At 39.5% G+C, this 288,358-nt stretch overlaps 2 protein-coding genes across 4 annotated transcripts; one reads left to right on the forward strand and one right to left on the reverse strand.

Annotated features, from left to right (window-relative positions):
• Positions 1 to 7,009: 7,009 nt before the first annotated feature.
• Positions 7,010 to 165,392, forward strand: LOC128743743 (1-phosphatidylinositol 4,5-bisphosphate phosphodiesterase classes I and II). Of its 3 annotated transcripts, none has more exons than XM_053840396.1 (19): positions 7,010 to 8,286; positions 33,945 to 34,427; positions 84,028 to 84,174; positions 94,261 to 94,398; positions 119,523 to 119,656; positions 148,859 to 149,044; positions 150,526 to 150,723; positions 150,959 to 151,141; positions 151,338 to 151,518; positions 151,599 to 151,944; positions 152,359 to 152,603; positions 161,108 to 161,321; positions 161,548 to 161,705; positions 162,088 to 162,258; positions 162,322 to 162,838; positions 162,987 to 163,720; positions 163,774 to 163,883; positions 163,945 to 164,089; positions 164,161 to 165,392. In XM_053840396.1, the coding sequence occupies exons 2-19, from the start codon at positions 34,263 to 34,265 to the stop codon at positions 164,410 to 164,412; spliced, it is 4,224 nt and encodes a 1,407-aa protein (XP_053696371.1). In that variant the 5' UTR covers positions 7,010 to 8,286; positions 33,945 to 34,262; the 3' UTR covers positions 164,413 to 165,392. The 3 variants fall into 3 exon arrangements, with proteins under 3 accessions (XP_053696371.1, XP_053696370.1, XP_053696372.1); XM_053840395.1 differs by having other exon boundaries at positions 7,010 to 8,190; XM_053840397.1 differs by having other exon boundaries at positions 7,010 to 8,190; positions 163,005 to 163,720.
• Positions 165,393 to 184,286: 18,894 nt separating this feature from the next.
• Positions 184,287 to 187,037, reverse strand: LOC128742253 (equilibrative nucleoside transporter 1). The gene is made up of 4 exons (XM_053838550.1): positions 186,404 to 187,037; positions 186,048 to 186,339; positions 185,442 to 185,989; positions 184,287 to 185,378 (listed from the first exon to the last, which is right to left on the reverse strand). The coding sequence occupies exons 1-4, from the start codon at positions 186,701 to 186,703 to the stop codon at positions 185,064 to 185,066; spliced, it is 1,455 nt and encodes a 484-aa protein (XP_053694525.1). The 5' UTR covers positions 186,704 to 187,037; the 3' UTR covers positions 184,287 to 185,063.
• Between the last annotated feature and the right edge of the window lie 101,321 nt (positions 187,038 to 288,358).

Here is a 288,358-nt window from a genome sequence, read left to right on the forward strand (position 1 = left end):
TATGTTTGAGAAATTGCTTATTAATAACTTTTCCGAAGATCAAAACCTATAAACAACTCAAACACCTTTGGCGCAGAGAGGGTTAATTACCTCTTATATTCTTTTGACAGTATGAATTAAGGGATTGAATATTTCGTCTTTAGTATTGTATCTCCATGCTTTCGATCTTTAAAGCACAATTTCATTACCAGAACATGTGCTAAGTCGGCACTACTAACAGAACCACATGGATAATCTGGTAAATCTAATGAAGCCCTATAGCCCGCTAAATACTTCCATCATGTGACAAAATATAGTTAATAGTCATGAATCTGATATTTTCAAGTACGCAATCATTGAATAAAAATCTGTATATTTGACAAGTGAAAAAAACTTTAATTATCGTATTTAAATTGAATTACGACTTATGGTTTAACTATATGCTTGATAGCACCGCCCAGCGGTGATATGAGCATACGACGATTGGCTTGTCAATCAGCATCGTACCCCGAAGTTATCTGGGAGGCATAACTTAGCGCAGTAATAAATTGTATGACATAATAGTCCATTGTGATGTGTCTAAGGAAATGTCATTATCAGATCACAAGCAAATATGGTTGACCTCTTACGTGGAAGTTTCCAGATCCTAGGAAAACTAATTGGAAGCTCGGTAATAGCAAGTCACTGTGTAAAAAATTCCAATTTGATCAAAATATTCAGACAATACAAAAACTAGACACTGCGGCCGATTTACCCAAGCAACCTAAAGTTAGATTTTTACTTAAAAAACGAACTCAGAAGTTTACATTTGGTTCACTATTAGTTCCGCGGAATTTTATGGCTGCTTTATATGGAACTATACGTGTAAACCGAACTTACGTACCGCTAGATATTTCAAAACAACTTTTTAATTCCTTTCAAAACAACTTTCAAGTTCACATTAATGTCTTAAGAAACTTTTTATGAACTCTGACAAAGTTTAACGAAAGCACCGATCGTTCTTTTAATCAGCGTGAAAGTTCACGACAAATTTTTCTATTTGACTGTTAATCAGCGTTGTAGCTTGTAACTATAAAAATATTTATTTACAGAATGATTATTTCTAGGAGTGAACTTGATTGATCTAGGTAACATGAAACGTTTGCTTCTTGGGTGGAAAGATCTTTAGGTGGTGAATCTTTAGGCTATAAATCGAAATTGTCATCTAACGAAATTGTCTAACCAAATATCGCAAATGTTAGCTGGCACTCAATTGCTCAATTCGAAAATACCCTACAGCGAATAAAACGCCTACTTCGAAGTGGATGGAAGGGTCTCGAATAAGATATTAGGCCGTATGAATAAAACATATAGAGCAAATGCTCCCATACGATTTAAACGGGAAAAGCAAAGTAAACTGTTTTATTCATACGGCCTATTAACAGGATCTCCGAAATTAATTCTGAAGAATATTACTTCACACAAAAATCAAAAACTCGTTCGAAGAATTATTGTTTTGTCAGAATCTGGTGAAAGAGTCAGTCAACTAGATTTCATTAGTACTATATACGTTTTTATAAAGCACCAACGTTATGCATTCGCACGTTCATGCTGCTGATCGAAGAATTACCTATTTTATTTCGGAAATGTATTCTCACACACATTTTCGTTAGAAGCTTAATAAGGTCTAATCCTCTTGCACGCCGCCAAAGATGGTTCTTAGCACCCGTCGTTCGAAAACTCCGACTGCTCGCAGGTCCTCTTCTAGCAGTGTCCACGTTTCTTGCCCGTAGAGGACAACCAGCTTAATTAGCGTTTTGTACAATGTGCGCTTTGTAGAGGGGCTCAGATTGTGCGACCGCCAATGTTTGTGGAGTCCGTAGTAGGCCCTTATCAGCGGAAGTCGCCTTTTAATCTCACGGTTGGTCCACGCATCAAATTCTCGTGGATTTCAGAGCAGCATTCCATACAGTTGAACACGAACAGCTATGGCAGATAATGCACGAGTACGGTTTTCCGGGCAAACTGACTGATCAAAGTTCGCAGACGACGTCTATCTCTATAGCATTACTAGAAACCTTGGGGCCGCGGAGATAATCTTCCAAACAGCGGTTTACTAATTGGAGAGATTCCAATCGTACACTTGGCGAAAGTTGGAAGACACGTCGTAACGATGGCGGACGACTGGGTAGTGAAATCCGTTCTCTTCAAGAACCCCACCAGCACCAGAAATAGAGGGGGTCAACGCGCTAGATGGCTTGACCAGGTTGAAACCGACTGGCATGTGTCGAGACGCGCAACGAATTGGTAACGTGTAGTCCAGGACCGAGTACAGTGGAGAGGAATTCTTGATACGGTAAGAGCCCCCCCCCAGCTCTCGGCTGGTAGAAGTAAGAAGTAAGTATTTGAATTTTCTGCATGAAAAATAAGAAGAAGAAGAAAACAAAAACAATCAATCTGTCACTGAGCTGGTTTCTTCCTCTTAGATTGGGTAAGTTTGTTGAAGAACAAACAAACCACGTTAGTTTTAAACTGCATAAAGTAACATCGAGCAGAACCACCCAACAAACATTTTTGTTAAATAACAGCTCATCAAGCGCTTGTTTACTGGATATTAGCTGTATAATGGCTGAATAAACTGCTCTTCAAATAAAATGTTTGTTGGGTATTTATAATCAACAAAAGGCTGCCAAAAGCTGGGAAATCTGGGCTATTAAGCTTTATCTGAAGGAATGCTTGAAAACTCACTTGCTGTTTACTTTAAAAAAATACAGAGATTTTAACTACGTATAGTGTTTTGGTCAGACCGCGCTTCTTGTTACCAAGGAAAACGTCTCGGGAATAGTATACTGCCAAGTCGTACGAAAGGACAAAACCCTTCCAAACTCGTTGGGAAATTGATAAGTGTAGCCTGAAAAACGCAGAAAGCGGTTGGCAATAAATAAATATTTAAAAAAATATGGCGATAGCATTAGGTTTTGAGATTGTACATCTACATCTACGCCTAACGTCTACTTAAACGCAGAGTTGGCATGGCGTTCTGTATCAATGTTATATATACATGTGTGGCAATGTTGGTTAAGTGGTATTAGTGAAATGATGCAATTTCATCATGGTGTGGGTGAAATCGTAAATCGACCAATCACGATGAAGCATGACGTCAAACTACAAAAACAAACCCCATTGTCCGACGCGGTTTGTTTTTGTAGTTTGACGTCGCTTTCTGATTTTTCGCTACTAATACCATCAAATGTCTTCATCTGCCACACCTTTTTAAACCTCATTGGTTCTGTATTAACGACAAAGTCGATAGAGTACATTTAGGGCAGTCAGTATGGCACCGAATATCACCCTTCCCTTCCCTTCTTCAGTGTACACTCAACCCCCGCTAATATGAAACACACCTCGTTCAGATCAGGCGATTTCATTTTTAATCTGAATATTTGGTAACTCTATTCATTTTTCCATACGCGCAAGGTGCGCACCCTATGAACTTGATGTTTTGATTTGACAAAAACAAACGTTTTGAAAACATGTCGAATATGCGCGAATTCTCAACATCCAGATTGTAGAAGAGGAAATTGGTTCGACAGTTTCAACTAAAATGGTCTATAATTAGTTCAACTAACTTGCTAGTCGTAATATGATCTTGCAACTCGGAGCACTAAACGTTGCATTCTATAGGCTCTATTACTTTTTAGGGCATAAATTACTCTAAATACTGAGATTTCATCACTATATTTTCACTTTTTCGCCGTCGATTTTCATTAAATTTTTTCGGCCGTTCTATTCGTTACATCAGTCGTGAAACTTAACTTCAGGTACAGAAAACTTTAATATCCCACCAGAACTGTTATTTAGTAAGATATTACAATGATTTTGCCCAAACTGTTAACTTGGATTGATAGGAAAAACTTTACTTCATTTCGATTGCAATTCCGAACTCACGACCGTCGTTGCTGTACGTTACCAAGGGAACGGACATGTCTATGGAGTGATGCCAACGTAAACATTTGAGCATGAAATTGACCAATTATTTTCGCTATTAAATTAAGGGTCGTAGAGTGTCGATAATAAACTTATAAAATTCACTGATAATAAAATTCACTGATAATAAAATTCACCGTAAACAACATTTTAAGTGATAGAATGTGATAGATCTGACAGATCTAGTTCAATTGCAAAAATAGATACACGATTCTACGTTTCATAATTGTTCTTAACAGATTATTACTTATTACTACCAGCAACTCTGTTCTCCTGGAAAAGTTCCATTCCATAAAACTAAACGATAGTTGCAACAAGTACTGAAATCAGTAAAAAAGCAGCTGGACTCTGACGACCTTCACCTTAAATAAGGGGAATACAGCAGCGCTACAAAATCTGATGGAAGGTGTAAAATGTTCAAATAGTTCATATTTGGAAAATCGGAAGCCTATTTCAAATACTACAGTGGTTTACCGATTTTATCTACCCATACGAAAATTTTTGGTAGATATATTTGGAAAGTAGACAAATTTGAGGAAAAATAAATTGCTCCAAAATAATTTAAATCAACAAAAAATATTGTTAACTTTGATCATTATCTTCAATTATGTATTACTTTAGCGTACTTTTACGCATAGGGCTCATTTTATTCATATCAACCATTAGCCATAATGCATGTCAACTCAGCAATATTATGAAAAAAGACATATCGAAATTCAAAATTGCTCCGATTTTATTCAAATTTTGTGTACTTATTCCTTTGCAGTAAATTTTAGATCCGTATTTTTATTTGGTACTTGGAGTTCTTTTTTTCTGAGTCAGTGAGGTCCCAAAAGTTACCATTTTTCCACCATTCTTTCTTTAAAAATTCATAACTTTTGATCCATTAAATCGATTTAAATGATGTTAATACCAAATGGAAAGTATTTTAATGAGCTTTACAGAAAAAAATATCAGACTAAAACTCAAACTTTTTTTTGTTATCGCAATAACATTGAAAACCTTCACATTTTTTGTTTCCATGGTGTGTAGACCAAAGAAATTCTAAGTTTTCATAAAGTGTCAAGAAAAACAATACAGCTGGATTTCGAATTTGGTTCGATTTTGGCATGGTTCGATTTTGGCATGCCTCGATTTTGGCAACAAAAGTATCCGTTTTTGGCAACACAAGGTATTTCTCTTCTAAAAATATGCTTAAATATCAATCAGTTTCCGCATACATGCTTAAATGACGAAAAAATGATGCCCTGAGTATGTTCACGAAAAAAAGTTAAGTGGTATCGAACAATAATATTTATATTGCCGTAGGACTACGTCTCACCGCAGGGTGTCAATAACTTATTTGCACCGGACGGATAGCTCTTGTCGGACTTTTTAAACATAAAATGGTTGTAATCGGTAATTAATGATATTTAGTCAACTTCTAAAGCATTTACATTAAATTTTTTCATATCGAAAAAGGGTCTCGATTTTGGCACGGTTTCGATTTTGGCAACATAGGCGACACGCATTTGTTGCCAAATTCGAAATCCTACTGTACAATGGAGACGCATGGTTTTTGTTTTTACTTGTAATAAAAGGGGTTTTTTGACAAAGCAATGCTTCTCTAAAATAAAACACCATGCGAGTCCATTGCATTTTCGAATCTTTATTTCTTAAAAAAGAGTATCTCAAAAACTAAAAACACATATCTGTTTTTTGATATCGTATGTAAACAACTAGCTTGCCATTGAAAGTATAGTCAAAAAAATAAAACATTCTTTCCATTTCCGGTTTTTCGAGTGATTGCTATACCTTTATGCTATATATTTATGTAGTAGAAAGGGAAAAACGAATATTTTAAATGTTTATGTATTTATTTAAATGTTTAAGTGATTTTAGTTTTAAAGTTTTAAAGCTCCCACAAAAAATGTTTTTGTAATCATAAAAACTTTGAACGTCAGTATAGTTTTTTACTGAAAAGCTCATTGAAATTCCTTTTATTTGGTAATAAAATCATTAAAATCGGTTCAATGGTTCAAAAGATTAGAATTTTTAAGGAAAGAAAGGCGATAACCATAATTTCTAGCGGAGACGAGGTGTGCCCGTTAGCGTTACGGTATCACAAAGGATCATTATAAAATGTTAAAAATATGCGTTACAAAATAAATGGAAGCTACCTTGCGTATTTGACTTTAGCATTATTATACCCATTTTGTGTATAATTACATACTACAGATGCCATATAGTAAACTATAAAATACAAAGAAATATTCCCTGTTATGCATAAATTCATGAAACTTCCAAATTTTCATGCCGCATGGTTGAAATGACAATTTAAAAAAAAAGGTCTATAGACAAAATCGGGGGCACCTAAAATCGGGTGTAGATTAAACCAGGTGTAGATATAATCGGAATACCACTGTGTTTCATCCGAGTTCAACAATAATAAATTTAATAGATGGTTTGCTCAGCTCAGTAAGCTCACAATTTTTTTTCGAATATTTTAACTATTTTTTAAACAGAAAAGCTTTTTAGTTTTCATTTTTGTTTGTAAATAGAACGGCGCGAGTATGTCAAAATAAGATCATCGGATGGACAATAACGAAACACATTAAGTGAAGGAACGTCCATGTTTTTAATTCTCGTTCAAAAGAAATGCTACAGGCCCACGAGATGAAAAGCGATTATTTTTTCTAACAGTGCTTTTCGCATTTGCCCGTCCTGCATTTGGTGGTGGCTGGCGGCCAACATGTGCGGGAGGATAGACTCCATTCTCGCCGTGCAGCTTATCTTCACATCTTCTCTCCGCGGCGGGGTTGTTGCGAACGCATGTTTGTATATGCTCGCCCCCCAAATAACAACAACATCATGCTCTCTCTGCCGTGCTCCCGCATGCTCTCGCTGGTCGCTGCTCCTACAGCCAGCGCCAGCAGCGGTCGTGCGTTTGGGGATCTCTGAGCGCGTATTGGTGTGGCTCCATCAAATCGTATCGCTGACGCGGACGCCGTTCGTTGTCTTCGTCAAATCTGCACTCCAATCGTTTAGTCCGAGTAAGAGAGTTGGGGATTTCAGACTTTCAGAGTGAAAAAGTCTTGCAAAATGATCACGTCTATCAATTAGCCAAAGTACCGTATCGCGTTCGGTAGTGGTTCGCTGCTGCAGCTCTGCTGTGCTTGTGATGTGAGTGCTGGTTGTGTGGCCTAGAGAGGTGTGCTGCTGTCAAAGAAAGGGTCAAACTGTATGAACTGTGGATGCTGGAACCTGGAAGCTTTGTGAAGTAGTTCCGGTGGAAGCCCCATCGTCACGAGGGCAACTCAGTCACGGTGGTAGCTTACTGGGACTGAAGAAACTGCAACCAGTAGCTCTTTTAGCGGGAGACCTTTTTTTTCGGTTGGCCATCGTCATACCTACCTGAGGACTTTTCCCTTCTCGTGATTTATCTAGGCCACACCAATATTTCGCTCTCGCGGGTATCGCTTGCTCCGACGAAACGCTCGGTCGGTCGGTCGCTCGTTCAGGAATACAACCCCAAAAATCCAGCGAGTGACAGAGGCTCGTGTCATTTCGTAGATAGGGTAAGAAGGTTGAGGTTGTTCAGTGTTCTGTTCTCGGATTTGTTATGGTTGATTGACAGTGTTAAATTGGCAGAATGGAATAAGTGAAGTGAATTCAAAAGCGTTCCATCGTTTCTTTGAATCGACATCAAATAGCTTGCGTGTTTTGTATTAAACTGCATTGGCATAGCAATTGTCTAATAAATAGTGCTTATTCGGAAATTGTTTTGTCGTTCTTGGCAGTAGCAATCATTCTGTTGGATTTTGGCTTGCACACCGAGCATCAAACCGAGAAGAAAAACACATTCCTGTGAAAGAATCATAATGATGCAGTTGGTTTGAACTATACTGAATTGATTCATAATTTGCTAGTCAAATTGCACGTAAGTGAATTTGGGCCATCGTGTTTGCTGCAGTGCTTTCGTGGATAAAGTGGATTTGTGGAAAAGTGTAGAGTGTGATCACATCACGCAAAATATGGAAGTGCAATGCTAATGCAAGGTGTGATGAAGTTTTCCCACAGTGTCGCGTTCTGCACAGCTTTGCGAATCGCCGTGTATCATTCGTAGAATTACACCTAGAATATGATATAGGTTGAAATCACTTGACCCGGACGTAAACACTGCACACAGCGAAACAACAAAGTTGGAGATTGAGAGAGAGCGCGAGGAAGAAAGAGAGGGAGCAAAAAGAAAAGAAGGCAAACGTGGTAAGAATAGGAAATGAATACAAGTAATCACTAATCTGCGGATGTTTAAAAATTCGTGTGCACCCAAATGGTGGTTAAAAGTTATATGTTAAGATGGTAAGATAAGCTCATGAATTAATGAATTTTTGTTACATGCTGGCATACCTATGAAATAACAAAAATTTTAGTTTTATTTATGAATTCATTGGCGAAAATCGGATACAAAAATTACCACCAAATTTTATATTTTTGGTTCAAACAATTTAAAAAAAAATGTCAAAAGCAAATTATTTTTTCAACATCCTACATTCCTAATATTTGCCTCCTCATACTTTTTATGATTTGTTTACGAAACACTCAGTCATTTAGGTGCATTTTCAATATATTTTCTGTTTATGTTGTTCTCAACGTCGATGTTGTTTTTCAGCAAAGTGAAAAATTTTATCTGAATTTCAGCTTTCAATCTAAATCTGATTCACCTTTCTCAGCGAGAAAAGTCTATGGTTTTGGTTTGAGAATGAACTTTATTACGGAATCTATGACGAGCTCGAACTTTCTCAGTTCTCGGTGTTCTCGGTGAAGAACTGTCAATAGTAATCAAAGTGCGATATTTTACTTTCTAAAAAATTTCTGATTTCTGAAATATGAGAACTGTTAAATATCTCATTCCAATCCCCCTAGAAGGGTAACGACTGTTTCTCATATTATTATCTGCAGCGTGCTGAGCCTAATTGGAAATAACATAATGCAGTTTCATTTTGTTATAAATTAAATTGTTATCTACCGTCTCATCGTTGCCGTGTTTTTTTCTCGATCTCGCAGCGAGACAGGTAACTTTTTAAAATGAAATTATACCCCTACAACACTCACTCCATTACAGCGATTGAACGAAATGTAAATTAAATTCTCATCAACTCTCTACGTAAATATTCTCTCCGTTTGCCACCACCATGACCATCATCCCATCATAGTCGATGTATTCGTATGCACGGGCACAAAATACGTGCCAGCTGGTAGCGGCCCTGCAAATCGCGAACGAACGTTGTTTGGGTACGGATTAATCACCGTGGCAAAAACACTTTCTGGCTGTAGAGATAGAAAGGCTATGCGTTCGCCTCCGTTCAGTTCAGGGAGAATCGATGTTGTGTTGTATGTTTTATTTCCATTTTTCTATACATTGTTTTTTTTTTGCTTGAGAACATTGTCAGGTTTGGTGTTTTTGACAAAATGATTCATTTTGCCAAAGTTTCTATGCATATGAATGGCTTATACCTAGTTGCGAATACACAAACTGAGCTGAGCACTGTTGCTTCGAAGTGCTTATTGAACAATTCACGAAACGCGCTTGACTTACCTACTTTATTGCATTGATTTCTGGCGAACCAGTAAAGCGTTTGGATGACCAGAATACTAAAATACAGATTTTGATATTTTTGTTTGAAGTTCCGGCAGCCAATGAACACGGTACGGTGGACTTACCGGACGAAGTATTTAGTGATTTGCTCAGCACGGCTTCGCACTTCGCAGTCACATATCAACCTTCTCACGCCGCGCCGCTGATGGGTACATTTATAGTTTCGAAGAGTTTTGACATTGTCACCTTGCGTGAAGTCTTTCGCCATGTCGCCGACTGCGGTTGGTCAGTTGACGCAGAATTATTAATATACATTTTAATGGCAGACTTTTATGCGCTCGTCTTGAATGAAGGATGTGTTCGGCGAGGGAATGCTCGTTACATTGTGTGTTCTAGAGGTTCAATAAGAGAAAATATTGCAGCTGTAAACGTTTTTATTTCTATTCTATTCCAGTGCACGGTGACGATAATCAACAGTCGTGATTGAAATACGTCTATATTTAAGGATGGAATTTCTTACGTCAGCCTAGGTCAGAATGGTAATAAAGATTCGTTTTTGGCATCAAGGACGAGATTTTTATGTTGCCTGAATCATGCCATGCTTATTAAAATTAAGGGGTTTCTTTTCCTCTATACGGTTTATTATATTTTTGCCGCAGAACTACTTTTTTCTTTACTTTACTAGGTAGCATTTTGTAAAAACGAACTTGAAACTGCAATAAAAGATTTCAACGACTGTATGTAATTCAATTCGTACTTTTTCCGATTTGGTTTCGATGAAATCTCGAACCATTTTAACGACCTCGACATCATTACTAGAAACCTTGGGACGGCAGAGGCAATCTACGCCAGAATAAAAACGGAGGCTAGGAGGTTTGGGTTACAAATCAATGCGTCGAAAACCAAATAAATGGTAGGAAGAGGCTCCAGAGAAGGTAACGTCTGCCTCCTACGGACAGTGACTATTGACAACGATGTACTGGAAGTGGTTGATGAGTTCGTATATTTGGGATCTCTGGTCACCTTCGACAATAATACGAGTGAGGACATCCAACGACGAATTCAAGCTGGAAATCGCGCCTACTTTTCTCTCCTCGAGACGCTTCTATCTAGGAGCATAGGTCGCCGCACAAAGCTGACGATGTACAAAACGCTAATCACATCGGTGGCTACGGATTTGAGACAGTTATTTTGCTTACAGAAGACATACGCGCACTTGCCGTATTTGAACGAAAGAGTACAAACGGAAAGCAGAGAGTGGCGGAGGTGTATGAATTACGAGTTACAGACACTGCTTGGAGAGATTCTCATATTACACCTGGGAGGACTACGAGTTGGGAGACTACGATGGAATCCACGTCCACGAATCCCGGTCACGTGGCAAGGATGCCAGACGACTGTGCAGTGAAATCCGTTCTCTTCAAGCACCACACAGGCACCAGGAATAGAGGGACCCAACACTAGAAGCCAACTCGCGTGTGTCGACGCGCGACGAATTGTCGACGAGTAGCCCAGGATCGCGTACAGTGAAGAGGAATTCTGATATGGCAAGAGCCCCCTCAGCTCTCGGCTGAAAGAAGAAGAAGAAGAGAAGAAAAAGAAAATATCAAACCTTTCTATTCGAGGAATTTCCACGCATCATATATTGGACATCCCGAGTCACAAATGGTTGGAGAATCCGCTTAAGGGTGATTATATTCAAATCGAAGAACATCCCTTATGGATGTACACTGTTCGCCTGCTTCGCCGATAAAGCATCCATCGGCTTTTAATTTTACCACGAACATAGCCTAATCGTGAACATGGCAATTCGTTCAAAAATTGAATATTGAATATAGAACGTGGCTGATTTAGCGGGTATAGTTTGCATGAAAGGGTCCAAGGGCAGTTGGGTGAATGGATATGCTTTCCGAAGAAATCCACCCTCGATACCACTGTTGTACTTCTCCGCTGTAGGGGCAGCTTACTAAATCAGGCCAAAACTTTACTGGTCCATTGTTTTACGATTTTTTCAAGCACAACAATCCACAGTCTTGTTTGTCACGACAGCCTGAGTTTTTTTTATCCGCAGCTGCAAATCATAAACTTTCTGAAGAATTTATCAGCCAAAACGAATATGAACCTGCTAAGGATATCACCGGCCAGTAGCTTCATAGAAGTTTTGTTCGGGCAACTGCCCATAATGCATCTTCACGTATGTGTCGTCGTCTATGAGGATGCATCCTTCACACTTCAAAAGAACCTCATTGTACAACTTCCGGGCACGTCTTTTGGCCACTAGATTCTGCTTCAATGTCCTGTTTGGTTGCTTACTGACCGAAAAATATCGAAATCCTTCCCACGAACGAATCCTTCTGAAGGTGCTTTGGGTGGCGTCGAATTTCTTGGCGATATCATAATTCGACAGTCCGATGTTTGCCCTAATCGTTCTAAACACCTTCAAACACAGCTTCCGATTCTTAGTTATACTCGATTCGATTTAGTCAGTCTAAACGACTTCGCGATTTAGATCTGATCACGTTAGGTTTTCGAAGTATGTGTGCAAAATTAATTTTCGGGTCGCGACTTCCATCAAATACAGTGAACTCTCGGAAAAGTTAAGCGAATATTAGCTCTCATGCAACACTCTAAAACGTTCATTTTTACATTAACTTTTCTGAAAGTTTGAATTTATTGGTTGTCCAAGCGTTTGTTCACACACGTGTGCTTTCCTTCTATCTTTATTTTTTCATTTTTGGTTTATTGTCGCCTTTCCACAGTTTCATACAGAGTTACACCAGACAGTTGCAACAATATTTCAATACGGGTACTTCAGGATTTTCGATAACATATTGGAAAAGCGCAAACTCAGATTGAATTTTAAATGCAACAGTAGGGAACAAAAAATAAGCGTAAACATTATCAAAAGTAGTCGTAGACTACGAAAAACAAAAGTAAACTAGTATAAAACCGACTATTTTAAACTTACTGAAAGGAACTATGTATTAATTCATAAAGATCTTGTTACATATTTCTTTCCATTACAATTTCCAGATACAAAAAATGTGCATCCTATAACCAAGAATGTATTTTTCGCTTTTGTATTTATCATTTTCAATGACTTTTAGGACTACTCAGAAAAGTTAATATTTCGGAATAGTTCATCGACCCATTCCCCAATCAACTTTCTCGAACTTTTTCGAGAGTCCGCTGTATTACTTCTTTGAAACAAAATTAATTATAAACAACCTTTCAGCACTTAAAGAGGAAATTTTTTAGAACAAACTGCTGTTAAAACTTAGTAATTCCGACCACTAGAAGCGCTGCAGCAAAATCAATTGTGCGTCCAGATATCAAATGATTCGAATTTTAAAAGATGGGTGTTACTCACTACACTATCATCAAACTGATTTATCTCTGATTGGTTCAGTATGTACCAAAACTTAAGTACTGGCCCCGTATTTTTCCTGTACTCTAACAGCCGGCTGCGAAGTCTGTCGATAAAGAAGGGTAATGTCTAAAGACGGTATAAACCCAAGGCTTTGCTTTTTAAGTACTGAATGTTTGTATTCTTTTCGATAATATGGAAAAAAATTCTTATTTCTTCTCTTTTGTTAAATTACACAAGGTTTATTTTAATTTTTTTTTACTTCACGAGATCGAACAGACACAAATCCGATAAGATTCGTGGTCGAATGTAAGTCCAAGTGGTCGAATGTAAGTCCAAGTGGTCACACACTTCTCCATTCTCATTTTTTACAACTCACTTCTCACTTTTCGTATTTGTCTTCTCATTTTTCACTTTGCCCTTCTCACTGCTCACTTCTCATTTCTCACTACTTTATAACTTTTAACTTTTCACTGCTCACTACTCATTTCTCACTACTTAATTACTTTTCACCTCTTACTAGTTACTTCTCACTACAGGTCGGACTCGATTATCCGGGTGAAAAAAATTTTGAACGTGTTTAACATTATAAAAAGAAATTTTTTTCACCCGGATAATCGAGTCCGACCTGTATTCATTGTTCACTACTCATGACTCAATTTTCATTTCTCACTGGTTATTTCTCACCACACACTTCTCACTTTTCGCTTCTCGAGCGAAGCCTTGGTATTAAACCTCTTTCTAAGACTTGACCCTTTTTTATCGACCGACTTCGCAGTGCTCAGTTTTTGACTATTAGGGTACAGGACAATTACGGGGCTAGTGCAAGAATCTTACTGACTCTGTTTAATAGCTCTGTCAAGTCGAGATTTGATCATACGACAACTGGCTTGTTATACCACCATCGTACCTCGAAGCTAATTGGGCAGTTCTTTTCGTTTCTCATTCATAAACAACAACAAATAACCGAATGGCTTGTCGGTTTACAAACAGGATGGACACGTTTTATAAATGATTTTGGGCGAGAGGAAGCGCCGAAATCCCTTAACAACGCTTAACAAGTTGTCGTTGTGATTCCTATCTGCTGTCCAATGCTGGAGGTGCTTGGGTCGAACCAAGCTATAATCAGAGATTGCTACCTACCCAGTAGCTACCTATTACCCCCCCCTTCCTTTCCACTCTTTCCCCTACTTTCGCAAAAAAATTTCATTACTTTACCCTACCGTCCCTCTATCAATTGTAAAAACCATCGTTTCGAAAAAATATTAATATTAATGCCTGGCCGCATTTCAAGGTCAACGACTAAAACACGAGTTTGGCCTTCTGTCTAATTTTTCTGAAGGGATTTCCAGAGAGAAAATAGATGTATGAGGTTGTAGGACGAAAGAGGGGAAACTGACCAAAGGGGTTGACAAAAGCAGAAGGGCCGTCCAAATGAGGAAAAATGTCTTGCTTCTTTTATTTTGAGAATTAAAATGCTGCAATAAAAGATGTCCAAAGTAACAATTGTAAAGCTTTTTGGTTTAGTTTGAATTTTATGAAGGTTTTATTGCGGTATTAATCATTGCTTATAGTTTTATTATGGGATTACGAAAAACCAAGATGATATAAGTCAAAAAATACGTATCCAGCTTTTTACGAGCCATAATGGCGGACGTGTTCGTAATATTTGAACATTTTTGACATTCTAGCAATACATCGCACGTTTTGTTTCCGCACGTTCACGGCAAAACCAAAGGAACTTGCAGAAAGAAAACATGCGCTGTATTACTGAAAAAATGATCAAACACGATGTTCAAGTATTACGAACACATCCGCCATTATGACTCGTAAAATGCTGAATAGCTAGACATAAAACCATAATAAAACTGTTAATAATGCAAGATGCCTGTATTACCACTATAAAACCACTATAAAACTAGTTGGTTGTGCCACATCTCTTATAAAACTGCCAATAAGCATTTAAATCACCTTTAATGCAGCTTAAAAACCATTTGGTAAAACTTATGGCTACTCAACTGTTGACCTTCTTATAGTGCTGATAATGCTTATTTACAGCTGATTACTGACCAGAACAATTTGAATATAACTTTGCATGCCAATTTCATCCAACACTGGCGAGGTTGAGTTATTTTGAGACCCAAATTGAGCCTCCTCCTCCGTCTGTGGTAGTGAAACTACCGAAAGAGAAGATTGGGGAGTCTCCTTTTTATCTAGTCCGCTGTGGTTCAAAGTTTCATCATTTTCTGCGATTCATAGGCCCTGGGAAGAGAAGTGGGCTTCAATCCAGTTACAATTGGCTCCAACTGTAGCTTATTTCGATCCACGTATCTCTTAGCTTGGGTTTAAAAGGCCTTTTTAGTGTTTTATTTTTTACGGTATTTTTTTAAGAAAATTTAGAAGATTTTCTAAGAGTCACCCATAGATCACTGTTTTGTAGTTTCTATAGTTTTCGAGTTATATTTGTTATTAAAGAAAAGAGAAAAAAGTTGAGCCCTTTTCAAAAGTTAGTCTAGAGTCTAGACCAATTTTGGAAAAATTAAGTATGGAAAGTTGTTTATTTACATGAACTCTTTACACACAAAGTTTAATTAAATTCTGAGAAAGTCATGTCAACCTTTGGTCGAGTTGGTGTGAAAACCGTCAATATGCCTCATACATCACATTTTTTAAATTCTGCTTGGCAGAGGTGCAGTAATCAAAAGAGCAAAAAGAGCGTGCCAAGTCTGCCTGTGAGTGCTCGGAGTTTTCGAAAGACGAGTGCTAAGAACGATCTTTGGTGGCGTATAGGAGAACGGAATATGGAGGCGGAGGATGAACCATGAACTCGCACAGCTCTACGGCGAACCTAGCATTCAAAAGGTGGCTAAAGCTGGATGGATACGACAGGCTGGTCATGTTGCTAGAATGTCGAACAACTACCCTGCAAAGATGGTGTTCGCTTCAAATCCGGTATAGGAACAAAACGACCAGGGGCACAGAGAGCAAAATGGTTAGACCAGATGGAGCGAGATCTGGCGTTGAGTATGCGGTGTCCAAGGAACTGTAGAACGTTAGTCCACAACCGAGTAAATTGGAGAAACATTCTTCATCAGGCCAACCAGCCCCGCAATTGCCTTGTACTCTAACAACTGGCTGCGAAATCTGTTGAACAGAAAACAGTGGGTGAAGTTCCCAATGCTAAATGTAGCACCCAGGCTTTACATTTTCCATTTAGTACAATTGGTGGCAGTAAGAAGTTTGCCGGGTCAGCTGGTGGAAATGGTTTTCTGCGAAACAGTATATACCGCTGGGTTTCCGCGAAATGGTCTTCGGCGAAATCTTATACAACACATTTAAATATTTTTTGTATAAAATTAATATGGTAATGGTCCACATAAATGGTTATAATTTGTTAATTTAGTTATATCAGAAAATACTATTCCATTAATATGCACATGTGAGATTTACGAGATTTATTTCATAATATCTGAAAATAGTCCCGACTGCGAAGTCTGTGGATAAAGAAGGGTCAAGTCTTAAAGTCATTTATAACCCAAGGCTTTGCTTTTTTCAATAGGAAATTTATAAACTTGGATTTTAGTATTGACTAGAGGACCCGGCGCGCGTTGCTACGCCATTCCAAAAAGGGGGTAGATTCATAATGCTGAAGATTCGCTTAATTGTAATCTTGCAACCAAGAGCTTTCTTTTTGACAAACCAAGATATTCCTAATTCATACAGCACATTTCTAATCCCACGTAACAATTTGGGTTTTTTTACCAACCCTTAAAATGATAGTGTTGGCAAAATCGCAATAAAATATCAGTGCAGTTCGTTTGAAATCAGTTGAAAACTGGTCAGAAATCATGGGCTTAGAGAAATCAGTTTTGTTCCAAATTTACTCTATATTTTAGTATGGAACACTCGCGGCCTGCGACCATCTCGCCCTCAATCATCTAATGTTACTATAAGCAGTTTTTGGTGGTATTGGTAATGCCTAATGTTTTTTGTCGCTCCAGAGGGGAAGGGGGCAAAAACTACCAAAGAAAAAAAACTTGCCTTCAAAAATGTGGCCATGTGGGAGGCCACATTTGTTTCCATTTGCTTGATTATTTCTCGAGTTATGCAGAAATTTGAGTTTCATTTGTATGAGAGCCCCCCTTCCAGAGAGGAGAGGGGTTTCAATCCGCCATATAAAAAAAATTGCCTACAAAACCCTTAGGTTGCCAAATTTGTTCCCGAGTTATGCAGAAATTTGTACTTCATTAGTATAGGAACCACCCCTTCTAGAGGGAAAAGGGGTCTTAAACCAACATAGAAAACATCCTATCTCTGGAAACCCGCACACGCCAAATTTGGTTCCATTGGCTTGATTAATAGTCGATTTATAAGTAAATTTTTGAGTTATTTGTATGGAAGCCCCCTCCCCCCTATTAGAGGAAGGATGGGTCTCACCACCATAGAAAAAATTCTGCCTCCAAAAACCTTGGGTTACGAAATTTAGTTCCATTTGCTTGATTAGTTCCCGAGTTATGCAGAAATTTGTACTTCTTTTGCATGGAGCCACCCTTTCTAGAGGGGGGAGGGGTCTTAAACCACCATAGAAAAAAATTCTGCCATCAGTAACCCCCCTCATGCCAAATTTGGTTTCATTTGCTTGACTAATAGTCGAGTTATAAGGAAATTTTTGTTTTATTTACATGGGAGCCGCCCCTCTTAGAGGAAGGAGAGGTCTCAATCCACCATAGAAAAAATTTCTGCCACCAAAAACCTTCATATGCCAAATTTGTTACCATTTGCATAATTAGTTCCCGAGCTATTCAGAAATTTGTGTTTCATTTGTATGGTGCACCCCCCCCCCATTCTAGAGGACCCGGCGCGCGTTGCTACGCCATTCTAAAAAGGGGGTCCATGCATAATCCTGAAGATTTGATCAATTGTAATCTTGCAACCAAGAGCTTTCTTTTTGACTACCCAAGATATTCCTAAATCATGCAGCAAATTTCTAATCCAACGCATCAGCATTTGTGACTCGAGCAGCCCAACGTAACAATTTGGGTTTTATTACCAACCCTTAAAATGGTAATGTTGGCAAAATCGTAATAAAACATCAGTGCAATTCAATTGAAACCAGTTGAAAACTGGTCAGAAACCATAAACTTAATGTAATCTCAACATTATTTTCATCATATTTTCATTTCAACAATGTATTTTCTCTTCAATTTTCTTTTTAAAATAAGTATTATATTATCTTACTTTTATTTAATTTGACCCATTATCTAGGCTTCACCGATTTATTCTTAACAATTTTGTTCCAAATTTATCTTATATTTTAGTATGAACGGCAACACTCGCGAGTTCGATTACTTTTTGAATATTGCTAACAATTCTGTTTAATTTGTATGAGAGCCCTCCCCTCTTCCAGAGGAGAGCGGAATCTCAATACGCCATAGAAAAAAAATTCTGCCTCCAAAAACCTTCACATGCCAAATTTGGTTCCATTTGCTTGATTAGTTCCCGAGTTATAGAGAAATTTGTGTTTCATTTGTATGGGAGCGCCCCCCCCCCCTTCTAGAGGGGGAGGAGCCTCAAACAACCATAGATAAAATCATGTCTCCAGGAACCCCCAAATGCCAAATTTGGTTCCATTTGCTTCATTAGTAATCAAGCTATGAGGAAATTGTGGTTTTATTTGTATGGGAGCCCCCCCTCTTCGAGAAAGAAGGGTTCTCAATCTACCATAGAAAAAATTTCTGCCTCCAAAAACCTTCACATGCCAAATTTGGTTCCATTTGCTTGATTAGTTCCTGAGTTATAGAGAAATTTGTGTTTCATTTGTATGGAAGCCCCCCCCCCTTCTAGAGTGGGAGGGGTCTCAAACATCCATAGAAAAAATTATGTCTCTAGAAGCCCTCACATGCCAAATTTGGTTCCATTTGCTTGATCAATAGTCAAGTTATGAGGAAATTGTGGTTTTATTTGTATGGGAGCCCCCCTCTTAGAAAAAGGAGGGTTCTCAATCTACCATAGAAAAAATTTCTGCCTCCAAAAAGCTTCGCATGCCAAATTTGGTTCCATTTGCTTAATTAGTTCCCGGGTTGTAGAGAAATTTGTGTTTTATTTGTATGGGAGCCCCCCCCCTTCTAGAGGGGGAGGGGTCTCAAACATTCATAGAAAAAGAATCATATCTCTAGAAGCCCCCACATGCCAAATTTGGTTCCATTTGCTTGATCAATAGTCAAGGCCATTCTAGAATGGGGGGGTAGATTCATAATGCTGAAGATTCGCTTAATTGTAATCTTGCAACCAAGAGCTTTCTTTTTGACAAACCAAGATATTCCTAATTCATACAGCACATTTCTAATCCCACGTAACAATTTGGGTTTTTTTACCAACCCTTAAAATGATAGTGTTGGCAAAATCGCAATAAAATATCAGTGCAGTTCGTTTGAAATCAGTTAAAAACTGGTCAGAAATCATGGGCTTAGAGAAATCAGTTTTGTTCCAAATTTACTCTATATTTTAGTATGGAACACTCGCGGCCTGCGACCATCTCGCCCTCAATCATCTAATGTTACTATAAGCAGTTTTTGGTGGTATTGGTAATGCCTAATGTTTTTTGTCGCCCCAGAGGGGAATGGGTCAAAAACTACCAAAGAAAAAAAACTTGCCTTCAAAAATGTGGCCATGTGGGAGGCCAATTTTGTTTCCATTTGCTTGATTATTTCTCGAGTTATGCAGAAATTTGAGTTTCATTTGTATGAGAGCCCCCCTTCCAGAGAGGAGAGGGGTTTCAATCCGCCATATAAAAAAAATTGCCTTCAAAACCCTTAGGTTGCCAAATTTGTTCCCGAGTTATGCAGAAATTTGTACTTCATTAGTATAGGAACCACCCCTTCTAGAGGGAAAAGGGGTCTTAAACCAACATAGAAAACATCCTATCTCTGGAAACCCGCACACGCCAAATTTGGTTCCATTGGCTTGATTAATAGTCGATTTATAAGTAAATTTTTGAGTGATTTGTATGGAAGCCCCCTCCCCCCTATTAGAGGAAGGATGGGTCTCACCACCATAGAAAAAATTCTGCCTCCAAAAACCTTGGGTTACGAAATTTAGTTCCATTTGCTTGATTAGTTCCCGAGTTATGCAGAAATTTGTACTTCTTTTGCATGGAGCCACCCTTTCTAGAGGGGGGAGGGGTCTTAGACCACCATAGAAAAAAATTCTGCCATCAGTAACCCCCCTCATGCCAAATTTGGTTTCATTTGCTTGACTAATAGTCGAGTTATAAGGAAATTTTTGTTTTATTTACATGGGAGCCGCCCCTCTTAGAGGAAGGAGAGGTCTCAATCCACCATAGAAAAAATTTCTGCCACCAAAAACCTTCATATGCCAAATTTGTTACCATTTGCATAATTAGTTCCCGAGCTATTCAGAAATTTGTGTTTCATGTGTATGGTGCACCCCCCCCCCATTCTAGTGGGGGGAGCGGTCTCAAACCACCATATGAAAAAAATCTGTCTCTAGAAACCTCCACATCCCGAATTTGGTTCCATTTGCTTGATTAATAGTCGAGTTATGCGGAAATTTTGGTTTTTTTGTATGGGAGCCCCCCCTCTTAGAGGAAGCAAGGGTCTCAGTCCACCATAGAAAAAAAATCTGCCTCTAAAAACCTTTACGTGCCAAATTAGGTTCCATTTGCTCCATTAGTTTTCGAGTTATGCAGAAATTTGTGTTTCATTTGTATGGGAGCCCCCCTTTCTAATGAGGGGAGGGGCCTCAAACCATGCTAACAACATTCCTCACATCATACGCAATGTGTATGCCAAATTTCATCAAAATCCGTCGAGTGGTTTGTGAGTCTATACCGGACACACGAACAGCATTTCATTTTTATATATATAGAAGATAATAGATAAGTAATACTAAATCGACATTGACAGCTTAGTGGTGTAATTGGTTAAACAACACTCTCGACTAGAGATTGAGAGTTGTGAGTTCGACTCTCCCCTTCGCTATGTCTATATTTTTGGCCTAATATCAAGAATTTTTTCGTTTGCCTGAATCTACATTTTTCGCTTTAAGTATTTATTCTTCACTAACTAAATCGATATAAGTAGCATCGATTTCCGAACCGCGATCGCAGCTTCAATTTTAAATTTAATAATCACGGCTAACGTATATCATATGCATCAGTTTTCTTCTGTTTGTAGTTATAGTCACTATCTTCAATCGATCAGTAATTAGTTGAATGCATTTGTTGCCGACTTATTCTTCTCCCGGTTCTCGCTTTGATTTGATTAAAATTCATTCAAATGCTATATGTAAACACATACCCGACGCGACATTCGCTGTTGTGTACGCTAGCTGTTCTGTCAATGGGAGGGAGCACCTACAATAACTTTTCGTGGAGTGTGCCCATGCGTAGGTATCGGTTTACTACATGTCAGTAAATCTATGCTGCTGCTGCTGTCTTGTACGCCCTCAACAGGCGGGGATCAGAAATAGATTCATTCATCAAGTGGTAGGTAAATAGTCAAGTAAACAATGCTCCCTGATGGTGGCGCTCTGATTCGAATGGCTAGCCTGGTGTGCTTCGTTTACTCACAGTTCTAAGTGGTTTCGTGTGACAAGCTAGAGATTGCCTGCCACCACTACCAACCATACCGGATGGACGGACGGACGGACGGATTTGTCACTATATATACTAATCCGATTCAATTTTGACTCATCCGCTCGAGCGGTTCTCTTTTGGCTTTCGCTTTTAGAGTAGAGGGTAGGGCAGTTGTCCCGATTGAGGTATCATCTGTAAAACTGTTAATTAGATGTTTGTCGCTTTTGACATTGATACTTTTTGGTTAAAAATATTGAATGGTTTTCGTTTACTGGAATACGGTAATCGGATTGATCAATCTTTGGTTTAAAGTATGATCCTACTCAGAGAGAAGTTTGATCTACCGATTGCCATATTGAAATTTCATTTTGGGTTTCACTACCCTAGCTTATCAATTCGTTTGCTGTTCTGTAGGTATTGAGAAGATGAAAATGAAAAATATACTCTACTGATCATTTTTCCCTTCGTTTGGAAATCTGATTTTTTTTCTAGCAATTTGGAACTGATTTATCGTTTGTTGTAACCTGAAACAAATTTTTACTATGAAACAATGGATTGTGATTTGAAAATACTTTATAGCTGAAAATTTGAAACAAAAGATTTCCAGCGTTTTTAAGCAATGGGATGCCCAAAATGTAAGATATTATCAAATCATCCTATATGCGACATGCAAAATCACCCAGTGAATCCAGAGTTCGAATTCCATTATTGATTTAGCCTGGTGTGATTAACGTGATGTGTTCGAAGCGAAATATAATGATAAATTTTTGGTGGACATAGATCGGAGGCTCATTCCAGTTTAATACAGTTTGGCAAATAACACAGATAAAATGAGCACATTGAGAACCGTTGACAATTTGAGCTGAAATGAATTTTCGACAATTGATACTGGAATGCGTAGAAACTGCAGAGGAGGAGAGCAGTTGTTTTCCTTTTTATCAATTTGAGCGATCTGGTTTCCATGATCGAGTGCGTACACTGTTTAGGATTCGGTTTCCCAAATATAGCAAACAGTGGCTGCTCTTTCACGTGTGCTGTTGTATTTGCTGGTAGGCGTTTAGACCTGGAGCAACCGAGCCGAGTTGATAAATTAGCGCGCATTAGCGCTAATTACTGGCTCGTATATTAAAAGCATAATCCATGCGCGATTCCGTTGTCGGTTTACAAAAACAAGGTATAAATCAACCGGTGAATAATGGATTTCATTATGGTGAAATATGGATGATAACATTTAGATTGCTTGCTTGATTTGATTTAACCTCTGTAATTATTAGAATCGCATTCCGATTGTTTTTGTATGAAAATAATTGTTCGTGTTCAGAGTAGACTGTTAACATCGCGGCTGTGCTTGTGCACAGTGAAATTAAAATGTCAATAATAGAATCAGAAGACACGTTCCCAGGTGTATTTTTGATATCTTTTAGGTATCATAACAGTAGCGGTTCGAACATCCTCGTTATCTTTCAACTATGCAACACCACGTGAAAATTTCACCGACACGTGACTCGCAGGAAAATCTCTGCGATCACTTCAGAATGGCACCTATACGCTTGGCTCTTGGATGGCATGAATAATTTTGCGCTTCCGAACAATCTGAACTACAACTGTGCGCTCATTTTGTATGTGATACAGCTTATCATCGGCACATCTATTTATTCGGATATTTTTCTTCCCTACAATAGCGTGCGTCTCACGTGACTTGAATTGCTTCCGCTTGGGCTTGATGATGGTGCGCGGTGCTGGCAGCCAGCTTCAGGCTAGGTGTTTGCGGCCTTGCACAGCATTTTCTCATCCGGTTGGTTGGCATGAAATTGATTTTTCATCTCCATTTTCTTCATCCAGCTGTGTGGTGGGTCTTCGTCACTGTGGCTTATGCTGAATGAAATTTCAACTTACCGCATAAATATCTTCGTTCCGTTGTTGATGATTTCATCAGCCAGGCTCAGCGCTTCTCCGTTGCTTAGCGGTAGGAATTTATTCAGGTCGCTGCGGTTTGCTGAACGTTTGCATGACCGAATACCTTTGCATCCATTTTAGATTCCTTCGTTGCCAAAAAATGCCTTCGTCGTTTCATAAGCAACTTTCATCCTTTTTCTCGATAAAAAATCGTCTAGTCGTAGTGTTCTTCCAAGTCAACAATTCTGGTCCCGTATTTCGGTTGCAAGTGAGTTTTATACAGTATACCACATGCGAATAACATTGCACATATGTGGGAAATTATTGCACTAATTTTCAATAGCCATCTTACATCATGACAGGAGACCTGTTTTCGGCTTTTTATGTAGCAGCCCAAATTCTATTTTCCATACATTTTTTTTTGTTAACATTAACTGAATATCTGAGCGCATTTTGGTATTCACACAAGGATTTTTATTTTGAGTTATAATTCCAAACGATAAATGGAAGCATTGACAGAAAGCACAGAAGATAAGTTGGGTCAAAAGGATACTATTTCAATTCCCTCTAATCCAACAACAATGTCTTCCCAGATGCCGATAATGCAATGCACATAATGGTCATTTTAAATCCATTTGCTTTGTTAACGTTCTGTTACGAGCCATCAAACTTCAAATAAAAAGTGGGACATATGTTTGAATTGTTATTGATGAAAATGTTTTCTTTCACATTTCTACACACTTAAAAAAAAGCGCCGAAGTCGGCTAAATTTTGCCGAGATTTGGACAGCCGAGCGTTCGGCAAAATTTTTTATGATGCCAAACGTTAGTAAAGATCCGTAAACGTCGATTTGCAAAACCGAAATTTTTACCGAACGCTCGGCTGTCCAAATCTCGGCAAAATTTAGCCGACTTCGGCGCTTTTTTTTTAGTGTGTAAGGCTCTGTATTTCCTATCCCTAAGCTATGAAATGGCACCTCAAACGGCAGATATGTACACATGAACGATGCTTGCAAATTGTGCTCATTGTTTACGAACTATGCTGTTGATTCTTCAATTTCGCAAAAAAAAAATCAGTGTGAAGCTCAGTTGTGGTTACACGGATACCTAAATCATCAAAGCTGCCGTATTTGGAGTGAATAGAGTCCTGGTGCCATTGTCGAAAAACCGCACCGTTGCATGCTAAAAATGCCTTGGAACAGGGATGGTTCGATCATTTTGACTCAATTTTGATTTATTTGACAGTACCGTAACGGGACCAAATATGACAAGATTTGTAGAAAAGGTTATTATCTATAATTTTGCTAAATAAATTTTTGCTGTTTCTTTTGTAGTTTTGGCGCTACAATGCTAGTATCTTATTAGTGACTAAATGAACGTTCATTTAGTCACTGATGAGCTACTAGCGTTGTAGTACCGTAACTACAAACGATACAGCAAAATTTTGTTCAGAAAAATTGTAGATTAGAACTAGTTCTACAAATGTCCCATATATAACATTGTCATATTTGGCTCCGCTGAGACGGTACTGTCAAATGAATCAAAATTGAGTCAAAGTGATCGAACCATCCCTGCCTTGAAATACAACATTCTCCACATAATCACCAATATACAGTCTGTATCGCTGCACAGAATGCTCGAAAATTGGATTTTCTTAGAGACAACGGTGTCAACCATATGCTGGAAAACACATTAATAAAAATGGCAATAGAATATTTTTTTAATTAGGCTAAATTCTATGTTTCTAAGAAAATGCCTTTCCGCTTGGACACTACCCTTACTAACACATACTGGACTTCTGTTTCAGAATCCCGAGGATTCCTATTTCATAGGAGAGGGAATTCCCTTACAGTGTTATAGGTATCCAAGGAATTCGCATTTCGGATTCTCATACAAGAATCTTGATTCTAGAAGCAAGGCATTCTGTTTGAATCTTTTGCAGGTATCCTTCACGATTCTTTCGCAAGGAATCCCAGAGAATCTGTGCGAATCTTATTGATTCGTCGGGGTATTCGCATTGCTTAGCAAATTTGAAGCCTTGTAGAACTCCTGTAAGGAACTAGTGGTTAGTCACTATGATTTTGGCTTATCAGCTTGCTGATGCATATCACTCAATAAAAATAAGCTTGAACATAGTCGTACCTCGATTCCGTTTGAAGCTGCTGGATTATAACGCATTCTTTTTAAAGAACTCTTTTGCAGTTTAGCTCCTCCCGAGCCAGCCTGCCTACGTCCGAAAGTCAGCTGAGTGGTGCTGTTAGAGTCAGTAGGATCGTTGTAAAAACCCTGAAATCGTCTGTAAAGGGTCAGCTGCAAAGTCTGTTGATAAAGTAGGGTCAAGTTCAAGTCTTTAAGAGGTCTAAGCCGTCTTTAGTTAGCACACTCGGGCTCTAATTCGTATCGACCAGAAAGCTGGCATGGTTTCGCACGCAAAGTAAAAGAACGATAAATACTAAAGAATCTGACTAAAGAAGTGACAGGTAACTTATTTTCGGTTCGTCGAAACCAAGTGCACATGAATCTCGATGAAACCTTCTGAATCTTTTGCTCGAAAACTTGCGGAGTATCAGTCGATGAACGCGACAGAAAATAATGACTGCAAGCAAACGGCAACAAATATCACCGTATCATCACGAATCGATCCGTGCTGCCTAACGAAAACACCAGGCAATCAAATTTATATCGTACAGTTCATAAAATCGCCTAAACGTTGAACTCGAAAAAATATTGTTCGAACTTTTCCTAGCAACTTTGAACAGAGTCACTCACAACAATCATCGTTGAGCAAACCAGGTTTAATGATGACAGGAGGCCGCGAGTGACTGAGCTCCAATGTCTTTTCTTTAGTCAGATTCTTTAGTGCTAACAACTCACTCAGCCACGTACACCGAATATGAACGTATAAGAAAGAAAGAAAGCAAAGTAGGGCAAGGAACAAGTTAAGCAGTGTTACCTATTTTAATTAGTTGAACATAAATGATCCGAAAATGCACTTTTTTATTCATATTTTCAAAATCTTTTGATAGGATCATCTTCACAAATCACTTAACCATACATTTGATTCACACAAACACAATTTACTGGGTTTCCGACAATAAATATGATGAATTAAAAATTGTTGTCCAAAAACGTACATTTTTCAGCTGCTCTTCAGCAATCATCACCTCGCTACTAACGAATTCATCAAATTTGATGAATGTCAAGCACTCAATTGTCACATACCATATTATTCACTCTCTTTATTCATATTATCTAAGGCTTTGTCACTAGCCAAAAGTTTTATTATTTTCTAACAAAACTGAAAACAAATTCTGAATTGACGGAACCTGTTCACCACTAGCAGCAGCTGCAGCACAAACAGCATCGTGTTTCCAAGACACTGTTTCGTTTCTGGAAATAAGAATTTTAAGTTTGAAATTAACTGAAACCTCCTATGGTGAAAACGTGGTTCAATACTTTCAAGAGAAATGTATGTTCATAATTAATTTTTCTTTATTAAAAACAACACAAAAGACAGCTTTTTCAATAATTTTCGAAGATTTTCTCAGTGATTTAATAAAGCAACGAAGTGTTTCAATGTTATTTGCTTTGACAACACTGTTCTGAGTCGGATGGTTTGTACTGCTATATGTTTACCTCTTTTGTTCTCCCACCATCCTTATGAACAGCGAGTGAGACGTCAAACTCGCAGTTTCCCATAAGAACACCAGAGAATAAAAGAGACGACGAATACCGTTTGCCGAACGGTGCGGTGAGTGTATGCCCCGATAAACAATTTAGACAGATGGCATTTTACGCATCTATGCCGATACGCTATGCCGATTACGCATCAGATGCCGATTAGTAGGTCGCGGATAGAAACGCGAACTTACTGAATAGGGGGAAAAGTTCGAGGGATTTTTTAAGGGGACGTAAAAAAATCAGATTTCAGAATTGCTTAAAAAAGCACCTTGCGGGTGAAAATGGGTTCGGTGTGTTCAAAATTAGTTCCGCCGCTCCAACTTTTAAAGCGAAAAATCAAAAGTTTAGCTCAACAATAGTGTCTTCCAATGGTAACAGCTTGAAGACCTAAAGATAGCAAGAAGATTGGTATGCTGATATCCCCCACTTAGTCAACCCATCGCTTGTAATAAGGTAAAACAATCAGTGACCCGCTTAGACTGCTTAAAACTAGTTCTTTACCCTATGAAATCATGCGGGCCTTCGCACCGTGCTCATCCGTGCCAAGTCGAAGATAAAACATGGCGTTCGGGTTCTTGCGTTCTTTGGGAGCGTGCCAATATGTAGCAGCGGCTCGCACAATCTCTTTCTCTCTTCAAATTCATCTCCGTCAATAGTCACTGTCAGTGGGAAGCAGCCTCCGTTTTTAGGCTGGCGTACAGATCATCTGCGAATGCTAGGAGTTGGCTATTTTTGCTGCAGATCTCGCATCAATGTTCATTCGCAGCATTGTTCTTTCAATGATAATGTTACACAATCAAGACCATGAAACAATTTGGGTTTTATTGCACTCTTATTTTGACCGTTATGACCAAAACTGGCCTTAAAGCCCGTTATAAGAGTGCAATAAAACTTACAATGTTACCGGGGTACAAGAGAGTTCATTCTCTTGCCGAAACCCTCTTTAAGATTCTAAATGCCTCGAAACTACCCACGAAATACGCGCGTCCGGAAAAGCGTTATTGTGCATTATCTGCCATAGTTCTTCGCGTTCGACTGTATCACGTATACTTTACCAGCCGAGAGCCGGGGTGACTTTTGGTTTATCAAGAATTTCTCTGCATTGCACTCGGTCCTGGGCTAATCGTCGTCAATTCGTTGCGCGTCTCGACACACGTAAGTCGGTTTCAACCTGGTCGAGCCGTCTAGCACGTTGGGCCCCTCTATTCCTGGTACCGATGGGGTTCTTGAAGAGAGCGAAATTCACTGCACAGTCTAGCTTCCCAACTATCGCCAAGTTTACGATGGGAATCTCTCCAAGCAGTGTCTGTAGTTCGTGATTCACACGCCTCCGCCACTCTCTGCTTTCCGTTTGTACTCTACAAAAAAAATGCTCCGCAACACCTTTCCTTCAAATACGGCGAGTGCACGTATGTCTTCCGTAAGCCAAGTTACTGTTTCAAGCCCGTAGAGGACTACCGGTCTGATTGGCGTTTTGTACATCGTCAGTTTTGTTCGGCGGCGTATGCTCCTTGATCGAAGCGTCTTGCGGAGGGAAAAATAGGCTCTATTTTCAGCTTGAAAGCGTCGTTGGATCTCCTTACTCGTATTCTTGTCGACGGTGACCTGAGTTCTCAAAAATACGAACTCATCAACGACTTCCAGTTCATCGCCGTCAATATTCACTGCCCGTAGGAGGCAAGCGTTGCTTTCTCTGGAGCCTCTTCATACCATTTATTTGGTTTTCGACGCATTGATTTGTAACCCAAACCTCCTAGCCTCCGTTTTTATTCTGGCGTAGATTGCCTCTGCCGTCCCAAGGTTTCTAATGTAATGATGTTGAGGTCGTCTGCAAAGGCTATGAGTTGGCTACTCTTGCTGAAGATCGTTCCTCCCGTTTCGATGACTTTACCTTACGCTGCCCTGAAATCCACGAAAATATGATGCATGAGTAACTTATACTCCCGCCTTTCTAGAGAATTCGTCGGAGCGTCAAAATATTATCCCGAGTAGCACGGCTCCCCGTAAAGCCTACATGCTACTGCTTTACGAAATCTCTGGTTATTGAGGGTAGACGACGTGACAAGATCTGGAAGAGCATCTTGTAGGCGGCGTTGATCAGCGTGATGCCGCGGTAATTACAGCAGTCGAGCTTTTTTCCCACTCCCCCGGTAATTTCTCCTCCTTGAAATTATCACGTTTTTGTAGAGTTCTGCCTGGAGTCGGTCTTTTCCGGTGGTATCCAAGACTTCAATTTGTATCCTCAACCACTTAGTTAGTGTCGATGTACGGTGCTGTCCTAACGAGACAGTCGTCGTATGTTCGAATCTTGGCTAGGCAGTGCTGTTAGATAGAGTAAGTAAGATTGTTGCACTAGTCCTGCAATTGTCCTGTGCTCTAATAGTCGGCTGTGGAATCTGTCGATGAAGAAGGGCCAAATCTTAGAAAGACGTTAAAGCCTTAGGCTCTTCCTGATCTCTGTTCTCCTTCTAGTGCAGTGATGGCCAAACTTCGGCCCGCTGGCCGCATGCGGCCCTTCAAGATGTTTTGTGCGGCCCGCGGACTGATTTGAGAAATGGTGGACTTATGAGTAACTTTTTGGATGACACAGGGGTCACTCAAATCAGTCGTAATGCCTCGTGCATTTTGTAGTTCCGAATGCTGTCCGGTTTAAATCTTGTGGTAATTCCCAGAAAATGGTTTTTATTGCCGCATATTTTGCATTTTGTTATGCGCAAGAATGGCCAGAGGAATTTACGGTCCGCGACGTCATGGGGCGATCTCGTTTGGCCCGCATCATGCCTTTGCCTGGGCACCACTGTTCTAGTTCGTTTTCTTCCTCAGGATTGTGGTGATTTCATTCCGTGCTCGTCAATAATTGGCCAAAATCTCCCTCGTGGCAATGCCTAGATAGTTTTTCCAAGATCGTTTTTCCCTCACCACCGTTTACTGGCATTTCTCGTCAAACCAGTCATTTTCTTCACCTAACACCGTGGTTACGGCCTCATCACTAACCGGGCATATCCTGCTTCATCCGTCTTTGACGATCGAAGCATCTAGCTCTACAGCGGAGGGTAGACCTTTATTCAGCAGGCGCGCGTATTTTTCGGAAACTCGTGGGTTGTCCTATTGCCGAATGATCAACCGAGGAGAACGGTTTTGTCGCCACAGTATACAATTCGTCAATAGTTTTGAACCAACAGGTTTGCCTACCAGGTAATGGTTCGAGTCGATATCCGCAACTCGCAGAAAGACTGGTAGACCTCGTAGAAAACTGACGAGATCGATGCGAATATTGGCGATGAGGTTCAATGTTTATTGGTTAGGTAATCTTCAAGTGATTTCATCCCAAGCAACACAGCTTGTTATCGAATAGTATAATATTACATATATCAGAACTTCTCTATTACCTGAAAAGCGCAAAAAATTTAAGTCTAATGAAACAAGAATTGAAAGAAGTATGTATTAGGTTATTTCATACCAATTTAAAACGTTATTATAGCATCAGCTACAACTTGTTCTTCCAGTAGTTTAAATTTAGTAATGGAGACATAATAAAAACTTCGTGTTAACATGTTGACAAAACAAACATTAAACATTTGATATGAGCTGTCAAATAAATTCATGTTATCTCAAAACATCTCAAAACCTTAATAATAACGGCATATGTTTTCAAAGTACGTTTATAGTACTCTTAAGCGACTAATTTCCACGAATATTATTTTCTAACTTGTTTTGTGTGTTACTTGGGATGGATATCTCTGCGGGGAAAGAAAGTGCTTCTACTCACCAAACCTCGGGAAGCTGCAAACTTGATGCATTGCTGCATTGGTGTAGGCTCGGACATCGGTCTATACATCGCTTCACTCACGACTTGGGCGTTCACCGAGCTTTTCTTTTCTTGATGGTGTGTACTTCGCAGTAAGTTTGTTTAGGTAGGTTGCCTTACTAGGGTCACGCTACCGAGCCGCGTAATGATGTTGTCATGCTTCACTGTCGAGACAGGGCGTTTCTCAATTCAGCCGGTTGCTCCAAATCAGACGTTATCTTGAGCCGCTCCTAACCTATAGTACAGGCGCTCACTAGGTCGCGGAAATATCAAACCCGTAAGAGCCGCTCCTGACATGGGAACAGACGCTCATGATCCACAAGGCTACTCTTCGTGGTTACACTCAGTATTTGCATGGAAATGTACGGACAAAGGGGGCCTGTACATTACTCTAGTTTTAGCGGTTTGTTACCCGATCTCCACTAACGTTGCTCGTATTTTTTGGGGTCTATTTTCTTCCTACAGGTACGCGAGGCACTGAAGGTACGCATTATTCAGACGTCATTATCGCCAATCTGAGCAGAGATTTTAATGTTGAAAACGAAAATCCGGATGAAGACTATTTCTTCCTTGGCCTGCATAAGATAATTTCTCCATCTAATTCCATGCCAGCTGGGCTCCAGTTCCGCGGGTATCCTGTGTTTATCAGATCTCGCTCCACCTGGTCTCGTTGTGCCCCTCTTCTCCTTGTTCCATCCGGATTGGATGCGAAAACCATTTTTGCAGAATAGTTGTCCGGCGTTCTAGCAACATGTCTTGTCCAACGTATCTGTCCAGTTTTTCCAGTTACTGAATACCCCGTAAAGACGAGCGAGTTCGTGGTTCAGCCTTCTCCTCCATACACCGTTCTTTTGTACGCCGATGGTTGTTGGCACCCGCCGTTCGAAAACTCCGAGAGCTTGCAAGTCTTCCCTCAGCAGTGTCCAAGTCCAGAGGATAACCGGTCTAATTAGCGACTTGTACAATGTGCACTTTGAGCGGAGGCTCAGATTGTTCGAACGCAAGTGTTTGTGGAGTCCGTTGTAGGCACGACTTCCGCTGATAATACGCCCTTTAGTCAGCTAGTATTGTTGGCCTCTGTTGCCAGTGAACCAACATATACGAACTCGGCGACTACCTCAAACTCATCCACGTCGATGACCATGGTGCTGCCTAAGCGGACTTTGTCGCAATCGGTCCCGCTCGCCAGCATATACATGACCAGCATAGATTCGACAGTGCACCCAAGATAATCACACAGCACTGGATTCTATCCATCGTAGTCATGGTATGAATAGTAAATTTATCTAGAGAGCCCTTTTCGTCCAGAATGTTCGTTCTTGTCGGTTTACACTATCATATGTGGCTTTGAAATCAATGAACAGGTGATACGTGGGAACTCGCAATTCGCGGTACTTCTGAAGGATCTGCTGCAGGGTGAAGATTTGGTACGTTGTAGACCGACTCTCAATGAAGCCAGCTGATAACTTCCCACGAATCAATTGGGTATTGGAGACAGTCTATAGAAGATGACTTGGGAAAGCACTTTGTGGGCAGCTGTCAGAATAGTGATCGCTCGGTAGATCTCACAATCCAGCCAATCGCCATTTTTGTAGATGGGGTAAATAACCCCGTCTTTCCGATAAATAACTTATAGAATAAAAAACAGTAGAAATCAGGTTAGAGAGCACAACACACAAGCTGCCCGGCATATCGTAAATCCGAACCCTGCATAGCTGGGTCTATATTATAATTATTCCGACATGATTAGTTTAGATTCAATTAGTTGAAAACATAATCAGACCGCGTTTTGTTTGATTTAGCAGCAATATGCAGCATAGATAATAATCGGCAAATGCAATCTGTTGAGTTCATAGTTATTTCAACAGATTGCTTTCAAATAATCTGCCACTGTTCGATTATTTCTGCAAGCTTCGAGCCAAGCAACAGTTCCGAGCAGGTAAATAGTTGCAGGCCATTTTATGATTAAAATCAAACAGCACTGTGTTGCAAAGCGAGATAGCATTCTACCTCTTTCTCTCGGAATGATTCATAAATGAGATTCAACTGCAATTTGTTTGAAGGTTTTGAATCTAGAATACTCTACGTTTGAGTTAGAACTGTTGTACGGAGTGCTGTATCTATGCCGTTTGTCAGAATAAATTAATTGAAATATGACTCTAGATCAATACAACTTTTATCCTGAAAATACACTCGACTCGTGATTGTTCAGTTCAGCTCAGTTTGAAGCTAATCAAATAACGTCACATATAGTACCAAAAGCCGGTGCGTGCCGTACACGTATCCTTGTACACACGCATGTTATGCACCATGTTTGTATAATAGTAGGTATGTACACGCTATCCGAGTCGTGCTACGATGATTTTCGTGGGAAAATTTGCTCATTGTAGCAGTCAATGCGGTCCGTTTGCAACGCTCCTGTTCGAAATGCCCTCATATATCAACTGCCGAAATCGAACACAATTCTACTCCCCGACCGACTAATGCCAGTTGAACTCGGAACTGGTTTTGCCGGTAGAGTTGTAGTGCTGCGCTACAATCCCATCTTTGGCAGCGTGATTGATGAGATGACAGATTGGATGAGTTTGCTGGAAAGGTTGTTGATCAATTAGATTTCGTAATTTCATCTAGCGTTCTTTGTTCAAGAATGACTGCTGCTGGACAGATCTCACTCGTTTTGTTTGGAGCGAAAAAAAACCAATCAGTATTGCGAAGATTTGGGGCAAAGGCAAACTGGATTAAAAGAATTGTCATCAGCAAATGTTTCAACATAAAATTCCATCTGCCGGTTCGTGGATGATTTCTTTTTGTTTTTTTGATTTCTTTTTGTTATAGTATTATGATAGTCAAACAAAAATCATATCTTCGTAAAATGTATAAAACCAAGTCTTGTACATTGTATAAAACCAAGTCTGTACAAACCAAGTCTGTACGTAAAATGTATAAAACCAAGTTTGTACATTATGCTTCTGGTTTACGTTTCACTCTATCATTTTTAATTTTATTGTTAGTTCTATTTGAAACGTTATTAAAAGTAGTTTAACATGAGAACTTTTGTTTTCGATTTTTTGCAGCTTATACCGAGGAACATGCTAACACTGTACTATGGCAAACTACCGACGAATGCTCGGTAATTCTGTTGGTGTTCTTAATACAGCGTATTCTGTGAATCATGCGCCTAAGTAATAAATTATTCTTATCAAATCGAAAAGCCGTTTCCAAATGCATAGAGCATCATAAAACATAAACATTTAGATGAGAACACCATCGGCAATCAGGAAGAAACAATGCTATTGATGCTGCATGAAAATGAGAGCTAATTTTTCAATTGTGTGAGTGCCACAAAATAAAAAAAAAATACAAAAATCAAGCTTACTGGTTAAAGTGCAATCATGGCTTCCCAAACGATGCTGAGCAACGAAGGAGCCGGTAAACAGCAGCAGTCTCCCCGCAGTGCATCAGCAATGGGCGTGATTAACCCGACGGCCGTCAAGCTTGGGACGATGGAGGTTCCCAAGCAACTACAGGATGGGGAAAAATTCATCAAGTGGGATGAGGTGAGCGAAAATGTTTTTATTTTAAAATATGCTCCAATTTAAAAACAATAGAAATAACGTAGAAAAATTTAGTCAAATTGAAAGAATTGCTGTTCAGTTAATTTCCATTGATAGCTTGTTTATGGTGAACGTACAGCTTGACAACGTAAGCAACAATATAAACTCGAGATGGCTTTTAAGCTCGATCGCTGCTCAATTGAATCTAAATATAGTCTCACTGTCTGCAGCTACAGGCATCTCGCTTAATATAGATTCATCTTCCTCAGCCACAAAATTGCCCTCGTGCAGCCTGCCAACCGAGCCAGGGAGAACGAAAATATAGGTAGAGTGTAAGCACACTTCAAAGCTCGCAGCAGATGCTGTTGAACAACCTATGGCTATATAACCAGATTTCTACAGCAATTTGCTTGCCGCATACTTCCAACTCTTCGTCGATACATCGTAGCCACCAACTTTTACATGTATACAATGTTGTGTATTGTATAGTTGTAGTAGATTCCTCGTACTATTATATTTCCTCCTGCTTTCATTCAACTACTTTGTTGATACAACAAATCTCTTATCCGCAGCCAGCTGTGTCAGCAGCCTCCTGGTGGGATAAAGCTGAAAGGTATACCGGATCCACTCGTTGTTCCTTTTCTATTCCACTTCCGATTGATGGTCCAGACAAGCGAATCTAACTATTCGAAATGAATAGAGAGATTAGCTGTGCAGCTGTACTGTATTTATGCAGTAAGTATTCGACCTTCGCAGAAGAACTTTTCTGCTGGAAACTGGTCCCTGATTGAAGCGGATTAGAAGTAACCTTTATAGACTCTCTTCAATTCAACCTGTTTTTTGCTTTCGAACTGGGTTCGGAAATAGTTTATTCTGGACAGACTGTTTTATTTACAGTTAATTCAACTTCAAATCAAGTGCATCTTCTTTTGAAAATCCAAGTCGTACCACCTGAGTTGTGGATGTCAGTATCGAACTTGAAGGATTGCTACTTTTGATTGCGTTTTATTTCTTGATTTCTCGGATAGTGAGCCCTTCCGAATTGCTATGAAATACCACAATTTGTGCCACTTTAAGCACAGCTCACATCCTTTCTACATACTTAATTTTGCATTTACTAGCAATGAGGCCTTCTGCTTGAGCAAGGTTATAAAGGGTACTAGGGTGCTAGGGGTACTGGCTTGAGAGGCGTAATGAGATTGATTGCTTTAAAAAACGACATTGGTTGAAAAGTAGTGAAAACCATGGAGAGACCAGAACACCCACACTCAAGCACGGTTTATAAGTAGTTCGTTCAATATGTACTGCAAAAAGAACGAAGTGCGGAATACAAAAATAACAAAAAAAAGTTGATTTCAAGTTAGGGTTCAAACACGCGTCATTGATTTCTGGGATTTCAAAAACAGTTTTGAGCATAAACAAAACAATAGATATTCTGACAATAGAATATTCTGACAGACGCCATACCGTCACCGACGGAGGTTCGTCCCATGGAGTATAACAGCTTTTCTCATTCAAAACATATATATAGAACCGACATTTTAATAAAAATTATTGTATTTGTTTTTCTTACAACTGAACCGAAAAATTTGAACGCTCCAGTTCCGTAAATCTTTTGCATTAAAATAATGGGCGCGTTAATTTAATTGGGATACTTACCCTGCTCCTTCGTAAAGTCGATGCAATGCGATTCTTTTCGAAGAATTTATACGCCGTAATCAGTGGCTGCCGGTGCAGGGTTGTTATGTATTTATTTCGCGTCAATTATTTTTTGAATGAACGTTTACCTGACCGACATTTCAATTAGACCGAAGGCAATTGATGATCATTTTAATTGCATTGCTTGTTGTTTGTAGCTCGAAGGGTGCTGCAGTATTTTTTTTTCGAACAGGATTACAGTATTGAAAATGGGTCGAATTTTCCCTTTAGGTTATGAACCTTTCGGTGAAAAAAAGAACGCAGTTTAATGAACTGATGGAAACTGCCAGTACGGTAAGCCACACAGTGAATTTCGTTCGGAATTTATCGCCTGATTTACTTTGAACTTTTGCGCTTCATATCTCACGTCATTCCAAACCGGAAAACGCATTCACCATTGACAGCTTATTGTAAACGTTTCACTTTTTTTTTTCTAGCGAACTGGTTAGCACGCAAACAAAGTGGAACCAATAAACAATTCTCAAATGGTACCCGGCGGCAACTGTTTGCAGCCGGTACGAATGTGCTCCACTGTGTACTATTTAAAATGGGCCAGGAAAATCGATGTATTTCTGTTTTGGGTAGAACAATTTTATGCTTATTCAACGAACAGTTAAATTTAATTATTAAACTTCCAACATTTCAAAATAAATTTTATTCTAAATGTCGTTTTTACTGGTTGTTATTCGCCATTTAACTGCAAGTTCGGGTGGAATTGGAGAACGTAAAGAAAACCACAGCGCACGATCCATCATCATGGCATGATTCGAATGTGGTATTTTCATCGTTCGCTGCCGCGGACTGTGCAAGCAGATAGGGTTTCTCGGTTGGAAACCGGGTGGTATGCAGTACGTAGTTTGAGCGTAGTAGTCCAATCAGTTCGGATCCAGCCACCACATCATCGATGAGCAACTGATGCGCGAAAAAGTACTCTACCTATAGGTAGGTAAGGCGATAAAAGAGATAAAGTTTCACGGAATACATGGAAACTGTAGCTACCAAAGTTTTGCGGTTATGCGCAACACTGGGGACGCTGGTAATCCGACGGAATTGACGAATTCCGTGTCTATTCTAATTGATGATATCGTTATTAGATCGTACACGAAAAAGTTTTCGAAAACTAAATTAAATTGTTCTTAGTAGAAGGAGTTGAGGAAGTCCTAAATACCTTCATTTTATATTAAGTTGTCTTATTTATTTGGACGTAATCTGAAGAAATAGATTGTTGCAGTTCTTAGATGTTTGCGGTATTTGTATAGAGTCTGTGAACTGCATCGTTCTCTATTTCCGAATAGGAATTGAATTAATTAATAATTTGAATTCACTTTATCGATCAGTAAACATAACTATCATCGATTTATCATGGAATCAACCTCGTCTTTTATCCAGATTCTTTAAACTTTGTTAAATAGTTAATGTTTTTAGAGGCTCACCTAATTTCTAAATTAGTCTATTATCACAATAGCTCAACAGTAATGAGTCCACACATAAAGAAAAAAAGTAGTCTATAATCGTATTACCAAGGGACTCGAAGGGGCGTTCTCCAAGAAGGTTGCCCTTATGTTCAATATGTGTATAGGTCAATAGGTATAGGTTCAATACCTATATAGGTCAATAACGGAGCTGCCGCTTCTGTTTAATAGTCTCACCCAACCCATATTATTGTTCCATCTATTGGGCGTCCGTTCTGTCAATATTATGTTGTTGGAAAAAAATATATGTGGGATTAAAAAACGAAGTAATTATCATCAATTTGCATGATCAAGGTTGCGCACGCTATAGGAAAACTATCTGCGAGGTAGCCACGCTAATAGAAACAAGCAATTGCCGTCCTATATCATATATCTAATTGAAAATTGCGGTTAGTTGCATCATAGTATAGTAGAGCAGTAATATTCCAGACTCGTTTCATCTACGTATTTTTATTTGTGGCTGACGAGTCCCGAAGCCGTTCCTTTTAATGTGGTTTATTTGTGATCTGGTCCAAGTTACCATTCATATTTTTATTCATTTTGAATAACTGATTAAATGTTCAATCATTTTAGGTTTAAGATAAACTTCAAAGGGCGGTTCGCGATAAATTTGTCATAAAGCTTAGATCATTTAGAAACGGGACACTTTCGAGTGCCTACATTTTTTAAATAATTCATTCAATCGGAGCACTTTCTAAGGATGAAACAAAGGAAACATTACATTTCATGGAAAAACTGAAACAAATCGTCTATCGCTATTTAGAAGAAATTCTCTCATGTTACTACTGATACCGCTCATCAGCTAGCTCACACTTTCTTTTTTGACGGTCTTACCCAAACGGTTCCACCAGTTCTTCATCCGTGCAATATCGCAGGTTCCATATAACCCAGTAGCACCGGCACGGCGGCCGACGAAAGCAAATATCGCTGGTGACTTCCCTCGGCATTTTCAGCATTCACTTCATTATCATCTAATATTTCTCTATTGGACGCAACTGTAGACATTTTGTAGGACTCAGCTCTTTGGGGACCAAATGGACCCCATCGTAACTGTACCATTGTAATACGTTCTTGCTGTAATGGCTGCCGAAACTGGACTATCATGAGAGTTAATAAAGGGTGGAATCAGTTGTTTGTTCTTTTTTTGAATTCTTCCGGATTCGTGGTCTCATCTATCACAGAAACACTGTTTTATCGCGTTTCGGCTGCACCTGGCCAGCGTTTAGTTTTTTCGCCAAATGGAAATCCGAGTTGCTAGGCAGTTGACCTGCAGTACGGGCAGTATTCTAACGCTTGATTTGCACCTTGTAAGCAGTCGTAAGCCATTCTTTGTACTTTTTAATCACTTGCGTCACAGTAGGTATTTTTAGAATAATCCAGCGGTTTTTCAAGCTCCCTGGATTGTGGAGGAGACTGTGCACAATTATTTCTCTGTTTTCCTTCCGCATGATGAACATCTGGAAATCATGTTGTTTTTAAACTGCGAAAAAAATTGACTGAGTAGAACTGTTCACAGGCACCCGTTAGTGACCTATTTTCGAAGTGAATTCCAAATGACCACTTTTGAGTTCCGGTAGAACCGATGCCGGATGTTCCGGAATGCCCAGATTGGTTTGAAATATTAATTAAAGAGCTCGTGTTGAAAACTCCGGGCATTTGATATCCCATTTGCCATATTTTCGAATAGAATTCCAAATGACCATCTTTGAGTTCCGATAGAACCGAAACCAGATACTCTGGAATATCCAGATCGGCTCAAAATACACTCAAGTCGCTTTTTACGCGAAGGATACGTCCCGCGTTAATCAAAACCGCGTAAATTCCGAAAATCGCGTAAAAAGCCGCGTAAATTCCGAAATTCGCGTAAAAAACCGCGTAAATTCCGAAATTCGCGTATAAAACAACCGCGTAAATTCCGAAATTCGCGTAAAAAGCAACTTCAGTGTACATCCAAATGCCCACTAAAGAGCTCGTGTTGAGAAATCCTGTCATTTGATACTCCATTTGCCACATTTTCGAAGAGAATTCCAAATGACCACTTTTGAGTTCCGGTAGAACCGACAACGAATGTTCCGAAATGTGGGGCATAAGTCAGCGCTCTACAGGATAGTGTAAAAGTCATTATTAGTGAATTTGTAGTATGAGTAGTAGTATGAATAACTTTTGCGCAGTCAATTAAGCAGATTTTTTTAATTTCATCTGCTACTTAAAAGTGTAGCTGAAAGTACCTTAATTTTTTATGTCGGGGACGTAAAGGTTAAGAACGATTGTGTTTTTTGGCGTAATGCGATGATGCTTTATCCGGCCAAAACACGTATTATCCATCTGCACTGCATGATGTTTTTGTAGAAACGGGATCAAAATTTTCTTCAAACCAGAACAAATTGGTACACATTTTGATTGATAGCCAAACCAGAGGGCTTGTACCATGGCTTAAAAATACCTCACTTTCTGTATAAACTTGTATTTTATGTTCAGAGAAGCAGTAAAACTATCCATGGAATAGTATCGATCATTTTCGGGAATGTGTACATAGTTAAAGCCGCAACATTTTCGCTTTTAAAATTTTGTACCGTATACTTTTTGCCAACATCTTTATGCAATTCGTAGAAGTACTGTCAGAAAGAGGAAAGAGAGAGCTGACACATACACACTCTCATTTCTCTCTGAGCTTGTTCGTTGCTGTGCATAGGGGCCTCGAAAAAAATCCAAAATTTTAGCTGTCACCCGTTATAATGAAGGGTCCCATTCCTAAATGATGTGAGCTTCAGCAAACGGTTCGAACTTTTCCTCGAACACAGCTCTTGTTCCACATTTGCAACCAAATTAAGTATTCGCTTAAGAGGTCTGAGCTGCGAGATATTCATCAAATTTCATTCTTTGAGAACCGCAACGACGTTATTGTCGTTGTACCTTGGCTTGAATTCGTCTGACTGGTGAGAACTTTCCTAATCAGTTCAGAATAGGCAATCAATCTCACATTGCTCCGAAAAAAGCATTTACCTTTTCTGAAGACACTCGCTTGTCGGAAACTTTAACCACTTCACCTCGAAGCTTACTTCCTTCGTGGGGGAAGTAAAATACGAAGTGCTCTGCCAGTCGTTGCCATCCAGGGTGAGACAGGTCTCGTCGTTCATCACCACCGCCATGTCGCGATTCGCCGGGAAAATCGTCTTGACCATCTTATTCAACCGCTGCCGTTGCGTCATTGCCTGCAGCTCCGACACCAGTGGACGGGACTGCCGCTTCCTGACATGTATGTCCCTGTTCGCCAGCTACTTTTTCACTGTCTGGCCGGTTGCACCGGCCTCCCGGCCAAGCGCACGCAGCATTGTAGTCACTTTTCCCTCGGTCTTCCTCATCAGCATCCTTTGGAGCTTCTTGTCGTCGGCCGTCCGGAACCGGGCTTTCTTTCGATGCTCTGTTTGTTGTCCAACAGTGCCAAAATGTGGTAGAAGCCGGAACGTGCGTATATGGCGTCCACAAAGTGCCGCACTGTGTCCGTTTTCGACGCGGCGGGGTACCGTTCTTTGCACGCGCACACTTCTGAACGGAGTATAGCTTCACTGTTTTCGCCATCACGGTTAAAGTTCGACTGATAGAGCTGTAGATTTTTTTTACAAGTAAGCTAATATAATTACCTTTCATGCGAAATTTTTCAAACTCAATTAGCTGTCTCAGTTTTTTTTATCACCATCCGAAAAGAGTCCATCTTTTTAATGCATACGTTAGTGTTCTGTAGAGCGCCAATTTTAGACCAATTTGCAAACTACGGGACTTCAGCTGGCTACGTAATACGTAATTTTTACACGGCTATGTGGAATTTTGAAACATTTTAAGCACAAAACAAATACCAGGTGTACAATGTATGAAACTGCCATGCCAAAAAAAACTGTTTCTCTTTAAAAGCAAACTATTTTCCCATATTTTCGTAATTTCGTTTTAAATTTAAGCGTTTAAGCGCTGTTCAGCAAGTGCGTGTCTCATCGACGCAAATAGATGGTATTCAGAAGGAGCCAAGTCTGGTGAGTAAGCTGCATTTAAAAGAATTTCCAATCGTTTCCTTGGTCGGTTTGCTACATGTGATAGAGCTTTGTCATGCGGCAAAATCACTGTGTTCTCCTTTTTGGTACTCTGGTCGTTTTTCGTCCCAAGCTCGTTTAGTATTAATGGTTTAGCCGGTTTCGAGTAGATAATACATAGAGCACACTGACAGACTCGAACAAAAAATCGTCTTTTGTGTGTAAAAATATTCCGGTGGTGCCCTCTAAATTATACCAATCACAAACCTATGTCTTTCGTCCATAATGCTGTTCTTAGTTCCCTTGGACTTACCTAAGACCTTTGACGCTTAAGACTCTCGATACAAATTAATTTTTTTTCACAGTCACAATCCGATGGAGTAATGACTTACTCGGTTTTCCTGCTGAAAGAGAACCCATTTTCCGATCTTCTGGATCTTTCCCATGGACTTCTACCACATAAAGATGGCTTGAGTCACATAGAATCGATCAGTCAGTTGGTGTTGTGTTGGAGTGCCATCTTCATCTAAAAGTTCATTGTCCTTGAATGCTTTCGAAGGTATTCCACGTTCTTCGTCTATCAAGTCAAAATCATCATTTTTACATTATGATCCACTCAAAGCACTGTAATTTTCTAACAGTATGTTCACCTTAAGCTTCTACAAGCATTCGATACGATTCTCCAGCAGTTTTCTTGAAAAAATCAGTGCTGACCGCAAATCACACAAAAGTCGAAATGATCAAGACTATGAAATCTATATGCTGCAGACTTAAAACATGTTATACTAACACCGACAAACTGCTATGACATATAAAAAATCCTTTGAAAAGCATTTTCATACATATTTTACTTACATACTAACAACTCCCGTTATGCATGTTGCGAAATAACCCAACAAATCGGTTTCGTACTGTGGCGTTTTTATTTTTGTACGGTTATGCATGTCCACTTGGCAGGACCGCCAATGTGAAAACGCGAAATACAGAGGTACTTCGCAGATATTTCAAAAAACATTTCGGCAGGAAGTCCACCATCTTTTCGTTCCACTTTTTCTTTGACCCTGTTCAGGCGATTTGTCCAAACCTGCTGTAAACAACGTGTTACATACGTTAGGCAACTTTAGGCCTTTTGAAATTGTATAAACATCCCGACCTGGATGGCACATTTACCTAAAAGTACCTTGACGAAAACATGGAAAACAAAACAAATGATGATTGACGTATTTTTTTCAACTTTCTTTTATTTTGCTACACCAAATTGCTTTTAGACGTATGAGAATTTTACATGTTCGTGTGATAGTAGTGACATGTTAGATTGTATAAACATCAGAGTGAATTTTGTGACATTACCATAAAGTGTAAAGTGTCTTCATCTATTTTCCCCTAAGTTTTGTAGAGTGCAATTTATTTTTCATTTCATGTCAAAGTACTTGGAGTAACTGTCCCAATTGATAGGCAAAGTAACCTAGTTGACTTTATGTATGGCTAAAAAACTAAGTTTCATTCCATTCATCGTTTATTCGGTAGGCTCACCTTCACATGGCAGAAAGGTGTTTACAATATGCATAACCAATCTAGCGTTTTCAAAGGAACTAGCAGTAACCCAGTGATCCGCCGCACCGCACCGGCAAGAGAGCAATCTGTTTGCCCACAGTATTCAAGTGAAGGCATTGGTGAATAGTCCCGGTTGCAACTATACGGAAAGCATTCTACCGTGCGTCGTCGTTCGGTTGGCTGTTGGCTGGCTCTGGCTGCCTGCATGTTTCCTATATATCTACGGTTTGATGATGAGCGTCTGTGTTTTTCTGCTTTTCACCTTTCCTTTGAGTAAGCTCCTGCGTACATAAGCTTTAGTTGTGCCACTAACTGATCTATTCTGGGGGGCATGATACATGCAGTCACATGCAGCCACACTAGCCTCGAAGCAATTTATGCAAACACTCGAGATGTACAACTACACGGTAGACAGATTTTGAATGCTAATGGAATATACAGCTGTTTGAGTCAATTGCAGTGTGCAAATGGATGATAGTTTTTTCCTACGAGATTTTTCTTTCGGCTTAGCTCAGTTGAGAGTTTGCAGTATGCAACAGAACTGTTTCCACATATTATTATATGTATTCAAAATTTAGGTTAGACTAATAAAACTACTGTTATTCTAACTTTTAATGGAATGGTAACAAAGGTGTGCAAGAAATTTTCGGTAAATAATTTTCTATGTTATTACAAAACATTGCGTCATTGCATTATCAACTGCAATTTCCTTTAAAGCTAAACAAGAAATCAGTTAATGAGATTTCGCACAATCAATTGCAATATGTTAGATAGTAATAATGATAATATAAATTATACCTGACGTGTATTTATCCTTTCAGTTTTTACTATAGACAATTTTAATGTAAAACTGTAGTAGCTATAAACTCGAAACAGCACTTCATTATCAACTATTTCATCCTGTGACACTCATATAGAATCATCAATCCAAAGCTATTGTATTATTTCAACACTGATAGTAGCTATACAACCGAGATTGAATATGAACAGCAGTCGCAGAATCTCCCTGCTGATGCTGATGTTGATGCTGGTATGTAGCTCTCTCTCTCTATGATGGTGCATCGTATTATCACAACATGCCTTTCTCGTTAGATCTGCACCAAGCTATGCACCATTATTGTGTACATATAAGCAGTCCGATACGGTTCATTGATGAATGTATATTTCAATTCTCTTGTAAGGCATCGTCGAATCGTTCACCAGGCATCCTGCAATGCTGTGCCGTAACCGATAAGGCCTAACCGGCAGAATCGTAACATATTTGTTGTGTCTTTTGTTCCTACATATATGTTGGTTGGTTTGGTTATGTAAGCATAGAAGATCTTTTTTTTCATAAAGTATTAAATGGAATTAAGAAGAATTCCAACGAACCTTCGGCTGTATGTGCCTCATAAAATGTAGGGAGATTATCACCAGCAATTAGAACTAGTGGCTGATATGCTACAATAAAAATTAGTTTTTGTTCATCTTTGTGCTTCAATCTACTTTTGATTTTGCTCGGTTGTTTCCCATGATTTAACATTTACAAAACAAAAAACGGTTTAACCACCGAAAAATAGATACGGTTTAAATTCTATTTCATTAAAAGTCGTGCTCATAAAATATGCAAGTACCCCGCCCGATCAGTGGGTACAGTTCTGTATAATATATTGTGGGATAAGGCAGTGTAAACGGAGGCCATTTTGCATCCTCTTTTCCGGTTTATTTCCTGACCGGTGTTGCAAGGTTAGGTCATCTCATCTGCTGGTAATTTCCATTGAAATGGATGCCAGACACGTTGTTCGACCGGAACCCACGGACACGTTTCAATGATTGCGTGCTTAGCGGTTCCGCAGTAGAAAAAAGGGTTCTGATTAGAACTTTGCGAAGTTGACCAAAGACAAACGTTTTCCACACCTGTCGTTTTGTTTGTGGTGTTTTATATTAAAAAGATGGTTTAAAGAGATGAAATCAAAAAGCACTTAGTGTTTTCACCTTAGGTGGTGAATTAACGAACATTCAAAAATAAAAACTAACAAACAATAATTGGGTATTGTTCTAGAATTGCATGTTGAATGTTCCGTGGAAATTAGTTAGACATTTAACGTGATAAAATGATATTAAATCGAAAACAGTAGAACTTTGACCTAGATAATTGCTTCCCGCTTTTCGTGCAGCAATTTATTTCCGCTTGTTAAGCTGTCAAACTCCTGCTTACACTCTATTAGTTGGGAAAATAAATGCCACGAATGTTTGCTATAAATTTTAATTCAGTCCACATATTTCTTCGGGACGTCCAACCGTCATAGGCAGCGCATTTTCCGAATTCCGCCCAAATTCGTCCGTATCTAGATGTTTCGTTCAAGTATGTACCCCTGTCCTGTTTGCAAGCAGGAAAATACCGTCACTGCTCTGCTCTGCTAGCTTGAATAACCTTCCAGTCGAGGCAAGAGCCAACCAGCCAGCCAGTCAGTTGTGCTGGAAGCTAGTGGTATAATATTCTCTTAGTTAAGCCTTTTGCCCTCCGACTCGGTTGCTCAGCCTGTGAACATTCGTTCGAAACGGTGGTGGAGCGAGTAATGAATTATCATTGAACGCTACGTTTATCGCAAAACGTAGCTTTGACCTTATGCCTTTTATATAAAAGTTGCGATAAAACATGCTAAGAGCATTCGATTCTGTTGTGGACAATAATGGTGACCTGGTGTCTTTCGTCCGATAGCTTTCAGTGTTGTTTTATTTTAATCAATCTGAAGTTTCGGTTTGGGATCGGTCACACGTCGTACCACAACCAAGGCTTACCGTATTTCAGACACACCTTTCCAGATGGACCAGTTTGATACCATCGATGACAGAAAGAATGGGTTTCGGTTGAACGATTTCAGCTTGTTGAATGATAATGGAAAGAAGGAGTTGGGAAGATAATTCGGACAAAGCTTATTTGTGCACCACCTTGCGGAGTGGCAAAATGCGATATGAATACTGTTCGAGATTTGTGCTTTGGTAATTGTATATTTATGTTACTATACTTATAGGTTCTCAGCAGGTCATTAGAAAAATTACTGTTTCAATTCGTAGTTGAACCAAACTATGTCACTCCAGATCATTCCTCTTTCGGAGTTGGGATGGTCTCAAAAGACGTCACTTTAATCAACCTTCCATTTTTTCAAATTTTTTAGTTTTTGAACAACTTGACCGCTTCTATTGATTTTATTATTGACTAAAAGGAATTTGAATATGCTGTTTTGAAAAAAAAAGAAAAAATGTTGAAGCGAAGCTTAAAGCTTCACATGATTGCAAAAACATCATGTTTTCATTATGTGTAAAGGAAAGAAGCCCTCATCATTTTCAGCGGTAGAAACGAGTCCGGTATCTTATCCGCTATTTTGACGCTTGACTTTAAACTAGCAAAAGTAACAACGTATCAGTTTTGTTGGAAGACCATATTCATGCATAACCCACCACAACTTATTTCGCTTAACGGAATCGTACGCTACTTTGAAATCTATGAACAAATGGTGAGTCGCTGGTATACAAGGGAGTTACATCTAAGGAAAACCGCTAAGCGAGCAGTCTTACATCGCTTTCAAAACGTAATCGTAGTGTGATTATGTGGGATCACTATGTGAGACGTTTGTTTGCGTCGCTTAAGTCAATCATGTTATCGGTCTTACAACAACTCAATGCTAAAATTTTTCTGGAAGGTTGTAAACTAACAGAGGTATAAATGTGGATTACCTTCTACGATGACGTACAAAGGTTGCAGAAACTCCGACTCACAAAAAAATTTGGAACAAATTGAATCTCCTACTGAAGTTTTCCCTTTTCTTGGTCAGTCATTCAACCATATCGAGATAAATTAATCTAATGTAAAGGTTAGCAATGAGCAAACTCTAAGCATCTTACTACACTTCGCTGGTCTTGATGGAATTTCATTTTTACTGCTGAAAAGGGGCTCTGCACGTCTGATAACTCCACTGCACCGTGTTTTTAGTATGTCTTTAGCAGATAGCAAGTTCCAAATCTTTTGGAATCTTTCGTTTCCTGTCTACAAATACGAAACTAAATGTGATTTGAAAATATTTTTGGTTTTTGGATCAATATAATTTTTTTTATCTCTCGAGATACCAAAACTAGTGTATTCTACACATTGCAATGAATGTTTGCTAAATTTAGCAACCTACACAATTGTGTGGGTTCGGCCTTATCTTAGACCATTGCACTATGGGCAAAAACGAGCCGAAAAAACGGATGCAATTACGATATGGCCTGGAGGCTGATAAAATGTAGGTGATCTTATGTAAAATTTTTCGGAGAATCGCATGGTGCCCACCGCTTTCCTGTTTGTCATCGGGAAGTGCCCCATTTTGCCCTATTTTTAACATTTTTTACCCTTTTTGGACTATACCAAGCCAAGCTTTAAAAAAAAACAAAACATGAAAACCTAATTATTTTGTGTAAAGAAGTCCAAAGAATTGAATAGGGTTGACCCCGTTTAGTTTAAAGCGAGATCATCGCTTCGAGGCTCATAGACTTCAGCTTCTGAAGCAGCGGAACGGTCGTTACGTAGCTATGGAAATACACGCAACTTTTTGCAAGTAAAGTTTTTACTAACCTTAATACAACAGATATACCAGAACGTCCCGATTGGCTTAAAAACATTCAAATGTTGATCCAAGAATTTGTCTTAGAAATGCCCGTATTTGAATACATCATTTGCCACACTTCTTTATTATTTTACAATTTATAAAAGACCAGTTTTAGGTTCCGGTAGTACTCTAAATGGAAGTTACGTAGTGTGGAGCATAAACGAGTGCTCTACAGTATAATGTATTCATTCTTACTGGCTCAAAATGAGATGGCAGCAGCACATTTCGTCTTATTTCATCTGTTACTTATGACGTGAAAAAATAATCCCACTTCGATCTGAAATATCGCCGGGAAAATGGATCCAAAATTTGCTACTATATTTTTTCATTGAAGATCAATCTAAGGTGGTTCTTTGAAGACAAGTTGCATAAATATCGAGCAAAAAATAGTAAAGATAGAGCCAAAAGTGTAACGGCAAGTACACTAATTTTTGAAGTCCCGTAAAGGTTAAAGTAGGTATACAATAAGGCCGAACCTACACAATTGTGTAGGTATAAAAAACAATGTGCATAAGTAAGTTATAAAAGTTATTTCCCGTAAATTTTTAATTACATCAATTAGAAATACTTATTACCAATAATTTTTTATCTAAGCAATTTCGAAATACGGATCCAATAAGAAAATACGACAGATAAAACTTTTTGCTGTTTTCACAAGATTTTGAAGACTAGACAATAATTAATCCAAGCACAAAAGAAAACTTCTTTTCAGCTATTTTATATTTTTTCTACGAGTTACGATGTTTACACAAGAAATTGGTGCCATATTTGTGAAAGTACGACGTTTAGAAAGGAAAAGAAAATTTTTTAAAAGTAGTCATGTCTCACCTACACAATTGTGTGGGCTCTGGCTTAAAGGGATATAAGAGGCTTGTCTGTAACCAAAACCAGGTCTCTGACAGGACGTCAGAAGAGGCTTATAGCTAACTAAAAACAGGCCGCTGATAGGACGTCATGCTTTCGTAGCAATAGGTTCTATTCTCAGTTACCTCACTGGTCGACTGCTGGACTGCTCTATTGCTCGACTGGTCGACTAGACTGGACTGGTCGACTAGACTGCTCGATTTGATTGCTCAACTGGACTGCTGAATTGAACTGTTCGACTGGATTGTTCACTTCGACTGCTCGATTCGACTGCTCTTCTTAACTGCTCGATTGGACAGATCGACTTAAATACTCAACTCTACTACTCGACTAAACTGCTCAATTCGACTGCACGACTCATTTGCTCGATTCGTCTACTCGACTCGACTATTCGAAACGGTTGCTCGATTTAACTGCTCGATTTACTACTCGACCCGACTGCTAGATTTAACTGCTTGACTAGACTATGAAAATTGATGGCTAAGACACAAACACGTATCACTCTTACAACATTTAAGGATAAAAACAATATTAACAAAAAATATTTTTACCTACGCGTCGACCGGTTTCAGGCATTCTAAGCCTATCATCAGGACGATGCCGATGTCCAACCCGTCCACATCGTCCTGATGATAGGCTTAAAATGCCTGAAACCGGTCGACGCGTAAGTAAAAATAATTTTTGTTAATTTGGTTTTTATCCTTAAATGTTGTAAAGTGATACGTGTTTGTGTCTTGTCCATCAATTTTCGTATTGTGGTGCTCTACGGGTGACACGAAAGCAAGAAAAAGTTGACTAGACTCCTCGATTTAACTTCTCGACTTGACACCTCGACTCAACTGCTCGACAGGACTGCTTGATTCAACTGTTCGATTTGACTGCTTGACTCGATTGCTTGATTCGACTGCTCGATTCGATTGTTCGTCGCGATATCAATGTGCCCGCTCGTTCGTATTGGTTCGTGGCAGAAAATGGACGATTCAGAGCTACTAATACAAAGACTATAGATTACAGAGGCGACAAGGCACTTAAAAACAGCTAAATTTTGAATCATAGCGAGGAGTTACCTTTATTTGTGATGGTACCGTCAAACGGGGTAACTTGCAACAATTCTCAACTATGATTGCAATTAAAAACTTATCTGTAGTACATTTGAGGATATTTAATTAATATAAAGTTATTGGGTCTAGGATAGAACAATTTCACATATTGAGAAAAAATATGCGATCAATATTGGCTGTTGTAGAATTTTTTAACTAATTTGTTACTAGTAACCCCTCAAACGGGGTAACTTGCAACAAGCAATATTTTTTGGACATAGAACGAATTCAATGATTGTATAAGTTTCTTTTGACTTAAATATGCAAATGATAATCCGCCTTGCGATTTTTAATGCTTTTGCAATGAATATACGCATAAATGTCCTGTGTCACGTTGGTGAAAATAATTTATGAGCCCCGTAACAGAAATTACGAATAAAACTTTTTATATTATATTGCAGTTGATATTCCTTGTCTGGGTCCGATAGAGCTGCCTTCTTTAAAGACCATTCACATATTACGTAACGCACTTGGGGAGCGGGAGTTGTGTAACAATGCATTACACGTCGTATATCCACTATGCAAAATCGCGTCACGAATTGGAGCAGCGGAGTTAAAAATCATCGATATCTTGGTTACGTAATATACGAATGTTCATTAAGTTACGAGTTATTTAAGTGATTCATTAAGTGATCGTGATTAGACACTGTCATATTGCTTGTGAGGATAATTTCTTTTTGGCCTCTTCTATGGCCATTTTCAGTATTTCCAGAGAAAAACTGGCATATTTCCGACTTACCGAAAGTATCGTACACTCTTCAGGTGTGCTTTGGTATTGCTTGATGCAAAATTAAATGATAACTTGCCTCGTGAAGTTAACGGAACACAGCTTTTTATATCTACCAGCTGTTGCAAGTTACCCCGTTTAAGTTCTTGTTTTACGAATAATGTGGTAACAAGCAGGATAAGCAGAACTAGTCACCGTAAATCAATTATTTTGTTTCCTTATTATTCATTTTACTATAAAAAATGTATGTTAGGCTTCTTTTATTTGAAGTGCTTGTGGGCGACACAAACGTTTTACAGACGAAAAATTGACGATAAATTTGACACCATCTTGTGTCTTTTTCAAAAATCATCAGAACAGCAGAAAATCAACATAACAGTATCCAAGGCTTGTTTAACCTGTTAACAACAAGATTCGGTGACTGGTATAGATTAAAAATTGAAGTAACAAATCAAAAAGTCCAATAAATTGGATCGATATAGCGTTGTTGCATGTTACTCCGCTGTTGCAAGTTACCCCGTTTGACGGTACTTTCCGTTTTGATTCAAAATTTAGCGGTTTTTGAGTGCCTTGTCGCCTCTGTAATCTATAGTCTCTGTAGCTACTTACACAAAAGAGCAATTTTGCCTACCTCGAGAGTCAGCACAGTGGAGAAAATGTTTTAAGCATGCGAACATAAAAACTATTTGTTTCTGTTTCAGGCTATAGCTCTTTTATGTACAACATCTTAGAGCTGTATTATTGTAATCGGAAGATTTTCGCATGCTGTGATGCAAATAGTAAAGCAAAGCCAAGCAAAGCCTGGGGGCTACATTCCGTTATCGAAACTTGACCTTCTGTTTTTATACGACAGACTTCGCAGCCAGCTGTTAGAGTGCAGGACAATTGCAGGGCCAGTTACTACGATCCTATTGACTCTAATAGCCTCTCTCAGCGAGATTCGAACATACGACAACTGGTTTACTAGGCCAGCGTCATACCTCGAAGCCAACTGGGAGGCTATGATGCAAATACATTTATTATAAAGCTCAAAGAACTAATACGAAGTTTAAAGATCTTCGCAAACATTGGCAAATGGAATTTATCCGCAGTTTTCTTGACAGACATTCATATTTTCCAGATCGTCAGATTCGGACTAGTGAGATTCGGGAATTAGTATTTAATAACTCAATAAATATGCATTCTAACGACAAATAGTTTTCAGTGACAATGTGTATTTTTACATACCAAATAAGGCCATTGTAGATCATTTTCAAAGTTTTTATCATCCCCCCCCCTTGGAAATTGGCTTGAAAAATCGGGGGGCAAACAAATAATTTGTAGGATATGAGTTGAATTTTTTTTAAAAATTCAATTGTCTGCAGGCTCTACAGCCTGAAAAACTCGAAAAATGAGTGTACGAGTAGAGTTAACGCCTCTAACACGAAATAGAAATGGAAGTTCAAACAGTGGAATTTCCGAAACTCGGTTAAAAAATTTTTTCTTTCGTTTTTGTATTTTTGTTCGTGGATTTTTGCATGAAAAATAATAACGTATTTATTAAAATCAAGAATAGATTTGGTTCTCACGTTTAAACTTTAAGTAAAAATGCCTAAAATCCATATTTTTTTGCTCGATTAAAAAATTCTCTTTGTTTTTCTTTCGCCCTCCCCCCTTCAGCGGCCCAACACTGGAGGGACAAAAACTTTTTTAAATATTTGTAATGGCCTTACTTTCCTAAACTTAAATTAAAGAGAAAACTTTCCAATTAATTCTGCTATTATATTTATTCTTGACAGATACGTATTTCGTCTACGCCTTGCAGACTTAATCAGTGACTGTTTTCTCCAAACCGAGAATTCTCGGCAAACTACATGCCTAATCAGACATGCCAAAAACATGCAAAAGGAAAAACGAATTTTTTGATGTAAATAGGGCTCGTTTTTGTTTACAAAAGGGTGTTGTTATAGAGGTATAGAGCTTTAACCCATTAACGGGCAACATTATAAAAACGATGCGATCCAGTTAATGACTATTTTGTATGAAAGTAATCCAAAAGAAGCTCAAATTTACACGCAAAAACAATTATAAAGACAAATGTCAGGCAAAACACTTTTTTTTGTCATTTTTAATGTCCATCACTCTACCCATATATTTTTTCAAACATATGTGTGTCAAATACTCACAAAAAATATTGAAAAAAAGTCATTTAGAGGGAAAATAACTGCCGTGCTTTTTTCAAATCACTGTTGTCACTGTTTGGTGCTACGGCTAGCTTCGGGGTACGATGCTGGCCTGACAAGCCATTCATTGTATGTTCAAATCTGGGGTAGGCAGTGCTGCTATAGAGTCAGTAGAATCATCGCATTAGCCTCGTAATTGTCCCGTACTCTAATAACCGGCAGCGAAGTCTGTCAATAAAAAAAAGGTTCTCAAGTTCTTAAGGACGTTTGTACCCATGACTTTGCTTTGCTAATGATGACTGCTGCAGGGTTATGATCACCGAGTTTTTGTTCCACAAATGAGTGCCTTTAACGTGGATGCATTGTGGTTTCAACAAGATGGTGCAGCATGCCACATCGCACATGCGCGTGGTTCATAGAAAGAAACGCGCGGTGAATGAATAATTTTGCGTAATGCACCCGTGAATCGATCGCCAAAATCATGCAATTTTACATTACAGGACTGCTTTTTTGGGACTATTGAAGTTTAAGGTCTACTATGATAAGCTGCAGAAGATTGACACAAGCGATCGTAAATTGGACTTCTCGAATGAACTTGTACTGGAAATCATATTGAAATTAAAATAGCGAAGCATTATCTTTCGAATAAAGCAGGATTCACGGCAATTGACACCAAATGTGTGTATTTTTTTCAATTCAACGTTTTAGGTTAAATTTTGCACAAAAATTAATATGAAACTTACAAAAATTGGCAGCCATAATGATAATCGGTTGATAGATACCCAACAGGGATGGCACAATCACTTTGACTCAATTCACATTCATTTGACAATACCGTCTCAGTTATGCAGAATTTGAAAAAGTTATATGTGCGACGATTTAAGAACTAGTTATTATCTACAACTTTTCTGTATAAAGTATTGCTGTATCTTTTGTATTTACGGTGCTACAAAGCTAGTTCATCTTTAGTGACTAAGTGAACGTTCATTTAGTCACTAATGAGTTACTAGCATTGTAGCGCCGTAACTACAAAAGATATAGCAAAACTTTATTGAGCAAAATTGTAGATACTAACTAATTCTACAAATGTCCCATATAAAACTTTGTCAAATTTTGCTTGCCTGAGGCGGTACTGTCAAATAAATATGAATTGAGTCAAAGTGATCGTGCCATCCCTGTACCCAACCCAACCATCTGTTCATTGGTTTCTGGTATTGGAAGCACACAATATCGTTAAAACTACTCCCTTGTATAGTAAAGGCCCAAACACAATGCATACGGATTTTAATACGTTGCGGAAATTCGGTAGAAAAGCCATGAAAAAACTGTCAAATTTCCGGAACGTATTGAAATCCGTACGCATTGTGTCTGGGCCTTAATAATTAAACTCGAACAATACTGAAATTCAATAAACTTTCAGTTAAAGCAGATTTCAATATAGGGAGAATTAACTTTAAGGACTAATAAAATTTATATCATGCAAGAAAATTATGTATGTACACTGGATTGCATTACAATAAAACAATACGGCGGTAGTAGTATTTCTGCATTGAAAAGCAGAACCAGGCATAACCAGCTATCCATGTTTTAATGCGTGGAAGCACAACTTATTGCCAACTGAAGTACTCATTCGAACGTCCCACGTTATAAATATTTCCTTTCGACGAAGGGATATTTTCAAAACATCCATCCTTCTGTAGCCAATCATTGCGGAAATATCACACTGGCTAAGTATAGCACTTTGCGTCATTCAATGTACGGTGCTGAATAGGATCATTTACAAAGCAGTCTCACAGCTATTAGCACTGTCGGAAATGGGTGGTAATTAATTTACCAGTACGTAGTGTGCGCCACTATAGTGGTCAGACTGCACTGCCCTGCACTTGGTGCCACTGCACTGGTCGGTAGTGTGCTGCATCCGTGGCGGGAATTTACGATCGATCAAACTGGCAACTCACATAAACTAAGTTCCTTTGATTGCTTCCAAACGGTTTCACAGTATTTACGCCGAGTGATTGGTAGCTTAGCGGCGTGCAATTTGGGGAAATGTCTGACTTACTGATCGGTACTTGATGATTCCGAACAGGGTGTCACAAGATTCAGGAAGATTTATTCCGTTGCGCGACTGTGGACAAAAAAATAATACGGGTTACCCTTTTTACATTTCTGGCGCGCTGCACCGGACGAATTTTGGAGCACACCGACACGGGAGAAGCGTGGGCTGAATGAAACGTGCAATCGTGATCTTCTCACGGCGTCTATGACGGTGGCGCTGCTCGTAAAGATATTATTTGTTTGTAAACTAATTTTCTTTCTCGAAGCGACCAGCTGTCCATCAGGTGCTGCTGCTACTGGTTGGCATCGGCCGTTGTACTAATCAGCAAATTTGGTTTAGAAAATCGCAAGTGGATATTTCTGGGAACTGGCTGTTTGATCTTTCGGCGATTTGCATGAGGCATCTCGACTAACGTTGACGGTCGCATCGTTTTAGGAAAAATAAACTTGGAGTGAAATGTAAGACGGTATAGATTGGACCGCCGCCAGTTTCTGTAAGAAACCACTCCAATTTCGTGGAAATGTTCTCTCTGACGTGGTTAATCAAACTAACTATGAATAGGAATTTTTGGCGGCGAAAGTGGTGGGATGCAGTCTCTCAAATAGTTCGAAATTAACTCTAAATGCGCTATAAATCTGCATTACAGAAATTCTGTAAATATAGAGGGGCATGACTGGTCGTTAATTTTAATTTGGTAATTGGCTGAATCGATTCACCGAACGGACCGGCCCTACTTGGTATCGACCAAATATTTTCAAATTAATTCGCATTTAGTGTCAATCAGCGCGATTACATTGGTCGCGTGCCACTCATGTTCGACAAGGTTGGCAACTTTGAGAATTGAACCGCACTTGATGACGAAAGATGCTCTCGTTTAGTAGATGATTGTTTTTAATGGTTGAAAATGATGGTCATTTATTAGAATTTGGACACTTACTTACTTTAAATAACTTATTCTACCACTATTATAAAAAAAAACAAAATGCTACCGCGTTCATGCAGGTTGTGCATACAATAATTAACGATTTTAACCAGTTAATCCAGGGTATTGACCGTGAAATTAGGTGTAATTTGAAACAAGCGTTACATGTAGCCTTCAGAATTTAACAGTTCACGTGTTTGTTTTAAGCAGAAGTAGTTCGCTTTTACACTTTCGTTACAGTTGTTTAAAGCAATTTGTACCCCTGTTGCTGTGCCGGTAATTGTTTTTGTACACATTCAAATCATTTGCGTTTGTTTAACATTGTGAATCCCACAGCATATGCTGTTGAGTGGAGAAAATGCGGGAACGAACAGCTCAAGGTTTTGGCGAAATGAAAAATGTCTATCGTCGATTTAATTTACGCTAATTAGATTCGATGTGAATTAATAAAATGAACGCTCGCGATATGAAATTGTCATGTCTTCTCACTCTGTTTTCAGCTGACAAAGCAATTTTTCTGCTCAACAAGATTCAATTTGAAGAGCAAAATTTTTGACTGTAGTGGCGATTTTTTATTTTTTCTCGCTGAATGACATAAGTTGACTTTCATTTATTCCGCCAATTTAAATACAAAATCCGTCGAATCGGCATTTGATTGTAGGCGTTGAAAAAGTTGTTAATTAAATTCACAAGGCATATTACATGTAGCTTCTTAGGCCGCCCTGGGACCACAATAAAATGATTAGCAATTGATTTAAATTGATATTTTGTGTCGATATTTAATTATTTAATTTTATATGTTATGTAAGCTCGAGCCAAAAATGCTGATACCTGAAATTTCTTTTGCATTTAGTTGGGCTTTAGCAATAACATTAGTTGCAACTAAATAAGCGATACGATGTCAACTTTTCAGGTTTTGACAACTGCAAAAATGATTTTATTTACATTTAAAGCATTATGTTAGTGAAGAGTATAAATCATGAAAAAATTTCTACTGTTCCCGAGCAGGTAAAAATTACTTAAGAATACCTGATCCAGATATTTATTAGTGAATAACTGCATAACTGAATTTGGTATTGACGAACTTGAAAAATGTTCTACAAACACTTTAACAATAACTGGTTTTGTTATTGCAATATTTAAATAATATCAAATGTTTTTGCTACACGAGACACATCAATTGAAGTATTATACCTCAATGAGGCATTTACAAGTCATTCTTTGTAGCTTTCTAGCTTATTCAGTAATTCATTTGATATAGTACAAAAATGTAAAATAACTTATCATATCATAAAAGTTATCTATACCTATAAAAATGGATTTTTGTCTGTCTGTATGTACCTTATAGAATCGAAAACTACTCAATTGATCGACGTGAAAATTTGCATGTAGGAGTTTTTGGGACCGGGAAAGGTTCTTCCTACGGCTAGAGACCCATCCCCCCACTAAGAGGTGGGGCTCCCATACAAATGAAACATAAATAACTAGAGAACTAATCAAGCAAATGGAACCTAATTTGGCATGTGGGTGTTTTTGGAGGCAAGCATTTTTTCTATAGTAAATTGAGACCCCTTCTCTCTTTAGGGGGGAATTATGACCCCTGCCCCCTTTAAGAGGGGGGCTCCCATACAAATGAAATAAAAGTTTCCGCTTATCTCGAGAACTAATCAAGCAATTTGGAGGCAAATTTTTTTTTCATGAATGTTTAGGAGGGGGGGGGGGCTCCCATACAAATGAAATACAAATTTCTTCATAACTTGAGAACTAATCAAGCAGTAGTGGCCTGCAATCGGGGCCTGCCACAAAAGATGATCATTTAACCCAATGCCCTTCTGGCATACAAAAAAAATCAAGCAAATGGAACCAAATTTGGCATGCGGTGGATTTAGGAGGCAAACATTTTTTCCTGAGATGACTTTGAATTATGACCCCTCCCCATTTTAAGAGGAGGTCCTCCCATACAAATGAAATACAAGTTTTCTCATAACTCGAGAACTAATCAAGCAAGGGGAACCAAATTTGGCATGTGGGGGTTTTACGAGGCAAGAATTTTTTTTTTGAGTTAGGAGTAGGTTTATGAGTTAGTCTCCAGTTTAGGAGGGGGGGGGCTCCTATACAAATGAAACACAAATTTCCTCATAACTTGAAAACTAATCAAGCAAATAGACGCGAATGACTATTAGGGTTAAAGCGCCTATAAACTAAAAAAAATCAAGCAAATGGACCATCTAGCAAATGAATCATCTAAGGTTGAGCTCCTCAGAAACTTGCAAAACTCAAAATTGTGACAAAGATCATCCGAGATTCACGATTTATGTACAACAAAGGTTAATTTGTGGCAATACGAAGTTTGTCAGGCCAGCTAGTTCTTCATAAAAATGCGATAACTACTGAACTAATGAATAAATTTTACTGGTCAAAAGTTCTTTAAATTATTACTAAAGAAAACTGTTTTAATATGAAACAACCCCCTTCCCCCCTCTGAGCCAGGGCGGTCCCAAGAATTGCAACTTTTACTAACATTTTTATGGTTAAGTTAATGATAAGTTCACCGCTTTGAGGATGCGTGATATGGGTAACTCAAGGTGGCTTTTTCCAGCCAGCATTTCATTTAGACCAATGAGTCGGTTGAAATTATTCATTAAATGTCAAATATCAAATATCTCATTTTTTATAAATCATAACTTTTGTACCAAATCATAAGTTTTCTGTATGATTTTGGTACCAAACAAAAGTCACTTTGACGAGCTTTTTTAGGAAAAAATATGGGGCTTAAAGTGTTCAGTGATCTCAAAAACTATAAAAAATTTTTATTTTCATGCTGTATAGCCTAAAAAGATCCCCATTTTTATATTTCTATATAAGGTACCTCGGGCAGGCTTGTGCTGCACTCAGTGAACTTATTTTTTTTTTTTAACTGTAACACCTCAGCCAAGCAAAATTCGAAAATATTGTATATGGGGCATTTATAGAGTAAATTATTATCCATAAGATTGCTGAACTAAGTATTGCTCTATCTTTAGTATTTACGGCGTACTCCCAGTTTACACTGACTGGTGCACCAAAGGTGCGCTTCCGGTTGACCATAACGTAGATATAGACCATATCTACCATATATATCTACCACAGACCGTAGACCATAACCATATAGAGTTTCGCAGAATACCATTGCGCGAAAAACCTTACGCGGGATGTACCATTTCACGGAAAATCTTTTCGTAGAAAGTACCATTTCGCAGGGGTGACCCAACTGAAGGAAAGTAATAGAGGTCAGTAGATCTAGGAAAATAAATAAACCTAGATAGAGGTGATCTCTACAGGGGGCTGCCCCCCGCAGTGACCGGCGCATCCGACGGCAGGTCGCCGGCAACACTCGCGGCCTGTGGACGTCTCGCGCTGAATTATCTAATGTTACTATTGATAGTTTTTGGTGGTCTTGTTATTGATTAATGTTTTATGAAAGAGTCCAAAATTTCTCGAGTTCGATTAGTTTTTGAGTTACGCAAAAATTTCTGTTTTATTTGTATGATAGTCTTTATCCCCCTACCACAGGGGTGAGGGGTCTCAAACCATCATTAAAAAAATTCCTGCCTCCAAAACCCCCGATACGCCAAATTTGGTTCCATTTGCTTGATTACTTCTCGAGTTATGAGGAAATTTGTATTTCATTTGTATGGGAGCCCCCCCTCCTAAAGTAGGCAGAGGTTTCAATTCACCATAGAAAAAATTCTTGTCTCCAAAAACACCCACATGTCTAATTTGGTTCCATTTGCTTGATTAGTTCTCGAGTTATGAGGAAATTTGTATTTCATTTGTATGGGAGCCCCCCCTCCTAAAAAGGTAAGGGGTCTCAATCCATCATAGAAAAAATTCATGCCGCCAAAAACACCCACATGCCAAATATGGTTCTATTTGATTAATTAGTTTTCGAGTTATTAGGAAATTTGTATTTCATTTGTATAGGAGCCCCCCCCTCCTAAAGTGGGGTGGGGTCTCAATTCACCATAGAAAAAATTCTTGTCTCCAAAAACACCCACATGTAAAATTTTGTTCCATTTGCTTGATTAGTTCTCGAGTTATGCAGAAATTTGTGTTTCATTTGTGTGGGAGTCTCCCCTCTTAGTGGGGGGAGGGGTCTTTAACCATCATAAGAACCTTCCCTGGCCCCAAAAACCCTCATATGCAAATTTTCACGCCGATCGGTTCAGTAGTTTTCGATTCTAAAAGGAACATAGGGACAGACAGACAGACAGAAATCCATTTTTATAGGTATAGATAAAGTCGCCCGTTGTGATCTGATTTTGTTACGCTATTTTTGAACTAACCATTCGTACAAATATTGACTTTGATTGCTTCTGGCAATGCTTTAACAATGCTGTATATTAACTTACACAATTTTCTGTTATTTTATGCTTTTTAATCCAATTTGAATAAAGGTCCCACTTGCCCCGATAAATGAGGCAAGCCACACAGGCTTGGTTGGCTTCGCAACCTCTTCGGTCGATTTGAATCTTCTCGACTCCTTTGGGAGCACCATAGGATTGACTGTGGATACTTTTAAACAACGTTTGGAAAAGATTTGGAATGAAATGTCCCAGGATATCGTGCGTGCCTGCTCTAACGCTTTTCAACAACGAGACTGGTTATTAAAGCAAAGGGAAAACGATATGTATTGGACCAATTTAAGACAAATGTTATAGATGTACACTGAAGTCGCTTCTCTGTCGAGGTTTGTTTTTTACGCGACTATTTTGTGCGAATTTCGAAATTGACGCGGTTTTTCCGCGAATATCGGTGTTAACGCGTTTTTTCTGGCGCGAATTTTGGGATTTACGCGGATATTTCTGAATGGTTTTCGGCATTTAAGTGGCTGTGCTCTATGAGTCTATATTCATTCGGAGTTTTAGAATTCAAGAGTTCATAGGATTTTTCTTACGCGAATTTTGGAATTTACGCGTTTTTTTCATGCGAATTTCGGAATTTATGCGGAACGTATCCTTCGTGTAAAAAGCGACTTGAGTGTACTTTACACGAAAAAACGCTCAAAATTAAAATTTGTGCAAGCGTGTTATTTTTGTGAACATATACTTTACTGATAGTTGTTACCACTCAGCCTATATACGTAAAAAGGAAGAATAGATTTGGGTTTCACGATTAAACTTAACGTAAAAACGTTGGTTGTTTGACAAAATCTTGTTGTTTTTTGTTCAATTTCCTTCACGTTCAGTTGCCCAACATTGAAAGGACAACAATCTATAAAATATTTGTAATGGGTTTATATTTCTGTAATTGCGATGGCCTGATGGTAGTATGGTACGCCCCTTATGCGTTTCCATCAATTGATGCACGATGGGACCGCTTGGTATTTTATGGATTTTGAATCCAACCTACAAATTGTAAGTTTTAACCATTCAAAGAAACGAAATTTGTAGTGTAGTTTTTCACTGAATCAATAAAAATTCGTTAAAAAACGAATTCAACCAAGGTCTTTGTTATGGATACTTTAATTCTATCAAAATATCAACTTATTGTTAACTGACTTAACTTTTTTCGACGTAGAACTAGAAGTCGCCAATTACGGTTATCTTAAGTGGTAAGAAAATATGCAGTTCCAAAACCCACAAATATCAAATTTTATCTTTATTAGCTTTCAACAAGCTGTTTAATGAGGATATGATTGATCACAAAGCTTCTCTCATAAATCGCACCAACAGCAACTAACCAAAGCACGCCCAATCATCGTATAATGGCCATCAATCAAGACAAGTGTCCACAAATCAATTAAACTTAAGCAGCCGGTCGGACAGAAAACCGAAACCGTCCGGTTGACTTGCTCTCAGTTCTCGGTTAATTATTTGAACGAATCGAGATTCCGCAATCGCTGGAAAGTATGATATAACTGACCGAGCGGCACCGACCGGAGATGGCAATCCTACTCAGCTTAATTAATTTAATATTCCTCGTGCTGTATGGCATCCGACATCATGGCGGAACGATACCAGCTCGGTTGCCGTTTGCTTCCATTTGTGATTTGACCTCGGGAAAGCCTTTCGGTGTAATCTGTATCACTCCAAACGGAGCATATTGCCGTATAGATGGACAAGCGTTTGCGTTGCTCACCTCAGCCAACTCCCGTTGCGTCGGCGTCTCTGTGTAGCACGAATGCTAGAGATATGAAAAAAAAAAAAAAATTACAAAAACGGCAGCAGGAGCAGTAGCATCTACTACCACCGCGAAAACACATAAGTAATACAGATCGTTCCGTTGGTTGCTTTCTTCGGCAAGCCGCGTTTGATGAGATTGATGAATGGTGTACGGGGAGCGAGATCAATTAAAGAGTAAAGGCCTTCCATAAAAGGCGCCCCCGGCTTCGAAGAGCGCGCAATGCTCGGGTGCAGGTTTTACGACTTGAAATCCCATTTTCAGAGTTAACAGTTCGTGTGCACTTCAATTAGCCGAAATGGTTCCGTTCATGATCGAACCGACCGACACGGCACGGCGGGGTCGTCAATCAACTGAGTGATTGACCACCGTCTGATTCTGTTTATTAGCAGCGCGATCGCATACGGGGCGGGCGCAGGAGGAGGAGTAGGAGAAGGAGGAGGTGTAGCAAATTTATTTGTTTTCTATCGCAATGTCGGTAAAAGATCGGCAAATGTAAACAAAAATAATTCATTAAAACTGAATGCTGCTTCAGGCTGTTTGTTTCAGCACGATTAATTTAATAAGCTTATTATGGAGCGACTCACTACCAAGAATTTATAATGCCATTCCTATAAACATAGAACAGTTTACGAATTCCGTTCCTTTTTATGCATTATTTTGAATTTTCATTCTAGAACCCGATGGGTGAGGAAAAACTCCTATAATTACGGCGCATGGTTTCGTGTGCATCATGAGTCAATTGGTTGGTGCTTTTACCGACTGGGTGACTAAAGTAGAACAGTTTCAAAACCTTGACCTATTCTAGGAATGGAAATACAAATGCACCATCTGTTCGTGAAATATGCCAACTTTGTGGTTTAGTGAAATGGAATGATCCATAGTGAAAGATAATTGAAAAGAATCTAATCCTTTAATGAAATGATGAAAACTACTAATAAATTGTGAATTGTATCCTTGTTTATGTTTATGAAAGGTAATCACATAAATATTCTACTGTGAGCCACAAACAAAATGCTGTGAAAACAAAGCCAAACACATTGTGTATTCGGTAATCATTACACAAAGAACTTAATCCGAAGCTAATCAGTGCTTTAATTTATGCCTTTTATGTTACCCATTTGTTCTAACAAAATGGAGCACCCATGTTTCGGGAAACATTCCGGAACTGTATGTTGAAGTTAATAATGCCACATGTTGGTTGCGGTTGTTGTGCACAGCTCAGCTCTTTCACCAAATACCAGATCGTTCGTCATACTTTCACAGAAAGCCAACAACGGATACTCTTATTTGGAATGTGATTTGAATAATAAAGAAGGTTCCGATGGGCAGGGTATGATATATATGTATACTTCACTCTCGGCTATTCTAATCTACGAGCTACGACAGAGCTGCTGTTTTGGGCTTGGGTGTGATGTGCAAATATTTCCAAGTGTTGTTTTGTTCGAAGAAATGTCGAAATATATCCTGTAAAATGCCAGGAACAACACATTGCTTGCAAACCGTGTAGACCAGAGACGCGTTTAATATTCATAAACTCACCGGACCAGATGGCTAACAGCTGATCTGCACCCTACATCTACACAAACGCTAGGAAAACCAGGGCTTTGTTGATTGTATTGGGCAGAAGACTCTAACGCTTCATTCTTCTCCGCTATTGCACTGCATGACCAAAGTGTCGGTTAGCTTTCGGCCATATTTTTACGAGAGAGAGAGAAAAATGGGTTGTTTAAATTCATGCATTGGGAACCAGATGAATGTGGGAATAGAAACATCAGAAATGAATTTGTATGATATGGTATAATAAATCCTATGCATTTTTATTTCCTTGTTTGGCCTATTTTGATTGCATAACGCTTCGAGAAGTTACAGCGTTCTGTTTTTCAAATTTTGACATTAGTTTAAACAGACTCCAAGCCGAGTATAGAATAAAGAAAAAATTACATACATGATTATACACTTTGAAACCGAACATACTTGGGAGACCAGTACTCTAGAGATCAACTTTGGTAGGATGCCAGTCTCACTGAAAGCTGACAATAAGTGCTTGTGGTTGGCAAAATATTACCTTTCATAAAGATTCTGAACACCTCATTCACAAAACAAACCTAGGGTAAAATTTCTCCCTCGTACCATCAGCTTCTCTAGGTGTTTACGCTTTTCTGGCTGCAATGAAGCCTTCCAAGATGCAAACTGTTCGTAGCTTGGAGGCAGTAAAAACTGCATCAATTTTAGTCAAACCCACACATCCTTACACTATACACATTTCCTGTGTGTTTTCTGATACATTTACATGTGTGTACTTGCTTATTAAAACCATTCGGAGTTATGCAATTCGGTGAAAAAGTTGCTCCTTTATCTTGGTATATTTCAGTCTACCCTCAGAACGGTAAGACACCGCAAGCTTTGGAATGGGATCACACTAATAATGTAAGGAAGATTTTCTCGCTGGGGCGAAATAACGACGAGACGAGTTGCTGCGAAGAAAAGTCTTTTCAAGGCAACCGCATCCAAAATGTGTAACTTATGGCACTTATCCAATTTGGTGGTTCTATTCTACAGACACAGGCCCAATTGGCATATGGCATCCTCAGTGCAGCGGATGTAACTTTGCCTCGTGTGGCTGAAATCTGGCTGTTTAGTTGCAGGTAGCTAGGAATTGAGGATGTCGGTCTTGTTGTAAAGATAAATAAATATGTACTTTGATGGGGCGAAATGTTGACGCAGGATTACTTGTTATGGGAGAGAAGGGTATCACTGCAAAAAACAGGAAAACACACTGAAACTACAAGTGTCACGAAAATTGGCTATGGATTTTTCCATTTGAACTCTTCCAGTTCATGCACGTTAATAGTCACTGGCCGTGGAAGGCACACATTGTTTTTTCTGGACCGTCTTTCTGCCATATATTTGGTTATCTTCCTAGTCTAGTCTAACCCCTTGCCGCAACCCCCTGCGCGATTGGACAGGAATCGAGACTGTCCCAAAAACACGCACGCAGCACAACACTCGCTCCAAGGTAGCTTTGGTCAGCCACGTCAGTTTGTCCGGATAAACAGTTTCGTGCATTAATTGCCATTGCTGTTCGCGTTCAACTGTATCGTATGCTGCTTTGAAATCCATGAAAATATAATGCGCAGGCACGTTGTACTCCCGACATTTCTGGAGAGTTTTTCGGAGAGTGAAAATTTGACGCATAGTAGCATGGGCCCATCGGACCGCTTGATGGTGTCCTACGAATTCACTTGCTATTGGGTATACACGACGTAACAAAATCTGGAAGAGCACCTGGTAGGCGGCGTTGACCAGCGTAATGTCGCGAAAATTACAGCAATCCAGCCGATAACCCTTTTTGTAGAGGAGACAAATCACACTTTTTTGGGGAGTGAGGGATGAAGAGGAAATAAATCCTTGACATGTTGGCCTAGACAGAAAATTAACTAGTTTAATAGTAACCCGATGACCAAAACGCCATCACTAAAACCAGAATTAGTAACGTTGGTCAAAAAGGTCACCCTCAAAATAATCTGCAAAAGCAAAAAGCGTGTGAGATTTCGTGTTGACAGTTCCATTGTTCTCCACGTTTGCTCTTTGTATAGAACCTTCCAAGGCAATATTGAAGAGTAGGCTATAGAGTACCTACCTTTGCTTCAGCTCATCCAGCGTCGCGAAAGCGGCTGAGACCTCACTCACTATTTTGACGCATGACTTTGACCCATCCAGTGTCGCACGAACCAGCTTGACTAACTTCGTCGGAACCCCATTTCCTACATTATCTGCCATAACTCATTTCATTTGACTGAATCGTACGCCGCCTTAAAGTCCACAAGCCGATGATGAATCAGTGATACTCCCAGAACTTGTCTAGTAACTGATCCAGGGTAAACGTCTGATTCGCCGTGGAGCGACCCTCACGAAAACCAGCAAGCTACTCGACGACGAAGAATTATAACTGTGTCAGTTAACAGAATAGAATACGGGATAGTACTTTATGGGCAGAATTTACTTTGATAGTTTTTACAATCCTCCAGCATTTGTATTTCCGCTCAGGTTCTGAATGATCCGGTGGATTACTTTGTTGAGCCGCTGACTTTCCACTTTTAGAAGTTTATTCAGGATTCCGTCCTTCCCAGCAGCTTTGTCGGTTTTTAGTTCATGAGTAACGCTCGAAAAAACGGAGTTTTTTATTAGACTTTTACAATGATTTTTACGACGTAGGAATACGTCTTACAAACGATAAGAAACTTTTCTACGTGTGCAGCTCGACTCCTGTTTCTCTTCCAACTTAAACAGTTTATCAACTGCTCGGATGTTCCTCAAGGCAGCAACATGGGACTTATTCTGTTTGTGTTGTTTTTCAACGATATTGTGACGCTGCTTAGAGTTGGATGCAAACTGATGTATGCTGATAATCTGAAATTATATTCGGTAATTCGTTCTATAGATGACTGTGTCCGGCTGCAGAGGATCTTGGATTTATATTTCGATTAGTGCAAGATAAACTGGCTTGTGATCAGCATACCGAAATTTTAAGTAATGACTTTCCTACGCATCGCCAGTCCAATCATTTACACCTATCAAATAAATGAGCATGTACTCTCTAGAGTTAATGAAGTTAGCGACTTTGGAGTACTGATTGACGCCAAACTCCCCTTCAACATGCTTCGTACCACCGCAATAGCAAAAGCTTATCGAGAACTAGGCTTTATGGCTGAAGTCGCTCGTGATTTCAATGATCCTCACTGTCTGAAGACGCTATTTTGTTCCTTAGTACGTCCACTCATTGAAAATGCTGCTGGTGTAGTGCCCTTACCAGCTGGCATAACATTTGGCGTGATCTAGTAAACCTACCGCCGTACCCCGGTAGATGTCGTCTCCCAATACTCGAGCGTCGTAGGAAGGTTCAGCAAGCAGTGCACAGTGGGGATTTTTTTTTGCAAAAAAGTCCTTTAACTCAATATTTCCAAACGCCGCTCGGTTAGGATCAATCTTTTTATATCAAAAGAAAGCTATTGGGGATTCCAACGGTGTGGTCCTTGTTTACGGTACGCACCTATTTCTAGCACTTTTGGCCAAATGAAATAGATTTTACCCTACTTTTCTAGGAGTACAGACTACAGAGATATATTAAGGAATGGGATCCGCTGGGATAAAATCGATCTTTTTGCGACACAAGAAAGCTAACTTTATGTAGATTCCGATGGCAGGGTATTTGATAACGGAAAAATTAGTCATTTTACCCTAATTTTCTTAGTTAATGTTGCCAAATTAAGGTAGCATGATCTTTGTTTGACCAAAACTACCAGAAACAAACAGGTGCTGTGAACATACTCCAAACTGTTCGAATGTATATATGAAAAGCTTTATTTTGGTGAAAAAAGATTTGAATTATCCCAGCGGAGTCCAGAGATATTCACTTTTATTGATAATTATTGATATAACTAGGGTAAAATGCCGTTTATTTGACCAAAACACCAAGAAACAACCATGTTTCGTAAACAAATACCATGTCGTCCGGTTCCACTTGAAGATAGCTTATTTATGGCGGAAAAAGATCAATTTTATCTCAGCGGAATCCGGAGCTATGGACTTTTACATCCCTCCATGTCGAGAAAAGATGCTAAAATGTCCTTCTTTTGGCAGAAACTGCTGGAAATAGATGCGTGCCGTAAACAAGCATCACATCATTAGAATTCTTATAAAAATATCTTTCTTTTGACATCAAAATATTGATCCTACTTCAGCGGTACTTTGAGATATAGAGATAAAGGACTTTTTTCCGAAAACCCCCACTGTGAGTGTGTATGGCGAAGATCTGTCCTATCTGTCTTAAACTTTCGAGCGTTGCAACCAGCCCGGTGTCACCAATACACTCTCACATATGATTTGACAGTACCCCCATACTGATGGGTCCCTCGACGCTGGGCCCCAAACAACAATGGCCGCTCCATAGAATTTCTATGAAGTGATTTCCCGCCAAGCGCTTTTGACGTTTAGATTTTAGTCATAGAAAAATGGCGATGTACCGGGGGGTCGGTTGCAACGCTCACTCCGATCGAACGGATTACTGCAGCCGGGTTTCCACCAAACAACCTTTGGATTTCACGAACCAATAACTGCCTGCATTCGAACTTTCTCCGCCCTTGAAAGCCTTTTTGTGTTTAACGAACCGTCGTATAAGTTTGCACATTAATTAAGCAGTGTACGATTTTTATGTCATGTTCCAAATATTCAATAAGACATTTTTGTTAGTTGAATTTTAATTAAACAAATAAAAAAATGAATATCGTATTGCAATCGCCGTGATTCATGATGAAAATGATTGATAAGCGAGATGGTGCAAATTCTCCATACATTTTCTCCGTAATGTCTTAACTTGTTACACATTCTCGCATTAGTTGTACTTTGGGTGTACATGTATTAGTTTCACCTTTGTGTAAATCTGTTAGGGAGCGAGCTGCGATTTTGCGATGAAAACATGACGTCCTGTCAGGGGCCTGGTTTTCGTTACAGGCAGAATAAGGCGCTTATAGTATTAGATTAAAGATTTCAACGGCCTAATGCAGTTTCGTGTCGTATCTTGTATCTAGAACACAACCCATCTGTTTTTTAAAATAACATTTTAGTATTCTTTAATTCGTTTTGCACGCCATAAGAAATCCTAATAGAATTACAACTCTAATAAAAAAAAAGTTATCATGCTCACTGCTGTCATTCTGAACCCTCTTCTGAACACTGCCTAAAGAAACAGCAAAAATAAGCCAAAAAGGATACAAGCTATCAAACGAAGCCGTTCAGTTTAATCTTGCTATATATGATTTGAACTGTCACTCTGTGTTAAACATATCTTTGCTGGAAAAGGCGTTGGTACGATGTGAAAATTCTGCTTCTCCTATCGCTAGACCGGGCCATCGAGCAGTGGTGAAGTTTGAAGCAAATCGGAAGAGCCACGGAAACAAAAGTAGATACACAGGTAGCTACAATATGCACAACCGGATTTGTGTACAAGTTTGCAACAACATAACGCATTATGGTGGCACTGTTTGACCCACATAAATCAATATGTGATACAGAGAAAGGGAAAAAAGCGACACCGACCGACGGTTGGAAAAACAAAGAGCACTCAACTCTGGTTTCCTTCTTCGTGAATACACATAAATCAGCCATGTTTACCCAGCATGGTCGGTCGGTTGCAACGCGGCTGGGTCCCATCTCTGGACTCCCAGACTGGATATGGTTTAATGCATCCAGCAGAATGTAGACAGCCAGTGGGCGTCAATTGTGTTAGTTCAGTTCGCTTTTTTTCTGTTCACTCAGTGCGCCACCGGTAGTCAACTAACATTTACTGACGGGTGGTCTTCTGAATGTTTCCAGCCGAAGAGTGTATTTTAGGATGATGGAGACTGCGACAGAGCCAGAGAGAGAAAGAGAGAGAGAGATGACCTTCGAAGAGTGCTGGTGCGACACGAGCTGAAGGTGTATTCAGGCAACATGTTGTTGTAACAACGAAGGGGTGTGATCCATAGAAGCGACATTGACTACCATGGTCTTTTACAACAATGAGGACACTATAGGAGGTTCGTTTATGCAGAAAGGGAAGGTTGAACAGAATATGGCAGCCATCCATATGCCAACACGTTCTACCCTAGGGAAACAAATGCAAAAGGGCTGTGTAAACAATGGGCTAAAGTTAACTGTTCTGTTTGCCATGCTCTTCGGTTAACTCTCCTGTGCATATTGTTGCTAGTGCAGGAAAACTCATAATTCTAATTTAAGTTCGTTGCTGTAACAGAATGTGGTTGGCCACAAAGTAATAGTTTTTACATCCCCAATACAAAAGAAGACCTATAAAAGCTAGTCGAAGTGCGTAAAATGGTTCTAGAAGTCGTATGCCGGGCTTTATACATCTTTAAATATATTCTTGGGGAAATTTACGATTTATTTGTGTTTTCATGACGTGAATATCAAAGAGATTGTAGGTTTTAATTATTTCTGAAAAGCTGTTATTATGCATTGATAAATTCGTCTTTGGCGACGTATAGAGTTTTTGCTGATATGGTTTGTATTTGTCACAAATGCCATTTTCGCGAAGTTAATAACTGATACCATGCGTCCCCATCAAAAATATAAATTTCCATTTTTTGCATGAGTCATGAAAACATTTTTGAGCTTTTCAGGAAGAAGCATAAATAAACTGGGGTCTTTTTTATATTCACACCATAAAAACGGGAAAAAAGAAGTATCTTCAATGGTTTCACAATTACTGTAATTTGAGCTTCAGTATATTTTTTCCGAAAAGCTGATTTAAAGCTGAAGCTCAACAATCCTGAAGTACAGTAGATAATTTATAGATCGCCACATGTAAAAGCAATAGCACTAAAAATTATGTTTCTACCGGGCTATTGCTCGCGTTGTGGTCGGGTATTTCATCAACAAATCAAGATGGCACATTTATTGCAATGACAGCTCGCAGCGATGAGACCATAATAGTGAATAAGTGAAACGGTTCTGCAATGCAATATGTTCACACGGCACCGGCCCATAGCTCCAGCCCGTTAGCCAGCCAGCCAGCCAGTAGTGGGAAGCGGTGGGCGTGAAATTAAAAATTTATTAAATTTCATGATTGTTGATGGCTGCCGTTGTTGTGAAGTAGGAAACAGCAGCGCTGCGCCGGTGAGAATCGCCACTCTCGATCGAAGTTTCCGGTCCAACGCGGGATGTGTTAAATGGTTGCATTTATGTCAATTTGATGTGCATTATAGAAAATTAAGTGATGCTGCTTTCCGCTAACTCAAACCGGTAGGATGCAGTCGAGTGGTATTTCGATATACCTATCACCAGCGCGTGTTGACTGTTGATGCAGCCTACGGTTGATTGGTTCCTCGCAGGATTCGCCTACCGATATTGTTTACCGACGACGAAAGCTCCCGGGACGGTACGGGAGCGATTGTGAGCGGTTCTCGTTGAAAATGTAGGCATAATTTAATCAACGTTGTCATGAATGTTGCTAATAACAATCAACATAGTGCATTGTAAATTAGTGATACGGAATTATTGCGTATGCTAGGACACAGAAGTTAATCGAATAACATTAATGGCATTAATGCAATTTTGATGTTCAAAGCAAGCAGATGGAGCAAATTCCCTGAGGCAAATGAAAGCATTGAATATTTCCTGATATTCTACAAGTAGTAAAATAATAGCCTCTATACCTACAATACAATAGCCTCTAATTATTTTATTGTGATGAACTTTTAAGTTGTCCAATGAGGTAAACTTGGTGCAAATCATTCTGTAATAGACAATCAGTTTGGACGTTAGAAAAAGTTACTTTCAATTAGATTGAAGAATCCTGCAAAACTAGATAACGTGAATACGACGAAGAGGTACATTCATAGATCTTCCTCATATTGCAAGAAGAGCAGAATCCTTGTTCTATATGAAAAATTGTACAAGTTTAAATCTGATCCTACCATCATCAACCGCAGCATACCGGTCAGGTTCGGAGACGGGCAAAAACTCGCCTGAAAAGTTTTCCAGCGTAGTAGAGTTGAAACTATCGATTGCAGCACTGTTCCGATTAAGCTTTGTTAGCGAGCAAGAATAGAAGTAGGAAAAGATTCTCCATTTGTACCTACCAGTCGGTCGTTTCAAATTATTTCTGAGCACCATCACAGTATAATCTTGACCTATTGATTGGCCTCGAGATACCTCGGCTACCGGTCTAGGAAACCAGACGGTGCAGTCCTCACGAACACTGAAGAAGACTGACAATTGTAATCGGTTTACGAATCGAGCACTGGAGGAAACTGTAAAAAGCAATCGATTTTCGATTAAGTGCGAGAATCCGTAAACTGGTTGATGAACTTGAATGAAGTTTATTAGTTGTAGAGTGAAATGGTAAAGATTGGTACAGATATCCTCCGACCGTCATCAACTGTACGATACTGGTTGGGAATTTTCAGTGCACGACCCTAATAAAAATGTACAGCTAAAAACATTGAATTTCACTGTTACAAAACAGTGAAAAACGTCATAGAAAATGTGAAAAGCTCTATAAGTTACACTGAAATTACCATAAATATTGCTGTTTTCACAACAATATTTAATGTAAACCGCCGATTTTACAACGAATAGGGGGGGTGATTAAGTGCTGATATAGTAATTTTATCGACTTTTTGTATGGAACAAATAAAATCCAAAAACAGTGAACTTTGTGTAATATGTATGTGTAAACTGTAATATAGAAAACTCAAAAACTTTTGCAGTGAAGCTACAGCAGAAAGTGTTGTAAACAGTAAAATTCATAGTAATCTTGATGTTTTTACATTAATATTCGTTGTGCATTTCTATCCGGGCGAGCTTCATTTGCTTATCTCCATTATTGCATTAACGCCATTAATTTTTTTACTGATTAAAGTCGCCGAAAAAAAAAACTTTAGAGATTGGCTATATTCTTTTGAAGAAAATAATATTGAACCCAGTTCGTCGAATCGATAAATGTATGTGTACCGCGATGTATACTTCATAATAGATGTATTAAACATAAAGGTAACAAAAAGCGAAATTTAGTGGCGACTTTTACACTAATTTACAGGTCTAAAGCGAACAAATAATTGCCCTTCAATTTTACCTCTCTATTGTTTCGATCCACTGTTTCGCGTACTGTGTGGCAAGTAGTGCCGTCTCGTTGAAACCACATATCGGCCAGATCTAATTTTTGCATTTGAGATAAAATAGTACGTAACCATCAGCTGACGGGCCGTGACTGAGGATGGAAAAAGTAGTTAAATTAGACTACTTGGTCAGTAGTTGAATCCAATAGACGTGGTACAGCACAAGATGTGTTTCAAAATAGTTTAATACCGCTAGTGATGGTGGAGTCTAAATAAATATCGCACGCTGTTAATAACTTTGGTAGCGAGGTTCTTTTTTATTAGTCCTCTGTGGTTCAAGGGTTACGCAATATCGGCCATTCACAAGGCTTGAGAGAAAAGTTGCGTTCGAATCCGGTGATAATTTGGTTCTCATTATTGCTGGATTTAATTCGCGGTTCTCCCAGTTTGGAAAAAAAGGAACGAACTACGTACAACTTCCCCTCAACTAATTTTTTGCTCTTTTCCCTTCACATCTTGTCTCACCCTGGAGGTACTATAAACACCTTTGTTTCATTGTTTTCCTCTATCATTGATCAACACTATCATCATAAAAAATATTCGTTTAGTTAGACAGTCCTTTTATCCATACTTTTATTCATGCCTCGCGAGTGCAGAGTTAATCTCGCAGTCGAAAAAAAAACAGAAATTAACATGCACATTTTGCTTAATGTTTATACCTCGTTAATGTTATTTCAGTACCGTTGAAATTATTTTTGATAATATGTAAAATTACGAGTTTCGTATCATTTTTGTATTGTATTTATGTCAGTTTTCTTGATATTTTTGTGCCTTTTTGGGTCCTTGTTTTATCTTTTTGTTTATAGTATGTTTTATTCAGTGCTCCAAAAATTTACAGCCCTGTATGAAGGCGAATATGAAACGCATTAGGCACGTTGTATTTTTTTATCTATCAGCCCATGGAGATGACTACTGAACTGCTGACAGTGTTTGTCTTTCTCAGTTTTCTACCTTGAGTATTTCTCGCTGAAACGGGGCCACTACTGACACGAGGACTGACTTTTGCGCTTAATTGGTTGAAAATGGTTAAAAAATAAGAACTACACTTTTGGTACCTCGACATAGCGGACCCCTCGGTCACCAATTTTGAATTTTGAGCAAACCTTGAGATCTATATCATGTGATGTTTCATAAATTTGCCATGGGGTCAGTCCCGGAGTAGTGGTTAGCACTCACGCCGAGGACCCGGGTTCAAATCCCAACCCCGAAGAAGTCATGAACACAATCTGTTAAAGTGACTATAATCTAACAAAAAAAATTGACATGAAACAACTAACAAATAGCTCGATTCTGTAAAGAAGAAGAACAGGGTTTTTAAATGGAGTAAAATTTTTGTGACGGCCATCTTGGATTTGGTCGCCATATTGGATTTTATCAAAAAATCGCCGTTTTCAACAGAAGCCGTCGATTTTTTTTAACTTCGTTCATAAACCCTATCTCTTCTCTTTACAAAACCGTGTCGTTTGTAGTTTGTTTCATAGCAAATTTTTGGAAATATCGCAAAAATTATATGAAAATTGTGAACCTTGCTACAAATATTGTTTTATTCAGTTAATGCCATTGCACACCTAATTTTATGAATATTTCTTGAACTATTTTTTTTCACCTTTCCAATGGTGGGCTTAAAATGTAAATCGGTTGGGGGGCTCATGTTGAAAACGGCGTTTGTTTGATAAAATTCAATATGGCGACCAAATCCAAGATGGCCGCCCAAAAAAAATTTACTCCATTTGAAAGCCCTGTTCTTCTTCTTTACAGAACCGGGCCATTTGTTAGTTGTTTTATGGCAAATTTATGAAATATCACATGCTATAGATCTCAAGGTTTGCTCAAAATTCAACTTCTTTTGAACCTGTTAGACCCCTTGGCGCACGAGGGGTCCACTATTTCGAGGTATCAAAAGTATAATTTTTATTTTTTAACCATTTTCAACCAATTAAGTGCAGAAGTTCCAATATTTGAAGACCTCGTGTCAGTAGTGGCCCGTTTCAGTGAGCATTACCCCCCTTCAAAACAATTCATTCATGAATTGCAGTGCTGAATGATTTCTCGACTAACCTGTCAGTAAATTTTCTTGCTCTTGACTGATATTGTCGCGTTGTTGCCAGTTCAAAATGAATAAATGATTCACATTTGATTTCAAACACTACTGTCGAGAATGAATGAATGAATGTAAAGTACAACATGAATATGAACGCAAGTGATTCGCTCGAATCGTTGGTTTCAGGTTGGCAATGCTGAGGTAATTTCATCTGTATACTAGAAACAGCAAAGAATGAGGAGCAGTATATTTTGAATCAGTTCAGGCATATTGCTTTAATTGAATGTAAGATTTATGCAGGCATGTCTAAACACTAAACACTAAATACTACGTGTCGCACAAACCCCACGAAATTTACTTGAGTCGGAACGCTACGACCGTGCCTGATGAAATTCGCTATGTGCGCGAAACGGTGCTGCCACCTTCCCAAGTTTGTTCTATTTGTGAAGTCTGTGCACAGGTTTGTTAAAGAGTGAAAAGGATAGACAAAACTTTGCACCAAATCTTCACAAACTTTCCATATGGCAGTTCCATGAGAGTACATAAGATCGATTTGTGCTTACATAGCGAATAAACCGCTCGCTCGGAAAAAGCACCCTCGACCCGTTTCAGTGTAGTCTTTTAGACAACGGTGTTTTAACACGTCGGCAACACTCGGGATTGCGTGCATTTACTGCGTAAAAGTTCTCGGATAGATGCTGGCCGATCAGTGTGAACTCGTTCCTTTTTCTATTTCCTTTACTCATACGGCCAATTGGAATAAGTATGAAGCGCCTCCATACGTGCTTTTGAAAGCTTGACACACTCGCCTACGGTCGATCCCGATTTCAGGTAACACTCGGAAATGTGCTAACCGAGAGCATTGAAAACTGGGTCTGAAAATATATCAAATTCTACGCCACCGGTGTAATGCTTCCTACACTTCGTGTTTGTTTGCCTGTACGCGAACGGCATGCAAAACGAGATTAAGTTTGTTGAATCGTCTTAGGCAACGGTACCGACCGTGCAGCTCGGTTCGGTGTTTTGCCCATGTATGGATTTATAGGCTTCTTCGTCTTCAGCAGCATAGAGCCGGGGTGGCTCGTGCTGTTTCAAGCACTCGTCTCCATTCAACTCGGTCTTGGGCCACTCGTCGCCAATTTCCTAGTCGTCTCAGAAGTCGCAAATCGCTTTTGACCTGGTCGAGCCATCGTGCACGTTGGGCCCCCTGTTCCTGGTGCCGGTGAGGTTGTTGAAGAGGACTATTTTCGTCGCACTGTCGTCCGGCATCCTTACGACGTATCCGGCCCACCGCAGCCTGCTAACCTTCGCTAGATGTACGATGGGAGTCTCCCCAAGCAGTGCCTGTAGCTCGTGATTCATACGCCTCCGCCACTCTCCGCTTTCAGTTTGTACTCCGCCAAATATCGTCCGTAGCACTTTCCGCTCAAACACGGCAAGGGCGCGTATGTCCTCCGTAAACAGCGTCACGGCTTCAAGTCCATAAAGAACTACCGGTCTAATAATGGTTTTGTACATTGTTAGCTTCGTGCGGCGGCGTACGCTTCCTGATCGTAGCTTTTTACGAAGGGCAAAGTAGGCCCGATTTCCCGCTTGGATGCGCCGCAGGATCTCCTTACTACTGGATTTATAGGCACTGGGTTTATTTTTGCGTGACTATTGAATTATATCTCGTACCATTTTGAGCAATTTTTCTATTATTTTTGAATCATTACTCTGTTATTTTTGAATTTTTGGTGCCATTTTATATTTCTTTTAATTTTTTTGTTATGATTGTGCCTTTTTGGGGCTCTTGGGGTTATTTTATTATTGTGTAATTTTTTGTTTTTTCTTCGTTTGTGCCGTCAATGCTGTGCTTTTTGGGGCCTTTTTTGTGTTATTGTTTATTTTTTGTCGTATTTTTGGGTATTTTTTATTCTTTTATTTTTGTTTGTTTTCGCGGATTTGGTTTTACTTTATTATAGCGTCTTTTTTGTATTATTACATTCCATTTTACTAAAGATTCTGATAAAAATTCGATCGCAGAACGGAATATTCGGTACTTGCTGACAGTAAATCAAATCACTAAAATAATAACAAAGAACAGGGCGGCCAGTTCATATAACTTTCAGCATATTGAAGGTTGTTCAAAAAGTAACCTCGTTAGTTTGAGGAATCGTTCAAATTTAGGAACCACAATAAATTCGATTTATTGACGAATAATTTTTTTAATTTTTGTAGGCCATTTCTGAAACCTTTTTGTATTATTTTTGATTTGCAAATTTTGCATTTTGAATTTGTTAAATATTGTTTTCTGTCATAAGTCCATAAACTACGGCCGTGTGCGAAATACCATAAAATACTTAGATCCCTCGATCCAAACTGTACTATAATTTTGACAATTAGATTCCGGTTCGTGGGTTTTTAAGTAGCTAGTCATCAGGCATACATTAGTTATAAAAAAACGTACGTTATAAGCAGAGAATTGTAATTTAACCAAACATAGAGCATCATCCCCAAATCATTGTGTACGACATCAAGCTGTGTGCAGAAGGGGGGGGGGGAGGGGGGGACACGTGATCCAGTGTGCTCCAGCATTGTTACGCTAGTGGTTATTGGGCGTGACAATTTGCGTTCTAAGGATGTACTTTGTGTTCTTTTTGAAATTCGGTTGAAAAAAAAATCTGCTCTACAACGTTTCGTTTACACTGCTAATTACGATGTTATGACTTGTAAGCTTCTTGTATCTGTCTACATAGATATCATGATATTAGAGTAGTAGGATTTGTGAAGACTCGTTATCTCTACGCAAATGACTAATCAACAATGCATTGCCTTGTTATCTTTATCACTATGCGTGATATATACATGGATAACGTCATTCACCTGTCGTCCAACAAAACTTGCTTCAAAATGTACTGGCTGTTCGTCTCACCTCCTCGGTTTCCTTCTTAACGTACTCTGGAAGAAAAAATAGTGTTCTAATATGCGGTTTTACATAAAGAGGGTCACTTATTTAAGGGTGTACATATACATTTGATAAAAATGGCACACGCGTAATTGAGTACCAAAGTTTTACCTTTTTGTTGGATTCTTTTGAATCCTTCAACTATTAATTATTCCGACCAGCATCACTTTTATTGTTAGATTTTATTTCTTATTTCGAATGTACGCACTTTTCTCTCCGCTTCAACCAATAAATAGCTTCAACCAATTTTATAGCCGCTTTTTTTCTAGGCAGGATTTTGTAATCATAAAGATTTGTTTTCAGATTTACTGCTATTTCAAAGTTAGAAACATTAGAGTACACAAATATAACGGAAAGAAGCTTTCGGTTATTAGCTTTTGCCATGCTCTAAAGTTCATGCATTTTTAGCCGAACTTAGGAAATCTCATTAGCAAACAGGCGCAAACCGACGACGGTGGTAAGGGTTTCATTTTATATCTATCGCCTATTAAAGTTCGTTACATCGCTACATATGATGGTAATGAAATTTTGTCACATGCGCAGCGCAAATTTCCTATTTGATGCCTTCCGTCTCAGTTAGGAAGGCTATTAAACTTCAACAGACAATGCGGGCCGAAACTGGCAAACCCCGTCCCACATTTGCACAAAGCTTTTGATTCAACAAGCTGTCAGATTTTATCTTCAGCCGGAGGTTGTCATAGCCGATAATTTATTTTATCTATTGGCTCTCCCGGTTGGTAGGTATTGCGAAAAAGGGTTTCCCTAGGATGAAGAAAGATTTATGACAAGTTTTATCGTACATTTTACAACGAAAGACAAGTAAATATTTAGATCCCGTAGGATTTTACCGCATTACAAAAACAGAAAATTTCATTAATTAGGCAAACACTGGGACCAAATGTTGACATTCATACGTTGCCTATTAGTGTCCCCTAACCATACCCAAAGCGGATTCTATCAAAACGTCTTCCAATTTAGGGGGAAAATTTACATATTTTGTATGTGATTGGAAGAAATGCCACAAACCAGGTGGAAAATCAACCGGCATGTTTGACAAAAAAGCTGTAGAGCACAATGTCTGTATCGGAAACTTTCTAAATAAATCAATAATTCATTTTCACAAAAAGTTTAACGATATTCCGACCGCAGGATATCCAAAGTTAAACGCTTCGTTTCATTCATGATTCGTATATGTGTAACTGATTCTCTCCACTCGTAAACGTGCAAATTCAGCCCGCTGCTGGTGCAACTGTGGAAACATATGTCCTTATGCCTTTATGTTACTGCCAGGCCAGTGGTGTCAAGCGCATCCGAAAGAGAGGCTACCCACGAACAATGAATTCCGACGTTTAATATTCATATTTTTGTCAGAAACTCTCGACTGCATGCTCCTTTTACGCATGCATCGATGAATCCAGGCCTGATATGAATATTCCACCCGGTACATCCGTCATTGTCGTCGTTTCACTATACAGAATGTTCCCCAGCTGCTGGTGGATAGGTACGAACGGTTAACTGTAAGGATTCATATCGCGTTTGTACCATGAAGTGCACACAAAAACGCACCTGCTGGCTGCTGGGCAAATTGAGGTCGATGTTCGTCCGATGCGCGGGACTCATAAGTTTGATGAGTTCCATTTTCTACGGTGCACAGTTTATTACGGTCGTCATGTGTGCTACGCTGACAGCGTTGATATCGCGGCATTGTGATGAAGCGAAGTGGATTGATTGAATTAGGTTTCTGAACTGTACAAAATCCGCGAACTCTACACACTGTGAAAGCGTGACGGTGTTGCTACGGTTTCTGGTTGCACTATTTAGTTGTTCCAATGCTAGGTTGCAACAACGTGATATTGTGACAGACTTAATTAACTATCTATTGTTTTGACTTTATTTAAAATTAGATAAAATCAACTTAAATAGCTGCTTCCAAAAGTCGTCCCAAAAATTGTGGCACAGGCTAGCGTCAAATAATTGAATGGAATACTGTTTTCAACAGCAAAATAATGATAAACGACGGCAGCTGATAGTATTTCCGTTGAAATGTGTTTTTCCTGAGCATCGATGCTTGTCTAACAATCCAGTCGCCATGTTCGAGTCTCTACTATTGTTAGAAATAAATAGGAATATTGCCAAATCCCTAAGAATATCCAAGAATTCCAAATCCCTAGGTGGATGGAAAACTTTCGAAAGATATTTGTCCTGCGTAAACAATTTCGTCTGTGGTTTTCATTGTTGTTGATAAAATCAAATCGGGTAAAGGTTTTGGTTGATGTTTTAACAGTGGATACTGAATAAGAAAATACTTTAGCAAAAGGTTGGTTGCATATAAGCAAACAACGATCATTTTCACAGTACATTAAGCTTTCCCCATAGGGTGCTGAATGCTTTCGTCTACGTTCCTGCAATATACACTAAGTAAAATAAAAATACACCGTTATAATTTTCTACATTATTTTCACAAACTTCTAGGTTACAATTCTGGTTTCTTGTTGCTTATCATCTGTTTACTTGTTATTGATGTTTTGAAAAATCATACGGGTTATTTGGTAAAGTACAAACATACAATCTTAATATATATATAAAATAGTGCGAAATCAAATAAAAATAGCACCACTTTGAGCAGTCATACAAAAATAATATCGGCCAATAGGAGTGTCTGGTGCGTATACGGAATGATAGAAATTGTGAGCATAAAACAAAACTAGCTATTAGACTACCTAATATAACGGGCGGCAGTTGTTTAGTGAGTACAACATTCGGGTACCAACCGAAAGAGCCTTGGCGTGAGCTTCACATATTATTGCACAACCTAATATATTTTTGGTCTATCTCGAAATTTTCCAATTCAACCGAACGTGACCAGCTTTGCTATTGATTATCACAAAGAATTAGATCACCATAAAATGCACACTGAGAATGTCTGCTACTCTCAAGCATCATTCTGATGGTTCGTTGAGCAATTTCAGCTGATCTAGATCAATCGCGGGCAACTCACGGGCGGTCTATGCTATGCGCAATTAAGTAATTACGGTGGGAGCCCGCACAGTACCAATTATTGAGTTATTCGGGGGATTATTTTATAACAGTTATGGTTTGTATCATACAGGCGCCTTCGGTCTGCCGGAAATTTTTAACAACACAGTCACCTCGATGAAGAATGGGCCCAAAATAGTCGCAGCAACTTCATCATTTCTGGCGACTATACCTCAAATAGCGTTTTTATTAATAGCGTTTTATTAAGACTTTATTAATTAAGTAAATGTTATGCTAATTACCAATTTGTATAAAATCTTGTCTCGAATAAATATAGTTTCGAAGTATTTTCTGAATATTGTTCAGGTTTAATGGGCCGAAAATACCCCGGGTGGGGTACCCTAGGTGGAGGTGCAGTCATGTGTGGAGGAAGATTTTCCTTTAAAGTAATGCTTCCTTTGGTATGGATTACAATGAAAATGAAGTCGGAGGACTACGTAAAAATGCTGGAGATAAGGTTGATTGAACACGGCAAGGCATTGATGGGCCCAGATTATGTTTTCCCCCGAGATAATACTGTGTGCTCATAACCTCCGGATCTGAACCCGATCGAGAACTTTCTGGTCTTGTTTATGAAAATGGCAAGCGTGTCGACATCTAGCGGTTGACGGGAATACATCATAAAACTTATTAAACAAATCGCAGAACAGTAGGACGAAAGGGAAGAAGATATAAGTAAGCACGACGAGTGGAAGACAGCCTAACAGCCTGTTTGATGCCGAATGCCAGAGAATGAGTGACGAGAAGCCAAGCTAGAAATCGCGTGCTCACTTCGGCTACACTTCGGAACAAAGAGAGATATAGAGAGCCTAGACCGGAGCCAAAACTCTCATCATCTAGAAAACTAGAAAAACTCAATTAAGATAATGGCCAACTAGATTAGACAAGTTCGGGGAGTACAACTTGCAAACTCATCATCTATTTGCGGACTTTAAAGCAGCGTACCATTCAGTTAGTCGAAATAAGTTGTGGCAGACAATGCTTTTATTTTGGTTTTCCAACGACGCGATTCGTGCGACGCTGGATGGACCGAAATCTTGCGTCAGAATAGCGGGTGAGACCTAGAATGTCCGATGAAAGAGTAGCCTAAACTATTTTCAGCAGAGAACCAGTACAGTAAGATAGCTCGTGCACACAATTCAACTAATAAATACATCGATTTGGGTGAACGATTACTTTCTGTCCATAATAGACGAATGAAAATCTTGTGTGTGACGAAGCTATCTTACATGTGACAAACTGGCTGAGATTTGTTTTTCTAAAAAATATAAGTTCCCATAAATTGTACCTGTCTAATTGAGTGCACATGTCCAGTGGCCAGGCAGGAAGTATAAAATTCGTCTCGTGTCAATGCTTTGAATACTTGCAGATATAATTTCATCAAAAGCTCGGAATAAAGTACGGAACGTGCTTAGAGTAACAAAAATAGGTCTGTAACCCTACATATTGAAACATGTAATGAACTTATCAACTGGATTGCCCTATTATGAGGGCATATTTCCACATTCAATATTTTATTTATTACGATATACCACCCACAATGGAAGCCATTTTTCTAACGTTCACCTACCTACCTACCACTTATGTTTGGCGAATCTAAATGGTAGCCATATACTTGTTGACTTTCATTTCACCCGAATCCAATTGACCTGATACTTGGGGAAAACACAGAAAAAAAAGAAATACCGGATGAAGTTTAGCCAAGTGGAAAAATAAACGATAAAGAAAACATCTACACGCAACGTGAAAGCGCAACGGAGAGCAGTTTTCAAGTTTTTCGTCGTGGTCCTCGTCGTCATCGGGTGCTATTTGTCTGCAATTCGGAATCGGGATGAGAAAGTGACAGAGGCCACTTCAGAGAAATGCTACCCTTGTGTCTTCGCCGGAAATACTATGCAGAGAGCAGCCGAGGAAAGCGTATACGTTTACGAACCACAATCAAAAGTGATATTTTATGTTTCTTCAAGCTTACACAGTCAATAAAGATATTTTACGAGTAAAAACCAAAGGAGATTCGAGTGGATTAGTTCCTTGTCCTGGGGATCATTGAAAGTTGAATGTATCGTCGTCGTTAGGAATGAATACACCTAAGTAGCTTTACAGAATCTTTAGCACATTTCTGTACCGTGTTTTGCGACATTTTTATTTCGAACTAAATTGATGTGCTTTTATACGCGTTTTAGGAGATCCGTGATAAATAAGCGTGATTTCAAATTTTGGTCTCTGTTATTGCTGATCACCCAAAAATTCGTCCAGCGTCTCTTTCATGTCAAAATGTCACACCAATTGTCAGAATCTCGTTCGGTCTAATATAAGCAATGATATGGAACTTATTGGACCATTTCTTAGTTACAGGGATGGATTAGAACAACACATAAGCACTAGTAATAATCAAAACTATAAAAAAATTACTCGAATTTTTGTTCAAATTGTCAAGAACTGATGCTTTATAAGAGTTTGTTTGACCTGCATTAAGACATTGTCAGATGAATGTATTAAATAAAATAAATGAATAAATAAAATCCTATCAGCATTTAAACTAACTGCTGTTCAAGTTCGAAAATTTCTCAGCGGCTGCATTTGGATAGTATTGTTTTTATTCATTATGTAATTTCAGACAGATATTGATTGATATTGGAAGCATAATCTGACGAATAATATTCTATGGCACCAGCAGATAATCACGAATCAGTATTTAAGATTGGACTGATTTGTTTCGTTGAAACCGAAAACCTCTTTGGTTAGATTGTAATTGCCCTTAAACTGATCCGCCCTGAGGCGTAGTTTTTGATCCTGCAAACCGTTAACTTGGAGATTAATCCTTTTGAAGTGGTGGCATTTACGCCATCGTTGATTCTGAAATGCGGGAAACGAGATAGTAGTTTCGGTCTGGTGGTCTAAGGGCTCATAATGAGCTTTACAACGAAATCTGTGTTAATTGTAGCTTTTTATCTGTTCGAATCACTCCTGAGCTGCGGTGTGCTGAGAAATGCTTCCAATTCTATACTCCGGTGGCTATCCGAAGCACCATCGCGTGCAACTCCCAGAACGAGATTCAAGTTTGATGAATGATGCTTATCCTTTCAAATAACCATTCATCTTATTCAAATCATCGTTTCGTTTTTCCCTTCGAAGTGTCTTGAGACGAATTTAGATTCGCATTGAAACCGACAGGCGACGTAATTACGGCTATGAATTCGCATGGGCGTACTAAACAAGGGATCAATATTGGTGACATTTATTTTGATGTTGGTCGCCGTTTTTGTTTGTGGCTATCGCAAAATCGGTTTCCAGCTGATTTAAAATCGTGATTGGCTGCAGAGTTTATTTTAATTTTATTGATTTTCTATTATTATTTGAGTTGGGTAGTGAGATAAGTGATCAATCGATGTCGACCTTTTTCATTCCACTTAGGAATTTATATTTGGATCGTTTATTTTCAATTTTGACTTGTTTAATAATAACTTATATAACTTTATTATTATTTTTCAGTAATTCTAACATTTCATGTGCTTTCTTATCTTCTCTAATTTCAGGATTCTTGCAATGGCACTCCTGTGACAGTTCGTGTTGACGCCAAAGGCTTCTATTTGTATTGGGTGGATCAAAATCACGAAATGGATCTGCTGGACATTGCCACAATCCGGGATGTTCGAACGGGTCAATACGCTAAGAAACCGAGGGTAAGTTGCAAATTAAATATGCTGATTTAATGGTTTTATCAGTCTAGAAATGTTGAAAACAATTTGAACAAAAATGTTAAATTTTTCAAACCGGTATAAAATACTGAACAAAAGCGTCGAACTGGCTTTGACAGCTGAATACAAAGAATGACAGTTATTCTCAGTCTTTATTGAAGGATGAAGTAGATTCTAAAAATAGCAGAGTTTACTTTCCGAACATTCAGTATTTATATAACCTCAATTTCATAACTTTTCCTCCGTCGTCGTAGTCTGATAGTCACTCGGCTCCTCCAAATATCAAGGAGCGAGAAACTATTTCACAAGATATCTGCCAAAGAATCGCGCTCGAAATGATGACTTACACTATTACCAATTTCACAACTGATGAAACAAGAATAACGGTTCCATTCTTTGCCGGAGTTGTAGGACAAACCTCCTTGAGCGAGTAAATTGCTTGCTTCGCTCGAATGAGCTTTCGGTCCGTCTTCCGGCTGCTGGCGTGTGATGTTTTTCCCTTTGCCGGAACACGTTTTTCTGAAAGCTAGCTCATTTGCTTGCATTGTCGACGGGACACGGACACGGTTGCTTGTCTTTCTCCGTTCTAGGCGACAACCAAGTATCGATTTTCGACTGCAAGGAGAACCTTATTAAAGCAAATATATTGCCGTAATTTTGCGACACCATAAAGCTGTTTCTATTCAGTCGCTTTAGGTTGACAGAGTCGCTGCTCTAACTATAGAACGTGCTTGAACTTAGAAGTCGTAGGATTTGTTTTTCCATTTTATGCTTGCCTTATAATTGTTTGTATGCAATCAGCAGTACGATTAATCTTACCATTTATAATTGTTTTTACAATTATCTATGGATCTCTTATAATACAACTTTCCACTCATATCTTGTATTTTTTGTTACTATAACACAAACTAATTTATAAATTTAATTACTTTCCTTTAAAAAAATATTCATCTTATCAAAACCATTCAAGCAATATCATAAAGTCATTCATATAGTCACGACAAAAACACACGAGATGCCACAGAGAAAAAGGTTGTGTGCATCGGATTTGTGATTCATCCATTCCGAAGGGAGTATCCGTGAGCCGGCCCGGCCGGTGGTAGTTAATCATCACCTCAGAGCTTAAATGATTATAGTTGTCTAGAGTTTCATCCTACCCCTAGCTTACAGCAGAGGGTGTTGACCGTTCATAGCTCTGATGACAGCTTTCACCAATCGGACAATCCGTTTTCACACTTCGCCTGGGGGATTTGCTTTATAGAGGCAGAAAAAAATATCTTCTAGGTGTGAAGACAATTTTTTTTCTATCATCAACATAATAAACCCAGGGGCTGTTTACCTTTATTGTATCAATTTCGACTTTTGATTCCATTCAAATTTGAAGTCTCTATTCCAAAACAATTAACCAATTGGTTCATTTCTTCCACTTTTAAACAATTTCCAACTCTTTAGTTAAGTAGTCCTTTTTTCACTGAAGTATTTAGCACGATAAACCAAGCATGCTGATAAGCTTTCGCCAAAGTCTGTGCCCGCATGCTTCATCGTGCCTCATCCCGGTTTACTTTGACCAATCGTGTGGCTCGACTGGCGACTGGGATGATGGCAGCTGAAGGAAATTGCTTTATGCTATTTCCGTCAACTAATGCACTTAGTCTGAAGATGAAAGCCAACGAATGGGAGTTTAATTGGATTTCAGTACTGGTTACAACGTACTGGGGAGGGCGTGTGCTCTTCGAATCGTTGCACGTCCTTGCTCTCTCCGTTGAATCTTGCGTTCTAGTATAACGCAGAGTTTGCTAAAAATTTTCTAGGAGGCGATTGATGTACCTATTTATGTTAATTTTTAAGGGAATATGTTTGGTTTTCCGTTTTTCTTTCATTTTTTTTCATGTGTGGACTCATCACTGCGATCAGTTGGGGTCAAAAAGAAAACAAAGAGAATTTTTTAATCGAGCAAAAAAAATATGGATTTTAGTCATTTTTACTTAAAGTTTAAACGTGAAAACCAAATCTATTCTTGCTTTTAATATGTACGTTATTATTTAGAAATCTTTAGAAATCTATGAAAAAAAGACAAAAACGAAGAAAATTTTTTTGGCCGATTTTCGGAAATTTCACTGTTCGAAGAGCCGAGCCCACAGTCACTTGATTTTATAAAAAAAAATTTAACTCAAATCCTACAAATTATTTTTTGCCCCCGATTTTTCAAACCAACTTCCTGGGGGGGGGGGTCCCTTATTAACAAGACTTATAAATAAATAACAGAAGTAAATGAAAAGCATTGAGCATTGCCTTGCTTACTTTACATATTCTATTACAAAAAAAAAAAATTAGTTTAATTGTGCCTGAATAAATGATGTGAAAGTTCAGTTTAGTTGAATTGTAAAAGCAGCAGACGTGCGATGTTACTCCCTTGCGGTTCACCAGAAATTTTCTAAACCGATCTGCACTTTTCGTTAATATTTTGTGATGTATGGGCTTTTCTTTGTCACATGTACCCCAGCTAGCACCAACTCGAATATCAATGTACGAAAACTATCGAAAATATCTCCTAACAAACTCGAAATCGTAACTAAAGCTGGATAAAGTTGGATCAAGTTGATTTTCTGTCGTATATAATGATAATGGCTGACATACATACGATTTTCAGCACAAAATCGTAGAGTAGTACGAAGCGTCTCGCGCTTAATCGGATATTATCGTATATAAATACTTATATAGTCGTAACGCTCAAAATTATTCGTAATCACGTATATCGCCTCCAAAATAGTACGGATATGCCAATTTTGCGCATGAAATACGATTTATTTAGCATGTATATCTGTACGTAATGCTGATTTTTACCTTTTTTATACTTATGAAAATGCTAGCTGGGACACCAAGGGTTACAGCACCCACCTGTGGGTATAGTAATCGCTCGGTACTACAGTTAATCACGGACTCGGCAGCGTGCCTAAACAAAATTACTACGTTATTCGACATAGACAAATGTGACGAAATAACCACATACAATGGATGTTTGGTATCTGGAACTGCAGATCACTAGATAACGTGGGTGATGACAGAGTGCTATTCGAACAGCTAGAACCTCAGATGTTTGGCGTCGAGCACTGCAAGAGATCTGTCGCAAAGACGAGACGATGTAGAAGATCCGTGGTGACAAGGCTAGATGCGACGAGCAAACCCAAGCAACAATGTGAGTTTTATTGTACTTTTATGGCGGTTTTCATTACCAATTTTGCTCTTGAATGCCATTGATTTGCTCTTGATAATCCTGCCATTTGATACCCCATTTGCCATATTTTCGAAGAGAATACTAAATGACCAGTTTTGAGTTCCGGTAGAACCGACAACGGATGTTCCGGAGTGTGAGGCGTAAGCCAGCGCTCTACAGGATAGTGTAAAAGTCATTATCAGTGACTATAAATAAAATGAATAATTTTTGCGCAGTCAGTTAAGCAGATTTCTAATTTTATTTCATCTGTTACTTATGACGCCAAAAAAAATCCCACCGCGAACTGAAATATCTCCGGAAAAATGGAACCATAATTTACCACCATATTTTTCCATTAAAAGCCAATCCAATGTGGTTCTTTTAAGAAATGTTGCATAAAAATCGATTGAATATCAGTGGAAATAGAGCCAAAAGTGTAACTGAAAGTACCTTCATTTTTTAGGTCGGGGACGTAAAGGTTAAATGAACTATTTGGTTCGGTACCACCATAGATGAATTAAATGATACGATGCTATCATTGTTTAATGAAGTATATGGTTCGGTACGACCATAGATGAATAAAATAGTTCGGTAGATCTATCGATAAGTAAAACGATTGAGAACGTTCATAGTTCAATTAAGCAAATGGATCGGTACGACCATAGATGAATGAAATGATTCGGTACGATCATTGTCAAATGAAGTACTCCATTACGCACAATGTCTTACTGCTTTATATTGCTTATTAATGCGATCTTCTCTTGAATACTCTTCGACGGTGTGGAATCCACACTACAACAATGATATATTGCGCATCAAAAATATCCAGCGCAGATACATTCGCTATGCTCTTCTTTGAACCTCTTACTTTGAACCTACTTATGTAACTCACTCACTCACTCACTAATGAGGAATGTTGTCAACTTCTTCGACTCGACACATTCCAGCTTCGCCGCGATACCTCCCGCGCGATGGCTATCGCAGATGTTTTAACCGCCCGCATCGACCGCCTAGACATCCTCCAGTTGATCAGAGTAAATGCACCCTCCAGAACATTAAGAATGGTTTTACCACTATGTCTGACTCTCCGACAAGCCAACTATGGTGCCAACAGTGCGATTATAGCTGGCAAAAATTCTTCAACGGACTGTCAGTCTTTTTTTTTTGACTTTCATCTGTCTCCCAACGTACTACGCTCAAAAATAATCTGTTGATTTTATATTATGTAAATAAATGAATAAATATGGTTCGTTACCACCATATATGAATTAAACGGTTCGGTACGTTTATCGATCAGTAAAATCATTCAGTACTATGTCAGAAAACCCGGCACTATGTGTACTATGTCAGTACAGTGGACCCCCGTTCGTTTGAACGATTCCTCATGCAAACTAACGGGGTTACTTTTTAATTTGAACAACTGGTAACCCGAAATATGCTGAAACCACTGTGAACTGGCCGCCCTGCTCTTTGTTATTGTTTTGGTGGTTTGTTTTAGTCGGCAGTTGCAAGTGCGAATATTGCATTTTCCGATCGAATTTCTATCTTAATCGTTAGGAAAACGAAATGTGAAACCGATTAAACACGCTAGGTCAGTACAAACAAATCGTGTTTATGTGCATTGTCTGCATAAACAAATGATGTTATGTTGAGAATGACATTTGAACCATTTTTAATTTGCACGTCGTGCAAACCAGCGGGATTCAGATTAAAAAGTGTTCAGATTAAAAATGGTCAAACGAACGGGGGTCCACGGTATTATGTAGTACTGTCAGAAAACCCGGCAATAGCACTATGTTAGAAAACCCGGAGGCTCACCCCTCAACTGATAGCTTAGGGTGTCACAACCAAACTTTTATATATTTTATATGATTTATTTTATTAGGTTCTATGTTTGAGAAATTGTATCTCCTGAAACTAGGTTTGCTCCAAAATGATGCCTTAGCGTGAGTTGTTGAAAATTGAGTTTTAAACATCAAAAATTAAACACAAAAATTAAACAGAATGTATCAGATCTCAATGATTGTGAAAAAATAGTTAAGTACCTTGTTTCACCTACTTTAACATTTCTAAAAATATTTTTTTAAATTTTGTCCTGAAAAATTGCATTTTTTCATAAAACTCAAATGTGCGGCCCTTAAATCGCGTCAACCAATGTTGACGTCATATAAAAGTTTTGTTGTGACACCCTAAGCTATCATTTGAGGGGTGAGCCCCCGGATTTTCTGACATAATGCTATTTTGGGACACTCTAATGTATAGGGTTCGGTAGCACCATAGATGAATTCAATAGTACGGTACGATGGTATTGAATGAGGTATATACGACCATAGACGAATTAAATGATTTGGTAAGACTATTGATAAGTATATCTCAAGGCATTCCGATTCATTCAAGTTTTGCAGCAGCAATTGAATAAAGCATAGGATAAATTGGATGGTAAATTAATCCGTTCGCATTAGAGGTCAGTTTTTGATTCTTGAACAGCTTTTCGTTTTTTTACATCACTCTAAGCTTATCGATGTAGTGAAAGTTGAAAGCCCTTTAAAAGCTCATTGATGAGGCGAAACTTTGACACCATGTTGCTGTTTTTGTTCGGAAATCGCTAGTGCAACGAAATATGTGCGCAACTAAATATCTATTGACTAATTCCAGATTATAGACTGATTGATTTTATGAACAAGGGATGATGGATATGATCAGTTAAATTCATTTTCAATTAACAATTATATTTTGCTGAAAGTTCGTTGATATATAGCGAATCGATAAATGGAATGTAGGAAATTATAACAGTACTGGAAGCACGTACTATGTAGCGAAAGAGCCGTGTGCCAATACAGATGCATTTTAAGGCGCAATATTATACATAGGGTATTGTCGTTATCGTCGGGCCACTGTTATGGTCGGGCAATCACGATTTTACAGTTTTAGTAACTCGTGATATCTATGTTACAACCATTGTAAAACTTCTTACTGTGATAGCAAACTTTTCGGAATATTGTGAGTTTCAATCATGTATTCAAAACACCCGTACTGAATTCAGTGACTAAATCTTACAAAAAAAGTTTTCCAGGCGCCATGAACTTTTCTTCAAGAAATGGTTTATGAAATGCAATTATCGAGATAAATTTTGAAAACGTATGAAGTGTGTTGTGCTGCACACGAAAATTATAGAAAAAATCCCCTCCAGTAAGGTGTTTAGGAAGACCAAGGTGAAATACTAGAAAAGCGCTATTTGTAAAGGTCGGGCCACTTGCGTAGTCATGGTTGGGCCACCATAATTTTAAGCGCAGAAGCACAATAATCGCTAGAGAATGTCAGTCACGTAAAATGTGATGAAATAAAGCAAAATTATTACGATAAAAACCTAGATTTTTGAGTTTTTTTCATTGTTGTTGTACACTTTGTAAAAGGTGATTGTAGTAATATTGATTTTACAAGATCGCCAGAATTTCGCATATAGGTACACTATATGTGCCGTTGTTTACGGAATTCGTTCTTTTCATGTCTCTATATAGAATTTCAATACGTATGTCTTAGATTTTTCGCGGTGGCCCAACCTGTACAACATGGCCCGACGATGATAACAAATTTTTGTCTTCACGTAAATGCCTATAACTTTTTTATTTTTCAAGCAATCAGTTCAAAACTTTCCGGAAATATACCTTATTCTTAGACCTTTGCAACGATGTATTTAAATTTCCAAAATTCCTTTTGAAACGAATGTTATGGGTGAACTCCAAAACATGGCCGAACCACGACGACATTCCCCTACGTCAAACGGTAGCCTTGAATGAAATATATAGTTCGGTACGGCCATAGGTGAATTAAACGGTTCGTTACGTCTATTGATAAGTAAAATGATTCGATACAACCATTGTTATGGTAAAATTAGCAGTCATCGATTCTGCCAGTTTCAAAAGCAGTTTTTTTTGTTTGAAACAAAAATTCTGTTATTGAAAATATATTCGCTGTGTTCAGATTGACAAGACGAAGGCAGTATTTACATTTTTTCAAGCAGAACCCAAACAGGGCCCAAAAACTGCTTCCGAAATTGGGGTCTTCGACGAAAAGTTAATGACTGCTAATTTCACGTTAAATGAACTATATGATTCGGTACAACGTACAACTATAAATGAATTAAATGATTCAGTACTATCATTGTTGAATAAAGTATATGGTTCGGTACCACCATAGATGAATTAAATGATTCGGTAGGATCATTTTTGAATTAAGTATATGGTTCGGTACGCGCGGAACCGAAATGAATCAGGAAGTACCTACAAACGATAAATCTATCAACTGAAGATCAACAGAGCCGGGTTAATGGGTGCGGACTTTATGGGACCTCGTGCTACTACGGATCAAATTTTCAAACGCCAACAAATTCTCCAGAATTATCGTAAGTACAACGGACTCGCGCATCATATTTCATCGTGCATCATCGTATCAACGCATCATCGTGGGTTTCAGGGCAGCATACGATATAGTCGAGCGCGATGAGCTATGGCAGATGATGCATGAGAACGGTTTTCCCTACTAGCTCTCGCGGCTGATCATAGTTCCTATAAAGTGAGTGCTGTGCAAGGTATGTGTTTTGGGAGCACTCTAAAATCCTTTTGTATCGTACAGAGGTTTGCGGCAATGGGATGAACCGTTCATAATGTTATTTAGTATCGCTACTGAAGCTGTGATCCGGCGAGCTGGCATCGAAACGAGAGGAACGATCTTCAGCAAACGTAACCAGCGCCTAGGTTTCACAGGCGACCATGATATCATTATAGTTCACATATTTGGGGCCTGTGGCAACCGCCGAAAGGAATACGAGTAGGAATATTCAACACCGTATTTGAGCTGGCTCAACGTGTTACATCCCAGCAAACAACAAATCGTATAATAATGTGTGCAAATCATCTTAAATATCGCTGAACAAACTCTAAATCGTACATAAGGCTTAATAAAGCGCACCCTAGTTTACATTTATTCGTACAAAATGATAGTAACTGATTCACATACGATTTTCGTCACAGAATTGTATAGCATTATGGAACTAATCATGTTGAGTCGAATTTCATCGTATACAAATACTTATGAATGTGAATTGTTTTCATATAGTTTGCAGTACGTAGTACGTGGTTTCGTGCATCGAATGCGATTTTTCTAGATATATATCGGTACATATATCATATTTGCTACTTTGATATACGTACGAAAATGTTTACTGGGATATGACTCGACCAGGTTGAAACTGACTTGCAAGTGCCGAGACGCTGGCGCTGAGTAGTCCAGGACCGAGTACTGTGGAGACAAGTTCTTTATATAGTACGAGTCAGCGGCTCTAAGGCCGGCCATGAAGGCGGAGGAGAAAGGAATTTAACTGGGATTATTTTTAATCAAATAAGTGGGTTGAGCTTATTCTATAAACTCTAAGTACGATTTATACGGCAAATTCAAATTTATAAGAGAAATAGGAAAAAAATAGTTTTCTGAAGAATCTTTTTCCATGGTTTTGGACGCAGAATTTGTTATATGAAACCTGTATTGGTCTTGCTGGCTAAATTAATATTAATTAATATCATACTTTTAACCATGAATCACTCTAGTTATTTCATTATGAATAGCAACCAGCCTCAACGGCACTGTAGCATAACAGTAAATCATGCAAATCAGCTGGTGGAAGGTGGAAACGCCACTTGATTAACTTTCATTCGAAAGCACTCTCCCAGCCGGGCCGTGAGTTAAATGTTTGCGCTGATTGGAACATATTTAGCTGATAAAACCACCCGTTCGTTGATGCCGATGCGGTGCGGTGCGGTGTGGCAGATGAATAGGCACAATGTGAAAATTTGCGCAAACTGGCCCGCAATGAAAAACGTTGATCAATGCTTTTTAATCAAATTTGCGAGATAACTTTTGCCGAATGACACGCACACACACACACACGCAACGCACAACTATTGTAACTAGGTGGAAAATGCTTTAATTGAAATTTATGTGGGTAAGTTAATTGGAAAGTAATTTACTCACCGCAAAAACGCGCCGGCTAGGAAAATTAGCGAGGCATTTTGATTAATTTAACATTGCAGGAATGGTGCCGTAGTTCGGTTGCCGTCGGCATGGAAGCTAATCATATTATGTTGCTTTTATTTCGCTACAATACTTAACGACCTGTTAACAGGTCGTTTGTGGATTGATAATTTTACTGCCATTTTACTGAGATTTTCTGTGGACGGTCGTTAAGCGAAGATAATTTGTAGTGTGGATCATGAATAGTGTAACCAAAGATTTTATTGCTTTTTAAAACAATATCAGACATTACTACATCGGTGCAATTTTTTCTTTTCTATTTTTCTATGGTCAAACTTTTATATGCATCATTCTCTTTTTTGCTCTACAATAAATTTGAATGGCACCAATTATCGTAAAAATCATTTCATCCGATTGTCTGTGATACATAAATCTGTATTGTATCATCTACTGTTGTTGTTTGCGGTGGCCATAGTGTTGTAGATTTAATGTCAGCATGGGACCATAAATTCGTTTGCCATATTGGCTCTGGGGAGGTAGATAAATGCGTCGTTACAAGCATTCAGCTTCGTGTTGTGTTTGTGTGTGCGTTGAAATGAAATTAGTGTGACAATAGCCGTTTTCGCAGGGGAATACATCATAAATTCGCACTATAAATGCTGTTCAATCCGATAGGTGGTTCCCGGGTACGCTGTCGAACCAGTTCGATTATCTGTCGAAAACCCAAATTTAATAATGTTGTAACGCTTCTGGCACAAACCATACATAACAGGTTTTTGTTTCTGATTCCCGCTCACGGTCTCACTCTCTCCCTTTTTCTTTTTTCACAGGACATTAAACTGCGCCAGATTGTGACAATGGGCTCCCAGGATACTCTGGAGGAAAAAACGGTGACCGTGTGCTACGGAGCCGACTTTGTCAATGTGAACTTTATGAACTTTTGCTGCACCCGGAAAGAGATTGCCCGGGTAAGTCGTTCGATGATTGTCTTTTTTATTACGTTCTATGGGAAATTTTTAACATCCACCGGTTGCGGAGAGAAAAAAAACAAACGGAGTGTCGAGCTAGAGCTGCAAGATAAATCATACAAAGTAGTACTGGTATTGTCCCGGGAATATTATTTGTTAGGCACGAAATCGTTTTTTAGGTTTTTGAAACATTTCAACCAAGCTTTCCAGCAAGTATCCTTTTTAACTAGAATTTTGTTAGACAAATTGAAACCTATTTCAAGTGAATTCACAAGACTGAAAATAAACAGACTTGTTCAAGGAAAATGTATGTCTACGCTCAAAATTATTACAATCTATTTCAGAATAAATATTTTTTGAAGAACGATCAGCCTAGTCATCCGGGTTCAACAAGACGATTGCTTTTCTAACAATATCCTACAAGAGAAATCAAAACAATTTTGCTGTATGAAAATCCCTTTGCCTGGAAAAATTGTCGAAGCTGTTATCGAGATATTTGAGCTGTACAATTATTGAGCTGTATTTGAGCGAGATATTATAAGCTGTTATCGAGATGCCTCAGTTCGTTGTTGAGGAGTGCACGTTGCCGCCTGTCAGCATAGGTAAATGGCACTTTCGCAAGGCTGCTATAAATTTATGTAGACGCATGGTCGGCCGTATCTACTTGCCATCCACGTCCTGATTTCTCCTCTGCATCCAACGCGGGCGGGCGGCGGCGTTCCGGTTGATGGAAGATATTATCGATCTCCGTTTCCCGGGAGCTTACTTTGTGTGCTCAGGTGAAAACGCAAAATGTTACCCGATTCGACAAACCTTCGCTGAATGATTCGCTTAACAAAACTTTCCAGTCAGTTGGCGTTTGCCTCGCACTGCACCGTGCTTGTCCATATTGATTTTTTATCTTTGCTATTCATTAAAAAGTTACAATATCTTCATAAAAGATAAAAAGAGACGGTTCGATATACGGAATACGTAAAAGTCGATAATTGAAAGTAAAATTAAAACTATTTTTTCAAACAGCAAAATTTCTACAGCATATAATTTCTTCGGTAATGGATAAAAATTATGATTCGGACTCCTGAATTATAAAAAAAATTGTGATGTGAATATAATGCTAGAACGAAAAACTGTGCCATCACTAAGCGAATCGATAGTCGAATTTTTTGCTGAGGTTTCTTTTACATACTGCTGAATCGAGCAGCGTGTTGTACGAGCTGACATTACGAAAATCTTTTCGTTATTCCTCTGGTTCATCCATAGGTACTATTAGGATTGCTATTTGAATTGATTGCACGGCTTATGGATGTGGCGGCTTCTGCTATCATTCCCACAAAAACTGCTCCGGGAAAATGGGAACAGGAAACTCTTCTTGTAGATTTATCATTCTTTTTCTGGATTCTGTCTTGTCGTAACGATGTTTTCATGCTTCGGTCGAATGTCAGCATTGAAGACTCTTTATTTACACTAAGTGCATAATTTTTCACTGGCAATCTATGTAATGTTTCTGAACGAAAAACTGTTCCTCTTTTCAAAAGACTTAGTTGTTAGAAGACACTTCAGGAGTTTCAAATACTGTTTCGCTTCACTTGATCAGTAAAGATAACATCAGTCGGGTGTCTATTCGGATTATTTTACGTTTCCCGTTGCACTGTTAGGAGGTCCATTGGACAACAAAGGATCTCCGTTCCACAGGCCTGTTATTGGCACGCACCAGCGAGAGCGTGCATTTCAACGTCGAGCAACCGCAATCGACATCAGATGCTACTTGCAGCTGCTTGCTGTACGGGCATGTAATTTCATATCGTACACGTGCGCGTATTTGCCTTCTCATACTGTATTGATTACCTTCTGCTCGCTTCAGCTCCAAGTGTTACTCGAAACACATCAAGCCTGTCGTCTGATCGACGTTTATTATAAACATACATTGATGGATTGGATCCGATACCGTTCACAGTTGCGCCGTATGTTTCAATAGCTACTAGAACTAGGCTCGATTTGTGGTCTAGGAGTGAATGCAACTTTCGCATGCGTGCTAACCATGTTTTACTTCGAAGTGGTAGTTTCCATCGCGAAAAGAGAAAACCGGTGGATTATGTCCAATGATAAACCAATCGGATCGCGCTGTGAGAAAGTGCGATAATCAAATGGCGTGAAAATTGCACAGCTAATGTAACTTGTCTCACTTCATCACATTCGAAGGTGATTCATTCAAAGTATTTGACACACTACCGTACTATGGATAGTTGCTTCCATTACATCGATTATTTCTCTTTATTTATCAGTTCATTAATACATACCGAGTACCACATACTTTTTTTGTGAGAAAATTACGAACAACTACCCAAAATTGCAAGCCCCGCTATAAGATGCTATTAAGTTGTACAACTTAATCCTGCCGATGCTACGTCATATTTATAGCTAGCAAAAAATTGGTTTCATGCAGTTGCTTGTTCCCCATTTTTAATATCCAATATATTGCTTATATCTAGGATATAGAAATATGCATTTTCTTCCAAAAATGGATTGCCAGTTCGTAAACAACAGACTTCACTCCGATAGAGCACGAAACGGTTCATTCAAATTACATTATATCTCAGCAGTTCAGCTGAACGAATTTGAAGCTGCCAAGCGAGCAGTTCCGGTCCTGAGCAAATAAATTAGATCAAACAATGTCGTAAGATTTACGATCATAAATAGCTGCATAAAATCCTTTTCAGCCAAACGTATCTATAAGCATCATTTTCTGCGAGCAAAATTTCGCTGTTTTATGCATTCCGGCAAACACGTACGACGATTGGGATGTAGTACTTCTATCTGTAAAATAGATATATAGCTTTTGCGGAAACACAGAAAAAAACCGAAAGTTTTATAACGACGACCGACGACTACGACGACTACGAGATCGTTGTTAAAATGGGGATATTCTTTTTTTTTGTCGTTATCCTTTGTCACGTCTGACACGAACAAAATCGAGCATGCTGTTTCGAAAACTGGTTGGTTACAACCCGACAATCTGTGTGATCTAATATAATGGTTATAAAATTGTGTTGAACTCTAGTCGACAGTTTTGCCAGAGTATTGATACTTTAATACATGTTGCATTGCATGCCCACCAGTGATGCTTGGAGAGCAGTTATATCGTTGTGTGTGACTTGTATCAAACCATAACGTGATTTGCCAATCCGAACAATGATTTTAAGAAGGAAGAAAGAGGTGTTTACTATGCAGTGAGTTATTTTGAATGGGTAGATACAACGGAATGTCCTGCAATCTTTGTCTTCTGTATTTCAATTTATCTTAGATTTAGAATACAAACATTCTGTAATGCAGATATGGAATTGCAGAACAGTTGCAGGCGATGTGATAAGATTTAGTGTAATCAAACCTACATATATTTACGCACACAAATTGTAGCCGTGCGATACCTATACAAGCTTGCAGTGAACAGGAAGCACTGACGTGCCAATAGTGGGACATGCTTTCTTTTAAAATCATGAATGTCTTATTGTATTATAGATACCTCGGATATTGCTCGAGCAGTATGGAGACAAACAAGTGCAGTGAACAAACACCAATTGTTGGAATCAATAAAAAAATCTTTCTTTTGATGGAAAAATATTGTTTTTAGCCCAGTTAAGTCCAAAGTTATTCACTTTTACATCGATAAAATTACGGTAAAATACCATCGAATTCTTTATCAAAAAATGTTTTTTACGGTGAAAGAAGATCAGTTTTATCCCATCAGAATTCTACTGAAAGCTGGCCTAACAAACAAATCGTCGTATGTTCAAATCTTGACTGGGCGGTGGTGCCACTATAGAGTCCATAGAATCTTTGCATTAGCCACGTAATTTTCCTGTACTCTAATGCTGCGAAGTCTGTCGATAAAGAACGGTCAAGTTATTAAGGACGTTTATACCCACGGCTTTGCTATTTTTGCCCACCAGAATCCGGAGATATGAACTTTTACACCTTTTCATATCGAGAAAACTGGGGTAAAATGCCCATTTTTGGCAATAATTGCTGGAAACAAAAGTGTACCGCAAACAAGCACCTCACCATAGGAATCAACATGCTGAAAAATTCTCACTGTGCAGTGTTTGACCGAATACACCAACGGATACTTTTACGAAAACTTTCCCGACTTGGTGCATCAGAACATTTCATAGAATGTTTCTACTTATACGATCGTGCACTTCGTGTACGACTCAATTCATGCCTTCCTCCCCGTTCTCAAGCGATACGGGTGTACCACGAAGCAGCAATTCGGGTCCGTTACTTTTCTCGCTGTATCTTGACGACGTGACATCACTTCTGGGTGATGGTTGCAAATTGATGTACGCTGACGATCCGAAATTATTTCTAACTTCTAGGTCTTCTAGAGTAGTTTATAATTTCGATATTGGTTTGGCGTACTGTCAAACGTCGGTGTATGAGAGACTCTTTGCTAGTGCGGCTTGCATACGTTTTGTGGCTCTTGGCAATAACGCATGTAGTTCGTTACCACATTATCAAATAACAATCAACTAAAATGGATAACGTTTCTTAAGGTATGTACTTCAATTCAGTTTTTTTCGTTATATATACTTTTACAACGGTTAGAAAAAATCGCAGTAAACAGCGCGTGTGGACGGCAGCAAAATTTTTCGCTGTCAAAATTTTTCTTACGGTTTGTAAAACAATATTTAATAAAACAAATTATCGGTTCCGTACGAATTGGGAAGTTGGAAATAATCAAGCAGATTAGTTGTTAAAATAATCAAACAGGTTAGTTTTTCGGCCAGCGGCAGCAGATATAGAATTAGCATGTGCCTTGAAGATAGTGACAAACAAGTTACATGTTTGGATGCAGACGGAATTACTGGAGGCAACTGTTACTGGAAGCGGTCCGAATTTTCGCTTGTGCATACGGTAGTGACTTTTGCGGTTTATGAAGTTCTGCCCCGGAGGCACCCAAAACCTAGCTTTCGAATAGGACTTTAAACTGTTTCAAGTTTAATCGAAAATGCTGTTCAGTGGCGGGATTTAATGGAATGGACGAAGAAACAAATGCCGGGGAGGTCGTTTCATAACTTCACTCGTTTATCTATTTGATTTTCCTGCATTCATATATTTTATTATTTCTAAATTTTATTCTTTTACTAAGTAATTAAAATGATGCCAGGTAGACGGAATTTTTCAATTTTCAGAGAGCGAAAAAAAGGCGCTATAACCTTGGCCTATTGCAGCCAGACTATGGTTAATGCCATAAGTTGATCCCCGAGGGTCCGGAGTATCACTTAACCTTTATTAGCAAAGATACTCCCAACGACTACAATTTGTAATCTGTAAATTAATCAATATCTTCAAGGGAAGCGTTTGGTACGGGAGGTCCACGCTTTCTTCCTTCCCCTTGATTTCAATGAGTTGAATGGAATTAAGTATCATTTTTAATTCCACTTAATTCTTTGGAATTCTCTCTGCGGTACATGCTGCGCAGTTGGCCTGGTCGTTGACAAGAAAAATGACCGATTTAAGCAATCGGCATTTTCCAGGATGCCTTCAAGTATTGGCTGCGTTAGTGTGAGATAAGATAAGATAAGATATATACTTTTACAACGGTTAAAGTTTCCTTCGCATATGCTAGTTTTTTCAATTAGCGCGCGCAATGAAATTGGCATTTACTTTTTGTGCCGCGAGGTGCCGTCGAATGTTATATATTTTCGTGAGCGTCAGATTGGGACAGTTCGAAGGGTGTGTAGTTTTTTTGCAACTATTTGCAACTTCACGATAAAATGGGGATTTAGTGTTGACGCGCATTTATAGGCGAAGTCGGACGGGTGAGCTTTTGATACTTCAAACAACCTGTCCTAGTTTTTAACTTGTTTTTTTTTTGCTGTTATCGTGTTCTTTACAAATAAACCGTTGATGGTGCAGAGCAAAGCCTAGGGGACAATCGTCTTTAGACACTTCCCTTCTTTATCGACAGACTTCACGAGCACAGGACAATTACGAAGCTAGTTCAACGATCCTATTGACTCTAGCAGCACCTGATCGTTCTTAATGTGCAAGATTATTTATAATAACTCCTACGATTCATTTTATAGATTCTGCAAATTAACGAATGGATGAGGGTAACTGGCAGCAGTGTCTCAAAAAGGAAAATTAAGGCAGACGGGTCACATTAGTATTTGCCGAATCTAGTGAACGCTCAGAATGCTGAAAATAAAACGGTTGAAACATGGAAATTACAGATACAAACATGCATAAGCATTCAAACTTGCTTATTGATCGCTCGAAACCAGGGTTGGGCAATTCTAATGACGGAACTGCATACTGCAAGACGTATTACTGAACATTGGAAAGAGTCCGGACAAATTCTGGAGCTTTGGAATCAAGGATACTTACTTCTCGAGAAAATATACGAGAGAGAAGATATTTTTCGAAGAATGCTTGCTTGTAATCGCGCTGTTGTGCTATATTATATGACACTGACAGCGATAAAATCGGCGATAGTGATGAAAGTAACAGCGATGATCTTTCCGATTAACAGTATATTTCAAAGTATAATATTGCACAACCTAATTGAATATAGAATTTTGTTTTTTTATAGGGGAAAAAAGGTGATTTTGAATTTGATTTGTTATTTAATTCAATTTTGTTGTTTTAAAATAGGACCAAAAACGCGCTGAGCCAGATATAAACCAAAAAGGATCGCCATATTGGTCAGTCATTTTACATATTGAGTTTTATTGTTGAGCTCAACGACCTGAAAGTCACCATTCGACGAAATTTACATCAAAATCTTTAAAATTTAACAAAAAAGGCCACCATTTTGGGTCAGCCATTTTGAATTTCAAATTTTCATTATCATTTTTGAAATCAGCAGCCCGAAAAACATGGAAGCTTATCATCTTGAGGTTTTGGCCAAGAATTTTAAATTTCAGACCACTGTGCATTAGCGGAGTCCTTCGTCAGCGAGTATCAAGCTGGTTTTCGTTAGGGGTGCTCCATGACGGATCAAATGTATACCCTGCCTAAATTGCTCGACAAGCTCTGGGAGTACAACTTGTAGACTCATCATGTGTCTGTTGATTTTAAGGCTGCATAGGATTCAGTCCTACGAAATGAACTGTGGTAGATAACGCGAGAATATGGTTAGTCGACGAAACCTGTTAACCCCGCTTGTCCGACGCTAGATGGGTCTAAATTTTGCGTCAAAATCAAACACTTTTGTGACGTGGGATGGACTGAAACAATGGGATATCTGACTTAGAACGTGCAATACGTGCAGAGCAAAACGTGTAAAGGAACGGGACTATCTTCACGAGATCTGATGCTTCTTGGGTTTGTGGATGACGGCGTGCCTTATCATTGGAATCAACGATAGAGTCTTCAACAGCTCTTCCAAGTCTTTAGACTTTTTAAATGGGAAGCAGCGAGATTGGGACTTAACTTTAAGGGGGCATATTACTTTTTTCAATTTAAAAAAATTCAATTTTTTTTATTTATTATATCGAAAGATTAACATTTTGAGCATACGTGTTTGAAACCGTTGGGATGAATTCCAAAAAATGACCAAAAAAAGTTACAGCAATTTGTACCGCGCATGTCTGGTGCGATTACACAGCGAATAAAAACTTCAACGCCGTTTTTCTCGAAACCACGTATTCAAAGTCGGTACCATAAATATCTCAAGAACGGCTCAAGCAATTCACTTGCATTTTTTTGTTTAAAAGCTAATAAAGTTATCTAGTCTCTGACCCATCTTATTTTCGATTTTGCAATTATGTATTTTTTTAGAAATATTTAAAGTTAATTTTTGGACTAAAATAAAAAACTTGCTTTTATGTTTGAATGTCCGCCATTTTGTTTTGTGTTCGAATTAAAAAAAGAATGGGTCAAAGACTAGATAATTTAACATACTTTTATGTCGTTTTGGAATTTTTCATTTCGGATAAGCCCCCGAGCGCCAATCTATGGTACCGCAAATCGTGCTTTTTTCGAATGATCATACATTAACAAGGGGGTTGCGCAGTCTCCTTTTGTCCAGCGCCTTTGCGGTTCAAAGATACATGGGTACCAGCGAGCCACATGTCATGGCGGGTGCTGTGGGTTCAAATCCGGTTATAATCTTAGATTATAGCTTAGTTCGACCCATGCACCTTCCAGCATTGAACAATAGGTCACAACGACTACTTGTTAAGCGTAGCTACCAATAACCCTCCCCCCTCACCCGCTCTTTCCCCACCATTCCAAAACAAAATTCATTACTTTCCCCTACCGTCCCTCCATCAATTGTAGAACCACCGTTTCAAAAAATATCAAGTGCTATGTCCCTTAACACCGCCAAAATAAATTCCATGGTTACTTGCAGGGAACGTGAGACTCCAAATGGCGTTGGTGCCGGGATGGAGTTAGATGGGAAACGATATGCAGAAATAGAGGAAGTCATATACCTTGGTACGCTCGTAACATGTGACAACGCTGTAAGCTGGTCCTTCCCAGCTGGAAACGCACTTGTCGCGTGATTGAGAGTTGTGGGTTAAAATTCCACCTGGGCTGTCAATTATTTTTCACAGTTTGCATATCATTTTTCCCGTAGGGTTCACGTAGGACTACGAAGGCGGGTACGATTCGATAATGCTTGACTATTTGAAAATGTTCAGTAGTTTCTTACGCAAATTTATAATTTACTGTATTGTAATGAATGCCCTGTACCATTTATATACATTCGTTAAATGAAGTTAAGTTTAAATATCCTAAATGTCTGTACTCTGTATATCATTTTTATCAGTTTCTTAGAATTTGTAGTTCCACTAAGAGCTAAAACATCAGTCCAACATTACACTTCTTCTAATGATTGGCGATAATGTCGCGTTTTGCCAATTTTTACATGACTTGTAGCACTAGTCAACTTTAAGTAACTGGCTTAAAACTGGTATGCAGTTGACGAAGTTAGCTTACTTAAGCAGCTTGCTTACAAGTACCGCGAAACCAAAAAAAACTATTCTGGGTTATCATTTACAACACTGATTCGCATTCGTCAATTTCCTTGTTGATGTTGTTCATTGTGATAGATTGATTTGAAGTATAATTGTCTTACAACCATGTCTACAACCATGTATAATTTGTCTTACAAATTGTCTTACCATGTGGACAGCCAGTTGAAATATCAATTAGCTAACGTTCTCTGCATCTTACTAGCTCCTTTCGACACACTACTTTACAGCTATTTGCATACCTGACAGAAATACAATTGAAACTATGTAAAGAATTGCAAGCAACTAACTGACGCAAAGCAGCAAATGAAACGCTGAAAAACTATTTCCGGCTAAGCAAAGCAAAGCCTTGAGCTTAAATGTCTTTCTAAGACTTGACCCTTCTTTATCGACAGACTTCACTGCCTATTAGAGTACCGGACAGTTACGGGGCTAGTGCAACAATCCTACTGACCCTTTCCAGCAGCACCGCCTGGCTTGTTAGGCCAGCATCGTAACTCTAAACCAATCAAGCGGTTATTCTGGGATAAGACTGTTGCTGATTTTCCTCAGTTCCGAACGAATTCTTGCAGTATATGGATGCAATCTGACAAAAGGATGACCGCTCACTTTTCTATGATGTTTCACTTTCAGGACATCAAATTGGACTAGATTGAATGTTTAAAGATAAAATCGGTTGAAGAAAAGGGGTACTTCCCAAGCACAGCTATCAAATTAGTATAGATTGAAACGTGGTAAAAAAATTTCGACCTATTGGGAGGGGGTTTTGTTACTTTTATTTGGAAAAGAAACCTACACAAAACAGATGATGATGTGTTTAACTGTCGTCCATGCATGTGAAGCAAAATAATCACGAAGAAAATGTATGGGAACATTTGACCTTGAAATTTTTCATTAATTTTCACTATTTAGTGGTCAAAATCAAAATTATAATAAAACCACATAATTGCAATATCTATTATGAATCGATTGGTATTTAAACCATCCAAATCCATTCATAATTGGCAGAGCTATTGGCGTTCCAAATCTTATATTTTTTCGTAACGCTCGTATTTTTTGAAATGACACCTTGTCCCAAACTTTGCTGTAAGACGTAGTCCTACGTCAAAAACATATTTACTTCCTCATAAGAAGTACTAAACCGATGAATTGCCTCCTCGTATCGGCATTTCTACGGATTGCGATGCTAGCTGAAATCTCGTTGTTTGCAAATTCGCACAAAACAGGCGCTCAGAACACTATTTCTCCCGGTGGCCCTTTACGGAATCATGAATCAAGGACGCTCAAGGAAGGTGATTGGCGAGTGCTTGAGGTTTTTGAGAGTGAAATTTTGCGATACTTGGTAGCACAATAGATGGTAAAGGGTGACGCAGACACATGTACCACGAGCTGTACCAAGTGTTCAAATATGCTGATTTAGTGAAAGTAGTACAATGTGTCAGGCTGCGGTGGGCTGGGCATGTAGCCAGGATGCCTGACGAAAGTGTAGCCAAATTTATTTTCAGCTGAGAACCGGCGAAGCCGTTGACTTCGGGACGGACCTCGGATTCGGTGAAAATGCCCTGCCGAGGATAATGCACTTTGCACTGCACTGACCAACCGACCACGTTTCGCAGGCATCTAGTAATATGGATTTACCGTTTGAGTTAAAAATTCGGGTTTTGCTGCATATCAAAACCCGAATTTTTAACTCTGACGGTAAATCCATATGTGATAGGTATGTGCACCAGATGTTCTGCAGTCCTATAAGGACAGTCATGGGTCTCCTGGTCCGTGTGGCTACCACCATCGCACAGTGGGGAATCGCTGGCAAGCAGCCAAAAAATGAAAGTTCATTTCGGCTCTCCGTTGTATTTTTCCTGTGATTCTATACTATTGAAGTGTTCAAATCCAAAATTTTAGATCAATATGACAAAATTTGAATTTTCTATGAATCTTGAAAGTATGCTATCTCAGCATGTTTTAGCGTTTTTTTGAAAAATAACCCAATATTTCAAAACATGCTAGAGGTCTAATGGTAGCTCGGATTTCAACGGTGTCTAAGGAAAAGTTCTTCAAAAAATAGTGCTGAATAAAGCCCATTATTTGAGTATGCAGTAATTTTATCATAGTATGCCACAACTTTAATTTTCATTAAAAAAGTGCCATATTTTCGCGTAAAACACGCTTAAAAGTTTTGAAGCCAAGGTTCGCCACTATTGACACTACCGGTAAAAGTTAGTGTAAAATATGAGCTTTCAAATGGATATAGTCTCATTTAGCGCAGAGTAGCGCAGAGCATAAATGTTACGCTTGTAAGGTTACTATATCAGAATTCAACAATATAGACAAAATGCAAACACTCAAAGTAAACAGTGGATATGTTAATTATGGGATATCTCCTTGACATGGTTGGATAAGCTGCTTCGAATGTATGGTCCATATTGCATATTGACCAGATCTTAGAGATTGGAGGAAATCTGGAAGATACAGCGATAGTATTGACCGAAATACAGCTCGAAGATCTTATGCCAATCCTGGTATTAGTTCTGAAATCACGGGTATTGATATGAAATTAATTAAAAGGTTGAGATATTTTCTTATAGCAAGTTCTTGAACACATTATTTCAAAAAAAATTCGAAACTTATTGTTTGTATACCAAAAACCTTTACGTCAGGGCATAGTCCTCGTATAATACGTCCACTGCAATGCAAAGAATTTGAATTCGCGGTCATAAATGAATCTAGACAACTATATTGCTGATAGGACGAATGACAGAAGAAGCACAAAAATAAGTTTTTTTGTTTAATAATAGTCACTTTAACAACTCGGGTTATTCGTGACTTCTGCGGGGTTGGGAATTCAACCACGGTCATCGGTGTGAGAGGCGTGAATGCTTGCCACTACACCGGTATTGACCCTCACGAAAATAAGGTTATTGCCTTATGCTAAAAATAGTGATAAAAATACAAGACAAGATTTTATATGCAAAAATGAGTGTGAAAATACAAATCGTGATTGAATTATTCGTCTTCTTATTTCTCCGGATGAAGCTTATAGCTTCTGCGAAACGGAAAAATGTAATTAGAAAAATCTTTCTGAGAACGCTATATTACTATTGAAGATGAAACGTGAAACGGTTGATTCTGCAGAAGGAGAAGAAGAAGAAGAAGAAGAATAAGAAAAAGAAAATGGAGATAAAGAAGATTAAGAAAACTAATAAGAGGAAAAGTTTTGATTTTTGATTAATATTAACTTATATGGATTTTGTGTTGATTATTAAAGCTCAAACTTGCTTTGTATTGTTTTATATAATGTTTTATCTTATAAAAATCCATCTGCAATAGTTTTCCAAATGACCCTCATTTCTTATACGTCATTATACTTAACAAATACTTGAAAAATAGTTGAAAATTCTCCCTAACACAAAAACTATACGTTCTAATGCAAAATAAACCTGAAATTCGGGCTCAGCACCCCAAAATTACTTAAGAACCACATATTATCCTTGATTTAAAGAGATTTTTTTTGCTTGGCCAGCGTTTGTATGGAGTCGCCCCACTGTGCATCGTGCGTTAGCTGACTACCAATATATTTAAAGCTTTCAAGCTGCTTGACTTGTTGTCCTACTAGATAATGCGAAGTAAGTGGGATTGCCAGTGTTCATTACCATTGACTTAGTCTTTGCTACATTGTCTGTAAACCCTAGGAGTTCTAGAAAAAGTGATGATCGTCATCTAGTTTGTTCTGTATGCCGACTCAGCATTGGGTGAGCAAGATAATGTCGTCGGCTAAGTCAAGGCTAGGCTCCATCGTAAGAGGTTTCCAGTGCAATCGTTGATTTGGGCTATAGTTTCAACAGTTACTTAATGATTCATGTCAACCGGTCGGACACAACAAAGGCAAGAAAATAGAGACCCCCACTATCAACGGCTACCACAGAATTGGCTTGTCGCCAGGACAACAGCCCGAATATCGTTGGTAAAGCTGCGTCACCATGAGTCTCTCTCTCCGGGTCTGCCTTTTCTTCGTTGTGCCATTTTCCTGCTCTATCTCAATGATATTCACTACCTACTCAACGCCTTTCACCTCCAGATATCCTCCAGTGATCATAAATGCACCCACCATCGTTAATGATGTTCCCAACATTACGCTTACCATTTCCGGCGCACTATTTATGGCATAAACCGTGTAATTGGCCTGCAATGAGTTTTCAACTATCCTGCGGCGTACTACGATCGTAAATTAATCTGATACCTATTAGAAAGTTTCTATTATCCTTAGGGCAATCCTTGTTTATTGATGTGATGTAAATAAGTAAATAAATAAAAAAGTGCAACAAATAGAGCGAGAACGCTTTCTAAGAAATTTTTCAAAGTCTTCGCCAGAACCAACAGAAGAGAGTCCTAGAATTCGTTGATCTGCTCCAGTAGGATGAGGAGCGTTGAGAGTAGCGTCGAGCTTATTCTGCTTCGCGGTTAAGGATTACCTTACAGAATACTTTAAGCCGGAGATGCCGGAGAACTGTGCAACGAAATCGCTTTTTTCAAGAACCCTACCTGCATTACGAATAGAGGGTCCCAACGTGCTAAATGGTTCGACTAGGTTGAAACCGACCCGCGGGTGCCGAGACGCTCGACGAATTGGCGACGAGTAGCCTAGGACCGAGGACCGAGTAGAGACGATAAGTTCTTCACACAGCACGAGCCACCCCGGCTCTATGCTGCTAGAGTAGGAGGCTAATAAATATAGAAAATTATTCTCACTTCATTGGTTTCCAGTCTGCAATTGGGCCTTTTTGAAAAATTGATGCCGACTTCTTCTTTTGAATCAACCATGCGATGGATGCCTGCACCGATTAGCGCACATATATCAATCACCAAAAGCTGCAGCAGCATGGATTGATTACCAGAACCAGTTTTCCTAGTCCATTGAAATAATAAAAGAAGGCATTTTGAAATGTTGAATCCATGATATTTTAATTCCAATTTGTACGCTTGCTTAGCGAGGAACAAAGTAAATGATTTTAGAGCATTTATTCCAAGCGATTTATCATTATTAACGGCACATGATGATGCCATTACATTTTTCAAAATGGCATTGGAAGCTACATTATCGAATGCGCTTTTAATAACGAGAAAGCTTTTAAGATAAGTTTTTTTGGCTTTCGCTGTTCGTGAAAAGATAATCTCGATGTATTTCACCATATTATGCTGCTACTGGGGTGGTTGTTGATGTTTCGGTTCGGGCTGATAAGCTTTCTGTGATGAATGGAGGAAAATTTCCATCAAACATGCTTCTGCTGATGCGGTGATCAATAAACCGCTCAGGTGTTTCCTCTGAGCGGAAGAAGGACGTTAGAGTGATTGGTGTAAAATTTTTGCTTCATCGTTAGGATCGCTGCTATCCTTGGGATCGAATAAGATTCATGATGTTGTTTCCAATGTTCCTGGATCTCGAAGAACAGTTAAATCGAGCTACTAATTATAAAAAACCACTAATATTGCAAATGTCGATTACGAATTGTAATAATACATATTTGTCAATCAATAGTTTATTTATCAAGCAAGGTTTTTGTTTGTGAGAGCAAATAAACAACTTATGTTTTATCGCATTATGTTGTTAGCTTTTGGTCATTCCCGAATTCGTTTCAGTTTTCGTCTGTCATTCAGGACAATTATATTTTTTCGTCGTGACAAAATGAGTATTTTACTGGCTTTTTATTTGCCATCCTTCGACGTTTAATGTAACGTAACCTATTTTCTGCTCATAAAATCAATTGCTACAATTTGGTACCTACAGTTTTCCAGCACATACTCGCTGGCAGCATCGCTACTAGAAAATTGTTTTTGAGTTGCTATGTACCTACCCCTACCTAATGGCAAACAGTGCCAGATTGTAAAAACTGAAGTGCGCGTTCAAAGCAAACTAAATCGAATCGTTGAAAAACGAATGTTTTTTCCGTATCTAGATATGAAAGAATGTTTTTAAAGCTTTCAATAAATCACTTCCGAAAGTTAGTTTTCCGATGATGGACGTTTCAGTTTTCAACATGTTTTTAAAAGGTTTGAAAACATTAATATTTTATCGCAGGAACTTGCTTTGGGAGTCCAGCTGCAAACTGCTATACAGCAATCCAGCCAAGTGGCACTTTTATTGCCAGATTGTCATTTATTAGGTAACAATTTGTGCCGTGCGCGAGTACACCCCCCGGGGTAGTGCAGTGCAGTCATGAAATCGTTATGTTCGTTGACGGTTGATGCAGGAAGACGGTGTGCTAAGGACAGTAAAAACTATTGTACCGTTGATGGACCGTAGAAACGAACTGTTGCCCTACTAGTCTGATAATAGTTTTTTATATCTCTACAAAGATTTTTGTTTATTGTTTGTTCCAAGAGATTGTTGACAATAGATGGTGGTAAACTTTTTTTATGTTTGGTGTGAAAGATAATATAACATTATAGGTACGTGATGAATGTTATATGATGGCAATATGAGTTTGCGACAATTAAATTTCTAATTAAGTTCTGTGGGCAAATACATATTCTACTACTCCAATTAAAACAAAACAACGGTGCTCTCAAAACGAATTCATTTCAGTTTTGTGCGAATGCCAAAAACATAGCATGTTTCCATTGAAAATTCATTCCAAATAGAGTGAGATAATACTTTCGAGACAGGCGAAAATAATTGCGCACCGGGAATAAGTTATAGTGCATTTGAATTGTTTCACATGCACATTCGTGATATTAAACATACGATTCATTTATATCGCTACCTAGATGCTCAATGGGATATATAAATCTAACTAAACAGTTCCTTTATGTACACTGTCATTGAAATTCTACGTACGTTCTGTGTGACGTTAATTGCTCTCGTTTCAAGTGGTAAATTATGCTCATCGGTGAAAATGTCCTGGTGGACACTTGAATAAGTCACATACACATTGCATGATGTAACAAACCGTGTCGCAGGTAAACCTGGTTGGCTTGTACCGTCGTCGTTTGTCGTACGTAGGTACTTGCATTGGATTTAAAAATAGAAATTTGAGCGTGCCTTTCGCACTTTTTTCCGTTTCATACTCTCAAAGGTGTTGAAAAACGCGTTGTTATGTCTCGGTATGTCGATTCAAGCATCGAAAATGTACCTCAAAAGCTGCGCGGTTTTACTTGAGTGTCCCAAGTACCCTGCAATGCTTAGCTTGAGACTACCGCAGAGGAATATCCAGCGGGCATGAATGATGAGAAATGTAGAAACAATGAAGATGGAAAAGTCTGTCATAAATAGTGCTGATGAAAATTGCGCTTCGGGAGAAGGCGGTTCGGTATGGCAATGGAGTGGAACGCGAGACTCTTCAGAGCCCTTACGCTAAGGAGACCCCAGTTGTTCTGTACAATCTTTGCGCTGTTCCGATGCTTCGTGCTGTGTGCAGAAAGTCGGCCAATTGTGGGATAAACGGAGTTGAACTAAATGGATCCCTATCACCTGTGGTGTTTCCTCCGCCAGAGAAAGGCAATCTACTGATGGTTTTGCACGGCAGGAATAAAAAAAAATGAATGAAAATTTGTGTCGGTATGTGCTGCGATGCGTGTCTTCATTTGTCAAGACAGCAATGAACGAATGAACAGTCTTGTATTTCAGTACATTCTGAGAATTATTGTTTTTTTAAAAGAAGTAAACAAGTAATAAGGTTTGAAAACAGAGGAGCTAAGAAAGTAAAAAGCAAAAACAGTAAGAAATAATAAGTAAGAAAGGAAAACAGTAAAAAAAGTAAAAATTTCAAAACATAAACGAAATGAAAATGTGGATAAGTAAAAAGTTTGAAGTTGAAAACATAAAAATAAAAAGTAAAAATAGTAAAAAAAAATACAAAATAGAGAAGTAAAAACGCAAACACTGTAAAGGGTATGTAAAGGTAAAAAATAAAACAATTACAGAAGAAAAAGGGAAAAAATAGAAAAAGAGTTTAAAGCAAAAAACTCAACAAAATAATTAGAGATAAAATTTAAAAGGCATAAAATAATAAAAAGCACAAAAAAGTAACGAGGTGAAACAAGCAAAAATAAAAACTAAACCAATAAAACGCGAAAAAAAATTACAAATAGACAAATAAGAACTAAATTAATAACAATGTAAAAAATATAAATTAAATAAAAAAACTAAAAATGCAGGTAAATAAGTAATGTAAACCAGGAAAAAAATTCTTGAAAGCATCCTGGAAAATGACGATTGCAGGAATCCAGGCCAGGTCAACTGCGCAACATGTACCGCAGAGAGAATTCCAAGAAATTGCGTGTAATGACCTGAGATGAGCGGCGCATCCAAGCGGGAAATCGGGCCTACTTTGCCCTTCGTAAAACGCTACGATCAGGAAGCATACGCCGCCGCACGAAGCTAACAATGTACAAAACCATTATTAGACCGGTAGTTCTTTATGGACTTGAAGCCGTGACGCTGCTCACGGAAGACATACGCGCCCTTACCGTGTTCGAGCGAAAAGCGCTGCGGACGATATTTGGCGGAGTACAAACTGAAACCGGAGAGTGGCGGAGGCGTATGAATCACGAGCTACAGGCACTGCTTGGGGAGACTCCCATCGTACATCTAGCGAAAGTTAGCAGGCTACGGTGGGCCGGACACGTCGTAAGGATGCCGGACGATAGTGCGACGAAAATAGTCCTCGTTAACAACCCCACCGGCACCAGGAACAGGGCGGCCCAACGTGCACGATGGCTCGGCCAGGTCGGAAGCGATTTGCGACTTCTGAGACGACTAGGAAATTGGCGACGAGTGGCCCAAGACCGAGTTGAATGGAGACGAGTGCTTGAAACAGCACGAGCCACCGCGGCTCTATGCTGCTGAAGAAGAAGAAGACTTGAGATGATACTGGTTCCATTCAATTCCTTGAAAGCAAGTGGAAGGAAGAAACCGTGGACCTCCCGTAGCAAACGTTTCTTATATTAAACTAGCTGACCCGACAAACTTCCTATTGCCCCAAATTAACCTGTGTTGTATATAAATCATGAATCTCGGATGATCTTTGTCACAATCTCGAGTTTTGCAAGCCCCCCAGTGGGCTGCGCTTCCGACGGCGGGTCACCGGCAACACTCGCGACCGTCTCGTCCTGAATGATCTAGTGTTACTATAGATAGTTTTTGTGGTCTTGTATTGACTAATGTTTTATGGAAGAGTCTCGAATTTCTCGAGTTTGATTAATTTTTGAGTTTCGCAAAAATTTCTGTTTTATTTGTATGAGAGTCCATATCCCCCTACCACAGGGGTGAGAGGTCTCTAACTATCGTAAAATAAATTCAAGACTCCAAAATCTCCCACATGTCAAATTTGGTTCCATTTGCTTGATTTGTTCTCGAGTTATGAAGAAATTTGTTTTTCATTTGTATAGGAGCCCCCCCCTCTTAAAGTGGGGAAATCCATAGAAAATATACCATAGAAAATATTCTTGCCTACAAAAACACCCACATGATAAATTTGGTTCCATTTGCTTGATTAGTTCTAGAGTTATGAGGAAATTTGTATTTCGTTTGTATGAGAGCCCCCCCTCTTAAAAGGTAAGGGGTCCTAATTCATCATAGAAAAAATGGTTGCCTCCAAAAACACCCACATGCCAAATATGGTTCCATTTGCTTGATTAGTTCTCGAATTATGAGGAAATTTGTATTTCATTTGTGTAGAAGCACCCCCTCTTAAAGTGGGGAGGGGTCCTAATTCACCATAGAAAATATTTTTGCCTCCAGAAACCTCCACATGCCAAATTTGGTTCTATTTGCTTGATTAGTTCTCGAGTTATGAGGAAATTTGTATTTCGTTTGTATAGGAGCCCCCCTCTTAAAGTTGGGAGGGGTCCTAATTCACCATAAAAAATATAAAATATTCTTGCCCTCGAAAACTTTCACATGCCAAATTTGGTTCCATTTGCTTTATTAGTTCTTCAGTTATGAGGAAATTTGTATTTCATGTGTATAGGATCCCCCCCTCCTAAAACGGGGAGGGGTCCCAATTCATCATAGAAAAAGTTTTTGTCTCCAAAAACACCCACATGCCATATTTGGTTCCATTTGCTTAATTACTTCTCGAGTTATGAGGAAAATTGTGTTTCTTTGGTACAGGAGCCCCCCCTTCTTAAAGTGGGGGGGAGGGGTCCTAATTTACTATAGAAAATATTCTTGCCCTCGAAAAGCTTCACATGCCAAATTTGGTTCCATTTGCTTGATTAGTTCTCGAGTTATGAGGAAATTTGTATGGTAGCCCCCCCTTTTAAAGAGGAGAGGAGTTATAATTCCCCTTATAAAGAGGGGAGGGGTCTCAATTTACCATAGAATAAATTCTTGTCACCGAAAACACCCACATGCCAAATTTTGTTCTATTTGCTTGATTAGTTGTCGAGTTATGCAGAAATTTGTGTTTCATTTGTATGGGAGCCCCCCCTCTTAGTGGGGGGAGGGGTTTCTAACCATCACTTAAATCTTTCCTGGCCCCAAAAAACCACTACATGCATATTTTCATGCCGATTGGTTCAGTAGTTTTCGATTCTATAAGGAACATACGGACAGACAGACAGACAGACAGAAATCCTTCTTTATAGGTATAGATATTTTACATTTATAGTCATTGGGAGTACTTTTGCTAATTAAGGTTAGGTAATACTGTGGAACCTCGAGGATGAACTAATAGAGTTTAGACAAGAAACCAGGCTGCATTTGGCAAAAGACATAATGCCTTACTTCATTCTCTCAAAATAGGTTAGAAACACAAAAAAAGCTTTGGCCTATGAATGTCTTTAAGACTTGATCCTTCTTTATTGACGGATGTCGCAGCCTGTTATTAAAGTACAGATCAGGTAACAGCTCGTGTTTTATTAAAAACCGTCATAAGAGTACAATAAAAGCCACATTGGGCTAGTGCAACGGTCGTACTCACCCTAACAGAACCTCCCAACCGAGATTCGAACATACGACGACTGGTTTGTTAGACCAGCATCGTACCTCAAAGCCAACTAGGCTGTGTGAGCTTAAATACATCAACTAGCAAAAATATGAAATGAAAAATATAGAAATGAAACGTTGAAGATATTGTAATGCCCGTCAAACAAAATTGTAAAACGTTAAAAGGGAAAGAAGTAATGACACCAGTAAACTACATAACTATAAAAGGTATTCTATCGACTGGTGTCTTAATTTTGAATTTAATTTTTACACTCTGTCCGGCTTTTCAGTCTTTTATAGAAATCAGAACAGGTTTTTAAATTCTTTCCGACGTTTCGCCTTTGTTTTGAATTTTTTTTCAAGGATTAAATATTGTCCGTTCTTTGTCCATCGTTTGTCTTCAGTGTTAAGAGGGGAGACCCTACTCTGGAAGGTCGAAAAATAATGAATTTTCGTAATTTTTTTTCGGATGCTGGTATTTAAGTTAAGTGTTAAGGTATTCTGGTTATTGGTCTAGGTATATTTGTAGATGAATTTTGTATGTTTTAAATGCCAGAATTTAGATTATTATGCTGGTGGCATCTGAGCACGTGAATGCTCACTAAAAACAGTACAGCTTACTGACGGTATGTGCCGGGAACCGACGGAGTGTCGGAGAATGGATTTCAAGGATGAATTTGAAGCTTTAGGGTAATACCTAAATCCCAACATGAGCAGTGGAAAAATGGCATCCATTTGAGGATATGAGTGCTATCGATCCGGCCATGTTGGGATTCAGTACCGTTTCACCTTAAAAGTCAAAAATTAAAAATTGACAGTGAAAAGTCAAGTCAAGAAGTCAAGATGTCAAGAAGTCAAGAAGCCAAAAAGTCAAAAGGCCGAACAGTCAAGAAGCCAAAAAGTGGAAAAGTCTAAAAGTCAAAAATTTAAAACGTCAAAAGTCAAGAAGTAAAAAGTCAAACAGGTAAAAACTTAAAAAGTCAAAAAGTCAGAGTCAAAAAACCAAAAAGTCCTAAAGCCAAAATTCAAAAAGTCAAAGTTAGAAAGTCAAAAAGTTAAAAAATCAAAAAGTCACAGTGTCAAAAAGCCAAAAAGTCATAAAGTCTGAAAGTCTATAAGTCAAAAACTCAAAGAGCCAAAAAGTCAAATAGTAAAAGAGTTAAAAAGTCGAAAACCATTACAGTGAAAAAGTCTTAAACTCAAAATTTCAAAGTCAAAAACTTAGAAAGCCAAAAAGTCGAAAGGTCAAAAGCCAAAAAGTCAAAAACTCAAAAAGTCAAAAAGTCCAGAAGTAAAAACTCAAGAAGTCAAAAAGTCAAAAGTCAAAAAATCAAAAACTCAAAAGGTCTTAAAGTCAAATGTTAAAAAGTGAAAAAGTCAAAATGTCAAAAAAGTGATAAATCAAAGAGTCAACAATCCACTAAGTCAAAAAATTTAAAAGTCAAAAAGCCGTAAAAAGGAAAGACGTCAGGAAATCATAAGTCAAAAGTCATAAAGAATAAAAAATAAAAATGGAAGAGAAAAAATTAGTATGCGAAACATGTAACAATGTAAAAAATATTAAAACTGTAACGTAGTAGCAGAGAGCAAAAAGTAAAAAGTAAAAATTGAAATGGAAAAACTAAATGGAAAAACTATGTAACTCTCAACTCGCTAAACTTCGCACCCTGATTACTACATGCTTACTGGTTAATTAAGTTAAAAAACGCAAAGCCTAGGTGCTACATTCCGTTATCGAAACTTGACCTTCTGTTTTTATACGACAGACTTCGCAGCCAGCTGTTAGAGTGCAGGGCCAGTTGCTACGATTCTATTGACTCTAACAGCCTCTCCCAGTTCAGATTCGAACATACGATGACTGGCTTATTAGACCAGCGTCATACCACGAAGCCAACTGGGAGGTTTGGTTAACTAGGTTACAAACCTAATAACTCCAACATTTTCTTTCTGCCGACATTAAAACTAGTTTGTTTGTTTATTTATTTTTCAACAAGACAGAACAGCAAGCATAATTTAAAGACAAGACAGCAAGCATAATTTAAAATTTTAATTGTCCCTCCTTTTACACACTTAAGGTTTTTCGTTAAATCGGTGCACATTTCCATATCAGCGTACTCGGCAAGAAAATGACATGCATTTCCGAATACCCAATTTTATTCCACTCGATCATATCATTAGCCTTTACGTGGGCTCCGTCATGTGTGTCCGTCTGTGCCTTGTTAGATCACCTTGTGTTACGGTGTTTGAGCATATCCTTAAGGAAAATTTATAGCTCATCGTCCACAATGAGCGAAGTACAAAGCACGTGGCGATAAAAATCGTTACACACTGCCATCGCCATGCCATTATTCCGCTTTCCAGCAGCGAAAAGCGAATCCGGTCTACTTATTGCCAATGGTACTTACCTACCCATCTTCCGTATAATGGGGTTCTACAGGCCGATGCTTTATCCTGGCAGAACACTTTACGATGAAAAGTGTTATGCAGCCGATAAAAATCCTCCGCCCGCTTGTCATCGCTTCAATTGCAGCGGTTTCTGACGATGCAACTGGTAAGCCGGAATGGCCGGCTGCGAACGAAGAAGGGGTAACAGAAAAACCTTTCAATCAAATGAAAAGCCTTCCGGATAGCGGTGAATTTCCTCTCCGGAAGACGATCAAACCACGAGCGCTTTTACTTTAGTGCTGCGGAAGTGCCGTGCTTTGGTTGTTGCTGTACAGTGTTAAATCCTAATTTATAACATTTCCGTGCCAACCGTTACTCCCCGTTGCGTCCCCCACCGTCTTACGATGTCATGTTTTTCATGTACGTATGGTAATTGGCCTTGGCGCAACAGTTTGATTTCTTGCTGTATGGATGTATAATCTCAGCAGTGGTACAATGGAATGTCACAGGAAGTGGCATTTAAAGAATTGAAAATGACAAACGATCACAAAGCCAATAAAATTTAAATTATTATAATTATTGGTTTCAAATGCTAAGAGACTTTGGCGGTAATCTTGATGCTCAAAATTTACTTTACAAACTTTTGATATCGCTCTGACATAAACACATAGTGACTAAAAGTAACGAGCGAATACCTACAAAGTTATGGTGCAAACAATTTAACTCGACACAGCCACAGTTAGTGTTTACCGTTTAAATTGATTGCTGTTTTGCGTGCAAACATTGTTGTTTCAAAAGGATGTAGGTATGCCGTTTTGGAGATATGCCTGTATCATCCGATACAATACAAGTGACAAGCAACAGAGAGCTAATACATCCAGCTAATGTTGAGAGGAAAAATTTCTTCCACTTTTACGAAACAGAAAAAAAATTTGCCACTGGGACGCAATTAAAAAGTTTTCTTTGTTCGCTACAGGATAAAGTTCTATTGTATGAAAGAAAAGTTTTCTGTAAGCTTCATCCTAAATAATTGCCAACGTTTATATCTTTCTTTGTCTGGCATATACCGAGTACACGTTATTGCAGGCTGGACCAAAGACAAGAGTCAATAGTAGAGGGAGTACGAAAGTTTCCCGCTGCAGGGGGACATTTTTTAGCCTAATCGCTTGGCAATTAGCTGTAGTAAAGTTTCGTTACTATTCACCGTTTGTACCGTTGTTGCCGTTCGAAAATAAGGGAGCTGAAAAGTATTTGCCATCTACACATCTCAAGAGGTGTTAAAGTTATTTTCAGTGTAAACACTTTTCAAATGTTTTATTGGTCCGCTTTATCGGAAATGTTTTGTGCCGTAACACTTAGGCATTTTTCTTATTGAAACTCGGCACGCAATGTTAGTGAGAATTGTTAGCTTGAAAGCTTCTATGCAACAGGGAATAGGCAATACGTTTCTTTCATGTATCTGAAACTAAACTTGGTAATGTTTAAACATAGTTTGAGGTCTTTTCTTTCAAATTGACATTCAAACGTTAAATGGCATTAATAATTATTAAGAAATAAGTTTAAATCCAGTTAAAATCTTATTTTGGATAACTGAAATAAAACAGTTACAGTTTTTTATCAGTTTTGCACATCTCTTTATCAAACTTAATTTTGGATTTTTTTTCCAAGAACACTTTATACGGCGCACACTATATTTAGTGTTTAACAAGGTCAGATACATTATAAGTTACTAAGTTAGAAGAGAAGACAAGTTTTCTGGAAATTGTTTACATTGAAAACTTCCTCACTGTGCGGAAACCTTCCATCCATTTTGGTAGCAAACAGAAATTGAAGCAGCTGTGCTAATAATAATTATTATTTAACTTTCCCAAACTGATGAAATAGCGCACTGAAACTGCATCGTTCAACATGAACCAGCCGAACAGGTTTGCTAGATGAAGGGTACGTTCAATTCAATCAAACTTCTTCCCTTATACGTTAGTACCTAGGTAGAACTGCTCAAACATTTGACGACTATTAATAAAGAACAGAGCAGTTTGAGGGAAGTCACACCTTCACGTTCAGCAGTACTTTTCACTAACTACATACAAATTTCTCGATCAGGCCTTATTTTAATATTTTCAACTTAATCTACTTGTGACGGTTAGCTTCCTCTTGCAGGGTAGCACCGAAAATATTGGGAACAGAAAATGAGGAGATTTTGCTGGTTTGCCAGAAGACCCTTGAAGCGTTTGCATTTCTGTCGGGGCCCTCAACCAGCACACTTGTCCTAGACATTAATGAAAAACAACGAAACTCGTTTCCCTGTTCAATTTCCATTCTAAAACTTTTTGAAGGTTATTGTGATCCTCGTTAACGAAACTTGGCACACTGCACAGTTGTCCTGGCAGTGTAAACCGGCTGCGGGATGGTTTCTGCGTTTCAGTTCCTGGCTAGTGCAGCACCATTTTCGTTCTCTCTCTCCAGCTCACTAGTCCTCTTTCTCTCTCTTTCGAGAACATAGATCGAAAGTTTCCCGGAAAATACCAGCGCTGGCTCAGCAATTCACCCACCAGTGTCGGCACGAGCAAATAGTTTCAAGGATACTAGATAACCTTATGCTTTGGAAGAAATCTCAACAAATCACGTTAAGTAAAAGTTTCCTATTAATCCAGTAAAAACCAAACCATTCTGCTTGCAACATTTCTTGGCCACTATTCTTACCCGCCGGTGACCGGTCTAGTTTCGCTCAACTCAATGTGCACTACACACCGTTGGTTGTTTTCGCAACTGCTTCTGTGCATTTATTTTTACCTCACGCTCTTCCTCTTCTTGCTCTTTTCCTTTCGTTCCAGCTCTGGTGCGACGAGTTGATCCGGATGGCGTACAATCTAACGCAGCTGAACGGGCCAGCGATAATGTTTCTGCAGAAAGCGTACACCAAACTGTGCCTGCAGGTCGACAAGAGCGGGAAAATTCCAGTGAAAAAGTAAGTAAGCTAAATTACAGTTTAATGACTCCAAACCTTGGGCTCGTTTGCTATTGCTCTTATGCATCTATTCTGGATAGAAACAAAAAATAAAACGCCAATGATTGGACTGTTTGTTCAACCAATTTTCACCGAGATTAAAAATCCTGCTTCAGCAGCTGCTGCAGCAGCAATAAAAACAACCCTCGCTGGAAAATAGTTATGGTGGCATAAAATTGTGATTTTGATAGCATTTTTCACTTAGTCAACCGCTGACGTGTGCGATTCATACGGAATGACGGAAAATGGTGAAAAACATACTCTCGAATATTTGATGGCGACAAACGAAATGGAAAGCGATGTTATTTCCCTAGAAAATCCATTTGTAGGTGAAGAAAAGTTTTAAGCTTGTTCTCGTGTTTTTTGTGGCTGTTGCCATTTGTTAACCTGTCAGCGTGGTACCGTTGCAGTTGCCATTGCTGTGCAGACGAAGTGTGTTTGTATTTGCGTGTATGTAGGTTACCTACGTGTGTTTGCTTCTCTTGTGTTGCTCCTCTGGGTTCAACAGCACTGTGCCAGCTGAATGTGAAAGTAATTATTCAGAAGCAATCAAGTTTAGGTTGTTTGTCAATTTGCTTCCGCGCCGCCTTTTAGGAAAGGGAAATAAAATTCGACGTTGCCGCCGCTGCTGATTGCGTACTTCATGGTAAGAAGTTCGTGGGCTGAAATCAGTTTCACGGGAGTTTTTGTAAGGCGGAAAACATTTAGCATTCATGGTTAATGTGCACTTCAAACCAACCAAAGAGAGGTTTTGTTTTATTGTTGGTTGGTTGGTTATAAGCTCTACGGCAAATGAGAAAGTCTTGTTGTCCGTTAACCCCTCTAAGGTCTACATCATTTTTAGCACCGCAAAATTCACTAAAATGGCCGTAACTTTTTTATCTTTCAATATTTTTTCACCAAATTTGGGAATTTTGCCGAAAATATTTTCTATTTTCATAATATCTATAGATAATGGCCATATGTCATATGGTCCCGGAGTTATTCCGGAATTCCTTGGGGGACCGAGATAAGGCTTTTTTAGATAAAGTTGCCATATATCTAAAATTTGTTTGAAATCTGTTGATTTTTGTAAACATATCATCGACTGTGGACATATCAGTTACTTTGCCGCAGTTAGGAGCCATGGTGCGCACCATCCAGGTTCGGGGGGACACTATAAATCCGGAACCGGTTCCCGTAACGGGACATTTCAGCATCAGTAAAGCATGTCGTGTCGCATATCAAAAAACATCAGCGTTCGACAAAATAGCGATTGGCGATCATCTCATGTCTCTCAGAGGCCATATGGCCGATTCCAGGTCCCGGACAACTTCTTCCGAAATCCGTTCCGTGCTTGAATCAGAAAAGAAACCCTCCCCGGACCCGGAACCGGTCATACGGCCTCTGAGAGACATGAGATGATCACCAATCGCTATTTTGTCGAACGCTGATGTTTTTTGATATGCGACACGACATGCTTTACTGATGCTGAAATGTTCCGTTACGGGAACCGGTTCTGGATTTATAGTGTCCCCCCGAATCCGGATGGCGCGCACCATGGCTCCTAACTGCGGCAAAGTAACTGATATGTCCACAGTCGATGATATGTTTACAAAAATCAACAGATTTCAAACAAATTTTAGATATTTGGCAACTTTATCTAAAAAAGCCATATCTCGGTCCCCCAAGGAACTCCGAAATAACTCCGGGACCATATGACATATGGCCATTATCTATTGATATTATGAAAATAGAAAATATTTTCGGCAAAATTCCCAAATTTGGTGAAAAAATATTGAAAGATAAAAAAGTTACGGCCATTTTAGTAAATTTTGCGGTGCTAAAAATGATGTAGACCTTAGAGGGGTTAATTGTAAGTGGATCAAACTTCTAGTGCAAACTGAATAATCTCTTGCCCTCAGTGCTGCCATCGAAAATTTAATCTTGTTTGAACGTTTTGATTTGACTTCAAGCGCTAATCTAATTTTACAGGAAAGTTCGAATAGATAATTTAAGTTGAATGAAATCAGCTTAATGGATTAAATTTTGTTATTGTTCTTGTGTAACTTTGCCTATTCTACTTTGGCCATCCTCGGATGGATAAAAAGGACGGGAATCTTTTACTTTTTGTTTATTTTTTTTGTTGGTTTGTTACAAACCAATAGACTCAGATGGTCTTAACGATGCTTAAGAATACTTAAAAAATTTAAAAAGTACAAACACCTAATTACGTTAAACTTAGCTTAAATTGTCAAAAAGCAAAGTTGAAATTTCTGTTTAGCTGGATAAGTATAGGGAAGAATATCTTACTTGATTTGTTTACATTTGGCCTACAGGCTCTTTCCAAATTTTATGATTTTATGATTTTATGATTTTATGATTTTATGATTTTATGATTTTATGATTTTATGATTTTATGATTTTATGATTTTATGATTTTATGATTTTATGATTTTATGATTTTATGATTTTATGATTTTATGATTTTATGATTTTATGATTTTATGATTTTATGATTTTATGATTTTATGATTTTATGATTTTATGATTTTATGATTTTATGATTTTATGATTTTATGATTTTATGATTTTATGATTTTATGATTTTATGATTTTATGATTTTATGATTTTATGATTTTATGATTTTATGATTTTATGATTTTATGATTTTATGATTTTATGATTTTATGATTTTATGATTTTATGATTTTATGATTTTATGATTTTATGATTTTATGATTTTATGATTTTATGATTTTATGATTTTATGATTTTATGATTTTATAATTTTATGACTTTTAGTCAAGAAAAAACAGCATAGAGTAAAGAATAAAAAGTAAAAAGTAAGGAATCCAGGAATCCAAGAATCCAAGAATCCAGGAATTCATGAATCCAAGAATCAAAGAATTAAAGAATCCAAGATTCTAAACCTGTAAGCATACAAGATTCCAAGCATAAGAATAAAAAAATCCAAGAACCTAGCATTCTAAGAACTCAAGAGTCCAAGCACTCAGCGTTGCAGGAAACCAAGAATTCAAGCATCCAGCAATACAAGAATTAGAAATTCCGAGAATCGAGGACTTCAAAAATCCTAAAATCCAAGAATCCAAGAATCCAATAAATTTAAGAATCCAAGAATCCCTGAATTCATGAATCCAAGAAGTCAAAAATCCAAGAATCCAGGACTTCAAGCATCAGATTCCGAGAATTCAAGATTTCAAGACTCTAAGTACCTAATTATCCAAATAGCCGAGAATTTAAAAATCTAATCTCCTAGTATCCGAGAATTCAAGAATTTAAAAATCTGATAATCCAAGTATCTGAGCATCCAAGAGTCCAAGAATTCATGCAATTGAGATTCCAAAAATTCGTCTATTTAAGGATCCAAGAGTCCAAGAACCCAGTATTCCAACCCATTAACTCAAGAATCCAAAAATTCAAGCATCTAAAAATCTAAAAATCCATGAATGCTAGAATTCAAAAACCTGACAATCTAAGAATCCAAGAGTTCAAAAATCCAAAACTCCAAGAATCTAAGGAATCCGACAATCCAAGAATCTTTGAATCCATGAGTCCAAGAATTTGAAAATTCGAGAATCCAAGTATTCAAGAACTCAAGAATCCAAGCATCTAAGAATCCAAGAATCCAAACATCTAAGAATCCAAGAATCTTTGAAACCAAGAATCTTGAATCTATGAATCCATGAATCCAAGAATGCAGGAATTCAAAAATCCAAGAACATAATATTCCAGGAGTGAATCCTAGAATCCAAGAATAAAAAAATGAAAAATTGGAAGCATCCAGAAATCCAAGAATTCAAAAATTCAGGAATGCAAGAATCCAGGCATCCAAAAACCCTAGAATCCGAGAATCTTAGAATCCAAGAATTCAAAAATTCAAGAAACCAAGAAATCCAAGAAATCGAGAATCTAAGAATCCAAGAATCGAAGTATCCATGATTTAAAGTATCCAAGAATCCAGAAATTCAGTTACAGTGGACTCTCGGAAAAGTTCGTCGATTGCGGATTAGGTCAATTAACTTTTCTGATTTATTATTTTTTCTGAGTAATCCTATAATGTATGTATAAGTTGCAATGGACGGGATATGTTGCTAGATCGTTATAAAATAATAGCAGTTCCTTTCAGCAAGTTTTAAATAATCTGTTCATCTGTTGTACTAGTTTGCTTTGTTCTTTCATAGTTTACGGTTTGATAATGTTTGCGCATATTTTAGTCCCTTCTTTTGCATTTAAATTTAATTTGAGTTTGCGATTTTTCAGCATGTTATCAAAGATCCTGAAGTGCCTCGAAACCAACTAAGCGGCGGTCCCGGTTTAGTGCTTAGCATTAATGCTCTCTCGCCGAGGACCCGGGTTCATATCCCGCAGAAGTCACAAATCACCCAAGCTGTTAAAGTTACTTTAATATAATAAAAAAATCTCTGCTTTGATGCAACTCTGTATGAAACGGTGGAAAGGTAACAATAAACCGAAAAATGAAAAATAAAAGTAAAAGAAAAACGCACGTGTGTGAACGAACGCTTGGACAACTAATAAATTCAAACTCTACAAAAAGTTGAGTAAAAAATTAACTTTTTAGAGTGTTGCATGTGAGCTGATATTCGTTTAACTTTTCTGAACAATTAACTTTTCAGAGAGTTAACTTTTCCGAGAGTCCACTGTATTCAAGAATCTTGGGGCCCAAAATATCAAGAGCTCACAAAGTCAATAATCGAAGAATCCAGCGCATTCAGCGTTGCAAGAATCCATGAATTCAAGAATACAAGAGTTCAAGAATCCATGAATTCACGAATTCAAGAATCCAGGTTTTAAGAATCAAAGAATTCAAGAATTCAAAAATCAAAAAATCCAAGAATCTCAGAAATCTAACAAATCTGACAATCCAAGAATCCATGAATCCAAGAATTCAAAAATCCGAGAGTACAAGGTATCCAAGAATCCAAGTACTCAAGCATCCATTCTCGGATGAAGAATCTAAAAATTCTAAAACACAATTATCTAAAAAATCTAAGAAACCTACGAGTCCATGAATCTATGAATCCATGGATCCAAGAATTCAAAAATCTGAGAAAACAAAGTATCCAAGAATGCATGAATACAAACATTTAAAAATCCAAGAATATAAGAATCCAGGAATCCGAGAATCCAAGGGTCCAAGCATCCGAGAATCCAAGAATCGAAAAATCTAACAATCCAAGCAACCAAGAAACCAAGAATCCGAGAATCCAAGAGCTCAGCATTCCAAGAATTCCAAAATCCAACAATCGGGGAATTCAATAATACAAGAATTTAAGAATTTTAGAGTTCAAGATTTCAAGAACTCACAAATTCAAGAATCCAAGCATTCAGCGTTGCAAAAATCCAAGAATTCAAGAGTTCAAGCAATCTAAAAAAATTCGATCTAAATCCAAGAATCTAAGAATTAAAAAATTCGAGAATCCAAGCATCCAAAAATCCGAGCAATCAACGATCCATGAATCCAAGAATCTAAGCATGCAAGAATCCAAGCATCTAAGAACCCAAGAATTCAAGAACTAAAGATTCCAAGAATTTAAATATCCAAGAACTCGAGAATCTAAGAATTTAAATATCCAAGAACTCGAGAATCTAAGAATCCAAGCATCTAAGAATCCAAGTATCCAAGCATTTAAGAATCCAAGAATTCAAGCATCTAAGAATCCAAGAGTTCAAGAATCCATGAATTCAAGAATTAAAAGCTTCCAATCCAATCTAATTCAATCCAACCCAATAATCAAGGAATCCGAAAATTCGAGCAACCAAGAATCCATGAATCCAAGAATATAAGCACCTAAGAATCCAAGAATCCTAGCATTTAAGAATCCAAGAATTCAAGAACTAAAGAATTCAAGAATTTAATCCAAGAACTTGAGAATCTAAGAATCGAAACATCCAAATATCCAAGAACCTAAGAATCCAAGAATTCAGGAAATAAGGAATCCAATAATTATGGAATCCAATTTAAAAATTTATTTAAAAATTCAATAATTCAAAAATCCGTGAATCTAAGAATCCAAGCATCCAAAAATCCATGAATCCGAGCATTCAGGAATCCAAGCATCTAAAAATCAAAGAATTCATACATCCAAGAATCCAAGCACCAAAGAGTCCAAGAATTCGAGAAACTATGAGTCCGAGTATCCAAGAATCCAGGTGCAAAATAACCAACATTCAAAATACGAGATTCCAAGAATTCAGCATTGCAGGAATCCAAGAATCCAAGAATTCAAGTATCTAAGAATCACACAATCCAGGAATCCATGAATCCTGGAATCCAAAAATTCAAGAATTCAAGAATTTAAAAATGCAAGAACCAGAAAATCCAAGAATCCAGACATCCATGCATTTAAGAATCCAAGGATTCAGGAATCCAATAATTTAAAAATACAAGAGTCCAAACATCCAAATCTATGAATACAAGAACCCAAGAATTCAAAAATCCAAGAATCCAAATCAGAAAGCAACCCGTTATGGCAACAATCTTAGAAATAGCCACTTAGGCTTCCTACACAAATTACGTAACGCTTAGAGGGGAGGGAGGGGGGTCGAGTTAGCGTTACTTGTTGTTACATAGGGGGGAGAGGGGGTCATGAGAATAGTTACGTAACAAATATATGAATACCAAAAAGGCAGTTGCCAAATGAGGAAAGGACGTGTTGGAGGTGGAAAGCAGTGAATCGGTTTATACTAATGAACATTATGATACAAAATTATGGTTTGTAGCTGATGAAGATAATCCTACTAAATTTCCAGTTATTACGGTTGAAGACCATTCCAGGCTGCCCAGTTTGCTTCGGGGTACGATGATGGCCTAACAAGCCGTCGTATGTTCGAATATCGGCTAGGAAGTGCTGCTATAGAGCCAGTAGGATCGTTGCACTATCCCCGTAATTGTCCTGTACTCTAATAGCCAGCTGCGAAGTCAGTCGATAAAGAAGGGTCAAGTTCTCAACAGGACGTTTATACCCATGGCTTTGCTTTTTTACCATTTCAGCTTAACATGGGCCGATGCCTGATTGTTGTTTTTAATATGAAGCTTGCTAATTTGCTAATTTGGTTGAATTTCTTAAAAATTAAAAAAAATATGCGGTTCAAGTCATTTTTATTAAATGTTGAGGTACGGGGGGAGTTTTGGTTAACGTTACGTAATTTAATGGGGGGGTTATGCCAAGCGTTACTTAATGTTACATAGGGGAGGGAGGGGGTCAAAAAACCGAAATTTTTGCGTTACGTAATTTGTGTACCACGCCTTAGGTTAGAAATAAAACTATTCTTTTTAATCGATATCGATACGAACACATTTTTTTTCAATTTGTGAAACTAAGCCGTATATCATTCGTATATTGTGTATCGCAAAGTTTTTCGAAACTTTGGGAGAAACGAGTCGTCATTGTTTCTATGAATTTCGAAAGCAGTTTTATTAATAAGAATTTAATTTCTGCTCATCAAAGTATATTCCCTCTGATCACATTGGCAGGAAGAATGCCATGAATACATTTTTAAAGCGGAACTTTTAGTTATATTGTACCTAAAAACTGCTTCTGAATTTCGAAAAGTTGAGTTTCAGAAATAACGATTCATTTCCCCTAAAACTAACATTGGGATTGGCAAACTAAAACCATTCCTCGGAGAGGAAAATAAAAATAGCAGACGTCGAATCAATTAACGGTCATTTTCAGCAGCTTGACGTTCTTGGCACTTCGCAATGCCCCGCCCCGTTTTGTGATTTAAACAGGAAATGCCGCAAATCCGTTCGTGTGTTAAGCGATTCGGAAAATGGGACTTTTTCATTTGATATGATTGTTGATGCCGTCGGGCATCGTTATCCTTCCTCTTTGACCGTATTTTTCGTGCGAAATGTTCGCTTTAGACGAAATGAGTTTTTCCTTCTACCTAGCTAGGACATATGCAGGATGGATTAGCTGCTGCAATATTTACTCTTTTGTAGTCTGTCTGCTCCGATTGCTCGCTTGCTTCGGACAGTAATTTATCTGACCGGTCAGTGCTGGTGATTTCTGATTTTCGGTCCTCCTGCTGATGGTTAATGCTTGCGGTTCGAGACGCAGTAGGAGATCGGATGGCGGTCGGAGGAAAAAGTCAACAACTCGTACAACTTGGAAGCTGAGACGGAAAAATCAAAAAGCATGAGTGCCCTACTATTTTCTATACAATTTATTTGAAAGTCCGGCTTATCGTATGATTTATGATTCCATTATGTGGAAATGCGAGCTGCAGAGCTAAAATGAGGAACATGATTTCTGTGCTGAATTTATGAGCTGTCATAAATCACGGCACATAATGTGCGCAGGAAAATTAGATCTTTTATTTACCGAGGCGTTGTACTGAGAAAAGTGAGTTTACAATTTATGTTTATGATTAGCCTGTTGAGTTCGTTCCGTAAAAGTTTGTTCGTGCCAAGTAACGCTCCCAATTCTAGCTACAATCGAATGGAGCATAGACAGATGTGTTGGCAGCGCTCTGTTGATGGAGAAATATATCTACTATAAATACACTAAAACCACAAATGCATCAGCTAGGAATATACTGCAAATGGAAACTGTTCCACAACCAATCTGGGCGAAGGAGAAAAGGCGTGCAGTATGGACTGGAATGTTGCTGTCCGATCACGTGGGAACCATAAAAGGCGTTTCGTCGGTGAAACGGAAGCTAGTAAATATGGGGATATGGGGATATGTTTTGCTGATGACAATTTGACAGCACATTAATCCAGATTCTAGGATATGATGTGAGTAAATCTGAACACGGAGGAGCTATTTTCCTGTTGGAAAATGGTTAGTTATGCAAATGGGTTTTGAAAATTTACATTGTTGGAAAATTGCAACTAACTAAACTATGCAGGTTGAGTAATAAAAGCTATTAAATGGATTCTAGGAAGAAGTTTTGCGCTAAGTAAACAATTTTATATTAATTTTTTTTAATGCCAAATGATTGGCTTTCATAATATCTCGTAAAAAGCCGGCAAATTTTGCTCGTCTATTAATTACCTTTTAAGCGGATGAACGGCTGTATCAGCTTATCTGCTGGTGCCAGTCAATTTAATGCAAAAGTTGATACTTGCGTGTTCCAGCGAACCGGCGCTGCTGTATCCGAGTGACAAGGGAGCTTTCTTCCGGAGAAATTCAATTAAGCTCAGCTTCTAGTGGTGTTCTACTTTCATTTCCTCTCGAGATAAATTATTCCTGCTGCTTCACAATGTTGACTTTCCGAGTGATACACTCAAACTGGAAGCGTATGGCAAACTCAGCGGCGGCGTGTTAGTGTACATATACGAACCAGAGGCGATAGCGCCAAAGTTTTGTTGTCATCATGACCGAATTTATTCAACCATTTTACTGTTTTCAGTAGAGCTGCAGATAAGCGCTGGAATAGTTTTGAACTAGTTTAATTGCTCCTTTGTTCTTTTTCGTGAAAAAAAATTGGTTTCAAGCTACTTTTCTTAAATGTAAGTTAGATTTTCAGCAATTAGTAATATAGCAATTAAAATTTAGTCCACCTTTATTTTCTTTTGCTAAAACTCGATATACATAATCAAATCTTGAGATAATATTAGATTTTCATGACACATTTTGAATGCTTTGCTACCAAACAGAAGGTGCTGAATATTTGTGTTGCTGCTTTTACTCTTTTTATTTGATTCGATTACATTGAACATTTTTATTGAATTTAGCTTTTTAAATTTAAAATTTCTGTTGGTTCCAAACCGTCACTTGGATGCTATTCGCTGTCTCCTGTTGCTACCAACCGAATCCCAAATGAAACGTTAAGCTAGCACTTTGGCGTACATAATGTATTTTTTCCTGTTGTGTCTTCGCACAGTTTTCCTACCGTGATGAACAAGACGGGTGACTTTCTACATACCACACTAGAGCTTGTTCCAAGCTTTCGGTGGCTGGTTGCTACAGCATTGAAGAAGTGCTATGACAGGATGATAATCTACTGGATTTTGATAACACCATTACAAGACACTGTAGGAAATTCAGTCTTACAAATGAATCCTAAACTTTATGTTTCAATGAAAAGCTACTAAAGCGCAATGAAAAAAGTTTAAATGCTACATCGCTTAGCGTTCCTTAGCGGAAAACCAAAAATTTCCGAAAAAAAATTTATGCGTGAGCTTTACTGTCGTTGAGATTATCATCAGACAGTCAGACAGACAGACACAACTGCAGATATAAACCAATTTAGTAGCTTTCTAAACAGCCACCAGCCGCAGCGCCTGGAAGAAACTTAAGAAGGCGTTCATCGATGGAGGGTGGAGTCAATAACATAAAGCAAAGAGTGAGGACTGAGTCAATTGGGCGAAGCCGTACTATATATGTTTTGCTTCCAGGAAATCCTAATTTGTTGGATTGTGATTTCTATCGATAACTATGCTATAGCACACCAAATGCCTTGAGGAATCATTAATCATAATCCTATTTTCCTAATAAGGTTGGTTCATGAAAATTTAAATTTATGATTGAGTGGTTCGAATCGATGAAAATGCAATTGGTTAGAAAAAATATTATTCTTGTTCAGCTTGCGGAATTCCCGAGCAGGAGCGAAGATCAAAATAATATCAAAACTATATCAAACTAAAGTATAATACTATATTTTGTTATTGAATAGATATGGAGATACATTGATAACACATTTTGTTATTGAGTAGATATTTAAAACAGTGGTTGTAAGATGAATTTAATAACTGATTTTGTTATCATATCTTATTTTGATCTTAAAATGACATTCGAATTATTTCATGATTTTTTTTAATGATTTTTGGATTATAAATATTTTATAACATGATTTTTTTAAATCTCATACGCTACTACATTTGTTATTCAATATCTTAATAATACTAAAATATGTTATTCTAAATTCTGAATACGGTCATGTTATTGCTTTGTTATTCAAATAACACAAGTAGTTATTCTTTTGCCCTTAAAGGAGCAAAATTTTGATATTATTTTTTATTATTTTAGCAACTATGTCAGCCAAAACAAGACCAAATTTTGATATGAGTTATTCGATTTCCATAACACATATTGATATTATTTTGCTCTTCGCTCCTGCTCGGGTTCACCAAAGTTTCTAGAAAAAACACTAAGAAAAAGATTTTTCAACTTGTAAACCTGTGATACCTGTATCCTAATTATTGCAATGTAAGCTACTTTTTTATTCGATTTTTCTTTTCCATTTCTCCCATCGTTCTTATTTTCTCGGTAGAACCAGTCATATCATCCGATACTGAACGATCGTTACCGCACAGAAAAGAAAAGAAAAGTTTCCTTTCCTTTCTCCTGAAAGTACCTGGAAGTAATACAATTTGCATAATCCAGTCGGATGCGCCCTTGCTACCGGCACCTTCCAGGGTTGGGTAAAGGTTATACACAGCTAAACCGACAAAAAAAAACCCGGCACCGTACCTTTAACCCTGCTCCTCACTCAAATGGTGTGTCACAACATTGATTCATCATCGTTGCCTCGTTGGTGGCCCGAACCTGTGCAACCTGAAGAAAACTGTTTTCTTTTGTCATGTCTGAAAATTAGGAAATGGTGCGATATCCGTATCCCGTCAGTGTCAGAAATTGAAATATTAAAATGCAGCGTCACGTTAAACCGCGTTCGCGAGAAAGGCTGAATAGTTGCTTCTTGCACAGGTAAAGAATTTTTTTTGCTGCTTTTTACCCTTGCAGTGACCAGCGGGATAAGACTAAAAAATGCTAACGGGGTCTGAAATCTAGAAGTCTTTATTTGAAAAATGCCTAGAATTCAAAATCTTTTCGAAAAACTTCACGTTAGTTTGGTTCCCATGCAACAGTTTAGATTTTGTTACACTTTTATGATTGTTTTTTATGACTAAAATTTTGTCATGAAAACCTCAATAAGAGCGCCATAAAACTGACATTGGTACTTAGGTTGCCACGGATAACAGTTTAATTTCAAAATTCAAAGTTCAAATTGCGTCTGAATATAATTAGCCTAGGCATGTTATTTAAATTGTCCTAAAAGTTGAGATTTCTTTTATTAAAGTTATTTAATCAAGCTTTTCTAGCCAATCTGGTAATTTTGTAGAATGTGTGCTCTAATTCATTCATTTCTGACAAGCCAAATTACCAAGAACTTCGCTCATCGTGAATACGTATAGTGTCTCCTTCAAATTCAATTGCAGTTAGTCGGTTAGGACGGTAGAAAGTGATCCTAGCTGAAGAGAAACTTTGACGTGTTCCACGTGCCTAATAAGTTTCACCCTTCAAGCGGCATAATTTATAACTGCTGTGGGTTCAACTGGTGTTACAACTGGTGGTTTTAACAGCTTTCACTCCAAATTTTAATTGCTGATTTATTATATAACTTACCACTACTTTTACGTGTCAGTCAGAGGCATCTGTAAAATTCATTCCTTATCTGTCCGCCTTTCGACGTCCAGATTTACCTAATTCAATTTTAGTTTCCAAACTAACTAAATAATTAAAAAAAATTGACTGAAGTTTTTGGAGCATCTTAGTAGAATACGAGACCTGCAAATTAAGTAAAGAGAAAATTTATCCAATTTAATTCTACTATGTATGTTTATTCTTGACAGATACGTATTTCGCCTACGACTTGTAGGCTTCCTCAGTGTCTGTTTTCGAACTTTACTTCTACCTCCAAAAGCCCTCATGACCCAAAATTGGTTCTGTTTGCGTTAGTTCTCGAGTTATGCAGGCATTTGTGTTTCAGTTGTATGGGAGCCCCCCCCCCTTCTTAGAGAGTCTAGGGGTCTCAATTCACCGTAGGAAAAATTCCTGCTTCCAAAACCCCCACATGCCAAATTTGGTTCCATTGGCTTGATTAGTTCTCGAATTGACAGGAAATTTGTTTTTCATTTGTATGGGTGTCCTAATTCATCATAAAAAATTACATGCATTCTCTAAGAGACATTCAGTAGTATAGAATTAACCCATTATGTCTCAGTGTATAAAATTGAATATGTAATTTTACTGTCATTGAGTAATAGATACAATGAGTAGAGAGAAGTAAAAAGTAAAGAGGAGTAAAAAGTAAGAAGAAGTAACGAATGAAGAAGAGTAAACAATGAAGAAGAGTAAACAGTGAAAAAGAGTAAAGAGTGAAAAAGAGTAGCAAGTGAAGAAAAGTGTAGAGTAAAGAGGAATAAAGCGTGAAGAGGAGTAAAAAGTGGAGAGGAGTAAAGAGTGAAGAAAAGTAAAGAGTAAAGAGTAAAGAGGAGGGACCAAAACGGTTACAGTTTTTCTATACATTTACCAGCATGAAATGCCATGTCACACTCTTAACCAATACCATCGCTCAGTACTGTTTCTGTATCGACAGTGCCTATCTCTTGGAAGTGTCGAGACTACTGTGTTACCTGAGTCATAACGAACCCCTATTTCCGAAATTCTAAAATCTCTCATGCTTTTATTTTTGGAGTAAACATGTAATTTCTTATGTTATATAGTTGATATTTGTATGCTCTATTCGAATTTATGATCAATTAAACAAAAAACCACAAAGTTAGTGAGTTACGAGACCCTCCCCCGTATATAACGTATATTCGTTATGAGTCAGGTAACACAGTAGCCCGTATACGTACATGATATTAATCAAACATTTTTGTACGTGAGCTGAACAGTCATCAAAATGTCGTATACAAATGACATGCATTTGCCGCTTTTTGCTTACAGTTATAGTTAGAACAGTATGGAGAAGTGATAGAGAATAAGGTGTATGGGGAACCTTCTTATTTAAAACTGTGTTGTTTGGGGGAAAGCTGTATGTTTGGCGTACGTGTGCAACAGTAAAAGAAAATGTAAAAAACTACAAGGTATACAGCCCTAAGGGTTGTACGAAGAGGTGACGTAGGACTATATCAGATCATCGGATCAAAGACTAATGTAAACTGCATTTCTGGTATATGTATGTTTATAAGAATCTGTGAGTGCCATTGTTTAAGTGAATGTTTAAAAGGGAAGAGCGAAATATTCAGATTCAATTCTTCATTTAATGCAATAGTGGCTTTGAAAATACGTGGATGGGGGTTCATAAGTACAATGCCTGCAACCTTTGAGACATAGAAATTTCTTTTAAAAATCACTTGTGTACATCTTAAAGGTTGAAATGGTAATGAATTATCCTTGTACCACAGAGGTGAGGGGTCTCAAAGCATCATAAAATAAATAAATTCATGCCTCCAAAAAACCCCACAAGCCAAATTTGGTTCCTTTTGCTCGAATAGTTCTCGAGTTATGAGGAAATTTGATTTTTATTTGTATGGGTACCCCCTCCTAAAAACGGGAGGGGTCTTAATTTACCATAGAAAAAATTCTTGCCTTCTGAAACCCCACATTCCAAATTTGGTTCCATATGCTTGATTAATTCTAGAGTTTTGAGGAAATTTTTATTTCATTTGTACTGGAGCACCCCTTCTTAGAAGAAGAAGAGGTCTCAGTTCACCGTTTAAAATTAATCGTGCCTTCTGAAACCCACATGCCAAATTTAGTCCCATTTGCTTGATTAGTTCTCGAGTTTTGAGGAAATTTGTGTTTCATTTGTTTAGGAGCCCCCTCTTACGCCCCCCTTAAAATTGGTCATTTTATCTATCCAACGACATATAAATTGTTCAGTTGCGTTCAGTAGTTTAGTAGTTATTTGCATTTGAAATCTTTCATTCCAACGTTACACTTCTATTTCCGTTTTCACAATGTGCTACCCAGTCCCGGTATAGTAAACAAAGACGTAGTCCTACGTCAAAAGTTCCACCACCGAACCACCACTTCCACCATACCGAAAACTGTACAACACGTAGAACAGAAGATGTTTTCGTTGTTCTTGCATTTCTTTTCCGTGCTTGTGTACCAGTAACATCCCATGTAACAATTTGGGTTTTATTACACTCCTATGATGGCATTTAAGAGCAAAATTAGTCTTCAAGACCACCATAAAAGTACAATAAAACTCACATTGCTGCTTGGGATGTCGCAAGACTGGTAGCAAGAAAGAATGGTCAATGTCTTGTCAATGTCAAATTTTTGTCACCAACCACTACATTTAACGCCCATGATAAAGAGTAAAGAGTAAAGAGTAAAGAGTAAAGAGTAAAGAGTAAAGAGTAAAGAGTAAAGAGTAAAGAGTAAAGAGTAAAGAGTAAAGAGTAAAGAGTAAAGAGTAAAGAGTAAAGAGTAAAGAGTAAAGAGTAAAGAGTAAAGAGTAAAGAGTAAAGAGTAAAGAGTAAAGAGTAAAGAGTAAAGAGTAAAGAGTAAAGAGTAAAGAGTAAAGAGTAAAGAGTAAAGAGTAAAGAGTAAAGAGTAAAGAGTAAAGAGTAAAGAGTAAAGAGTAAAGAGTAAAGAGTAAAGAGTAAAGAGTAAAGAGTAAAGAGTAAAGAGTAAAGAGTAAAGAGTAAAGAGTAAAGAGTAAAGAGTAAAGAGTAAAGAGTAAAGAGTAAAGAGTAAAGAGTAAAGAGTAAAGAGTAAAGAGTAAAGAGTAAAGAGTAAAGAGTAAAGAGTAAAGAGTAAAGAGTAAAGAGTAAAGAGTAAAGAGTAAAGAGTAAAGAGTAAAGAGTAAAGTGTAAAGTGTAAAGACCCCCTTCCTCTCCTATGTAATATTAGTTAACGCTTGGCATAACCCCCCCTTAAATTACGTAACGTCAACCAAACCACAAGTTCCATCCACAAGTTCCATAGGGTAATATGCACTCCAAATTATGCATACATTTTAGAGATCGTACAAGAGAGCTGTGCAATGCCGCAAGCTATGAGGATCCTTGAATTTCCATCCTATATTTGTGATGAACCCAAATTGTCTACCTGCTTTAGACATTATCGCCGAACAATGCCTGCCAAACGTCGGCTTTTGGTTGAGGATAACACCGACGTCACATCACATACCACTAATGATTTACTTGTAGAGAATTCTGTTTGAAATTTAGCTGTACTTACAATCAAGAAAATCAATTTTCCTTACGTCACAAAATGCATTCAATGTGCAATGATGGTATAATGATATAAAAAGAATTCTTAAAGTTACCGAACCATCAGTTAGGCAGTTATGTTATTATTCTTATTCTTATTAATACTATCACAGCCACTATAAAGGATTCCTGGAAATAGTTAAAATTATTTCTTATCTTAGAAATATTTCAAACTATTTTCTTGTCAGTATTGACATTTGTAAAATATCCTAGATATATCACAAAAGTCAAATCGGCCAGGCCAACTGTGAAGCATTGCCGCAAAGACGATTCTGTGAAATGAATCTTGTGTGAATAATTTATTCATACATAAATACATTTCTGAATCAACAGGGGAGGAAGAAACGGGGACGTCTCGTACCAACCGTTTCTGTTCTATTGTTAATGATTAGTTTTCATGTTCGTTGGGAGTATTCAGCTAGTAAAGGTTAAATAATACTCCGGACCCTCGGGGATGAACTTATGGCACTTCGACCATAAGCCAGGCTGCAATAGGCCAAGGTTATAGCGCCTTATTTCGCTCTCTGAAAATAGATAAGACGCACCAGCTACCGAAGTGTTAGAAGAGAATAAGAAATAAAAATAGCAAAATAATTGTTCAACTAACCAGCGTAAACGAAGAAATGAAAAGAGAGCATTCATAGTCAAGCTTAATCAATAAATTATACATATAACTGATTATTAATACGCCTGCGTTATAATTTAATAATTATTCCAAATAGGTTCAAAACCAAATTAGCGAAAGAAAAAAATAAAATAAATAAATTTAACACCATTGAAAATTGGTAAGTCAGATTAAAAAATTGTAAAATTCGCTATTCTGCATTCAGCATAGAGAAAATCATAGTAATGATAAATAATTAAAATACGAAACGATCTCACCGGCATGTATTTGCAAAATGTCCTCTTGCCCGTTCCATCAGCACAGTGAGGTACGTGAATTTGCTGCCATCCTGCTGTAGGGTGGAAGGAACACGAGGTATAGAGTAAGGAGGGGTAAAAGTGCGGGAGGGGTAAAAGTGCGATTTAATGATTTATCAGTGCAGATTCCGAGTAAATTGACTACATTGGCATGGATGGGTGAGTACTTTGACAGCTTAAATTTATCATAAACATTTGTTGTTTACCAATCATAGTTGCTGAGTTATGGGTAAAAGTTATTTTAGAACGGTTTTAATGTAATATTTCGTTGTACGGCAAATACGATATCAACAGGAGGATATTACTTATTGACAAATTGTAGCAGCGTTTTACATCACTCAGATATCTCTCTTGAAATTGGGGTTAGAAGAATTTACAAAATATATTTTGCTTTTCCATAATTTAATCAAACCCCGTCAATCGCCTTGCGGGGCAAAAGTTCGATTTATTGACGGGGTAAAAGTTCGATTCATGGATCGAGAATCTAACTCATTTTACTGACGGGACGACGACACTATGCAGGTCCTTGCGACTTGTAAGGTACTGCGCGCGACGCTTTTCATCCGTCAGCGTTATAGCCGCGATTCTCAACGGGGTTCTTCGAGGAAAGGTTTCGTTTCTATCACGGAGCGAAAAAAATCGTGTTTCAAACGAAATTTTTAGAACAACCTAAAAATATTTTTGTTTCAAAACGAAATTCTATTTGAATCAAGAAAATAGCAGTTTTGAATTAAAAGTAAAGTATTGTCAAATTGAGTTTTCGATGTAAATATTTTCATTTCAATCATACATATTAGTTTGAAACGAAATGAAATTTCTGTTTGTGCGCAAAACAACCTTAAATGTGGTTGAAAGTACATTTTTACCTTTGTTATAGAGTAAGGATGCGATTTAATGATTTATCGGTGCAGATTCCGAGTAAATTGACTACATTGGCATTAATGGGTGACTACTTTGACTGCTTGAATCTAACGTAGGCTTTGGTTGCTGACGAAGTATAGTTGCTGAGTTATGTGCAAATGTCATTTTAGGGCGGTTTTGATGTAATTTTTCATTATACGGCAAATACGATAATCAACAGGAGGATATTACTTGTTGAAAATTTGTAGCAGCGTTTTACATCACTCACGTATCTGTTTTTAAAATACGGTGAAAAGAATTTACAAAATATATTTCGCTTTTCCACAATTTAATCAAACCCTGTCAAGCGCCTAGCGGAGTAAAGGTGCGATTCACGGACGGGGCAAAATTTTGATTCACGGACGAGGCAAAAATGTATAGCTTATATACAGCTTTTGGCACTATATTACTAGAAATGGAAGATCTGCAGAAAACTGTGCTCTACAGATGTTGGTCGAAGGAAAACAATGTTTTTCCGCTGATGAAATAAAAAACAAACGTTTGGGGAAGTTTCGATCTGTCGGAGGCTGCAATACACCAGCGCAAAATAGGAAAGGTGTAAATTGAGAATATTCCTTACCGAAACATACCGCAGATTGACGATAATATGGTTTTGTTAGCTACTGCTGCGCTAATTTCATGGATTCGAGCTTCGCACTTTTGCCCCGCGGTAATCGAACTTTTGCCCCGCTAGTGGGGTAAAAGTGCGAATCGGCACTTGATCAGAAGAATGAAGAATTTATTTTCAATAACAGTATTATTCCAGATGATTTATAGTTGAATGTAAAGACATTGAGTAGCTGCATCACTATAAAATATATTTTGTTGTTGTTCTTCTTTATATCTCACGAAAATTGATGACAACTTCAAACATCGCACTTATGCCCCGCCCTACTCTATAGCAGAGAAAAATCTTCGACTTCGTGGTTGTCGGCGTTCGTCGTTGCCAGGAGCTCGGGTTCGGCAGAGTTTGATTTTCCTTCAAGGTCAACCCCAAAACTAACTGAACAGCAAGCACCGAATCAGCACGACCATTACAAAGATCTTCTCTTCATTCACTAAACTTAGAACCAAACACAACTTAGAACAGCACATAATTTTGTACGCGAAAAATGCACAAATTATCACTTGCGTATTAGTTTGAATAAAAAAACGAAATTCTAAGACTTCAACTAATTTTCCTGCGAAAAAAATTTCCCATCTTAAACCGGAAATCCCTCGCACATAAACGCACGTTATTCCGAATGCTCTTGCACTTAGTAAGACTAAATTCACCTTTTCCGAGAACAAAGCACGTATTAATATTTGAAAGAAAATTCGTTTTTGGTAAAAACACGAAAAAATATTGACATGAAACATTTTCACGTCCAATCGCGAATCCGCCTCCCTAATGTGGAGGATCTTGATCTTGAGAAAAAACACAAATCACTGCAAAACTGAGACAAAACACTTGCTTTATGCAAAATGTATCGGATCTCAATCAACCTTGATTCAAAAAACTTGTCGTTTCCGTTATTCAGCACAATAATGTTAAATTTACGAAACGAAACTGAAAAGTCCAGTTAGGCAGTTATGTTATTAAAGGCATTAACTTAAATTAATCTGAAATAATTCTCTGTGTCATGAAGAAATGTAGGGTATTGTCGTTATCGTCGGGCCACTGTTATGGTCGGGCCATCACGATTTTACAGTTTTAGTAACTCATGATATCCATGATACAACCATTGTAAAACTTCTTCCTGTGATAGCTAACTTTTCACAATATTGGGAGTTTCAATCGTGTATTCAAAACACCCGTACTGAATTCAGTGATTAAATTTTACAAAAAAAAGTTTTCCAGGCGCAATGAACTTTTCTTCAAGAAATGATTCATGAAATGCAATTATCGAGATAAATTTTAAAAACGTATGAAGTGTGTTGTGCTGCACACGAAGACTACAGAAAAATCCCCTTTAGTAAGGTGTTTGGGAAGGTTAAGGTGAAATACTAGAAAAGTGCTATTTGTAAAGGTCGGGCCACTTGAGTAGTCATGGTTGGGCCACCATAATTTTAAGCGCAGAAGCGCAATAATCGCTAAAGAATGTCAGTCACGTAAAATGTGGTGAAATAAAGCAGAATTAATACGTTAAAAACCTAGATTTTTGTTGTATTATTCATTGTAGTTGTACTTTTCGGAAAAGGCGATTGTAGCAATATTGATTTTGCAAGATCGTCAAAATTTCGCAAAAATGCAATTAAAAATAAGGTATTTGTACCTATTTGAGCCGTTGTTCACGGAATTCATTCTTTTCATGTCTCTATATAGAATTTAAATACGTATGTTTTAGATTTTCTGCGGTGGCCCAACCTTTACAACATGGCCCGACTATGACAACATTTTTTGTCTTCACGTAAATGCATATAACTTTTTTATTTTTCAAGCAATCAGTTCAAAACTTTCCGAAAATATACCTCATTCTTAGACCTTTGCAACGATGTATTTATATTTCCAAAATTCCTTTTGAAACGAAAGTTATGGGCGAATTCCAAAACGTGGCCCAACCACGACGACACTCCCCTAATAAAAAAAAAAATGTTACCAATAATTCTGGGCCAAGAATGCTACCCTGCGGTATATTTATTTTTAACCTTTACATCCCCGAAATAAAAAATGACAGTACTTTCAGTTACACTTTTGATTCTATCTGCACTGATTTTCGTTTGATTTTTGTGCAATTAGTCTTAAAAGAACCACATTCGATACGCCCTTTAAGGGTTCCATTTTCCCGGAGATATTCATAATTGCAGTGGGATTTTTTGACGTCATAAGTAGCAGTTGAAATAAAACTAGAAAAATGCTTAACAGAATGCGCAAAAGTTATCCATTTCAACCCTTGAAAAAGACACCAACAAAGTGTCGAAACGTCGGGAAAACATCAAACCTCAGTCTTGATGAATTTCTCTGAAGACCGCCCTGCCAAATATTACTAGATATCCATTTCATTTGAGGTCAATAAGAATGAATCTTGTTCTATCTTGTAGAGCGCTGGTTCATGTCTCACACTCCGGAACATTCGTTATCGGTCTACCGGAACTCAAAATTGGCCATTTTTGAATTGTCTTCGGTAATATGGCCAATGCGGTTTGAAATCTCAGGGGTTTTTCAACACGAGTTATTGAGTGGACTTTTGGATGTATTTTTTTTTTCATTTGCCATATTTCCAAAAAAAAATCAAAACGGCCAATTTTGAGCTTCGGTAGAACCAAGAAGGGATACTTCGGAATGTCTACTACGGCTCAAAATACATTCAATTGTCCCCCCAATGAATCGCATTGAAAACCCCTGTTATTTGATACCCCATTCGCCATATTGCTAACTAACTAGATCAGCTCTCATCAAAACGTAATTTGCACAGAAGTGGTTCTACTGTACTAAAATACCACCATTACAGTTTATAGCTATTTTACGAGCAAAACATCTGACACATTAAATCTGCAATATATCCGCTAGTGACTATCGTAGCTGAATTTTAAATTAAGCTAGCTTGTATTGTTCTCAACTCTGTTTATATGGATTTGTCAGCATTGTTGTTAAGCTGATATAGGAAGAACTGTCACCATTTATGAAACGAACTTTTAACTTTTTTTGCGAATCTATCGAATAAATACGGAGATCCAGTTCCGAACGCGGAATTTAGTAGCTTTGTTTTCTCAGTTATTCTTTTTACAATTTAAATGCTATTTTAAGTGAGAAATGTAAAATTTTGTGTATATATTAAGTGTCACAAAAGAGAACACTACAGTCTTTTTTGTATACTGTTTTTGACCCGACTTTTGAAATTGTGTGGAAAATGAATGCCTGCAGTTGACTTACCATTTCTATATCAAGCATCACTTCCAGAAAACCAGAAAACCAAAAAATCACACTTTTTACTCAAATACTAGTCGTCTGGCTTTTCTATGTAGCTATGTAGCACACATGAAGCTGGTCAGTATGGTTGAGTAATGTTTATAGTAATTCTGGTATAATAAACTTTTAGCATTAACGATAAACATCTGCTCTTATATGACGTGAATGCATTATTATTATTATTATTTCGATTAGCACAATATTTCAGGTGCTTACATAAATTTAGCCCTGCCGTACTTTATGTAGACGACACTGGCAGCCACACCAACAATAGCAACAATCGAATTGCGTCATCAAGAGACATACACAACAATAAACCTTTTGGAATGACCCAACCGTACACACAGCCCGCAAAACTGGATTTATCCTAACCACAATCATATTCTAGCTCGGTTCAAGCAAAGCCGTACACAGTCTATTTGCATACGATGTTCAGTTCACAATATTCGAGAAAAAGAATATTAATTTCCGGTCTCAGCCACATTAATCATGGCACCAACAGCAAACAAAAGCTGCCGAAACAAAAATCATTCCATCGTCCATCGTCGTCAGCAATCGGAGAAACTAGTCATTCATTTACGCACAGCCAACAGCCAAGCAGCGTACCAAATGGCTATATGCCAGTTGGCATGGGAAAGAAGTCGATGAAATGCAGGAAACGCGGCGAAAAAAAGGAGCCGAACCCCTTTCCGGTCATTTTTGGGTCACAGGCATTGCGTCGCTCGCATTCGACAAATTTTTCATCTAACGCCACCGTCGCTGCCACCACAATTCAGTCACTGTCAGTGCCAATCTGTGTGGGGGAGGGTTTTTCCCCGTCTCGTGATGGCTTCCCAAATAGTATGCGCCAGCAGCCGGCTGACGTGGTTGGTTTTCACTGGTGTACTAATCGTTTTTTTATTATGATGGAAAATGTCGGTGCTGAAGCTATAAAATTAGATCTACTTGCATTTTCGCTTGATTCGCAACCTAATTTTATTGTTTGCTCCCGACGAGGACGCCTAATTTTTTAAAGCAATTAGGTTTTTGAAGGAAAAACAAAATTAATGCGAGGTACATGTGGCACTTACCGAAAAAGTTGATGCGTTGACATTTAATCTTGTTTCATGGAGACGCTTGGTAATCGTTTAGCATTTACGGAGCGAACGCACGTAAGTTGTTTTTAATAAACCATTAGTCGCAGCAGTCTAAAGTATCTACCTATGCTTGAAGTGTGTTTTTTTTCAACAGCTTTAATATCATGTTGATTAGATTTTGTAAAAAATTCTGAACGAACTCCGAAGCACAAACGGCGAATCTCGGATCGAGCTGTTCTGCGAAAAGCTCGTGACTTCTTACCCATGCAGGTCAAGTCGAAAATCCCAAAAGGCACACCGATTGGAGAACGAGCTTTGCGAGCATTATTTTACTCCCTGTTTATTTTCTATGCTTGAAGCTTTGCCGGCTAAGTGCTATTCTCGTTTCGACCCGAAAGGAAATCGACAGTCACGTTGAAGGTCTACTGCGCTCTTATTGGTTGTTTTTAAACTTTTTTTTTCTTCGTTTTTGTTTTCAAAAGGGCCATTGTAGCGACTACCACAACATCAAGTAGCAAGTTAGCCCCGGCCGACCGAGCGTACGGTCTGGGAACTCGGCGAAAGCAGCCGAAGGACAGGAAGTAATAACAATGAGTACAAAGCAGTTTACGAGAACCGTCCCGCCCCCGCTATTGGGGACTTGCTAACAAGCTGGTGATTAGAATCCCGTTCGTTTATTTTTTTTTTTGCGTATACTTTTTATCGAACGATTTTCGACGGTGTGATGGTTTTGTTTTTCGCACTGGCAAACAGAGGGTGCATTTTGGTCAGGTGGCTCGAATATTTTTTTCGCCATAGGTAGTAGGCTCAGATAGTTGTTTTTTGGTGTTTAAATCACAGTTGCTGACAGAAAAATCTGGTATTTGGGTAGAAAAAACTAGAAAAGCGTGAGCAGCTAGAGTAGCCTCGCGGTATGGAAACTGGTCGTGGATGATTGTGTCGTGGAAAGTCAAACTTTACTATGTCTTTAAGGAAGTTATTACTGATATACCCAAATTTTGTTCAAAGGTGGGCATCAGACTTTTGCAAACCACAGTAAACCCGTTTTGCTAATTATATTGTCATCGAAATCAAGAACAAAACTGCTGCTGTTCTGCTAGGTAATGCATTTTTAATTTGAATTTAATTTTAATGCACTTCAACATATTCATAACTTTTGCTTTGAGTCAATTTAATTTAAATATAAGAGGATTCTTATTCGAGTAGCAGCCATATACCAAGGTTTATACCAAGGTTTATAAGGATTAGGTTTATAATCTCGCATCAGGTTATAACCTCGGATTATAGTTTGGTTCGACGCATGCACCTTCCAGCATTGGACAAAATGTAGGAGTCACAACGACTATTTGTTAAGCGTAGCTACTAATAACCCCCCCCCCCCCTCTTCTCTCTGGCCTTTCCGCTCTTTCTCCTCCACTCTAAAAAATTTTCATTACTTTACCCTACCGTCCCTTCATCAATTGTAAAAGAACTACCGTTTCAAAAAATATCATACTTCTATCTTTTCGTATCATTATTGCATGTCACACTTGCGTACTGCTTGCGTTATCGTATCAATTCATATGTTTCTTGTTTCTATCATTGCATTATTGTCATATAGTTATCCGTATATATTTTGTCCTTAAGGTGTCTTCTTCGTTTGGTTTTTACAACTTTTTGTCGTTGTTCTATAATTTTTTACGTTTAAAAGTTGTACCATTTCTGCCTATTTTGTACCAACTAAATTTATAAAAGTGAATTGCCATAACAACGGACGTGCCTAGACAAAAACAAAAGAGAGGACACCGTTCTTTCAGAGACATATTTTGGTCTGGAAGAATCTATACCCATACAAATGAATGTCTGTATGAGCCTTATAGACTCGCAAATTACTGAACCGATCGACGTGAAAAGGGAACGTGTGGGAGTTTTAAGGGCCGGGGAAGGTTTTTATGCTGGTTCAAGAATCTTCTCTCCTCTGTAAAGGGGGACTGCCATATAAATAAAACACAAATTTCTGCAAAACTCGTGAACTAATCAAGCAAATGGAACCAAATTTGGCATGTGGGGGTCTTGGGAGGTTGGATTTTTTTATGGTGATCTGAAACCCTTCCCACCTCTCTGCCAGGGGGGGGGGGGGGCTCTCATACAAATGAAACATAAATTTCGGCATAACTCGAGAACTAATCAAGCAAATGGAACCAAATTTGGCATGTTGGGGTCTTAGGAGGTAGGATTTTTTTCTATGGCGATTTGGAATCCTTCCCTCCTCTGTAAGGGGAGCTGCCATACAAATTAAACACAAATTTCTGCATAGTTCTACAACTAATCAAGCAAATGGAACCAAATTTGGCATGTAGAAGCTTTTGGAGGCAGATTTTTTCTATGGTGGTTTGAAACTCCTCCCGTCTCTGCAAGGAGAGGGGGCTCCCATACAAATGAAACACAAATTTCTACATAACTCGAGGACTAATGAAACAAATGGAACCAAATTTCTCATGTGGGGACTTTTGGAGGTTGGATTTTTTTCTATGGTGGTTTGAAACTCCTCCCCCTCTGTAAGGGTGGGTTCCCATACAAATGAGGCACAAATTTCTCATTATTTCGGGAACTAATCAAGCAAATAGAACCAAATTTGGCATGTGGGGGTTTTTGGAGGTTGGATCTTTTTCTATGGTGATTTTAAGCCCCTCCCTGCTCTGTGAGGGGGGGCTGCCATACAAATGAAACACAAATTTTTGCATAACTCATAACTATTGAAGCAAATGGAATCAAATTTGGCATGTAGGAGCTTTTGGAGGCAGATTGTTTCTATGGCGGTTTGACTTTGGCCAAAAAAATTGTTACGAGAAGCAAAGTGGAATGCATGATTGACACCTTTGAACCCTTCAAATCACCGGGTAGGGATGGAATCTTTCCTGTACTACTACAGAAGGGCAAGGCGTTTTTAACACCTACTCTGACAAACCTTTATCAGTCCGGCCTGATACTAGGCCATATACCAGCAGCATGGCGACAAGTGCGGGTCACTTTTATCCCAAAGGTCAATAAAAAGGACAAGACTTCACCAAAGTCCTTTAGACCGATAAGCCTTTCGTTGGTTCTGCTGAAAATAATGGAAAAAATACTTGATGAGCATATAAAATCATCATATTTAGTTAAAAACCCTCTGAGCAAATATCAATTTGCATATATAGAAGGTAAATCTTCAGTAACAGCATTACATACGGTTATAAGGAAACTAGAAAAGTCTTTTGAAGCGAAAGAAATATCACTAGCAGCCTTCCTAGATATAGAAGGCGCTTTTGATAACTCATCCCATAGTTCAATGATTGCGGCTATGATGAAACGTGGTTTCGATGTATCCGTTATCCACTGGATTGGCGAAATGTTATCAAAACGAGATATATCAGCAAAACTTGGAAGTACATCCATAAGCGTTAGAGCAATGAAAGGGTGCCCACAAGGAGGCGTAATATCACCTCTATTGTGGTCTTTAATAGTTGATGATCTTCTAATAATTAGCTAATTAGCTTCGCAGATGATATAGTCGTAATTGTTCGTGGGAAATTTGATTCTATCATCGCTGACCGAATGCAAATTGGTTTGAATTTTATTTCATCATGGTGTGATAGGCAGGGCCTCAACATCAATGCCAATAAAACTACTATCATACCATTTACGAGAAGGAAAAAAAGTTACATTGAGTAACATAAGTTCGAAAGGAACACTCTTGAAACTTTCATACACTGTCAAATACCTTGGAGTATTTCTTGACAGACAACTTAATTGGAATACACATCTAGAGCAAGCTGTAAACAAAGCTACAAATGCTCTATGGATATGTAAAAGAACTTTTGGTAAGCAATGGGGACTGAAACCGAAGATGATCCAGTGGATCTATTCGGCTATTGTGAAATCCAGATCCTATGCCTCGATGGTCTGCTGGCCAAAAACAAAAGTGAAAGCTACTCAGAAAAAGCTAGAAAGACTTCAAAGGCTAGCCACTCTCTCAATAACAGGTGCAATGAGAAGTACACCGTCGAAGGCATTGGATGCTTTACTTTATATGCTGCATCAGTTCATACAATTAGAAGCTGAAAAGAGTGCTCTGAGGATCAAAAGATCTATGAACCTCTTCGATGGTGATCTCACAGGTCATCTCAGTATTCTAAAGACTATTAGTATTAATCCTCTGGTAATCAATAATGAAGACTGGATGGCGAAAAAATACAACTTTGACCGAAATTTTCGTGTATTTGAGCCTAGGCGTGATTCCTGGGAAGACGGTGGTCCCGATCTTCGCCAAGGCTCGTCTGTTTTTTACACAAATGGTTCAAAAATGGACAACCAAGTGTGAGCAGGAGTAACTGGCCCAGGAATAGACATGTCAATTTCTATGGGCAGATGGCCAACTGTAATCCAAGCTGAACTTCAATCAATTCTAGAGTGTTCTACTGTGTGCTTGCGCAGAAACTATAGACATTCAAATATATGCATCATGTCCGATAGTCAAGCAGCTCTAAACGCTCTAAAGTCGGCGACATGCACATCAAAACTTGTCTGGGAATGTATTCAATCACTCCAAAAATTGTCTCGTCGTAACCAAGTCAACTTGTACTGGGTCCCAGGTCACTGTGGAATTGATGGAAATGAGAGAGCTGATGCACTAGAAAGACTCGGATCATCTCATCAATTTGTAGGACCTGAGCCCTTTTGCGGCCTATCTGCTTCTACCTTAAAAATGGAGCTGAAGGCATGGGAATGTACGGAAGTGGAATCAAATTTGAATAACACTTTCAATGCTAGGCAGCCGAAACGGTTTATCTCTCCAAACATTTCTATGACTCGCAAAATACTGGAGCTTTCAAAGAAAGATCTAAGGACATTGTTCGAGCCGCTATCATCTGAAGCTTATGGGAAAACTTCAAGATGATATATGTCGCTTTTGTGGCATATGAAAAGGAGACTCGGAACACCTGTTATGCCGATGTCCGGCAATTTTTAATAAAAGATTAAGGTTCTTCGACAGAGGGCTGTTAGAACCCTTTGATATTTGGAGAACAATTCCCAGTACGGTAGTGCACTTTATCCAAAATGTATCACCGGACTGGACAAATGCTATTAGTCAAACAATGACGGTTGCTTCTAATAGTGGTGCGTCATCTTGACAACATAGCTATAGTAAAATGGGGGATATATCACAATAGATCAAACAAATGGTCGTAGTGATAAAAATACCCAACAAAAAAAAATAATGGCGGTTTGAAACTCCTCCCCTCTCTTCCGCCTTCAACTAAACATGAGAATTATTCAGGTAACTAAAACACAAAACGTGTATTTCTCGCGTAAGAAGCATGTTCTGATAGAAGTTTAAACCACTCCTTAGTCAAGAAATGCTCAGTGCTACATTATGCAGTACGAAGCTGGCTAGATCAGCTAGTAGGGTACGGGAGGGTATTTCCAGCACGCTACTAAATTCGGCGTACATTACCTTTTTTGCTGCGCTTTCCCAAATAAAAACTTTCCCGCAATCGCTTACGCGTATCCGCTCTTGATGATGGACACAAATATGAACACGTTTACTTATTCTAGAAACTAAACAGCTGTGAATATGCTATCACAGAACAATTCTACTTTTTTTTTATTACGGAAGAACACAACAATTTCCCTCTGATATGAAAATATAAATCAATTTTCATTCACTAGCCATTAGCAGCATTTTGTTTTTAATTCTAGCATATCGTTATTTACACTACTACCAATATGTGTGGCTTGAAACTCTTCTATTGTGTTGACATAGCTAGTATTTGAATGACAATCACTTGCTTCTGGTGCTATTGCATATGTACGATTCAATGATACACTAGCGCCAGCAGCAAACTGTTGTCACTGCAAAACTAGTTATCTTCAATGAGCCGGTATCTAGGCAATACCGACACGTTATCCATCGGTCTCTCTTTTGATCTGTTTTTGAAAAGCATCTAATCGCTGTGCAGGCTATTTCGGCTGGTCGGATTTAAGAAACACAGACACCACTATAGAAAATGGGCCCAATTTAGCCGCAGCGACTTCATCATTTCTCGCGACTATAACTCAAATTCAGTAACGTTACATTAAGACCAAAATACACGCCGATATTCAGTAAATATTATTCTATCAACTGGTATAAACATCTTGTATCGAATGAATATAGTTTCAACGTAATTCCTGTATATTGTTTAGGTTACCGCTTAATGGGCTGAACATACCCCCCCCCCCCCCCCCCCCGTACCCTATATAATAAAATAACGTATAGAAACCTTCTCATCATACATTTAATCATAGTCTAAAAAATTCGAACTCATTTTAGTTACATTTGTAACCATTTTATTTAATCCTTCTATTCCATTATTCTTGTCTTCGTCAGTATCATCAAAACATTCGCCACCAACAAGGATGACCGACGGCGTGTGGAAAAGGCGCTGGACGTTTCCGGACTGCCATCCGGCAAGGCAGACACGCTAGCACTGTCCAAGTTTCAGTTCGAAGATTTCTTCAATCTGTACAAGAATCTAACCCAGCGCGGCGAGGTGGAGAAGGTGTACGATGAACTGTGAGTATCTCGCATAAAATGCTGTCTGTCGAGAAAAAGAACTGCTAGAGACTGGTGTCCCCGTTGGCAGGGAGGATTAGAGCAGAACCGTTTTTAAAAGCACTCGGTTGCCACGGTTGTTCCTTTTGGTATGCAAAATCCCTTTTTGGGTGCTCCATACAAGAAAAAAAACGAAGGTAAACATTTCTTTAGGGGACTTTTCGACAGATCCCTGGTCCGAAACTGAGTCGAATATCGATATCCTTATATATGGACACACACACGCAGTGTCAAAATTATGAGGGATGTCTGAAGCAAGAATTCGGTAGATAATAAACGCTATTGTTGTTCTATAGAATGCTGTTCATTTTTATGATGATGATCAGACCGTTTTGGAGGGACGGTCAGATTGGGGAGCCGGTTCATTTTTTGTCATGGCTTTTCATGGCCATTGCAATTCTATTGATCGAATTTTAGTGATGTGTCAGCTGAATGATACATCTCATTCTTGACTCTTTATTTAGAAAAATTTAAAACATTTTCCATCGAAGCAAATAACTTTTGTAACGGTAAAGTGTTGAGTAATTTATAAGTTAAATCTGGTTACAGTTAGAAATGTAATTCAATATGCGATATGTTATTCAGAATGAAGTATATTGTGATTATTTTTAGAAATAATGAGGACTTAAGAGTAGATATCCATACAAAATTAACAACTATCATCAGCAAATGGAAAAGTTTCTTGGTACCGAAGTCCACTCTATGTGGTACAAGATTTTACTCTAGTCGACCGACATCAGCGTATCAGATATCATCGATATGTATAATTCATGGTACAACGAATCAACTATTCATTACGATCAATAAGATTAACACTGGTCGACAAAATCCGCAAGTTGCTTTAATAATGAAACGAATCTCGAACCTAACGAATGTTATAGCCCACCAATAACCATGCGCCTCCATTAATTCTCAAACGGTGGAGGCCCTTTATGCTTCAAATTCACTAAGCAACGAGCAAGTAAAAACGAAGCAAAAATTCCAATTATGTTACAAAATTAGCTGAAAATGACATCTAACAAACGTGACTGGGATTGAGTTTGAAAAATCGTGTCGTCCATCGTTACCGTAAAAGGAGAGCTCTCTGCTGCCTACAATCGTACACGCATATGAATCAACATATCTTCGGTGACAGTGATTGATTCTGCTCTCAACCCCCGGGTGGCGCATCTTTTTCATTACCAGTGGTAGCTGTAATTAATTTAAACTTTTGTGTGGGATCGTCCCGTGCCGTGCGGAAGCTGCCGCATTGATAGCAAAGCAATCTCGTTGGCACTTGAGAAATGAATGATTCACATTGCCACTCGCTACCAGCAGTCAGTCCCCTTGCCGCACCGGTGCGGTGTGCGCTCGGCAGCTTAACACCATAGTCGTCTAATTTGCAGAAGCATTAATCAACAACCCTCACGTTTACCCTTGTTTCTCCCGGCAAACTGATACAGGGTCGGAACATCCAAACGACGGCTTATGTCCACATCGCAGCTGGTTGACTTCCTAAACAAAACGCAACGCGATCCCAGGCTTAATGAAATCCTACATCCGTATGCAAACACAGCCCGAGCAAGGGACATCATCCAAGAGTACGAGCCGAACAAGTTCAACGCCCAGAAAGGTCAACTTAGCTTCGATGGATTTCTGAGGTAGGTTGAGGAAAATTGTGACTTTTAATCGCGTGGTCACGAAAGGCGGGGAGCAGAAGCGAAAAACTTTCCCATTTCGCATTGTGTGTTTTCGCGTCCCATTAGGGAAAACACGGTGCGAAGAATTGCTGACAGGGGAAAATTAAGGTTTAATTCTTTTAAAATGCCAGCTTTTTCTCATAAAATTGTACGCTTTTATTTTCGTTCTTTTGTGTGGTTCCCGAAAATAAAACAGATATTTAATGTCGGAGGATAATCCGATTATGGCTGCCAGCAAGTTGGACCTCTGTGATGACATGGATCAACCGCTTTCTCACTACTTTATCAATTCATCGCACAATACCTACTTAACCGGGCACCAACTGACGGGCAAGAGTTCGGTGGAGATTTACCGTCAAAGTTTGTTGGCTGGATGCAGGTTAGTAGTCAAGCTGTTGAATCAAACCATTGATAAAAAATCCGTTTCTCGTCAACGCTAATCAACTTCGATTGAAGAATTGCCGATTTTTTTTTTTCGATTCATTCACAATAAGCGAAGTAAACGTGACGAGAAAATTAAGTTTGTATGTCTCGCCTGACGCTTACGGGGTATTTTTTTCATTTTCGCTGACTAGATGTGTCGAGTTGGATTTCTGGAACGGCCGCACTGAGGAGCCTGTGATAGTCCACGGCTACACCTTCGTCCCGGAGATCTGCGCCAAAGACGTGCTAGAAGCAATAGCTGAAACAGCATTCAAGACATCCGAATTTCCTGTGATACTAAGTTTCGAAAACCACTGTAACCCGAGGCAGCAGGTGAGTTTGTCTAATTTTGTTTCGTACAGATGGAACACGAAAACCAATTAATCAATCAAAATTCAATATTTGTTCCGCAGGCAAAAATAGCAAATTACTGTCGTGATATTTTTGGAGATATGTTACTAGATAGGCCCTTAGACTCCCATCCCCTGGAACCGGGATCGGATCTGCCCCCGCCCTCGTTGTTGAAAAGGAAAATCATCATTAAGAATAAGAAAAAGCACCACCACCATCATCACCATCACAAAAAAGGGAACGCAACCAGTCCGACGGCAGGAGCGACGCCGACGAACAGCACCATCAACAATAATGTCAGCAATAACGTTAACGCAAACACCACTTCCGCCACACTAATGGCAACCGCAGCGGCCGGAACGGCAACTCTGATTACCACCGGCAGCGGTAACAGCAGTATGGCAGCTGGTACGTGTTCGATTACCTCGGTTTAGCCTGTCTCCCGCACATGTTCATTTATCAAGCTTTTTTTCTAAACCCTAAACCAGTTATTGGTTGGCAACAATGAAAATCAAATTAATGCAAACCATCGCATCGGTTGAAATTAAAATATAATTGATGCATAAATTATTTCGCACGATTGCCCTTTCTGAAATTTTTACATATTTTCAAACTACTAGTTAGTAACTAGTTATAACTTTGTGAATGTTCCACGCCAAACCATACTTAATTTCTCAACTTCATACATTCTTTAAAATCCATCTAAAAACCTAGAACTAAAAACAACTCTTTTTCTATGTATCATTCTCTCTCGTCAACTGCTACGAAAATCATCTACGCCCTGTTGCAATACGTCTTTGTAATCACATTTCCATTCCACAGCCGGTGCAAGCATACAAGTGCAACAATCCCAAGAGGAAAATAGCGTCACATGCATTACGACGCCCAGCACCAATAGCAACAGCGTCAACAACAGCAACCCCCCAAGCACCACCACCACCACCACCACCACCAGCAACAATAGCAACAACAACACCAGCACCGCCCCCGCCAACGTCGCTACAAGTGCACAAGCAGCAATGGTGACCGGAAATGGTGACGTACCGCACCATGCACCTCCACTACAGGTACACCTACCTATACATTCCTACTTATAGTCTATCTCTGCTCCCGTTGAAGCAAAAACAACTTAACTAAACGGTTAGCTAGCTCGAATGCCGCTGGCAGGACTCTCAAGTGGACGCACGAGAGCTCCCAATGCTAATGATGTTTGCGCTCACTGACATACATTACCACGTTTCGCATTCGGTCTGTTCCGCCGTACCTGGGCTGTGCTAGAAAGCAAGCTTTTTTTGTTGTTTCATTTCAACCTATTCAGAGCACCACCGGATGTTCTACGAGAGGTTCGACTGAAAGTACGTAGTTCTGATCCACCCACCAGTGGCGGTGGCGTGATGATTCTTATTGATTCCAACTAGAGTAGGCACCGGAAACAGATGTTTGTTTTGTTGCTACGTAAAGTTTAGCACGAAGAATCCATGTGGGTGTTGAAATTGACACATTTGGAACTAGTGGATGGATACCTTCACGCGTACCAGACGTTGATGTTTGGATGCCCTTGACTGGAACAATTCTTACGTAACTTTGCAAAAGGACCTTAGTAGCATTGAGAAATTCTTTCCGGTAGCCCTCACTTTCGATCCTGAGCATTTTTCTTAACGATTAGTTATCTAATGAAGCCGGTAATCGATTCATGGAAAACAAATGCGTTCAAAGGTTGCCAGGTATATTTACTTAATGAATGTGTTCTCACATGACTCTTTACAATTACATTGAGCAAAATGATTATACCTTCTGGTTGGGTTCAAGGTACGATTCTATAATTATCTTGTATAATGACTGCTGGTAATAAAGTGACAGTAGAAGGATCGTTTTTATATAAGTTTTAATTGTACTAAAAATGGTCGCGTTTTACAAAATGAGCATTTCAAATGAAATCAGTATAGATTAAATTTTTAAAATTTTTGTTCGTTTGTCAAAACAAAATCGGTTCCATCTCCTGTTACCGAAGTAGACTTAAAAGGTTTCTTAGGAACTTTCCACAATATTCAAAAGTCTCTCAAGAATCACAACTCGCTCCCTAAATGCTTTACACAAAGCTGAAACTAATACATGTGTATGTATGTATGTATGGTGGTAACAACCATCACCTCAAGGGTTTCCCATTGTATGCAAGTAGAATTACTGCAGAATCGAATTAATCTACCTAGCAACTTTCATGTCAATGTTGTTCGTGAAGGACCAAAAGGGGTTGAGTGGATCTATAAGCAATTTCGCTTATATGATTCCGCGGGAATATAAGACACTCCTTCCAGCATAGACTTTCGGTTTCTAGATGCATAACTTCGCCGTGTAAACTTATCTTGCGTGATGATTTGTGTGCTAGAAGGGTGCGTCAAAATCCTTTCCGACCTTATATGACTTGGGCTGGTTACCACATCCCTCATCCAGTCCTGATCCTCATCCTTCGATTCATTCGATACCCTGATGCTCCTTCCCCTTTACGATAATGATGGTATATGGTAATGTAATAAAGTATGTGTATATACATTATATGAAGATGTATGGACAAAAATAGAGCAATCTCACCAGCAGTCCTTTGAATGGAATAGAGTTGCTTTATTTGAGTTTACATGAGTGCTTGCATTATTAATCCAATCTTTTCTTCTGGTATTCATGAGCATTATTTAAACTTTCTTCGGCCCGAGTTTTCACTGTACAGTAGCTTGCTTCATGAGCTAAAACGAAACAAATAATTAAAATAACTCATGTTAAGCTTACCTACTAACAATGTCGTGTGGCTCAGCCGTCATCCAAACCCGCAGTTATGAGATCAGGCAGCCGGGAACCACCCATCATCGCACATCCTAGCTTGGCTACTCAAAAGAGCATTACCGGGTAAGACCACGTGGAGGCGCTAGGTAGGGGCTTGGGATGGCTGGAGCTATGTTAGACGCTTCCTCATTTGCCTTCCCCATTTCATACCCCAAAGCTGAAACTAATACATGTGCACTTAAACTACAGCTGGTGCGAGCACCTTACGCACACACTCTGGGGCAGGATTTGCTGTGGGCCTGAAAAAAAAGTTGGTGTTACAAACATAACAATATTCGATAACCGATTTCAGTAGCAGTAGGTTAAATCCCAACGCGAAGAGACTCAAACTAGTTATGTCAGATTACAGTCAAGATAAACATCAGTAACGTAGTGGCGTCTAGCGTTAGAGGTACACTTAGGCAATTTGGTCATACATTCCGGTTATCTCCGTTATAGTGAATCTAAATAATCACAGCAGCAAAGTGTTTTTTCTTCGAAGGGTTAGAACATTTGATTGAGTACAGTGATTTGCTCTCATTTAGACGTGAGGCGATACACGCGGGCTACTGCTAGTATTATATATTTTAGGTTTGTATTTTTAATAAGACCTAAACTTGGACTGTAACCTAGACTTGGTCCCAAAATTGAACCTGAATTTTGACCTGAAATTATGCCTAGATTTTAACATTTGATGTGGGCTTGATTCAGCTTTTGGACTGAAATTGTACATTCATTTTGGCCTGGATTCGACTAATGACTTGGACCTGAAAGCAGATCTCGGATTTTACCCTAAAATTGGACGTGCACATGGACCCGCGTCTGGATTTCCTGTTAAAATTAAAATTACACTTGGATCGGGACCTATCGCCCAGTTAACTTCGAGTTACGATGCTGCCCAGATAGCATTTTCATATGTATGTGTGCTGAAAATCGTATGTCTCTCAGTCTTTATCATTATATACGACAAAAAATCAACTTGATCCCACTTTATCCAGCTTTAGTTACAATTTTGAGTTTGTTAGGAGATATTTACGATAGTTTTCGTACGTTGATATACGAGTTGGTGCTGGCTGGGTGGTCTAACAAGCCAGTCGTCGTGTTTTTGAATCTCGGCTTGGCGATGGTGTCCGTAACTGTCCTGTACTCTAACAGCCGGCCGCGTCGATAAAGAAGGGTCAAGTCTTAGAGCGACGTATAAGCTCAAAGCTTTGCATTTGGAACGGACCTGGGTTGACCTTGCCTAGGATGTGGATTTGATTCCAGATTTCGACCTGAAAATGGATCTAGACTTGAATTTGATTTTAGATCTTATTTTGTTCGGGTAACCATACTACTACGTCCTTTTGTGGTATGGAGCAAGGTTAGTCAAGAGAGGTTTTCTGATGTTCAAATTTGTTTATTACCCCTGCTGGGTACCTATTTTAACTCATCTTGGTAATGAATTGCATTTGTACTTGTAATTAGATTTTGACTTGGACTTAGAACTTAATGTGAACTTGAACATGGATTTGTACCTGGGCGTAGCCTTAGACTTGGAGCTAGGACTGAACTTACGCTTGGATCCTGGAAAAACAACCTTCAAGACTGTCGCAGAGGCTTTGTAAACACAGTGCCGTTGACCCCTTCAGATTCATAATACTCTTAGATCTGAATCTAGACATGAACCTGCCTATGGACCAGAATTTGAAATGAGTATTATATATGGATTTGAGTCTGCAACTGGACGTAGACTTAAACCTGAAATTAAACCTTGGGCTTGATTCAGGCATGGACTTGGATATAAAATTGGACCTGGACCTGGACCTGGACCTGGACCTGGACCTGGACCTGGACCTGGACCTGGACCTGGACCTGGACCTGGACCTGGACCTGGACCTGGACCTGGACCTGGACCTGGACCTGGACCTGGACCTGGACCTGGACCTGGACCTGGACCTGGACCTGGACCTGGACCTGGACCTGGATCTGGACCTGGACCTGGACCTGGACCTGGACCTCGACCTGGACTTGGACCTCGACTTGGACTTGGGCTTGGACATTCCAGTGAAATCTGACCTTCCCTTGGATTTAAAATCTGACCTACACTTTCGGTGGATTCATTTTTTGTATTTTTGAAAATTTCACATGAAGTTAAAACAGTGGATTTTACCGGGCCAAAGTGCTCCGAAGCGTCCAAAAACGCCTCCGTATTGGCCTCCGTATTTTGGGATGCACATGGCATAATATTTGTGGACTATCTTGAAAAAGGTAAAACCGTAACCGGAGCATACTATTCTTCATTATTGGACCGATTGAAAATCGAAAACGCCGAAAAGCGACCGCATTTGAAGAAGTAAAATTCGCTTTATCATCACGACAATGCGCCTGTTCATTTATGCTTAGTTGCACTAGCTCAATTGCATGAAACCGGTTTTGAATTGGTTCCTCAGCCACTGTATTCACCAGACCTGGCCCCCAGCGACTATTACTTGTTTCCTAACCTGAAGAGATGGCTAACCGGTAAGCGTTTTTACTCAAATGAGGAGCTCAAACTGAGGCGTATTTTGGAAATAAAACCGACTTTGGCCAAAAAAAACGTCTCCGTGTTTCATTTTTCAGGTACTTATCAGACTGCTTACTATGGTAAATTTTATGATAAATTTTTGACAAATAATAATTTTTCTTGATAGCTGACAAAATTTATTATGTTTTCATAAAAAATTGTTTACTTTGTCATGCTTGGTTCGTGAGATATGAATTTTGGAAGCAATGAAAATCAATTTCTTCGGTCATAGTTGAGGAAAAACTAAAAGCTAACCTCGTGTTTTTGTCTTGACCCTTAGGAAGGTTGATTATATTTTTTATAGCAGTAATTTTTTACTATCGATGAAGGGGACTGTAGAAGAAAATAATGAAACAAAGATGTTGATAGTGTTCAAACAGAATGGGACAAGGCGTGAAGTAAAACGAGGGTTAAAGAGGGTTTACGTTAAAGTTTAGTATAACTCGTTTACCGAGACAACGAAATTTTACAGGCATTTGCTACTGGTAATGGTAACTTCTCGTTTATTAGTTTCCAATTGGAGGGAAAATCTACATCTACGATGACGACATAACCCTACTCGTATCCAGACTGAATACCAAGGCATTTACTAGGGAAAGGTACTCAAAAAGGTTATGAAAAGTGTATTCAGATGGGCGGCCGAGCCTCGGAAAAATCTAATCACCTGTATATTTGGCGAAAAAAGATACACCGCAAACTCCAGGAAATTCATCACTATCCAATTTCGATGGAGTATGGCCGATAAGCAGCCGAGATCACTTTTGCGAATCTTACTGACATGGAGTTAACACCGGTGGAACCCTTCCCAGTGCCAATCAGGAGACTGGCAGACTAGTCGATTAAAGGCCAATTGAAGTAAAGTACCAAGTAAAGATAGAGTGATTCACGGCTTTAGAACGAGTCAAATACATATATTTTATCCACGTGTGCACGAATGGCTTTCTGGAAGAAGATGGTCGAGTGGGTTTTGCCATAGTTGATGGAATCAACAATCGACAAACAAAGGAGGGAGAGAATACTGTTTTGTGTTGGATACTAGAGCATACCGGAATCCCAGGAAACACCGAAGCTGATACGATGGCCAACAAAGGAAGAGAAAGCGAAATAGTTAATCCCAAGATTGCAACACTGGACACGATTCGACGGTGCTGGCAGATTCTGGAACAAGCATAGGAATCGGAATGGTTCGAAGCTCGGGATGTGAAACTTAAAAAGATTAAACCATCTACGGCGACATGAAAGATCAAGAAGGATCGGAGTGAGCAGAGGATCTTGACCCGGTTGCGGATCAGGCATACCCGGATGACTCATGGCTGGCTGATCGAAAAACGGGAGAAGAATACATGCCAACATTGTGGAACACATCTCTCAGTGGATCATATCCTTACCGAGTGATTGAAGTTTTTGGTTTGTCTTAGTAGAATACGGAACCTGAAAGTAAATAAAAAGAAAACTTTCCAATTAAATTCTACCACAGACAAACAGACGAGACACTCGCGTTAATTCTATCATCCAATCAAAAACCACTCATTTTTCAAAAAAGCATGTTTCGCAACATGGCCATACCGCGGCGCGCGAGTGTTGCTTCAAGTTTTCATTATTAAACCATACAAATGTAAAAACCCTACAGCATAAAACCCTGCAAATTCAAGCTACTTCGCAACATGCATAACAGAGGGTGCTAGTGTGCAAGTAAAATATGTAGGACGATGGTTTTTAAAAGATTTTCTTCTATGTGTCATGTCAGTTCGTCAGTGACTCTACTATGTATATTTATTCGCTACATTGTCGCGTTACATAGAAGAATTTAATTGGAAAGTTAGAAGTTAATACCTATGAAATAGTATTGTTTGAGTTAGTCACCGCTCACTTTTATAATTTTAGTTGAATTATACTATGAAATACTATTTTTTGATGTAGACAGAAAGACAAAGTACTAAAATATATAAAATCGGTAGACATTGATAAGAAGTTATGAATGTGTTAATTTTTTTATTTGCTAATTTTTTTTAAAGAGCTGAATGACCTTTCATGTTAAAGGCTCATTAATAAAAACCTTAGCAAACTAAAAAAATCGTTTGTTGGTTTGACTACAATAGACCTTCCTCTGTCTATTTGTGCCTAAAAATAACTCAATCCGCCAGCATTGTTGGAGTTTTAAAATACATCGCACGCTTAATAAGAGGTTTCGCAGTCCGCAGTGGTTCAAAAATTCGCCAATAATTGCGATCCACAGGGCCTGGGAGTCACTATACCGCCCGTGCTCGTCGCACTCGATACTCAACAGTGTGTGAGTCGAGTCGAGTTGCTCGACATGGCTTTGCCCATTGGGCTAAAGAGGGACGGATCATAAGCGTTGCTTCAATGACCCTGTCTTACCTAATTTTCCGCGCTTTCTACTTCATACCTTGTTCCATTCTTTTTGGACACTATCAACACCTTTATTTCATAACGTTTTTCCATCATTCCCGTCGTCGATTGTGAAAGCTACCGTTATAAAAATTAAAAAAAGAAGTAATTTCCGAGAAAGTCGGATAACTTCCGTTGAAGTTTTTTGGGAAAAATTTCTTACCTCGATTTTTTGTAAATATGATTTTCATTCATAAGTTTATTAACAACTCGCTTACAAAATTTTATGAAATTCAGAAACCCTTCAGTCCATGCTGTAAGATACTTTTGAAAAAATACCCAAAACCTCATTTCCTGAACGTAGAATTGATCAGATCTGCATTGGATGGTAGCATTTCCTGCATATTTGTCATTCAAAATTTTATTTAGAATTTCTGAATTTTATTTAGAATGTTCGAAACAGATTTTGTTTCGTCTTTCGTAATAATCAACTGAGAAGGTGCTAAACCCAACTATTCCTGCCATTCAGAGCTGTCGCATTCATTATTCAGATTTAATCACAATGATTGAATGACAGTAGCAGATACGGCAGCTATGGTTAAATCGCAGGAAAATTATTTTCAACATTCGACATTGTGTCACCGAAGTCGACAGGGCGACATTTGCTGATTCTGATTTCACAGCAACCGTCTCGAATAGTACACCATGAATAAAACAAAGAGAAACAAGAGTATTTTTAAACCTGATTTAGTATTGAAGAACGATGCTACTAGTGTACGATAAAATTATTCTACCAAGTTATAAATGATGATTTAGATATTTCGTTGCATGATACTGAAGTTGTACAATGAGAATCAGGTTCTTTACGGTCAGTTTCCCGGACAAAAGTTCTCTAAAGCCACTGGTCGAGGTGATGTCCCTGGCAAATTCAAATTCGTTTTTGGCGACAAATTTGCAAGAAAGTATCTGGGCTTTCCTGCAGTCTATTCTGGACCTATTTACAGCTGCGAAAATATTCAAGTTTTCGTAACAAATAAGTTTATGAATTTCAAAATATACAAGCAGAAGTGCCTGAAAAAGCATATTATTCTGTACATTAAAGGTCACAATTGACCTATAAAATATTGGTCTGATTTGGCAAACTGTCACTAGCGGAGAAGTAATACAATGGTATAACGGGGTGGATTTCGTCGAAAAGGACATCAATCCACCTAGCTTCCCTCAATTCGGCCCAATTGAGGAATATCAGGCAATATTGTCAAGCAGAAGTTGAAGAAGAATGGAAAGATGATTCAGAATGCGACAGCGATGGTGGAACAAAATGGCCGTTTAGGTTAGCTACCAAAGTGTCCAAACTATGATGAGTGGTAATGGAAGCAAAATTCGAGATTTCTTCAAAACCACATCGGAATATTTCCTTTGTTACTTTCCCTTTAAAGTGCAATAAATGACTATCATTTTGAGTAGGTACTCAACATTTTTATTTGAGTCGTTTTTTTGTGTCCAGTTATCAGTTATTAGACGACGTAATCTTTATTCTGTAAATATCAGCAAATTGCTATTGAAAATTTGTATCAAACCACTATAATTTTATCTTAATTTGTGAACATAGCTCAGGCCACTGCTTAATAGGTCGAAAATAAGCCTTCCTCTCCATTTACATATTTTTGATACGGTTGTTTTCGGCTAAAATACCAGCGAGCGATATTGCAGCTTGGGGAAACACATTCCGGAATGATGTAAAACTTTTTCTTAGTCATTATGCATGTAGTAAACAAATTTAACACTGACATTTATATTACTTTGTGTTTTCTTTTCGTTCCAAAACCACTCTGCAACGGTGCGCTTCACGCCTGGGAGCAGCAAATTCGCCAGAGTTCGAAGGAAAGCACCGGATCGTCTGATACGGATAGCTCCAGCGACGACGAGTCGATGCCGGGTGTACCGGTCGGACCCATCGGATCCACCGAAGCGGATAAAGTGCCGCAGACCAAAGAGACTGAAGCGGGGGCGGAGATCTCCGCCCTCGTAAACTACGTTCAACCTGTACATTTTAGTAGTTTTGAGAATTCCGAAAGTAAGTACCGCACCGTCGTCCTGGCTGGTTAGGCGGGTCCTCGACAGGGGAAGGTTTCGCTATCCCCTGCACGCCTCGAACGATGGGCAGATGGCGCGAAAAAGAACCGCACGCTAAATGTAATTAATTTTTATGCTCCAATAAATCCCCCGGTTTCGTCTTTCTCTGTTTATTTTGTTTGTTGTCTATTTCCGTCGGCTCCGAACGAATGCTGCTGCTGCTGCAGAGAAGGGACGCTACTACGAGATGTCTTCGTTTGACGAGAAACAGGCGACCACGCTGCTCAAGGAGCGACCGATAGAATTCGTCAACTATAACAAACATCAGCTGTCGCGTGTCTATCCGGCGGGAACGCGTTTCGACAGTTCCAACTTTATGCCACAGGTGAGTGAATGTGGGAGGGCCCGGTCGTAACAGGTGTTTTGGCGGGGAACATTAAACGAGCTAAAGGGATTGTGAGATGGTTGCATGGTGTAGGGTGTAGGCGGTGTCTGTTTTCATTGGCGGCGGGCGGCGGTTATACATAGTAGGAAAAGCGTAGTTTAGATGGTAAAGATGTAGACTTTAACGTAAACCATCACCACGTCGTTTAATTTTGTTCGCCACACTTTGTGGGTGTGTGCGGATTAATGTTCGTTACTATGTTTATGTTCGGTTAGGAAAATCATCATTTTCATATTTTATACTGTTTATATAACTTTTAGAAGTTGTTTTCAGCAATGAGTTATGCTTACTTAAATTAATAAAAATTTTATTTCAACTCCAGTTGTTTTGGAATGCTGGCTGCCAGTTGGTGGCACTAAACTATCAGACACTTGATCTCGCTATGCAGCTTAATCTGGGCCTGTTCGAATACAACCACCGGTGTGGGTTTTTGTTAAAACCGGAATTCATGCGACGAAAAGATCGCCGGTTGGATCCGTTTGCCGAAAGCACGGTAACTGCCTTCGAATCACACTAATTCAGCTTAAAATTAAAAGCCATATTTTTCTTATAATAGGTGGACGGCATCATCGCAGGAACGGTGATTGTCACGGTACTATCCGGCCAGTTTCTGACGGATAAAAAGGTTGGCACCTACGTGGAGGTAGACATGTTTGGTTTGCCGGCCGATACGGTGCGGAAAAAATTTCGCAGCAAAATCGTCCGTGAAAACGGAATCAATCCGATCTACGGTGAGGACCCGTTCGTGTTTAAGAAAGTTGTTCTGCCCGAACTGGCCAGTATTCGAATAGCGGCATATGAAGAAGGTGGCAAACTGATTGGACATCGTGTGCTTCCGGTGATAGGGATGTGTCCTGGATTTAGGCATCTAACGTTGCGAACCGAGGTTGGTCAACCCATACCACTGGCAACGCTGTTTTTGTCGATTGTTGTAAAAGATTACGTTCCGGATGGACTGTCCGAGCTGGCAGAAGCGCTAGCCAACCCGATCAAGTATCAAAGTGAACTGGAAAAGCGATCGGAACAATTGGCTGTTCTACAGGAAGATATGGAACCGGTTGAGGATGATTCATGTAAGAAATTTTCAAATACTTTCAACGTGCTTACTAAAACTAAGAAGTTTTAAGTTTAATTATTATGTTATCAAATATGATTATAATTTATTTCCTATCCTGCATGGCTTGGTGGACGTAACTTGTATCTCTATATATCAACCTGCAGTTGTGATTGTTTCCCTAGGTGCGAGAAAGGATACGCTTAGGACTGCAGACTTTGCCACCGGAAGTCCAAAGCATAGGGCTAGCGTTCAAGTGTCGTCACTGTCGTCGGTTGTTGCGGCAGCAGCGTCCACCGATAGCGATCATGACCATCGCGAAACACCACTGGAAGCGATTTCGAAAGTAGTGGCACTACCTGTGGCGCAGCCTTCGTTCGATCAACCGAGTCCGCTTCTGGTTAAGCAGAGCACTATTCAATCGGACAGACATCAGCCGTCGGCACAATCATCTACTGACCAGTCAGCGGATTCTGGAAAAATTGTTGCTGATCCATTGGAGAAAATTTTCGAAGACAAACAGGTGCGAAAAAAGCGAGAAGCTTTGGAAAAGGAGCTGAAAGCTCTTAAAAAGAGCCACGACAAGGAGAAGATCAAGGTGACTTCACAGAAAAGTGGTGATCTCAGTGATGGCATCAAAAGGAGTAAGTTTGGAATGGGCAACAAATTGGTTAAGCGATTCAGCAGTAAGAATATGGCCGATATGAACATAAGGATACCACCGTGCTCAACCGATGCAGATGCTTGCGATAATAGTGTTCACGGGGAGAAACTGAAACAAATCTGTCGGGATCACGCGAGCAGTTTTCGGGACGTGTTGGAAAAGTATCACGAAGTGATTTACAATCTCGCTGAAGATTTACTTCGACAATCACAGGAAAATCAGATGAAACAGCTGAAGGTAAGCAGTCCATATCGGTTGGTACGAACGACTTGTTTTCACAACATTTATAGGTGCAACTGGAGCGAGAAACCAGTGAAGTGATGCGACAACTGCAGTCGTCCAGAAAGAACGAAGTGAAACAACTTGCGCAGGTGCACAAAGATAAGGATGAGTTAGAGAGGTAAAAGTCAAAATACCACGACACAGTGTTCAACTATCATCACGTAAAATTTCGCTTTTAGGATGAAACGAGAGGTGGACTCGACGCTAGTGGAAAAAGGCGTGGCGGAACGTGTTCGACTGACAGCAACCTACGAACGAAAACGAGAAGAGCTTCAACGACAGCACGACTCGGTTAAGCAGGGCCTGGAAGACCATCGAACAAAGGTACAATCCATTTGCCGGGTCTTTCATCTTTGCCCTGTGGTTCTAATTAAAATGAAATACTTTTTTTCTAGGCCAAAATCATGTTGGAGAAGGAAGCCGAATCTCACGCGTGCATATCGGAAACGTTTCTGGCTCATTTGAACACCAGCAGCAGCACGACCAGCTGCTCGACGGTGGTTACGCTGCCGCCAACGTCACTGTCCAGCGGTAACCTGTGCAGCAGTGCCGGAGGCGGCGTTGGAGCGGCGGCCATAACGAAATCCGTTTCCTCGTCGAATGCCCACGAAAACAATGTTAACAATACTCACGTGCAGCTCGAGTGATATGCTAAAACCTAGTCATTTAGAATCTAGAAACGGAAAGAAGGGAATGGTGAGGATGAAGACTCTATCGTTTATTTGTTGGGGTTAGAAGGTAAAACTACAAACTGCGTTTGGGTTTCACTGCATTTTGGTTAAATGAAAACAGATCAATTTCTGTCTCCTGCCTGACTGAAGTTTTGTAGTGGTATGCGCAGGGCTGCATTCATAATTTGTTATCCTTTTCGAATGTGGTCCGTGATGACGGTGTCTTTTGGCCTAACTAGACTTATTTTATCGGGATTGATAGTCGATAAAAACTGTACGATTTTGGGTTTTGTTCTTTATAGACCAGTAGAAGAACCGAACGTTCCACGTTCTTGGTAGGTAATACCGATTTTACCGTAGTAGTCAAAGCAGAAAACAATAATGTAGCGAAAATGAGAATTTTCACCAGATTGAATAACTCGCGGACGGGTAAAAAACGAGTAATATCAAACTAATTAACAGCATAAAACATATGAATATAAAATAGATTTTTGAAAAAAAGTTAGTTACATACGAGAAATAACCGAATGAAGCAGTATTTTGAATCAACTTGGATTAGACGATTGCAGATGAATCTCATTAGTGCAAAATAGATTTGATACATGGGTTTCGACAACAGGAAGCTTTTCAGTTAGGTCCAGCCATGAAAAAACACATACCCGCATACACACTCTCGCTTTGTGCTGAACTATGCTATACCAGGGCTAGTTTGAAGAATGGTACTGGCTCAAGGTGACATAATGAACCCTCTTGTTCAGAAGTAAATTAAAAATAGTCTTCACATTTCCTGATTATAAAAAGCGAGATCGGTTGAAAAGTAACAAAAGTACCTATTTGGAAAATAGGATGAAAACACCGGATGATACGATCTTCTTGCTTCTCACTTTATAGTGATACTACAAAAAAAAGAAACGAAGTGCAGAATACAGAAAAAGACCTGATCGTCGTTGCCATCAGCAGCCGAGGGCCGGGAGGGGGGAGGGAGGTACTCGTGCTGTTTCGAGTCGAGCATTCATCTCCATTCCATCTTTAACCATATTTACCAGTCATTTTCGACCTGGTAGAGCCGCCCAGTTAGCTTTGAGGTACGATGCAGGTCTAACAAGCCAGTCGTCGTATGTTCGAATCTCGGATAAGCGATCCTGCTAGATAATGTCAGTAGGATTGTTGCACTAGCCCCGTAACTGTCCTGTACTCTAACAGCCGACTGCGTAGTCTGTTGATAGAGAAGGGTCAAGTCTTAGAAAGACGTTTAAGCTTTTGATGGTCGAGGGAAATCTCTCCGAGAAGTGCTTGTGTCTCGTTATTCCTACCAATCTCCGCTTTCAGTTTATACTCCGCCAAATATTGTCCGCAGTACCTTCCGCTCGAACACGGCAAGGGCGCGTATGGCCTCCGTGTGCAGCGTTACGGCTTTAAGTCCATAAAGAACTACTGGTCTCATAATGGTTTTGTGCATCTTCAGTTTCATATGGCGGCGTATGTTTCTTGATCGTAGCGTTTTGCGAAGGCAAAGAAGGCCCGATTTCCCGCTTGAATGTGCCGCTGGATCTCCTTACTAGTACTGTTGTCCTCGGTCACCAGCGATCCCAAATACATGAACTCATCTAGTTTGTTGCCATCAACGGTTACTGTCCGTGGGATGCAAGCGTTTTTTTTTCTTTGAGCCTCTTTCTTTCATGTATTTGGTTTTCGATGCATTTATTTTTAGCCCAATCCTCCGCTTTCAGTCTGGCGTAGATTGCTTCCGCCGTCGCAAAGTTCCTCGCTATCAAAATCATCTGCAAAGCGTAGGAGTTGGCTACCGTTGGTCAAAAACGCGCCTCTTATTTCGATGAACACTCGTTGGATCACTCCCTCAAGAGCGATGTTGAATAACATGCATGATAAGCCGTCACCTTGCCTCAAGCCTAGTCGAGTCTCGAAGGGACTCGAGAGTGTCCCCTAGTTACGCACGAAACTCATCACTCGATCCAATATAGCTCTGATCAGGCGCGTCAGTTTATCCGGAAAACCGTGTTCGTGCATTATCTGCCATCTGCCACTTCGATTGACTGTATCGTATGCCGCTTTAAAATCAATGAAGATGTGACGCGTGGGTAGGTTGCACTCCCGATATTTCTCCTCTTCTGTTGGGTACTCTTACCACTGCGTCCAGTATTTTGAACTATTGTGGTATGCCGCTTTTTGTTACTTTTACTCTACGCTTACCTATGACTTATTGAGGAAGTGACAGGCTGGTAGCTGGAGCGAGACATGTGCCGATCAGGGATGACTAGGTTTATGAACCTGGCTACCCTGATCGGCGACGCCAACCAGATCTTCCCTTTTTGAGATACTACAGTTTGCGTCTTATTTGTGCTCCACAATTGCAGAGCAACTGTTCCGAGATTAAATATCATCTTTTACGAAACCGAGATTCCGAAGATGATATTTACTCGGACAATGTCCTGTCGCAAGACCGGTAAGCCTGCTGAGAACTCTCTTAGTGGGTCTCAGCGACTTTTGAGTAACTATCATCCTCGACGTTATATATTTTAGATTGTTTGAGCGATTGTACAGCCACATCTTCGTTTGTCGACTCACAACAAGTCGGCGCACAATGGTCGGAAATTTAAAATTCTTGGCCAAAACCTCAAGATGATGAGATTCCATGTTTTTCGGGTTGCTGATTTCAAAAATGATAATGAAAATGTGAAATTCAAAATGGCTGACCCAAAATGGTGGCCTTTTTTGTTAAATTTTAAAGTTTTTGATGTAAATTTCGTCGAAAGGTGACTTCCAGATCGTTGAGTTCAACAATAAAACTCAATATGTAAAATGGCTGACTAATATGGTGATCCTTTTTGGTTTATATCTGGCTCAGCGCGTTTTTGGTCCTATTTTTAAAAAACAAAATTGAATTAAATAACAAATCAAATTCAAAATCGCCCTTTTTTCCCTATTAAAATCGCAAAATTCTATATTCCATTAGGTTGTGCAATATTACTTTGAAATATAATATTAATCGGAATGATCATCGCTGTTACTTTCATCACTGTCGCCGATTTTATCGCTGTAGGTGTCATACAATATTGTGTAGCACAATAACACGATTGCAAGCAAGTATTCTTCAAAAAATATCTTCCATTATCTTCTCTCTCGTATATTTTCTCGAGAAGTAAGTATCCTGATGCTTTATATTGTTGTTGCGCGATTCCCAAGCTCCAGAATTTGTGCGGATACTTTCCAATGTTCAATAATACGTCTTGCAGTATTTCCGGCATTAGAATTGCCCAACCCTGGTTTCGAGCGATCAATAAGCAAGTTTGAATGCTTATGCATGTTTGTATCTATAATTTCCATGTTTCAACCGTTTTCTTTTCAGCATTCTGAGCGTTCACTTGATTCGGCAAATAATAATGTGGCCCGTCTACTTTAATTTCTTCTTTTGGAGACACTGCTGCCAGTTACCCTCATCCATTCGTTAATTTGCAGAATCTCTAAAATGAATCGTAGGAGTTATTAATTTTTGATAATCTGTCACATTAAGAACGATCAGGTGCTGTTAGAGTCAGTAGGATCGTTGAACTAGCTTCGTAATTGTCCTGTACTCGCTAAGTCTGTCGATAAAGAAGGGAAGTGTCTAAAGATGGTTATCCGCTAGGCTTCGCTCTGCACCATCAACGGTTTATTTGTAAAGAACAGGATAATAGCAAAAAACATGTTAAAAACTAGGACAGGTTGTTTGGAGCATCAAAAGCTCACCCGTCCGACTTCACCTATAAGTACGCGTCAACACTAAATCTCCATTTTTTCGTGGAGTTGCAAATAGTTGCAAAAAAGCTACATACCCTTCGAACCGTCACAATCTGGCGCTCACAAAAATATATAACATTCGACGGCACATCGCGGCACAAAAAGTAAATGCCAATTTCATTGCGCGCGCTAATTGAAAAAACTAGCATTTCCGAAGGAAATTTTAATCGTCGTAAAAGTATATATATAACGAAAAAAACTGAATTCGCATATAACGTTAATGAAGTACATACCTTCAGAAACGTTATCCATTTTGGTTGATTGTTATTTGATAATGCGGTAACGAACTACATGCGTTATTGCCAAGAGCCACAAAACGTATGCAGGCCGCGCTAGCAAAGAGTCTCTCATACAACGACGTTTGACAGTACGCCAAACTATAAATCTACATTGTCGATACTTGATATTACAGGATCTGATAAAATGACTTATTCTACGTGTAATTATATCAGAATATGTCATGAATGATAACTTTCGATTTTGGAGGTTTTGGCCAGGTTTTTAAGGTTTCCAACCACTGTGCGGCGTGTTGACAATAGACGAGAATCAGGACTGAACCTCTGCTAGCGCATCGTTCAAGGCCTGTTCCTCCCCTATTCTGCTCTCCACCTCCTTCGTTTCTTTGTTTTTCGGCAGAGAGAGCATGCATGGTAAGAAATCGTCCACTGCATCAGTGACCGACTTGATGCAGCAAGGGCAAATTACTGTGGAGGGAACCCTGGTACTCCACAGCCTTCGTTGCGGCGAGAGAATTCATAGAGCCCCCTCCACCATTTATCCCTCGGAACGGGTCGCGTCACACTTTGGATTAGGGGTTTATCCATTCAAGTCTTTACATAATAACCATAGATAACATCTATTAAAACCATCCTCCTTTTAGAGGCTTTGGACCCTCTGCTTTGGTTCTTAGTAGTCATACCTTCTACAAGAACCGTCTTGTAGGCAGAGAGTTTACACTCAGCATTCGCATGAGTGCCTCCTTCTCTGTTCGCATACGACCCTAGTTTCCACCGGTTGTCCGATTTCCACTAAGGAACGTATCCCGGATGGTACCACGAGGAGGTAGAGATAAGAGTTGTTGAATAAGATGCTGTGGAACTTCATGGTGGTTCTAGAGCGCATTATTCAACCATTTACCATCTCGATATTTCTGCAAGGTCTGTCGAATGGTAAAAATCTGGTCCATTGTAGCGCGAGGCCCCCTTATGCCCGGTAATTCCCTGTGCTATTGGTGACAGCCGGCGTAACAGCATCTTGGAGAGTTTCTTGTGAGCGGCGTTTACCAGCGTTGTGCCGCGATAGTTGCAGCAGGCGAGCCGATCTCCCTTTTTATAAATGGGACTCCTTCTATTCATTTCTCCGGCAGCTTCTCCTTCTCATAACTCTTGGAAATAGCCCAGTGAGGGTCGTTGCCGGCGTTTCTCGGCCATGTTTATGAAGTGCTGCCAGTAGTCGATCCTTACCAGCGGATTGTTCTTCAGCAACCCTATTTTTCGTTTGATTTCTTGGAGATCAGGTGCTGAGACTTTACTATCTTCCATAGGCGCTCCTAGACAGAGCTTTAACTGATTATTTTTTTCACACCCACATCCAGAGCCGTAGCATGCGGTTGACCAGACTGGCCCCCGCCAAGGGCGCCAGCTCTTAGGGGCGCCAAAAAGAACATGCATTTCAGTAAAACATTAGCTATAACACATGCATTAAAAAACTGGATAGATTTTAGCTATTTTTAATGCCACGTTATCAGTTGATTTGCCTGCAGCAGCCATGGCAAAAACAGTCAAAAAACTACGCGCAATGCTTTGTTCGTACTACAATCTTCACTCCGGAGCGAACAAGTCGGACATGGTGAAGCTCTTTGTATCCGCTGAATAGAGCCTATCTGGCATTCACAACATCCTCTCCCGCGAGAAAGGCGAAAGCGTTGAACGAAAGCCGGGTTCCGGCCGCCCGACAGTGCTCCGCAACCATAACATGTAGCAGAAGCTGAAGTTGAAGACAGAGAGCAAGCTGGTCCCAACGCTCCGCGCCTTGGACCGGTAGGTCAGAGCCACCTGCTAAACGGTGAAGAAGTAATTGGTCAAAATAGATGTTCATGCGGAAGCGTCAGTCAAGGCTGGCTGTCTCTAACTAGCAGACAATCGCCAAAAGAACGACCGAACCTGGCCTTTACCCATCATGCCAAGAGATTCCTAGTAACAATTTTAGTTTTGTTGCACTTTTGTTGTGGTTTTTATGACCAATTTTAGTCGTTAAGCCCACCATAAGACTAAAATGAAACTCGTACTGTTAGTTGGGATCACTTGGGGAGATGAACCAGCTGAAAATAAATGTTGTGCCGTCGATCACCAACTCTCCCAACGTCCTCCAACTGCAACCAATAGAAAATTTTCGGGCGCACCTTAAACGTAGCATTTACTCCAATAATTTTGTGACCAAAGCGGAGAAGGAGCTGATTGTCAAGGCCACGAAAGAGTAGAATGATATGCCGATGACTATCTTTTGGACGGCCATAGCGATGAGCCTCTGTAAAGCCACCTGGCAGGGCGTCGAAACTTTTTTATGGAAATCCCAAAAACGTTGGATTGAAGGAAAGTTTGTTTCACTAAATTATCTTTTGTATTTTTTTCATCGCCATTCGAAATTAGTCCACTTTTTCAAAACATATGTTAAGCGCTGCGAAGTATTGCATAAGAAGCGTATATGAAATAATGATAAACTTGGAAGGAACACTGACACGAGGGGGCGTTAAATTGGATTTTCGCCAAGGGTGCCACAACGTCACGCTACGGCTCCACTGTCCACGCCACCTCATATTCAAGTTCACACCATCCGTTTAGTAGTGGAATATGAACAACCAGCAGTTGGTTCAGTCGTACCTTCGATTGTACAGCAGAACGAATGCTTTCTGATCTTTTTTACATTTTTGTTCCGATCAAGTTTCCTTTACCGTTTGGAACAGTGTATGACTACAAAACAGTCAATTGACTGGCAGTCACTACACTAACGAAAAACAACGGCGCTATCGTACGATTCAATACCACTTTATTGTAAGTAGCTGAATTGATGACAAAAAGAAAAACGAAAAAATACGTCACCTTATGCTCCCAGTCAGTTTACAGTTTACACTCTTCATTATGAACGCAAAGCTGGAGAACAACTGTTGGCTTCTCTTGAGAGACAACATGGATTACATGTAGCAGTATTCGTAAGCAAGTTGAATGCAGAAAGCGTACGCGATCACGCAGTCACAGTCAACTTGCAATCTCAAGCTCTGCTCCTACGTCAACTTCCGTGTTAACCCAGTAGCAGGTGTTCATCTAAGAATTGCTTCCACCTGTCGAGCACCTCGCGTTCTTTTGTGATTAGATGCCCTCGTCCCTATCACATGTCAGGTTTCGGAATGTGGCTCTTATGAATTTGGTTCACCTTCTCGTAAAACTTGCGTGTGTCATTAGCTCGGAATAGCTGTTCTGTTTCATCACGATCTCTGTCCTACTTTTGGCGCTTTTTACTCCTCAGGATAGTGGTCAACTGGTTCCTTGCTCTTCGATATTTGGCACAGTTCTGCCTAGCGGCAATGCTCAGATAATTTTTCCAAGCAATTTTTTTCTCTCCGTTGCTTGTTAGCGTTCTCTATTAAGGGGAAACCGAAAGTGGCTCAAAGATGGCTGGGTAAATGGCTACCATTCGAAGTATGTATTGTTTTGCGCCTTAAAAATGCATCTGTATTGGCAGAGCACGCTTTCGCCACGTAATCAGTGCTTCCAGCGCTGTTATAATTTCCTAAAACTTGTAATTCAATTTATCGATCTGCTATGTATCAATAGTCGCTCAGCAAAACATAATTGTTAATGGAAAATAAATTTTACTGATCATATCGATCATTACGTGTTCATAAAAGCGACCAATGTATAATTTGGAATTAGTTGATAGATATTTGGTTGCGCACATATTTCGTTGAACTAGCGATTTCCGAAAAAGCAGCAACACAGTATCAAACTTTCGTCACATCAATGAGCTTTTAAAGAGCTTTCAACTTTCGCTTAGATGAGCTTAGAGTGAAGTAAACAAACAAAACGCAAAAGCAGGAATCAAAAACTTAATCCGATGCAAGCGGATTAATTAAACATCCTAGTGATCTTACGCATTATTCAGTTGCTGCTGTTAATTTTGATTAAATCGGAATGCCTTGATAAAGAAAACAAACCCTTTTTCGGGATGTTTGTAGTCAGTGCGGTTGGCTGCGGATCAGCTGTTTATGTTTGCAAGCTCCGCTATTTGACATGTATTACCAATACTAATGCAATATTCAAATAAAAGTTTAGGTTTTTAACGAACACATGAGATGTACAGTACAGTGTTTGTCGCACTAACACAATAACGTTAGCCACTTTCGGTTCCGCCTTAAGCCCCATCAAACAAGCTAATCCACTGCGTAATTACCTCGGACGAATTCCACCTGTCATCGTTTCGATATATTTTTGGTTCATATCGAAACTTTCGAATCCTTCCAATCAATCATTCACATCAGACATTTCCTGCGCTTCCGAAACAGTAGATCGTCAAATACTCTTGCACAAGCTCTCTAAACTGGGTAACTGACTTCGTGGTTGAGCTCATATTTTCCAGACCGCACTTTACGTGTCAAGCTGAATTTCACAGCTTCAAGTGAATTCAGTAATACTTCTGGTGTTCCACAAGGTAGTAACCTGGGCCTTTGCGTTTGCGTATTCGCCTTGCGCTTTAACGATATTATTATTATGCTGGTTCCGAATGCGCAATGGTAATTACGCCCAATACTTGAAACGTGTTCCACGAAGATTTGTTCGTTTCGCCCTAACTTCCGCCCCTAATAATCTTCCCCGCTACGTAGACCGATGCCAGCTTTTAGATTTGGAGACACTAGAGAGTCGTTGAGAGATTCAACAAGCAACTTTTGTGGCTAAAATTTGTTAATAACGAACCTCAACCTGGTTTTACTATCTCGCATTGATTTTTAAGTTTCTCATAGACAGCTTCAATTCATCGAATTTACGGACCACCAGATTCCAACGGGTTATGAATCACTGACGTCATCATGTATCCACATGTTGAAATGTTGAGCCTCGAGCCCACACAACTCTTATTATCCGATCGTGTTTGTTGTCGGTTTACACCACCAGGCCATCTTCACTTCTGTCATTCTCGTAAGGTGTAAGAAATGTGATTGCTAACCACAACATCGGAATTGACCTTCCAAAGGCGGTGTTAAATTGATTGTTTTTAACTCTCGTCGTATCCTGTCGTGGACTGAAAACGTCATCTTTTTTTTATTATTCTAAGCCAATTTAAGCCTGGTTTTAATCTTTAAATATGAAGTTTCGGTTTATTGATCAAACGAGAATGTTATGCTGGCTTGAATTCGCCAGCAGAACCGATTGAGAGACTCATTCGACTAATTGGACTCACAAATAGCGCCTTTTATTTAATGGATATTATTTTTGGATCAAAATTAGGTTACATCCTAGAAAACGAAATCAGTATTAAAAATAGAATACACAAATTAAAAAAATCACTTGATATTAGCTCAACATTAAAGAAAGAAAGAGGTAGTCTTAACATCGGGCTAGAGTTCGAAGCGACTTCCTGTTGGCGAAACCCTTTGGGTGCGGAAAAAAAACCCACTAGCATTATAGATTGAAGCGAAGCAGTGACGCTGCAGCCATACAAGGAAAACCTTAAATTATCTAATTCTATTTAAAGTTGATGTGTTTATAATCCATAATAGTAATAAAGCAATCAGGAGTATGAGATCAGTAACCTTAGCAATAGCAGATAAGATGTCTTGTAACTACCTAGGTAAATGAGAATACCAAACCAAACGCAACGCACTATTCGAATTGAATGTTTGTCTTTTTTCGATGCTTGCCTTCGGAGCAGCATCACTAACAATAACAATATTTAATAATCTGAATAAACACAGATGCATGCAAATAACAGAAGTATCCCTCACTTGCCTGTCATTTCTGGCTTCGTGGATGTTGTGTGAAGGGTTCCAAAAAGATTTAGTAACAAGACAAATAGTTATATACATAATATAGGCGCGATACGTAGTTGTCAGGAAGTCAGTTCGACGTGGTAGGAAATGGAAGGAATATTTTAACCAGTCTTAGGGAATACATAGGAATCGTCATGTCATTGGTATTATACGGAGTAGTAAGTAAGAATTATGACGTAGAAATTAGTCTACAGATGCAGTGGTCTTGGTAGTTCTGTAGTTAGCGGTGTTGGTTGGCTAGTGATATCGGGTTTTTGTTGCTCGATGCCGGGAACGGAGATTTTTTGGGCTGGAAAACTTTCAGATCGGCACTTGGGTACGGTGTATCGTTGTGCGTAGCCCAACGACATGCTAAATGTGCCAAAAGAAAAAAGGAATAATATCGGATTCTCTCAACTCATCATCTTGAAATAGTTGATCGAGACTGCCTAAGCAAAGGGACATTATTGTAGCAGCAGATATAGAACGAATAATTGGCATAGATCGAGCACGTACACAAATGACGAAATGGTAATTGCATTCACTGGGATTGAGATTTTTTTCTTAAATATTCATCTCGACTGTAATATTAGCATTAGGATAACGTGTTAACAATATTATTTATTATTGTTTCAAGAAAGACCTTTCGTTACGCTCCTCATTTCAACTGTTCAAACGACAATCAATAAAAGTACACGGTATTTAAACGTTTCCGTTTTTGCACTGTTTTTCCACAAAATACTGCTGTTATCACCGTGAATGATTACTAAATTATGAATTATTTTAAACTGCCGTTCATTTTCGCTACACAATAAAAAATCGTTTCAACTTTCGAACGAATAAAACACCTACGATGCTGTGAACAAAACAAATTGAAATTTGAAATTTGTCGCTATCCAAATGTTTGGACTTGTAAATTTGAAAAAACAAGAAAAAATGAACTTTTTCTATCTCTATGTGCCTTGTGTATGAAAAAAAAATTTCACTTTAAAGGATAATTATCATAAAAAGAAAACCCACATCTATCAACAAGGGAGAACACAACACCGATATAATAACGCTGTGTGGAAACGTATTTAGACAAAGTTGGAGAAAAATTATAGCATTAGAAACTTAAGAGATAACTTGAAAATCGATAACACCATTCCACTTGTGACACTATAAGGTTTTAGTACGTTGATGAATGTGTTATCTAGTTTAGTGATACGAATGAAGAGGGACGACATCTCATTCTTTGAACCGTTCTCACCGATAGTTCCCCATCCATCTCTCTGAATCTCAAGCATCTTATGATTGTACTGAAAATGTTTCCCCTTCACGACACAGAATCAGCAGCTATTTTTAAAATACAAAACTGTTTACAAATAACTTAACAATATATGGAAACAAAAATAAAACAAACAACATTGGGTTTCATCGCCAAGTAGGAAAACTTTTGAGACAACACTTTACTTTACGACCCAATGTGGCTAACATAACAAGGACGGGGTAAGCTGTGTACATTTCAAAACTGCAAATAACAGTATCTAATTGTGACAGAATTAAGCAAAAAAAAAACTAACTTTACTAAACGCAATGTTGGTAATATTAGCGCAGTGATACAAGTTACATTGACTCGCCACGTTTGGCGATAGAAAGGAAGTTACCTACTGTACAAAGTTATATTGGAATCTTACTCGAACAGAACATTGAACAAGTTTTGCACCCGCTGGCGCAGGCATCCCTGCCTGGGAACCCGGTAATATACTATTGGAAACAAAGTAAACAAACAGTAAACAGAGAAACCCATCTACTATACAGAATAAAGAATAACAATAAAGGAAACAACATGGATCTTCTTTAAGTCTTAGTGAAATTGATTAGGTGTTGACTAGTATTATGGAATTAGAAGGAATGCATTGATTATGTAATACCAAAATGAGGAAAAGTCGTGAAAATATCGTTGTGATGCAAAATTGTATAAATAAATACATCAAGCAAGTAAACAGACAAAACGTGTGGTTTGCATTATTTACGATGAGAAAAAGTTCATAAAATTCAACTTGCAGCGCATTTTGTCAGCTCCTTTTCCATTTAGTCCATACAAGTACCAGCGAACCACATGCCCTGGAGGGTGTTGTGGGTTCGAATCCGGTTATAATCTCAGATTACAGCTTGGTTCGACTCATGCACCTTCCAGCATTGGACAAAAGGTAGGAGTCAAAATGACTACTTGTCAAGCATAGCTACCAATACCCCCCCCCCCCCCCCTTCCTTTCCGCTCTTCCCCCTCCTTCATCAAAAAAAAAATTTTCATTTCTTTCCCCTACCGTCCCTTCATCAATTGTAGAACCATCGTTTCAAAAAAAAAAAAAAATATTAATATATGTATGATCTCATTCCAAGGTCAAGACTAAAATCTTGAGATTAGTCTATTTAGTCCATGCCTGATGAAAGGGCAAGTATCAACCAAAGAAAACTTTGGTTGTATGTAAACTGAGGAAGGGAGCCGCCGGTGGCTCTCTTGCTATGCTAGGGTCAGCGTGTAACAGCGTCTGACCCAAAGTGGGAGGTTGATTTAGGATATGGTGTGTTTAAAAGTGCAGCTCCGTCGCAGGACCAGGTATTGTGGCCCTCATAAGGCAGCATGCCGAAAACAATTTAATATGAACAAGAAAACGGAATGATATACTCGGTACAGACCTAGGCGAACGAAAAATGACAAAGATTATAGGAAATTCAATACTTGAAACGTTAGGGCTCTATTGATAAATCTTTCACATGATTGTGAGATAAGGGCTGCACGAACCAAGCCAAAGATGCTGATAGGGCTATATTAGAACCGGTACGCGTAGCAATCATTACTTGAGATGAACACTGATGAGCGGATTCACGAGTAAATTGGAAAGCATCAAATCTAAACGAACAGTTAAGGTTCTATGCGAGGACCTTCTATAAAGCAACGGTATCAGCTTCTATAGAGCAGTTAACGTTATCAGTAATCATGCCAACTTCCACTATGCGTAACCACAGGTCAGGCATTGGAAAAAATCAAGTTTATTTTGCGAGTCGAGTGACTTCATACGACAATTGGTCGGTGGTAAGTCAGACCGAACCAAGTGACAAAACTCTGATTTCGACAAAAAAGCGTACATTTTTTTACGAAACATTTATGTAGTCTGATTGAAGTCAAATGTAGCTTAGGAACTCTTAATCGTTTGCTATCATTAACTTTTTTTTTAAATCCAATCTGATTAAACACCGACCAATTGTAACCTTGATATAACTTCGCGTTTATGTCGGCAGCTTTAATAGTGATGGGCGTGATGCGGAAACGGGTGATTGGGTGGTGGCCAATCAATCCTCGAATGTGCAGGTTGAGAATCAAGGGCCGATTCTTCAACATAAGCATTATCAACGTGCACAGCCCTCACCTCAGAAGTACCGATGACGACAAGGATGAATTCTACGCGCAGTTGGAGAGTGAATACGACCGCTGCCCAAAACATGATATCAAGATCGTCATCGGGGATTTCAATGCTCAGGTCGGCCAGGAGGAGGAATACAAACCGGTGATTGGAAGATTTAGTGCACACCAGCGAACCAATGAAATGGACCTAAGACTTATCGACTTTGCCGCCTCCATGAACATGGCCGTACGTAGTACCTTTTTCCAGCACAAAATCCACCATAAGTACACCTGGAGGTCACCAAATCAGACAGAATCACAGATCGACCACGTTTTGATCGACAGTCGGCACTTCTCAGACATTATCGACGTCAGATCCTACCGAAGCGCTAACGTTGACTCGGACCACTACCTAGTGATGGTTAAGATGCGCCCAAGACTCTCCGTTGTGAACAACATTCGGTACCGACGCCAGCCTCGGTTAGATCTCGCGCGACTGAAGCAGCTAGACGTCGCCTTAAACTACGCGCATTCACTCGAAGCTACGCTGCCGGAAGAGGTGGACGAAGCCCCTCTCGAGGACTGGTGGAACACTATCAAAACAGCCACCAGCAGTGTAGCGGAGAGCTCCATCGGGCATGCGGTCCGGAATCAGCGGAACGATTGGTTTGACGATGAATGTAGGAGGGAGATGGATGAGGAGAACGCTGCGCGGGCGTCCAAGATACGCAATGTCATACGTCAGAACGTGGAAAGACAAAAACAGAAGATGATGCAGCGAAACCAAATCTTTCGGGAGAAAAAGCGCTACTTGGAAGAGCAGGAATATGTAGAGTTGGAGCGGCCCTGTGTCGCGAGCCGAAATGTGTCGTGATAAGACTGGCAATATTCTGACGGACGATCGTGAGGTGACCGACAGGTGGAAGCAGCACTTCGTCGAATACCTGAATGGCGCCTAGGCGGCGAACCATGGCGGCGGGGAAAGAGATTTCAACGGTGCAACAAACGGCGATGAGGTGCCAGCCCCAACGATAGACGAAGTTAAGGAGGCCATCATGCAGCTAAAGCTGGGAAAGATGGCATCGGAGCGGAGCTTATTAAAATGGGACCAGAAAAGCTGGTCGTTTGTATACACCGACTAATTACTAGAATTTGGGATACGGAACAGCTACCGGAGGAGTGGAAAGATGGGGTTATCTGCTCGATCTGTAAAAAGAGCGACAAGTTGGACTGTGAGAACTATCGAGCGATCACCATTCTCAATGCCGCCTATAAAGTGCTGTCCCAAATCATTTTCCGCCGACTATCACCAATTGCGAACAGATTTTGGGAACTTATCAAGCCGGCTTCGTCGAAGGTCAGTCTACAATGGATCACATATTTACACTGCGGCAAATCCTCCAAAAGGGCCGTGAATACAGAGTTCCCGCGCATCATTTGTTCCTTGAGTTCAAAGCCACATATGATACTATCGACTGGAAAGAGCTATGGAAAATCATGGACGAGAACAGCTTCCCCAGGAAGCTCATCAAACTGATTAAATCTACGATGGATGGTACGCAGTGCTGTGTTCAGATTTCGGGTGGATTGTCAAGTTCATTCGAATCACACAGAGGGCTTCGTCAAGGTGATGGTCTTTCATGCCTGCTGTTCAACATAGCGCTACAAGGTGTTATGAACCGAGCGGATATCAACACGCGGGGCACGATAATCAACAAATCTAGTCAATTCGTCTGTCATGGATATTATCGGCAGAACATCTGTGGCGGTGGCTGAACAGTATACCAGACTAAAGCGATTGGGTTAAAGGTAAATGCGTCTAAAACAATATACATGCTGACCAGCGGAACCGAGGCCGAACGACGCCGCTTGGACAGTAGTAATTGATCGACGGCGATGAGTCTGAGGTAGTCGATGAATTTGTCTACCTTGGCTCACTGGTAACGGCGGACAATGATACCAGCCGTGAAATTCGGAGGCGTATTATCAGCGGAAGTAGTGCTTACTATGAGCTTCACAAGCAATTGCGGTCGAGCAGACTAAGTGCACCCTGTACAAGACGCTTATTAGACCGATTGTTCTCTACGGGCATGAAACATGGACAATGCTCGAGGAGGACCTGCGAGTGCTCGGAGTTTTTGAACGACGAGTGCTAAGAACGATCTTCGGCGGCATACAGGAGAACGAAGTATGGATGAACCATGAGGATGAACCATGAACTCGCACAGCTCTGGGGAACCCAGTATCCAGAAGATGGCTAAAGCTGGACGGATGCGATGGGCAGGGCATGTTGCAAGAATGCCGGACTACTACCCTGCAAAGATGGTGTTTGCCTCAAATCCAGTGGGAACAAGACGCAGGGAGCGCAGCGAGCAAGATGGTTAGACCAGGTGGAGCGAGATCTGGCGGAGAGTACTCGGTGTCCGAGAAATTGAAGAGCGGTAACCCTCAACCGAGTTACATGGAGAAACTTTGTTCAACAGGCTTTGTCTTAGGACGGCAAGCCACCTAAGTAAGTAAGTTATGTCGGCATTTTTCGCAGCAAGGCGAATGACGTGACTGCGCGCACTCAACTGTGGTGATTGCTGTCGATAGTTGAAAAGTCAGTTCAATGTGACGGCAAGGTAATGAACTGATCAAACAGAATACAGCGAGAATACATTTAGGTCACTCAAAGTGACAATCGTCACTTTATAGGACTACCGAAATCATGTTAACTTGCTGTCAGTAAAGTTGTCACGCCAGTTGACTCACAGAATAAATGCCAATATTTTAAGGTGCTGTTAAATGATGATGGCAATAGAGTTGCTGAAAGGAACATGATAGTTAATATTTAAGAAACTTGGATGCAGTGGTAAGAGCTTTCAAAGAGCTTTTCAAAGTCAGAAGCAAGCAGTCCATTGGATCATCCTGAGCAGGGGTGGAAAAAAATCGCTTCTAGCGATCAAGATCATAGGAGCGATCAGATTCAGATTCACTGACATCACTACTTGTAAGCGACAAACGCTTTGTCGCGATCCGTTCAGATTATGACAAACCTCATGTCAGATCATGTTAATTGCATAATTGCGTTGAGAAATATAACAGATACAGACGATTGGTTGTGTGCATCGTATGAATCGTAATACAAACAACATGTGTGTCCTTTTTTCTCGCAGCTAGGTAAAATGTAACACTATGATCGACTGCTGAGACTGTTTAGAGAACAAAATCTTGTGATCAACGCCAAAGATTCACTGTTTGTCATGATCTGTACGGATCGTGATCTGTGCGTGTGGCGATAACTCGCAGATTTTATCAAAATCACTGATCTTCCATCCCTGATCCTGAGGGTATAAACTGCTGACGAACTACCTGCGGTTTGGCTGGAGAGACCGCGACTATAGTCAGTATAGAAGCTCCTCCATTTTCTCCTCCTTTAGCAGTTTAGTCTGGATATTCGCAACTCTGCTTAAATCTTGCTTGAGCCATCTTAAAAATGATTTGAGCCATCTAGTATTTCTATTCCTAGTGCCGGTGGTGTTTTTGAAGAGAACGGATTTCACTGCAGAGTCGTTCGGCAAGTTTGTGCGGCAGCGTATGCTCCTTGATCAAAACGACTTGCGAAGGGAAAATCAGGCACGACTTCCAGCTCGAATGCTTCGTTGAACATTGATTCGAAAGGGCTCAAGAGTGCCCCTGAAATATACACGTAGTAGGTACATCACATTGCAGGGTGGTGTTGATCATCCGCGTCAGTTTGTCCAGAAAACCGTTCTCGAACATTATCTGCCACAGCTGTTCGCACTCGACTGTATCGTATGCCACCTTGAAATCCGCGAAGGTATGATGTATGGGTAAGTTGTTCTCCCGAAATTTCTAAAGAATTTATTGGGGTGTGAAAGCTTGATTCGCAGTAGCACGGGTTCCCAAAAGCCCGCCGAGCCCTACGAAATTTTTTGCTATTAGGGATAGACGAAGTAACACGATCTGGGAGAGCTCCTTCTAGTCGCCGTTGATCAGCTTAACACCGTGGTAATTACAACAACCGAGCCGATCACCCTCTTGGTAGTTGGAACAAACCACACCTTCCATGCACTCCTCTGGTAGAATCTGCTCTACCCTAATCCAAGCGAAAATTATAATGAGTCTCCGCACTTCCGGGTTCTAGAGAGCGAGATTAGTTGAAAAATAGTAGAAAAGTATAAAAGGACAAAAGTTAATCAAAAAATCGACACGAATAATAAGCGGTTTGCTCACTCTATAGCGACACTGATGAAAGACTGAAGTACGGAATACAACACATGAACGATATCACAATAAACCAAAATACTGGTCGTAGTGATAATGTTCACATAGAAAAAAGTGCCGTTACTAGTCGTTTCTTACCATTTTTGTAGAGTTCTAAAAGAAGCCGCCCCTTGCCGGCGGCTCTATTAGTCTACAGCTGTTCGACTATTCTTCGGATCTCTTCAAGATCTGAAACCTAGACACTATTGTTATTTGTGGGCTCTCCCAGGTTAACTACCGTTGCGTCTCCTTCTGTTATATCGCCGTTGAGACTGAGATGCTCATCGAAAAACTGCTTCTACCTGTCGACTACCGCGTTTGTTTGTGACCAGGTTGCCATCCTCATTCATCCACATATCAGGCTTCGGCTGTGTATCCTTTACGAAATTAGTTCACCATCTCGTAGAACTTGCGCTTGTCATTAGCCTGGTGTACTTGCTTTAACTCTTCACGATCTTTGTCTACCTTCTGGCACTTTTTCCTCCTCAGGATCATGGTCAACTCTTTCCGTGGTCGTCGATACTTGGGCAAATTCTCCCTCATGGCAATGCTTAGATAGTTTTTCCAAGCTTTTTTTCTCTTCATCGCTTGCTGACATTCCCCATCAAACCAGCCGTATTGTGTACAGGTATTTCTCCACCTAGCACTACGGTTGCGGCAACATTGACGGCCAAGCGTGTCTTCAGCAACTCAGGAGTCATCTATTTACCGAATGTTTTACCTAGGAGTTATGATCCTAGTCGATATCTACAACCAGTACGTAGTGTATGTTGGTGATGTTCGACAAAAACTGGTCATTGATGAGTAAAATACGGTCAATTTGGTACAATGTTCGTGTATCAGTTCATCTCCCGATGGCTTTGTGGATATCTTTACGGGGAAAGAATGTGCTCGACAAAGCTGCAAAGTTGATGTTCCGCTGGCCTTTATTGTTCGTGTCAGTATGCAGACTATGAACCCCGATCACCGGTTTATACATCGCTTTCCTGCCGATTTGGATGTTTATATCCTCGATGACAATCTTGATGTTCCGTGGCGAACAGCTATCGTACGATGTCTCAAGCTTTGTGTAGCACATTTCCTTCTCGTCGTTAGGTCTACCTTCGTGTGGACCATGCACGGTTATAATGGTGCAGTAAAAGAAACGGCCTTTTAACCTCCACTTTTAGATAGTATCGTTGATCGCCTTCCAATCCATCATCCGATCATGCATTTTGCGCAAAATTACAAAGCTCGTTCCCAGCTCGTTGGTCGCTCCACCACGCTCCTTCACACATTCTCGCATTTGCGACAGATTCGGGGCTCTAACCGATCGAGCAGCGCTCTGTCCCCACCCACGAAATTCAGAAATCTGCAATTCGAGGTAACAAGTATCCATTCTACGTCCTTATTCCGTTGCCTCTCTGTATGCCAAATGTTCCGAGTTGAATTTTCTTGATTGCTTGTAGTTAGCTTGGTTTGAGTAGGATGCCTTAGGACTGCGCTATCAAGTCGCGTAATGGGTGATGCCATCTTAGTAGTAGTGCCAAGACAGCACATTTCTTAGTACTCTGGAGCAGACGTTGTCGTGAACCGCTCTTAACCTGAAGTTCAACCACTCATTTGGTTGAGGAATCTTCAAGCAAAATCCTGTTCCACAGGCTGAAGCCACTGCAAGAAACGTTTGTAGGCGAATACCACTGTTGTTTTCGACAGGACACTCGAAGAACGAAGAACCTTGTGTTTACCTTGCAACAAATCTTCGATCAGCTTCAAAAATTCAAACTTCACCTAAAAAATTTAGGTGAGGTGGTAACGAGAATAGTACCCTTCAAAAATAGACTTCAAAGGAACGTATTATTCTGTCAGGCGAAATAAGTAATGGCAGAAGCAAAGCAAAGTCCCTGCTCCTAGGTTTTTCGTCTAACATCAACATCACTGTTGCTAACCTTAGAGCTACAGAACAGGCCTTCAGACTTTTCAATAGGGAACCTGCAAGAGTTGAGTTCATGAATAACTGCCAGAACGAGGTACATGGTGGCTAATAGAGAGTCCGTTGTGTGTTGGTGCTGCGTTGGTGACTGGTGAAGATGCTTTCAAAGTCTACAAATATTTGAAAAATATACAGGCCGCTTTTGAAGAAATTATTCAAATGGTTTTGCACTGATACAGAATAAAAATCGACTAATTAAAATGCCAGTGGAATGGGAAAATACATCGCACATGTCATATAAACCGAAAATACGTCCTACTTCAACAAAAATAGGGCTATCTTTAAAAGAATATCGTAAAAGGAGAAAAAAAGTACGCATTAAGTTTAATTTTTCAAAATAAGCAAGTCTAATGATAAAAATTGATCCTAGTAAAAGAAAGCACCAAAAAGAAAACGTCTAATATGGCAGATACAACTTACGTAACTACCAGGATTCAAGCCATTCACACAACTTGCTGCAAAACATAACCATACATCATCCCAGATCTTCGTCCTTGACCACGCTTCTACAGAAACCTCATCATTTCTATTCATTAACACACACGTGCTTTGACTTTCCATGTCAAACAATGCACATGATGCGAAAACCCAATAACCTCATTGATTGCGTTTTGTTTGCACAATCTACGTTTACGTTCTACGTCTTTTCATTTGCTTTTTTTTTCACCGTAAATGCGTAGCTACTCCTCTCTGATTCATCTGCCGCTGCATGAATGATGCAATCCAAAAGACTCAATACCGTACTACAATGTAAAAAGAATAAAATTATTAAATGAAGTCGGACCAAGGCTTACTTTTATGCGGGGATTACGTACTAACTGCCTATCAATGTAAAACAGACTCATAAAGCTATAGCTAAAAACCACATAAAAACCAGTAGCTTTCAGAGGTCAGAAATCGTGATATGGAATAATCAGTTACGCCAATTACACTTAATAGTGGTCAATATGATCTGTACTGTTTTTAATAATTTTCTAATTGAATATGTTACTGATATTTCCAGCATACGGCCGGCTGGTGGCATCTGCAGCTATTACCATTTAAGCGTTCAACTTATTTATATAGCAGTAGGTGCTTTTGCCTCTATGCAATTATTCTTTCCCTCTACCTAAATACACCTATATAATATCTTAAAATGAATATCGCAGCAGTGTTGGAAAGAGTAACGATACGAGATATTCTTATTTGATCAACTCGATGATCATAAAACTAATCGTCGATCCACACGCCAAACCGACTCCCAGGAAGGCGGCCATCATCGAAGATGCAAGCTCTCTCTCCGATGGATCCACTGCCTTCGGTGCCCCGATCAGTCCTATATTGTTAATGTATCCATTGGAAAGCGCGAACCCAGCCATCAGCGCGATAAAAATGTAATCCGAATGGATTAGGACGGGAAAGTTATGGTGTGGTTTGATGTTGCACAGCAGCATGATTGGTACAAAGCCGATTCGAGCAATAGTCATCATACTAATCAAGAATGGACTATGGGAGGGCTAGTAAAGGAATTGATTGTTAGATGATTTGTTTTGCGAAATGACTATGTAAATGGAACTTACCCACTCGATCATTCCCGCGCATACCCTGCCGATGTAATCGCCTGTGTTGAACAGCAAATAGTTAACGACCGGCATGAAATAGACATTCGACCAGGGGTGGGATTGATTCTGCGATCCGACCAAGATCGTCACTGCCGGGTAGATGGATAGTGTGGTAACGAAAACCAACCATTCAGAAAACCCAAATAACCAAACTTTCCGCAATACTCCGATAAACGTTGGACTGTGCCGGGGCAGTAGTTCCCTGGACATTTCGTCCACATCTAGTGAGCTCCTCATCAAAGTTTGCGAAGAAGTGTAGTATTTAAAAAACAATGTTTTAGACATAATCAGGTACAGAATGAGAGAGAGCAGCAGCACCAGGGTACCGATAATGAAAAACACAAATGCTGTGGCTGTCGGAGCCGCTCCGAATGATAATGCAATGATATCTACGGAGGCAGTAAAGATTCCTCCCAACGCTTGGCCACTTACTACGGCCGTCATGTAGTCCGATGTGAACTGTCCGGCGATTCCGAAAAGTGTACCAGACATGATGGCGGAAAATGCTACAAATTATTGAAGCTTTCATTTATTGAAATTTCAAATAACGAGTTAAACACTTACCGTTGACGACGACAACCGAACTAAGAGTGATAAGAAAGAACGTATCCTGCCACTGGTCGGTGTCAACTTGAGCCAACGTTGTTGTCCATATGAACACTAAAAGCATCATAACTAGAGAACCTGCCATCCGTATTTGCAGTGAAATCCGGTGTCCGAAGCAAGCATTTAGCACCAAGAATAATGTGCTCGGTACCGAAGCCGCAATGCTTAGATCCGATTGGAACTCGAGTTGGCGAGGCGTAAGAGCATTGGTGTCGTTACTGGATATGTTACGGAATTTATCCTGCCAATACTGAAATGGTAAAAATTTTCCAGTTATGTACTTTTATTCATTGGGGTAAATACGAGTTTTATACCTCTTCGGCAGTAACGAAAAAGTTCCACGGTAGCAAAGTCGTCATCCCGAGCAAATAAAATACTGCATAAGTAAAATTATACTTATCAACGGGGGCAATCCGTAGGCTTCCATCTTCCGCCCTGCGACATCTCGTTGCGTTCTTTGTTCCCACTGTCGCTGTCGTGGGAATGTTATTCACCGAGCCAGCATTGATCGAACCCGCATAGCCGCTATCGTCAACGAATGTGACTTCGCTATCGTCATCCTCATCTTGTTGAAGGAGGAGAGGCCTGTGTGTATTGCTGGTTGCATAACTCATTTACAGGATCTTTTTATTGCTACGGATCTATCACTTGTAAGAAACAAAAAAAACTTTCACTTCCTAATACCTAGTAATTTCTAAACAATAGTTCGTGCACTGACAAAATATTGCAAGTTATCGACCGAGCGATCATCGTTTACTGATAACAAAACATTTGCAATTTTCTAGGTCATGCTAACTGGGTGGATGTGAAAATAACAGCAGTTTGAGATAAACAAGGTTCGAAACAAAACAGCAGCTCTAACACAAGGCACGAGTATACTTAAACTAAACACCAACAACAAAGTAACTATAGACGCGAATGACAATAACTTGTTCTCACTCAGTTCAAGTCCAGCTGACTAATGAATGAGTTCAGTTTGATTATTTTTTTTGCAACGTAGTGATTCATTGGTGTGCAAAATGTAAATAAATTACGCACACCAGAATGCACTCTAGTGACAGCTGTCAGCACTGATCACAGTGGTTATTATCGTTACTTACCTCTGCGTTATGAGCATTACTCATGATGAGCAGAGTACTGTGTAGTCATCTTGGGGAGTACTCGTAACGGATACGTCACGTAGCCAGCTATAAAGTTAGTTTAATAAAAATGCTTGCAAATGCTTGAAATCCTACTCACATGCCGATGGTTCGGAAAATATTCAGCGGAGAACTTTTTCATAAAATAGATGTCTGAACTTTCTTGGTCCAATATATTTGCTATTTGCTATACTTGAGATTGATATTCAAGCAGCTAAAAAATAGTTTACTATTTGAACTAATAGATGTCACTAAACCAATTTGCCATAAAATAAAACCGAAGTTTTGATAAATTCTAACGCTGGCATCGTTCGCAAACGACGTCTTCGGTGTTTAAAAACATTTCGGTGTGTAGGTGTGTATTAACCACGAGATTGCCATAGCCGAACTTGAAAAGCTAGGATTCGGCGGCAGAGTTATCAGTTGGTTGCGTTCGTATCTCACTGGCCGTCGGCTAGCAGTGCAAATTGATGATAATTTTTCTGAAGAATTTTCTCCACTATCTGGAATTTCCCAAGGCAGCCACCTAGGACCGTTGATATTCCTTCTATACATCAATGATGTGAATTTTAAACTCGAAGTTCCCCGTTTGTCCTTCGCCGACGATTTGGAAATCTTCTATCGAATCAGCTCTATCGCAGACGCCCATATGCTTCAGCAACAGTTAGACAACTTTGCAGACTGGTATTGCACAAACCGTATGAAAGTTAATCCGAGTAAATGTGCCGCAATTACATTCTCAAGAAAAAAAGAACCTATCTCTTTCGACTACAAGCTTTTAGATACTAGCATTGGAAGGACTAACTGCATCAAAGATCTAGGCGTGCTATTAGATAGCAAACTATCGTTCCAGCAGCATATTTCATATGTAAAAATATGGAAATCATCTCGTTGCTTGGGATTCATAACTGCCTGAAATCTCTCTACTGTTCACTTGTTCGTTCAGTTCTTGAATATTGGTCGGTAATTTGGAACCCTCATTATCTCAATGGAGTACACAGGATCGAAGCTGTCCAACGAAGACTTGTTTGATATGCTCTTCGGCGGTTACCCTAGAATAATCCACACCAGCTACCAAGTTACGAAAGCCGTGCACAACTTATGGGACTTGACTCGCTGCAAGTGAGGCGAGAGCTTTCACGTGCTATGCTGATTGCCGATCTGCTAACCAATTACATCGATTGTCCTTCGCTTCTCGGCGAATTAGCGTTGCCATTTTTAAATCTGTGTTTCTGGTTTAAAAATCTGTAAAACTATCGAAAAAAATTGTTACTAAATCTGTGTTACATAGTTATGCTCCCATGAAGAAAAACTAGCATTTCAATGTTTTTGAAAAATATGGTTCATTCAATATCATCCATACGCTTCGTAAATTTTGATTTTCATGTGCAGTAATTTCGGTTTTGTAACTTTACCTCCTGATTTTTTGTGCCATTTCGCTTCCAGTGAAAAAATTGATAAACTCTTCTTCAACATGTAGCATATCTGTGAAAATCTGTGATTTTAAAAAATATCTGTCATCTGTGATAACAGATTCTGTGCTTTAAAATGACGAAAAAATCTGTGATTTTACAGAAAAATCTGTGAAAATGGCAACTCTGATTACCAACGTCCGCTCTCGAGCTCTTCGCGATAGTGCCTTCTTCAGATTGCTTGTTCGACGTACTAATTACGGAACCAACGGTGCTGTCATCGGTCTGAAGCGAACCTTTAATAGAGTTTCTTCTGGATTCTGGATTCTTCATATTGAGCTGCAGCTGAAAGATAGCGTGAGCATGTCCTTAGCTAAAAAATTGTGATTGGACATCCGAAATTACGAAAACCCTCCCTCCCGCCGTAGTTCAAAGGTGTCCGTCTCGAGTCTCGAAACTTAAATCACAACTGTGATGCAAAAGAAAGTACAAAGAAAAAAAAACCTTATGCTTAAACGTCTTTCTAAGACTTTACCCTTCTTTATCGACAGACTTCACAGCCGGCTATTAGAGTATAGGACAGCTACGCGGCTAGTACAACAGTCCTACTGACTCTATCTAGAAAGGTCAAAAAATCTATGTTCAAAATGATGGAATAACTTTAATTCCTAAAATCTTTTATGGCAGCATTTGTTTGTTGCATTTTGACTACGACTTTCAGGAAGGTTGCTGGTACAATTGGAAAGCTCCGAAGTAGCAAAGATATATATTTTTGGATAGAACTAAGTGTAAACTCAACAATCTGAACAATTTTGTGCAAAATTAAAGCAAAATTGAAATTGTGTGGTACATACATATTGTACCTGGATGTTAAATCTAAACATACTGTCGATAATTGTAAGCGGTAGGAACCATACAATTGTCCTAGCGCTATCGAAACATCAGTATTCAGTCTAGATTTGAACCCCTTTGAACATCTTTTTAGATAATTTCATTTCTATAATGAGAAATCATTCGATTTCTTATCAAAATGACCTAAACCGAGCTCTTGTAAAAAGTGGTCAGCAATTCACAAAGGGATATTTGAAATTTTTTTAATTTTATCCCAAACAGATTACAGGTCATCAAGAATGTAAATGGTCCTACAAGGTACTAGTTGAGCGAGAAAGGACATTTGTTTCAACTAATAGTTAACTGTCCGAATACGTTTTTGGCTGTATTTTTGGGCAATTCAAATTATATGTACTCTATCTTCAAAACGAAAAGCTTTTCTCCGAATTTTTGTTGTGCATCTAAATATGCTTTAGTTAAAAATTGCTTTAATAAATATGTGTTACCATTCTTTGCAAAAATACTGCGCAAAATTACTAAAAGAAAAATTTATGCGCTGCTGTCCGAATACTTCTTTGGTTGACTGTACATCGTAAATATTTAAGTATTTTGGCATAATTCATTTTCTGAGCAACCCAGAATAAGTGTCATTTGGGAAATGTTTTTCATAAAATTTTTACAGTGATGCGAAAATTCCAAAGTAAGTCAAAAAACCCTGCTTGGGTAAATCCAAACGTGTGCTGAATTGAATTAAATTTTATTACGCAGATTTTAATTATTTTGAACACTATCACTACCTAAGAAATACGTACCCGCTCTCAACAAGGGTGTTACGTAATTTGTAAACGGTTCCCGAGCACGAAATTTTGCTATAATATTCGATGAGGTAGTTCATTTGCCCCCTTGTACCTTGTGTAACCGTTATTGCATGCAAGCTTGTATATAATTTAATTCGTATTTAAATCTTTTAGTTGGCAAGCTACAGTGTGGTGTCGCTAGTGTATCGAGCGATTTGTAAGATTTGTAACGATGATAAAGGGATATGACATGAACGTTTAAAATGTTTGGAGAATATCGAGTACTTTTTCAAAAAGACATAGATAACAACGAGAGTAGAGTGACTATATACAGAGTGGCGACAAGTCATCCCAAATGTATGCAATGCGGCTTTTCCAAGGTTTTTCTTTCTCTTTCCTGCATACGCGTTGGATAGGTCGTCTGCTCGATTGGAATGACACTGACAGATAATTATCATTCCAATTTTGACATTGTCGCCACTCTGTATATAGTCACTCTAAACGAGAGATTCTCTTTCTGACTCATCTGTTCTGCTTATCACGATGATACAAATGCACTATAACACATTAGCCTTGCATGGTCGGTGTGTAAAGTGATAAGAAAATTTTCTTCGAAATATATTTATGCCACCGTAGTAATCGGAACAGTGGGACGCCAAAAAGAATTTCTGAATGTAACTTAGGTCTTTCTAGAAAGGTTATCGACAAATCACTACTTTTAATTCCTGATTTTCATTCTACAGGCTTTTCCACTAATTTTGATACTAATTTTGCAATGATCGGACCACGGAAAGAGAATGAAAAATGATCATACACCTAAAGTATTTCAGTGCTGGAATAACTCGTGTTTGGTGTAATGAAATACAGCTCCTGTAAAAACACTGTTTCAACCCTTATATAGGGTAAAGAACCGGTTTTAAGCAGTCTAAGTGGGTCACTGATTGTTTTACCTTGTTACTAGTGGGGAATATCAGCACACCAATCTTCTTGCTACCTTTAGTTCTTCAAGCTGTTACCACTGGAAGACACTTTGAGCTAAACTTTTGATTTTTTGCTTTAAAAGTTGGAGCGATGGAACTAATTTTGATCAGAGCGAACATATTTTCACTCCCATCAAAGCGTCATTCACAAAGCTGCAGCTTGATATGAAGATGTTAATAAGGCGGTAAGGACTGTTAAATAAATGTGCAAAGGGGAGTGTCGTCGTGGTTAGGCCACGTTTTGGAATTCATCCATAACTGTTTCAAAAGGAACTTTGGAAATATAAATACATCGTTGCAAAGGTCTAAAAATAAGGTATATTTCCGAAAAGTTTTGAACTGATTGCTTGAAAAATAAAAAAGCTATAGGCATTTACGTGAAGGCAAACAATGTTGTCATAGTCGGGCCATGTTGTACAGGTTAGGCCACCGCAGAAAATCTAAGACATACGTATTGAAATTCTGTATAGAGACATGAAAAGAATGAATTCCGTGAACAACGGCTCATATATGTACAAATACCCTATTTTTAATTGCATTTTTGCGAAATTTTGGCGATCTTGTAAAATCAATATTGCTACGATCGCCTTTTCCGAAGTGTACAACTACAATGAAAAAAAAAAAAAAAAAAAAAATCTAGGTTTTTATCGTATTAATCGTATCGTTTTCTAGTATTTCACCTTAGCCTTCCCAAACACCTTACCGGAGGGGATTTTTCTATAGTCTTCGTGTGCAGCACAACGCACTTCATACATTTTCAAAAATTTTCTCGATAATTGCATTTCATGATTCATTTCTTGAAGAAAAGTTCATTGCGCCTGGAAAACTTTTTTTGTGAGATTTAGTCACTGAATTCAGTACCGGTGTTTTGAATACACGATTGAAACTCACAATATTGTGAAAAGTTAGTTATCACAGTAAGAAGTTTTACAATGGTTGTATCATAGATATCATGAGTTACTAAAACTGTAAAATCGTGATGGCCCGACCATAACAGTGGCCCGACAATAACGACAATATCCTACGATAAAACGCTTATTTTTTAAAAAATATTTGGCTGGACGTCCGCCCTAGTGGGGGTGGGGGGTTAAAATGATGTAGACGAAAATGGTCGATGGGGAGTGAGGGTTCTTAAACGCCGAAAAATACCGTCCTTTGTGAACGATGCCCAAAGTGCTTTTTAAGCAGTCCTGAGATCTCAATTTTTACACGCCCCCATAAAAAATCCCTCCAACATTTCTCCCTATTTAGTACGTTCGCGTACCTATCCGCCACCTATTTTACTTCCTACTAATCGGCATATAGAGCTTTCTGCCAGCTCAAGCACCCACACTAGCGAACACGAAATACGCGTGTATACATGTTGCCTCATGTTGGGAAACAGCTGATGCTGGAGGAACAAACCGAAAAATAGCGATTATTAGTTGTGTTGCTTCGTTTGCTACACTGCAGAGCACATATTTTGGTCAAATTTATCATCCTGTTTCCATTGCACACATTTTAAAAATTTGCTGGCAGTTAAGCCAGCGGAAGACGAAAATCATTCTGTACCTTGGTAACAAAGGAATGCATCTCTTTTGTTTACAGTTGTTGTTCGCCTCATTTTCAAGCACCAACACACACAAAACTGGAAAGCTCTATTCTTATAATAACTCTTATGGGAATTTTACAGGGGAATATACCTATGTGAGGCTGTGCTGAGCCCATCGACTAGAACCGACTAAGTTGGCTGTTTAGTAGGGCGATGAATTAGAGCTGGCATGCAGAACCAGACGAAATAGATTGATTAATCGGGAAATGAAAATTATCACAGAGATGGATTAGGGCATAAAATTGAGCAGCCTATAGAACCAGGCCAAATCGGTGGACAAATTGAATGATGAATGACTCAAATTTATTAAATTAATCGATGCATGAAATTAGTAACCCTACGATACCACACTAAACACGATGTATTCATAATAATAATAGCATAATGTTAAGCGCTGTATAAACCACCCAAATCACTGCATACATTGCATGATGTTTCAAAAAAGCTATATATTTCCACTGTTGCTGTTCTCTTATTAACGATAGTTCCTTACCCAGAGAGCGTGAAACAAAACGGTTCAATATTCGGTTTTATACAAGATGTATCGGGAGTCCCCTTTCAGTAACTTTTTTGATTTTCGGGTACAGTAGGTTGTTAGCCTAAGGTCCCTCCCAAGTAACAATCCAATAGCAAATTGGTCTTATGCATTTCTTATAGTAGTTTTATCAGAGCATTGCATAATCTATCAGGTTTTATAATGTTTTTTTCTCAAGTGAATGTTATCTTATTTGATTAACATTTCTGAAGTATGATTGAAGCAGACTTGAAGAAACATGCATAAAACTGAAATATCAATAAGTGTAATTCACCTTATAAGTGGTTTTAAAAGATACTTGATTTCTGCTCAAAAACGACGCTCCTTAAAACCTAGCAATAGTTTTGACAAAAATTTATGATATTCTTCTACAAGATTGGTTTGTCTTAACAATGCTACCATAAAACCGTCTTAAACCCGTATATTCTTGTAAAAGAAATCATACTCTGAAGAAAGAACATTCGAGCGTAAACCACTGATCTGTCAAAATGGGCATCTGGACCGGGAGAAAATTGAACAAATATGGATCTTTTAATCGAAATTTTAGCAAGATTTCATATGAAAAATCAGCGAAATCAAAAAACAATGAAGATTTCCAAATGAGCTGAGGAAGATGCCGGTGATGATGCATCAATGGTAGATTTGTATGTTATTAGAAAATTTGGTTTGATTGTATTTTGGCGGAGGCGGTGCCGGTGCCGGTTTGTAGAGTTGTTTGTATTTTTTAAACTGAATAGGGTTGCCAAGTCTAAAAATTACAAAACCGGCCGGTCGGTCCGGTCATCAAAAAATGCGGGGGGGGGGGGGGGGTTGTCGCAGCATATTATTAGAGGATTTGCTTGGAATGTGTAATGTGCGTTATTGACACATTGTTTGGGTTGTCGCCGGAATCGAAACCACAACGAACATTAAATGGATTATTGAAGATAGAATAGCTAGTTTCAGAGTGACAACTAGTTGCTTCTGGTGCTGGTGGACAATGTAATTACCGTCAGAAGCAAAGTATTGCTTCATACACTCAAGTCTTTTTTTACACGATTTGTTTTTTTCGATTACTCGAAAACGGTGCAGCTAAGGAACTATTTACAATCTACGTGAGGAATGTCGAGTTACTCCCAAATGTATTGAGAAATAAATGAATGGTCTCTAAGTTACCCCGTTCTTAATACTCAAAAAACTAAACCGTGTAAAAAAAGTACTTGAGTGTATGTCAGAAAACCGGCCTTTTTGCAGGATTGACCGGCCACCGGCTTTGCAGGTGAAAAACCGGTCAGGCCGGCCAAAAACCGGCCACTTGGCAACCCTAAAACTGAATGTAGAGGTCATTAGCCGGTGTTGGGAAAATGTTCGAAGGGGTTGAAGCATATTTTTTTAAAGACGGTTGTAACGACAAAGCATATAAAAAATTTTGCAGATTAAACTTTACGCATGGAACTGCCGTGCAGCCCTGTTTTAATTTTTAAAATCAATTTATATGGGTAATCATAATGACTGCTGTACTTAAAAAATATTAAACTCAATATAAGTAGGTGAACCACCAGCACAAAAAACATCTTACATTGACACTTTGTTGACGTTTTCTTTGTTTATACAAGAATGATTATCTTGCAAAAAACTTGGTCCCCTTAAGTAATTCAAACAATTCTTGTTCAAGCACAACTTGTCTTCTTCAAGAATACAATAAGTATAGATGAACTTATCGACCTCTTGGAAAATGTTTCTTTGTCTTGTGCAGGAAATGTTAGTCTAATAAGCGCTTTCAGGTAGATTCAGATAAAACCATTGAAAAAATGGCGAACAGGACTGTTTTGATTACTTTTGAAATTCTAGCCAATTGCATATGGGCGTTTATAAATATGTTGTTATGCAATACCATAAGTGATCTTATCTTTTTAAATAAATGTTCGGACACTTAAAAGACTTTTTGCCGCAATTTGTTAAAAACTTGGTAGCTGTCAACTTCTTCATGAAATTATTGATTTTTTTTTATTAATTAAATTTTTTAATAATCTACCGAAAATAACCGGCGCGTTAAAATTTTATAACTTTCATGTCACAAAACATCGACAAACTGAGCGTGACATGAAAAATTTCTCATTGATTGACAACAAAGCAGTTGCTTTTATTTTCTATTTTCATTTATATCCATTTTGGAAAAGCAATGTCTGTGAATGCTTTTTCTCTTATAGCTTTTAGTCAATTTAAAAAAATTAAGACTGTGAACAGTGTATGATGTCTTGCAAGTGTTTTTTGAGGCTACAACCATAAAATCATCAACACTTGTGGTGGTTTTCTTTTAGTTTTAACCGACTCTTGGAAGTCACTATAAATACATATCGATAAGAATTACAAGTTTTAAAAGGACCTTTAGGAATATTCTTGAGAACCTGCTTTAGTGTGGGCCTCCCCAGATTTATAAGGGTTTTATGCCTGTTTTATCGCAGATTTGTAGAATTGCAAGTTTTATATTCGGTTTTAAGGAGCAAATGCTGGAAACCTCTTCAAGTGCATCTTAAAATTGAATTTGTTACTTGGGCTATCTCGCTGATAGGGCTGTCATCTTTGGTGCAGGCGGGAGCTACTATTTCCAACTATGGTTACGTATCCCATCCGGAACCACGTGAGGTAGGAGATGAGGACTCAAGCTTTGATGAGCGAGCGTCTTAGTGGAATATGAAAAGAATGGTTAGTCGGTAAGTTACGGTGGGTTGAACACATCGTAAGGATGCCAGACGACAGCGCGGTTAAAACAATTCTCTTCAATAACATCACCTGCACCAGGAACACAGGGACCTAACGTGCAGCGTGCCGAGACAACATATGTCTCCTCCATTTTGCCGCTCACTGTGGGTCAGACACTGTCATGAGCCGCTCCTAACCTGAAGTACACACGTTCCCTGAGAAAGCGATATTCGACCTTGTCAGTGGAATCATCGTTGACAGCTGTCCCGGATATCGGACATTTAGTGCTTGGTTTCCAGTGGGGTTGGTTTAGTAGATCTCCACTAAGGTTGTGCGTCCCCCCGCTTGTACCACGAAGAGGTAAGGATAAAGCAGGTACTGCAAAAGATGCTTGGAAACACTGTGGGGTCTATTTTATATCTCTACAGGTGTGCAATACGTCCACGGTACGCGATAATCAGTTGTTTACCAATCATCGCAAAGGAGCGTAGAGTATAAATTGCGCAAGTTCTCATTCAGTTAATTTTAGAGAAATTGTAAATAGTGATTGTTCTAATTTAGCGCATAAAAGTTGCCCTATTCAAACGAGCGCAAATATAAAACATAGCCGAAATGTAAAATAGTTTCGCAACTTTTTAAAATGTCCATTAGCTAATTATGTTGATAAATGAGGATTTGAAGTTATATCCAATTATTTATTCCAGCTAGATGACCAATGGCTTATGTCCTGTATCACTGAATTACTGATTCGCTCTGCCTGCCTGTAGGTACATCCAGCAGAAAATATTCCACGCTGAAGCGCAGTTAATAGCTTTTTACAATTCTGCTGGAAAAACCTCCCCGCCAGTGTCAGCTAACGTGCAATAAACATTCAATTAAAATAGTAAATTGCGGATTTTTGGTCGGATTCAGTCGCTCAACAGAATGGACTGAGCTTTTCCCTCGCTGAGCAGTACAGTGGAATCATGCGACAAACTAGCTGTTCGCTCACATTTTAAATAGGAATGGCTCGAAAAATCGTAGCTCCAATGGGGGTGGTGGTGGTGGTGGTGGTGGTGGTGGTGGTCGCACGTGCGGAATAGCAGAAAGACTGCGTTGTGGTAGGAGCAATTTGAATTCCACCGCAAACGAATCCAACCGTAGAGTATTCCAACATGACGCTAGTCGGTAGTGTATAGTTGGAAAATGGCAAGAAAAAAAGCCATGAAGCGCATTTTAAATTTAAATTGAAATTTAGAGTTTTATTTAGTTTTCCACTTGAAAAGCGGCGTCAACTGATCGAATTTTGCGGTGGGTGAAATTTTCAAAGTAATTAGGGGGCATTGTAATAGAAGTGAAATTCTTGATTTTTCTCTCATGCTTTGAGTAAACAGAAATCTATTGTATACTTTTGGAAGGTTTTCCTCCTTTCGAATGAGAAAAGGTAGCTGCGGGTGGAAAATAATAAACTTTAGTGACCTTTCAAACTGAGAAGAGAAAAGATTATTAATATTAAACATAATCGTCCCTTTCGCAAAGTCCCGAAGCTAGACAAACAGCCTTCTTTGTCCTGTTCAAACAGTCATTCGCTGAGAGCCGCCTCCGATTGCAGCAAGCGGCGCGCCTATCCAAACAAATCGCTTCTTTGGCACGCGGATATCCTATCAAAAGTTCGTTACGCGTTCGTATTTTTTTTTTCTTTACCGGCTAACCACTGGCTACGTATGAGATTGAAATATTTTCCTTCCGGGGACGGAATACAATTTGCGATCCAATTTCGCGACTTGACAGTCTAATTTGGAAATAAATCAGCTCTGCGATTTTTTCTGCTCTGGTTTTGTGAATAAATACTAAGAGAAAATAACGGTATGCTTTCCCCAAAGACCTCTTTCGCCACGCTTGGAACAATTTAGGATTGTTTGTGAAAATGGCGCTTTCAGTAATGCCACCATTTTTACGCGATTTGGCAATTTTTACAATACTTTTTATGTACAGGCGAATGCTTGCAAGTGTAAAACCTATTAAATAAAATAACAATGAAAATAAATATTTTTATTGGGCTACGTAAGCTCCACGGTTTGTGCTGATCATGATAGAACCATGTTGTTTTCTTGGAATGATTTAATTTGATGAAAGTATCATTTGCATTCAATCCAAATCAGAATGTACAATAAAGGATTATTTATTAACGCTAATGTTTCTATAAAGCGTGTTTCACAAGAAACAAGGTAATTTATGTATTTATTAGTCGTCAAACAAAGTTGAATCAAAGTTATTTAATACCGATTGAACAGTTCCGCCGAATTTATTAATATTTTGTTTATTCCAAAGCAATTCACCGCCCCAACCTCGTCAGGGTCTCATATTGTCCAGAATCCATTCAATGTACTTCGTTACGGCAATAAACGTCTCCGGTTTGCTACAGTACGAAATCCCCGTCTGGATACCGTATAGGACGTACCGATTGGACTTCTTTTCTATTGCCTGGATCGCAGTTCCGGGTTGATAGTCATCGCAGAATGGAGATCTACCATCAACTCCAACGTTGCGTACACAAATTTTCGAATCCGTAATATTCCTTTCCTGCTCACTGGCGTACTCATAGTCGGCCATCTCTTTTCGGCAAGCCTGCTGATGAATGATGTCTACCATTTGCCGTTGCAGATACTGCGAATCGTTGCCAGATTCCTTCCAACCGGTTAGCACATATTTTGGATAAATTCGCTCACGTTGTTCGTAAGTAGTCGGTAAACAGATGGCTTGTATGTGCTCCCGACGGCCAATATACGCAGGTGAAGAAAGACGACCCAGAATTAGATCATCTTTCCGATAAAACTCCGTAATGGTTACACTTTGAACTGGATCTAAGCAAATGTATTGATCATTTCGTTGCTGACAGTCTTGTGTTTGACCGGTAATGTAATCTCCCAAAGTAACTGCCACCTCATCACTGAAAATATACTTCATTAAAACATATAAACTAAAATTGTTGCGAACTTACTTCCAATCGACACACTTCGTTGTCAAGATATAATTTTTGTTGATCAAAACTCCATTACAAGGAACATACTTCGGATCTTGAAAAGGATGACGCAGAGCTGCCATCCACAAATACTGCCGAATAATGGGCTTCCTGTCTTCCTGATAACCGAACATATATTCATTTTTTCCACAATCACCTTGATTGATAAGACGAATGTTCGGATGTCCAAGAATCGGATCGGGATTCTCGTTGATCGGTGCATTTTCGTAAATCCAATCCAAGTACTGACCGGCATCGGTGAACCCCACAAATTGTTGGAGATTACAAATCCGTGACGTGCCCTGAGTACTGCTGAAGGAGACAACTCCACGTAAATACCATTGATCCTTGTGTTTGAAGTACATTCCGCCACCGCTGTCCCCGTTACAAACTCCGGTTCCATTCTTGAATCCAGCACAAAACGCTTTAGCATAGAGGATCTGTCCAAAAAAGGTGCGATCACTTTCCAAACACTCCTGTGTGGATACCACTGGCATCTTAGCTGTGTTCAGCAATGATGAAGTCTTATTTTCATCCGTCAATCCCCAACCAACTACCGTTCCGGTGAGACCATAAATAATGGGCAACACAATTCCATCATCTCGTTTCCATAAACATATTGGCTGAATAAACTGCGTGAAAATGGCAGGCACTGACAGCTTCAAGATCGCAATATCATTTTCCCACGTTAGCGGTTTGTAGCCTCGGTGTGTGACGATCTTTTCCACGCTGTGTTCCCGTCCCTGTTCCTCGCGTTCCTCCGATATGTTAAAGCGACCAACTTTCACCAGTATATCTTTGGGTGCTTTTAGCTTCCTGCTCGATCGCAGTGTTACGCAATGAGCTGCGGTTACGACTAAGTATTTGTGTACTAAGCTCCCGCCACACTGATAGTCGAACTCATCACTGGTGCCGACCCGATGAAACAGCGCGACGTGCCACGGCCACTCACCAGCACGAGCCGTGAATCCTCCTTTCACCAAACCTGCTAACGGAACCAACTGTCGACCGCAAGTTTTATCATCAAAATCGGATTCCTGAGCTAGCGTGTGGGTCACAAGGAATACTAATAAGATAGGCACAATTTGGTTGCATCCGGCCATTGCAACGGCGTTGCACTTACTGAGACTGATACAAAGCTGAGCTGTTGGAAGATGAGTGAATGAGAACTGAGAAACCGGTTTAGCTGACATTGATGATTAAAGATTACCGATCATTGGCAGTATCATAATAACTTTACGAATGGGAACATGCAACGAATCGGCTTGATTGCCGTTTAGTAAACAAAGATTGTTTGCTCTCTGAAAACGGTTCTCCCGTGTTACTGTACGACTTCATCGGTGATCGGCTGTGGAAATTCTCAGTTTGTTGGAAAACCTGCTGTTTGAACGGCGCTGTGACAGAATTCGTGCGAATTAATTGATCGTCAAATGTTCATTGAACATGACTAATTGAAGGAGTGATAGATGGAAGTTATTTTTATCTTCTTTTATTTCACTTTTACTTGCTTTTATAGAGAAAATTACTCAGTAATAGGTACCAGATTCACTGGCTGGGAATGTTGGAACATTGTGGAGGATGTATGTTTCTATTAATATTTTAGTAGTAAAAACATCTTTACGGATGATAAAGCACTAATGAAGAACCATCACCTTTCTTTACAACCACCGTTTTATTGAAGACAAATGGATGTAGCAGTGTATTTAACTTATTACTAGGAGCAGCTTTCTCATGTTTTCGGACAGCATACAACTCTGCAAAAATGATGGCTCCATGCAAAATTTTACTCAAAGTTCCATTTCTGCATAATATTTTTTTTTTGTTTTTTGGTTGAATTTTAATTTAATATTATACCAATTATTTAAGGCTATCTTGTCAACTTAACGTTAAAAAAAATATTTAGATATTAGGTTGACTTTTGACAATGTAACTTAGTTTACAATTCCATCATAGCACGAGTAATTAATGAATTCTGTAATCATCAGAGATGTAGGTTTATTGCAATATGATAATTCTGGCACATCTCTAAGCTGCGCTGGTTTTAAGATGTAGTTATTATCAATCAATCAAAACATCTTCAAATTAATTAATCAAAAATCTCCAAACTATGAGTTATTAGTTATTAGTTTATTATTGTTATTAATAGGAGAAAGGAAACCCCTGGGAATTAAGAGAATGAATTAGGAGGGAAAAAGTTCTGTACAAACAGTCAACTTTAGATCCGTTTATGATTCCAGACAAATTGGATTGCCTTACAAAACCACTACCTATAAAAAAATAAGACATTTCAGTATACTGAACAAATCCTAGGACTAGTCGTTTGCTTGGAATTACATCGGCGTACGCCGGAGAAGCTTTCACCGACTTCTTCCTCAATTGTCATGATGCTCTGTCAGAGTCATTTTTAGTGGTCATTCAATTCAAATTTCAAAGTCAGAAGTTTTAATTCCTAACTTGAAATCTGGTGATGTGGGAGTTTTTTTTTGTTTTGATTATAGTCACTTTAACAGCTTAGGTCATTCGTGACTTCTGCGGGGTGGGATTTGAACCCGGGTCCTCGGCATGAGAGGCGTGAATGCTAACCACTACGCCGGGATTGACCCCGATGTGGGAGTTGTTCTACGCGCAATTGGAGGCAACATACGACAGCTGCTCACCACGGGACATCAAGATCGTCCTCGGAGATATGAACGCCCAGGTCGGCAGGGAAGCAGTGTATAGATTGGTGATCGGGTCCCACAGTCCGCACACCGACATGCACGACACGAACGATGCATCAACTTTGCAGCTTCCCGAGGCCTGGTGATCAGAAGCATTTTCTTTCCCTGTAAAGATATCGGCAATTAGACAAACTGGAAGTCACAGGGAATTACGTGCGCGTACTGGATAAAGCTCTACCCTCCTCTGTGCAGCTAGATGCTTCGACCCTCGAAGACGGATGGAGTAAGATACGCCGCCGAAAAGGACCGACTCCCAGCAAAACTCTACAAAAATCACCACGAACCGCTAGCAACAGTATTTCACTGGATAATTTTAAAGATTTGGGAGGAGCAGAAACCACCGACGGAGGGAATGGAAGGTGTGGTTTGTCCCATCGCATCTACAAAAAGGGCGATTGGCTAGATTGCTGTAATTACCGCGGCATGGCGCTGGTCAAGGCCGACTACAGGGTGTTCTTCCAGATTTTGTTACGTCGTCCATCTCTAATAGCAAGAGAATTCGTAGGGTAGTATCTGGCGGGTTTTATGGGGGTTCGTACTACTAGAGATACAATTTTTATTCTCCGCAAATCCTGCAAAAATGTCGGTAGTACAACGTGCCCACGCATCATTTTTTTGAGGATTTCAGGGCAGCATACGATACAGTCGAGCGCGAACAGCTTTGGCATTATGCACAAGTACGGGTTTCCTGACAAACTGACGCGGCTAATCAAAGCTACCCTGGAGCGAGTGATGTGCGACGTGCGTATTTCGCGGGCACTCACGGGTCCTTTAGAATCGCGCAGAGGGTTGCGGCAAGGGGCTGGACTGTCCATTATGTTATTCAACATCACTATTGGAGGTGTGATCCGGCTAGCGGGCATAGAAATGAGAGGAACGATCGTCAGCAAGAGTAGCCAACTCCTTCGCCTTCGCAAATGATCTCGACAGCATTACTACGGCGGAGGCAGTCTTATTTACTTTAGTTTTTCGACGACAATCCGCTAATCGAATCCATGCCGAATTCAGGAGACGTCTCTCGTCCCTCGGTCTTGGGCTGTCGCTCTGCAGTCGCCCCTAACACCCGCTGCTCTAGCATCCACAACAACAGCGCTCATCCAACGGGTACGGTGTCTACCTTGAAGTCGTCGGCCTTTATCGGGTTCTCTGTCCATGGCAACTGATCTCCAGTTCCGCGGGCACCCAGTGCTCGCCAGATCTCGCTCCACCTGGTCTTGCCACCTCCCTATCTGTGCCCCTCTTCGTCTTGTTCCTACCGAATTTGATGCGAAAACCATTAGCCCACCATAGCACCATAGCAACATGTCCTGCCCAACGTATCCGTCCAGCTTTAACCACTTTCTGAACACTTGGTTCACCGTAGAGACGCGCGAGCTCGTGGTTCATTCTTCGCCTTCATACACCGTTCTCTTGCACTCCGCCAAAGCTGGTGCTTAGCACCCGTCGTCCGAAAACTCCGAGTGCTCGTAGGTCCTCTTCTAGCAGTGTCCACGTATCGTGCCCGTAGAGGACAACTGGTTTAATTAGCGTTTTGTACAGTGTGCACTTTGTATGGGAGCTCAAATTGTTCGACCTCAACTGTTTGTGGAGTCCGTAGTAGGCCCGACTTCCGCTGGTAATACGTCTTTTAATCTCACGGCTGGTATTGTTGTCGTCAGTTGCCAGTGAGCCAAGGTATACGAACTCGTCGACTACCTCGAACTCATCCCCGTCGATTACCACGGTACTGCGCAAGCGGGCCCTGTCGCGATCGGTCCCGCCCGCCAGCATATACTTCGTTTTAGACATATTTATCTTCAATCCAATCTTCTCTGCTTCGCGTTTTAGACTGGTGTACTGATCTTCCACCGCCTCAAATGTTCTGCCGACAGCATCCACGTCGTCAACCGCTATCCACCTTTTTATTTCACGGCTCACATCATTGTCACATGCCACTAACGTACCATGGTAAAGAAATTCGACCGCTTCAAAAGTATCTCTATCTTTCACCCCCGCTGTACCAAAAAAAAAAAAAAAAATTGTTGCAAGGAGAACATAAGGTCCGTCGTGGAGCGTCCCTCTCGAAAACCGCACTGATATTCGCCATCAACCCAGCTAGCATTTTTATATGTATAAAAAAGATAAAAATCAGCAATACGTACAGATATACATACTAATAAATCGTATTTGATGCGCTAAATTGGCCTATCCGTACTATTTTGGAGGCGATTACGAATAATTTTGAGCGTTACGACTATATAAGTATTTATATACGATAATAGCCGATTAAGCGCGAATCGCTCCGTACTACTATACGATTTTGTGCTGAAAATCGTATCTATGTCAGTTATTATCATTATATACGATCGAAAATCAGCTAGGTCCCACTTTATCCAGCTTTAGTTACGATTTCGAGTTTGTTAGGAGATATTTACGATAATTTTCGTACATTGATATACGAGTTGGTGCTAGCTAAGAAAGGTTTCCTGCAACGGCCTCGGTCTGAGAAAAGGATGCGGGAGAGAATTTTGTATGCAGAATTGAGGAGAGTAATGTCTCGGTAATTGCTGCATTTGTGCCCTTTTTTTTTAGATAGGGAGACCTTCTAACCAGTCTGTAAGTAGTTCCTCCTCAGTCCATATCTTTAGTATAACCTAATGGGTTTAACAATACAGCCATCCTTTCTAGCTGGTTTATCGTTTTTGAGCTCTCTCGTTGCTTCTCTAACCTAATCCAGAGTTGGTGGATGCACAGCTTGTCTATCGTCTTTCATCGTCATCCTATTTCTGTTAACCGCTCCATCTTATTTTCAATCGGTGTGCCTCCACTGTTCGTTCAGGTTCTCTCCAAGTTGTTTACTCGATTTGATCTCGATTTGAATACATTGGACAAACGGGCGCGGATCTTGCTTGCTACAAGGTAATGGTCCGAGTCGATGTTTGGTCTCCGGAAGGAACGCACGTCTGCGACATTAGAGAGAAGTGCCGGCCATCAACCAGAACGTGGTCGTAGAATGACCTATGCTATTAATTGTTTAAAAACGCGGACACTATTTGGTAAAATTAAGAATGTGCATTTTATTTTGGTGTAAAAGAAGCTAATTCATAATTGTGTAGAATGTAAAAGCATCAAACATAGCCACATCCAATAAAATCAAGCGATTATCCGCGATCTCATTCCACATGTAAGAAATCACGGTTTTCTCTTAAGCTTTTACCACTAGTCGGTATGCAAATTTCATAATAAATACAATCTATCTAATTGATATACTGTCATACTCGATGATTCATCACAAAAACGTCATCAACTAGGCATGTTTTTCACATAAATTGCAAAAAACTTCAAAATGCAAAACGGGGGTAGAATGCATCACAGCGGGATCGAACAGTTATAAAATATTTTTAATTTGCAGTACATCTTTTGTTTCGGATTATTTATTAAAAATGTAATGTTGAATAGGATTTAGAATTTGCCTTAAACCTAATTGTACATTGTTTAGCTTACAATATTTCATCACATATCAGTTGGAGAAAAGTAGATGATTAAATTTTATTGCCAATTATGTTGAGATATGAACCCATTGTATCCCAGCAAACAAGCGTTTGTAACAAACGCTATAACGAACGCTTCCGCCATTTCGGCAGCCTAGTTTTAGGAGTTTATACAACACGTTATTGAATGTAAATTTTTTGGTTGTGTTTAACGCCTAGCTGGGCAAACTTGGTGCGTTTTGTACACGGGCTTTGGCGTTCTGCCTCACATAATGATTTTGACTCTTGCCAAAAATCGTCAAAAATAACAAAAAATACTGGTTTTTGTTAGGAAATATCACCAGGAGTAAGTGTAAAAAAGATCCCAAAGTCTTCTAGAAGTTGAAAAACGTGGAACAAACATGCCGTTGCTCTGCACAATGATGTTTTGCTTAAGCGGTGCATTCTGCACCACCTTACCCTACTATAAAGCCGGTTCCCAGCTCTTTGGTGGTGCCACAGCTCTGGTTGAAAGTAGCCGCTCGATGTCCGCTTTTCCATACCTTATGTCCAGTCCAGCAAAGTTCCTACAGTACTACGACTTCGAAGTTTCGGGGATATAGTTCATCATAGATTATCCTATCGCAACCCGGGAAGCCGAGCGATTTGTAATTCCATGTCCCGAGTTTCCCATCGTAGTCCTTATTTCGTCGCCTAGGTCGACGCCGATTGCTCCGATCTCTATTTTCTTCTTCGTTGTTGGTAACTTTTTGGTTTTCCAGGGCGGCTTGTTGGGCTGGCCCCAAACCCCTGGCACGAAGACGAGTATAATAATCAGCCGCCCCTAACATGGAGAACAGACGCTGTGTGAGCCGCTTGGTGAACAGACGCTCGTCTTTAACGAAGCATTTTCTCTACCGCCATGCTATGGTTACCGCGCCAGCATTCGCGTCGCACCTCCTCACTTCGCTATTGTCAGATTGACAACATTGCCCAGGCTACGCCGCATTTGGTATCATATGACTCATGGAGGCATGAGGCGGGAGCTTGTGAGGACCAGAGCTGTGTTTAACGTTCCTTCCAGGTTGTCAACTCACCATTTGAAGCCGGTTTGAAGGCGGTTTGCAATCGAAAAGCGAAGAGTGGCGCAGGCACATGAACCCCGAACTGCATTCATATCCTGGAGAGATATCCAGCGTATATTGCTCATTCAATGTTCAGAAAATAGGTCAGCCAGCAGGCATCAACAATGTTTTATATATTCGAAGATCGAAACTAACCTATATAAATTTCATGCATTTAACTGTTTTCATTGTTCGTCGTTAAATCGCTGGAATATCAGCCGCTGAGGAGTCGGTGAAGGAGACATTTCTTTGCTATTTAAATTACCAAATAAAGGCACCTATAATTCTGAAATAGATTGTTATAAAAAATTTATATTTAAATTTAATTTAAATTTTTCTGTTGAAATATCAACACACTCGATTAGTTCTGTAATGATTTCACCTTTTACCGTGAATCAATAGGCTCCCCATACCATATGCTATGTTCCAATCTACGAAAATCTATTTCCCCTGGATCACCGCATCCGTGTTGGCTAGTTAAACCGACGGAAAACCGATTGCACTGATGGAATCTTCCGTTCCATTAGCACTGGATAGGCGGTGACATAGCGGCAACGTAGGTAGGACTACTCATATGGCATACATACTTACGGACTCTGAACGCAACCATACAGACACACACCGTGTATGGATGTGCTGCTGGCTGAGTGCCGGAATCTATCCAATTTACTCCCGGATGCTTTAGCAACTGGATTTCTCGAGAGACCGAGTCTTACGGAGTGCCGAGCAACAAAATGCTGTGGCAGTTTTGAACCATTTCGAAGCTAATATTCACCCGAAGAACCGAAGGGCACATGATGAAGCTTCTGTGGCTCCGAATGGAATCCTATGGAAGGAAACGAGAAATGAAAATTTCCGGTGAAACCCACGGCTGTCGTAATCCTTAAATTTAATGTTTCACCGTTCAGTTCAGGGTAGGTAATTGGTGTTGTCTTGCTGTTCGAAATTAGATTTTCTAGACGTTAGCTGTCTAATTAGTGCGTGTCGTTAAAAAGTCAACTTATGGAGACGCCCAGTAGTTTAATGACTTTTCGACACTCTTATGACACTTATGTCACGATTCGAATGGTAAAGTAGGATTGAAATGGTTATGAACGGCACTAAAAAGTGCCGACCAGCGGATGAAACTGAAACGATCTTACGTGCATAACATCAGTGTGATTAAGCCGGATGAATATTCCTGACACGTTCGGTCAATGACGAACCGAAGTGACCAAACACACGGTGCCATCACCACGCTGCTGCTGATATGCAAAGCTCGCATCCGATGGTGCGGCGAAATCGCGCGTCGATGGTAACGAACGATGCAAAAAATAACAGCATAATGCGGCTTACCGGGGTGAGCTGTCACATCTGATGAGGGATCAAATCCTTACCCAACTGATGACGAGGAAAACCTACCCGTTTGCTCATTATTCATGAATCGTTTTATGCATCATCAATGATACAAACACCATAATTTAGGTAGGTACGTATGCCCTGCTGGCTGCTGATGTATGATGGTGGCAATCTATGCGGTTGACGATGAGGCTCGGGTGGGGAGGATCGGCTTTAAAGTTCAACACATTTGTTAACCGCTGCAGACTGGTGCCAATCAGATAAATTTATGGTTCCTGCATTGTACAATGGATAAAACTTTGCTGATTGTTGTTGATAGTGCACATTAAAATACTGTCAGTTAGTATTGACTTCAAAAGATTGAGTCCTGTTGGTTTCAATACTAATTTTTATTACAAACCTGAAGCTGTTGAGAATATTTCTAATGAAAATAGAATAAATAAAGTATGGCACTCATGCACAGCAAACAAAAACTGTTTATAGACAAACGATATTCAGTCGAAGCTAAAATGTTTGCTTTCTTGGTTAAACTTTGTCGCAATAAGTTACACTAATCCCTGCCGCTTATATGGCAGTAAACTTATTCAACGCTAAGCCAATACTGCGGCTATCCCAGTAGTGCAAGAGCTTGTTCGGGTTACACTTCGGTCTGGTACCGTCTATGTTGATTACCAGAAGTTAACGTTACAGATTTCGGTGTGAATTACATCAATCTTCAGGTTAACATCCCTCTTTCCGCAAAAAAGTTCTTTTTTTAACCGGATAAAACTTGAACTCACACTTTGAGTTAGTTGGTTTACAGGCAAACTTTTACATACTGCATCGTTTTTGTTTGTGCTTGTATCATCATGGAAAGACTACTGAAATAATGAAGTTACTGTCACCACGTTGTTATTTTAGTGTGAAAAGCAGATTATTTATTCTGCGTGTTATGACAACTTAGGGTGGAAGCTTTTTTGTAAATCGAACAGATAGCTACTGCTTTAGTCTTTTTAACGAATAAACAAGATTTTTAAAGGATTTTTATGCAGTCTCATACCATAGTTTTTACCCCAATAACGGAGAGACGAGTTAATTTCATCCCAATTAAAAGTTTATTTTTTCCTGTAAGACTACTTTGCATCTCCCTGTTTCACTAGCTCCACGTTTAATGGGGAAACTTGCACAGAGCGTAACGTGAATATTGTGGTCTTAATACCACGCCACACTTTGCCATACAGAGTGTGCCTCCTACACCTCGTCACTTAGTCCCTTAGTTTCAATTTCGACTCGAAGGTAGCAATGATGAAAGCAGTACCTTCCACCGGAGACAGTTGGCATTGTATGAAAGCCGGTAACAACCTTCTGTTTGTTTTTGGCTCACCGGAAAAACAACCACCGAGAGCTGCGTTGCTGCACTCTAGACTAGGTAGGTATTCCGTTCTGCTGACGCTGCTCTGCCTGCACTACGGCTGCGTGCTAGCCGGCTGCCAGGATGGCTGGACGCAAAGCAAATTTATTCATTTAGATAATTAAAATTAGATTATTTTCAAGTCTAATTTGTTGTACTTTTGAAAGTTTTAATCTTGTTTGCGCAGAACTCCTGTACGGTGGGCATACGATTGAGAACGTTCCAAGGAGCTCGCTTTTAGTTTAAGAATATGCAATCATATTCCTTCGCCATTAGGTATGATTTATTAGCAATGCGAAACACACAGGCGAGGCGCGACAATGAGTGATTTAATTGAAAACTGCTTTCTGACTTAGTTCTTAGTTCTTCAGTGATAATACAGGGCAAAACAAAACAGGTAATTTTTCTTCTTACTTTATGAATCTTTTAGTATATCATATATTATTATTAAAAGTTATTTTGATTCATTTGACAGTACCGTCTTAGCCAAACAAAATTTGACAAAGTTATATATGGGACATTTGTAGAACTAGTTTATCATCTACAATTTTGTTGAAAAAAGTTTTGCTGTATCTTTTGTATTTACGGTGCTACAATGCTAGTAGCTCATTACTTTATTAAGTAAATTTGTAGATAATAACTAGCCCTACAAAAGTCCCATAAATTACTTTGTCTGCTTTTGCTCGGCTGAGACGATAATGTCAAATAAATCAAAATTAAGTCGAAGTGATCGAACCATCCCTGATCACTGCCCTTTATAATGAACTAGCTGATCCGACAAACTTCTTATTGCCACAAATTAAACTGTGTTGTACATAAATCGTGAATCTCGGATGACCTTTGTCACAATCTTGAGTTTTGCAAGTTTCTGGGGAGTTCACGGGTGTTTTAATATACAAATTTTCCTCACAGCAAGTAGAAAACTACTCCCCTCATTGCTTAGCCTGATAAACTAAAGCGGATAGCATTTAAATATTCGCCATAATTACAAACCATTTCGCCGAATACCATTTTGCGGAACACCAATTCTCGGTTGACCATAACGCGGGATATAAAGTTTCGCAGAATACCATTTCGCGAAAAACCTTACGCGGGATATACCATTTCACGGAAAATCTTTTCGTAGAAAGTACCATTTCGCAGGGGTGACCCAACTGACGGAAAGTAATAGAGGTCAGTAGATCTAGGAAAATAAATAAACCTAGATAGAGGTGATCTCTACGGGAGGCTGCCACCCGCAGTGGCCGGCGCTTCCGACGGCAGGTCGCCGGCAATACTCGTGGCCTGTGGCCCTCTCGCGTTAAATTATCTAATGTAACTATTGATAGTTTTTGGTGGTCTTGTTATTGATTAATGTTTTATGAAAGAGTCTAAAATTAATCGAGCTCGATTAGTTTTTGAGTTACGCAAAAATTTCTGTTTTATTTGTATGAGAATCCTTATCCCCCTACCACCGGGGTGAGGGATCTCAAACCATCATTAAAAAAATCCTGCCTCCAAAACCCCCCACTTGCCAAATTTGGTTCCATTTGCTTGATTACTTCTCGAGTTTTAAGGAAATTTGTATTTCATTTCTATGGGAGCCCCCCTCCTAATGCAACTACGTTGTGTGTGGTCGTTCATGCTCATGCTCATACTCTATGGGAGCCCCCCTCCTAAAAAGAGAGAGGGGTCCTAATTCATCATAGAAAAAATTCATGCCTCCAAAAACACCCACATGCCAAATATGGTTCCATTTGATTGATTAGTTCTCGAGTTATGAGGAAATTTGTATTTCATTTGTAAGGAAGCCCCCCTCTTAGTGGGGGGAGGGGTCTCTTACCATCATAAGAACCTTCTCTGGCCCCGAAACCCCCTATATGCAAATTTTCACGCCGATCGGTTCAGTAGTTTTCGATTCTATAAGGGACATACAGACAGACAGACAGACAGACAGACAGACAGACAGACAGACAGACAGACAGACAGACAGACAGACAGACAGACAGACAGACAGACAGACAGACAGACAGACAGACAGACAGACAGACAGACAGACAGACAGACAGACAGACAGACAGACAGACAGACAGACAGACAGACAGACAGACAGACAGACAGACAGACAGACAGACAGACAGACAGACAGACAGACAGACAGACAGACAGACAGACAGACAGACAGACAGACAGACAGACAGACAGACAGACAGACAGACAGACAGACAGACAGACAGACAGACAGACAGACAGACAGACAGACAGACAGACAGACAGACAGACAGACAGACAGACAGACAGACAGACAGACAGACAGACAGACAGACAGACAGACAGACAGACAGACAGACAGACAGACAGACAGACAGACAGACAGACAGACAGACAGACAGACAGACAGACAGACAGACAGACAGACAGACAGACAGACAGACAGACAGACAGACAGACAGACAGACAGACAGACAGACAGACAGACAGACAGACAGACAGACAGACAGACAGACAGACAGACAGACAGACAGACAGACAGACAGACAGACAGACAGACAGACAGACAGACAGACAGACAGACAGACAGACAGACAGACAGACAGACAGACAGACAGACAGACAGACAGACAGACAGACAGACAGACAGACAGACAGACAGACAGACAGACAGACAGACAGACAGACAGACAGACAGACAGACAGACAGACAGACAGACAGACAGACAGACAGACAGACAGACAGACAGACAGACAGACAGACAGACAGACAGACAGACAGACAGACAGACAGACAGACAGACAGACAGACAGACAGACAGACAGACAGACAGACAGACAGACAGACAGACAGACAGACAGACAGACAGACAGACAGACAGACAGACAGACAGACAGACAGACAGACAGACAGACAGACAGACAGACAGACAGACAGACAGACAGACAGACAGACAGACAGACAGACAGACAGACAGACAGACAGACAGACAGACAGACAGACAGACAGACAGACAGACAGACAGACAGACAGACAGACAGACAGACAGACAGACAGACAGACAGACAGACAGACAGACAGACAGACAGACAGACAGACAGACAGACAGACAGACAGACAGACAGACAGACAGACAGACAGACAGACAGACAGACAGACAGACAGACAGACAGACAGACAGACAGACAGACAGACAGACAGACAGACAGACAGACAGACAGACAGACAGACAGACAGACAGACAGACAGACAGACAGACAGACAGACAGACAGACAGACAGACAGACAGACAGACAGACAGACAGACAGACAGACAGACAGACAGACAGACAGACAGACAGACAGACAGACAGACAGACAGACAGACAGACAGACAGACAGACAGACAGACAGACAGACAGACAGAAATCCATTTTTATAGGTATAGATTTGCATTTGCTTACTGTAGTCTGTACTGTTAGTAAATTATTTTTCGCAGTGGCTATGACGCGTCCGACACAAACCAATTTTCGATGAGGAATGCGAATGGTGTTTTCGTTATCTTTCAATAGAGGTCTTTTTAATGCTGGGCATGCAAAGTTATCTCGACGTTTCTGATCGATATTTGTTGTCTTTCGATCATCGTAACCAAATTAATTTCCGAAATAATGGTTTTATTCATCCAAACTTACAAAAAATATTATCAGTTCACGAAAATTTAAGACTAAATACAAAAGATTTTCAAAAATGCCGTACAGACAGAGTTTTTGAAACTAATAAATTTCTTCAAATTCCATCCAGACTAAAATATATGAACAGGAAAATTCTTCATAGCTGATAGGCAAGATGCAGCAGTATGAAGATTGAATAATTATTCAGCTAAGAAAGCGAATAACACCAACGGATGAACACCTGCTTCCATCACATCCGGCAAACCGCTCATTACTATTTACATAGCTACGCTAGGATGCAGCACAACATACTTGCACACACAACGGAATACCGTTTGTGCCGGTATGTTAGGTATATGGCGAGCTAATTTATGTTGATTTGAGTGAAACGTAATTTCTTAGCTATCCGTTCGCGAGCAAATCTAATAACGATAATTATGTATTCTGTTTATTCCCCCGGGGCAAACGGTAAACTCCGTTGAGCGGGCGAGAAATCGAAGCAAAGCACTCGAGATTCCAAAGTTAGGCTCGTTGCCAAACCCGCTCACTCGCTAGTGCACGTAAACATATTTACTGCGAATATCTGTACCCTGCTGGTAATCAATTATGAATGAACGTCTTGGGCGCTTCGAGTCTTGCCTAATTAAACAAATTAATGCTGTTTGCGTACCCCCGGTTTCCGAGCCGAGCGCAGTTCGTACGTTCCTGCAGTCGTCGGTTCTATTCAATTCACTCCGAAGGCACGGATAGATTCAATTTTCTCAATGCATAATCAATAAATTGTTAAATTGTTTGTAAATATTGATTGCGATGGTGTATATGTAGCACTTATCAGCTAAAGGAGCAGTGCATTGTGATGATTTATGGAGTACGTCATGTTTTACTATGATGTATGCATTCCCTACAACATTTAGCAGACGAGATTAATTGCGCGATGTTTGCAATAGTAATCGTACAGTTTGCCGCTATTTTGAAGGCTTGCTTTATTATTCATAGTTTAAATATTTCATGATTAGTTTCACATTTCGAATTACCCAACATATTTTTTCAGTTCTCACAAGCTGCCTGCTTCGAACTGCTAATAGGTACATTTTAAGTTGCAGATGTTTCATTCTGATTATGGCGCTTGAAAAATGCGGCATCGACCAAAGAGCTGAAAGTCAGTCAGTATGAGCGTTTAAAAGAGCAGAGCCTGTGTATCACCACCATGTATTTAGAACTTTCGAAACCGAGAAACAGTCGAAAATCGTGACTTTCAGCTGCACATCGCAAAACCTCAAAACGACGTATAAAGCAAACATCACATATCTTGCCGCATACAGGAGAGAAACTTCACGGATTCAAGGACTGCAGCATGAGGCGGCTCAATTCGCACACGTTTTGCAAGTGCAGTAAAAAAAACGAACAAATCGTCCCTACCGGAGGTTGCCGCAGCGGAACAACTTTTATAAACCAGTTTTAGTTCTCCCCGGTGGTGACTTCGTGATAGAATTATAGCGACAGAATATCGTAGTCTTTTCACTAGCTCTAGATCAGTGCAAGGCAGTGAATGCTAAAGTATAGCTCTTGTTTGTTGCGGTGTCATCGCGGGCGGGAAAAGCTGCGTCGCCTCCGACTGTGTTCCACGAGTTCTGATGAAGATACACTTCTATGTGCTGGCATATAAAATTCATCACACTGCACTGTTCGGGTAAAACAGCAACCACCAAATGCAGAAGCGTGCAAAAGTTAACCAATTTAACAGTCTCTGAAACAAGCATCATCATTTGAAAGTTACACTCAATGCATTGTGAAACATAAACTATAGAATTTTTAATATTATGACTAGCTATATAAGTATGTATAGCTCAACTTTTGCCCACGACTGTATGCCATTACCAGGCAGTCGGACTTCCTTCGGTACCCTCCCGATGGCAGAACATGGAAAAAGAGTTTATTTCATTTAGCACTTCTACACCAACAACCAGTAACCATTGCTGTTGTTGCTGGTACCAATTGTACTTGGCTGCAGCAAAGACTACACCCGACGAAAGGAACCGGAAACCGGAAGCCGAAGCAGAAGCGGGATGTTGATACAAGCACTGAGCTGAGATAAACACGGCATACCGTTCAGTCTTATACAGACTTTTATGGATGCATATCAACACAAAGTCACCGTACAGCTCGGAAGTAGCGCGCATTTATTCCTCTGGCCTCCGGGAGACGGCCAGCAAACTCGAAACTCTCACCTCGAAACGAACCGTTTTAAAGAGTTTAGTTGTGCGTATTTTTTGTTATAGATCAACCTGGACTGCTTGTTTTGCAAATGAAATATGTTGTTTGTATAATGTATAAATTTTTCGTTAAATGGCCCTGCGAAACTATTTTTGGTGAAATTCTCAAACCTCTTTTACTTACGTTTTAGCAGTTGCTCACATTTTTATTCAGCCAATAGCTGACCCGACAAACTTCGTATTGCCACGAACTAAACTGTGTTGTACATAAATCGTGAATCTCGGATGACCTTTGTCACAATCTCGAGTTTTGCAAATTTCTGAGGAGTTCATGGGAGTTTTAAAATACAAATCTTTCTCACAGTAAAGTAGAAAACAACTCCCCCCATTGCTTAGCCTGTTAAAATAAAAAGTTTCGCAGAGTACCATTTCAGGCTGCTAAATGGCTGAATAATGCGTACCGTCGCACAGTGGGACGGCTTGAAAAATAGGCGGACATCAACTTTTGCGGCGAAACTATTAAGTTTTCCGCATTAGTACCTTCGCAAAAGTTTCTTGGTTTTTGATGTATTTTTTTGTTAGATAAAAAAAAATTTCATTAAGGGGGTGGGTCAATATATAGAGAAATTAATTTTTTTATTTTAGCTTCAAAATAAACAGTTTCTAAGGAAAAGTGGTAAAAGACGTTATTTAACGAGTATTTGGTGAAGGAAGAAACTTTCTATCCCTTAAGGGAAAAAAGATATTGAGCTACACAATAACAAACCCCCTTAAAATCAGTTTTCCTAATTTTACTTGCTTATTTCCATTTTTACGTAGTTTTGATGTTCAGTAAAGTTTAAGATATAGTAAAAATACATCTTTTTGCTCAAGAGAGCGAAGCTCTAACTTTATGGGATTTTGAGCTGTTGCAGTTTTCATATAATTTTATAGTCAATTTTAAGGTGATTTATTTCAAAAAGGCGCAAGTATGCACAGCCATCCTCAGCGACTTTAAGTGTTGTGATGTAGTGCCTTTCATTTCATGTATATGTCACGGTGGAACACGGTGGAACATTTGAGGAAACTGCGACTAAAATATCACGTTTTACGTCTGAAAAATTACATAAAATAACATAATAGACCAATACACATGGTATAAACCCGTTTAAAATAAAAATAAAGTTAAAAATATATGATTTAAAAATTCAATGATGCTATATTTCTAAATAACTGTTCATTTCTTCATCGTTAGCTTCGGAGGAGTCAAGAGTACCGTTTCCCGTTTGCTGCTTCAAAGTGCATATTAGTCATCATATATGTTGCATTTTGTTCCTAATTGCATACGCTTATGTTCACAGAGTATCTACAAATCATGATATATTTAACCGCTCAATGCTATCCTCTGATCCGATAATTTCAACAGTGGGTAAGAACACAAAACGGAAGAAAATGCTTTTTAGTGAAGCAGCACTGAAGTTATTGCGTGAACTCTTCCGAAGCTAACGATGAAGAAATGAACAGTTATTTAGAAATAGAGCATCATTGAATTTTTAAATCATATATTAATAAATTTATTTTTATTTAAACGGGTTTATACCATTTGTATTGGTCTATTATGTTATTTTATGTAATTTTTCAGACGTAAAACGTGATATTTTGGTCGCAGTTTCCTCAAATGTTCCACCGTGTTCCACCGTGACATATACATGAAATGAAAGACACTACATCACAACACTTAAAGTCGCTGAGGATGGCTGCGCATACTTGCGCCTTTTTTAAATAAATCACCTTAAAATTGACTATAAAATTATATGAAAACTGCAACAGCTCAGAATTCTATAAGGTTAGAGCTTCGCTCTCTTCAGCAAAAAAATGTATTTTTACTATATCTTAAACTTTACTGAACATCAAAACTACGTAAAAATGGAAATAAGCAAGTAAAATTAGGAAAACTGATATTAAGGGGGTTTGTTATTGTGTAGCTCAATATCTTTTTTCCCTTAAGAGATAGAAACTTTCTTTCTTCACCAAATACTCTTTAAATAACGTCCTCTACCACTTTTCCTTAGAGACTGTTTATTTTGGACCTAAAATAAAAAAGTTAATTTCTCTATATATTGACCCACCCCCTTAATGAAATTTTTTTTTTTCTAACAAAAAAATACATCAAAAACCAAGAAACTTTTGCGAAGGTACTAATGCGGAAAACTTAATAGTGTCGCCGCAAAAGCTGATGTCCGCCTATTTTTCAAGCCGTCCCACTGTGCGTCGGTGCCTTGTGCACGTGTTAGCATAAAATAGACCCTGCAGTGCTTCATAGCAGCAACTCCTATTCCTACCTCCTCGTGGTACCAGCCGGGATACGAGCAACTTTGGTGGAGATTGGGTAACTAACCCCGGTGGAAGCCAAGGTCGTATGCCGACAGGAAAGGAGGGCTCTTTCGAGCTTCGTTGGCCCTCCGGCGAAACAGGGGGTAGTGTAGCAGGCTTTACAAGCTTTCACCACGAAAAAGCACGGAATGAAGAACAAGGAAATTCTTACTTGAACAATCGGAATAAACCCACGCAACGAAAAAGAACTATGGATTGGAAACTCGGGACGTGGAACTGTCGATCTCTCTACTTCCAAGGGAGCACTCGAGTGCTCTCCGACGTATTGAAGAGCCACAAGTTCGACGTCGTAGCGCTGCAGGAGGTGTGCTTGAAGAGCTCAACGGTACCTACGTTCAGAGATAGACATACCATCTACCAGAGCTGCGGCAACACACACGAGCTGGGTACAGCTTTCATAGTGATGGACGAGATGCGGAAATGGGTGATTGGGTGGTGGCCAATCAATCCTCGAATGTGCAAGTTGAGAACCAAGGGCCGTTTCTTCAATATAAGCATCATAAACGTGCACAGCCCTCACCTCAGAAGTACCGATGACGACAAGGATGAATTCTATGAGCAGTTGGAGAGTGAATACGATCGCTGCCCAAAACATGATATCAAGATCGTCATCGGGGATTCCAATGCTCAGGTCGGCCAGGAGGAGGAATACAAATCGACGATTGAAAGGTTCAGCGCACACCAGCGGGCCAATGAAATGGGCCTAAGACTTATCGACTTTGCCGCCTCCAAGAATATGGCCGTACGTAGTACCTTTTTCCAACGCAGAATCCAGCACAAGTATACCTGGAGGTCACCAAATCAGACAGAATTACAGATCGACCACGTTTTGATCGACAGTCGGCACATTATCGACGTCAGATCCTATCGAAGCGCTAACGTTGTCTCGGATCACTACCTAGTGATGGTTAAGATGCGCCCAAGACTCTCCGTTGTGAACAACATTCGGTACCGACGCCAGCCTCGGTTAGATCTCGCGCGGCTGAAGCAGCCAGACGTCGCCGCAAACTACGTGCATTCACTCGAAGCTGCGCTGCCGGAAGAGGACGAGCAGGACGAATCCACTCTCGAGGACTGTTGACACACTATCAAAACAGCCATCAGCAGTGTAGCTGAGAGCTCCATCGGGCATGTGGCCCAGAATCAGCGGAACGATTGGTTTGACGATGAATGTAGGAGGGTGATGGATGAGGATAACGCTGCGCGGGCGGCCAAGATGCGCAGTGCCACACATCAGAACGTGGAAAGACACAATGTAACAACTCCCAAGTGAGCTGCTACCCCGACAAACTTCAGCAGCACGAAACCCGGACTTCGTCGCAAGGTCGGCGCGCTACTGGGCAAACTAGAGGGATTTCGCGATACAAAGTTCTCACTGAAACGGCCAACTTCTTTGAAAAACGTGTACTTTATTGTCCAGTGTGGTGTGTTCGATAGGTTGGGGTCACGGTACGTATCACTCACTTTTTCCTTTTTTGCTCGTGGACGGTGACGATGACGAGACCGACGAGCGCTCGTTGCTCCCCGCGGCAGCTAACGGTGTCTTCCCTGCCGGTTGAGAAAATGGCGTCGACGACGGAATGGAGGCGACGAATGAGCGACCTGGAAAGGCGTTCCAGGTGGGTTCTTCCAGGCGCTTCCTTCGTTGTCGGAAATCAGCTGGCGACGGACGATACCGACTTTTGCCAGGCCGAGAAGGGAATCCTCCTTTGTACTTAGGGCCGATGCCCGAGGGTTGTGGTCCTCCTTGGCGTTTATGATCGCGGAAGATCAGAGGACGAATCGCTGGTCTTTTACGGTTATACCTGCCGGTTACCTAGGCCGAAGCAAGTGCAGAGTGCCTTCGGTTGCTCGCAAGCTCCCTGAAATGCGATTACCATTCGCAATATACGGTATCGACAGAAAAATATGTCCAAGTATACCGAAATATACCCAAAAGGTCCTGCATATGAAAGGGAAATTTACCCTTTTAGCATAATTGTCGAGTTGTAGGTTTTATGTTTCCTTTGAAATTACCTGAATGCCTGTCTCAGACAATTGATTTTATATAAAAGACTTTTAAAGTCGCACTTTGGCACCTGAATAATTACAGCTTTATGCACTTCTTGAGCACTCGCTCGCCTGATTTCAAATGGCCGTTGGCGCATTATCGAGAACTACCCATAGAGCCTTTCTAATTGATTTGGCGGTTTGTCGACTGTATTGTGTATTGTGCCGTTACCCGTCTACCCATCGGTGTTGTAGCGTGTGTTTGAAATGTGTTAATGTTTAGTACTGATATTCAAAATATGTGTGCGTTTATGATAATCTTGCATAGTAATTTAAAAAAATATTTAATTATTTATTTATTTATGGTTATTTATTAACACTGATCCATCTGACAACAGTATCTACATGAATAAAACATACTAAATTACTACTAACAGGCTAACTAGATTACATTCAAAGTTTGCAAGCGATTTCGAAAACAATTAGCAGAACAATTAAAATCAAAGTAACCATATACACGATTAAACATACAACACATAGGGTAGATGCTCCAGTAATAGAGGGATTATGTCGGGGAATAGTGTGTAAAGACAATTTGAACGCTCAATTTATCAGTTTCCAATTGAACTACATGATAATATGGTGCACTATAGTGTTGGCTTTAAATACATACCAAAATTATACCATTCTGCTGGTTGATATATCTAAAATATTGCTTTTTCTGACATTCAGGTATCAGGTATCAGCATCTTTGGCTCGAGCAGCGCGTTCCTCACAATCATGTGGAAGATTTGTGCCTTGCCCATCTTGCCCGTGTCATCATTTACCTGATGAGGACGGGAAGGAAAACAGGAGGAATAGGAAGGGGTGGATGAGGAATTTGGACAAACACAAACATATATATACCGAGAGATTTTTGTACCCCCGAAGGGATACTGCAATCCTTGGTAGTTAACTTATCAAAAGTACACCCCCTGGGGGGTATACTCATGATAAATAAGAGCTTATAGCTCAATACCGCTTTCGGTAAGGAACATCAAAATGTCTCGTAATTTTAGTTTCCTAAAATCCGATTCATTTAAGACGTAGGATCCAAAGATCCTATGACGCAATTGTGCTACTGCAGGACAGTTGCAAATTACGTGATATGGTGTACCGTAGTCGGATTCACATAAATTACAATGAAACGATTCAGCTCGCTGAATCGTAGCCATATGATAATTTAGCCTGCAGTGACCAGTCAGTGATCTGACAAGAATACTGCAATTTACCTTTGAGTGTTGCAAAAGAAATTTCGCAACCCTCTCACAAGGCTTAACAATGAAACTTTTCGTTTGACGACAAGTTTCAAGATTTTCCCAATAACGTACATGTTCAGATGAAAACCAAGATCGAATCTTTTGTTTTATCCAACATGCCGCAATTGGTAAAGCAGGTTCCGGTCCGAAAACCGACTTTTCTGCTCCAGATCTTGCTAGTTCATCAGCCCATTCATTTCCGGTTATACCAGAATGGCCAGGAACCCAAACCAGATGAACGGCATTTAGAATGCTTAGTTCTTCTAATTGGGTGTGGCAGGCGATGACTGTTTTAGATTTAGAATTAGCCGCACAAAGGGCTTTTATAGCGGCTTGACTGTCAGAACAGAAGTAGATAATCTTGCCTATCAGTTCTTTCTGAAGTGCAAACTGAGCTCCGCACATAATTGCAAAGATTTCAGCTTGAAAAACGGTGCAGTAACTACCCAACGAATAGGATTCCTCCAATTCTAGCTCACGGCAGTAAACACCAGCACCCGCGCGACCTTCGTACAAGGAACCATCGGTATAACAGACCACATAGTCGGAAATTTTCCTTTCCATGTAGCCTGACATCCAATCCTCTCTAGGAGGAAAGTCACTTGAGAAAGTCCTATACGGGAAAGTACGCATGAGCGTTACATCGCTAGGAGCAAGGGCAAACTTGTCCTCAGCAACAATTTGCGACCACAGTCGAGTATGACCAGTGGAACCGTCCACAGACTGCCAAAGGCCAATCGCGTGTAGTCGATAAGCACATATTAGTGCCTCTTGCTTCAGGTGGAAGCGTAGAGGTTTAATATTGAAAATAGCTTCTAGGGCGGCAGTAGGAGTTGTAGTAAATGCACCAGACATTGCCATTAAACACATCCTTTGAAGATGGTTTAGCTTTGTCTGGACAGTCACAACTTCCCCTCTCTGCCACCATACAAGACAACCATACGCCAGTATTGGTCTGACAACGACCGTGTATAACCAGTGTATGTATTTGGGTTTAAGCCCCCAAGAGTTGCCAATTGCTCGTCTACATTGCCCAAAGGCCATGCACGCTTTTTTAATTCGGAAGTCAATATTTGTGGACCAGTCAAGCTTGGAGTTGAGAATCAACCCCACGTACTTCACTTCGTTCACAACATCAACATCCGAATCGTAAAAGCGCAGAGCGCGAGCTCCATTGGTATTTCTACGTCTTGAAGATAAGACGATAGATGTTTTGCTCGGATTTACCGAAAGTGCAGTTTCTCGGCACCACGTTTCCACGACGCGTAGTGCCTGCTGCATTAAGTCAAATAATGTGCTTATGCACTTTCCAACTACTAGGATGAGATAGTCATCCGCAAAACCATATGACGGATAGCCTAGACCATTGAGTTTCCTCAATAGACCGTCCGCCACAAGGTTCCATAAAAGAGGCGAGAGAACGCCACCTTGTGGACATCCACAAACACTTTGCTTCCAAATGCTTGCTTGCCGTAAGGACGAAAAAAGCAATCGGTTACTAAGCATTTGTTCCATCCACTTTATGATTATTGAAGGCACATTATGATAACGAGCAGCCTCCAAAATGGAAGCGAAAGATACGTTATCAAACGCGCCTTCAATATCCAAAAAAGTTCCTAAGCAAGATTCCTTTTGTGAAAAAGCAACCTCAATTTTATCCACCACATCATGTAATAAAGTGGTTGTAGATTTGCCACTTTGATAAGCATGTTGTGCTGAATGAAGAGGAACTTCTACTAAGCTTGTTTCGCGGATGTGGTGATCAACAATCCGCTCAAGTGATTTAAGCAAGAATGACGTTAGACTGATTGGTCTAAAACTTTTTGCTTGCTCGTATGTCGCGCGTCCACCTTTAGGAATGAACTTAATGGTTATTTCACGCCATTGAGTTGGGATGTACCCAATAGCAATACTACACACAAACATCCTTCTCAGAATGTGTTTGAAGTACTTGAATCCTTTCTGCAGTAGAATAGGGTATATTCCATCTGTTCCAGGAGATTTGTATGGAGAGAAGCTGTTCACGGCCCACTCAATCGCTTCAGTTGTGACAAGTCTCCGAGCAAAAACCCATGAGTCTAAGCCACCTAAAACGATTTCTGGATCGTTTCGAACTTCAGGTTCCACACAGCCCGGAAAGTGACTATAAAAGAGACATTACAGGATTTCATTGTCATTCGAACAGTATTCACCGTTCGAACTTCGAATGTTATTAACCTGATAATCTTTCGATTTTAACAGTATTTTATTAAGTCGACTTGCCTCGCCGAAACTGGAAACGTTGCTACAGAACCTGTGCCAGCTTGTGCGTGCTGAAGACCGTAGAGCCTTTGCATAGGCTTTCCGGGCCTGCTTGAAAGGCTCCACGCCATCCCTCCGACGTCTATTCCAGGCTCTCCTGCATCGTTTCTTTAGTTCCGCGAGATGAGAGTTCCACCACGGTGTTCCTCTAGTCGTTTTAATAGTTTTTAGCGGGCAAGCTACTTCAAAAGATTCCGCAATAAAAGATGTTGTGACATCTACAGCCACATCCAAGTCGATCGATGACTCAATCGTCGGTTCGAATCCTTGAAATTTCGTCGCCAGTTCCTCCTCAAAGAGTTCCCAGTCAGAAAATCTCGGATTGCGAAAGGTTGCAGCGTTCAAGGAGACACCCAAATGATCAAAATATATAAAGCAATGATCAGATATTGGTGTCTCATTTGAAACATGCCATTGTGCCAACTCATGACTGATCCTGTTAGAGCAGAGTGTTATATCTAACACTTCCTCTCTACCAGCTCGTATGAAAGTTGGACAATTGCCAATGTTGAGTATTCCAAGATTGGTACTACTCAAATATTCCATCAAATCAGAGCCTCTCGGATTGATATCCGAGCTGCCCCAAATGATGTGATGGGCATTGGCATCACTGCCTACAATGAGCGGAAGCCCATTAGATTGGCAGTATCTCACCACATTTCTGAAATCGTCGCTAGGAGACGGTTCATCGTGTGGTAAGTATGCAGAACAGTAGACATAGCGCCTATGGACATCATCCACGACGAGTTCTACTGTGACTGCACAAATATCTCGAGTAGTCAACTCAGAGATAAGGCATGCACTTATTGACCTATGCAACAATATGCATGCCCTGGGCATCAAACGAGGATTTGTCATACCAGTTTTGCTGAAAGCAGCAAAGTTCTGATTTCCAATATCCGTCGAATGAAAGTACCCCTTGCGAAAATATGGCTCCTGAACCAATGCGATGGTGACAGAGCCATTACAAAGTTTTTCGCATAAATACAAATTTGCTGCCCGTTTGTGTTGAAGATTTATTTGTGCGACCCTAACTATTTGACTAGCGGAGTATATGCACAAACAATCTCCAACACAGATCAGACAGCAAATTGTAAGCGAAGCCAATTATATTGGCCAGAACGCACTTGGCGTAAAACCCATAAGGGAAATTGGGCAGGACTACTATGCTGTTCCCACGAAACGCAAGGGACAACAAAGATCGACCGTACCAGAACCCCGCATGGCACAGTAGGGGCAAGATGCCCAAAGCACTCCGTTCGCGACTGGCATGTTTTCACCCCTCCAGCCATTCAGTCATCGGCACGGAGGTAGACCTTGACTTAGGGGCTCCTGATTTGCCGACTCCCGGCAGGATCAGGTCCCGTGGCTCAATTTTTGCCCAAACGTACAATTCGGCACCAACCGCCAAAGGGCCTAACTGCAGATTTTGTAAAACAGACCGATTTAGAGTCTCTCTCTCTCTCTGTGCTAAGCCAGCTGAGAAAATAACTCTCTCCCGGTGTGCCCACACCCCGCAGCCGCGCCCTCCGAAAAACCTGCGCCAAACTGCATGATTAGGTAGCCGGAAACCACACGGCGAGTGTTCCACCTTCTCTGTCTGCATACGACAACAAAGGTTGCATACCACCAGGTGCGCAACTTTGGCTACCGTACCCCCCGTACCCTCTGGATTTCGAAAACAATTAGCAGAACAATTAAAATCAAAGTAACTATATACACGATTAAACATACAACACATAGGGTAGAGGCTCCAGTAATAGAGGGATTATGTCGGGGAATAGTGTGTAAAGACAATTTGAACGCTCAATTTATCAGTTTCCAATTGAACTACATGATAATATGGTGCACTATAGTGTTGGCCTTAAATACATACCAAAATTATACCATTCTGCTGGTTGATATATCTAAAATATTGCTTTTCCTGACATTAGTATGTGCTCCTAAAGTAGTGGTAATGTTCCTATAATAGTGGAAAATTTGCCTATAATAGTGGAATGTTGTTTACCGCCTTAGTAACGCGTGCAATGAGCATGGCAGCAGGTGGATAACAACGTAGGCTTGCTAAAATGCTATGGATTGTTACGAATTTCTTAAGCAACTGAACTTTATTGGTCTGCTGAAAAGGAATTTGTAATTTTTGCACCAACATCTTGAATTTTAACTGTGTATCTTAGATAAAACTGTTAACAAATATATATTTAACAATATAAATCAGAAATTATTTCGAAATCCGCCAAAATTATGATATATTTCGAGTTTCCACCACTACTGGTACTACCAGAACTACTGGAGCATCTACCCTAGCTCTGATTGGCTCATTTTGTCCGTAATCAGTTCTTCTAAAATCCAGCCGAAGAAAATCTGAGCTGCGAAGGGCACGTGGAGCAGCGTTTATGTTAATTTGAGCGAGGATATTTGGAGAGTCCAGTTCGCCCAGCAAAACTTTCCTGATGAAGAGTATCCTATCAATATTTCTCCTTTTGGCGAGAGTTTCCATATCGAGTAATTTACAACGGTCTTGATACGGCGGGAGCACTGAAGGGTTTTGCCAGGGAAGGTGTCTCAATGCGTATCGTAAAAATTTCCGTTGAACTGCCTCAAGTCTGGAAGACCAAATTCCAGTGTACGGGCTCCAAACTACAGCAGCGTATTCCAAGATAGACCGAACGATAGAATAGTACAAAGCGCGTAAACAGTACGGATCTCTGAACTCTTTGGACACTCGAAATATAAAACCCAAATTTTGATTGGCCTTGGATATAATGTAGGAGTAGTGCTCCCGAAAGTTAAGATGCGAGTCGAGTATCACTCCTAGATCTTTAACAACATATACCCTTTCCAAGCGCTCGTTGCCGATGTGATAACTCCAAGTAATGGGTTCTTTTTTACGGTTAAAGGAAATAACCGAACACTTGCACACACTAATAGAAAGTTCATTCTTTCGACACCATTCCACAAAGATATCGATGAGCTTTTGCGATGTCTGGCAATCTTCAAATGATTTGACCAGTACGTAAATTTTCAGGTCATCAGCGTAGAGCAATCTACAGCCTCTTGGAAGCACAGTGCACACGTCGTTGAAAAATAAGGAAAACAGAAAGGGCCCGAGATTGCTTCCTTGTGGTACGCCAGATCGATTGCAAAATTCGCTAGAAGATGCGTTACCTAGTTCAAATATTGCTTTGATTGCTTCTTGCAATGCTTTAACATTGCTGTATATTAACTTACACAATTTACTATTATTTTATGCTTTTTAATCAAATTTGAATATAGGTCCCACTTGCCCCGGTAAGTGGGGCAAGTGGGGCCTATCGCCATAGTTTTGAAAATTCTCCTCCAGATTCATTTCATGTAAATTGATAGGCCTTTTTCGTAATTAATCCTTCTAAGTGATACCACTGAAGAGTTTCTCTGCTGAATGAATTTTGAAATAATCATAGGTAGGTATAGAAAACACAGTGGAATAAACCCAAACTATGCATTTTTTTGGTCCCACTTGCCCCGGTGTACTTTATAGATATCATGATTGAATAATTTTTAGGTTATTTTTTAATATAATTTGGGTCATTTTTCAGTACCGTTATTGTATTATTATTGTCATAAAAAATGGGTTAAATCTTTTTTTTGCACTACAGTAATGTTCCGGTTTTACCAGCTCCCGATTTTATGTAACTCTGATTTTGAATACTCCCATTTTGTCAGTTGTTTATTTTATTTTATTTATTTTAACTTTTCATTTACTACTATTCTAATACCCCATGAAGAGTATTTGAAAAAAGAGATAATTTATTTTAGCCGTGTGGATTTTATAAGCCAGTGATCAATTAACAAACAACTAATCAGCGAGGCTTATTTCATCCATATTAGTTTCTTACGATTGTAGTAAAGTTGTTTTCGTTTTTTTTCGACTTCAAGGGAACATTAACGATTAGAATTTTTTAAAAGCCACTGTTTTTGTTTTATTTCAGATTTAGATTCTACAGACTATTCCACTTATTTTGATAATAATTTTCGACCACAGGAATTGGATGAAAAACAACCCTACACATAAGTTTTCCAGTGCCACGCGGAACAAACTCGTTGCAATAAAACACCGCTCCTGTAAAATCACGATTTTCCAACTTTGTATACCTTTTCCTCGAAAGCTAATCAACGTATTGTTGGATAATATTTTGAGAACTTTTAAAACTTTTGAGCTTTGTACACAAAATCCAGTCAAAGAAAAATGAAAAAGAAGACAAAATTTTATTTTTCTATCCATCTTTTTTTCTCAATGTGTGTTTCGTTTACAAACCTTAATAGTTATAAAAGACTTTTCCTAACAACTATCAACAAAAAAAGTCATTGTTTGCGTCATTTTTTCCGTACCGTTTTTGAGCATTTTGATCATGAAATTGTGATCATTTATACCCCCTTTCATAAGAAAAATCTGTAAAAATTATGTTTATGTCATTTTGTATTTTGTCGTTTCTCTTCTGAGCCATTCTTGCACTTTGTCATTTTTGTGTCCGTTTTTTTGTGTTTTGGGCCTTTTGTAATTCAGTTTTCTCCTCAATATCATGTGAAGATTGTCACTGGCATTCCCAAAAGATAGATTAATATGAGGAATAATAATTTTGCAACACACTTCAGAGTAGTAAATACTTCCGTCTTATAGTTCAATTTGCGAATCGGAATAAAATTCAATTGGAAACATATATGTACAAAAATCTGTTCGAACGGTTTCATTACAAATTAAAAATCGTAAAAAATCCTTGTGTTCAATGACAATCCCTAGCATCCCTAGCAATAGGAAATCAAACGATCTGCTCTGCCACACTACTACGCTACTCATGCCAACCCGTAAAATAGTGCAATGGGAATTTTATGCGCTTCCCCTTAAGCTACTACCGGGAACAGCAAAAAAGCATACGCTATCTGAAAATACTCATAAGAACTGGCGACACAAAGACCGCATTTGAATGGCAAAGCCCAACCGGAAAGCGGCCGAATGGGCGCGGCATCGTATACCAAAGCAGACTAGTAAGAAAGCTGCCGGAAGTAGAGTCCGCTAGTTTCACGATATGCACGCAAGACTGGGAGAGAAGATAAACAAATAATCTCAACCACAATGTATACACTGGGTAGGAATTGTTCTGCTGTGCGAATGCTGCCAGTTTCCAAATGCTAGCGATTTCGAGAACTGAGACATTGCAGCCGGGGGGAGGGCAAAAACGTGCAGATTAGAGGCGGGTTAATCTGATTTGCTACTGGAAGAAGGAGGAGACTCAGCCCAACAGAAGAGTTGTTATATATGGGGCCCCGTTTTGGGACTGAGTCTCACGAACTGGGAGGCAACTAAATTTTAGCACGCAAGGAACTTGCTTGGTTCAATAGCAGCTTCTAGTAGTAACTTTTGTAATTCGCATTTTCACATTAGTACTTATTTTGTCATATTATTTTTACTAAGACGTTCAAAAAGAATTTTTATTATTATTTCTTTGTCTTCCTAGCGCATAGTAGTGACCGTCACCGTAGAAATCACACCTGTTTACATTGATTCGTCTCTTGTAAATAACTGCATTTTGTAAGCACGTATTAAAAAACAAAAAATTATCAATACATATTGCCAAAAAGGTTATACCAAACGACCATTACGTAAATTTTTTTTTGCCAATAAATCTTTATGCCAAATGACGTTAGGCCAATGCTTTATGCCAAATGACTTTGGCTTTTTTTTGACAGCTTAATCCCATTAACCAAGATCAAGAATCAAAACAAAACATTTTCTAGATATTTTTATATAAATCCGAAAAGAATAAAAGTAACTTTTAGAGGTATTACCGGCCGAACTAAGTTTTAAATTTGAACCACGTATGTTTATGTTTACTATTATCTATCCATAGTCATAAATACAATTTAAAATAAGTACTGTCTTGAGATAGTTCGTAAATTTTACCATCAAGTAAACGTGAACAAATCCTTTCACAACAACAATTCTTAGTGCCTACTCTTTGCTAGGAATGTTTTCCTCCTAGCAGCAACGTCCTGCTGGTGTCTTGATTGAAAAACTGCGGTTGGAAAGATTTCAATTTGTTCACGGCGTGCGATAATTTATTTGCCACTTGAACGCTCAACACTGGGACTGTTTGTTTTGGGGATTAACTTTCTACCGAGGCATTAAGCTGTTTATTCTGGGTAAATAATTTCGGTTACTATTTGCATAAGGACGACCGTCGGACTGTCAGTGCGGATGGCGCCGTAACGAGTTTGTATTTCAAATTGAAATAAATCTGTATTTTGCCCATAAAATAGCTGATTGCTTATTTTAATCTGAATTTCAATAGCGGAAAAAACGCTCTTCATTTCCGGTTTAATATAGTATTTTTTCCTCTCTAGTGAATGTAAATTTTCATTTTGCATTTTTCAGCACACTAGATGCATTCGAACTCGCAGACTCATGCCATGTTTATCGCTTTGCCGAAAGCACTATGCTGCACCATGAATTTATTATTCGCGAAAATCCTATTATTCTCTCACTATCAAAACATCCTATCAGCGCCAGTCGTCGAATTATTACGAGCCGGGGAATACTTTGCACACCATTCGAGTTTCGTCCATTCGAGATTGCACTGCAACTGCGCCATTCGAGGATCATCAAATGGGCCATCACAGAAGCGTACACACAGAGTACGCCGCTACTATCATGCAGAGTTTCCACGGAAAAGTCAACTTCAACCGATGGGTAAACGAAAGAACAAAAAGTTACACTCAAATTCCGTCGGTCAATTGGGACATGCTGGCAGTGATGCTCAATCATTGAATACAGAGTAAATTAATAACTTGAAAGTATATGAATGGCGTTGAACTAATAATTAAGTGTTACTGCAACTAGTTTTGTAAACATTTTAATTTCAATTATCAATCAAAAAAAATTATCTCGAAGCTTGCGCATCCCTCAATCATGGAACGCTTGCTCTGGTTGCGCGTATTGAAAATGCATCCTGAGTCTCTGCTGGTCCATTCACAAAAAAGAGATCCATAAATTATTCTCCCTATCTGAAATTAAAACAAATAAAATTTGATAACATAAATCATTACAGATAAAAACAACACGAACGTTATTATTAGCAACACGAAAGCAGCGCATGCATCAGTAACACCGAAATGGATACAAAACAAAAAAAAGAAGGATTTGTACTCACGGGAGCAACCGGACGGGGATGGATGGCAAAAAGTTGACCACTCGAATGAAAAAGCGCAGCTTTTCAACTGTCCAGTGAGGATTCGACTCTAATGCCAATAACTAGCCGGCCCGGTTGTTTGCAGGCGCACCGTTTGCCCTACAGCTTTCGGACCCTGATGCTCCCTCCATATGTGTGCGGTTTACGATGCGTACAACTGGACCGTTCGTTACTACTGCTGATGCTGGCCGCGGTGCCGTCAGCCGGCGAAAAGAATTATTTTTTCAGCGGATTATTATTAATCTGTGCACATAAATATGTACATTCGAGGCCGGTTAGCGATTGGCATGTCTACATGTGTGCTCATTTGTCTGAGCTCTCTCTTTTCGCGATGGCCGAAAAGGACGTTCTTTGGGTCTGACAAAATACTGGATGCACTCAATGCAGATGATGCGAGAGGCGGTTGATTGATGTGATCCGATGGTTCGGAGTGTAACTTGTCTTGCTGCTTTTAACTGATTGCTCCATTAATTTGTGGGTCGAATTACACGCCACTTCTGATGCTATTTAGCAGGATTATAATTTAATTTTCATCTGCGTAGCTATTTGTTGGGGCGAAGTATGCATACTAAAAATATATTATCCAATTAAAGTGCGGAAATCTATATATGAATAGTTGCACATTAAAACCAATTATCGTGCTGTCTGATTTGCTGCCAGTCAGTAACGTGCATCATTTGTATATTGCAAATCTTCGGAAAACCGATTAGCCCGTTTCGTTCCAGCACACGCGCACAATTTATCTTTTTAATTGGCAATTAAATTACACAAATTAATCGAATTAATATCTCTCCAAAGTGTTGTAATTTAAATCGCCTTTCGGCATCTACGTCAGCCGTAACTGATTGATGGGCAGTAAACCAATCTCGAAGCGGAAGAACCGTATCATTGCAAGCAAATGTTCTCAACATTCAGGCCGGATAGTAGAGCAAAACGGGCCCGAGTTGAACTATCTCTTTGTACTGTCAGATTTTGGATTGTAAACTGACACAATTTCGAGCACCCGGTCATCATTCATGATGAACAAATATGCCTGGAATTCCCCCAAAGGGACCGGTCGTGCAACCACCGGCAAACCGTTTCTCGTCGCACACGGTTGTGCCTCTCGGTATTAATTTCAAGGCTTTAATTAATATCCCTAATGAATGGTATTAATGTAATTACTAGCTGGCCGATCGTCGCGCAACACGCATGAACACGCTCGACACTAGCGACGCGGTTGTGCTATGAGCAGTAGGTACACCGGAAGATGTCCCTTCGGGATGGGAAATTTCCCGTACAGCGACCCGAGGTCACGTATTGCACGACCCAATTATAAGTTCTTACAGGCATCAGGCAGTTTTGAGTCACCTCGACCAAGAAGTTTGGAAGCCAGGCCGGAATGACGGTAATTATGTAATTTCCCAAATGACGTAGTGTATATATGGTCGTGCATTTTTCTGCTTCACTCAAGATATGCTGAAGTGGTTATTCCGAAGCAGTAGTGCATTGTCTAAATCGAAATGTGAATTATTAAATTTTATAATCGATTGTCTGTTACCAGAACACTGAGATGATGAGTTACAGAAACGATGGCTGGATTTTGATCAATAAATGTAATTAACTGGCTCGTTTGTTTAAAATCTCAATTTTTTAATTCGGGATAAATAAAAATTGCAATTTCCGAGAATGGTTTCAATAATTTTTTATTTATTTTATTAAAAGTAAGGCTTATACAAATTCGAAAAAAAGTTTATGTCACCCCCCCCTTCAAAAATTTTCGAAATTTGAAGGGGCAAAAAAATAAAGTGCAATAATATTACATTCTTTAATGGTAAGCAGATTTTTACAATTCAACAAGTTTACATCTTTAAACTACCCAATTCGTGCAAAGTTGAAGTAATTATCCCGTTAGTCTCGATCAACTATCCTACACCATCTATGCTTTCTGATTCCTGCTACAGGTCACAGGCGACTATTGTGCTTAACCTTTAAGTTCCGACTCCGAAAATTGGAGTGCTTGGAATTAGACTTTTGGCTCCATTTACTTTAAATTTTGTTCCATTTTAATTCAACTTGCTTCAAAAGAACCGAATTAGATTGAGGCATCAATCAACTAAACTAAGGGACGAAAAACTTAAAGATAAAATTTTTTCCATGCATTGGACGCATGCAGAAAGGATGTCACTGAACTGTTTGAAACTTTTCTGGATATTGTCATGTTGTGATTATCATTGGGATCAATGGTGGCCCCGACCATTACAACAAATCAAGTCATGTTAAGTTATATTGCTTTTTTACTGAGCTTTAGTATGGAAATTACGAAGGTGGAATTAAATTCGAATAACACTTTCATTGCTAGGCAGTCGAAACAGTTTATCTCTCCAAACATTTCAATAGTTCGCAAAATCCTAGAGCTTTCGAAGAAAGATCTAAACATTTATACTGATCTTATAACAGGACATTGTCCAAACCGCTATCATCTGTAGCTTATGCCAGGTGATATATGTCGATTCTGTGGCAAAGAAAAAAAGACTCGGAACACCTGTTATGCCGATGTCCGGCATTTTTCAATTAAAGATCAAGGTTCTTCGACAGAGGGCTGTTAGAAGCCCTGATATTTGGAAAACAGCTCCCAGCGCAGTACTGCACTTCATCCGAAGTGCAGCACCGCACTGGACAAATGCTACTAATCAAACAATGACAATCGCTCCTGATAGTGCCGTTTGCATCCTTAATATATCAAAGATAAACACGTTATTGTTGAGATCGAGCTGAGGAATGGGCTGATATTCTTAGGACTAAAAGGTTGACCAAGAAACAAGCGGTTTCACACGTGAATGGTGTCAGAATTTTTTTTCTTAAAAAATGTTAGTAGCATTGCACATGCGTTCCAAGTAAAACAGGTTTTAGGGACCCAAATTGCCGTTTTGACGAGAAGATTAGATTCCGATACTATTTTGTGGTTATCGAGTTCTGAACTAATAAGTGACAGAAATTTGGATTATTCTAAAATACAAGGTTACTAACCGAGTGACATGCAAGTAAAAAATAAAATTCAAATGAAGGTCAAGTTATACGTATTTTCAAGTTGATTCATCTCTGCCAGAATACTTATTTTATGTGCTTGGATGAAAAAATTTGAAAGTTGTTTTGGTTTGAACTAAAATTTAAGTACTGTACAACTTTTTTGTATTGAACTTTTATTAATCTGGAAAAATATACACTGGTTTCTTCTCCTTTGTTTAGTTATTGAAGGTTTGATGTTATTATTTTTTTCTTGCCCCCCCCTTGAGCAATATTTCGAGACCAGGACATAAACTTTTTTCCAAATTTGTATAAGCCTAATTATTCAAAAATTACAAAATTTCGCCAGCGCGTTTATTTTAGTCGCCTATTATTGCAACATGCCCGATAAAATTTAATGCGCATATGATGCACAACTACGGAAATTGCTGAAACATTATTATTTATTCTTTCGGATATTGTATTATGATTTCTGTGAACCAAATCGATCAGCATGATTTGACAGTAAAACTTTAACATTTCTGCTCACGGCTATATATTTTGAAGTTAGCAAAGCTGGCTGGCTGATTAAGGTTTTTACCATAATAGGCTTTATGCTTTATAGCTTTGTAGAACGAAGTTGAAAAGCTTTATTAAATTATGTCGGGCCGTCAAGCAGCGAAAAATATAGCTGATTTTTTTGCTGCTTTCTGCGGCGTGTATTGCAATAAGACTTGGGTAAAGTACAGTTTATTCAGGAGTCGCCTATTTTAATAAGTTGAAAATAAATGAGCCTAAAATGCAGTATTTTATTTATATTTTCAGAAACTTTTGGTAAGATTTTCAACTCAAACGTAAAATCCGTACTGCTGCATACCTGCGAAACGTGGTGCGTCTCAGCGGAGACAACGCAAAAATTGCAGCTATTTATCAAGCGGTGCCTGTAATATGTCATTCGAGCTTGGTGGCCTGACGACTGGATATCCAATGAGGAACTCCATCGTCGGTGTCATCAACGGCCGATAGCCACAGAAATTGAGTGAGTGGAGTGGAGAGTGGAACGAACGAGATCTGCAGAGAAGCACTCGACTGGAATCCGCAAGGACAGCGTAGAAGAGGCAGACCCAGAGGCACATAGCGACGTAGCTTAACCAACGACATCCAGGCTGTAGACGAGAACTTGGCATGGCGACAAGTAAAAGCTATGGCGGGTAACCGTTAATAGTGGAGCTCTCTGATTTCATCCGTTTGTTCTGCCAGGCCGGCGGAAGTAAGTAAGTTTGATAAGAACATCATTTTGAGTCACTTAGCCATAGATATAAAGGGTGTCCCAAATCATATTGCATCACGGAAGAAACGCTGTAGATAATTACCTAATAGACCGATCCTTTTCAAACTTTCAGACAATTAATGGAAACTTTTTCGGCTTCGCAGTCGCAGTAAATAAGCAGAAAAAACGGTGTTTTTCTCTTCTACCAACGTTTCGAATAATATGTATTCTTTTTCAAGGCTCTAAAATAATCAAAATAATCAAAAACATTTTTCAATTTGTTCTTACAAAATTAATATAAACTTTTTTACCGAGAATGGACCATTTCATTGTCAAGTGGTTCATCATTGCACGGTCACTGTATCATCGCATGTACATATTAGCCTAACAATATTTAAAAAGAAAACAATATTATCAACTAGGAACAAATTTTACAAGCATTAAACTATTACAATATAATTTTCAAACACACTTCAAAACTAAAAAACTAAAAAACTTCGAACTCGTAGCACTTTTTGAAAAAACTAACGAAAAAACAAAAGGATTGCTGTAATAAAAGAGTTTACATGCAAGCTTGAGCACAATTTTTATTGTGTGCAAGTTTTCGTTGTGCTCAGTTATGTCTACTAGTAGCTGTCACTTTCGCTGTCATCAATCATCTGACATTTCCCGATGTTTTGTTTTTATTCTTACTCTGCTTTACACTTTGTAACACTGCTGCATACGTTGAGCTTAAGTTTTCAACATCACTACGTTTGTTTACCGTATGATCGGTCGTGATAATGTGGCACATTTCCAGCACATTCAGCGCTGCAGTCCGTCGATGTTCATCCAAGATATGAACCTTATCCAGTGCGAACGAGTGATCGTGTTCGATGCTGTGTTGGAGTAGTGCAGTTTTCTCTTTCAGGCGCTCCAGTTCGGCAGTGGTGGATGAGCTGTTAACATGCATGTTGGTTTTAAGCTCATCCAACTTTTTAACATTAGATCGGTGGTTGCTCATTCTCGTTTTCAGGTACTGTGTAGTAAGGCCAACATAGCACGAATCGCATTCAGCACACGGGATTCTGTATATAACATTGCTGCGATCTAACGGTGCTATACGATCTTTCGTGTTTGTGAACAGGCAGTTGATGGTATGTTCGTTGCGTGTGGCTATAGTGACATTTGGAAAATCTACACGTAACGATTTTTTTATGCGTGTTGTCAACAAATCGATATAAGGCATCGGTTTGTATGTTGTTTGGGCTGTTTCTACTGGATGCTCTCGTATGCTCCTTTCCGCTCTATTCTGCAGTCTGTTACCCAGTGATAATGGGTAGTGGTTTACCATTAGGTGTTTTTTTATGACATCTTTAATCTCATCGGAAGACAAATTTGTGCTCAGTTTGCGCACCCTTCTTATGAAGTTAGCGACTACGTTCATTTTCATGTGTAATGGGTGGCAAGAGAAATAATCTAAAAATCTCCCTGAGGCCATAGGTTTACAATACCATTCCGTCTTTATTGACTGGTCTGCTTGACGAACAAGCACCATGTCAAGGTATGGAAGTCTACCATCTTTTTCTTTTTCACAGGTAAATTGTAGATGGTTTTCATAGCTGTTAAATACCTCTAGAACTTCGTCGATTTTGTCTTCAGGCACCGCCAGGATCAAGTCGTCAACATATTTTTTCAAAAGCGGGAGCGGGAAACTCAATCGTTCGACCACTTCTTCTAGCAATGTTTCCATCACTAAGTCAGCTGCAGTGGGCGAGAAGGGATTGCCGATAGCAGCTCCGAATATTTGTTTGTAGTATTGGCCACGAAACGAGAAGTAGCTACACTCCAGGCAAAAATTGACAATCTCAATAAACAAATCGAGATTGATCTTTGTGTGAGGCTTGATTCTATTCCACTTTGTTATTATCGTGTGTCTCACTAGGTCTCTAGGTATGCAGGTGAAAAGAGATACCACGTCAAACGAGACAAGTATGTAGTTTGGTGGTAGTTGTACTGTGTTAATAAATTCACAGAAACTGAATGAATTTGCGACATCATATTCATTCTGGATTGATGCTCTTACTATGCGACCAATATATTTCGACAGCATGTATGATGGTCCTCCAATGTTGGGTACGACGGGTCGCAGCGGCAGGTTTTCTTTATGTGCTTTTGGTAAACCATATATCCTCGGGCATTGAGATGAATTTGTGCGTAGCTGGTTTGCAGTCCTAGAGTCAATCAGTGATAAGTTGAGCAATCGGTCTACTAAGTTGTTGTTTTGCTTTTGGAAACCGGACGTGGGATTTGTTTTACTGGGCTTGTATGTGTTTTCATCAGATAGCAGATTTAGCATTTTGGAGTTGTAGTCGTTCTCATACATCAAAACAGTTTGTTTACCCTTGTCAGACTGGACAATGATTATGTCGGGGTGATCTGTGATGAAACGTTTGGTTACTTTGCAGGCATGTTGTAGAAATAAGGTAAGATGATCGTGTGAGATTGAATCAAAACTGTGAATATAGTTCTGAATCATGTTGACAACACTGCATCGGTTACGATCCCGTACGGACTTGTCTACAGTTGTATTAAGTACATTTTCTAAATCCGCTATCAAATGGAAAATTGGCACTTCAGCAATGGAGGTATATGGAAGGGCAAATTTTGGTCCCAAACTCAGCAAAATCTCAGTTTCTGGTGGGACGCTTGTTGATGTGGCATTGTGTACAGCTTTTGGGTTGCCGTTGGGAGTCGATGGGTTGTTTCGAGCCACGGAAACGGAGAGCAATTTGTCAAACTTTCGTTTTGTGGTTGTTGTGGTGCGTTGGGTGTGTGTTGTCATAAACTTGTCTTGGGACTGAATAAATTCTTGTACGATGTGCGTAGGCAAGCTTTGCTCTATTTGCGCTCTCAATGACACTAGCTCTTTGTGAAGTTTTCGTAATGTATAATAAGTTTGCTTGATTTCTAAGTTCAATAGTGACTTTTTGAACCTGTTGATGCTCCTATTCAATTTGTTAATGAATGGGCTGTCTGTCTCAAGCAACGAAAAAACACATTTAAAAGAGTTCACAATGTGGTTTGGAAAAATTCCTCTTTTCCGACATCTTACAAGAAAACTTTTACGACTAGTCATGTTGCTAAGTTTCTTGTTGCTTGCTGCATACGTTTTCAAAATCGCTAGGGTCGTGCTTCCGAATTCATTGTTAATAGCTTGATAAAAACTAAGGGAACGCGCCATCTTATCTTCACTACAATCTTTTACCGACTGGTGATTCACTTAATGGAAACTTTTTCGGCTTCGCAGTCGCAGTAAATAAGCAGAAAAAACGGTGTTTTTCTCTTCTACCAACGTTTCGAATAATATGTATTCTTTTTCAAGGCTCTAAAATAATCAAAATAATCAAAAACATTTTTCAATTTGTTCTTACAAAATTAATATAAACTTTTTTACCGAGAATGGACCATTTCATTGTCAAGTGGTTCATCATTGCACGGTCACTGTATCATCGCATGTACATATTAGCCTAACAATATTTAAAAAGAAAACAATATTATCAACTAGGAACAAATTTTACAAGCATTAAACTATTACAATATAATTTTCAAACACACTTCAAAACTAAAAAACTAAAAAACTTCGAACTCGTAGCACTTTTTGAAAAAACTAACGAAAAAACAAAAGGATTGCTGTAATAAAAGAGTTTACATGCAAGCTTGAGCACAATTTTTATTGTGTGCAAGTTTTCGTTGTGCTCAGTTATGTCTACTAGTAGCTGTCACTTTCGCTGTCATCAATCATCTGACATTTCCCGATGTTTTGTTTTTATTCTTACTCTGCTTTACACTTTGTAACACTGCTGCATACGTTGAGCTTAAGTTTTCAACATCACTACGTTTGTTTACCGTATGATCGGTCGTGATAATGTGGCACATTTCCAGCACATTCAGCGCTGCAGTCCGTCGATGTTCATCCAAGATATGAACCTTATCCAGTGCGAACGAGTGATCGTGTTCGATGCTGTGTTGGAGTAGTGCAGTTTTCTCTTTCAGGCGCTCCAGTTCGGCAGTGGTGGATGAGCTGTTAACATGCATGTTGGTTTTAAGCTCATCCAACTTTTTAACATTAGATCGGTGGTTGCTCATTCTCGTTTTCAGGTACTGTGTAGTAAGGCCAACATAGCACGAATCGCATTCAGCACACGGGATTCTGTATATAACATTGCTGCGATCTAACGGTGCTATACGATCTTTCGTGTTTGTGAACAGGCAGTTGATGGTATGTTCGTTGCGTGTGGCTATAGTGACATTTGGAAAATCTACACGTAACGATTTTTTTATGCGTGTTGTCAACAAATCGATATAAGGCATCGGTTTGTATGTTGTTTGGGCTGTTTCTACTGGATGCTCTCGTATGCTCCTTTCCGCTCTATTCTGCAGTCTGTTACCCAGTGATAATGGGTAGTGGTTTACCATTAGGTGTTTTTTTATGACATCTTTAATCTCATCGGAAGACAAATTTGTGCTCAGTTTGCGCACCCTTCTTATGAAGTTAGCGACTACGTTCATTTTCATGTGTAATGGGTGGCAAGAGAAATAATCTAAAAATCTCCCTGAGGCCATAGGTTTACAATACCATTCCGTCTTTATTGACTGGTCTGCTTGACGAACAAGCACCATGTCAAGGTATGGAAGTCTACCATCTTTTTCTTTTTCACAGGTAAATTGTAGATGGTTTTCATAGCTGTTAAATACCTCTAGAACTTCGTCGATTTTGTCTTCAGGCACCGCCAGGATCAAGTCGTCAACATATTTTTTCAAAAGCGGGAGCGGGAAACTCAATCGTTCGACCACTTCTTCTAGCAATGTTTCCATCACTAAGTCAGCTGCAGTGGGCGAGAAGGGATTGCCGATAGCAGCTCCGAATATTTGTTTGTAGTATTGGCCACGAAACGAGAAGTAGCTACACTCCAGGCAAAAATTGACAATCTCAATAAACAAATCGAGATTGATCTTTGTGTGAGGCTTGATTCTATTCCACTTTGTTATTATCGTGTGTCTCACTAGGTCTCTAGGTATGCAGGTGAAAAGAGATACCACGTCAAACGAGACAAGTATGTAGTTTGGTGGTAGTTGTACTGTGTTAATAAATTCACAGAAACTGAATGAATTTGCGACATCATATTCATTCTGGATTGATGCTCTTACTATGCGACCAATATATTTCGACAGCATGTATGATGGTCCTCCAATGTTGGGTACGACGGGTCGCAGCGGCAGGTTTTCTTTATGTGCTTTTGGTAAACCATATATCCTCGGGCATTGAGATGAATTTGTGCGTAGCTGGCTTGCAGTCCTAGAGTCAATCAGTGATAAGTTGAGCAATCGGTCTACTAAGTTGTTGTTTTGCTTTTGGAAACCGGACGTGGGATTTGTTTTACTGGGCTTGTATGTGTTTTCATCAGATAGCAGATTTAGCATTTTGGAGTTGTAGTCGTTCTCATACATCAAAACAGTTTGTTTACCCTTGTCAGACTGGACAATGATTATGTCGGGGTGATCTGTGATGAAACGTTTGGTTACTTTGCAGGCATGTTGTAGAAATAAGGTAAGATGATCGTGTGAGATTGAATCAAAACTGTGAATATAGTTCTGAATCATGTTGACAACACTGCATCGGTTACGATCCCGTACGGACTTGTCTACAGTTGTATTAAGTACATTTTCTAAATCCGCTATCAAATGGAAAATTGGCACTTCAGCAATGGAGGTATATGGAAGGGCAAATTTTGGTCCCAAACTCAGCAAAATCTCAGTTTCTGGTGGGACGCTTGTTGATGTGGCATTGTGTACAGCTTTTGGGTTGCCGTTGGGAGTCGATGGGTTGTTTCGAGCCACGGAAACGGAGAGCAATTTGTCAAACTTTCGTTTTGTGGTTGTTGTGGTGCGTTGGGTGTGTGTTGTCATAAACTTGTCTTGGGACTGAATAAATTCTTGTACGATGTGCGTAGGCAAGCTTTGCTCTATTTGCGCTCTCAATGACACTAGCTCTTTGTGAAGTTTTCGTAATGTATAATAAGTTTGCTTGATTTCTAAGTTCAATAGTGACTTTTTGAACCTGTTGATGCTCCTATTCAATTTGTTAATGAATGGGCTGTCTGTCTCAAGCAACGAAAAAACACATTTAAAAGAGTTCACAATGTGGTTTGGAAAAATTCCTCTTTTCCGACATCTTACAAGAAAACTTTTACGACTAGTCATGTTGCTAAGTTTCTTGTTGCTTGCTGCATACGTTTTCAAAATCGCTAGGGTCGTGCTTCCGAATTCATTGTTAATAGCTTGATAAAAACTAAGGGAACGCGCCATCTTATCTTCACTACAATCTTTTACCGACTGGTGATTCACTTAATGGAAACTTTTTCGGCTTCGCAGTCGCAGTAAATAAGCAGAAAAAACGGTGTTTTTCTCTTCTACCAACGTTTCGAATAATATGTATTCTTTTTCAAGGCTCTAAAATAATCAAAATAATCAAAAACATTTTTCAATTTGTTCTTACAAAATTAATATAAACTTTTTTACCGAGAATGGACCATTTCATTGTCAAGTGGTTCATCATTGCACGGTCACTGTATCATCGCATGTACATATTAGCCTAACAATATTTAAAAAGAAAACAATATTATCAACTAGGAACAAATTTTACAAGCATTAAACTATTACAATATAATTTTCAAACACACTTCAAAACTAAAAAACTAAAAAACTTCGAACTCGTAGCACTTTTTGAAAAAACTAACGAAAAAACAAAAGGATTGCTGTAATAAAAGAGTTTACATGCAAGCTTGAGCACAATTTTTATTGTGTGCAAGTTTTCGTTGTGCTCAGTTATGTCTACTAGTAGCTGTCACTTTCGCTGTCATCAATCATCTGACATTTCCCGATGTTTTGTTTTTATTCTTACTCTGCTTTACACTTTGTAACACTGCTGCATACGTTGAGCTTAAGTTTTCAACATCACTACGTTTGTTTACCGTATGATCGGTCGTGATAATGTGGCACATTTCCAGCACATTCAGCGCTGCAGTCCGTCGATGTTCATCCAAGATATGAACCTTATCCAGTGCGAACGAGTGATCGTGTTCGATGCTGTGTTGGAGTAGTGCAGTTTTCTCTTTCAGGCGCTCCAGTTCGGCAGTGGTGGATGAGCTGTTAACATGCATGTTGGTTTTAAGCTCATCCAACTTTTTAACATTAGATCGGTGGTTGCTCATTCTCGTTTTCAGGTACTGTGTAGTAAGGCCAACATAGCACGAATCGCATTCAGCACACGGGATTCTGTATATAACATTGCTGCGATCTAACGGTGCTATACGATCTTTCGTGTTTGTGAACAGGCAGTTGATGGTATGTTCGTTGCGTGTGGCTATAGTGACATTTGGAAAATCTACACGTAACGATTTTTTTATGCGTGTTGTCAACAAATCGATATAAGGCATCGGTTTGTATGTTGTTTGGGCTGTTTCTACTGGATGCTCTCGTATGCTCCTTTCCGCTCTATTCTGCAGTCTGTTACCCAGTGATAATGGGTAGTGGTTTACCATTAGGTGTTTTTTTATGACATCTTTAATCTCATCGGAAGACAAATTTGTGCTCAGTTTGCGCACCCTTCTTATGAAGTTAGCGACTACGTTCATTTTCATGTGTAATGGGTGGCAAGAGAAATAATCTAAAAATCTCCCTGAGGCCATAGGTTTACAATACCATTCCGTCTTTATTGACTGGTCTGCTTGACGAACAAGCACCATGTCAAGGTATGGAAGTCTACCATCTTTTTCTTTTTCACAGGTAAATTGTAGATGGTTTTCATAGCTGTTAAATACCTCTAGAACTTCGTCGATTTTGTCTTCAGGCACCGCCAGGATCAAGTCGTCAACATATTTTTTCAAAAGCGGGAGCGGGAAACTCAATCGTTCGACCACTTCTTCTAGCAATGTTTCCATCACTAAGTCAGCTGCAGTGGGCGAGAAGGGATTGCCGATAGCAGCTCCGAATATTTGTTTGTAGTATTGGCCACGAAACGAGAAGTAGCTACACTCCAGGCAAAAATTGACAATCTCAATAAACAAATCGAGATTGATCTTTGTGTGAGGCTTGATTCTATTCCACTTTGTTATTATCGTGTGTCTCACTAGGTCTCTAGGTATGCAGGTGAAAAGAGATACCACGTCAAACGAGACAAGTATGTAGTTTGGTGGTAGTTGTACTGTGTTAATAAATTCACAGAAACTGAATGAATTTGCGACATCATATTCATTCTGGATTGATGCTCTTACTATGCGACCAATATATTTCGACAGCATGTATGATGGTCCTCCAATGTTGGGTACGACGGGTCGCAGCGGCAGGTTTTCTTTATGTGCTTTTGGTAAACCATATATCCTCGGGCATTGAGATGAATTTGTGCGTAGCTGGTTTGCAGTCCTAGAGTCAATCAGTGATAAGTTGAGCAATCGGTCTACTAAGTTGTTGTTTTGCTTTTGGAAACCGGACGTGGGATTTGTTTTACTGGGCTTGTATGTGTTTTCATCAGATAGCAGATTTAGCATTTTGGAGTTGTAGTCGTTCTCATACATCAAAACAGTTTGTTTACCCTTGTCAGACTGGACAATGATTATGTCGGGGTGATCTGTGATGAAACGTTTGGTTACTTTGCAGGCATGTTGTAGAAATAAGGTAAGATGATCGTGTGAGATTGAATCAAAACTGTGAATATAGTTCTGAATCATGTTGACAACACTGCATCGGTTACGATCCCGTACGGACTTGTCTACAGTTGTATTAAGTACATTTTCTAAATCCGCTATCAAATGGAAAATTGGCACTTCAGCAATGGAGGTATATGGAAGGGCAAATTTTGGTCCCAAACTCAGCAAAATCTCAGTTTCTGGTGGGACGCTTGTTGATGTGGCATTGTGTACAGCTTTTGGGTTGCCGTTGGGAGTCGATGGGTTGTTTCGAGCCACGGAAACGGAGAGCAATTTGTCAAACTTTCGTTTTGTGGTTGTTGTGGTGCGTTGGGTGTGTGTTGTCATAAACTTGTCTTGGGACTGAATAAATTCTTGTACGATGTGCGTAGGCAAGCTTTGCTCTATTTGCGCTCTCAATGACACTAGCTCTTTGTGAAGTTTTCGTAATGTATAATAAGTTTGCTTGATTTCTAAGTTCAATAGTGACTTTTTGAACCTGTTGATGCTCCTATTCAATTTGTTAATGAATGGGCTGTCTGTCTCAAGCAACGAAAAAACACATTTAAAAGAGTTCACAATGTGGTTTGGAAAAATTCCTCTTTTCCGACCTCTTACAAGAAAACTTTTACGACTAGTCATGTTGCTAAGTTTCTTGTTGCTTGCTGCATACGTTTTCAAAATCGCTAGGGTCGTGCTTCCGAATTCATTGTTAATAGCTTGATAAAAAATAAGGGAACGCGCCATCTTATCTTCACTACAATCTTTTACCGACTGGTGATTCACTTAATGGAAACTTTTTCGGCTTCGCAGTCGCAGTAAATAAGCAGAAAAAACGGTGTTTTTCTCTTCTACCAACGTTTCGAATAATATGTATTCTTTTTCAAGGCTCTAAAATAATCAAAATAATCAAAAACATTTTTCAATTTGTTCTTACAAAATTAATATAAACTTTTTTACCGAGAATGGACCATTTCATTGTCAAGTGGTTCATCATTGCACGGTCACTGTATCATCGCATGTACATATTAGCCTAACAATATTTAAAAAGAAAACAATATTATCAACTAGGAACAAATTTTACAAGCATTAAACTATTACAATATAATTTTCAAACACACTTCAAAACTAAAAAACTAAAAAACTTCGAACTCGTAGCACTTTTTGAAAAAACTAACGAAAAAACAAAAGGATTGCTGTAATAAAAGAGTTTACATGCAAGCTTGAGCACAATTTTTATTGTGTGCAAGTTTTCGTTGTGCTCAGTTATGTCTACTAGTAGCTGTCACTTTCGCTGTCATCAATCATCTGACATTTCCCGATGTTTTGTTTTTATTCTTACTCTGCTTTACACTTTGTAACACTGCTGCATACGTTGAGCTTAAGTTTTCAACATCACTACGTTTGTTTACCGTATGATCGGTCGTGATAATGTGGCACATTTCCAGCACATTCAGCGCTGCAGTCCGTCGATGTTCATCCAAGATATGAACCTTATCCAGTGCGAACGAGTGATCGTGTTCGATGCTGTGTTGGAGTAGTGCAGTTTTCTCTTTCAGGCGCTCCAGTTCGGCAGTGGTGGATGAGCTGTTAACATGCATGTTGGTTTTAAGCTCATCCAACTTTTTAACATTAGATCGGTGGTTGCTCATTCTCGTTTTCAGGTACTGTGTAGTAAGGCCAACATAGCACGAATCGCATTCAGCACACGGGATTCTGTATATAACATTGCTGCGATCTAACGGTGCTATACGATCTTTCGTGTTTGTGAACAGGCAGTTGATGGTATGTTCGTTGCGTGTGGCTATAGTGACATTTGGAAAATCTACACGTAACGATTTTTTTATGCGTGTTGTCAACAAATCGATATAAGGCATCGGTTTGTATGTTGTTTGGGCTGTTTCTACTGGATGCTCTCGTATGCTCCTTTCCGCTCTATTCTGCAGTCTGTTACCCAGTGATAATGGGTAGTGGTTTACCATTAGGTGTTTTTTTATGACATCTTTAATCTCATCGGAAGACAAATTTGTGCTCAGTTTGCGCACCCTTCTTATGAAGTTAGCGACTACGTTCATTTTCATGTGTAATGGGTGGCAAGAGAAATAATCTAAAAATCTCCCTGAGGCCATAGGTTTACAATACCATTCCGTCTTTATTGACTGGTCTGCTTGACGAACAAGCACCATGTCAAGGTATGGAAGTCTACCATCTTTTTCTTTTTCACAGGTAAATTGTAGATGGTTTTCATAGCTGTTAAATACCTCTAGAACTTCGTCGATTTTGTCTTCAGGCACCGCCAGGATCAAGTCGTCAACATATTTTTTCAAAAGCGGGAGCGGGAAACTCAATCGTTCGACCACTTCTTCTAGCAATGTTTCCATCACTAAGTCAGCTGCAGTGGGCGAGAAGGGATTGCCGATAGCAGCTCCGAATATTTGTTTGTAGTATTGGCCACGAAACGAGAAGTAGCTACACTCCAGGCAAAAATTGACAATCTCAATAAACAAATCGAGATTGATCTTTGTGTGAGGCTTGATTCTATTCCACTTTGTTATTATCGTGTGTCTCACTAGGTCTCTAGGTATGCAGGTGAAAAGAGATACCACGTCAAACGAGACAAGTATGTAGTTTGGTGGTAGTTGTACTGTGTTAATAAATTCACAGAAACTGAATGAATTTGCGACATCATATTCATTCTGGATTGATGCTCTTACTATGCGACCAATATATTTCGACAGCATGTATGATGGTCCTCCAATGTTGGGTACGACGGGTCGCAGCGGCAGGTTTTCTTTATGTGCTTTTGGTAAACCATATATCCTCGGGCATTGAGATGAATTTGTGCGTAGCTGGTTTGCAGTCCTAGAGTCAATCAGTGATAAGTTGAGCAATCGGTCTACTAAGTTGTTGTTTTGCTTTTGGAAACCGGACGTGGGATTTGTTTTACTGGGCTTGTATGTGTTTTCATCAGATAGCAGATTTAGCATTTTGGAGTTGTAGTCGTTCTCATACATCAAAACAGTTTGTTTACCCTTGTCAGACTGGACAATGATTATGTCGGGGTGATCTGTGATGAAACGTTTGGTTACTTTGCAGGCATGTTGTAGAAATAAGGTAAGATGATCGTGTGAGATTGAATCAAAACTGTGAATATAGTTCTGAATCATGTTGACAACACTGCATCGGTTACGATCCCGTACGGACTTGTCTACAGTTGTATTAAGTACATTTTCTAAATCCGCTATCAAATGGAAAATTGGCACTTCAGCAATGGAGGTATATGGAAGGGCAAATTTTGGTCCCAAACTCAGCAAAATCTCAGTTTCTGGTGGGACGCTTGTTGATGTGGCATTGTGTACAGCTTTTGGGTTGCCGTTGGGAGTCGATGGGTTGTTTCGAGCCACGGAAACGGAGAGCAATTTGTCAAACTTTCGTTTTGTGGTTGTTGTGGTGCGTTGGGTGTGTGTTGTCATAAACTTGTCTTGGGACTGAATAAATTCTTGTACGATGTGCGTAGGCAAGCTTTGCTCTATTTGCGCTCTCAATGACACTAGCTCTTTGTGAAGTTTTCGTAATGTATAATAAGTTTGCTTGATTTCTAAGTTCAATAGTGACTTTTTGAACCTGTTGATGCTCCTATTCAATTTGTTAATGAATGGGCTGTCTGTCTCAAGCAACGAAAAAACACATTTAAAAGAGTTCACAATGTGGTTTGGAAAAATTCCTCTTTTCCGACCTCTTACAAGAAAACTTTTACGACTAGTCATGTTGCTAAGTTTCTTGTTGCTTGCTGCATACGTTTTCAAAATCGCTAGGGTCGTGCTTCCGAATTCATTGTTAATAGCTTGATAAAAAATAAGGGAACGCGCCATCTTATCTTCACTACAATCTTTTACCGACTGGTGATTCACTTAATGGAAACTTTTTCGGCTTCGCAGTCGCAGTAAATAAGCAGAAAAAACGGTGTTTTTCTCTTCTACCAACGTTTCGAATAATATGTATTCTTTTTCAAGGCTCTAAAATAATCAAAATAATCAAAAACATTTTTCAATTTGTTCTTACAAAATTAATATAAACTTTTTTACCGAGAATGGACCATTTCATTGTCAAGTGGTTCATCATTGCACGGTCACTGTATCATCGCATGTACATATTAGCCTAACAATATATCGTTTCGTGGCCAATACTACAAACAAATATTCGGAGCTGCTATCGGCAATCCCTTCTCGCCCACTGCAGCTGACTTAGTGATGGAAACATTGCTAGAAGAAGTGGTCGAACGATTGAGTTTCCCGCTCCCGCTTTTGAAAAAATATGTTGACGACTTGATCCTGGCGGTGCCTGAAGACAAAATCGACGAAGTTCTAGAGGTATTTAACAGCTATGAAAACCATCTACAATTTACCTGTGAAAAAGAAAAAGATGGTAGACTTCCATACCTTGACATGGTGCTTGTTCGTCAAGCAGACCAGTCAATAAAGACGGAATGGTATTGTAAACCTATGGCCTCAGGGAGATTTTTAGATTATTTCTCTTGCCACCCATTACACATGAAAATGAACGTAGTCGCTAACTTCATAAGAAGGGTGCGCAAACTGAGCACAAATTTGTCTTCCGATGAGATTAAAGATGTCATAAAAAAACACCTAATGGTAAACCACTACCCATTATCACTGGGTAACAGACTGCAGAATAGAGCGGAAAGGAGCATACGAGAGCATCCAGTAGAAACAGCCCAAACAACATACAAACCGATGCCTTATATCGATTTGTTGACAACACGCATAAAAAAATCGTTACGTGTAGATTTTCCAAATGTCACTATAGCCACACGCAACGAACATACCATCAACTGCCTGTTCACAAACACGAAAGATCGTATAGCACCGTTAGATCGCAGCAATGTTATATACAGAATCCCGTGTGCTGAATGCGATTCGTGCTATGTTGGCCTTACTACACAGTACCTGAAAACGAGAATGAGCAACCACCGATCTAATGTTAAAAAGTTGGATGAGCTTAAAACCAACATGCATGTTAACAGCTCATCCACCACTGCCGAACTGGAGCGCCTGAAAGAGAAAACTGCACTACTCCAACACAGCATCGAACACGATCACTCGTTCGCACTGGATAAGGTTCATATCTTGGATGAACATCGACGGACTGCAGCGCTGAATGTGCTGGAAATGTGCCACATTATCACGACCGATCATACGGTAAACAAACGTAGTGATGTTGAAAACTTAAGCTCAACGTATGCAGCAGTGTTACAAAGTGTAAAGCAGAGTAAGAATAAAAACAAAACATCGGGAAATGTCAGATGATTGATGACAGCGAAAGTGACAGCTACTAGTAGACATAACTGAGCACAACGAAAACTTGCACACAATAAAAATTGTGCTCAAGCTTGCATGTAAACTCTTTTATTACAGCAATCCTTTTGTTTTTTCGTTAGTTTTTTCAAAAAGTGCTACGAGTTCGAAGTTTTTTAGTTTTTTAGTTTTGAAGTGTGTTTGAAAATTATATTGTAATAGTTTAATGCTTGTAAAATTTGTTCCTAGTTGATAATATTGTTTTCTTTTTAAATATTGTTAGGCTAATATGTACATGCGATGATACAGTGACCGTGCAATGATGAACCACTTGACAATGAAATGGTCCATTCTCGGTAAAAAAGTTTATATTAATTTTGTAAGAACAAATTGAAAAATGTTTTTGATTATTTTGATTATTTTAGAGCCTTGAAAAAGAATACATATTATTCGAAACGTTGGTAGAAGAGAAAAACACCGTTTTTTCTGCTTATTTACTGCGACTGCGAAGCCGAAAAAGTTTCCATTAAGTGAATCACCAGTCGGTAAAAGATTGTAGTGAAGATAAGATGGCGCGTTCCCTTAGTTTTTATCAAGCTATTAACAATGAATTCGGAAGCACGACCCTAGCGATTTTGAAAACGTATGCAGCAAGCAACAAGAAACTTAGCAACATGACTAGTCGTAAAAGTTTTCTTGTAAGATGTCGGAAAAGAGGAATTTTTCCAAACCACATTGTGAACTCTTTTAAATGTGTTTTTTCGTTGCTTGAGACAGACAGCCCATTCATTAACAAATTGAATAGGAGCATCAACAGGTTCAAAAAGTCACTATTGAACTTAGAAATCAAGCAAACTTATTATACATTACGAAAACTTCACAAAGAGCTAGTGTCATTGAGAGCGCAAATAGAGCAAAGCTTGCCTACGCACATCGTACAAGAATTTATTCAGTCCCAAGACAAGTTTATGACAACACACACCCAACGCACCACAACAACCACAAAACGAAAGTTTGACAAATTGCTCTCCGTTTCCGTGGCTCGAAACAACCCATCGACTCCCAACGGCAACCCAAAAGCTGTACACAATGCCACATCAACAAGCGTCCCACCAGAAACTGAGATTTTGCTGAGTTTGGGACCAAAATTTGCCCTTCCATATACCTCCATTGCTGAAGTGCCAATTTTCCATTTGATAGCGGATTTAGAAAATGTACTTAATACAACTGTAGACAAGTCCGTACGGGATCGTAACCGATGCAGTGTTGTCAACATGATTCAGAACTATATTCACAGTTTTGATTCAATCTCACACGATCATCTTACCTTATTTCTACAACATGCCTGCAAAGTAACCAAACGTTTCATCACAGATCACCCCGACATAATCATTGTCCAGTCTGACAAGGGTAAACAAACTGTTTTGATGTATGAGAACGACTACAACTCCAAAATGCTAAATCTGCTATCTGATGAAAACACATACAAGCCCAGTAAAACAAATCCCACGTCCGGTTTCCAAAAGCAAAACAACAACTTAGTAGACCGATTGCTCAACTTATCACTGATTGACTCTAGGACTGCAAGCCAGCTACGCACAAATTCATCTCAATGCCCGAGGATATATGGTTTACCAAAAGCACATAAAGAAAACCTGCCGCTGCGACCCGTCGTACCCAACATTGGAGGACCATCATACATGCTGTCGAAATATATTGGTCGCATAGTAAGAGCATCAATCCAGAATGAATATGATGTCGCAAATTCATTCAGTTTCTGTGAATTTATTAACACAGTACAACTACCACCAAACTACATACTTGTCTCGTTTGACGTGGTATCTCTTTTCACCTGCATACCTAGAGACCTAGTGAGACACACGATAATAACAAAGTGGAATAGAATCAAGCCTCACACAAAGATCAATCTCGATTTGTTTATTGAGATTGTCAATTTTTGCCTGGAGTGTAGCTACTTCTCGTTTCGTGGCCAATACTACAAACAAATATTCGGAGCTGCTATCGGCAATCCCTTCTCGCCCACTGCAGCTGACTTAGTGATGGAAACATTGCTAGAAGAAGTGGTCGAACGATTGAGTTTCCCGCTCCCGCTTTTGAAAAAATATGTTGACGACTTGATCCTGGCGGTGCCTGAAGACAAAATCGACGAAGTTCTAGAGGTATTTAACAGCTATGAAAACCATCTACAATTTACCTGTGAAAAAGAAAAAGATGGTAGACTTCCATACCTTGACATGGTGCTTGTTCGTCAAGCAGACCAGTCAATAAAGACGGAATGGTATTGTAAACCTATGGCCTCAGGGAGATTTTTAGATTATTTCTCTTGCCACCCATTACACATGAAAATGAACGTAGTCGCTAACTTCATAAGAAGGGTGCGCAAACTGAGCACAAATTTGTCTTCCGATGAGATTAAAGATGTCATAAAAAAACACCTAATGGTAAACCACTACCCATTATCACTGGGTAACAGACTGCAGAATAGAGCGGAAAGGAGCATACGAGAGCATCCAGTAGAAACAGCCCAAACAACATACAAACCGATGCCTTATATCGATTTGTTGACAACACGCATAAAAAAATCGTTACGTGTAGATTTTCCAAATGTCACTATAGCCACACGCAACGAACATACCATCAACTGCCTGTTCACAAACACGAAAGATCGTATAGCACCGTTAGATCGCAGCAATGTTATATACAGAATCCCGTGTGCTGAATGCGATTCGTGCTATGTTGGCCTTACTACACAGTACCTGAAAACGAGAATGAGCAACCACCGATCTAATGTTAAAAAGTTGGATGAGCTTAAAACCAACATGCATGTTAACAGCTCATCCACCACTGCCGAACTGGAGCGCCTGAAAGAGAAAACTGCACTACTCCAACACAGCATCGAACACGATCACTCGTTCGCACTGGATAAGGTTCATATCTTGGATGAACATCGACGGACTGCAGCGCTGAATGTGCTGGAAATGTGCCACATTATCACGACCGATCATACGGTAAACAAACGTAGTGATGTTGAAAACTTAAGCTCAACGTATGCAGCAGTGTTACAAAGTGTAAAGCAGAGTAAGAATAAAAACAAAACATCGGGAAATGTCAGATGATTGATGACAGCGAAAGTGACAGCTACTAGTAGACATAACTGAGCACAACGAAAACTTGCACACAATAAAAATTGTGCTCAAGCTTGCATGTAAACTCTTTTATTACAGCAATCCTTTTGTTTTTTCGTTAGTTTTTTCAAAAAGTGCTACGAGTTCGAAGTTTTTTAGTTTTTTAGTTTTGAAGTGTGTTTGAAAATTATATTGTAATAGTTTAATGCTTGTAAAATTTGTTCCTAGTTGATAATATTGTTTTCTTTTTAAATATTGTTAGGCTAATATGTACATGCGATGATACAGTGACCGTGCAATGATGAACCACTTGACAATGAAATGGTCCATTCTCGGTAAAAAAGTTTATATTAATTTTGTAAGAACAAATTGAAAAATGTTTTTGATTATTTTGATTATTTTAGAGCCTTGAAAAAGAATACATATTATTCGAAACGTTGGTAGAAGAGAAAAACACCGTTTTTTCTGCTTATTTACTGCGACTGCGAAGCCGAAAAAGTTTCCATTAAGTGAATCACCAGTCGGTAAAAGATTGTAGTGAAGATAAGATGGCGCGTTCCCTTATTTTTTATCAAGCTATTAACAATGAATTCGGAAGCACGACCCTAGCGATTTTGAAAACGTATGCAGCAAGCAACAAGAAACTTAGCAACATGACTAGTCGTAAAAGTTTTCTTGTAAGAGGTCGGAAAAGAGGAATTTTTCCAAACCACATTGTGAACTCTTTTAAATGTGTTTTTTCGTTGCTTGAGACAGACAGCCCATTCATTAACAAATTGAATAGGAGCATCAACAGGTTCAAAAAGTCACTATTGAACTTAGAAATCAAGCAAACTTATTATACATTACGAAAACTTCACAAAGAGCTAGTGTCATTGAGAGCGCAAATAGAGCAAAGCTTGCCTACGCACATCGTACAAGAATTTATTCAGTCCCAAGACAAGTTTATGACAACACACACCCAACGCACCACAACAACCACAAAACGAAAGTTTGACAAATTGCTCTCCGTTTCCGTGGCTCGAAACAACCCATCGACTCCCAACGGCAACCCAAAAGCTGTACACAATGCCACATCAACAAGCGTCCCACCAGAAACTGAGATTTTGCTGAGTTTGGGACCAAAATTTGCCCTTCCATATACCTCCATTGCTGAAGTGCCAATTTTCCATTTGATAGCGGATTTAGAAAATGTACTTAATACAACTGTAGACAAGTCCGTACGGGATCGTAACCGATGCAGTGTTGTCAACATGATTCAGAACTATATTCACAGTTTTGATTCAATCTCACACGATCATCTTACCTTATTTCTACAACATGCCTGCAAAGTAACCAAACGTTTCATCACAGATCACCCCGACATAATCATTGTCCAGTCTGACAAGGGTAAACAAACTGTTTTGATGTATGAGAACGACTACAACTCCAAAATGCTAAATCTGCTATCTGATGAAAACACATACAAGCCCAGTAAAACAAATCCCACGTCCGGTTTCCAAAAGCAAAACAACAACTTAGTAGACCGATTGCTCAACTTATCACTGATTGACTCTAGGACTGCAAGCCAGCTACGCACAAATTCATCTCAATGCCCGAGGATATATGGTTTACCAAAAGCACATAAAGAAAACCTGCCGCTGCGACCCGTCGTACCCAACATTGGAGGACCATCATACATGCTGTCGAAATATATTGGTCGCATAGTAAGAGCATCAATCCAGAATGAATATGATGTCGCAAATTCATTCAGTTTCTGTGAATTTATTAACACAGTACAACTACCACCAAACTACATACTTGTCTCGTTTGACGTGGTATCTCTTTTCACCTGCATACCTAGAGACCTAGTGAGACACACGATAATAACAAAGTGGAATAGAATCAAGCCTCACACAAAGATCAATCTCGATTTGTTTATTGAGATTGTCAATTTTTGCCTGGAGTGTAGCTACTTCTCGTTTCGTGGCCAATACTACAAACAAATATTCGGAGCTGCTATCGGCAATCCCTTCTCGCCCACTGCAGCTGACTTAGTGATGGAAACATTGCTAGAAGAAGTGGTCGAACGATTGAGTTTCCCGCTCCCGCTTTTGAAAAAATATGTTGACGACTTGATCCTGGCGGTGCCTGAAGACAAAATCGACGAAGTTCTAGAGGTATTTAACAGCTATGAAAACCATCTACAATTTACCTGTGAAAAAGAAAAAGATGGTAGACTTCCATACCTTGACATGGTGCTTGTTCGTCAAGCAGACCAGTCAATAAAGACGGAATGGTATTGTAAACCTATGGCCTCAGGGAGATTTTTAGATTATTTCTCTTGCCACCCATTACACATGAAAATGAACGTAGTCGCTAACTTCATAAGAAGGGTGCGCAAACTGAGCACAAATTTGTCTTCCGATGAGATTAAAGATGTCATAAAAAAACACCTAATGGTAAACCACTACCCATTATCACTGGGTAACAGACTGCAGAATAGAGCGGAAAGGAGCATACGAGAGCATCCAGTAGAAACAGCCCAAACAACATACAAACCGATGCCTTATATCGATTTGTTGACAACACGCATAAAAAAATCGTTACGTGTAGATTTTCCAAATGTCACTATAGCCACACGCAACGAACATACCATCAACTGCCTGTTCACAAACACGAAAGATCGTATAGCACCGTTAGATCGCAGCAATGTTATATACAGAATCCCGTGTGCTGAATGCGATTCGTGCTATGTTGGCCTTACTACACAGTACCTGAAAACGAGAATGAGCAACCACCGATCTAATGTTAAAAAGTTGGATGAGCTTAAAACCAACATGCATGTTAACAGCTCATCCACCACTGCCGAACTGGAGCGCCTGAAAGAGAAAACTGCACTACTCCAACACAGCATCGAACACGATCACTCGTTCGCACTGGATAAGGTTCATATCTTGGATGAACATCGACGGACTGCAGCGCTGAATGTGCTGGAAATGTGCCACATTATCACGACCGATCATACGGTAAACAAACGTAGTGATGTTGAAAACTTAAGCTCAACGTATGCAGCAGTGTTACAAAGTGTAAAGCAGAGTAAGAATAAAAACAAAACATCGGGAAATGTCAGATGATTGATGACAGCGAAAGTGACAGCTACTAGTAGACATAACTGAGCACAACGAAAACTTGCACACAATAAAAATTGTGCTCAAGCTTGCATGTAAACTCTTTTATTACAGCAATCCTTTTGTTTTTTCGTTAGTTTTTTCAAAAAGTGCTACGAGTTCGAAGTTTTTTAGTTTTTTAGTTTTGAAGTGTGTTTGAAAATTATATTGTAATAGTTTAATGCTTGTAAAATTTGTTCCTAGTTGATAATATTGTTTTCTTTTTAAATATTGTTAGGCTAATATGTACATGCGATGATACAGTGACCGTGCAATGATGAACCACTTGACAATGAAATGGTCCATTCTCGGTAAAAAAGTTTATATTAATTTTGTAAGAACAAATTGAAAAATGTTTTTGATTATTTTGATTATTTTAGAGCCTTGAAAAAGAATACATATTATTCGAAACGTTGGTAGAAGAGAAAAACACCGTTTTTTCTGCTTATTTACTGCGACTGCGAAGCCGAAAAAGTTTCCATTAAGTGAATCACCAGTCGGTAAAAGATTGTAGTGAAGATAAGATGGCGCGTTCCCTTATTTTTTATCAAGCTATTAACAATGAATTCGGAAGCACGACCCTAGCGATTTTGAAAACGTATGCAGCAAGCAACAAGAAACTTAGCAACATGACTAGTCGTAAAAGTTTTCTTGTAAGAGGTCGGAAAAGAGGAATTTTTCCAAACCACATTGTGAACTCTTTTAAATGTGTTTTTTCGTTGCTTGAGACAGACAGCCCATTCATTAACAAATTGAATAGGAGCATCAACAGGTTCAAAAAGTCACTATTGAACTTAGAAATCAAGCAAACTTATTATACATTACGAAAACTTCACAAAGAGCTAGTGTCATTGAGAGCGCAAATAGAGCAAAGCTTGCCTACGCACATCGTACAAGAATTTATTCAGTCCCAAGACAAGTTTATGACAACACACACCCAACGCACCACAACAACCACAAAACGAAAGTTTGACAAATTGCTCTCCGTTTCCGTGGCTCGAAACAACCCATCGACTCCCAACGGCAACCCAAAAGCTGTACACAATGCCACATCAACAAGCGTCCCACCAGAAACTGAGATTTTGCTGAGTTTGGGACCAAAATTTGCCCTTCCATATACCTCCATTGCTGAAGTGCCAATTTTCCATTTGATAGCGGATTTAGAAAATGTACTTAATACAACTGTAGACAAGTCCGTACGGGATCGTAACCGATGCAGTGTTGTCAACATGATTCAGAACTATATTCACAGTTTTGATTCAATCTCACACGATCATCTTACCTTATTTCTACAACATGCCTGCAAAGTAACCAAACGTTTCATCACAGATCACCCCGACATAATCATTGTCCAGTCTGACAAGGGTAAACAAACTGTTTTGATGTATGAGAACGACTACAACTCCAAAATGCTAAATCTGCTATCTGATGAAAACACATACAAGCCCAGTAAAACAAATCCCACGTCCGGTTTCCAAAAGCAAAACAACAACTTAGTAGACCGATTGCTCAACTTATCACTGATTGACTCTAGGACTGCAAACCAGCTACGCACAAATTCATCTCAATGCCCGAGGATATATGGTTTACCAAAAGCACATAAAGAAAACCTGCCGCTGCGACCCGTCGTACCCAACATTGGAGGACCATCATACATGCTGTCGAAATATATTGGTCGCATAGTAAGAGCATCAATCCAGAATGAATATGATGTCGCAAATTCATTCAGTTTCTGTGAATTTATTAACACAGTACAACTACCACCAAACTACATACTTGTCTCGTTTGACGTGGTATCTCTTTTCACCTGCATACCTAGAGACCTAGTGAGACACACGATAATAACAAAGTGGAATAGAATCAAGCCTCACACAAAGATCAATCTCGATTTGTTTATTGAGATTGTCAATTTTTGCCTGGAGTGTAGCTACTTCTCGTTTCGTGGCCAATACTACAAACAAATATTCGGAGCTGCTATCGGCAATCCCTTCTCGCCCACTGCAGCTGACTTAGTGATGGAAACATTGCTAGAAGAAGTGGTCGAACGATTGAGTTTCCCGCTCCCGCTTTTGAAAAAATATGTTGACGACTTGATCCTGGCGGTGCCTGAAGACAAAATCGACGAAGTTCTAGAGGTATTTAACAGCTATGAAAACCATCTACAATTTACCTGTGAAAAAGAAAAAGATGGTAGACTTCCATACCTTGACATGGTGCTTGTTCGTCAAGCAGACCAGTCAATAAAGACGGAATGGTATTGTAAACCTATGGCCTCAGGGAGATTTTTAGATTATTTCTCTTGCCACCCATTACACATGAAAATGAACGTAGTCGCTAACTTCATAAGAAGGGTGCGCAAACTGAGCACAAATTTGTCTTCCGATGAGATTAAAGATGTCATAAAAAAACACCTAATGGTAAACCACTACCCATTATCACTGGGTAACAGACTGCAGAATAGAGCGGAAAGGAGCATACGAGAGCATCCAGTAGAAACAGCCCAAACAACATACAAACCGATGCCTTATATCGATTTGTTGACAACACGCATAAAAAAATCGTTACGTGTAGATTTTCCAAATGTCACTATAGCCACACGCAACGAACATACCATCAACTGCCTGTTCACAAACACGAAAGATCGTATAGCACCGTTAGATCGCAGCAATGTTATATACAGAATCCCGTGTGCTGAATGCGATTCGTGCTATGTTGGCCTTACTACACAGTACCTGAAAACGAGAATGAGCAACCACCGATCTAATGTTAAAAAGTTGGATGAGCTTAAAACCAACATGCATGTTAACAGCTCATCCACCACTGCCGAACTGGAGCGCCTGAAAGAGAAAACTGCACTACTCCAACACAGCATCGAACACGATCACTCGTTCGCACTGGATAAGGTTCATATCTTGGATGAACATCGACGGACTGCAGCGCTGAATGTGCTGGAAATGTGCCACATTATCACGACCGATCATACGGTAAACAAACGTAGTGATGTTGAAAACTTAAGCTCAACGTATGCAGCAGTGTTACAAAGTGTAAAGCAGAGTAAGAATAAAAACAAAACATCGGGAAATGTCAGATGATTGATGACAGCGAAAGTGACAGCTACTAGTAGACATAACTGAGCACAACGAAAACTTGCACACAATAAAAATTGTGCTCAAGCTTGCATGTAAACTCTTTTATTACAGCAATCCTTTTGTTTTTTCGTTAGTTTTTTCAAAAAGTGCTACGAGTTCGAAGTTTTTTAGTTTTTTAGTTTTGAAGTGTGTTTGAAAATTATATTGTAATAGTTTAATGCTTGTAAAATTTGTTCCTAGTTGATAATATTGTTTTCTTTTTAAATATTGTTAGGCTAATATGTACATGCGATGATACAGTGACCGTGCAATGATGAACCACTTGACAATGAAATGGTCCATTCTCGGTAAAAAAGTTTATATTAATTTTGTAAGAACAAATTGAAAAATGTTTTTGATTATTTTGATTATTTTAGAGCCTTGAAAAAGAATACATATTATTCGAAACGTTGGTAGAAGAGAAAAACACCGTTTTTTCTGCTTATTTACTGCGACTGCGAAGCCGAAAAAGTTTCCATTAAGTGAATCACCAGTCGGTAAAAGATTGTAGTACTTTCAGACAATGAAATATAACCCATTAGTAAGCTTTTGGCATATTTATTTCATTCAACATCAATATCATAACCGTATGTTCGCACCATACGCTTAACTCCACTCAAAAAGTTTTGTGCAACATCTCGCTGTAGCTTCTTCTGTACGGAAACCCACTTTTTTCTGCATGTCTTCCTCAGATTTGACCTCCTTAGGATGCTTCCGTAGTGCCTGGGGAGGGGGGGGGGTACATGTCCTTAGGTCCGTTGGCTTTGTACCCCTCCAGGACATCCTTTGAATAGTGGCACGAAGCTAGATCCGGCCAGAAGATCGTAGGACCCTCGTGTTGCTTCAACAGAGGAAGCAGACGCTTCTGTAGACACTCCTTGAAGTAGATCTGCTCGTTTACAGTCCCGGTAGTCACGAACGGCGCACTCTCTTTGTCACATCACTAGCCAAATCATGTACCTATTTCTTGGCAAACACTGAAAGTTTCTGCATCTTTACTTCCTCCGGAACATCAAACTAGTGCTGGGCGGTGAAGTACAGTAGTCCCGGAAGCTGCTGGAAGTCCACCTAGACGTTAGTCTCATCATCCATGATGAGAGAGTTGAGAATTTTCCAGGTGCTTGCGCAAAATAAATTCGCGGCGTTGCTTTTCGGACGACACCATTTTTTCCAATTTTCGAAAAAGTGACCGCGTTAAAAATACAGTGTAACCAATACACTCTAAACTACTTCTACCTAGTTTTTCTACAGCGTTTCTTCCGTGATGCAATTTGATGTGGAACATCCTTTAGTTCATATAAACCCTTTTTACTGTGTTTACGACAAGAAAAAAAAACTTGGGCTTAAACGTGTTTCTTAGATTTGACAGCCGGCTATTTGAGTACAGGATGGTTACGGGGCTAGTGCAACAATCCTACTGACTCTATCTAGTAGCACTGCCTAGCCGAGATCCGAACATACGATGACTGGTTTGTTAGACCTGCATCGTTCTACGAAACCAACTGAGCGGTTTACGACAATAAATAATATGAATTAAAAATTGTTGTCAAGAAACTTGCATTTTTTCAGCTGCTGAAGAAAATCACCACCTCGCTACTGCTAAAAAGGTCCGCCACCTCGCTTGTGTCATTTAACTTCTTGGTCGCAAACTTGTAACAGTGATAATTTGGGACAAGTCAGTCAAATTCAGGACTGGTCAAAAAAGTACCTTGGTGATTAAAATGCGTTTCGCCCTAATAAAATTAGTTCCAGCGCTTCAATGTAAAACTCAGAAGTTTAGTTTAATAATGTTGACTTACAGAGGTAACAGTTTGAAGAACTAAAGTTAACAAGAATATTGATATACTTAGTCAACCCATCGCTTAAAATAAGGCAATAATAATAATATTTGAGAAAATCGACCATAGATGTTGCTAGTGTACACGTAAAATGTGGGATTCGATATTTCTAAACAGTTTAGTTTAGTTTAGTAACATTTCTGTTTATCTGTGATTACGACATAGCGAAGCTAAAAGCTCTGCGAGCTGATAAATTTGTCGCACATACTGTGACCTGTGAGTGGTAGCAACATTCTTCGCCCTCCACGTTCAGCTTTAAATCCAGCTTGAAGGGAAACGTATGATTTAATCAACGAAATATAATCCGTCCGATTGAGGGTATATATATTTCTACGAACCATCAGCGTCAGCTTGTTGGAGTTTCGTGAAAAAAAGTACGAAGAAAACCGTATAACCATAGGACAGGGACAGATACGGGAAGCGTGAAGCATAAATAACAAATCAAACTGTGTGATGGGATTTTGATTAGCTTTAAATTCGATTCAATATCCACTTCGGTCTGACGTATAGGTCATGAAAGGAAAAATATGGACCGAGTAGAGGCCTGTGGGTGCAAATTTTGCATTTGATTTCAAGTTTCGGACTGTGATAAAAAGTTTTTGCTTTGAACGTTTCGATTGTTAGTAGGTATTTCTAAAATAAAAAATATCTACAATACCTACCATTTGTCCTCGTTTTGATGTATACATTACTCTCTAGCTAGTGCACCATAGATAAACCGGGTCTAACTTTTTGCTGAAAACTGGCAATAATCACCTTCAATCAACATTGCTCGGGGCTTAGTTCAAGATCAAAGTCTTGGGAATCTATTTGGAAAATTTTTCCTCCTCATCGACCGATATCGGTTCCCCAGGGAGTCCGCCGACCATGTGTGCAAAGTGTGAAGAAAGGAACTCTTTGAAATCGTAACGTGCTTCGAAAAATCATTTTCCCAATCTGCCATTCGACAGGGACGGGCAGAACGTCAGCGGCAGTCAACAGTTATTTCTCCGAAAGTCATATATGATTTGCACAGTTCGCTGGCTAGCTGGTCCGATTTTCGATCGAATCACTGGCAAACTTCTACCGCACTGGCTGCAGGAGGGAAAGTTTTCCCAGAAAATAAAATTGCAAGTGAGGAATTGAATTATTAAGTTCTTGCTCTTTTCTTGCTTTTCCATCAGTTTTCGGTCGGTTGGTTGCCGGCACCGTAGTGCGGGGGTTAGAGAAAGTTTGCCTGAAAGCTCCGAAGTATTGCGCAAGTTTTTCTGCTCTGTCAAATCAGAGCTCCGAGCACAAAAGCAATTTTCACTCGCTTGAGAGCTCTATTAGGTATGCACAAGGCACCACGACGGGCGCTGCCGACGACGACGCAGGTCGGGACAGGACGACTTTGAACTCTCAAAGAACAAGAAAGCAATAAAGTGACAAGTCTGTTGGATCGAAGATTGACAATAGCTAGTGAATTTTATGATAGTTTTTCGTACGCCGGACGGAAAAAGTGCCATCAGTTTCGATTCGGAACGAAGCGGCTGCGATGCCGTTTGGCAGTGGCAGTCACTTGGCTTTGAGCTACTGCTGCTCTGCTCTGCTCTGCTCTTCTGGAGTGAATGCTGATTTTCAACTGATTGGAAGAACATTTTTATGGAAATGCTGTCGCACTTGGGAAGGTCTTTTTCTTTGGTGGGGGTGGGAGAGGACACGGGCGGCGGGGGCTTCGACTGTAATTGAGTTCAATATTTCTGAAGGTTATTTCCACAGTCGTGATTTATTTTTCTTTTCTTTGTCTTATGGGGGAGATTATACTGCGTCATCTGTTTTGTGTTTTAGGAAGGATACCGAACCGTGGACACAATTTATTTGTTACAAAGTTATTGAAAGTTAGAATTTATATTGAGAAGGGACCTGCAGTTGAAGTTAATGTAACATTTTCATTATTTTTCTGTAAAAGAAATTAATAAGGGCACACAATTATACATCAATTCCGTGACAAAAAGTACTACTGAAATTCAATAGTATTTCCAATTTGTTCAAAGTTACACTGATTTCTGAAAAGGCCATTACAAATATTTTATTAAGTTTTTGTCATTCTGATACACCCGCCAGGGCATGAAGGTCGCTGGTACTTGTACCTTTGAACCATAGAGGCGCTGGACAAGTCCAGGTGTGGGTTTGAATCCGGTTATAATCTCAGATTACAGCTTGGTTCGGCCCATGCACCTTCCAGTATTGGACAAAAGGTGGAAGTCACAACAACTACTTGTTAAGGGTAGCTACCAATAAGGCCCACCCACCTTCCCACTCTTCCCCCTCCATTCAAAAATTCTTCATTACTTTCCCCTACCGTCCCTTTGTAGAACCACCGTTTCAAAAAAAATATCAATAATTACCATTTATTATATATAAATTTGGGATAATGGCCGGCCTTGTCATACATATCTAGGACAGAGCTTGTGGCAGAAGTTAATCAAAACTGATCGTACTGTACCGCAGTCTGACGCAATGACATTCCGTTATCGAAACTTGACCTTCTGTTTTTATTCGACAGACTTCGCAGCCAGCTGTTAGAGTACCGGACAATTGCAGGGCCAGTTGCTACAATCCCATTGACTCTAACAGCCCCTCTTAGTCGAGATTCGAACATACGACGACTGGCTTATTAGGCCAGCATCATACCTCGACGCCAACTGGGAGGCACCAGCATTTACACTGTTCAAATCCGTAGTAGTTCCGAAATTCGTTTTAAATCGACACCATTAAGAACACAATTTACTGGTACCTGGTTAGGTGTATTTCTAAGCGACTTTCCGGGTCTTTCGGCATTGAGGATGATTCGACTCGTAGGGTAAGAGGAACTTTGACTTCACGTCACTACTGTTTTTGTGTTTCTAGAAACTCTATCCTTCCTTCTAGTCTGTCAGGTAAATTTTTAGCACTCGCTTTACTGTGTCTTTCTGGATCCGCAGGATTCTCTTGCTGAAAATTTTACGTGACGATGCTATTGAATTTTACAACCGAGGTTTGTCTTATTCTTGTTCAATTCCACTCAACATATTACTCTTTTTCTGTGGATTCTTTCTTTTCAATATCACAGTCTCCGTTGATATCAGTGATGGCCCATACCATTTTGCAACTTGACATATTGTATGCGGTAAAAGGAAAAAAAATAGTTCCATGCTATTCATTCGCAGTTTTTTAGAATCCTATGTTGCTTTAAGAATTTGTTTATAATGGATCAACCATTTTATTTGACAAAAATCCAACTAAATAGCTCCAATAGCTTAAACCAATGAAAATACTTCGTAATCAAGTACCATCATACTCAATAAAGCCATCTTTTCGATGCGTATCAAGCAATTTCATTCATCTATGATCTTTCCGATTCATATATTTTCAGTTAAGTATGGTCGTACCGAACCATATACTTTATTCGACAATGATCGAACCGTATCATTTTACTTATCAATGGTCATACCGAACCATTTCATCCATTTATGGTCGTACCGAACCATCTAGTTTATTCAACAATGATTTGGTTTTAGCCACCGCACTTTTATTTGCATGTGCATGTGTTCAAATTGATTTCGTTCGGTGAAATATTACACTTCGTTGATTACGTCAGTGTTTACTATTTGCGTTTTATTCAGCAATCATCAGCTACTATTATTTCCAGCAATAAAACAATTTTCATTTTACATATCTTAAAGAAGTACAAGGTGTACAGCCTTAAGTGTTGTAAGAAAGGGTGACGTAGGACTATATCAGATCATTAGATCGAAGACTAATGTAAACTGCATAGCTTGACACGAGGGGCAAGACACTGTTGAAAATATATTACTTTTCCCTATGGAAATATTCTTTGAACCGTAGTACATTTACCGTTCCCACCATAATATAATCTAAAGCCCTATAAAGGTATACATTTATAGGGCTTTAATAGGGCCTAATATATTAACATATGATAATATTATGAAGTGTCTTACCCCTCGGCTTGACATGTTTCAATAATCTTACTTTAACTCGCTTGTGGCCATTAAAAGGGCCATTGGTTACAAATAACATTAAAGCCAAAGCATGTTCGCGGTGAACGTATATGTACGTGTATATGACGTGCCATTCGAATGTCCTTCTCTTTTGACATGAATGAAACAGGCACGTAAGTTAGCGGCGTCAATTCACTGTATTTTACTCCGAGAAGGTTTTACTAATTTACTTTCACAGCTTACCGCTTGTTACATAGCAGAAAATATGGCACATATGCAAAAATTTCTCTTTTATTTGCATGAGAGTCCTTATTTTCTTATCACAGGGGCCAAGGGTCTCAAATCATTATAAAATAAATTCATGCCTCCAAAAACCCCCACATGCCAAATTTGGTTTCATTTTCTTACTTAGTTCTCGAGTTATGAAAGAAATTTGTATTTCATTTGTATGGGAACCCCCCCTGTTAAAAGACGGATGAGTCTCAGTACACCATAGAAAAAAATACTACCTTCTAAGACCCCCACATGCTAAATTTGGGAACATTGGATTAGTTCTCGAGTTATGAGGAAATTTGCATATTATTTGCATGGGAGCCCCCCCCCTCCTAAAGAGGGAAGGGCCTCAATGCACCATAGAGAAAAAATCTTGCCTTCTGAAACTCCCATATGCCAAATTTGGTTCCATTTGCTTGATTAGTTCAAGATTTATGAGGAAATTTGTATTTCATTTGTATGGGGGCTCCCCCTCTGAGCAAGGGAAGGGGTCTCAGTACACCATAGAAACAAATCCTACCTTCTAAAATCCCCACATGGCAAATTTGGTTTCATTTGCCTGATTAGTTCTTAAGTTTTGTGGAAATTTGTGTTTCATTTGTATAGGAGTCTATCCAACGACATATAAATTGTTTAGTTTCGTTCAGTAGTTTAGTAGTTATAAGCATTTGAAATCTTTCATTCAAACGTTACACTTCTATTTTCGTTTTCACAAAGTGCTACCCAGTCCCAGTATAGTCAACAAAGACGTAGTCCTACGTCAAAACAAAATTACAAAACTTACTCTACTTTATTTAACAATGAACGTACCGAAACTTTCCATTTGTCTAGGGTCGATTCGAACCATTCATTTCTATGCCATACAAAATCGTATATTTTATTCACCAATGGTCGTACCAGAACATTTCATTCATCTATGGCCGTACCGAACCATATACCTCTTGGAACAATGATCGTACCGAATCATTTTACTTATCAATGGTTGTACCGAACCATTTAAATTGAATGCCACACAGAATCATTTTATTTACCAATGGCCGTATCGAACCATTTCATTTATATGTGGTCGTACCAAACCATATACTTCATTGAACAATGACCGTACCGAATCATTTTAGTTGTCAATGGTCGTACCGAACAATTTCATCCATCTATGGTTGTGAAGCAAATCAAAGTTTAGGTGTTACATTCCGTTATCGAAGCTTGACCTTCTATTTTAATACGACATATTTCGCAGCCTGCTGTTAGAGTACAAGACAATTGCTACGATACTCTTGATTCTAACAGCCTTTTCCAGCTGAGATTCGAACATAGGACGACTCACGCTATGTCCGAAGGTACTTATTAGTTAACTCACATGCACCTCAGATTTTTCTTCACAGGATGTTAGTATTAATCAAAACAATTAATTTAGAGAAGGTCTTAAAATATTCTATCTTGGTTTTTTTGAAAAATTCAATTTTCAAGGTTATTTAGGGGTCAAGAGATCATATTCGTTGTAATCGACCACCTCCGATTGTAACCAAATTCGGTATAATTGCCTATTCCGACCCCACATTTATTTTTTCTAAGTTTTGTATGGATTGAACAATCCCCCTTGCAGTGACATGCAGTGAAAAATGAGTATTTTCGAAAATCTGGGAAAAATGGAGAAGCGTCACTGCAAGGGGGATTGATCAACCCGTACAAAACTTTGGGAAAATGAAGGTGGGGTCGGAATGAGCAATTATACCAAATTTGGTTGAAATCGGATGTGGTCAACTACAACGGATATGATCACTTGAGATGGAATGACCCCTAAATAACCTTGAAAATTGAATTTTTCAAAAAACCCAAGATAGAATATTTTAAGCCCTGCTCTAAATTAATTGTTTTGATTAATACTAACATCCTGTGAAGAGAAATCTGAGGTGCATGTAAGTCAAATAATAAGTGCCTTCAGACATAGCGTGCGACTGGCTTGTTAGTCCAGTATCGTTCATATTGACAGCATGGTAGAATTCCCTTTTTAATACACTTACCAAAAAAAATTATATTTAAGTTTGTAATAGAAACAATGAGTCTATAACAGTTGTTATTGCGGACATTTGTATTTAGAGTAACTTCGTTCTCTTGTTTTTTTTATTTTTTTTTAAATAAATTTCCTATTCAAAGTGTCGTTGAGTTTTAAATCCAATGTTACTCCTATTTCAATGTCAATTAAAATTAATAAATTTTAATTTCATGTTCAATATCACCTTCATTGCCAAGCTCAATTTCAAATCCAGTTGCACGTCTAATAGTCCAATTTTAAGTTGAATTTCAAGGTAATATCCATCCCAATTCAACTGCAAGTCCACATTAGTCACTATTATGGTCCAATCCCTAGTAACAAATTCAATTTTAAGATGCACTTGAAGAGGTTTCCAGCATTTGCTCCTTAAAACCGATCATAAAACTTGTAATTTCACAAAACTGCGATAAAACAGCCTTAAAACCCTTTTAAAACTAGGGAGGCCTACACTAAAGAAGGTTCTCAAGAATATTTCCCAAAGTCCTTTTAAACCTTGTAATTCTTATCGATATCTATTTATAGTGATTTTCGAGAGTCGCTTAAAACTAAAAGAAAACCACCACTAGTGTTGACGATTTTATGGTTGTCTTCTCAAAGAACACTTGCAAGATAACATACACTTTTCACAGCTTTGAATTTTTTAAAGTGACTAAGAGCTATAAGAGAAAAAAGCATTCACAGATATTACTTTTCCAAAATGGATATAAATAATAAAAATGGTAATAAAAGCAGCTGCTAGGCTGCTCATAGATGAGATTTTTTTCGTGCCACGCACAGTTTGTCGATGTTTTGTGACATGAAAGTTATAAAATTTTAACGCGCCGGTTATTTTTGCTAGATTATTGTAAAATTTAATCAATAAAAAAAAATTCTATAATTTCATAAAGAAGTTGATAACTACCTAATTTTTAATACAATGCGGCAAAAAGCTTTTTACATGTCCAAACATTAATTTAACACTTAATAATTTGTAAAAAACCATATTTATAAACACCCATTTGCAATTGGGTACAAATTCAAAAGTAATCGAAACTGCCCTGTTCGTGATTTTTTCATTAGTTTTATCTAAAGCAATCAGAAAGCGCTAATTAGACTAACATTTCTTGCACAAGATAAAGTAAATTTATCCAAGAGGGCGATAAGTTCATCTATACTTGCATTCTTGAAGAAGACAAGTTACGCTTGAATAAGAATTGTTTGAATTACTTCAGGGCACCAAGTTTTCTGCTAGATTACCATTCTAGTATAAACAAAGAAAACGTCAACGAAGTGTCGATGTAACGTATTATTTGTTCTGGAGATTCATATACTTGCATTGAGCTCAATATTTTTAAAATGTAGCAGTCATATTGATTATCAATATAAATTGATTTTAAAAATTATAAGAGGACGACAATGCGTCCATGCGTAAGGTTTAATCTACAGAATTTTTAATGTACTTTATCTTTACAATCGCTTTTAAAAAATATACCTCGTCTGCTTCAACCCTTCCAAGCATTTTCCAAACAAAAACACTGGCTAATACGAACAACTCTAGAGGAAACCCGCACCGCCGCCGGCAAAACACAATCGAACCAAATTTATTCCAATTCATACAAATCTACTAGTGCGTCATCACCGGCACCGTCCTTCCCTAGCTTACCCTAACTAACACAGCATAGTCAGTTGATACTGATATCTTCATCGTTTTGTTACTTCGCTGATCGTTTATATGAAAAAGTTTTCAAAACATTGGACAAAGTTTTGCTTAATTCTCGTTTAAAAGATCCATATTTGTCCAATTTACTCTAGGTTCTAATGCCCATTTTGACAGGTTAGTTGTTTACACTAGAGTGTTCTTTCTTAAGAGTATTATTTCTCTTTCAAGAATTTACGGTTTTAAGAGAATTTTATGGCAGCATTGTTAAGATATACCAATCTTACAGAAGCATGCCTTAAATTTTTGTCAAAACTAATGTTAAGCTTTAAGGAGCGTCGTTTTTGGGCAGAAATCAAGTTTCCTTTAAAACCGCTTATAAGCTGAATTACACTTATTCATAATGCAATTTTATGGGTGTTTCTTCAAGTCTCCTTCAGTCATTCTTTAGAAATGTTAATCAAATAAGATAAAATTCACTTGAGGAAAAACATTATAAAACCTGATAGACTTTGCGATGCTCTGATAAACTACTATAAGAAATGAATAGGACCAATTTGCTATTGGATTGTTACTTGGGATCTATACCTATAAAAATGGATTTCTGCCTGTCTGTCTGTCGGTATGTTCCTTATAGAATCGAAAACTACTGAACCGATCAGCGTGAAAATTTGCATGTAGGCGTTTTTGGGGCCAGGAAAGGTTCTTATGATGGTTAGAGACCCCTCCCCTCACTAAGAGCGGAGAGGGGGGCGGTCTCCCATACAAATGAAACACAAATTACTGCATAACTCGAGAACTAATCAAGCAAATGGAACAAAATTTGGCATGTGGGTGTTTTTGGAGACAAGCATTCTATGATGATTGGAGACACCTCTTCTCTTTATGAGAAGAATTAAGACCCCTCTCCGCTTTAAGAGGGGGGCTCCCATACAAATGAAATACAAATTTCCTCATAACTCGAGAACTAATCAATCAAAAGGAACCAAATTTGGCAAATGGGTGTTTTTGGAGTCAAATTTTTTTTCTGTGATGAATTAGGACACCTCTCCTTTTTAGGAAATGGGGCTTCCACACAAATGAAATACAAATTTCCTCATAACTCTAGAACTAATCAAGCAAATGGAACCAAATTTGGCAAATGGGTGTTTTTGGAGTCAAATTTTTTTTCTGTGATGAATTAGGACACCTCTCCTTTTTAGGAAATGGGGCTTCCACACAAATGAAATACAAATTTCCTCATAACTCTAGAACTAATCAAGCAAATGGAACCAAATTTGGCATGTGGGGGGTTTTGGCGGCAGGAAACCCTATATTTCGCGTTATGATCAACCGAGAAGTGGTGTTCCATAAAATGGTATTCGGCGAAATGTTAGATAATCATGGCGAATATTTGATTGCTATTCGCTTTATTTTATCAGGCTAAGAATGGTGAGAGTTGTTTTCTACTTTACTGTGAGGAAAATTTGTATATTAAACGACCCATGAACTCCTCAGAAACTTGCAAAACTAGAGATTGTGACAAAGGTCACGATTCACGATTTATGTACAAGACTGTTTAATTTGTGGCTATACGAAGTTTGTCGAGTCAGCTAGTTTCAAATAAAATTTAAGTTTAATATTTTAAATCCAATATCAAGTCTAATTTCATTCTTGTATGATTCCAATTTCAAGACCTATTTCGAGTGAAATGGCATTGCTGTATATTTAGAATTTATTGCAAATTGAAATTTTACTGGCAGCAACTAAACTGTTTTGTTCGAACTCTAACTTTTGAACTCAACATAAATAATTTCCAAAAGACAAAAAAACACAACCGATGGAGTATGAAAATGACAGGGAATCAAAAAATCCAATCAACACGTCACTATTGATACACTTTCCCGTGGCGATTATTGCGGGAAAGCGAATTTGCATCCATTCGGGCCTAAAAATACCTGCGCCTGTCCGGGCTGTCACATAAACTCGTGCCAACATTTCAACTTTCGCCAAATTAATGTTGAACAGGAAAAATACACAATCACAATGAGAGCGCGGAACTCGTTCGCTCGCTCGCTCGCGCACTTTTCTCCGTTCGTACCCGAGCTGACCCATGAAACCGAGTAAATTACGGCAAGCGAAAAGCATTTCATTGTATGTGGAAAATTTTAATTAAACGAAATAATCGTTTTAATCCGCTCCACGACAAATGCATTTAATCGAATAAAGACCGAATCTGGGAACGCAACTGCTACCGTGCTTGGCCGGATTGGGATACTAGAAACAATAAAAAAGCAACCAATTGTGCCCTTTACAGCGTGGAACTGAAAGTAACATTTATACAAATACTCATTTTGCAATAATAGCTTGTGCTCGAGCTGCGAATTGGGAGGTTCGAGACACGCACCATCCAATAACACAATAAAAGTGCTCTGCTGGAAGCTGTATTTCGGTTTTTGGCATCGAAAAGCGTCGCAGGTGGTCGACGCTTTTCAACCCAATTCCGTGCATCCTTCCAAATGTGTTGTTACATCACCTAACTTGCATTTTGCTTTCACAATCAAAATTTAAATTGCATTAATACCTGAGTCCCAAAGCGATACAGGAGTCAGAGCTTCTCCACGTTATGACTGCAAACCACAAAACCAGTTACGGAATTGTTTATCTGAAACGGGAGCACCCGAAGCAACGGGTTGCACCGGAGGGGTTCACCTATTACCGCAATGTGCTTGTAATAACATTTCATCCACCTGTTAAAATTCGCAATTTTCGCAGCCAATGAGTATCCGCAATGAAATCAGACCACCCGTTAGTTCGCTTTATGAAATAAAAAAAAAATCAATCGAAATAAAGTTACACACCGCACCAGAAATTGCTCCGTATCATGAGATAACTGAATTTGGGCGATCAAATTTCGACCAAACCGCTCAGCTCAGTCCAGCAGTCCGATGGCGATGGTGGCCCGCCGAAAAGAGTCCGCTCGGAGAAGCGTGAGGTTAGCAGGACACACCGATACATCTACCGCTTGCCACCACCGCCGCCGGTGCGTGATCAGCGGTGTCAGATTCGCTTCGGTCGGTCGCTTCCAATGCAACACACAGTCTCTCTACCCGTTCGTTGGTGAACGGTTGCGTTAATTGGACAACTTGACCGCACGCCATTTTGTGGCCCAATCGGGCTGACGGTTGATCCGAAAAGGAATTTTCCCGATAGGATTTTGGGTTCGGACTCGACGAGTGCTGGTTGAACTTGCCGGAAAGGGTCGGTTTGGTTGAATGGGGGGTGGTAGGGGCTGGCGCGGTTCATCTTGGTTATCTGCGTCATGGTTCTGCGTGGGACGACCGGTCCAAACACGACCAAAGTTGGTTCGTGTTTCATCTGGTGCGTCCAATTTGCTGTAATAATCATTTCATTAATGTGTGTATTTTATTGATTTTTCACATTGTAGAATGATGTCATTAGCGTTTTTATGAATCCTACACTGGTCAACATAATGAGTACTACTAAGGAAATCAAATGAATGTTAAGCATATTACCATGACGCATCATCGGTTCAGGGCTTTAACATAATATATTCAATCCATTTTAAATCCTATCACGCTGCCGAAATTATCACTTTTAGCTTATCATTGAAAAACAATTTTTTGCGTCGGTATTCCGGTTTAAACAGAATCACGTAGCAGTTAAGAACAGATGAACGAGTTCACTTAGAAAGATGTGAATGCCACATTAAGCTTCCAAGAAAATCCAATTTAAACCATTAAAAGATCCTTTTCTGAAATTTCGAATTGAGAAGTATAGATCGTTTTGAAGATCTCATGTGAGAAGTTGATATCGCTATCACCACGGACTATGCAGAGTAGGAGCGGCTGCATCAGTCTAAGGAAACGCGAAAGTTCTACAAGAAGCTGATTGGATCCCGTAAAGGCTTTGTCGGGATAAGAATGGCAGTATTTTGACGGACGATCGTGAGGTGACTTAGAAATAGAAGCAGCACTTCGACGAATACCCAAGCAGCACACTTTTGTCATTTCTAGTTGCTGCAACCTATTTATGACTGAAATTAGTTATTAATCGGTTGCCACAACTAGTTTATAACAACTATGCTAGTAGGGTACCTTAATGCGCCCAGGCAGGCCGTCTCCTCTCATACCTAATTTTCCGCTATTTACCCCTCACGCCTTGTCCCGTTCTGTTTGAAGGATACTATCAACACATTTGTTTCACTACTTTCTTCTACCGTCTCCTCCGTCGATTGTTAAAAAAACTACTGTTATAAAAAAATATATATCTGATCTCTTTAAAGGTCACGACACAACCAAGAGCTTCTAGATGATTTACAAACAATTCACGGTTTTTCACACCCCAAATACAAGCAATGTTATACTGCTGCTACATCTCTAATGCGATTCTATTTTAACCACTTTTAGCTCCCGAACAAGAAATTGCATACTGAAATTGCACGCACTACTTGCCCAACTGCTGTGGGAACCTAAATTATGTCCTGCATTCTACATGAAAAAGTACTACGGGGGTGTGAATCCGACCGAAGTTATACTTTCCAGGCGAACGAACCGGAATCGGTACAATTTTGGAAGCGATAAGAGGACGGAATACTTCATAATCGTATTTTTTCGGATGTTTCGCATGTTCGCCTTGTCAACCAGACTGCTACACCCGCTGCGTTTGTACTCTGCTCGGCGTCGATTACATGGTGCGGATACTGCACGGTAAAACGATCCCGAAAACACCCGTTCCTCGGTGCTCGGCCCTCGGCCTTGCCTCCGCCGGAGTGCAGTGTAAGTGAATCGACAACGAATTCAGATTGTAAAACACCAGTAACAATTTGCTCCATAATCATGCATATTCATAAGGTAACAGTTTTCCCACTTCCCACTTACAAAACAATATTTAAATTTCACCCGATTCCGTGCCGGTCCAGCTGAAGGTTGGTGTACCGCATCATGGAAACCAGAGGAAATGCATTTGGGCTGCGGCCGGCCGCCGTACGACTCTGCTACTGCTACTGCTGATTTTATTCGAAAGGGTGCAAATGATGACAGTATCAAGATTTCGTTCCGGCTGTGCACTAATGGTGCCAATGAGAATGACAATTGTAACCAACGAACGAGCTGAAATGGGGTGCTGCTAGATATGGGTTGCTACGGTGAACAAATGTTAAGTTTTGAAACTTATACCGCATGTTACTCGACAACAAACTACGGCAACAGTTAGCAGTGGTAGCAGTTTCATAAATGGTTGAGCCCCTCTGGATACCGTCCTGGCGCGTATGAGTTTACACTAAAATAGCATGTTTTCAACGCATTTGATATCAGTTAGTGGGCTATTGGGAATGTTTGAATGAGCAACGGGCCGGAAAACTAGGAAGAAAGTGCAAATTTTTGTTCGAAACACAGGTGCTGTGTAGTATGAATGTAGTTTTTTGTTTAGAATTGACAAAAATTTAACGATCCGAAAACCTGTAGTGAACTTAAACCATCATTCTTATACGATTTTCAATAGATTACTAATTCCAACCAGCATTAGCACTTATGCAAAGACTTATGTTTCAGTGCCAGAATCAGAAATATAAAATAGGTTCTGTTAAAATCCACCGCACCTGACGTCATTACTTAAACACGAATTCGCCGAACATCGGAATTTATGCCTTGGAGCATCCGGCCCGGCTTGAAATGTTTATCCAAAAGCCTGAACTGTACATTCCTGGCAAAGCCAATATCCGTTGCACGTAAAAGAAATCGGTGCAAAAGCCACACGAAAAAATAAAAGTCTATCATCACCGGATGGCTCGGATATCCATCCATACCCGGTAGGTTGGGATTGAGGTGGCCCCAGGATGCTGCTACCTGCTGTAAGTACATATCCGCCACCAGGAAATGAAGTGTGGAGGAAAATATTAAAAACGAACGACTGAGGAGATGCCGACCGAGACCTGCTGCGGTACCATACCAGCCAGCCAGCCAGCCGAGCAAACCGAGTAAATAAAAGCTTTGCATAGAAGAAGAGGTGCAAATCCGCCATCTAATACTTTTATCTGTTCAATATATTCTCGTACGAAAAACAGCTCATGGGAACGAGCGCACTGAATTATGCATGCAATCGAATCGAAGCGAAGTTGACGTGAAAGCTGCGGGAGCTCTCCAAATCCCAGTCCACACGAAATTTGATGAAATCGAACCACAAACCACGAATACCAAATGAGGACACAGACCTCATAACTGTAGTTCCGCTTAAGATCATGGCTGGCAAATAAAAATAATCTGCAAACATAAGTTAGACGGTATCCTGATAGTGGTCCATCGAAAATTTGTTGGTGAAGAATTTAGAGTCATATTCATATTATTCTATTTTATTTATACCTAGTTCTGGGTGTTTCACGTCGTATACCGATTTTTATGACAGAAAAACTCATTATTATAACTGTACGAGACTCGACACGGTCCGGCTCCTTATCGTCGGCGGAGCCTGAAGGATTTTCCGGTTCACCGGTTTTAACGCGAGACTGGAGGGTTCGAATTAGAAAAATAATTTGAATTTATCCTGGTCTGATTTAATCGATAGTCAAACGATAACTCGTCGGAAAATTAAAACTAGTGGCCACTTATATCTACAGTTTACAATGTATATCGGTACATAAGCATGTATATTTTGTTCTTCGGTTCTTCGTGACTTGCTGCAGCAATGTATATGTGCACACTCGGGACAAAATCGCTACGATGTGCAATGTTCGAAACACGACGATAAGACGATAGGACGATAGCGCTGTTGCATCTTTCACTCGTTATTGCAGTGATGCCGATTCGATCAGATTATTCTGAACAATAACTTTATCCTTGGATTTTGAATTTTTTCGATTGTTGAAGCTTTCCGATTGTATGATGTGGTGGCATGGTGAATGGTAATAACTGTCAGTAAAGTAAATAGTCATAACAATATGACGCTTGCATGAATATTATTTTGAGTCTAATTGATGTAAAGTATATCCATAACATTTGTCTGGAATTAGTCCAATTCAAATCTTTTTCCTTTTGCTTTAATAACCAGTCACAATCGTTGCTGAAAAGCATTACCCATTTGACATTTCATCCCAAAACTTCTCCAAACGTTTCTTGAAAGTATCCATAGTCAATCTTTTGGCTCTCCCTAGTTTACCTAGAATACTACCCCATGTATAGAAGTCGAGAGGATTCAAATCAGGCGAAGAAGCAGACCACTCTTTCTAAGAAATAAAATCCGGAAAATTGTCTGCACACCAAGCCTGTATAGATTTCGCCTGGTGAGACGGTGAAGAATATTATTGGAAGCAATATGGTGCATTTTTGTAGTTTTTATGACGATGGAAAGCAAACGTTTCTTCAAAACATCATCGATGTAATATCTAGTGTTGATTTTAAAACCAAGTTCAATGAACAGCAATGTAACTTTAAAATTTTTGGAGAAACATGTCCATATCATCGCCCTGAAAACATTCTGGGACTTCTGAATAGCCAGTACTCACCCTGTAAACCCAAAAATATAAGTCGAAACGATTTATAATTACTAGATTTTTGATGATAAAGCACATGAGTATAAGAAATGTTAAAAACATCATTTTCTCCAGACAGACAGACAGACAGACAGACAGACAGACAGACAGACAGACAGACAGACAGACAGACAGACAGACAGACAGACAGACAGACAGACAGACAGACAGACAGACAGACAGACAGACAGACAGACAGACAGACAGACAGACAGACAGACAGACAGACAGACAGACAGACAGACAGACAGACAGACAGACAGACAGACAGACAGACAGACAGACAGACAGACAGACAGACAGACAGACAGACAGACAGACAGACAGACAGACAGACAGACAGACAGACAGACAGACAGACAGACAGACAGACAGACAGACAGACAGACAGACAGACAGACAGACAGACAGACAGACAGACAGACAGACAGACAGACAGACAGACAGACAGACAGACAGACAGACAGACAGACAGACAGACAGACAGACAGACAGACAGACAGACAGACAGACAGACAGACAGACAGACAGACAGACAGACAGACAGACAGACAGACAGACAGACAGACAGACAGACAGACAGACAGACAGACAGACAGACAGACAGACAGACAGACAGACAGACAGACAGACAGACAGACAGACAGACAGACAGACAGACAGACAGACAGACAGACAGACAGACAGACAGACAGACAGACAGACAGACAGACAGACAGACAGACAGACAGACAGACAGACAGACAGACAGACAGACAGACAGACAGACAGACAGACAGACAGACAGACAGACAGACAGACAGACAGACAGACAGACAGACAGACAGACAGACAGACAGACAGACAGACAGACAGACAGACAGACAGACAGACAGACAGACAGACAGACAGACAGACAGACAGACAGACAGACAGACAGACAGACAGACAGACAGACAGACAGACAGACAGACAGACAGACAGACAGACAGACAGACAGACAGACAGACAGACAGACAGACAGACAGACAGACAGACAGACAGACAGACAGACAGACAGACAGACAGACAGACAGACAGACAGACAGACAGACAGACAGACAGACAGACAGACAGACAGACAGACAGACAGACAGACAGACAGACAGACAGACAGACAGACAGACAGACAGACAGACAGACAGACAGACAGACAGACAGACAGACAGACAGACAGACAGACAGACAGACAGACAGACAGACAGACAGACAGACAGACAGACAGACAGACAGACAGACAGACAGACAGACAGACAGACAGACAGACAGACAGACAGACAGACAGACAGACAGACAGACAGACAGACAGACAGACAGACAGACAGACAGACAGACAGACAGACAGACAGACAGACAGACAGACAGACAGACAGACAGACAGACAGACAGACAGACAGACAGACAGACAGACAGACAGACAGACAGACAGACAGACAGACAGACAGACAGACAGACAGACAGACAGACAGACAGACAGACAGACAGACAGACAGACAGACAGACAGACAGACAGACAGACAGACAGACAGACAGACAGACAGACAGACAGACAGACAGACAGACAGACAGACAGACAGACAGACAGACAGACAGACAGACAGACAGACAGACAGACAGACAGACAGACAGACAGACAGACAGACAGACAGACAGACAGACAGACAGACAGACAGACAGACAGACAGACAGACAGACAGACAGACAGACAGACAGACAGACAGACAGACAGACAGACAGACAGACAGACAGACAGACAGACAGACAGACAGACAGACAGACAGACAGACAGACAGACAGACAGACAGACAGACAGACAGACAGACAGACAGACAGACAGACAGACAGACAGACAGACAGACAGACAGACAGACAGACAGACAGACAGACAGACAGACAGACAGACAGACAGACAGACAGACAGACAGACAGACAGACAGACAGACAGACAGACAGACAGACAGACAGACAGACAGACAGACAGACAGACAGACAGACAGACAGACAGACAGACAGACAGACAGACAGACAGACAGACAGACAGACAGACAGACAGACAGACAGACAGACAGACAGACAGACAGACAGACAGACAGACAGACAGACAGACAGACAGACAGACAGACAGACAGACAGACAGACAGACAGACAGACAGACAGACAGACAGACAGACAGACAGACAGACAGACAGACAGACAGACAGACAGACAGACAGACAGACAGACAGACAGACAGACAGACAGACAGACAGACAGACAGACAGACAGACAGACAGACAGACAGACAGACAGACAGACAGACAGACAGACAGACAGACAGACAGACAGACAGACAGACAGACAGACAGACAGACAGACAGACAGACAGACAGACAGACAGACAGACAGACAGACAGACAGACAGACAGACAGACAGACAGACAGACAGACAGACAGACAGACAGACAGACAGACAGACAGACAGACAGACAGACAGACAGACAGACAGACAGACAGACAGACAGACAGACAGACAGACAGACAGACAGACAGACAGACAGACAGACAGACAGACAGACAGACAGACAGACAGACAGACAGACAGACAGACAGACAGACAGACAGACAGACAGACAGACAGACAGACAGACAGACAGACAGACAGACAGACAGACAGACAGACAGACAGACAGACAGACAGACAGACAGACAGACAGACAGACAGACAGACAGACAGACAGACAGACAGACAGACAGACAGACAGACAGACAGACAGACAGACAGACAGACAGACAGACAGACAGACAGACAGACAGACAGACAGACAGACAGACAGACAGACAGACAGACAGACAGACAGACAGACAGACAGACAGACAGACAGACAGACAGACAGACAGACAGACAGACAGACAGACAGACAGACAGACAGACAGACAGACAGACAGACAGACAGACAGACAGACAGACAGACAGACAGACAGACAGACAGACAGACAGACAGACAGACAGACAGACAGACAGACAGACAGACAGACAGACAGACAGACAGACAGACAGACAGACAGACAGACAGACCGTCGCCCAACAGCGGAAGGATAAAAACTTGATGAAATATTTGTAATGGCCTCAAATATTTGCTAAGTTTCAAATTTTTTTAGGATATAATTAAAGAAAATAAATAAATTAAGTTGAATATTAAATAATTATAATAGAGCAGTTCTGCGTTTTTCTTAAGCCTCTTCCTCAATATATTTAAGGCTAGTTCGCGACAAAATTTGGACACCCCTAAACACATACAGCTTTGGAAATACATTAACAATGAGTGAAATATTTGGCAGAGTGGTAGACGTATGTCTGTTCTGTTTCTGAAAATATAACACTTGTTTATATTACAAGCGCTCAGCGAAAAATGGCGTCAAAAGAAAAGCAGGTGCGAAAAGCAATTGTGTGCGGTCGCAATGAAAATCCGGATTTGTCGTTAAAACAACTTGCCAAAAAGCTTGGATTTCCTCCAAGCACTGTTCACAGTGTTTTAAAATCGTTCGATACTCGCTTGACAACAGCTAGGAAGAAAGGAAGTGGAACAAAAACGGATCTGAGGAACCACCACAAGGATGCGAAGGTAAAATAAATATTACGGAGGAGACCAGATCTTTCTGTACGTACCATTCTGTACTCGTAAAATATAAATGTCGCCAGTATTCGTGCACACTTCTAAGCAACGATAAGGCATGAAGACTTTCAAGGTAAGGACTGTGCCAAACCGTAATGATAAGCAAAGTACGACGGCTCGCGAAACACGCGCTCGTAAGCTTTATCGCGAATATTTAACAAAATTTCCATGCGTTATAATGGACGATGAAACGTAAGTCCTAGAAGACTTAAACAGCTTCCTGGTATATCTTTTTACACTGCCATGAAGCGGAACGGTGTTGCAGAGCATTTTAGAACAAAGAAGAAAGCCAATTTCCCCAAAAAAGATTTAGTATGGCAGGCCATATGCAGCTGTGGTCGAGCAAACAAAAGTTACATCACTACGGGAACGGTTAACAAGGAAATATACCGTGCAGAATGACTGCAGAAACGATTGTTACCGTTCATACACACCCATGATGTACCCTCACTGTTTTGGCCTGATTTGGCATCCTGTCACTACGCCAAAGATGTTTTGGAACGATATGATGCTAATGGAGTCCATATTGTACCGTAGGAGGCGAATCCACCTAGCTGTCCAGAGTTACGCCCCATCGAGCGGTACTGGGCTTTGGTGAAGAGAGAGCTGTCACAGCACAAACAACAAGCAATAACTATAGATAACTTTAGAAAATCTTGGACAATCGCAGCTAAATTGGTTGCCAACAAGTCTGCACTGACCCTCATGGCAAGGGTAAACTCCAAAGTTCGCCAATTTTTCATGCAGACCAAATAAGTAATGTTAATTTGTTTGATAATTATTAACGATACACGGATAAATGATATAAAATTGTTTCATGGATTAAACTTCTATCAAATTTGTTTTATTGCAAAATTGAGGTGTCCAGATTTTGTCGCGAACAAGCCTTAGTTTTTAACGCATTGATTTGTAGCCCAAATCTCCCAGTCTCCGTTTTTAGTCTGGTAAAGATTGTCTCCGTCGTCCCGAGGTTTCTAGTAATGATGTCAAGGTCGAGTGCGATGGCTAGAAGTAGGCTACCCAGGTAACCAATAAGCATTAGTATAAGCAGTTAATCAATCGTTTATTAGCAGCCCCGGCGTTTTATACCGCAGGTTGCTGTTTATCAGTCTTTTGACTGCAGAACTGTTGTTAATTGGCATCCACAATTCTATTTAAATTCTTCTTGTCGGTAACTAGCAGAAAATAAGCATTGTCTGCACTATAAGACGGCTAGCAGTAAAGTAGCCGCATATTTTGCCAAGATAGCATTTAAGTAGCATTTAAGGCAACTTAAATGCTTATTGGCTTATTTTTAAATTGCATTGAAAATGCTTATTGGTGGCCTGGGTACTCTTGCTAAAGATCGTTTCTCTCGTTTCAATGCCCGCTCGTCGGATTACACCTTCAATACCGATATTGAATAACATACAGGACAGCCGGAACACTCCAGGATAGTTTTGATCAGCCGCGTCAGTTTGTCCAGAAAACATTTCTCGTGCATTAACTTCCATAATTGTTTGCGCTCGACTGAATCGTATGCTGTCCGGAAATCCACGAAAATATGGTGCATGGGCACGTTACCCGTTATTGGAAGGATTTCTCAAGAGTGAAAATTTCATCCGTAAAAGGTGTTCACGTTAAAATTGCAACACACCCAATTAATACGCAAAGTTCGATTTTTCAACCGATAGCTATCATATTTTCAGGGTATCGAATGGGCCTTTGTGAGATATCAAGAAGCGCAGAAGCATCGCTAATGGAGACATTTGTCCTTGTAAAGTGAATTTCGACAACGTCTTCTACCGTACACTCTCGGCAAATGCAGACTTAGAGGTGGTAACATAGTAGGTATTCCACTTCAGAATTTAAATCATAAACAAAAGTAATGCAGTGGAAGATCTACGGAAGCCAACTTTCCCGTGAGTTATGTTTTGTAAGACCGTAAAAATCAATTGAGTGTAGATACAAGTTGGGTTACGACGTATCAACGTGTTACAAATATAGTGTAAATATTTTTTATGTAATCCTACGGTCGACGGAATATAGTAGTTTCACATATAACATAACCCGCTAAAGCAAATTCACACAGCAATTTCCTACTTGCCAATGGCTATTTTGCCCGTACATTCAGCCCAGTCAGTAGAGAGAGAGAAAGTAGCATTGCAATGTGGCCCGTTTTCATCGCATCGTTTCCATCGGTAAGAGTAGATTTCCTGTCGTACTACTGCAGTGTGCTTGTTTTCGCTACTGACGCCAGAGTGTGGATATACGCGACTTCTGTCCTGCCGTCCAACAGGCAACGCGAGTGAGTGAGTGAGTGAGTAAGGCGAGGACAATGTAGTGCCAAAAAATAACCCGGAATTTCTTCATCCGGTCGGAGAAGATCTCATCCCGGTCGTAACCGTACTTGGCACCAACGGCGGTCTGGTCGGCAACGCTCGCCGTGTGTGATACGTGTGTGTTCCTCGCCGCCGCTGCAGAACCGGAAAGCGTTCCATATTAGTTTTCACACTTGCATCCTTTTGCTTCATGGATACGACGCCAACGGTCGTGGCTCGTCTCCATAGCCTACGGACTCACTCGAACAGTTTGCGTAGTTTAGCATAGTGTTTGCATGTGTATGTAGATTTCTACCCGTTCTGCCACATATCTTTCGCCGCCAGCTATAAATAAACAAAACAAATGAACACTTCCCTGGGCCAGTCAGCGGCAGCATCCAGGAGAATTTCCAGCTGGAATAGAATGACTTGTATTTTTTCAGCAAAATTTAGGGTGGTTCGTGAAAAAGTTGTACTGCAAGGAAGAAACACTACACACCGTATTTCTAGAAACCACCCCGGCAGGTCAACCAGAAGTTTGGAGGGAAAGGGTTTCCCATTAATATCCTTTTTTGTACCAACCGGAAAACTAGCATTATTTTTCATTTTAGCAGGCAATATTTTTATTTTAATTTGATGTTTTAATCTAAATTTTTAAAAGGATGCCGAGATGAACTGCTATCGCGAATGTGGAGATGTGCAGGTGGTTTGAGATGCTCTTACGCCAGGAGTAACTAAGCCGAAATGAAAATTTATGCTCGCCACCTATCTGCCAAGGACTATTTTAATCAGCCACGAGCAGCGTAATCAAGATGAATAGATTGTTTTGAAACAGCCAGCAGCGCCGGCTCGGCAGGTAGCCCAGAATAATTGCCACCGAAATTTTGTTTCACACTGCGGGTTTAATCAACACGAAAGCCACTTTTGCTTCTGCGTAAATAATTAATTGATCACTTTCCATTATTGCGTACTTCACAGGTGGCTGGCATTGGAGGCTTCATTAACTGAAGCGAAAATAAAGTCACCGACCTGTGAGCGTGTTTTTCTGCGTTTCGAAAGTAATTAATATTAATACTGGTTTAATTATGCGAAAGGGAAAGAACATGCTTAATTTGGGCAGAGCAACTGGCAGTCTGATGTTCTTTAATACCCATTTGAAACATGTGGATCTTAAGGTACGCTGCGTACTATCTGAGTAATTTCTGTCAGAACTTCTAAGATTTCTTAATGCATTTCGATTTTTCGTAACAAAGCAAGGGCTTAGAAAAGTTCCATAAAAAGTATGTGTTTCATCTTTATTATTCTACATTGAAACAAATCTCTATCAGTAGCATATTTAATGGTTCCGTACCGCTCAATGATATCGATGAAAACAGCTCATTCATCTCGTTGATTACCGCATTTCACACTAAACTAACAAACAATCTTTAATTCAATCGAGTTCAAATTGATCTACATCCAGACCATCCACTAGTTGCGTTTCTTTGCCTCGCTGGCATCCGGACCCATTGCGAGTTCCGCAACGAGTGCTTGTGTGCACTCAATAGCCTGGTACCGCATCCGCTGGCCTCTTCTTGGGCGGAAGCAGTGAAGAACGATGATGAATCGCTTTTTGTTACGACTCGAGCGTCGAGCATGATGCTGTTGCTGCTGCTGCTGCTGCTGCTGCGACGGGCGTCGACGGAACCGATGCTCAATGTTTGGCACTCCCGTCTGATTCTGCAGGACATGGCCGCTACTGTGTTTGGATATTCACGGCTACTTCTCACGCAATGTAATCAATCATGGTGGAATTGCTGGTTGCACTTCCATTCTCCACGCCGCGGCTGTGTTGCGATGCGGTGGCGGCACCACGGTATTCAAAGTGATCTACCTGTGCCGTCGGTACGAACTTTTGTCTCTCGGCAATGTGTTAGAAGAACACAGTTGAACATTGTACAGGTTGGGTTTTTTTTGTGTGTGAACTACGAAAACCGACTTTATTAATATTGATCCTTCTCGAAGTTTGACACTTTGATAAATTGCATTTTTATGCACATTCATCCATTTGGCCAGACAGCGGTTGGATGTGTAACTTGGTGTTCGTACTCCGGTAGGAGACACGAACTTTTTTTTTAGAATGGAAATGGGCAGAACGCAGACTTCCGTAGATACGTGCTAATCAATTATCGCATTTTTGTGGTGACAGTTGATATATAGCTAATCAAAATGATTGCAAAAGAACATAGGGTTTGAATGTTTGTTACTCCAGAAGTTTTTACAGCAGGATATATAGCTGATATATCTGAAGAAGAAGGAAAAGAATTTTGCAACGAGAATAAAAGTTTTTATTTTGCTAAAATATAAGTATGAAAAGTACTTTTCAATTTGAATCACTGAATTACAAGAATGACAACAACAGAGTTATTCAAAAACGTTGCTAGTTACACATTTTTCCGTTTTACTGCTACTTTGTGCGAAAAGCACTAGCACTCGCTGAAAGGAGATACCGCGGGTGTATTTGATCTGGAGACGCTTCAGAACAATTACTAACGAGCTTGGGAGATCCTAGAGGAGCATTTCGGAAACCAACGTCTGATCCTCGAATCACATATCGTCGGTTTACTGAATATGGAAAAAAATCCAAATAAATCATCGAAAGGTCTACAGAAACTAGTCGATGAATGCACCAGTCACGTCGACAACCTGGTCAAGCTTAACTAGCAACTAACCGGAATGTAGTAGTCGAGCAATTCTCGCTGAAATGGGGCCACTATTTACACGAGGTCTTCAAATATTGGAACTTTTACGGTTAATTGGTTGAAAATGGTTAAAAAATAAGAATTACACTTTTGATACCTCGAAATAGTGGACACATCGTGCGCCAAGGGGTCTACAGGTTCAAAAATAGTTTAATTTTGAGCAACCCTTGAGATCTATATCATGTGATATTTCATAAATTTTCCATGAAACAACTAATAAAGAGCCCGGTTCTATGAAAAAAAGAACAGCGCTTTCAAATGGAGTAAAAAAAAATTGGCGGCTGTTCGGCTGCTCAGAGTTCGGTAAAAAAATTTAAGTGTGCATGATCTAGTCGATTCCTACAAATTGTGTTTGACGGGATTATTTCTAAATTTCTTTATGATAGACATTATTTAGTTTGCATTTATAAAACAAAGCAAGCTAAACCTGGCAGATTTGAATAATAACTAGTCCTGTTCGATAAGGTACAGCTCTAATTGCGAACGCATCTAAGCGACCATACACTCACTCACGTATGCATGCATGTTATTTTCTCCTCTAACGTTGCACGCTTGAGGCAATCCGGGACAATTAGGGAAAGCTGCACTTCCGGATCGTAGGATACGAATGCCGCTTCGCCATCATCGTCGGATGTATGCGTGCTCAATGCTCGCGATGCAACAAATTGCAACTGTTTGTCAGGCATGAACCACGCACGTAGCGCAGCAGCCAACTCAACTCTGGAGCATCGTTTCCAGGCGTGTTTGCTTACACCTATGCGGTTAATGTTTATGGCGGATGCACTTTACGTTTGGCTACATATGCATATGCAACCGTAGGCTAGTGTGTTCCTCTCATTAGGCAGATACCCGCGTTATCCGCGCTGCTGCTGCTGCTGCTGCTGCTATACGCCAAACCGCACCTTCCGGGCACAATGTCAACGAAGTATTTCGACCGGCAACCAGATTTTTCACTGTTTAATTTCCCGCATCACAAACGCCATTTAATGAGCAACATTTCAAGTGGTCGAATGCAACGAAAGTCGTGTCGAAACGGGCTCCACGGTTCTGTCTAATGAGGGTATTACTGCTGTGCCAGCAGTTTATCTTCATTTATACAATGTATGGACATTGAATTTACTCATGTAAGAAATACGTCTGTATTTAAAATGATTTAGTAAAGAGAACTTAATGTGTCCATTGTAGTAAATTGGATGTAGAAAACGAGTCGCTCAGTTTTTTTTTTCGAAAACAAAACGCGAATTCTGTTATATGTGGATTTGGTTCGCATTTTTATTTTTAAGAACATATACACAGCGCTTGAAATCCTGACAGTTTCGTCCATTTTATTTGTTTCATCATTGTCGAAATGACCAAGAACCGGAAACACACGTGTATGCAGGTGCAAGCGCTATGAATGCTTCCATGCTTGCACAGTTTGCTCTGGTGCATACTGATTGTAATTGGACCGGAAAATTAAATATGGTCTACCTCAATTTGATTTTTTTAAATGTGAATCTCGCTACTTCACGCCTTGCGATAGTAATGCGGCGCTAGCGCCAGGCACCCTTGTAGCTTGCTCTGTTGGCTTACATTTAATCGATTTTTCCGAAGAATTTCTTTAGAGAGTGATTGAAATGCATTGCATGCTTCCAGCGAAGTGTCCTTTTCCAAGTTTCATCAATTTTACAGCTTTCATCAGGATGGATTCCACTTTTTTCCTGAGGGCTGCACAAGCCGTTAGAGTGCAGTTTTTTATTGTAAAATTATTTTTATGATCCGGTGCTTTTGATTATTGTAGTTCAGAAAAAATAAATTGTTCTTTTGATAATGGATCTCGTGTTTTAGAAAAAAATGAACCTTTCATTTTTATATTTATCAATGGGGTTTTCCCTCACACATTCTACATACAATTTCAGAAGCCACTAAATCGTGAAATGTTCACTCTAGAACACCCGTTAATGAAACTTCGCGATAATCCTTCCTCGTCCTATGATAACCAGTAGCAGTCACAGTCACAGTACAGTTGACACAAAAGAGGTCTATAGCATCAAAACATTCGAGCAAAGCTGTTGTTGCTTTAGCCAGTCGGCTAAACCCGATTGCATTCGGCTGTCGAATAATGCTATTGTACGTGTTTCCGCATTTGGCATGTAGATTTCAGCTTCTGGGTGCTTTGAATTTTTACTGATGGCCGTCCAGCACCGTATCAACCATTTACCAGCCCATCATACCTAGTATCCCAGCGTAGCCCAGCGCTCTGGCGGGAATATACACTGCAGAGAAAAATCATTTAACGTTAAATCGGGACACTGTTCGATCCCGCACGGTAGTTGCACCGTTTTCTCGATGGATTTGCGTCCTATTCAAAATGGACTGAATTACGACTGAGCGCGCCGGATCGCCGGTTAGTGAAAGGCTAACCGAGCCTTAGGATAAACTGTCCGCATATGGTTTAGGAATACATTTCAATAGATGCGGCCGGGCTTGATGCACATGAAAGGATTTCGGAAATTGTGGCTACCGATTGATTGACTCGGGCCGGATTTGGCAAATAAACATACTGATGAAATGCAATAAACAATCCTGCCATTCCAGTGTGTGGTATACAATAATGGAAAACTATTGCAATAACGTCCATTTATTTTTAAATAGTTAAAACAAACTGAAGTAGAATGAAATTATTTGGACAATTTACAACAGATATATCAGAGACATTAACATATTTTCAATGCGTGTTTTGGAATTGGCGAGTCTTTCTATGCAGTACGCATTGTAATATTAAAAGCTCTGAATACAGTTTGTTTAATTTATCCAGATAGCGCTATTTGTAAGTTACAGTAGGCTATTAATAAGTTCAAAGATGACCCTCGCACGCCTGAGTTAATCTGGAACTCCTGAGAATTGAAGTCGTACTTCAGAGAAACTTTATATGGGCCTTGGCTAAGCGCAGATGACCATTAACACGATTAAACGTAGCTTTAATATTGGTATAAATAGAATCTACCTGGGCTCCGTTCTCAGTGTGCTGGATACAAAATGAAAGTAAGTTGGAATCCATCACAAGATGAAATGATTCCTCTGTTTTATACACAGTTTGAAGCACCAAACTTCTCGGGAGAAAGCAGTGCCTCATCCAGTAATCGAGCGTAGTTCTCGGTCAGAGTCAGGACTGTTTGTATATCTCGATTGCAACTGAGGTATACGAAATCATATCTGAACGAAAAAGTTATATTTCACGCCATATAAGAACATATATGTACCAAAGTGGAGGCGATATACGTGCGAAAATTTTGACAACTATTTGTAATTATATTTTGGGCAGTTTTTATAACACGCAACTAAATACTCCTGAATATATGATATAGATATAATCAAATATTGCAATTGTCTATCCTGCTTTATAATCCACAGTCATGAATTGTATATAAAGACACGCACAACTGCAAAACAACTTATTGTTCACTTCGATTTGACATACTCCAATCATTATACAATTTCGATGTGAAATTGACATGAAAACGATTTAATGTGAACTTTCTATTACGATTTTGTGTTATCTGGGTAGGTCAGTGTCAATATCAGCAGCCGACATGGAATGTATGTTCGTCATGTCAGAGAAGAACCGGTTTTCTTTAAGAACGTGGTCTTTTATCGTCAATAGACACATTCCCTCGTTGCTCACCTTTCAATCTATCACGCGATCCTGCATTCTGCCCAACACAACAGAGCGAGTTTCCAGTTCGTTGGTAGCGCCACCGCTCTGGTAAAACTGGGCTTTTCCACCGCGGATTTTCCAAATCTTCCGTCCTTTGCGATAGATTTCCAGCAGAGCTACGGTAGTTTACGGGGTTCAAGCTGTTTGAGGTCGTCACGTGCGAATGTTTGGCGATCTGCAGTTCCAATTACCAACTATTCATTCGTCGCCCTTGTTTCGTCGCTTAGGTCGATGCCGAATATGCCTATTTTCACGTGGTTATACCTTATATGAAAAGTGATCTCGGTAAATAATCGTAAAATATTAACGCAAGCAATTATATTGGCAAGCTGTGCCGGCCAGCACCGGCCGTGATAAAATATCTCAATTTATTATCATCGTCGTATGTAATACCATCTACCCTGAAAGTATCGTTTCTCGTCTCATCGTCTGCCTCCAGGATCTAATATAAGTAAGTGAAAATGTATGCTCTAACGGGCAACCAGCTTGTGTTGGCCCCAATTTACGGTCTCGCCAGCGAGTGAATATTCGTTTCCAATTGTTCGCATTTTTTGTTACCGTACGTTATAATTTTCCGAAATATTCGCGTGAATAAATTCTCTTAACCAAAGGAAAAGCAGTCCCTTCTCAATTAACCAACACAAACTGTTGATTAAATCAAATCCAGCGGAGAACATATAAAGGATTCCACAGCTCAAGGGCTGTCAAAGCCTATATAACAGTTTTAAAGATTATTGTAAGGGAACTCAATTATAAAGGGTCTCAATCAAGCAGACACTTCTGACAATGTGCGATCGAATGATTCAGTTACTTTTTATGACCAAAAACCATAACGACTGCTAGG

Source organism: Sabethes cyaneus, chromosome 3, assembly GCF_943734655.1.
Source record: "Sabethes cyaneus chromosome 3, idSabCyanKW18_F2, whole genome shotgun sequence".
Taxonomy (NCBI): domain Eukaryota; kingdom Metazoa; phylum Arthropoda; class Insecta; order Diptera; family Culicidae; genus Sabethes; species Sabethes cyaneus.

Coding starts and splice junctions, on each gene's coding strand:
- LOC128742253 (XM_053838550.1), bottom strand. CDS start 186,703: ATGAGTTATGCAACCAGCAATACACACAGGCCTCTCCTCCTTCAACAA. Junction 186,340..186,403: donor TTTTCGTTACTGCCGAAGAG/GTATAAAACTCG, acceptor TTACCATTTCAG/TATTGGCAGGATAAATTCCG. Junction 185,990..186,047: donor TTCGGTTGTCGTCGTCAACG/GTAAGTGTTTAA, acceptor AATAATTTGTAG/CATTTTCCGCCATCATGTCT.
- LOC128743743 (XM_053840396.1), top strand. CDS start 34,263: ATGGCTTCCCAAACGATGCTGAGCAACGAAGGAGCCGGTAAACAGCAG. Junction 84,175..94,260: donor AATACGCTAAGAAACCGAGG/GTAAGTTGCAAA, acceptor CTTTTTTCACAG/GACATTAAACTGCGCCAGAT. Junction 161,322..161,547: donor TAGTTTTGAGAATTCCGAAA/GTAAGTACCGCA, acceptor CTGCTGCTGCAG/AGAAGGGACGCTACTACGAG.